Source organism: Nycticebus coucang, chromosome 7, assembly GCF_027406575.1.
Source record: "Nycticebus coucang isolate mNycCou1 chromosome 7, mNycCou1.pri, whole genome shotgun sequence".
NCBI lineage: Eukaryota > Metazoa > Chordata > Mammalia > Primates > Lorisidae > Nycticebus > Nycticebus coucang.
The window spans coordinates 65,594,489-65,839,396 of NC_069786.1; the positions used below are offsets into that span (position 1 = coordinate 65,594,489).

General features: G+C 40.6%; 4 protein-coding genes, 1 non-coding gene and 4 pseudogenes across 16 annotated transcripts; 4 read left to right on the forward strand and 5 right to left on the reverse strand.

The window, feature by feature from the left end:
- Positions 1 to 399: 399 nt before the first annotated feature.
- LOC128589716 (60S acidic ribosomal protein P0-like) lies at positions 400 to 3,062 on the reverse strand (annotated as a pseudogene). Its single transcript, XR_008381122.1, has 3 exons — positions 3,010 to 3,062; positions 1,073 to 1,549; positions 400 to 950 (listed from the first exon to the last, which is right to left on the reverse strand). The product of XR_008381122.1 is annotated as a 60S acidic ribosomal protein P0-like (transcript).
- Positions 3,063 to 10,291: 7,229 nt separating this feature from the next.
- LOC128589600 (calcium-responsive transcription factor-like) lies at positions 10,292 to 12,439 on the reverse strand (annotated as a pseudogene).
- A 6,910-nt stretch (positions 12,440 to 19,349) lies between these two features.
- Positions 19,350 to 70,394, forward strand: BBS5 (Bardet-Biedl syndrome 5). Of its 6 annotated transcripts, none has more exons than XM_053596274.1 (14): positions 19,350 to 19,453; positions 29,005 to 29,157; positions 33,780 to 33,866; positions 42,369 to 42,451; positions 48,334 to 48,399; positions 49,272 to 49,321; positions 49,455 to 49,582; positions 52,010 to 52,145; positions 57,093 to 57,188; positions 62,509 to 62,571; positions 64,869 to 65,003; positions 68,380 to 68,463; positions 70,062 to 70,085; positions 70,244 to 70,394. In XM_053596274.1, the coding sequence occupies exons 4-14, from the start codon at positions 42,373 to 42,375 to the stop codon at positions 70,343 to 70,345; spliced, it is 963 nt and encodes a 320-aa protein (XP_053452249.1). In that variant the 5' UTR covers positions 19,350 to 19,453; positions 29,005 to 29,157; positions 33,780 to 33,866; positions 42,369 to 42,372; the 3' UTR covers positions 70,346 to 70,394. The 6 variants fall into 6 exon arrangements, with proteins under 6 accessions (XP_053452249.1, XP_053452247.1, XP_053452245.1 ...); XM_053596272.1 differs by lacking the exon at positions 19,350 to 19,453 and adding an exon at positions 19,599 to 19,732; XM_053596275.1 differs by lacking the exons at positions 19,350 to 19,453; positions 29,005 to 29,157; positions 33,780 to 33,866 and adding exons at positions 39,641 to 39,657; positions 45,645 to 45,775.
- LOC128589717 (U2 small nuclear ribonucleoprotein auxiliary factor 35 kDa subunit-related protein 2-like) lies at positions 21,584 to 26,555 on the reverse strand (annotated as a pseudogene).
- Positions 70,395 to 73,230: 2,836 nt separating the features above from the next.
- On the forward strand, positions 73,231 to 90,244 carry KLHL41 (kelch like family member 41). Its single transcript, XM_053596269.1, has 6 exons — positions 73,231 to 74,511; positions 78,334 to 78,491; positions 78,620 to 78,727; positions 82,250 to 82,435; positions 85,301 to 85,447; positions 89,601 to 90,244. The coding sequence occupies exons 1-6, from the start codon at positions 73,402 to 73,404 to the stop codon at positions 89,710 to 89,712; spliced, it is 1,821 nt and encodes a 606-aa protein (XP_053452244.1). The 5' UTR covers positions 73,231 to 73,401; the 3' UTR covers positions 89,713 to 90,244.
- A 3,217-nt stretch (positions 90,245 to 93,461) lies between these two features.
- FASTKD1 (FAST kinase domains 1) lies at positions 93,462 to 155,533 on the reverse strand. Of its 4 annotated transcripts, none has more exons than XM_053596265.1 (15): positions 155,476 to 155,533; positions 152,139 to 152,652; positions 149,996 to 150,064; positions 142,702 to 142,827; positions 126,980 to 127,378; positions 124,399 to 124,509; positions 121,937 to 122,068; positions 114,103 to 114,589; positions 112,678 to 112,792; positions 107,462 to 107,590; positions 106,016 to 106,144; positions 105,552 to 105,665; positions 95,651 to 95,789; positions 94,623 to 94,737; positions 93,462 to 93,799 (listed from the first exon to the last, which is right to left on the reverse strand). In XM_053596265.1, the coding sequence occupies exons 2-15, from the start codon at positions 152,471 to 152,473 to the stop codon at positions 93,704 to 93,706; spliced, it is 2,496 nt and encodes an 831-aa protein (XP_053452240.1). In that variant the 5' UTR covers positions 152,474 to 152,652; positions 155,476 to 155,533; the 3' UTR covers positions 93,462 to 93,703. The 4 variants fall into 4 exon arrangements, with proteins under 4 accessions (XP_053452240.1, XP_053452239.1, XP_053452241.1 ...); XM_053596264.1 differs by having other exon boundaries at positions 155,432 to 155,533; XM_053596266.1 differs by lacking the exon at positions 155,476 to 155,533 and adding an exon at positions 155,090 to 155,424.
- A 14,795-nt stretch (positions 155,534 to 170,328) lies between these two features.
- Positions 170,329 to 238,060, forward strand: PPIG (peptidylprolyl isomerase G). 2 transcript variants are annotated; one of them, XM_053596267.1, is made up of 13 exons: positions 170,329 to 170,477; positions 190,002 to 190,079; positions 190,166 to 190,240; positions 190,955 to 191,062; positions 191,975 to 192,019; positions 194,604 to 194,691; positions 203,058 to 203,087; positions 203,180 to 203,319; positions 218,731 to 218,944; positions 220,107 to 220,274; positions 232,940 to 233,027; positions 236,399 to 236,535; positions 236,726 to 238,060. In XM_053596267.1, exons 2-13 carry the CDS (start codon positions 190,019 to 190,021, stop codon positions 237,837 to 237,839), a joined length of 2,268 nt encoding a protein of 755 aa, XP_053452242.1. In that variant the 5' UTR covers positions 170,329 to 170,477; positions 190,002 to 190,018; the 3' UTR covers positions 237,840 to 238,060. The 2 variants fall into 2 exon arrangements, with proteins under 2 accessions (XP_053452242.1, XP_053452243.1); XM_053596268.1 differs by lacking the exon at positions 170,329 to 170,477 and adding an exon at positions 170,725 to 170,876.
- LOC128590935 (U6 spliceosomal RNA) lies at positions 178,056 to 178,162 on the reverse strand. Its single transcript, XR_008381395.1, has one exon. It is a non-coding gene; the product is annotated as a U6 spliceosomal RNA (small nuclear RNA).
- LOC128590402 (centromere protein Q-like) lies at positions 201,289 to 202,443 on the forward strand (annotated as a pseudogene). Its single transcript, XR_008381271.1, has 2 exons — positions 201,289 to 201,295; positions 201,530 to 202,443. The product of XR_008381271.1 is annotated as a centromere protein Q-like (transcript).
- Positions 238,061 to 244,908: the final 6,848 nt, after the last annotated feature.

The window sequence follows — 244,908 nt, forward strand, 5'->3', positions numbered from 1 at the left end:
AGGCTGGCCTTGAACTCCTTATCTGAAGTAATCACCCACCTTGGCCTCCTAGAGTGCTAGGATTACAGGCATGAGCCACCACTTTGGTGGAATGCCCAGCCATCTTTGACATCTTTTGAGGAATGTCTTCTTCACAACTGACACTGTTGACAGCTCCATGCTGAAAATGTGTTAAACCCTTTCTGTGCTTATTTTATTCCCAAGGAAAGACCATTTCTGGTGCCTAATAAGAACTTACTTCTTTCTGGGTGTGGGACACAACTACGACAGGGACTTTATCTAACAAATGCAAACATTGCAACCTAACTGTACCTTCATATTAATCTGAAATTTAAAAAATGAGAAAAAAAGAAAAACAAAGAACTCACTACCGAGTGACATGTAAAATATTGATATTCCTTTTTTTTTTAAGGTAAGTAAGCCTTTATTTCCATGTTTTGCAAATAAAACTGGCTGAATTTGGTTGCATTTTGGTGATTAGTCAAAGAGACTAAGTCCCATATCCTCATCTGACTCCTCTGACTCTTCTCCAGCTTCAATCTTGGCTGCAGCTATGGCAGCAGCAGGAGCAGCAGCAGCGGTGGCAGCAGACACAAACCCAGATGGATCAGCCAAAAAGGCCTTGACCTTTTCAGCAAGTGCGAAGGTGTAATCAGTCCCTCCTGACAAAGTCAGGACTCATTTGTACTCATTGATGGTAGGGCAGGGAACTGGTGCAGCAGTTGGGTAACCAACTGCAGACAAACACCAGCAACACAGAAGACACTCTCCAGGAAGTAAGAGTGTAGGTTTCCCCCATGATGTCAAGCACTTCAGGGCTGTGCGTGCTGCTGGTGACAAAATCCTGTTGGATGAGCAGCCTGAAGGAGCAGGGGGAGAGGTCCAGCATGTTCAGCGGTGTAGCTTCTCTGGCTCCTACTTTCTGTCCAGTCTTAACCAACTGCCCATCACTCAGAATTTCTTAGTTTTTTTGTTTTTTGGGGGTTTTTTTGGCCAGGGCTGGGTTTGAACCCACCACCTCTGGCATATGGGGCTGGCGCCCTACCCCTTTGAGCCACAGATACCACCCAACCCATCGCTCAGAATTTCAATGGAGCCCCTGGAGGTTTGTATGATGATGCCCAAAGCCTGGAAGAAGAAGGTCTTCTCAGGCTCCAGACCAGCGTTCTGGCTGGCACAGTGACATCACATGTAGCAATGGCACCAGCACAGATGGCAGCTGGCACATTATTGGCCAGCAGCATGTCCATGATCTCAGTGACATCCTCCTTGATGACCACAAAGCCCACATTCCCTGGATATGTGGCAACTATCTGGCAACAGTTTCTCCAGAGCTGAGCTGTTTTCCAGATGCCCTGGGATGGCCCTATACATCATGGTGTTCTTGTCCATCAGATTTACAGCCTTCCCTTTGAGGGACAGGTAGATCTCCTGTGTCTGCTTGAAGCCCACATTTTATACTCCCATGATGAGGTATTTTGGATAAGCATCCAATAGTTGGATGATAATAAGAAAGTAATCAGACTTCCAGGTCACCCTGTTGTCCCACCTACTTGGGAAGCTGATGCAGGAGGGTCCCTTGAGTCCAAGAGTTTGAGGTTGCTTATGCTCTACCATGACAGAGAAATGCAGCAGGGATTGTCATGCAGGACTTAAAGACAATGTCATTCTTATGAGGATGCCCAGAGAAACAGCTATTCTTTATTTTAAGATACTTTCCTATTCTTATGAGGATGCCCAGAGAAACAGCTATTCTTTATTTTAAGATACTTTCCTATTCAAAATAAATTTAGAGAGATGTGTTTTATTTTAACCAGCAAGAGAAGTGTAGCAATCAACTAGTTTTCTTTGTGAAAAAATAAACTTTTGATCTTCGATAAGCCAATTAAAAACATTCAGTGGGGGCAGCGCCTGTGGCTCGGTGGGTAATTCGCTGGCCCCATATACCGAGGGTAGTGGGTTCAAACCCAGCTCCAGCCAAACTACAACAACAACAACAACAAAAAATAGCTGGGCGTTGTGGTGGGCTCCTGCAATCCCAGCTACTCGGGAGGCTGAGGCAAGAGAATCACCTAAGCCCAAGAGCTGGAGGATGCTGTGAGCTGTGATGCCACAGTACTCTACTGAGGGTGAAAAAGTGAGAGTCTGTCTCTACCAAAAAAAAAAAAAAGGACAAGTAACCCAACTAAAAAACATGCAAATGGGGGCGGCGCCTGTGGCTCAGTCGGTAAGGTGCCGGCCCCATATGCCGAGGGTGGCGGGTTCAAACCCGCCCCGGCCGAACTGCAACAAAAAAATAGCTGGGCGTTGTGGCGGGCGCCTGTAGTCCCAGCTGCTCGGGAGGCTGAGGCAAGAGAATCGCTTAAGCCCAGGAGCTGGAGGTTGCTGTGAGCTGTGTGAGGCCACGGCACTCTACTGAGGGCCATAAAGTGAGACTCTGTCTCTACAAAAAAAAAAAAAAAAAAAAAAAAAACATGGAAATGATTTGAATAAACCTTTCCCCAAAGAAGACATGCAAATGGCTAAAAAGCACATGGAAAGATGCTCAGAGCCATTGTCAGCAAGGAAATGCAAATCAAAACCACAAATGGCGGCGCCTGTGGCTCAGTTGGTAAGGCGCTGGCCCCATATACCAAGGGTGGCGGGTTCAAACCCGGCCCCGGCTGAACTGCAACCAAAAAATAGCTGGGTGTTGTGGCAGGCGCCTGTAGTCCCAGCTACTCAGGAGGCTGAGACAAGAGAATCACTTAAACCCAGGAGTTGGAGGTTGCTGTGAGCTGTGTGAGGCCACGGCACTCTACCAAGGGCCATAAAGTGAGACTCTGTCTCTACAAAAAAAAAAAAAAAAAACACAAATGAGTTGCCATCATGCCTACTGAGATTCCTGTACAGCAAAGAGGTGGAAAGATTGCAACCCTCATTTATTTACTGGTGGGAATGTGAAAGGATTCAGCCACTGCAGGAAGCAGGTTGACAGTTCTTTAGTAAGTTAGCCATAGAGTTACTTACTGTAGGACCCAGTAACTGAGATTCTGAAAAGTTCTAGAATTAGGGGTGATCATTACACCACTCTGTGCATATACTAACAAGCCACTTTTAAAGGTGAATTTTACAGTGTGTGAATTATATCTCAATTTTTTAAATTTTTTTAATAACATGGGGAAGAAAAGACAAGAAAAATAATAGGAAAAAATAGAGACAGCTTTTTTTTTTTTTTTTTTTTTTTTGTGGTTTTTGGCCGGGGGTGGGTTTGAACCCACCACCTCCAGCATATGGGACCGGCTCCCTACTCCTTGAGCCACAGGTGCCGCCCTAGAGACAGTTTTTTGGGGCGGCGCCTGTGGCTCAGTCGGTAAGGCACCAGCCCCATATACCGAGGGTGGCGGGTTCAAACTCGGCCCCGGCCAAACTGAAACCAAAAAATAGCCGGGCATTGTGGTGGGCACCTGTAGTCCCAGCTACTCGGGAGGCTGAGGCAAGAGAATCGCTTCAGCCCAGGAGTTGGAGGTTGCTGTGAGCTGTGTGAGGCCACGGCACTCTACCGAGGGCCATAAAGTGAGACTCTGTCTCAACGTCTCTACCAAAAAAAAATAGAGACAGTTTTTTGAATAAGATAATACAAGACCACATATATAATAAGCTTGTCTCTTGTTTCTGGAATAACCTATTCAATCTTCTCCCAGATACAGTGCATTTTGACTTAGATTCTTACAATTCAAAATCTGACTGACTAAGCTCTCAGAAGGAACACTAAAACAGTATGTAGAATGCAGTCATGATTAACCTCAGGTTCACCTATTCATTCCATTAACTAAAAAAAAAAAATTAAAGAGGTTTTTACTCTGGAAAATAAGAACTTTATTTCTCATAAAGGGTAACAGCTGCCTGATGGGCAGAAAGGAGCCAGGCATATATGCTTCAAAGGACAGGTAAAAGGAACAAGATTTTATACTGATGGGGTGGTCAGATATACATATTCAACATGCTGATGAAGTAGGTTTCATTCCAGGGATGCAAGGCTGGTTTAACATATGCAAGCCTATACACATTATTTGCCATATCAACAGAAGCAAAAACAAAGACCATATGATCCTCTCAGTAGACCCAGAAAAAGCATTCGATAAAATCAACAGGCTATCAGATGTGGCATGAATACTTGGGAAACTGTATACTTGTGACATTGTGCTTTATCTCTCTCCCATCCAGTTATGGCTGGGAACTCAGTGTTAAGGTGTCTCTAGGGTCCCCAGGGCTGAGAGGGGTTCATTCAGTTAGCAGAGGGTTTAGGATTTTATTTTTATTATAGTTCACAGTTCCAATAATGCAAGAACAGAGCTTATTCCCATACTGGAGAAATTATTCCAAAAAACTGAGGAGGAAGGAATCTTCCCCAACATGTTCTATGAAGCAAACATCACCCTGATACCAAAACCAGGAAAAGACCCAACTAAAAAGGAGAACCTCAGACCAATTTCACTAATGAATATAGATGCAAAAATTCTCAACAAAATCCTAGCCAATAGATTACAGCTTATCATCAAAAAAGTCATACATCATGACCAAGTAGGTTACATCCCAGGGATGCAAGGATGGTTTAACATACGCAAGTCTACAAACATTATTCACCGTATCAACAGAAGCAAAAACAAAGACCATATGATCCTCTCAATAGACACAGAAAAAGCATTCGATAAAATCCAGCATCCTTTTCTAATTAGAACACTGAAGAGTATAGGCATAGGTGGCACATTTCTTTTCTTTTTTTTTTTTTTTTGTAGAGATAGAGTCTCACTTTATGGCTCTCGGTAGAGTGCCGTGGCCTCACACAGCTCACAGCAACCTCCAACTCCTGGGCTTAAGCGATTCTCTTGCCTCAGCCTCCCGAGCAGCTGGAACTACAGGCGCCCGCCACAACGCCCGGCTATTTTTTGGTTCCAGTTTGGCCGGGGCCGGGTTTAAACCCGCCACCCTCGGTATATGGGGCCGGCACCCTACCGACTGAGCCACAGGTGCCGCCCAGGTGGCACATTTCTTAAACTGATTGAAGCTTGCTATTGCAAACCCACAGCTAATATTTTACTGAATGGAGTAAAAATGAAAGCTTTTCCACTTGGAACTGGAACCAGACAAGGTTGTCCTCTATTACCACTACTATTCAACATAGTGCTGGAAGTTCTAGCAAACACAATCAGGCAAGACAAGGAAATAAAGGGCATGCAAATGGGAGCAGAGGAGGTCAAACTCTCCCTCTTTGCTGATGATATGATCTTATACTTAGAGAACCCCAAAGACTCAAACACAAGACTCTTGGAAGTCAGCAAAAAATACGGTAACGTCTCAGGATATAAAATCAATGTCCACAAGATGGAAGCCTTTGTATATACCAATAACAGCCAAGATGAGAGGCTAATTAAGGACACAACTCCCTTCACCACAGCTTCAAAGAAAATGAAATACCTAGGAATATATTTAACAAAAGAGGTGAAGGACCTCTATAAAGGAAATTATGAAACCCTAAGAAAGGAAATAGCAGAGAATATTAACAAATGGAAGAACATACCATGCTCGTGGCTGGGAAGAATCAACATTGTTAAAATGTCTATACTTCCCAAAGCAATCTACCAATTCGATGCCATCCCTATTAAAATACCAACATCATACTTTCAAGACTTGGAAAAAATGATTCTTAGTTTTGTGTGGAACCAGAAAAAAACCCTCTATAGCTAAGGCAGTTCTTAGTAATAATAACAAAGCCGGGGCATCAGCATACCAGATTTTAGGCTATACTACAAGGCCATAGTGGTCAAGACAGCATGGTACTGGCACAAAAATAGAGACATAGACATTTGGGATTGAATAGAAAACCAGGAAGTGAAACTAACATCTTACAACCATCTAATCTTCGATAAACCAAACAAGAGCATCCACTGGGGGAAAGACTCCCTATTCAATAAATGGTGCTGGGAGAACCGATATCCACATGTAAAAAACTGAAACTGGACCCACACCTTTCCCCATTCACAAAAATTATTTTTATCATTTCATGCCTTAAATTTAAGGCATAAAAATCCTCAAAGAAAGTAGAGGAAAAACACTGGAAGATATCAGCCTGAGGAAAGATTTCATGCCAGTATGCTACTGTGTTCCTTCTGAGGAAAAAACTGGGTTCCCTATGGAGTCAAAATAGGAAGGCAAACCTTGAATCATTATAAAGAAAAGCTTTCTAATAATGCAAGTCGAGAATAAATAAAATGACCTGCCTAGATAAGCAGTGAGCTTCTCATCATCAGAGATCATTGAAAATGTTCAAGCAGATGTTAAATAAACATCTATCAAGGTTATTGCCAAAGGGATTACTTCACTGAGTAGGAGACTAATCTATTTAACCTCTGAGGTCTCTTCCAACTCTACTCCTATATTCGAAGCTATAACTGATGTTGTAAATCACCCTCATCCTGTATGTATCTCCAACTCCTTACAATTCATTATATTGAACCTTATATGCAGGGCTCTCACAAAATCCTCATGGACTCCTGCCAACATTGACCATACCCAAATAGCTTTCAAGGCTGCTTTAATGATTTCCAACCAGCAAGAGGAGCGAAGATGTGCAGAAGAACATGAGAAAAAAATAAAATCTATGCATAGAAGGAATACATAACTTTTACCCAGCGTACTTTTGGGAATTTTTGATCCTGCTCTATGTTTGATGAGTAATTATATCAGACCCAAAATGAACTATTTTGAGATTTGAGACCTATGTTGACTTCCTTGATCTTAAAAATCACCAACATGCTAAAATATTCCTACTCTTTCCTGCACTTTTCCAATCTTTGAATCTCATTATTCATAGTTTTCTCAGAGTGAATTGTCTAGGTCTGAACATTTCAAAAGTCTATGTACACATTAGACTTTGTGTACATAGTCTTTGTGTACATAAAAATGCTTGGCTATTTTTAGGGTCATAGTGGGCATGATCAGGGCAGGCAGCAGGCTTAGCAGACATCAAACTAACAACGAATGGGACAACAAGGAAAGGAGATTAATTTTGCCTGGCAGGACATGAGTCAGGACAACTCATTGGCAATGGGTTATCTGAAGTTAGAAAGGCAATATTTAAAGCAGTAGGTCAGACACAGGTTAGACAGGACATCAATCAAAGGCTTCATAGCACCCCAATGTTTCCTAGAGAGCAAAGCTGCGCTGCCCAAGTCCAAGGCCATCATGATGCCTTTCTGCATCGAAGTCCACAGGCCTACCTAGTTGACCTCATTCCCTTGGTGGAACTCTGGTTCTAAATTTTTTTTTTTTTTTTTTTTTTTGTGGTTTTTGGCCGGGGCTGGGTTTGAACCCACCACTTCCAGCATATGGGACCAGCGCCCTACCCTTTTGAGCCACAGGCGCCTCCCTGGTTCTAAATTATTTATATCAGATGCAACCCTTGTCTTTTCAGGTTGTTCATGAAGATATCATACTAGGTCATTAAATATGAAATGTCCAATTTCAAGTCAGAAGTTTATTATATCTCAGACAAGAAGCAGTACAGTTAATCAAAGTCCACTAGACCACATCTAAACTATCAATACAGGTTCGCCATTTTTTTTTTTTCAGTTTTTGGCTGGGGCCAGGTTTGAAGCCACCACCTCTGGTATATGGGGCCAGCACCCTAATCCTTTGAGCCACAGGCGCTGCCCACATCTGGTCAATTTAACTTACTGTTAAGTTTCCCCATCTTAACAGTAACTGGTTTATGCCAGAGAGAGTGGTGATGAAATCATGAAAATTTTTGTCTTTTTTTTCTCTTTTTTTCTAGATAAAGTTTCACTTTGTCACCCTCAGTAGAGTGCCTTGGTGTAATAGCTCACAGCAACCTCAAACTCCTGGGCTCAAGTGATTCTCTTGCCTCAGCCTCCCAAGTAGCTACGACTATAGGCACCCTCTACAATGCTTGGCTATTTTTAGAGACTACGTCTCACTCTGGTTCAGGCTGGTCTCAAACCTGTGAAGTCAGGCAATCCACCTTCCTTGGCCTCCCAGAGTGCCAGGATTACAAGCACTAGGCATAAGCCACCATGTCCAGCCACCTGGCTATTTTTAGAGATGAGGGTTTCACTCTAGCTCAGGCTGGTCTCAAATGCATAAGTTCAGGTGATCTTCCCCCTTGGCCTCCTGGAGGGCTGGGATTACAGGCGTGAGCCATTACACCCAGCCCAATGAAAGCCTGTTTCCACAGCTTGTTGATAATTGAATATTTTTCTTTGTAAAGAGTGGTCCAAAGCCTGGAAAAAGTGGAGTCAGTTGGTGCAAGTCCTGGTGAATATGGTGGATGACAGAGAGTTTCCAAGTCCATCTTCTGTACTTTGAGTAGCATTCTTTGTGTGGCATGTGGTTGAGTATTGTCTTGCAAGAGGATTGGCCTGTCTCTATTGACCAATCTCAGCTGCTTATGGTAAGCATCGTCATCATTCCATCCATTTGGTTGCAGTAGACATCCGCTGTAATCAACCGACCAGGTTTCATGAAGCTGTAGTGGATAATACCAATGCTGGGCCACCAAACAGACACCATTAGCTTTATGTGATCAGTATTCAGTTTTGAACTGTGTTTTGGCACTTTATTTTAATTCAACCATTGTGCCAAATGCTTGTGATCATCAAAAAGAATGCATGTTTCATCATATATAACAATACAGTGTAGAAATGGTTCACCTTTATGTCGTGATAGCAAAGAAAGTCAAGCTTCGAGACGATTTCTTTTCTGGTGCTTATTTAATACATGCGGTACCCATCTACCCAGTGTCTTTACCTTGCTGATCTGTTTCAAACAGTCCAATATTGTTGGAATAGTAATGTCAAACCTTGCTGCTAATTCACACATGGGTTAAGATGGATTTGTTTCCGCTACGGCTTTCAGCTCATTATTATCCACCATGGTCTCAGGTAGCCCATGTGGCTCATTTTCAAGATAAAATCACCAGAATAGAACTTCTCAAACCATGGACGTACTGTGTGTTCATTAGCCAAATGTACTATATGTTCCTTCCCTAATGATCGCGATTTTGAGCTATCTGTGCTGCACTGGTTCCACGATGGAACTCATATTCAAAACCAACACAAATTTTTGACTTATCCGTAATTTCACAAAAATTTTTCTAAAAAAAATTTTTGAAAGATAATCACAAGCCAAAACATTGCTTTGAAAGACTGAAGATGCACGTTCACAAAAGAAAAGAAAAATAAGAAAAGTCAAAGTTAACTATCAGAGATATCAACTGTCAAACTTAAGAAAATAGGACACTTTTTTTTTTTTTTTGTAGAGACAGAGTCTCACTGTACCACCCTGGATAGAGTGCCATGGCATCACACGGCTCACAGCAACCTCTAACTCTTGAGCTTACCCGATTCTCTTGCCTCAGCCTCCCAAGCAGCTGGGACTATAGGCGCCCGCCACAACGCCCGGCTATTTTTTTTGTTGCAGTTTGGCCGGGGTTGGGTTTGAACCCGCCACCCTTGGCATATGGGGCCGGCGCCCTACTCACTGAGCCACAGGCACCGCCCAAAAATAGGACACTTCTTAACAACCTAATTGTTTCCTTTATCAAGTTCTTTTTTTTTTTTTTTTAGATACCGAGTCTCACTTTGTTACCCTAGGTAAAGTGCCATGGCGTCACAGCTCACAGCAACCTCCAGTTCTTGGGCTTAGGTGGTTCTCTTGCCTCAGCCTCCCAAGTAGCTGAGATTACAGGCACCTGCCACAATACCCGGCTATTTTTTGTTGCAGTTTGGCTGGGGCCACGTTCAAACCCACTATCCTCAGTATATAGGCTGGTGCCCTACTCATTGAGCCACAGGTGCCACCCCCCTTTATCAAGTTCATTACTAAATTGGCAAGTCTGTTTGGCAAAGTTGTCTATGGTGTTAGAAATCAGGTCACCTATTGGAGCAGAGGAGGTTTCTGGGATGCTGGTAACATTTCTTTTTTTTTTCCCAAGGATGAATAAAGTTAAGTATTTGTATTCAGACTATATTACTTGGATGAGTTCAGAAGAACTTTTGAAATACTGGCCTTATTAGATAATCAAAAAGAATAAAAATTATACAAAATAAGAAGAATAAAATATCTCAAGGTAAAAATATGGCATTTGCAACAAACATATCAGTTTTAAATCAAAGCTTCTCATCAAATCAGTCTTCTGTCCAGTTATCACAATGCTGCACTTTGACAATATTCACCTTCTTTTCTATGACATCAGAAGTCACCAAAGTTGTAAATTCTGAAAAGCTTCAATAATTTATGTAGCAGATAATTTTTTACAGTCTGTATTTCTTTTTCTTCCCATAGACAATGCTGGTTCTTTGGGTTCTTGGCTCACAGAAAATGATACCATCTGGATTTTCTTCAATAAGAGTTGGATGATTGTCTATAATCTGTATTGGAATGGTCTGCACATCTCCCAACAGAATCTGATGAACAGTTCCTTCCAGATTTCCTGTATCCTCAGTGTCGTCAACTTCTACTAGTTGATCCATTGCAAGTAGATTTTGACCTGGTCCTGGAAGGTTACCCATGGTAGAGGCAGTAGTATTGTTTTGGGTTAGACATGTATCTGTTTCAAGGCTTTGACTTTGACCAAGCAGTAGAGAATTATTATTCATTATAGCACTTCCTACTGAATCCAAAAGCCTTGAAGGACTGGAGGAAGGGTGGTTATTTACTGATAGCAGAGCCAGTGATCCATCAGGTGAGGTGAACCTTGGTTGTAACTGCAAATCCTGTGGTTGTGTATGGCTCATTTCTCGCCTGAAATGAGGAAAGTGAAGAGTGCAAGTGGGTTGACTCAGGAGACAAAGAACCTCCTGTCTGATTTGTTTCCACTTTGGTGGTAACAGATTCTCCTGGTGAATTTCCTTCTGCAAATGTAACTGTCACAGTTTCTATGAGAATATTCCCATTGTCTGTAGTGCACTGAAACTTGCTGGAATAATCTCTGAGTTATATACCATATCTCCATTTCCCAAGGATTTCTGTACTTCATGGATGCGATTTTTTATGTCATTTACAAGTTGGAAAAAAAGATAAATTATGTCTTTCAGGTACCTCATCAGGTTTGAACATGTCCCTTTCAACAAACTTTCTTAGCTGTTTCCTTACTGCATATACTTGTTCTATTCCCTGTGATACTAATTCTTGAATCTTATGTCCTACTCGAGGATGTAAACGTGAGGGTAATGCACAATTCTCATCTCTAACTGCAGTTTCTTCTTCTTCAACAGAAGAGGTAGGAAAAGGGGAAGGTGGCAATTAGGGAGTCTCTGATTCATGATACTGATGAGCTTGCTGTGTAGGTAACTGTACATACCAACTAAGAACACCACCAGCGTCTACCATGTTCTTCTTTAGCATGTCAAAGGCTTTCTCCTGCTCCATTCTGATTATTTTCTTATCAGTTTTGGGGTCTATAGGAACTCTGTATTCAGGAGACTTCTGTATCTTTTTAATGTAAATCCGAGCTGGACAAGTGGCTTTGTAGAGCTGACAGGCCCTGCTTCCCTGCTCATTGATGTTTTTTAACTGGAAATCTTTTCTCCTTGGCTCATACTGACACTCCATTACCACAGCTCTACTCCCTGCATTGACAAATGGGATTCCATCATATGGGACATACTGGGATTTCCACATCAAGCGTGTAGCAGGCTTGGCTGGGCTTGGAGACTGGCAGGTCCCCCAAAAGTCTGTGTTTGTTAGTTATGTAATGTTAGAATACTTTCTAATTCAGTCTCAATTATACAGTAGTCACGATATGAATCTCCAATTTTCTCACAGCTCCTAAGACGACAGGCCCATACAGGTGTGCTACAAGAAAGGGGCTGAAGAGGAACTAGAAAAGGTTCTTCAGGCATTCTGGTCACTGACTTTTTGGGCAATGTGAGGCATGTTTGTGGATGAAGAATGTAACTACTTGGATTGTCTGCTAAAGCATTTATTCTTCCAGTTGTTAAGTTTCTGTCACCGGGTTTCTCTTCAGAGATATTCTGAGGACTTTTCACATCCACAAGCTGCCCCTTAGGTAAAATAACTTGTGCCGTTCCTGTCTGAGTAGACGGAATTACACGAAGTACCTGTCCATTTTCTTTTTTTTTTTTTTTTTTTTTTTTTTGTAGAGACATAGTCTCACTTTATGGCCCTCGGGTAGAGTGCCGTGGCATCATACAGCTCACAGCAACCTCCAACTCCTGGGCCTAAGCGATTCTCTTGCCTCAGCCTCCCGAGTAGCTGGGACTACAGGCGCCCGCCACAACGCCCGGCTATTTTTTGGTTGCAGTTCAGCCGGGGCCGGGTTTGAACCCGCCACCCTCGGTATATGGGGCCGGCGCCTTACCGACTGAGCCACAGGCGCCGCCCATACCTGTCCATTTTCTGATGGGCTGGCAACGGTCATTTCAGAATTTTGCCCAGACTGGGATTTTCCAATGGAAGGAAGATAACTTCATTTTCTACTATCTTCTGGATACATAAAACTTCAGGCAGTTGCTCAAGTTTAAATTCCAAGCCTCAAGCATTCTACCAGAAATGCCCTTTCTTGTCCACTGAAGTTCTTCCTTTGGGGGCACTAAATCAAGATAGTTGTAGCTTCATTTATGTGAAAGCTGTAACTGTGTCTTCACAGCAGCATTTTCTCTCGTCTTGGCTCCGAGGTCCTGCCATGGAGACCAGCACAATCCTGGTAACAGAGCCTCAAGCTGTCACCCTGGGTAGAGTGCTGTGGCATCACAGCTCACAGCAACCTCCAACTCCTGGACTCAAGCAATTCTCCTGCCTCCATCTCACAAGTAGCTGGGACTACAGGCGCCCGCCACAACGCCCGGCTATTTTTTTTTTTTTTTAGGTTGCAGCCGTCATTGTTGTTTGGTGGGCCTGGGCTGGATTTGAACCCGCCAGCTCAGGTGTATGTGGCTGGCACCTTAGCCGCTTGAGCCACAGGCACCGAGCCCTGGTAACATTTCTTGATGTAGATGCATTCAGTTTGAAAATTCTAGTTGTATACTTAGGATTTTTTTTTTTTTTTTTGGTAGAGACAGAGTCTCACTTTATCGCCCTTGGTATAGTGCCATGGCGTCACACAGCTCACAGCAACCTCCAACTCCTGGGCTTAGGCGATTCTCTTGCCTCAGCCTCCCGAGTAGCTGGGACTACAGGCGCCCGCCACAACACCTGGCTATTTTTTGTTGTTGTTGCAGTTTGGCCGGGGCCGGGTTTGAACCCGCCCTCGGCATATGGGGCTGGCGCCCTACCCGCTGAGCCACAGGCGCCGCCCAGTATACTTAGGATTTTTACATTTTTCTGTATTTATGTTAACTTCAATAAAACTGTTCTAAAGATAAGAAAAACCTTGGCAGAGGCTTCCTGACACTAAAGGCAGTCCCAGAGTTACAAACATCTGACTTACATACAATTTGCACTTACAAAGGAAGGCTACTACAGGTAATAGGTAAATGTACCTGTTCCAACTTACATACAAATTCAACTTAAGAACAAACCCACAGAACCTATCTCATTCGTAACCTGGGGACTGCCTGTATCTTAAATAGTGGGCAACCTTGCAATGCAATGACTAGGCCTCAGCCCTCTCACTTGCTTTCCTGGTGTTTGTGCATGTGTGCACACTCATTCAGACATGTACACACCCAAATAGAAACACAGTCTGTGCAGAGGTAGGAGAGGCCAGCAAGCATACTCCAGATGAGTAACTTCTTTTTTTTTTTTTTTTTTTTTGTAGAGACAGAGTCTCACTGTACCGCCCTCAGGTAGAGTGCCGTGGCGTCACACGGCTCACAGCAACCTCTAACTCTTTGTAGAGACAGAGTCTCACTGTACCGCCCTCAGGTAGAGTGCCGTGGCGTCACACGGCTCACAGCAACCTCTAACTCTTTGTAGAGACAGAGTCTCACTGTACCGCCCTCAGGTAGAGTGCCGTGGCGTCACACGGCTCACAGCAACCTCTAACTCTTTGTAGAGACAGAGTCTCACTGTACCGCCCTCAGGTAGAGTGCCGTGGCGTCACACGGCTCACAGCAACCTCTAACTCTTGGGCTTACGGGATTCTCTTGCCTCAGCCTCCCAAGCAGCTGGGACTATAGGCGCCCGCCACAACGCCCGGCTATTTTTTTTGTTGCAGTTTGGCCGGGGCTGGGTTTGAACCCGCCACCCTCGGCATATGGGGCCGGTGCCCTACTCACTGAGCCACAGGTGCCGCCCACAGATGAGTAACTTCTTTACCCAACTATGACCCAGACCCAGGTGTGGCTCCAGGGGCTAGCTGATGTTACTTTGTCGAACAGGACTTAATATTCTATTCCTCAGTATTTGACTCAGTAAATATCCAGGCATTGTGAGGCAGAAGAAATAGGATGATTTTAAACATCAACTAACTAAGGAAACATATGTGTATATTTTTGTGTATTTAGCAAAAAGGGAGTAAATACATCAAAATGTCAAGAGTCACTTCTGAGTGATGGGATGAATTGGATTTTTTTCTGAAGACTTTTCTCATTTCATTTTTATGTTTTCTACATGATTGTGTATTATTTTCAAGAAAAATACAAATATTTTAAGTAAAAAAATCTTATGTTTGTAAAATACATTTTCATTTTCAAATTTATAAACATAAGTGTTCTCAGTGGATTCTTTGTATATCTTGAATATAAGTCCTTTGTCAGACATGTTTTACAAATATTTTCACTCAGCCCATGGCTTGCCTTTTCACCCTCTTAACCGTCTCCTTTGAAGAACAGAAATTTTTAATTTTAATCAAGTCCAACTTAGTAATTTTTTCTTACATGGATTGTATTTTCGGTGTTGTTTCTAAAAGCTCATCACCATTAATTGATTCTCTCATATTATTCTCTGATATAATTCTGTTTACATCAGAAAAATAATTCTCTGCTATTGTTTATCTCCATTTTGCAGATGAGGAAACAAAGCTCAGACATGCAGCAAGGAAGAGATTTGGAACTGATTTATATTCTATTGCTCTTTTCACTATGTGTACAATGTTGCAATGCCGTCTAATCCCACTCTTCTTGGGCTTTTTTTTTTTTTTGCCTTTTTTTATTCTTTTCTTTTGTCTTTTATGGTTGCTTTTTAAATGTAGGATGAGCATGATTTGGCAGATGAAATGGCAGCTTCTAGAGAAAAAAAGATTAACAGAGCGAGTCCCAAATCTATCATAATGGCATTATTAGAAACACTCTCTAAGGTCTGGACACCATGGTTCATGCCTGTAATCCTAGCACTCTGGGAGGCTGAGGCGGGTGTATTGCCTCAGCTCAGGAGTTCAAGACCAGCCTGAGTAAGAGCAAGACCCCATCTCTACTTAAAATGGAAAAACTAACCAGGTGCTATGGCGGGAGCCTGTAGTCTCAGATACTTGTGAGGCTGAGGCAAGAAGATCGCTTGAGCCCAGGATTTTGAAGTTGCCATGAGCTATGATGCCAGGGCACTCCACCCAGGGCAATAGAATGAGACTCCGTCTCATAAAAGAAAGAAATTAGGGCGGCGCCTGTGGCTCAGTGAGTAGGGTGCCGGCCCCATATGCCGAGGGTGGCAGGTTCAAACCCAGCCCTGGCCAAACTGCAACAACAACAAAAAAAATAGCTGGGCGTTGTGGCTGGGCGCCTGTAGTCCCAGCTGCTCGGGAGGCTGAGGCAAGAGAATCACATAAGCCCAAGAGCTGGAGGTTGCTTTGAGCCTTGTGACACCACGGCACTCTGCCGAGGGCAGTAAAGTGAGACTCTGTCTCTACCAAAAAAAAAAAAAGAAAGAAAGAAATTAAAAAACAGATCTTATTGTTATTTAGGTATACACAATTCCATTTATAATAGAATCAAAAATAAAAGAGAAAAAAATTCAACTAAACAATGGGTATTGGCTGGGCGTGGTGCTTACATCTATAATCCTAGCACTCTAGGTGGCCGAGGGGGGTGGATTGGTTGAGCTCAGGAGTTCAAGATCAGCTTAAGCAAGAACAACCCTATCCCTAAAATTAGCCTAACATTGTGACAGGAGCCTGTAGTCCTAGCTACTTGAGAGGCTGAGACAAGAGGATCATTTGAGCCCAAGAGTTTCAGGTAGCTGTGAGCTATGAAGCCATGACACTCTACCAAGGGCGACAAAGTAAGACTCTATCTCACAAAAGAAAAGGAAAAAAAAACACACTCTAAGAGGGCTAGTGCTGTGGCTCATGGTTCTAATCCCATACTTGATGCCAGCTGGCCAACATCATGAGATACCATCTCTACAAGAAAAATTTAAAACTAGACAAGTGTGGCGGTGTGCTCCTATAGTCCTGGCTACTTAAGAGGCTAAGACAAGAAGATTGCTTAAATCCAGGAATTCAAGGTTATAGTGATCTACGATTATATCATTGTGTTACAACCTGGGCAATAGAATAAGATAGGAAGGAAGGGAGGGAGGAAGGAAGGAAAGAGGGAGAGAGGGAAGAAAGGAAGGAAGGAAAGAAACAAAGAGGCTCGGCACCTGTGGCTCAAACAGCTAAGGCACCACCCACATACACCTGAGCTGGTGGGTTCAAATCCAGCCCAGGCCCTCCAAACAATGACAGCTGCAACCAAAAAATAGCTGGGCATTGTGGGCGCCTGTGGTCCCAGCTACTTGGGAGGCTGAGGCAAGAGAATCGCTTAAGCCCAGGAGTTGGAGGTTGCTGTGAGCGGTGATGCCACAGCACTGGTCCCAGCTACTTGGGAGGCTGAGGCAAGAGAATCACTTAAGCCCAGGAGTTGGAGGTTGCTGTAAGCGGTGATGCCACAGCACTCTACCCAGGATGACTGCTTGAGGCTCTGTCTCAAAAAAAGAGAGAAGAGAAGAGAAGAGAAGAGAAGAGAACAGAAGAGAAGAGAAGAGAACAGAAGAGAAGAGAACAGAAGAGAAGAGAAGAGAAATGTTCTAAGAAAGCAAAATGTTAAGTATTGTGGGAATCCTGGATCCCATGAAAGCATGTTATAAATTCAAGGGCCCATTTCCCTAGAAACTCACATACACACATTTTCCATACGATCTAAGGGGTTCCAGAATGCCATAGCTGCTCTGCAGCATAAATACAGGTATATTTTTTTAATCTGGGGAAAATGTAAAATAATATAGAGAAATAATATCTATGAAAGCATCAGTGTAGTTCTTTTTTTTTTTTTTTGAGACAGAGTCTCACTTTGTTGCCCTCAGTAGAGTGTTGTGACATCACAGCTCACAGCAACCTCAAACTCTTGGGCTTAAGCAATTCTCTTGCCTCAGCCTCCCAAGTAGCTGGGACTACAAGTGTCCACCACAATGCCTGGCTATTTTTTGTTGAGGTTGCCATCATTGTTGTTTAGCTGACCCACGCCAGGTTCGAACCTTCCAGCCTCAGTGTATGTGGCTGGCGCTGTAACCATGATGCTACAGGCGCCGAGCCAGCAGTATAGTTCTTATGTAGAGTAGGCACACAATAAATTCTGATTAATTTTGTTAATAGTAATTTTTGCTTTGAAGTAGAGAATCCATACCAACTCTGCATGATAGTCTGTAATCTAAGAATTGGTCACAGGATGTCACTATTGTTCTATGAAAAAACTTTGATAGCCACCACACACCACCCCTTTAGTTTAAAAGGACTGAGCAATACCTATGGAGTGAGGAAAGGGATGGGGGTCATTACTTTTGTATCCCAAGAGCTTTGTTTTCTTTTAAATAAGTGCAATATTAACATAATTCATTACAATCGAAGGCTCTACAAAAAAAAAATACTGCATCAACCTAATATTATAGAGTTGTTCAAGATGTAAAAAAAATAAAAACTAAAAAATAATCTTTGGATTCAGAGACTTCCTTCTAACCCAGATCCATGGGGAGTCTCAGTATTCATTTACTCACTGACAAGTAAGTAAACACCCGCTGTGAAATCACAGTATGCCAAGAGATTGGAGCATATCTGGTTACTCTCACAGTAGCTCTGGGTAGTCAGGCCCAGCTCAGAGTAGTGAAAGCATAGGGATTTGGTTCAGGATTCCCATAGAGAACCTGCTCGCTCCAAGCAGGCTCTTGGAGTTATTCAACCTGAGAAATGGCATAATAATCCTATATCCTGTAGTACTGCCTGGGGTGATATCCATCTGTGGCTGCTAAAGTGAGTAGCAAATGATCACCTGTAAAATGTCCACCTGGCCTACAGCATCCACCTTCTGGGGATCTCTGAACATACACATGCATAGATTTATTTTATAATACTGTTTTTGAGCTATAATTCACATACTATAAAATTCACCCTTTTAAAGTATACAAGTCAATGGTTTGAGCATATTCAGAGAATTGTGCAATTATCACCACTATAACTCCAGAACGTTTTTACTACCCAAAAAAGAAATCTCATATCTACAAGTAGTCACATCCTATTCCCACCTTTTCCCCAGCCCCGGCCAATCTACTTTCTGCCTCTATGGATTTGCTTATGTTGGACTGGTATAAATGGAATCATACGACATGAACTTTTTTTTTTTTTTTGCAGTTTTTGGCCGGGGCTGGGTTTGAACCTGCCACCTCTGGCATATGGGGCTGGTGCCCTACTCCTTTGAGCCACAGGTGCCACCCGACATGAACTATTTTTATTTATTTTTATTTTTTTATTTTTTCACAAAACAATGTTAGATCTTTTTTTTTTTTTGTGTGTGGTTTTTGGCTGAGGCTAGGTTTGAACCCGCCACCTCCGGCATAAGGGACCGGCAACCCTACTCCTTGAGCCACAGGCGCGGCCCAATGTTAGATCTTTATAATGAAAGTGTCCTACCCCCTTCTACATGCAGCTGAGAAATGACAGACTAGGGACAGAACATTGTGAACTTTGTACTGTTGGAGTTACTGCCCTGAACTATTTTTAAATAGCAAAGGAAAGTCATTCTGTCACATTAAGTCAAAAATTCTGTCATAACTACCATGGCTTGATTAGGTGGGTTTCTGCTTACAGAAAAGGACTTTCAGCGTAGGGCCTAATATGTAGATCTGTAAATCCTAGTGATATAGAATATGAACTCCCTTGGAAAAACAATTTTTTAACTTGTTTAAATGATACAGTCAAATTGAAGTGAAATTCATTTTACTGAGGACCAAAGTGGCTGAAATTAATCATCTTCTAAGATCATTTCCTTTTAAGTATGTTCTATGAGTTTGTGAAGTCTAGGTGTAGTACCTGTATATATTATCCTATATTCTGAAGTAGGAGAAAAGAAAAATGAACTACAGGGCTCTGCTAATTTATCTGAATTAATCATTAGATAAGCTTCCATGTTCTCTACCCAGGTACACAGGGCAGAGCAAGCTAACAATAATTGACCTGGTGGTAAACAGCATCTACCAGGAGAAACCACACCAGCTGCTGAATTAGCCTTCCTCCCACTAATCCTGCAAGGTAAGTACTATTTTTTTTTTTTGAAACAGAGCCTCAAGCTGTCACCCTCAGTAGAGTGTGTGGCATCACAGCTCACAGCAACCTCCAACTCCTGGGCTTAAGTGATTCTCTTGCCTCAGCCTCCCAAGTAGCTAGGTCTACAGGCACCTGCCACAACACCCAGCTATGTTTTGGTTGTAGTTGTCGTTCCTGTTTGGCAGGCCCGGGCTGGATTCGAACCCGCCAGCTCTGGTGTCTGTGGCTGGCGCCTTAGCCACTTGAACTAGAGGCACCCAGCCGGTAAGTACTATTTTTTATTTTATTAAAAAAAGTAATGAGACTCACTGGGATTCAACAACTTAACTAAGGAAGGTCGCACCCCTGATATGAGGAATTGTTAAGTAATGGTTAAAACACAGAATCAAAAGCTAAGTTTTCTGAATTCAAATTCTGATTCCTAACAACAATACCTGTGTGAGCTAGGACAAGTTGGGGAACTTCTTTGTTCTTCAAGTCACCTCTGTAAGGAAGGAATGCTGCTAACAACTACCTTTAGGGTGGTTTTAGGGTTTAAGTGAGTTAAATACCTAAAGTACTTAGAACAGTGCCTCATATACAGAAAGCCCTGTATAGGCATTACCTATTACTATTATTAAAGTCCAGATTTGTCTGAATATAAAGTCCTTGATCATGCATCTCAATCTTGCAAGTTGAAAATGCTGAGTACTTAGCATATTAAAAATAGTGTCTGGGAAGGGCTGTGGCCTGAGCTGAACTGGCAGTGCTGCAAACTGTAGCCTCTCGGCCAGCGCACAGGCCTCAGACAGTGAGTACATCACTGGTGCCACCCTGGTCATGCTCTGGCAATGTCTGCTGCATGTCATTTCCTCCATCAACTATGTGCAAATATCACAGTTCTGATACCACCTTGCAATTCTGTGCATTGTAAAGATGGAAGAGAAGGGTTTAAAGGGCTGCTGCCTCCTGCAATGTCTCTATTGCATCACTGTAGAAATAGACTAATAAAATTTCTCCACTTTACAAAAACAAGAAGCAAAACCAGGTCAGTGAAGTGATAAGAACTAATGGCCAGGAGACTATTTTCTTGTCCACGTCCCAAAGAAATAGAGGCAATTAAGCTGTTTGATGGCAACATCAATGATGTCAACAATGTCTTTGGAGGACTAAGTCATTTAGGTGTTAGGTCCTACAAGTCTGCCCAGATTCCCAGGAGAAGGAAGTGGGAATTGGGGGAATCTGTTCTCTAGAACATAAATCAAGAGAGCAAACTTCACTTTTAAGTTTTCTTAATAAAATGTGTTACCACCGTATTTGCATAACTTTTTGCTTCCTTCCCTGGAATTGTTTTGGAGAAGAATTAATTGCCAATAAATAAGCAAATCCTGATGTTTGTGACCTTGGAGCTGCTGCATAAAGATGATAACATAAGTAGAAGCTCGTTAACAATCCAATACCCACAATTGGGAGCACCTGCTATTATGACTGTGTATTGGAAATCTTTGTTATTTCTCTAAATACCTAGAGCATTAGCTTGGCGCCTGTAACTCAGTGGTTAGGGCACTGGCCACACGCACTGGGGCTGGTGGGTTCGAACCTGGCCCGGGCCTGCTAAACAAACAAACAACAACAAAAAATAGCCGGGCGTTGTGGCAGGCACCTGTCGTCCCAGCTACTCAGGAGGCTGAGGCAAGAGACTCGCTTGAGCCCAAGGTTGCTGTGAGATATGATGCTGGGGCACTCTACCATGGGCGACATAGTGAGACTTTGTCTCAAAAAAAAAAAAAAATACCTAGAACATCTCTCTCCTTGTTCTCGATCTTGATTACATGTCAGAATCACACAGAAAATTTTAAAAAGCACTAATGTGTTTTTAGAACTCCCAGGCTATGGCCCCATTGCTGGTTCCATTGCTCTGGGATGCAGTGTGGGCCTCAGGAATTCCAAAGGCTCCTAAGTCATAGATCATCAAATTTCAGAGCTGGTGTTGGTTGGCAGAATGTGGGTCTCTGGTCCTGCCTCAATTTCAGCTGTTCTAGAGGATGGCTGACTACATTTTGAGGTCTCCTTTGAGGTCCCTTCACTACTGAGTGAATTTTACTTTTCTATATAGCTCATGGTTCATATTTTATGTCAGATCGTCCCAACTTGAGCCTTCAGGGCAGTTCTCCTAAACAAGCATGATTTAGTGAGAGTTACCTTCCTTACAATCTCAGCTGAAATGAACCCTGAAAAAAAAGAGAAAAGTGCTTAGTTCTGCTAATGTGTGGACTGTTTAAAAATCATATACAATTCTGTTTTTCTTTTTTTTAGAGACAGTCTTACTGTATTGCCCTCGGTAGAGTACGGTGGCGTCACAGCTCACAGCAACCTCCAACTCCTGGGCTTAGGCTATTTTCCTGCCTCAGCCTCCCGAGTAACTGGGACTACAGGCGCCTGCCGCAATGCTCGACTATTTTTTTGTTGTTGCAGTTTGGTCGGGACCAGGTTCAAACCTGCCACCCTCAGTATATGGGGCTGGTGCCCTACTCACTGAGCCACAGCACCGCCCTCTGTTCTTCTTCTTAATAAAATAGGCCCCTAGCACTCTGAGAGGCCAAGGCAGGAATTGCCTGAGCTCATGAGTTCAAGACCAGCCTGAGCCAGAGCAAGACCTTGTCTCCAAAAATAGCTGGGCATTGTGGCAGGTGCCTATAGTCTCAGCTATTCAGGAGGCTGAGGCAAGAGAATCCTTTAAGCCCAAGAGTTTGAGGTTGCTGTGAGCTGTAAGGCCATGGCACTCTAACAAGTATGATAAAGTGAGACTCTTGTCTCAAAAAAAAAAAAAAAAAGAAATAGGAAACTACCAACCAAAGACAGAACATCTTGTAAGATGGGCCAATGAGAATGAACACCAAATTGAGCTTTGAATTACAATAGAATGTCTGTAAATTGATCATCCAAGGGACTGTAACAAACTGGTCAACATATGGAGGTGGTCAACTTAAGGCACTTGGCCAACTGTACTGATATGCACATGTGGCAAATTTTCAATCTGTGAAAATTAGGTCAACACTTAAGGAGGTGGTCAATGTAGGAAGGTGGTTGACTATGAAGGTTTTACTATATTTCCATTCCACAAGAGACACTTATGAAGCAGCACAGGTGGCTGCACTATGCCAAGTACTTAGGATTCAGAAATGTGCCTAGTGGGGCTGACCGTCTAGTGAGGGGTCAGACGATTTCAACATACTGTGGTCAGTGCTCCATTAGAAAAGAACATGTTTCTGCTCAAAGGGAGAAAGGTGGTGGGTAGGGAAGAAGGAAGTCTTTTTGTGGAGGAAAAGCTTTAAGTTTTTTTTTTAATTTGTTCATTCAATCATCACATTTTTATTGAACACCTACTCTGTGCTAGACTTAGTTGTAGCTGCTGGAGATATGGGAAAAATGACACAGTTCTGCCCTTGAGGAGCTCACAGTCTAGTGGGGGAAAACAAGTAGGTTGACATTGATTTTAAAATTTAAAAAATTGGCTCGGCTGCTATGGCTCAAGCGACTAGGAAGCCAGCCACATACACCAGAGCTGGTGGGTTTGAATCCAGCCTGGGCCCACCAAACAACAATGACAACTACAACCAAAAAATTGCTGGGCTTTGTGGTGGGCACCTGTAGTCCCAGCTACTTGGGAGGCTGAGGCAAGAGAATCACTTAAGCCCAAGAGTTGGAGGTTGCAGTGAGCTATGATGCCACAGCAATCTACCCAGGGCGACAGCTTGAGATTCTGTCTCAAAAAAAAAAAAAATTATTAGACAACTTTATAAACTTTTGTAATCAAACAAACTTTGGGTGTTATGAATGAATGGTAAAAAAGAGATGATGTCCAATGCAGTGAAAAACCATCTGCTTCAATATCATGTGACTTCCGCAAAGGCGGTGATGTGGTTCATTTGGTTTCTTCGACCAAACAGTATAAAATTTTACCAGTCTACAACTCCAATAGTCAAAAAAAACTTTAAAACCCACAAATGTTTCTTCTGAAACTGGTGCAAACTCATTATTTGGTGTCAAAAACATGACCTGAACTGATGAGAAAATTTAAGCTATGTTTCACTGCAGAAATATACATCTCTGATTGTAAACTGCTCTTCCACACCATGCTTGTGTAACAGAAGGCACGTATTTCTTTTCTTTCTTTCTCTCTCTCTCTTTCTTTCTTTTTTAAGACCAAAACAGGTTTACCTGCATTTGGGGTCTCAGTAGTTTTGTCTCTACTACTTGACCTCCTCGGACCATGACTCCTGGACCTACATGAGCTGTGGCTCCCATGGCCCCTGCAGCTCCTGCAACTTCTGTGGCCTCTGCTCCGGCTTCTCCAGCTGCCCAGGCTCTAGCTGCAGAACCCTTTACTTCCTCTATTTAGTGAACTGTGCCTTTCACGACTCTTCGACTTGTGTTTGTGAGATTTCTTCCCCCTGTGACTCCTCTTTTTCCTCTCAAACCCCCCATTTCTTTTGTAGGAAGGGTCTGGACTGGGGCTTCTCCTCCTCAGCCTGCCTAGGATTCGTCACGGTGGCCCGCCCTCTCCCTCCTCTCCAAGGTCTTACCAAGTGAGGAGCCAGTCCTGTCTGGGGACAGGCGGATGTCCCTATCAGCTTCCCAGAACTCATTGTTAGGATCTCTGAACACATGGAGGAAGTTGCAGTGTCTTCCTCTTGGGCACTGTTTCATTTCCAATAATCCACAAATGGCCATTTTCCAGCGGGTGACGGGGCAGAATTCGCACTGACGCTGTCCCCCTGCATAGCACCGTCGGGTAAACACGGACAGCGCTGTCTGGCCTTCTTCTTCCGACTGGTACTGAACATACACATTGCCCAGCAGGTGAGGCTCCAAGTTGCAGCTGACCTTGAACTTAATGACTCTGCCCACGTTCTTCAACTCGGGCAGCACGTCATCACGTCGTCGTGGCAGTCCAGGAACTGCTGGCGCGTTTCCTCCTCGCTGTCCTCCAGGCCGGCGTGGGGGTCGTAGTCGTCCCTCCCGCACTGCTCCGTTCCAAAAGTCGTAAACGTGCTTTTAATGAGAAGGGTGGGGCTCGAGGCTGGGAAATTATGTTTCCGTGAACACTTATCTCCAAATCTGCAAGCCCCGGTTGGACTGCAGAACGGACAATTAGCTCGATCCTTCTCCATGACTGTAAGCCCGTGGGTGGTTCTGGCCACGCAGCACCATTTTCAGCCTGCTGCAGCATCTTCTGCCGGGCTTCCTCTCTCTCTCTCTTCTCCTGCAGTTTCTGCTGCTCTTTCCATTCTTCCTTTAACTTTCTCGCTCTTCCTGCCATTTCCTAGCTGCCTCTTCCTTCTCCTTTTTTATTCTGAATTCTTCTAGTGCCTGCTGCCGCCTCAGCAGCCATTCCTCGTGCAAGTTTTGCCTCCCTCTCTCCAGCGATTTCTCTTCTAGTTGTTGCTTTTAACTTTTATTTAAGATAAGTGTTATCCAAGTGAGGTGAAATATTGGGGTTTAGGAGTCAGGGTCTCACTTAATCATACTCCAGCTTCCCTCCAAGTTCTGAATTAATCAAGAAATTGACCCACGGGTCAACTGGGGATCAAAGTCTCAACATGGTCATTGTTACCTTTGTTTTACTCTAACAGTGACCACCACTTTGCCAGAAGGCTGGAATGCAGTGGTGCAATCAGAGCTCACTGCAACCTTGAACTTGCCCAGGCTCAAATGATCTTAGGACTGTAAGGTATGCACCACCACACTCAGCTATTTTTTTTTTCTTTTTTTAGAGATGGGGGGTTTCATTATGTTGCCCAACTCCTGGTTTCAAACTCCTGGCCTCAAGGAATCCTCCCACCTCAGCCTCCCAAAATGCTTTCTAGCCATACTTATGAAATCTGTGGTTATGTAAACAAAGCAGTTTGTTACATATAACCACATTATTCCTTGTTACTCACCTAGTAAAGCAAATTCATCCTCAAAAGACCTCGGTGAGTAGGGCGCTGGCCCCATATGCCGAGGGTGGCGGGTTCAAACCCAGCCCCGGCCAAACTGCAACAAAAAAATAGCCGGGCGTTGTGGCGGGCGCCTGTAGTCCCAGCTGCTCGGGAGGCTGAGGCAAGAGAATTGCGTAAGCCCAAGAGTTAGAGGTTGCTGTGAGCCGTGTGACGCCACGGCACTCTACCCGAGGGCAATACAGTGAGACTCTGTCTCTACAAAAAAAAAAAAAAAAAAAAAAAGACCTGTGAGGAGAAACATAACTTCTTTGTTTTTATTTGAAACTATACCAGAATCAGTTCTAAGCTGTATAGTCTATTTGGCATACACTGATTTGTGATATTCATATCTACTAATTTTGGTCCTAAAAGCTATATAGGAGATTCCAAGACTAGCTTCTTTTTTTTTTTTTTTTTTTGAGGTAGAGCCTCAAGCTGTCACCCTGGGTAGAGAGCTGTGGCATCACAGCTCACAGCAACCTCCAACTCCTGGGCTTATGCAATTCTCTTGCCTCAGCCTCCCAAGTAGCTGGGACCACAGGCCCTGCCACAACGCCCAGCTATTTTTTGGTTGCAGCTGTCATTGTTGGGCCTGGGCTGGATTCGAACCCGCCAGCTCAGGTGTATGTGGCTGGTGCCTTAGCCGTTTGAGCCATAGGTGCCAAGCCCAAGACGAGCTTCTTATGGAACCTAGAGGCCACGCAATTATACAATTGTGCAATAAAATTTTAGAAACTATTGCCACAGTATGTATGATTATGCATGTGTGTATACTGTATACACTATCAACAACCATGTAAATTTTTGTGGAAGGCTATCATAAACCCAAAGGTAATCAAAGCCACAGTAAAGTCATCTCTATTAGAGTATATAGATTAGAACTCCAATAGATTGAAATTTAACTCCTCTGATTTCTACAGGGGAAACATTCACAGTCTTTGTGTTTATACTACGTAGTAAATTTTTTTTTTTATTGTTGGGGATTCATTGAGGATACTACGTAGTAAATTTTACCTAAAGTTTAGTGAGACAAATAGGGTTTACATCATGATCCTACAGACTACTGAAAACTGAGAATCAGTTGTCCATGACATTGAAATGACCTTCGGCTGTGAAGTTGCCATTTCCGCTTCTGAATCTCCCTCTGGGTTTCTGAGCTCTCCGTTCACTTTTTACTCCCCCTTGTCTTGCAATATAAGTGTCTTAAACCTGGCTACACATGGTGGCATCATTCTGGAAAGCACTCTTCATGCTGTTTATTTTTTTATTAGTACAGATACTATTATAGCTTACGAAATGGATTTTCTTTTTTTTTTTGAGACAGTCTCACTTTGTCACCCATGATAGAGTGCCGTGGCATCACAGCTCACAACAACCTCCAGCTCTTGGGCTTAGGCGATCTCTTGCCTCAGCCTCCCAAGTAGCTGGGACTAAAATGGATTTTCTGTGCTTTACTAGTTATTTATAATCAGTAACTACTATAAATTCCAGGAAATAGACAACTTTTTTCTTCTTTCTATAACCTCTTTAATCTTGAAAACTTAACCTGATGTTTAATGTACCATAAATAGTTCCAACATCATCAGATTGTTTTTGTGTTTGGATTTGCATGAGAGAACAATAACAACTAAACTTATTCTATTTATAATGTTTGTATTTAATGCTATGAGGAGTTGTACTTTTACCAGCCCATTGAGCATTAAAGCTCAATTTGGGTGTGCAAATCATATTATAAGACAAATAATAACCCTTTAGATGTGTTGCTAGGCACTACTAATGGCATGCTATTAAAATGATTGTGAGCACCAAAGGAGAACTACTTTTGTAAGGATGTTTCACAAAAATGATTAATAATGGAATATAAACAGTTATGGACATTTTCCTTGTTCTTTTTTATATGGAAATAAACTAGAACTATGAGGTAGACTGACTTAGGTCAGGGCCATGCTATGTGTGTATAGAACGGTACTGCAACATGGATATAAATGACTGACACCAGTGCCTAGTCGCACTTTATCTAGCATGACTTTGTGAACTTAGTCATCAGACCTCATCCACTGACAGCTCTGCTGGCCATTCTAGAAAAAGAGTTCCAAAATTGCTTTGAAGGCTGGACTAGGCGCTGCCATCAGTGTGTAGCTCCTCAAGGGGAGTGCTGTGAAGGTAAGCATAGTGCTATTCAGCAATGAGGTATGTAGCGCCTTTTCTAGGATGAGTTCACGAACTTAATTCCGACCTTGTATATAAAGTCCTGTTTGTTTTTTAAATGGAGGTTGGCGTAATGTTATAAACGTGAATTGAGTAGTATCACTTGATGATCTGGAAGGCTTAGATTGTGGAAGAGGCAGTATCAAGGCAAAGGGCAGCATACAGAAAAACATAAGGCACAGAAATCAGAAGGTTAATAGTTCAGGAGACCTGGCCATTGGTAAATAGTGAAATAGAATTCTGTTGTCACCAGACTTGATAATGGTAATAGTAGGGATAATTAAGAGAATTTAGTCTCTTATAGATGAAGGAAGTGGCATTAAAGTATGGTGAATGGCACTAGTGTGCTTACATTAGTAGTCATTTGTTTGTTTCTAATTTGACTAGATTAAAAGTCAACAGGGCTGTTGACATTGAGAAGAGAAGGCCTGGTTCTCGTTACCCATCACATCCAAACACGGGGCTACAGCTACTATAAGGAGAACTAGGCATCGTGGCAGAAAGAAATGAGAAAGCACACAGAATGCACACAGCCTTCCTCTCTTCCTCATTCTACCCTATGCACACCTCCTCTACATAACCACCAACAACTTCTTATACTAAATGTTATCTCGGTCGACCCAAGCAAGAACACATTGCATTGGATGTGGTCCATTAAGAAAATGAATGCCCCACCATTTTTTGGTGGTGGTGGTGCTGCTGTTGTCGTTGCTTAGCAGGCCCGGGCTGGGTTGGAACCCGCCAACCCTGGTGCATGTGGCTGGCGCCAGACTTTCAATCTGGTCAAATTAGAAACAAATGACTACTAATGGAATCACTCTAGTTCCGTTCACCACTGAGTTAAGGGTGCCAAGCCTGATTTATTAACACAAACAAAATGCACCATCACAGCCACAAAATAAAACAATTATAATAATTGTAATAAAAAGATAATTAAGGGCGGCGCCTGTGGCTCAAGGAGTAGGGCGCCGGTCCCATATGCCTGAGGTGGCGGGTTCAAACCCAGCCCCGGCCAAAAATCACAAAAAAAAAAAAAAAAAAAAAAGATAATTAAAAATTTTTTCCCTTTATTTATTTATTTATTATTATTATTTTTTATTGTTGGGGATTCATTGAGGGTACAAAAAGCCAGGTTACACTGGTTGCATTTTTTAGGTAAAGTCCCTTAAGATAATTCAAATTCTTTTAAAAACTTATTTATTAATTTTTCTGTTCAATATAATTTAACATTTAATGATATATGTGACTGTTGATCTTTTGTTTTTTTTTTTTAGAGAGCTGTGGTCCCCTTTATTACTATACAATTTCTTTTTTTTTATTTTTTATTTTTTTTTTATTTTTATTTATTTATTTTTGTTGTTGCAGTTTGGCTGGGGCTGCGTTTGAACCCGCCACCCTCGGTATATGGGGCCGGAGTCCTATTCACTGAGCCACAGGCTCCGCCCTATTACTATACAATTTCAAAAGCAGGACCTATACTCTGCAATACCGCCCACGCGTGAGAACTTCACACAACAGGTGAGTCTCAGTTTAGTTTTTTATTTATTTATTTATTTATTTATTTTTTAATTTCAGCTTGCTTGTTCATTCTTCTTTGTTTGAAGTACTCTTTTTTTGTTGTTCATTTTCTTCTTCCTCTGGCGATGCTCTGTCCCACTGTTTTTGATGTTAGTAGAGACGGGTGACTGTTGATCTTTTTAAGAATATTTTCTTTGCAAGGTCAAATTTTGGACAGGCATAGTTTTAAGTCTTCTTCTAAGGATTCTAGCCATGATCAGTTTGTGTTTTTAATATTATTCATTCTAGAAAAGCTCACTTCACACAAATATGACATTGAGAATGGAAGAAGTATTTCTATTGGTTTTTTTCTAATACTTGGAAATTCACCCTTGAGAGATAAACAAAAGGTTGTAATATATATGGCTGAATTTTTTTTTTTTTGAGACAGTGTGTCATTTTGACCCCCTGGGAAGAGTGCCTTAGTGTCATAGCTCACAGAAACCTCAAATTTTCAGGCTCAAGTCATCCTCTTGCCTCAGCCTCCCAAGTAGCCGGGATTAAAGGCACCTGCCCCAACACCCAGGTATTTTTAGAAATGGGGTCTCACTCTAGCTCAAGCTGATCTTCAATTCCAGAGCTCAAGCAATCTACCTGCCTTGGCCTCCCAGAATGCTGGGATTACAGGTATGAGCCACCATGCCAGACCAATTGCTGAATATTTTAATTGCAATCCTGTCATTTCTTTCTTTTTTTTTTTCCATTTCTTATTGCTATTAACTCTTCCTCTTCACAATGTTTAAATTTACTGATGTGCACACACTTAAAACAAAGGGATTTCTCACCCAGTCTAGAGATGTTAAGTGTAGATGCAGGAAGATATTTTTCCAAATTTGTGTACAATAAATCTAACGTTTGTAAAATTTGTTCAATAAGATTTTTATCTAGTTTACATCATTTCACTAGTTCAAACATTTCTTTCGTTTTTTTGCAGTTTTTATCCGGGGCCGGGTTTGAACCCGCCACCCCCGGTATGTGGGGCTGGCACCCTACTCCTTGAGCCACAGGCACCACCCAAGTTCAAACATTTCTATTGCATTTTCTCTTTTAATCTTTTCCTCCCAGAGTAGCAATTTTTTTTTCTGAAAGCATTGATTTTATTTGTACATATGAGAATATTTTCATGATTTCCCTGCCATACTCTTTTTTTTTTGGAGAGACAGAGTCTCACTTTACTGCCCTCGATAGAGTGCCATGGCGTTACACGGCTCACAGCAACCTCCAACTCCTGGGCTTAAGCGATTCTCTTGCCTCAGCCTCCCGAGCAGCTGGGACTACAGGTGCCCACCACAACGCCTGGCTATTTTTTTTTTTGTTGTTGTTGTTGTTGCAGTTTGGCCAGGGCTGGGTTTGAACCCACCACCCTCGGCATATGGGGCCAGTGACCTACTCACTGAGCCACAGGCGCGGCCCTTCCCTGCCATACTCTTAAGAGTACTCAAACACTGAACTGAATCTGCAAGAAATGCAACTTTATTATACTAAACCTTGTCACAAAGTAAATTGTCTAATTTAGAATGTTGCATTATTCATTTTTTATTTTTTGAGACGAGCCTCATTCTGTCACCCTGGATACAGTGCCCTGGCATCATAGTTCACAGCAACCTCAAACTCCTGGGCTCAAGAGACTCTCCTGCCTCAACCTCCTGAGTAGCTGGGACTACAAGCTCTAACGCCCAACTAGCTTTTCTATTTTTAGTAGAGACAGGGTTTCACTCTTGCTCAGGCTGGTCTTGAACTCCTGAGTTTAGGCAATCCACCCTCCTCAGCCTCCCTGAGTGCTGAGATTACAGGGTGAACCACCAAATCAGCCAGAAGGTTGCTTTTTTTTTTTTTTTTTTGAGACAGAGCCTCAAGCTGTTGCCCTAGGTAGAGTGCTGTGGCATCAGAGCTCACAGCAACCTCCAACTCCTGAGCTCAAGTGAGTCTCCTGCCTCTGCCTCCCAAGTAGCTAGGACTACAGATGCCTGCCACAACGCCTGGCTATTTTTTTTTCTTTTTGGTTGCAGCCATCATTGTTTGGCGGGCCCAGGCTGGATTCAAACCCACCAGCTCAGGTGTATGTGGCTGGCGCCTTAGCTGCTTGAGCCACAGGTGCCGAGCCCATTTTTTTTTTTTCTTTTTTGAGACAGAGCCTCACTTGGTCACCCTGGGTAGAGTGCCTAGGTGTCATAGCTGACAGCAACCTCAAACTTTCAGGCTCAAGTGATGCTCTTGCCTCAGCCTCCCAAGTAGCTAGAACTACAGGTGCCTGCCACAATGCCCAACTGTTTTTTTAGAAATGGGGTCCTGCTCTGGCTCAGGCTGGTCCCAAACCTGTGAGCTCAGGCCATCCACAGGCCTTGGCCCCTCAAGTGCTGGGATTACAGGCGTGAGCCACCAAGCCTGGCTGGAATGTTGCTTTTTTTTTTTTTTTTGAGACAGAGTCTCACTATGTTGCCCTTTGTAGAGTGCTGTGGTGTTACAGCTCACAGCAACCACAAACACGCCTGGGCTTAAGCGATTCTCTTGCCTCAGCCTCCCAAGTTGCTGGGACTATGGGCAGCCAGCACAATGCTCAGCTATTTTTTTTGTTGTTAGTGTTGCAGTTGTCATTGTTATTTAGCTGGCCAGGGCTGAGTTCGAACCTGCCAGCCTGGGTGTATGTGGCCAGCACCATAATCAGTGTGCAACAGGTGCCAAGCTGGAATGTTGCATTTTTTAAAAGGTTGATAGCCAGACACAGTGGCTTACGCCTGTAATCCTAGCACTCTTCAAGGCCGAGGCGGGTAGATTGCCTCAGATCAGGAGTTAACGACCAGACTGAGCAAGAGCAAGAACCCTGTCTCTAAAAAATAGCTGGGCGTTGTGGCGGGCACCTGTAATTTCAGCTACATGGGAGGGTGAGGCAAGAGAATCACTTGAGGCTAGGAGTTTGAGCTTGCTATGAGCAATGATGCCATAGCACTCTATTGAGGGCAGCAAAGTGAGGCTCTGTCTCAAAAAAAAAAAGAAAAAGAAAAGGTTGATACTTCTTCCTTTAGTTCATAAAATCTTGGTAGATGTCTCCTCGAGATAATCATCTCACTTCTGCATGCAATAAGAGCTACATATTAGAAGCATCCATTGAGGAACATAATTCTGTGAATAATCTTGATTGCAATGGCCTGTTTTTTATATAATTTTAATAGTGACATCTAGGACCTTTTGTAATTCAGGCACTACTGATTTTGACACTAGTATTTCTTTGTGTAGAAAACAATGAGTAGGGCGGCTCCTGTGGCTCAGTCGGTAGGGCGCCGGGCGCTGGCCCCATAACCAAGGGTGGTGGGTTCAAACCCAGCTCCGGCTGAACTGCAACCAAAAAAAAAAATAGCTGGGCGTTGTGGCGGGCGCCTGTAGTCCCAGCTACTCGGGAGGCTGAGGCAAGAGAATCGCCTAAGCCCGGGAGTTGGAGATTGCTGTGAGCTGTGTGATGCCATGGCACTCTACTGAGGGCCATAAAGTGAGACTCTGTCTCTACAAAAGAAAAAGAAAACAATGAGTAGAAATAATTTTTGGATTTTTTTTGTACAAGTGTAACAAATCCTTTTACATCTCTGGACATAGATGGGGCTCCATCCATACAAATATTTATTCAGGAATCTCAAGACAAGTTATTAGAGTTAAAGTAATTATCAATCAAATAAAAAATACCTTGGCCCTTTGTTGTTGTTTGGCATGGTTGCCAAAATAAAAACTGTTCTGTGGTTTCTTCTTAATAGACAAATCTACTAAATGCTAAAAGTTGGGGTTACCACTTGTATCAGTATATTCATCCACCTGAATTGCAAACATGCTTACTTCTTTGAGGTGAGATATTACCTGGATTTCTGTATTTTCAGATAAATCCTTAATACACCAAGAAATTGTAGTATTGAAAGTGGAATTTTTTAAATTTCTTTTTTGTATTGTTCTCCAAACACTGTTTTCACAATTGCATAGAAGGCTGGTAAAATAACGGATTCTATAATTGTATGAGATTTCATTTTCCTAGCTATGGTTTCTGCAGCTGCATAACTTACCTTCTTATGCTTTATCTGATATCATTACATATTTGGCCCATATTTTTGCTTGTTTAGTATTTTTTTGTTTTTTTTTGTAGAGACAGAGTCTTACTTTATCACCCTCAGTAGAGTGCCGTGGCACACAGCTCACAGCAACCTCCAGTTCCTGGGTTTAGGTGATTCTCTTGCCTCAGCCTCCCGAGTAGCTGGGACTACAGGCACCCGCCACAACACCTGACTATTTTTTTTTTTTTGGCAGTTTTTTTGGGCCGGGGCTGGGCTTGAACACACCACCTCCACCACCTCCAGTATATGGGGCGGGTGCCCCACTCCTGTGAGCCACAGGCGCCACCCCTGGCTATTTTTTTGTTATAGTTCAGCCGGGGCCTGGTTTGAACCAGCCACCCTTGGTATATGGGGCTGGCACCCTACTCACTGAGCCACAGACACTGCCCTTGCTTGTTTAGTATTACTAAGCGGTAAGTGGTTTGAAATATCCCAAGAGCTTTTCAGACTAGTGAGAATGTCTGGATTGTAAATGTCTCTTTAATTTTCTAGGAACCACAACTTCATTTGCTAATGTTTCACCACAAATTATGCGTGTGGGTCATGGTGGATTTCCTTTACTACATCTGAAACCAAATGGTAAATAATCCTTATTATATTGACAATTAATTGTTTTTAATTTAGTTGCCAATATTCTAGATGAAATAGTATTTGATACACTAATGTCATCTTCTAATTTTTTGTTTCTTTACTAAAAACTTGTCTATTTTAATTGAACGCTATGCAATAAAAATTAAAATGCCAAATCAAGGGTGGCGCCTGTGGCTCAGTGAGTAGGGCGCCGGCCCAATATGCCGAGGGTGGTGGGTTCAAACCCAGCCCCTGCCAAACTGCAACAAAAAAATAGCCGGGCGTTGTGGCGAGCGCCTGTAGTCCCAGCTGCTTGGGAGGCTGAGGCAAGAGAATCGCTTAAGCCCAGGAGTTGGAGGTTGCTGTGAGCCGTGTGACGCCACGGCACTCTACCTGAGGGCGGGACAGTGAGACTCTGTCTCTACAAAAAAAAAGAAAAAAAAATGCCAAATCAAAAAGCATACAAATAAGTTAAAAAAATACTTTTAAAAAAGAAATATAGGTATTAATTAAATACACTTGAAAATTTTTTCAAAACTAGGATTTGCAAGGTAATTGTGTCCAACTACTTCACTATTTCAAACCTAGGCAGAACTGTACAACTCATTTGGTACAAACTACATCTCCTGACTATTTCAGGAACAAGTAGGGATTGCTGAGTCATTTGGCTTCCTTCACTACACATGATTTCCACACATATCATTGATGTTCATCAGCAAATCCTTGTCAAATCATGCCGTCTATGGATGTATGGACATGTTAGGAAACCTTATTTTTCAAAGCTACACCCCACCCACTTTATCTTTTTTTTTTTTTTGAGATAGTCTCACTCTGCCACCCACAGTAGAGTGCAGTCTCATCTTAGCTCACAGCAACCTCCAACTCTAAGTGATCCTGTTGTCTCAGTCCCCTAGTAGCTAGGACTAGAGGCACCTGCCATTACACCCCGCTAATTTTTAGAGACTGGGTCTCGCTCTTTCTCAGGCTGGTTTTGAACTCCTGCCCTCCAGCAATCCACCCGTCTTGGCCTCCCAGAGTGCTAGGATCACAGGTATAAACAATTGAGCCCAGCCGCCCCACCCCTTTTAGAAATAATACAGTGTTTCTTATTATAAAAATAAAATGTCTATTTATTATAACAATAACATATTCATATAATCATTTGAAGAGGTTTTAAGTTTGATATGTGCACTTATGGAGTTTTGAACTTCTTTCAAAAATAATTTAATTAATGATCTTTAAAAATTTTTTTTTTTTTGAGACAGAGCCTCAAGCTTTGCCCTGGGTAGAGTGCTGTAGCATCACAGCTCACAGCAACCTCCAACGCCTGGGCTCAAGCGATTCTCCTGCCTCTGCCTCCCAAGTAACTGGGACTACAGGCACCTGACACAAGGCCCGGCTTTTTTTTTTTTTTTTTTTTTTGGTTGCAGCCGTCATTGTTGCTTGGCGGGCCTGGGCTGGATTCGAACCCGCCAGCTCAGGTGTATGTGGCTGGCGCCTTAGCAGCTTGAGCCACAAGCACAGAGCCAATATTTTCTTTTTTTTTTTCTTTTTTGCAGTTTTTGGCCAGGGCTGGATTTGAACCCACCACCTCTGGCATATGGGGCCAGTGCCCTACCCCTTTGAGCCACAGGCACCATCCTTTTTCTTTTTTCAGTTTTTGGCTGGGGCTGAGTTTGAACCCGCCACCTCCGGTATATGGGGTTGGTGCCCTACTCCTTTGAGCCATAGCCGCTGCCCAATCTTTAAAATTTTTTATGGCACACCTAAGATCATCTTAGGGCAGGCACACTGGTTGAAAATCAGTGCTCTGTGATATCCAGGAATATATTCTATAGAACATCTCGTGTATAATGTTTCCTTTTATTTTGCATAAGCTTGAAGTCTTTAAACAGATCCCACACTGCTTTATAGTACGAAAATACGCCCACTGTGGTGGCTCATGCTTATAATCCTAGCACTTTGGGAGGCTGAGGAAGGAGAATCCCTGAGGAATGAGTTTGAGACCAGCCTGAGAAAGAGCAAGACCCTCTCTCTACAAAAAATAGAAAAAATAACCAGGTGTGGTGACATGCACCTGTAGTCCCAGCTACTTAGGAGGCTGAGGAAGGAGGATCACTTGAACCAAGGAGTTTGAGGTTGCAGTGAGCTATGGTTATGTTACTGCACTCTAGCCCAGGTAACCAAGTGAGACCCTATCACAAAAAACAAACAAACAAAAAAATCTTTGTTCCAACAAAGAAACAAAAGATTCAATAAATTCTGCATTTCAGTAAACACATTAAATCTTTAAATAGACATTTTTGTAGTCTCGTGAAAACTCTCATCGCTTTCTTCTTTTTTTTTATTTTCCTCTTTTTTCTATTTTAAAACAATGTGCAATAAACATTACTCCTGGATTTCTAGTCTACATTTATTATCCTCACATAGAAGTTAAGGACTAGGGCGGCGCCTGTGGCTCAGTGAGTAGGGCGCCGGCCCCATATGCCGAGGGTGGTGGGTTCAAACCCAGCCCTGGCCAAACTGCAACCAAAAAATAGCCGGGCGTTGTGGCGGGCACCTGTAGTCCCAGCTGCTAGGGAGGCTGAGGCAAGAGAATGGCGGAAGCCCAAGACTGGAGGTTGCTGTGAGCTGTGTGACGTCACGGCACTCTACCCGAGGGCGGTACAGCGAGACTCTGTCTCTAAAAAAAAAAAAAAAGAAGAAGAAATTAAGGAGTAGGTCAGAGTTAAGTTATACATCAAATACTTGGAACAGCTCCATATGACTACTTCTCCCCTAAAGGATATTTGCTTAGCAGTTAGACTTGGAAAGTGTTCTTAAGTGCAATAATTCTGTTCTAAGATAGAAATATTTTTAATTTAATTAATTTCTTTTTTTTTTTTTTTAGAGACAGAGTCTCACTTTATTGCCCTTGGTAGAGTGCTGTCCCATCACAGCTCACAGCAACCTCCAGCTCCTGGGCTTAGGCGATTCTCTTGCCTCAGCCTCCCCAGTAGCTGGGACCTCAGGCGCCCGCCACAACGCCCGGCTATTTTTTGTTGCAGTTTGGCAGGGGCCGGGTTTGAACCCACCACCCTCGGTATATGGGGCCGGCACCCTACTCACTGAGCCACAGGTGCCGCCCAATTTATTTATTTATTGAGACAGAGTCTCACTTTGTCACACTTTGTCGCAGAGTCTCACATGGTGAGTACCGTGGCCTCAAAGCTCACAGCAACCTCAAACTCTTGGGCTCAAGAAATCCTCTTGTCCCAGCTTCTTGAGTAGCATCTGCTACAACCCCCAGCTATTTTTAGAGATAGGGTCTTGATCTGGCTCAGACTGGTCTTGAACTCCTGAGCTCAAACCATCTATCCGTCTCTGCCACTCAGAGTGCTAGGATTACAGGCATGAGCCACCAATCCTGGCCTAGACATATATTTAAAAAAAAACATAAAATAACAAGTGTTGGCAAGGTTGTAGAGAAAATGGTTCTCTTATACACTGTTTTGGGGAATGTAAAATGGTGCAGCCCCTGTGGAAAATAGTATAGAGGTTCCTCAAAAAATTAAAAATAGAACTACCATATGACCCAGCAATCCTACTTCTGGGTATATATCCAAAAGAATTGAAATGAGGATCTTGAAAAGATATCTTCACTCCCATGTTCATTGCAGCATTATTCACAATATTCACAATAGTCATTCTTTTTTTTTTATTTTTTTGAGATAGAGTCTCACTTTGTCTTCCCTGGTAGAGTGCTGTGGTATCACAGCTCACAGCAACCTCAAACACTTGGGCTCAAGTGATTCTTTTGCCTCAGCCTCCCTACAGGTGCCCACCCACAATGCTGGACTATTTTTAGAGATGAGGTCTGGCTCTTGCTCAGGCTGGTCTTAAACCTGTGAACTCAGGCAATCCACCTGCCTGAGCCTCCCAGAGTGCTGGGATTATAGGCGTAAGCAACCCTGCCTGGCCCGACAATAATCATTCTTGACACATTCAGATTATTGGCAGATTTCAGCTCCTTGCATCTTCAGGACAGAGGCCTGTGGTACTAAATTTCGTACAATAGCCCCTGGCTTCTTCAAGGTAAACGGGAGAGTCCTTCTCATTTTGGCCATCTTATATTGACCCCTATACCCAATCATGGGAATGACATCTTATCACCTTTGCTATATATTATGTTGGCTATAAGCAAGTCACAGTTTCCCACCACACTCAAGAGAGGGGGAGTATATACGGACATGAGTCACGGGAGGCTACCTTAGTATTTGTCCACTGCATATTCCTTTGTCTCCATTTCTCTCCTCAATCCGATAAAAGCTCTTTGAGGCTTTTCACATTAGTATCCCCAGTATTTACACAGAGCCTGACACATAGCTCTAGATAATTTTTTTTTTTTTTTTTTTTTTTGCAGTTTTTGGCCGGGGCGGGACTTCAACCCGTCACCTCCAGCATATAGGGCTGGGGCCCTACTCCTTTGAGCCACAGGCGCCGACCTCTAGACAATAATTTAAAGCTATGGTTATCAAACTTTGGTCTCAGGACCCTAATTTAAAACATTACCTTAGGAAAAAACTCTTAAAAACATTGAGGACCTGAAAGAGTTTTTGTTTACAAATGTTATGTTTAATGAGATTTCTTTGTTTAAAAAGTAACAATAATTCATTATTCATTAACATATGTAACACTTTAAAATTAATTATATTTTCAACAGATTGTGAGAAGTGTAGCAGTGCTTTATGTTTTGACAAATCTTTTTTTTTTTTTTTTTTTTTATTGTTGGGGATTCATTGAGGGTACAATAAGCCAGTTACACTGATTGCAATTGTTAGGCAAAGTCCCTCTTGCTTGACAAATCTTTTTAATGTCTTAATAAAAGGCAGCTGGATTCACGCATATGCTTCCACATTCTATTACACATCATATAGCCCCTGGGAAACTCCACTAAATTAAAGTTAAAAAGGCAAATAATGTCTTCACATTATTATGAATATAGTTTGACCTTGTGTGTCCCCTGAAGGGATTTTGCTGACTCCTAGAGGGCCTCAGCTCACTCTTTGTGAACCATTGATTTAAATAATTGTCATGTGATGAGAGAAGCACTTTGATTTATTCAATAAGTATTTATTGGGTCTTATTCTGCACTAGGGATTGCTCATAGTGGTTAAACAGATAAAGCAGGTGCCTGTCCTCGGGTTGTTCACAGGCAGGGATAAAAAGATGAAGGAAATAGTGACAAAGGGCAGGTGATACAGAGATCTGAGGAAATAGATTCCCCACAAAGAAAGTGGGCCCTCCAAAGGCTCTGAGCCCAGTCTGGCTGGAATGTAGCCAAAAGGAGGGAGGGCGGCTAGAGTTTGGAGAGGTGGAAGGGGCAAATCGAGAGAGGCTCAAGTCAGGAATTTGACATTTTAAGTCCATATGTCTAGCCCGTGCGAAGAAATGGTGAGAGGAGTGGAAAAGCTAAAGGATGTCTGCGTGGGGGCAAGGAAGGTCGCCCTAAGGTCAAGTGACACTCTGCTCGGCCCGTGTGGCTCCGCGGCTCGAGAGTCGCTGCCAAACCCCCCGCTTCCTGGCTCAAACCGGCTTAGGGCGCGAAAGGGCTGGGGGAAGCGCGCCCGGCAGCTCGGGGAAGCTTGGGTCTCGGCGCCCGCCGTAGCCGCCCAGACAGAGGCGGCCGGTTGCCTTGGAGCCGGCGAGACGCAGGGGGCCGCCTCCGCTGTACAGAGCGCCGGCCGCGGGCTTCCGTCACCATGTCGGTGCTGGACGCGCTTTGGGAGGACCGGGATGTTCGCTTCGATGTGTCCTCTCAGTGAGTCTCCAAAGGTTCCCAAGGGCCCCGCGGGGGGAGCTCGTGTCCCTGGCCAGGGTGGGAAGAGGTTTGCTCCAGTCTTCTGGCCTCGGTGACCTCAGACTGGCGGGGCCTTTGCGGCCTTCCGGAGGCCCGCGCCACAGCAAGAACGCGTCTAGATTACACCCGTTTGGACCCGGGGCTGTCTTGTCCCCCATCCTGGCCGGAGAGACCTCTCAGGAACGTGAAAGTGAACATGGCCCGGACCAATCTGGCTGGAATGTCCAGTACGCCAAGTGGGGTTGGGATTTCAGTTTCGTGTGGTGGAAGGAACGTAGGGCAGGGACTCAGGAAACTAGGGTTCTAAAACTAGGTCTAGAATAATGGCCCCTCTTGTGGGCCCTTGGACAAAGGACTTCATCATTCTAAACTCGAGGCTCATCATCTGTAAAACGAGGGAGATGGTAGTAAGCAGTCTTCAAACTTCCTAACCACACAGACTTTATGTTCATAGTAAGTTATTCACCTAAATCGCCAAGAAGGAGGAGATGTCTTTTGGAACCTCAAACAGAAGCTGTATTTTTGGAAAATATGGTTAGAAATTTCCTGCCCAAAAATCTAAGGGGGGAAATGGCCCATTGGGGTATTAGGTATAGAAAATGTTAAAGGTAAGGTTCATGGATTGATGGGGTGGAGCTTCTTAGCCACTTCTTAACGTTCCTTATCATGGACATTACCTCCTTAGATGGAAAAATGAAATATTGAGGCATCTCCCAGGCTTAGTTGTGGCTGGATCTAATACTAAAATGATATTAAATCTTTTTTTTTTTTTTTTTTTTTTTTGAGACAGAGCCTCAAGCTGTCACCCTGGGTAGAGTGCTGTGGCATCACAGCTCACAACTACCGCCAACTCCTGGGCTCAAGCGAGTCTCCTGCCTCTGCCTCCCAAGTAGCTGGGACTACAGGTGCCCGCCACAATGCCCAGCTATTTTTTTTTTGGTTGCAGCCGTCATTATTGTTGTTTGGCCGGCCCGGGCTGGATTCCAACCCACCAGCTCAGGTGTATGTGGCTGGCACCTTAGCCGCTTGAGCCACAGGCACTGAGCCGATATTAAATCTTTTAAGAAGTTAGGGAAAGGAGTTTGTAAAATTACAAACCATAGTTATTACATACATTCTAGCCTTTTTTAAATCATTCTTGGAGATTTATTAATCCAAACAAAAGTCCATTTCATGACCATTTCTAGTTCATTAAATATTTATCAACTATTTACTATGTGCTAGTTTCTGTGCTGATAGCTAGAGAAACAATATAGTAGATTCTGTACTGTACCTGATTTTCATAGACCAGACATGTACCACATGTACGTATCAGTACGGTAGGCCTGGTTTCGTATGTTGACCACCTCCGTATGTTGACCAGTTTGTTACAGTCTCTTGAGTGGTCAGCTTACAGAGGTTCTACTGTAAGAGGAAGTGATATTTGTACCTCCTGGTGCAGGAGAGATACAATAGACAATGATACTACATGAGGTAAGTACCATTCCAAAAAAACACAAAGTTGGAAACCATAGAAACAGAACAGTTTATTCTGCTTGGGGAACACCTCAAAGAAATAATATTTTAGTTGGCCCCTGAAGGATGGATATGACTTTGTCAGGGTAGACAGGAGGAGAGTATCCCAGGAAAAAAGAAAAGGACTGGGCACCTGTAGCTCAATAGTTAGAGTTCTGGCCCCATGCACCAGGGCTGGCAGGTTAGAACCCGGCCTGAGCCCGTTAAACAAAAAAAAAAAGAAAAGAAAGAATTAAAAACACATTACAAGCAGAATGAGGGAGATAAAACTTCACTGGCTAGAAGGCAATCTGGCAGGGAGAGGTTGAAGATACAAATAGAAAGATGAATTAGCCAGATTGTGAATTTTTCAGCTGAGGATTTGACTTCACCTTCTAGGTAGAGGGATGGCATGGAAGGCTTTTAAGCAGGGAAATGATATGGTCACATCTGTATTTTCAATAGGTAATTGAGTTGGCTCGGTGGAGAATGTATTAGAAGGCTTTATTAGATATTATATTGCTAGTTTTTTTTGTTGTTGTTGCAGTTTGGCTGGGGCCGGGTTTGAACCCTCCACCTGGATATAGGGGGCCGGAACCCTGCTCACTGAGCCACAGGCGCGCCGCCCTGGTTTTTTTTCAACACTATAGAATGTATTCTATCAATCAAGCCATTCTTCATTCTTTACTTCCTTTGTCTCATGTATCTATTTATTTGCCAGGTGCTGAAGATACTTTTTAAGTAACTCTTCTTTAACCTTCCCTGCCATCATTGGCTGATGTCCTTTCCTCTGGGGTTCTCCACTATCCATAGGATAAGGACTATACCTATCAGATGGGCATTCAAGGTTCTCTATAATTTGGCTCCTCCTTAGTTATCCAGAAGGATTTCTCTCATTTCCTCAATATGGACCTTCTTCCCTAGTCTTCTCACATGCCCTTTTCATTTCTTATTCCTGGTCTTTAATCATGGTCTCTCATCTCTTTCCCCTTTATTTCCCCCAATCCTACTCCTCCTTGTAGCCTGGCTTACTGCAAGTGGCTGTGGTTACTCCAGGCCCCACTGATCTCTAGATTCTTGAGGTTTGTGAAAACCTTATTTTTAAATGTGTAAGCATTTGGTACAGTATAATTTATACTGATGGCTGCTATAGCTTAAAATTAAAACTTTTTTTTTAGGCAAATGAAAACAAGACCTGGAGAAGTCCTTATTGATTGTTTAGATTCGATTGAAGACACCAAAGGAAATAATGGAGATAGAGGTGACTATATTTTTTAATGCACTACATATTTTGGTTTGATTTACAAATGTTGAATCATATTAGCTGGAGAATATATGAAACAGTATCATATGTAAATATAATTGTGACAATGGGAAAGTGAATGCCACATAAGACTTTCTCAGACTTAAACAGAAGAAAAGGTAGATATTGAGCCTGTAGCCAGGGAACACAGGCCCTCTTTCAGCTTTGGTCCTTCAATAAGTCCTTATTCTAACATCATCTTTATCCAGTGTGTCTGTTAAAATTTCAGGAGTTGGATGGGCATGGTGGCTCATGCTTATAATCCCAGCACTTTGGAAGGCCAAGGCAGGAGGATTACTTGCAGTCACAAGTTTGAACCAGCTTGAGCAACATAGTGAGACCCCAATTTCTGGGGGAAAAATTCACTCTAGGAGTCCTGTTTGCAAGAGGCCTGGGATAGTTCTGATCCTTGAATCTCTCACCCAAAAAGGCCATGAGGTAGTGGAATTTAAGTAGGTCACAGCTGTGGTACCTCGAACCACACTTCCTGTTAAGAATGCCAAGAGTAGTAATACACAATTGCCTAAGACTGACACCTGGAGATAGACACATGGGGAGGAAACTTAGTGCTGTATTATGAAGGCTATTTGTAGGTCAAGTGATAGAAGTCCTGTGAGTGTTCTCTTGTCCCTGAAGACCAACACGGCTAGACTCAAGAGTCCCTCCCCAACCAAATTCCCCAAGGCTGGAACTTAAAGTCTAGGCTACAGACAGCAGTTGTCTGTGAAGCCAATGAACAGCCATCAGCAGGTCTTGGAAGGATGATTATGTGGGAGATGAGTAGTGGCAGCTTATTATATCCAAAAAGCTGTTGATAGAGGAGAGGAAGTTTAGGGGAGAGTGACACAGACCTCTTATTCAAAGAGGAATAAGTGGGGAAAGGGAGCGGAACTCATGTAGATAAGGGGGATCAGTAAATCCTAGAGAAGGAATAACAACCTGTATTGGTAGGACATGCTCACTGTGGTCTTTTAAGTGGCCATTTGCTCTCAAGGCCTTTTTTCCTGCTCTGCTCTGGGGTGGTATGCAAGTAGCAGATCCTGTTGTAAGCCTTTTTTCTCTGAGGCAAACTTGTCACCACCAGCTACAGGCAAATCTTGTTAATAGCAAGGGCTCATCCTTAAAGGAATACTTACATCACATTTCTGAAATGCTTCCTGGTGTTGATGTGGCCAGGTGAGAGTGGATTACAAAGATCTAGTACAGGGGTCCTCAAACTGCGGCTCGCGGGCCACATGAGGCAGTGTGATTGTATTTGTTCCCGTTTTGTTTTTTGACTTCAAAATAAGGTATGTGCAGTGTGCATATTAATTTGTTCATAGTTTTTTTTTTAAACTATAGTCCGGCCCTCCAGCGGTCTAGAGACAGTGAATTGACCCCCTGTTTAAAAAGTTTGAGGACGCCTGATCTAGTGCAAACATTCTCTGCTAGTACTTTGGAATAGGCCTGCAAAAAACCTCCCTAGCCAAAAATCTTCATCATAATGTCAGAAATCCTACTAATAATAAAAATAACTGCCTGTGTACATATACCTCAGAAACCTTTGGTCAAATGAAATTTTACAGGGTTGTACAAGGTTTCTGGGTGATAGGAGGAAGAAAAGGGAAGGGGAATCCTGCTTTCTAGCCATCCTCCTCCCCGTCTTTTCCGCAATTGGAAAATGACCAGTTTAAGACATTGCCAAGTTCAGGAGCCCCTGTGTTAAAACTATAAATACCCCCAGAAGATTAGCACATTTAATTCCTCTTCCAACTGTAAGTACCCTGACTTAAAATTATCAGATTAGGTTTGCATACTGAAGCTGTGTAAGAATGAAACAGGGACAGCCATGTTTCAGTGTTTGAGAGATTAGTAGAAACTGGGACAACCATATTTTGGTATTTGGGAGATCAGAGAGAAAAGTCCATGCCTGAAACCCTGGGTTTAGAGCCTCAGGATGGGGCTTCAGCTGCAAAGAGACAACATAAGAATCTAAGAGACTCGTAGGAGACACACCAAGAGCAAAACAAAAGGTAAACAGAGTTGGTTGGTGGTTTTATAAGGTAAACTGTCCCCACTCCATAACTTCTCCTGGGACCCTCTGATAGAAAAAAAAAGAAGCAAGCTTGGCGCCTGTGGCTCAAGCACCTAAGCCGCCAGCCACATGCACCTGAGCTGGTGGGTTCGGATCTAGCCCGGGCCTGCCAAACAACAATGACGGCTGCAACAACAACAACAAAAATAGCCAGGCGTTGTGGCGGCCTCCTTAGTCCCAGCTACTTGGGAGGCAGAGGCAGGAGAATCACTTGAGCCCAAGAGTTAGAGGTTGCTGTGAGCTGTGATGCCACGGCACTCTACCCAGGGCAACAGCTTGAGGCTCTGTCTCGGAAAAAAAAAAGAAGCAATGTCGTGAGCTCATATCCCATCTGTAGAGAAAAATGGCTCAGTAAAATAGCATAAGGAAAATACATATAAGCCAATGAACATGTCTATAATTAAAAAATAAGTCATACAAGAGAGTTTGTAAAGGATTAAGTTATTTTTTAAATAAATTATTATTTACTACTAATAAAAAATAAATAATAGGCTCGGCGCCTGTAGCTCAAGTGGCTAAGGCGCCGGCCACATACAACAGAGCTGGCGGGTTTGAATCCAGCCTGGGCTTGCCAAGCAACAATGACAACTACAACCGAGTGTTGTGGTGGGCACCTATATCCCAGCTACTTGGGAGGCTGAGGCAAGAGAATCGATTAAGCCCAGGAGTTGGAGGTTGCTGTGAGCTGTGATGCAACAGCACTCCACCCAGGGTGACAGCTTGAGGCTCTGTCTCAAAAAAATAAATAAAATAAATAAAATAAATATAGATAATTATTATGTATTTTTTTCAAATGAGGAAACTGAGGAACAGAGAGGTTGGTTAACTTTTCCAAGGTCACATAGCTAAGTGATGAACTAAACTGTCTACATTGCTTTCTAAACTGCTGAGGTCACAATCCTCAAAAATTTTCAGTCTTCTCCAATTCTAACGCTGAACCCCGACCCCAACTCTGCTGCTTCCATTTCTAATTGATCTAAGTCTGGATTTATTTCTCTAGCATTTGAACTTATAGCTTGTCCACAAACAACTTTTCTTGTTCATGCTGCTGTCTTCCATTTGTCCCTCCTCATCTAGTACCCTTCTCCACCCTTTTCCCTTTGCTCTGGGCAGATGACTTCTGTAGAATACATCAAAGGGTTCCTGTGCACTTTAGCTCCAGTTTTAACAGCCCATGACAGAAGATCAGAGGGAGGCAGGAGCACAAGGTCTGGTATTTATGAGTTCTTTCCCAGTAAGAGTCTGGCTGTCTCCCCCCTCAAAGCAGTCAAGTGAATGGGGCCCTTGTTCCTTCCAGATTTTGTTCACTGCTCCCTCTTGTCCTTTTGGGCATGAGGTGGTAGCAGGTCGGCCTACTCACCTATAGTTCCCAACACCATCCATACTTTTAAAATAAGGCCTTTTGCAAATAACCTCAGTTATTGTAATTTGAATGTGCCATCTTTTTTCTGTTGGATCCATGACTAATAGGTGTAATACTAGTCTTCTGTGATCTTGTGTGAACCTTACACTCCAGCATGCTGGGTTACTTACTGTGAAATAGACGTATGCTGTAATTTTTCATAATCTCCCTGGAGAATGCCTTCCCTTTTTTTTTTAGAGCCTCTTTTTCTATTCTACCCCATTCCAATATTCATGTAGGGCTAATTTCCGATTTTAGACATTTGACAGGTTTTCAGAGAGGAAAGAGTGTGACTTGGCTATAGATTATTCATCAAAAGAATTCTGTGATTATAATTTGTTAGAGAAATAATGGATTAAAGTTAAGCGAGTTTAATATTTCAGGATACCTCAAATCTATACTAATATGCTAATTTCATTGTATATCTGTAATTTACCTAGTTTATCATGTGCAGATTTATTTTACTTTTTTTCTTCCTTAGAGCTACTAGTACACAACATACTTTGAGCAGTGAAGTATCTAACTTGATATTTCAGTGTAAGAACATCAGTCCGGGGCTAAGAAAGAAAAATACAATGCTGGGAGCAGTGGCACACGCTTATAATCCCAGCTGCTTAGGAGGCTAAGGCCGGTGTATCACTTGAGCCTAGGAATTTGAGACCAGCCTGTGCAATGTAGTAAGACCTCAAAAAGAAAGGGAGACAGAGAAAGAAATAAAAGAGAGAGAAAGAAAAGTACAAAGCCTCCAAGCTTAAAATAGACTTCACCTTGCCTGTAGTCCCAGCTGCTGGGGAGGCTGAGGCAAGAGAATCGCGCAAGCCTGAGAGTTAGAGGTTGCTGTGAGCCGTGTGACACAACGGCACTCTACCCGAGGGCGGTACAGTGAGACTCTGTCTCTACAAAAAAAAAAAAAAAAAAAATAGACTTCAGCTTGGCCATACCTTCACATGAGCTAAAAAGTTAGCTCACAGCAAAATTGAATGTATAAGTAATGGCTTTTTAAAATGAAAACTGCTAGCTCGACACCCGTAGCACAGTGGTTATAGCACCAGCCACATACACCGACGCGAGTGGATTCGAACCTAGCCCAGGCCAGCTAAAGAACAATTGACAACTGCAACAAAAAATAGCTGGGCATTGTGGCAGACGTCTGTAGTCCCAGCTACTTGAGAGGCTGAGGCAAGAGAATCGCTTAAAGCCAAGAGTTTGAGGTTGTGAGCTGTAACGCCACAGCACTCTACCGAGGGTGACATAATAAGACTCTGTCTCCAAAAAAAAAAAAGAAGAAAACTGCTAAGAGAGCACTCACATGGCAGAAGTTATTATGTGTGTCAAAGTACTTGGAAAAGTATGATTTCAGCTGGGCACAGTATTTCATACCTGTAATCCCAGTACTTTGGGAGGCCAATAGTACAAGAGAATGGCTTGAGGCCAGGAGTTTCCAGCCTGAACAACATAGTGGGACTCAGTCTCTACCAAAATCCTTAAAAATTAGGTGGTGTGGTGGTGCATGCCTGCAATCTTAGCTACTTGGAGGCTAAGGCAGGAAGATCAGTTGAGCCCAGGAATTTAAGGCTACAGTGAGGTATGATGACGTCACTACACACCAGGCTGGGCAACAGAGTAAGACCTTGTCTCAAAAAAAAAAAAAAAAAAAAAAAAAGCGTGGGCGGCGCCTGTGGCTCAGTGAGTAGGGCACTGGCCCCATATGCCAAGGGTGGCGGGTTCAAACCCAGCCCCGGCCAAACTGCAACAAAAAAAAAATAGCCGGGTGTTGTGGCGGGTGCCTGTAGTCCCAGCTGTTCAGGAGGCTGAGGCGAGAGAATCGCGTAAGCCCAAGAGTTAGAGGTTAGAGGTTGCTGTGAGCTGTGTGACGCCATGGCACTCTACCTGAGGGCAGTACAGTGAGACTCTGTCTCTACAAAAAAAAAAAAAAAAAAGCATGATTTCAGTGAATGGCTTTGTAATTACCCCATATTCTTTTTTTTTTTTTTTTTTTTTTTTAGAGACAGAGTCTCACTTTATGGCCCTCGGTACACGTATGACCTCAGGCAATCCCAGAAAAGCTGACAAAAAATTAGTGTGTACAATTCCTTCCTCAGTTTGAGTCAAAGCAAGATTTTGTCAGAGAATACCTGTATCAATTCTAAAACTATCGGATTTTGTTTCTCTAGGATTCTAAATCATATATACCTTACATAGGGTAGCTATGCACAATACATATTTTTAGTTAATAAATATGTAAAATATATCTGTGCATGTTGCTGCTAACACTGGGCTAGAAGTTCCATATCCACCTCATTCATTTCTGAGAATATAAGTCCTTACTTAAGCTAACCTATTTTTTTATTTGTTTGCTTTTAGGTAGACTCTTAGTAACAAATTTAAGAATTATCTGGCACTCTTTGGCATTACCCAGAGTCAATCTTTGTAAGTATCTTTGTTAGATAACTCTAAAGAAAAAATCCTTTGTCAAGGTGAACTTAACATTGTAGCTTTCTGTTGTCGTCGTTGTTGTTGTTTTTGTTGAATCATTGAGGGTACAAAGAGCCAGGTTGCATTATTTGCATTTGCTTGGTAAAGTCCCTCTAATAATAGTGTCCTGTCCCCAAGTATGTCACACACTGTAGGCCCACACCTCCCCTTTCCTCTCTGCATTGTAGCTTTCCATACCAAAAAGCTATACCATGAAATATATGGAAATATTAAGTTGATAAAAAACTTTAGACTAACCACGGACGCATTATAATACAAAAGAAATCGTTTTTTGGTCTGTTCATTTTGTGTCTTGGACATATGTGAGACTAGGGGGTTGACCTTGATTTTGCTTATCTTTGGCAATGTGCTATAACTTGTTTCAAGTTATCCCAAAGAAGGAAAATCTAAGCTCTAATAAAGTACAGTTTTTCATTGTGATAAATTTTGTTTCCCTTAATTTATAAATTTCCTTTAGATTATCCAACTAGACTTTTAATTTCGATACAGTAGTAATAAAATGTTCAGTAAATAATGCCATATACGTTATAAGGAAGCAAACTTCCTTTTTCCATGTTATATTTTTATTTGTTTAGAGGCAGAATCAACTGTCTAGGTTTTTTTAAATTCTTTAACTTAAGTTTGTAGTTATTTCATAAAACTTTTAAAAGTTCTATGTATGTTTAATTTTTTAAATTGTTAAAAGTTATGTATATAAAAAAAAGTTCTATATATCTCCAGGTGCTTTTTTAAAAAGTTCTGTATATATGATTTTTTTAGAAAAGCATTTTTTCTCAATTCTTTAAATTCTTGCTTTTGGATTTTAGCTATCGGTTACAACTGCATATTGAATATTACAACAAGGACTGCTAACTCTGTAAGTCTAAAAAATCTTATTGAAATACATATGTAGTAAAGAAACATTAGATATTTGAGGTTAATGTTTGTGTTCACTATAAATGCAGAATTGCTCTTAAAATCTGAACTTTTAAATAAATTTGTCCTTACAGAAATTACGAGGCCAAACTGAAGCTCTTTATATTCTAACAAAATGTAATAGCACTCGTTTTGAATTTATATTTACAAATCTGGTTCCTGGAAGTCCTAGACTTTTTACTTCTGTGATCGCAGTACACAGGTACAGTAACATTTTATGGATCACTGAATATTTTTAGATTATTTTGTGACATAAAAGTTTAGAAGAAAAGTTTAGAAGTACTATCTTTATCCAAGCTCTGTTACAAATATCCTGAAGATATTTAGAAGAATACATTTCATTATTCTTTAAAAAGCACTTTAAAGGTTATTTATAAAACACATAAAACTACTAAAGATTCATAAAAATTTCTACTGAAGATTGGATTAAATTAGCTACCAAAGTAGGTAAAGTGAAATGAAGAATTCATTCAATGTAGATAATTTAGTTGGATAACTCAATTAATTAATTTTAAAGATCGTTTTTTTAGCAGTAGAGAGCATGTTTGGGTATTTTCCCTGAAAAGTCATTTTATTTTGTTTTTTGGGGGGGGTGTATTGGTGTTTGCTAAATTCTTCTCTTTTCTTTTCTTTTTTTTTTAATTCTTCTCTTTTCAATATCTCTGCTTTTTATAAAAAGCTTTGCTAAAATGACAAGATATATTTGTCTAATTTGTATTTCTTTTATTACTAGTGAAGTTGAAATTTTTCATGTATTTCATAGATTTGGAGGCAGTTCTTTTTTTTTTCCCTGAAACAGAATCTCACTTTATTGCCACCAGTAGAGTTCCGTGGTGTCACAGCTAACAGCAACCTCAATCTCTTGGGCTTAAGCGATTCTGTTGCTTCAGCCACCCAAGTAGCTGGGACTACAGGCACCTGCCACAAAGCCTGGCTATTTTTTGTTATAGTTGTCATTGTTGTTCATCAGGCCCTGCTCTGATTCGAACCCACCAGCCCCAGGATATGTGGCCGGTGCCTTAGCCACTGAGCTACCAGTGCCGAGCCTTGGGGGGAGTTCTGTTGTATTTGCTTTTATTTTTATTTGTTTATTTATTTTGAGAAAGAGTCTTGCTGTGTCACCCTGTGTACAGTACTGTCATGATAGCTCACTGCAGCTACAAACTCCTGGGCTCAAGCAAGCTTCCTGCCTCAGCCTCTGAAGTAGCTGAGATGAGAGGCATGTACTGTGACACCTGGGTAATTTGTCTGATTTTGTAGAGATGGGATCTTGCTCTTGCTCAGGCTGGTCTTAAACTTCTGAGCTAAAGCAATCCGCCTGCCTTGACCTCTCAGAGTGCTAGGATTACAGGTGTGAGCTACCATACTTGGCTGTAAATTTCTTAATTATATCCATATGTGTTATATATTGCGAATGTTTCCTTTTAGGTTCTTAGCTTTTTATTTGATCTTTAATTTTATTTATGATTTGATCTATATAATGGTTTAATTTTTTAATGAGATATGATTCACATAACATAAAATTTGCCATTTAAAAATATAGTTTGGGCTCAGCCCCATAGCACAGTGGTTACAGCACCAGTCACATACACCGAGGCTAGCAGGTTCAAACCTGGCCCGGGCCACCTAAACAATGACAACTGAAAACAGAAAATAGCCGGGCATTGTGGTGGCGCCTATAGTCCCAGCTACTTGGGAGGTTGAGGCAGGAGAATCGCTTAAGCCCAAGAGTTTGAGGTTGCTGTGATCTGTGACGCCACGGCACTCTACCAAGGGCAACATAGTGAGACTCTGTCTCCAAAAAAAATTTTTTTTTAAATAAAGAAATAAAACTACAGTTTGGTAGTTTTAGTATATTCACAAGACTTTGCAACTGTTGCCACTATTCAATTCCAGAATATTGCCATTACCCCCAAATAAACCCCAGACCTGTACCAGTTACTCTGCATTTCCTCCTCCACATAGTGTCAGTAGGTTACTAAGATAAATGTGTGGGTACTGCAATAAAATAACAAAGTCTACAGAAATCTGTAATCACCAAGACTCACTAAAAAAAAAAAAATACAGGGCTCGGCGCCTGTAGCTCAAGCAGCTAAGGCGCCACCCACATGCACCAGAGCTGGCAGGCTCGAATCCAGCCTGGGCCTGCCAAACAATAATGACAACTACAACCAAAAACTAGCCGGGCATTATGGCGGGCACCTGTAGTCCCAGCTACTTGGGAAGCTGAGGCAAGAAAATAGCTTAAGCCCAGGAGCTGGAGGTTGCTGTGAGCTGTGATGCCACAGCACTCTACCCAAGGCAACAGCTTGAAGCTCTGTCTCAAAAAAAAAGAAAGAAAAATACAGCCAAGTGCAGTAGTATGGCCACAGTCCCAGCTATTTGGGAATCTAAGGTAGGAAAATCACTTGAGCCCAGCAGTTCAAGTATAACTTGGGCAATGTAGTAAGACCCCATCTCTGTGAGAAAATTTTTTAATTAAAAAAAAGAAAAATACAAATTTTTACCATAATAATTATTCAAGTGATATACGTAAATACTAATAATTGTCTGTTTTAATAGGTAAGTAAATATAAGCTAAACAAACAACATTTTCAGTTTGGGTTGGTCTTTTGTTCTTTTTTTATAGAGCATATGAAACTTCTAAAATGTATCGTGATTTTAAATTGAGAAGTGCACTAATTCAAAACAAGCAACTAAGATTATTACCACAAGAACATGTATATGATAAAATCAATGGAGTATGGAATTTATCCAGTGATCAGGTATTGTGCAAAGAACTAGTGAACCTTTTGAGACTGTTTTAGTAATTATTTTTTTCATTTATCATTGGATTTGTATATTCATTCAACTCTAATTGTTAAAATTCACATTATAACTCTTTTTTTTTTTTTTGAGACAGAGTCTCACTCTGCTGCCCTTGGCGGAGTGCTGTGGTCTCATCATAGCTCACAGCAACCTCAGTCTATTGGGCTCAAGTGATCATCTTGCCTCAGCCTCCCAAGTAACAGAGACTACAGGCACCCAACAGGATACTCAACTAGTTTTTCTGTTTTCAGTAGAGAGAGGTTTCATTTCTGTTCAGGCTGGTCTTGAACACCTGAGCTCAAGTAATCTACCTGCCTCAGCCTCCCACAGTGTTAGGATGACAGGTGCGGACCACTGTGCGTGGCCAGCATTATAGCTCTTGATATGAGTTAATGTTTTGGTTTTTAGATTTTATGGTTTTGTGCTCTTTTTAGTACCTTTTGTTATGTATAGAATTTAGGGCTGAAATGAACCTTAGGTATCATCTAATTCAGTCTTCCTTTGCTTACGGTTGAGAAACTCAAACCCCAGACAGTTAAAGTGACCTTACACATCTAATTTATCAGGCCATGCTCTTCCCCTTGTATTATGCCACCCTCTACCCTTGATATATGAGCTTCTGCTGATGGAGGAGAGCCATGATGTGGATAGTAACTAAACCCTTTTAATCTGGTTTTTAGGGCACTAAACATATAACTCATTTAATGACTCTTAAATCCATTATTATAAGTTTTGATTTGCTCCTGAAATTATGAGTAGTTGAAACCTGTAAGGAATTCATAGTTAAAATAAGTAACATATCAATTTTGTGGCTAGAGGCTGATGCCTGTAATCATAGAACTCTGGGAGGCCAAAGTAGGTGGATCGTCTGAGCTCAGGAAGTTCAAGACTAGCCTGAGCAAGAGTGAAACCCCATTTTTACTAAAAATAGAAAAACTAGCTGGGTATTGTGGTAGCTGCCTGTAGTCCCAACTACTTGGGAGACTGAGGCAACATGATCACTTGAGCCCAAGAGTTTGAGGTTGCTGTGAGTTTTGAACTATGGCACTCTATGTAGGGTGACAGAGTAAAACTTTGTCTGGAAAAAAAAATTTTTTTTAGAAAAAAATTTATCCTTAGTGTGTGTTACAACCTAGGTTAGACTGATAACCACAATGGTAAAACTATTATCATTTGAACAAAGAGCTTCTGGGGAGGTATTGAACCATAAACATAAATTGTAAATAAACTTTACTCATTCGAAAAATTCTAGTTTTAAACTATAATAAAGGTTCTATAGGATTTAGACAGCTCCCCACCTGAATAACTCTCTGTTATCCTTCAGGTTAGTGATTAGCAAAGTTTTTCTAAAAGGGCCAGATAGGAAATATTTTAGGCTTTACAAGCTATGTAGTTTCTCTCCCAGCTGCTTAGTCCTGTCATTGGTATAGTGTGAAACCAGACATAGACAATATGTAAACAAGTGAGCATGGCTGTGTTTTTTCTTTGTTTTTTTTGTTTTTGAGACTTTAAATTTAGAGTCTCAAGCTGTCACCCTGGGTAGAGTGCTGTGGCATCGCAGCTCACAGCAACCTCCACCTCCTGGGCTCAAGTGATTTTTCTGCCTCCGCCTCCCAAGTAGCTGGGACTACAGGCGCCCGCCACAATGCCCATCTATTTTTTGGTTGCAGCTGTCATTGTTGTTTGGTGGCCCGGGCTGGATTTGAACCGCCAACTCAGGTGTATGTGGCTGGCACCTTAGCCACTTGAGCCACAGGCGCCAAGCCACATGGATGTGTTTTAATAAAACTTTATAAATAAACACATACAATATTCCTGTATCTTGTAACTTTTCCCAACCATTTCAAAAAATGTAGACTAAGCATGGAAGCTCCTGCCTGTAGTCCTACCATTCTGGGAGGCTGAAATGAGAGGATCACTTGAGGTCAGGAGTTCAAGACCAGCCTGAGCAAGAGCAAGACCCATCTTTTCTGAATAAATGGAAAGTAGCAGGGCACGGTGGTGTGCACCTGTAGTCCTTGCTACTTCGGAGACTGAGGCAGGATCACTTAAGCCCAAGAGTTTGAGGTTGTAGTGAGCTACAATGATGCCATTGCACTCTACATGGGTGACTCAGTCTCAACAAAAAAAAAAAAAGTAAAAATTATTCTCTGCTTATGGGCTATATAAGTGTTAACAGTCCAGATTTGGCCTATGAGCTGTAGTTTACAAACTATATAGTTGCTTCATAGTTTAGATGTCATTTTTGGGGGTAGGCCATAATGAATTACCTTTATTCATTCTATATGACTGCTTTGAAATTTTCTTCAGTCAAAACAAGTATTTAAAATTTTAACTTGGTTTTAAAATTTATTGTTACTTATTTTTTTAGAGACAGTCTCACTTGGTCACCCTTGGTAGAGTGCCTTGGCATCTTAGCTCACAGCAACCTCAAACTCTTGGGTTCAAGTGATCCTCTTGCCTGAGCCTCCCAAGTAGCTGGGACTACAGGCGCCTGCCACAATACCTGGCTATTTATTAGAGACAGGGTCTTGCTCTGGCTCAGGCTGGTCTCAAACCTGTGAGCTCAGGCAATCCATCCACCTCAGCCTCCCAAGTGCTAGGATTACAGGCATGAGCCACCATGCCTGGCCTTAAAAATCATTTTAATTGACAAAAATTGTATATCTTTCTCATATGCAATGTGATGCTTTGAAATACATATACCTTGTAGAATAACTAAATTAAACTAAGTAACATATGTATCACCTCACACATCTTTTGTGATGAGAACACTTAAAACTGTTCAGCAGTTTTCAAGAATATAATGTATTGTGATTAACTATAGTCATTATGTTATACAATAGATCTCTTGAATTTATTACCTTTTTTGTTTGTTTTTTTGAGACCAAGTCTCTGTGCCCTAGATAGACTGCTGTGGCATCACAGCTCACAGCAACTTCAAACTCTTGGGCTCAAGCAATTCCCTTGCCTCAGCCTCCCGAGTAGTTGGAACTTCAGGCACCTACTACATGCCTGGCTAGTTTTTCTCTTTTTATTCTTTTTTTTTTTTTTTTGGCCGGGGCTGGGTTTGAACCCGCCACCTCCGGCATATGGGACCGGCGTCCTACCCGCTGAGCCACAGGCGCCGCCCTAGTTTTTCTCTTTTTAATAGAGACTGGGTCTTGGTTTTGCTCAGGCTGGTCTCAAACTCCTGAGCTCAAGAAATCCTCCCACCTTGGCCTCCCAGAGAGCTAGGATTACAGGTGTGAGCCACCATTTTTTTTTTTTTTTTTTTTTGAGACAGAGGCTCACATTGTCACTCTGGGTAGAGTGCGGTGGCATCACAGTTCATAACAACCTCAAACTCTGGGCCCAAGCGATTCTCCTGCCTCATCATCCCAAGTAGCTGGAACTACAGGCACCTGCCACAATACCCAGCTATTTTTTTGTTGCACTTGTTTAGCTGGCCTGGGCCAGGTTTGAACCCACTACCCTTGGTGTATGTGGCTGGCTGGGTAACCACTGTGCTAGGGCTGCTGAGCCTAGCCTATTACTTCTAACTGAAATTTTGTATCCTTTGATCAATATCTTCCTAACCCTACTCCTCTCAGCCCCCCGCATTCCCCTTCCCAGGCCTTGGTAACCATTCTGCTTCCTGCTTATGTAAGTCCAGTGTTCACATATAAGTGAGATCAGGTGGTAGATGTTACTCTCTGAAAGCTTCTTTCTGTTTGTTCCCTTACACAACCTGTATTTAACAATTACACTCTGAGTTATTACTACTGTAAAATATATAGCTTGTCTATACCCCCACTTTAGATTGTAGGTTTTATAAGGTACTATAAAGGTAGGTGTGGAGTTAGTCTGTTCATGGTTAGCTCTCTACTACCTCGCATAGCACTTGGTATTTTTGATTAAGGAGATATTCCAGAATTATTGAAAAATAGTAAAAAAAAAAAGTGCTCTGCTATTATTTTAGAAAGGCTTATTAGAGTTTTTCAAATTGTCTCTTTTTCTAAATAAGAGAAAACAGTGACAGGAAGAATTATTCCTTATAAAGTTATACTTAGTATTAATAGTCAGGGAATAATGGGGTTAACTTTTTTTAATAAAAATTTGTTAATTTTTATGTAGACTAGAAGGGGAAATAAATAAGTAAATTTGTTTATAATTGGGGAATAGGATGGTCATCCCAGAAGAGTACTTTTTAGGTTCTGGATTTGATTGTGAATTAATTAGTGTGTTATGCCCAACCTCAAAGTATAAAATAAATTCTTCTGGATGTATCTGTGATGGGGTGGGGGAAGTGGAGGTAGAATATGGTAGATGAGTGGCAGAGGCAGATAATTTGGGTGCCATGTTATTAGTTCTTAAAGTTTTTTTTTAGAACATGTAGCTATCATACTGGGATAATTTTGAATAAATGTTGAGGGATCTTATAATTGGAAAACAGTTTTGTTCTGTGTTAAGTGTTTAAGAGGCATAAAATATTTCTTGTGGATTGATCGAAGTTATCACACGTGCCACAACTCTTTTGCTTTGACATATCCTAGGTTTTGCATAATAATTATAGTTAAGATCTAGCATTTGTACAATTTGTATTGTGTGCCAGGCACTGTGCTTTATTTACACAAGTTATTTAATCTTACCTCCATTTCACATTTGACAAAATGTACCTAGAAGAAATTTGCTCATGGTAGTTACTGACAGTTTAATGATTAGAGTCCAGGCTCTCAGACATGTAATTGTACAGCCACCCAATGAATGATGAAGTCATTAATACTCGATAATACTGTAGTATTATTTGCTGCTGTAATAATCAGAATTATTCTGGTGTTTAGAAAATAATGAATAGGTAAATTACCAAAAAAAAAACAAAACAAAATGATCACTGATGTGTCTCTCACTGCTGTCTTTTACAGGGAAATTTAGGAACTTTTTTTATCACCAATGTGAGAATTGTATGGCATGCAAACATGAATGACAGTTTTAACGTCAGTATACCATATCTGCAAATTGTAAGTACATGCATTTTGATGATCTTATTTTATTTATTTATTTTTTTTTTGTAGAGACAGAGTCTCACTTTATGGCCCTCGGTAGAGTGCCATGGCCTCACACAGCTCACAGCAACCTCCAACTCCTGGGCTTAAGTGATTCTCTTGCCTCAGCCTCCTGAGCAGCTGGGACTACAGGCGCCCACCACAACGCCCAGCTATTTTTTGGTTGCAGTTTGGCCGGGGCCGGGCTTGAACCCACCACCCTCGGCATATGGGGCCGGCGCCTTACCGACTGAGCCACAGGCGCCGCCCTGATGATCTTATTTTAAAGTAGAATAAATAATTTATATTCAACAGTTAATAGCAGTTAATAATAATAAGCATTTAATAATTTCTATTCAGCAGTAATTTGGGGATTTCATAAGTTCTAAGTTACAATGGAATATTTAAACATAGAAAAAAAATCCAGTTGTACTTGCATTTAAGGGAAAAAGCACCGTTATCAAGTTGCTATTAGGAGGGAAATATACTGGATTCTAAAAAATGTTATTATACAGAATGAGGTTTCTTTCCGATTCCATCTAAAGACCTGGAGTTATTGAAAGGTTTATGTAACCTTTTCATGAAGCAGGTATATGGTGGTTCCTTGGTATGGCTTATACCACACTGATACACACAATTTATCCTAGCTTTTTTGCCACTTTCTTTTAAAAGATAGAATGAATTCATTAATTCTGTGAATAAACTGCTTTCATTGTTTTTAGATACAGAATGTAACATGTGATACAAGTTGGATTCATACCACAGGTTTGGTGAAAGGAATCAAGATGATTTTTAGTGATAATACTTTTAGCTCAAGTTCAATTAAAACTATTAAAATCAGAATAAGAACTGACTACAGCTGAGACCAGTTTGTTTTGGAAGTAGATAAAGGTGGTTCACTCTGCTGCTGCTATAATAAGTATGTGGTTCTGTAAAACAAATAGTAAACTCCAGTGCACTAAAGAATTTCATTTTACATAAAGAAACTACTTACAGAATTCTAATACAAATTAGATGTAAAATAAAAATAGGTAATGAAAATCCTGAGGTTATCCCCAGGATAATTGCTCTTATTGTAGAATATGTTATCTTAAGACTTAAGTACTTTTATTAATATTTATTGAGTAGATAACAATCAATGTGATATCTGGAAAATGTCATTTTTTGAAAAAAAGAATTCTGGGCGGCGTCTGTAGCTCAAGGAGTAGGGCACTGGTCCCATATGCCGGAGGTGGCAGCTTCAAACCTAGCCCAGGCCAAAAAACCAAAAAAAAAAAAAGAAAAAGAGAATTCTTGGCTTATGATAAGGATAAATCTTTTTCTTTTTCTTTTTCTTTTTTTTTTTTTTTTAGAGACAGCATCTCACTTTGTCACCCTCAGTGACATTACACCTCACAGCAACCTCCAGCTCTTAGCCTTAGGCAATTCTCTTGCCTCAGCCTCCCAAGTAGCTGGGACTACAAGTGCCTTCCACAATGCCTGGCTATTTTTGGTTGCAGTTTGGCTGGGGCTGGGTTTGAACCCACCACCCTGGGTATATGGGGCCAGCGCCCTACTCACTTACCCACAGGCGCTGCCCTCGATAAGGATAAATCTTTATAAAATATTACAAAGCCTATGTTTTCATAATTTGTTTGATTTCTTAGTTTCTTTAAAATATCTGATAATTCATTCATTCATTTGCCATATATTAAGCTTAGGTGCTCAAGCTGTTATACAATCATGAAAATCATGAACCAGTACACAGTTGCTGTCATCAAGGAGCTTTCAGTTTGAGGGAAAAAGCTACACATTAAACAGAAAATCATAGTCTCATAGGAAGATAAATTATTTCTGGCCATGTAAAGAAATGTAAGAATTTATAATCAAGGTTGGGAAGATGTGACAGAGTCTACATAGGTGTTTGACAAATTGATGTTTGTATTGTTCCTTGTGTTTCTTATATTAGGTTTACCTGTGTTATAGCTTGCCTAACTTAACTTCTATTATGCTGCATAATTACTGAGTAGTAAACAACCTTGTGCTTTCTGTTCTTCAAATAGCATATTTTTTGTTATTTAAGAATAGAGCTGCCAAATATGGCTCTGGAATGAATTCAGCCTGGCCCAAACAATTTGCAACCTGTTATCGCCACAGTCTGTCACTGCAGCAGTCATATTCTAACTTCAGTTCTATACCTCAGTACCCTTCTCCTATGCATACACATATATATCAGCTTCTTGCTGTTTTCTGTCTTATCAGCCTGTATCACCTACAGTCACCTGGTTAATTGCTTGCTTACAGCCAGAATGCCAGTGTTCTGTTTCTTAAGTGAGACTGTGTAGACTCTGGGTAGGGTATAACATGGTCTAGATGAAAAGCCAGGTTTTCATAACAATTACCATTAAAGCAGCAGTTCTCAACCTGTGGGTCGTAACCCTTTTGGGGGTCTCATACATATCAGATATTTACATTACGATTCATATCTGTAGCAAAAATTACAGTTATGAAGTAGCAACGAAAATAATTTTAGTTGGGGTAACCACAACATGAGGAACTGTGTTAAAGGGTCACGGCATAGGAAGGTCGAAAACCACTGCATTAAAGCCTTTTTCTCTTTATTCTTCTCTCTTCTTCTTTTTTTTTAGACAGAGTTTCCCTTTATCGCCCTCAGTAGAGTGCTGTGGCATCACAGCTCACAGCACCCTCCAACTCCTGGGCTTAAGCAATTCTCTTGCCTCAGCCTCCAGAGTAGCTGGGACTACAGGCACCCACCAGAACACCTCACCATTTTTTTTGCAGTTTGGCCAGGACCAGGTTTGAACCCACCACCCTTGGTACATGGGGCTGGCGCCCTACACACTGAGCCACAGGCACCGCTCTCTTCTCTCTTCTTAATCTCTCTATCTCAACTTCCAAAGCCCATCTGTCTGAGGCCAGGCACTGTTGCTCAGGCCTGTCATCCTAGCACTCTGGGAGGCTGAGGCAGGAGGATTGCATGAACTCAGGAGTTCAAGACCAATCTAAGCAAGAGAGAGACCCTGTCTCTTATTAAAAAGAGAAATAGGGGGCGGCACCTGTGGCTCAGTGGGTAGGGCTCCAGCCCCATATACCAAGGGTGGCGGGTTCAAACCTGGCCCCGGCCAAACTGCAACAAAAAAATAGCCAGGCGTTCTGGCAGGTGCCTGTGGCAGGAGAATCGAGAGGCTGAGGCAAGAGAATTGCCTAAGCCCAGAAGTTGGAGGTTGCTGTGAGCTGTGTGACACTATGGCACTCTACCGAGGGCAACAAAGTAAGACTCTGTCTCTATTTAAAAAAAAAAAAAAAAGAGGGTGGCACCTGTGGCTCAAGGAGTAGGGCGCCAGTCCCATATGCCAGAGGTGGTGGGTTCAAACCCAGCCCCGGCCAAAAACCACGAAAAAAAAAAAAAAAAGAGAGAGAAAACTTGGTGCGTGCCACACCTTCTGGGAGCAAGACATGATTGCAAGAGGGACTTCACCTAACAAATGCAATCGGTGTAACCTGGCTTATTGTACCCTCAGTGAATCCCCAACAATAAAAAAAAAAAAAAAGAGAGAGAGAAAGGGGTTCCGGCCCCGTATACCGAGGGTGGTGGGTTTGAACTTGGCCCGAGCCAAATTGCAACAAAAAATAGCCGTGTGGGGCGGCGCCTGTGGCTCAGTTGGTAAGGCGCTGGCCCCATATACCGAGGGTGGCGAGTTCAAACCCGGCCCCCGCCAAACTGCAACCAAAAAATAGCCAGGCGTTGTGGCAGGTGCCTGTAGTCCCAGCTACTCAGGAGGCTGAGGCAAGAGAATCGCTTAAGCCCAGGAGTTGGAGGTTGCTGTGAGCTGTGTGATGCCACGGCACTCTACCGAGGGCCATAAAGTGAGACTCTGTCTCTACAAAAAAAAAAAAAAATAGCCGTGTGTTGTGGTGGGCTCCTTTAGTCCCAGCTACTCAGGAGGCTGCGGCAAAAGAATCGCCTAAGTCCAGGAGTTGGAAGTTGCTGTGAGCTGTGATGCGACGGCACTCTACCGAGGGTTATAAAGTGAGACTCTTGTCTTTAAAATAATAAATAAATAAAAAGAGAAAAAGTTAGCCAGGCATTGTAGTGGGTGCCTGTAATCCCAGAAGGCTAAGGCAGGAGGATCACTTGAACCCAGGAGCCTGAAGTTACTCTGAGGCTGGCTGACACTACAGCACTCTAGTCTGGGCAACAGAGTGAGACTCTGTCTCAACAAAACAAACAAACAATAAATCAATGCCTGTGTGTCTGTAAGTGTGATATCCCGTCACTTGTGCCTGCCTACCCTTCTCTGGGCTGTTGGTCTGCTGGCTATTTTAGGTCCTCCACCATTATCCCGTCCCTGCCAGCAGGTACATTTTATGACACTTTCTACACGCCCCACTTGCCACTGTTCTTCTGCTCCTCCTTCCTCCCAAGCCACTGGTGTCATCACCCATCTCCTGCTGACCAAGCTTACTCTTCATGTCACATTAACCAGTTGATGTGAGTTATACCTGACCTATCCCAGCCTTCCTTGATGTCCAGTGATAAATGTCCATAAACTTGTTTTACTTTTATGTATTTATTTTTCTGAGACAGAGTCTCTCTTTGTCACCTTAAGTAGAATGCCTTGGCATCATAGCTCACAGCAACCTCAAACTCTTGGGCTTAAGTGATTCTCTTGCCTCAGCCTCCCAAATAACTGCGACTACAGGTGCCCGCCACAACACCTGGCTATTTTTAGAGACGAGGTCTCACTCTTGCTCAGGCTGGTCTCGAACATGTGAGTTCAGGGCAATCCACCCACCTTGGCCTCCCAGAGTGCTAGAATTACAGGTGTGAGCCACCATGCCCAGCCCCATAAACTTATTTTTAAAAAATAATAGATGGAGGTTCTTTAAGGATTTGGGCACCTATGATAGAAGTAGAAGATATGTATGACTTTAAAAAATTAAGACAGCCATAGGAGGCATGAAAGACACTGGCTCACCATAACTGAAAGATTGCTGGCCTTTTGTTTAAATTCAAAGTTGATTCCCTAAAAGTGAGGAATATTTGAGTCAGAGAATTTTGTACAAATTTCAGAGATGTCTTTTTTGTATTGCCTTACAAGTTTGCCACCTATTTTCAGTATGAATTTTGGTTAATTTACTTGATAATCTGTGGGAGTTTAATGAAGCAAAGAGGGTGAATTCTGTTCTTTAGACCATGAAAAGTGATTACTGTGTAAAAGTTTAAAAACTTATGTTAAGGAATCACTGTTAGGTAATAAAAACATGCTTTTTTTTCTTCTTGTTTTCTATCTAGCGCTCAATAAAGATTAGAGATTCAAAATTTGGTTTAGCTCTTGTTATAGAAAGTTCTCAACAGGTAAGATATTTTACATTTTTATTAATCTTTGATAGATTTTTAAAACAGAACAGTCTAGATTTTTAGTTTTATTTATATAGTAAGCAATTTACATCTGAGAAGAATATTAACTATACTATGAAGTTAAATGAAGTATTCAAAGTCTTATAGTAATTGCCCCCATAGGAATAATCCTGCTTGTATTTTTATGCTGGACGGACATAATCATTATCATTATGATTATCACTTCTATTATTTTATTTATTTATTATTATTATTTTTTTTTTTTTTGTAGTTTTTGGCCGGGGCTGGGTTTGAACCCACCACCTCCAGCATATGGAGCCAGCGCCCTACTCCTTTTGAGCCACAGGCACCACTCATCACTTCTGTTACTAATGACAGAGTCAAGTCACTGTGCTAAGGGCTTGTCATGCATTTTCTCAATCTTCACACAAAGCTATGACACAGTTACTCCTTTTTCTCCATTTTATAGTCAGGAATCTTGCCCATGATCTCACAACTAGTAAGCAGTAGGACTAAGTTTAGAGTAGATCTGACTGACTTACAAACTTTGAGAAATACAAATACACACACACACCCTGTTTGAGTTTTTATATTCACAGACATAGATTATACTATATTTATTTATAACCTGTTATGCTCCAGAATGCCAGGTTTCTAAAGAAATATATTTATTTGTTTTCTTAGTTTTGTCCCTACAAAGACCTAGAAGTAAGGAAATATATTTAAATAAAGCATTTAGGTTGGTCTGCTGATAGTGTGTTATCAGATCTTATTAACATTACTGTTAGTAAAGTTGGTATACAACCCCCACTGCTAAATTTGACTAGCTCAAAAAAATAGTTTAATTACATAATTTAAATAAAGTGTTTTATAAAATCACTTACCTTCTGAATTCTAAATTTAAACATGAATGTCTGCTCATTCCTTTACCCCGACCTATAGCTGCCATTTATTGAGTGCTTTCTCTATTCCAGGAATTGTACTAAGTGCCACATACATGTTTATCTTAATACAATAACCTGATAATCATTTTATGTTTAGATAATTGAGGCTTAGAAAGTTTAAAGAAAGTATCTCAGGGCGGTGCCTGTGGCTCAAGGAGTAGGGCACCGGCCCTATATACCAGGAGTGGCGGGTTCAAGCCTGGCCCCGCCAAAACTGAAAAAAAAAAAAAAAAAAAAAAGAAAGTATCTCAGTATTTCACAGCTGGTAAATTCATTGCAGAACCAGAATTGGAACACTAAAGCATGTGCTCTTAACCTAAAACATATGCTCTCACTTACTATACTATGCTACTTAGTTTCACACTCCTCTCCATGGTCAAGTTTCTTTCCTAATTCTTCAAGGTAATAGCCTCAGATAGGGCATTTCCTTTCTTTTTTTTGTTCAAGGCTTAGCTCACGAAAAATTTAGTTCCCTTGGCCTTCATAGTATATGGTGTATTTTTTAAAATCTTGAAAGATCAGCTTTGATTTTTGCATATGAAATGTCATATTTAGATAATGCTTTAAAATGAGGGAGTTTCAGTTGAGGAAGAGGCTACAGATGAAACAGTTGCCTACATGGTGCTACTTGTTGAAGCTGGGTGATGCCTTCATGAAAGCTCATTGTACAAATTGTTCTTTTTGAGACAGAGTTTTACTTTGTCACCCTTGGTAGAGTGGAGTGGTGTGGTGTCATGGCTCACAGCAACCTCATACTCTTGGGCTCAAGCAATCCTCTTGCCTCAGCCTCCTGAGTAGCTGGGACTACAGGCTCCCACCACACGCCTGTCTAGGTTTTAGAGATAGGGTCTTGGCTTTTGTTCAGGCTGGTCTTCAAACTCCTGAGCTCAAGCAATCCACCCACCTTGGCCTCGCAGAGTGCTAGGATTAACAGGCATGAGCCACCACTTCCAGTCTTCAAACTGTTCTATTTTTGTATATGCTTAAAGTTTTTCATAATAAAAAGTTTAATTGAAAAAATCAACTTATATATTATGCTCTAAATTAAGACAATTAGAGCTACGGTTTATTGTATAAATACTGTTCCTCAGGCTTTTTTTTTTTTTTTTTTGAGACAGAATCTCAAGCTGTTGCTCTGGGTAGAGTGCCATGGCGTCATAGCTCACACAACCTCCAACTTGGGCTCAAGCAATCCTCTTGCCTCAGCTTTCCTACTTTAGTAGAAATGGGGTCTCACTTTTTGCTCAAACTGGTCTTGAACTTGTGAGCTGAAACAATCCACCCACCTCGGCCTCCTAGAGTGCTAGACCTCGGGCTTGTTTATTGTCTTTTTATTATTTTTCCTTACAGAGTGGAGGATATGTTCTTGGCTTTAAAATAGATCCTCTAGAAAAACTACAAGAATCAGTTAAGGAAATCAATTCACTTCACAAAGTCTATTCTGCTAGTCCTATATTTGGAGTCGATTATGAGATGGAAGAAAAGGTAATTTGTTGAATATGTGAAATACACTGTTTGCTGAATTGCTTTTATACAACTTATAAAATTCAGATATAACACTACAATTTAATTTTAAACTGTATTAAAAATGGTGAATATACAGACTCTGCTCAGGTAACCATGGCTCCTGGACCACTGCCGATTTGTACCTTACCTCCTGTCTTCTAGCTAGCTGCTTCCGCATTCATTCCTGCCTTTCTAGGTGAGCAGCCAACCAGATAAGTTTCCCTGTGCTAGTCCTACCGATGGAAATGGAATGTCAAGATTATTTTTATTCTACTTCTGTCCCCCAGGAGCATGGACAAACTTCACAGGTCTTGTGAATACCATCCTCTTCCCCAGTGCAGCACAATATAGCAACTCCAGGTGTTTGCTGTATCACTGTGCTCTGCAACCATGCTATTGATCAGGGCCTCTGCCATACCAGTTAAGAAATAGTTTGAATATCATGCCCATGTGTCTGTTCTTTGCTTTCCTTGTGATTTCTGATTGTTGCACCATTCCCTTCTCTCTGGGTATATTAGCTCTCTTTTGGCTTTACTTGTCTTTCCAGCTGGGACCCTTATCATCTGGTCTATCACTGCTTCCCTCACCACTCACTCCATTAGAGATGTCCTCATTGAATTCTATCACCAGCACTCTTGCTGAAGGCTCCATCCCTGGTGCCTTGCTGTCTGCTGTATCCCTGGTACAGTCCCTGTCCATCTATCAGATGCGCCCTTGCCATCTGCTCCATTGCCTTTGTGTCCTCTCTATCTCAGTACTATCGCTCACCACTCTATGGCAGACCCCCTTGGTCTTGTTTTTTTTTTTTTTTGCTCGAACCCTCACTATGCACCCTGTGCTCTTGCTATTCAGTGCCTTCATCAGTGCCCTTGCTGAGACTCAGCATGTAGAGCCATGTCATAGCCATTATCTGTATCTCTCCTTCTGCTCTTGGACTATAGCTTGTGACCAGAGAAAATCAGGAAGCAGTCTGGACAGCAGAGTACAAATTCATACCATTTGACTTCAGTGAGACTCTTGGTGCCTGGTAGTCCATTTTTTTCTCCTTGTCAAATTCCACATATATCTCCTTCCAGCTAAAACTTCTTTGTGGATAGCTGACATTGTATTACACACACACTATTTATATTTCATGTCAACTGTCCTTTTCTTTTTCTTCCCAACAAGCTTTGTTGCCCTTGGTAGAGTTCCATGGCATCATAGCTCATAGCAGCCTCAAACTCTTGGGCTCAAGTGATCCTCTTGCCTCAGGCTCTCTAGTAGCTGGGACTGCAGGTGCCTGCCATAACACCCGGCTATTTTTAGAGATGGAGTCTCACTCTTGCTCAGGCTGGCCAGCATGCTCTTCTGTCAGCATTCTCCCTTTCACTCGACCTTCTCTGTGTATTCCTCAGTAATATCACTTGCTCATTCAGCTTCTTTTTTTCCCCCCTAGCCTTTTTTTAAATAGAGATGGGGGTCTCACCATGTTGCCCAGGCTGATCTTGAACTCTTAGCCTCAGACAATCCTCCGGCCTCAGCCCCAAAGTACTAAGATTATAGGTGTAAGTCACTGTGCCTGGCCTTTGTTTAGCTTAACTTTTGTGGATGACTCCAGATCTTTCAGCTTATCATAGGTCCAGATACTTTTGAATATTTGCACACAGATGAGCATCTCAAATAATAAAAATAGAATTTCTCATTTTAGGGTTTATCTTAGAAACAAGTAAATAAATAATTACATAAATCAATAAGATATACTAGGGTTTGGGTGAGCATCCCAAACTTGGCATGTCTAAAGCTAGCCTCATTTTTTTCTCAAAAGCAAAATACTGCAGATTTATTAATTTTTAGCGTTTTCAAAGTCAGTTGTACTCAAAACCTTAGAATATTCATTCATTTTCCTATTACGTTATTTTACACAGTCACTTATCACAATCTCTTTCCTGTTCCTGTCTGTTTCTTTCCATGGAATAATGTTGTAGAACAAGCAGGGCCCTTGGCACCTGACTTCTAATCCTGGTTTTACATATAAAGTTGTTAGAGCAATGAATGAATATTTGTGATCTTAAACAAATCTAAGCTTCAGTTTTCTCGTTATAAAATGGAGATAATCTCTCACAAAGTTATTGATCATGTCCCTAAAATGCCTAGCACTGAGATACTTGATCTTTTAGTTCCCCGCCCCTTTCTCCTCTTGCCTCTTCTTCTTTGACCCCAGTACATAATAACAGCTTGCCATAATAGCACCTACTCTCATCTCATGTAAGTCCCCACTCACATGCCATCTCTTCAGGGTCCTCCCCGAATATTCTTCTCAAACAGCAGCCCCATTACCTTTTTGTCCTTCATTCTGCTTGCTTGTTTGCTTTCTGTCTCCCTCCCTTCTTCTCTCTCTCTTTCTGGTAATACTAATCAGTGATCTCTGTGAAGTCCTGGGGGTTTGTCTATTTTGTTAAATGACTGTATCTCCAACAAACTAGCTCATTAGTGAATATTTATAGCTATTGGATAACTGTTAAATATCTATGGTTTTCTAGTCACTGCTGTAAGAACTTTATATGCACCATCTCATTTAATCTTCCCAACAATACTATGAAGCATATTATTATCGTCCTTATCTCCGAGTTAGGGAGACTGAGGCTTAGGTTAATTTAACTGTACATAGTCACACAGATCTGAATGTGGTTGAAATACTAATGCAATCCCCAGACTTGTTACAGCTGCTTTTCATAGGTTGAACCATGATATTGTTAATATTTTATCTTTTGACTTATAAAAATGGCAGTTTTGTGTGGTTCAACATTATATTTTGTTATTGTATTTGAATTTTTTCTTTCTCTCTAGTCTTAGTAAATTACAAATCCTTCATGGGTAAGAGGTGGGATTTTTATACACCTGATAGTATTGGCATGGTACCTAACATGTTATAACAAAGATACTCAAATATTTGGAAAATGACAGATTAGTATATTTTATTCTATACTCTTAGAATATTCCATACAAATATTAGTTCTTTTACATTTTGCAAATTCTATTTAATGACTATTTTGAGAAAATTGAAAGAATTGGTGTCATACAAAACTTTTTTAAACAATGTGAAAGAAATTCTAAGTCAAATTAGTTATTTTTTTCTTTAAGGATAGCTCTAAGTATTAACTATGTGTAAATTTATCATTTTAATTCTTTTGATGATACTTATTTAAAAGCTTGGATTTAATTCACTAATTTTAATACTTGTTAATTTTTTAATAAAACAAATTATACAGTGATTTTTTTTAAGACTTGAATAGTTTGTGTTATCCTTTTATGAGTATTTATGTTTCTCATATCTAATACTGTTTCCGATACATTTTAACATATACTTAATTTTTAGCCACAGCCCCTTGAAGCTCTGACAGTCGAACAGATTCAAGATGATGTAGAAATAGACTCTGATGATCACACAGATGCTTTTGTGGTAAGCATCACAAAGGGGAGCCATTAAATTTCTTACAGCTTTTGTCTGAGTCTGTTTAATTAAGTAATGGTTTAACTGTGTAAAAATAGAACTTGACAGTATCTTAAACACAAGTTCGAAGGTAATATTTTTAGTTAATTTCTTTGGGTGACAATACTTTTTAAATTACCAAACTAGGAAACAGTTTGAGAACACAGTTACTCAGAAGATTTTAGATATGTGAAAAGTTTTATTATACCTTAGAACAGTGGTTCTCAACCTTCCTAATGCCACGACCCTTTAATACAGTTCCTCTTGTTGTGGTGACCCCCAACCATAAAATTTTCATTGCTACTTCATAACTGTAATTTTGCTATTGTTATGAATCATAGTGTAAATATTTGATATGCAGGAGACCCCCAAAAGGGTTGCGACCCACAGGTTGAGAACCACTGCCTTAGGATATTAGAACATATTACATATATATCATAGTCAATCAAATTAATTTAAATTCCACACTCTCCCTAATTTATCTTTATAAAATGATCTTCTCTTAATTTATAAGTTATGTTATTTTTTAAAGGATACATATTTAGACAATAAACCTATTTCCAAATTGGTATTAATCAATTAATAACCAAAATAATAATAGTGCTTTCTCCATACTGTGGTCTGTAAATCTGACCAGAATACCTTTCTGGTAACAAATATTTTGAAACAGAGGCGTAAAATTAGTATAAAATATTTAATTATAAACTACTAGAACTCAAACTATGCATGTTTTGTTTGTTTGTTTTGTCAGCATCTTCTTTGGAACCAAAAGAAGGAATGTTCTGGCTGAGCACAGTGGCTCACGCCTGTAATTCTAGACCTCTGGGAAGCCGAGGCTGGTGGGTTGCCTGAACTCAGGAGTTTGAGACCAGTCTGAGCAAGAGTGAAACCCTGTCTTTACTAAAATAGAAAAACTAGCCAGACATGGTGGTGGGTGCCTGTAGTCCCAGCTACTTGGGAGGCCAAGGCAAGAGGATCTCTTAAGCCCAAGAGTTTGAGGTTGCTGTGAGCTATGTTGATACCGTGGCACTCTACCCAAGGTGAAAGAGTAAGACTCTTTCCCTCCCAAAAAGAATGAAAGTTCTATAGTTTCTTTTTTTTTTTCTTTTTCTTTCTTTCTATTTTTTTTTTTTTTTTTTTTTTTTTTGAGACAGAGTCTCAAGAGGACTTAAGCTTCTTGCTGCCTCTGGAGTATCTAACACAATAGGTGCCTGCCACAACACTCAGCTATTTTTTGGAGACCAGGTCTCACTCTTGCTCAGGCTAGTCTCGAACTCCTGAGCTAAGGCGATCCACCCACCTCAACCTCCCAGAGTGCTAGGATTATAAGGCATGAGCCCTGGGCCTGGCCTAAAGTGTAATTTATGTAGACATTGGCAATGCTTAGCAGAGTGAATTCTGCTACCAGCATTATAGATGAATGGGAAAAAAAATTAGACACACGGTAACGGAACTTGAAATATATTTAGTTACATCATTCTCTAGATTAATTACCTATTCTTTAGTCCACTAGCCTATTAGAATATTATTTGTCTAGTATGTAAAATAGAATTTTCTTTGTTTTACAGGCTTATTTTGCTGATGGCAATAAGGTAAGGATATTTTACCTACAGTATGTGAAAAAAAGTTTCTGTATTCCAACAATTAGCATTCACGAACTTATGTGCCACCTTTTTTGTTTGTTTGTTTTTTTTTCTTCTTCCTTGCCCACCTTCTCTATTCCCATCTCATCCTCTTATCTCCCAAAAAGCAACAAGATCGTGAACCTGTATTTTCAGAAGAACTGGGGCTTGCAATAGAGAAATTGAAGGATGGATTCACCCTACAGGGACTTTGGGAAGTAATGAGTTGATCTTGAGTTGAGCTGGATTTCTATTTAAAGAATCTCAAGATTAAAGATATTAGTCACCTGCCATAAGCCATGGAATAGCTTTTATGTTTACAGCTTTTATATATAAAGGCTTTTAATGATTAAAGAAAACCCATTTAGAAAACTGCCAGTTTTCTAAAAAATGTATTTTTTTAAATGTATTTTAAATTGTAATCAGAATGTACATAGTTTGTAAATGTTTTATTTTGTATCTAATACTTGTAAAGTATTAGTTTTAAGATATTAAATGACTGTATCATGTTGGGTTTAATAAAGAATTTATGCAGCACCATTTAATGTTTTGAAAGAATTATTTAAAAGACTTCTTATGGAATAATCAAAATACTGTTTTAATTATAAAAATCTGGTTTAAATATATTATCATGTAGCTCCAAACATAAACCATTTCTAGTGCAAATTGTAATTCTTAAATATGTCGTTTTTAGAGCATTTTTGTAAAAACTAATAATTGTAACTAACTCTGGAGTACATTAGCCCCTCTGTAAAGTTTTAGGTACTATTTTATAAATAATTTCAATATAGTGTGAGTAAGAATACATCTATTTTGTAAGGAAATAGTATTGTTCATTTATTAACTTTCTCCTTGTCTGTATTCATTGAAATTTTCAAAAATAGGATATTATTTTTCTGATTTCTTGGTTAGGTAAGATTTGGTGATCTCTCTAGCATCATTCAGTGTTTTGGGCCACTGCTTCAGTGTAAAAAGCATTTTAAGAAGTCTTTGTCAAATAATTGACATTGTTCAAAAGAGCCCTCTTTTTCTAGAAGGCTTTTTCTTTTGTGTGTAACAAAAATAAAATGCATCTATCTGTACAGCATAGACACATAGTATAATGGAGTGATAACGTAAGTTGATTAAAAATCAGTGAACTAAAGCTGCACGTGGGTTTCACCGCTTAAATGGAAAAGGATGGCTACGTTTTTTAAGGCATGGAATTATAATAAGCTACCAATATTAAGGAGAGAAGGTTGTTTAAAAACTTTGTATGAGGGCAGCGCCTGTAGCTCAGTGAGTAGGGCATTGGCCCCATATACCGAGGGTGGCAGGTTCAAACCCAGCCCCTGCCAAACTGCAACAACAACAACAACAACAACAACAAAATAGCCGAGCGCTGTGGCGGGCACCTGTAGGCCCAGCTACTCAGGAGGCTGAGGCAAGAGAATCGCCCAAGCCCAAGAGCTGGAGGTTGCTGTGAACTGTGACGCCACAGCTCTCTACCAAGGGTGACAAAGTGAGACTGTCTCTTAAAAAAAAAAAAAAAACAATTTGTACGATTCACAAATAAAATGCTGCCATAATATTTAAATATTGTTTTTCAAACAAGAGACTTCATAAAATTGCCAACTAGTAAAGAATAATCTCAAATGTCATGTCATGGTATTTGCATCTGATTCATTAATCTTTTCAAATGTTAGATGTTACATGTAGAGAGAAATGAGTCATTTATTGTTCAAACAAGGAAGCAGCTGTTCGTTTTTTCTAGTGTGTTAAAACCTTTAGCGGCATCTATAAATGGAAAAAGAGGCAATGAGCTCTTCGCTCAGCTGTTGTTTTAGCAGCTGACAGTACCACTGACTTCACTGTGATGTAAAATAAAAGAAGAAACTTTTACTCATGGATAGAGACCTTGAAGTTTAAAAATACATAATTCCCTGATCTGGGAGGCATTCAGAAATTCAACAAATACAATTTATAGAGTACCCTTGAGGCTTTAACATTAAACAGAACAGATCCTGGGAGAAAAAAAAAAAAACTCTGTCTTCCTGGAGCTTTTGGGCATGTTTAACAATACCAACCTTTGAAATTATAGTATATCTGTAGCCCTACTGAAAACATGATTATGTAATAAAAGTAATGAAGAAGTATATCCATCTATATACATGTATAAACAATGGAGCCATTTTCTTTCAAATCATAATTCTGCATTCCATAAGTAATACTGTGTTCTGTTAGAATCAACAATATACATTATGATTCCAATTGTCGTTTTTTAGGCTTGTTTTTCAAATTGTATGACTGATCTAGGACTTTGTGCAATTTTGCTGTGTTCTGGTAATAATATTGTTCTCATGGGGTTACCTCTATCCTATTTTTTAACCTTTTATTTAGTGAAATGTAATTTTTAGCACAAATTACAGAATATCTTTAGTGACTATATTTGTGGGTGGGTTTTTTCTTTTCCTATCATTGACTTTTTTTTTTCTAGTCTTGATGATTCCTTTTAGCCAGTTGCCTTTATTTTACTTTTTCTTATTGTTTGCCACATCAAATCCTTTGTACAGCAAGACAGAGTGTGAATAAATTTAATAGTTTTATAACTATTCAATATTAATTATAGCTTTTCCACTTAAAAATAAAAATAATTTAGAATGTTTTAGAAAATTAATTGTTTCTCTGTATTTCAATTATGATATAGCTGTTTTAAAGGTTTTATAAAACTGTAGTACATAAGTAAACATCAAGTTTCCTACTTGTAAAAGAAAATTCTAGATCCCACTTTGTTGAATGGACAATAAAAATTTGTATGTAACAATTATTGGAAATAGGATCTTATGAGTATTCAAATGAACTAACCTCATATTCTTGACCACTGCATCATTAATTCAGAAAGCCAAGTAGTTTGCTACTAGGATATTTTTAGAAGAGTCACTCATTTTTATGATTCATTTTTGTTAACTCAATATTTTCTTGTAGTAGCCTTTCTTAGCTTATCTTCTAATACTTTAAGTATTTTAAAGCTTTCTACTTAAATGTCTTGTCTCTTAGCTATTTCCTTAGTGATTCCAAGTTCCAGTTGTTACTTTCAATCTTTAACAGCTGCAAGAACAACTCTATCTAAACTAGCTCTCCTAAATTCCCGTTGTTAGAGTTGGTATCTATATTTAGCTGGTGGGATTAAATTGCAGAGGCTTCAAGCTGGGCAAAGCACGCTGATCTGCCTTTTTACGGCTAGACCTCTGTGCTGCAAGGAGCTAAGGCTTTCAGTGTCCCCTTCCTTACCCAGGTTCCTTACAAAATGGATTCCCAGCGGGAACTCGCAGAGGAACTGCGGCTTTACCAATCCACCCTTCTTCAGGATGGTCTAAAAGATCTCCTGGATGAGAAAAAATTCATCGATTGCACCCTAAAAGCAGGTGACAAAAGTCTTCCTTGCCACAGATTGATTTTGTCAGCCTGTAGTCCTTACTTCCGTGAGTACTTCTTATCTGAAATTGAAGAGACGAAAAAAAAGGAGGTAGTGCTAGATAATGTGGATCCAGCTGTACTTGATTTAATCATCAAATACCTATACTCTGCCAGCATTGATCTCAATGATGGGAATGTGCAAGATATTTTTGCGCTGGCCAGCCGCTTTCAGATCCCCTCAGTGTTTACTGTGTGCGTTTCTTATCTTCAGAAAAGACTCGCTCCTGGTAATTGTCTAGCCATCCTAAGACTGGGACTTCTTCTTGACTGCCCGAGACTGGCCATTTCTGCCCGTGAGTTTGTGTCTGATCGCTTTGTACAAATTTGTAAAGAAGAGGACTTCATGCAGCTGTCTCCACAGGAATTGATCTCGGTCATTTCAAATGACAGCCTAAACGTAGAAAAGGAGGAAGCCGTGTTTGAGGCAGTGATGAAATGGGTGCGAACGGACAAGGAAAACAGGGTTAAAAACCTTAGCGAAGTGTTCGATTGTATCCGTTTTCGCCTAATGACAGAAAAATATTTTAAAGATCATGTTGAAAAAGATGACATAATTAAAAGCAACCCAGACGTCCAGAAAAAAATCAAAGTTTTGAAAGATGCTTTCGCAGGCAAACTCCCAGAACCTAGCAAAAATGCAGAGAAGACGGGGGCTGCTGAGGTGAACGGTGATGTTGGTGATGAAGATTTACTTCCTGGTTACCTGAATGACATCCCCAGGCATGGAATGTTTGTCAAAGACCTCATCCTCTTAATTAATGACACTGCCGCAGTGGCTTATGATCCCACAGAAAATGAATGCTACCTTACCGCACTGGCTGAGCAGATTCCCAGAAATCATTCTAGCACTGTCACCCAGCAAAATCAGATATATGTGGTCGGAGGACTATATGTGGATGAAGAAAATAAGGATCAACCTCTACAGTCATATTTCTTCCAAGTAAGAAACACTATTTTTATATAAGTAGAGGCATAAAGGGAAGACTGGTTAGTCAGCATCCCGTTAGCTAATTTGTGAATTATTCAGGCTGTTTGCACTTTATTCTAATTGATGCCCTGTTCTAGTCCCTTGCACTTTCACTGTTTTCTGGAATTTTTCTTTCCTGTTTTTGGCCAGGGCTGGGTTTAAACATGCCACCTCCGGCATATGGGGCCAGCGCCCTACTCCTTTGAGTCATAGGCACTGCCCCACTTTCCCTGTTTAAAGGGTTAACAGAAAAAAACATTTGACTGCTTGTTAATATTTAATAAAAGGTTTGGTGAATAGTGGGGTTCTAATTAATATTTAACTCATGCCTTAAGATTTTCTTTATACTCTTTTACCCAAAATGTCTTATTTATAGTTGATGAAGACTATAATCCTTCAAAGCCTAGTAAAACTGAATTTAGTAAAAACTAAATTTGGTAAAAACTAAATTTAGTCTTGTACATTCTTGCCTATTAAAATTAGGCTAATGTCTTTTCCTCATATTATTTCCCTAAATCAAAGTGTACAGAACAAAGCAGCAGTAATTTTTCAGATTTTCTACCTCTTCCAAATTCTTTGATTTGAAGTTCTTCTTCAAATCATCTCTTATTTATGGTTACTGCCTAAAATATGCTTTTATTGAAAATGACTATAACTGTTACAATGTGTCCAACCTGTGGCGCAAGGGCTACATGCTGATTTTGTGAGGACTATTTTTGCTTATCTGTGTGTCAGATATGACAAAAAGTACGCATGAACCTTTGTTTTTTTGGGTTTTTTGCTAATCAGCTTTCATTAGTATTTGTATATTTACTGTGTGGCCCAAGACAACTCTTACTCTTCCAATGCGCAGCAGAGAAAAAAAAAAGGTTGGACATCCCTGGTTTACATATTCTAAACACTTCGGATTATCTCCTAGGAAAAACCGTCTTACACAAATGTCAATAATTGGAATTAGTTGATGATATTTAGAAGTTTTTATTAATGACATCACATTTATCTGGATCAGAAATGTACTTAGACTTTTTTTTTTTTGTACTTAGACATTCTTACAAATTCACAATTTTTCTCTTTTTTTTTGCTTCTGGGATAGGGTATTAACAATCTGTTTTGTGAAACCACTGAAATTTCCAGGAAGACAAATCCTCTTTACTAATAGAGTCTTTACAGTTTGAAGGGAGTTTGTTTCATATTCTCAATGCATTATACATTGCCAGCTTATAAAGAAGTCATCTTAACCTTTACCTTCAATAATGCCAATACCAATACTTTGTAGGTTACAACTAACTCTAAAGAGTTTAGGTCATAGCTACTCATGGCCCAGGGCTCATGGGGACTTAAGTTAGAAAGCCCAAAGATAAGCAAGTATAGAAAGTCACATCACAGTCACAGTAGCCTCTCAAAGTGTGTGGCATACTTTGCATTCACAAAACAACTACCATTAATCAACTTTTTCTAATCTTAAGAAATATAGTTGTAATAATACATATTGTTTCTTAATCCTCAAAGTTCTAGTGAAGAATGTTATACATATTTGAATATGGGCCAGAAAATTTCCGAGCCCTAGTTTTAAATTCAGAAAGGGTAAAATCAATGAAAAAGGCTATAAGTGTGCCCAGGAAATAAAAAGATATGGAAACAGGTAGATGACAGATAGGTACCTAGAAATCAAATTCAAAGAAATTAGAGCCATAAAATAAATTCCCCCAAACTCCTAGAATTTCCCCCATATTAATATTTAATTTATTGAATATATACATAAACCAGTCCCTTTATTTTCAAGTATTTAGTTTAATCTTTATTCTCTTCCATTCTATTACTACCGTTACGTTTACTGACATGTCTTCTCATTTCTGGCTTAAGAAATCTGCTGATTGTTCTTCATAGCTACAAAAACAGTTACACCAAGTTGGAAGGTCAGCTCCCTGTCATTACCCATCCCTTGCTGCTTGTAAAAGGCACAAACAGTACAACAAAATGCCAGGATAAAAATACCTGACCATAAAAGAAAGTTTTGACTCATCAGAGAATATTCATATGAGAATTTCAGCCTTTTTATTTTTCTGTTTGGTCACATGTATTTAAAATGTCTAAATTTTGGACTAATTTTCACCTTATGCTGTAAATAGATTATTAGAATTTTTTACCTTGGTAAGAGAAGTTTTTTCCCACCCTCCATAGAATTAGTAGATTCATCAAATTTTTGAACAGGTCTTAAGTCCAGACCCTAATTTTGACAGTGAGGAAATTGGAACCCAGAGAGGTTAAATAGCCTGACAGCTCATCTATGAAAGAGCCTGGCAGGCAATCTACGGTTCTGTCTGCTGTAGAAAGTGCCCCAAAGGAATAAGATGGAAAAGTAAACAGTGCTGTACAATGTAGGAATTAAGCCCTCAGGTCCAGGATTATGATGGCTGCTCTTCCATTCTTTAAAATAAACTATGGATTTAGATAGCTTGGATTTGAATACCACCTAAAAGCTTGGTGAGTTTGGGCCATTATCTAATCTTTCTATGCCTCAGTTTACTCATCTATAAAATGAGGATGGTAAAAGTGCCTACTCTGGAGGACTAAATGAGATTACCTGCGTAAAACACTTAGTTCGAGGTCTATGACAAGAGTCAAAACTCCATAAATGTTCATTATTACTTCCACTTCTTGATCAAAGAATCCTTTTCCAAAATGAAAACATAAAGGATCAAAATCTGGATGTTGAAATTAGTGAATACAAAGCTAACAATGTGCATGTGGGATTAAACCCCTTATGTCATCTGTCTTAATTAGTGCTTTAACTGCAATTACTAGACAGGCTTCCACAGGCAGCCCTCCCTATACCACAGCTGTATATGTCCACATCTACTCTGGGTATCCAGTGAATCTGCGTCTTCATTTTTCTTCTGCAGGGTAGACGTGGGCCCAGAGAGAACAACAAATCTGCAGATGCAGTCTCTCAGAAAATAGTTTTCTTGTGCCTTGATGTCCTAAAGTGCAAAGTAGAAAATCTTACATGCTAAAACAGATCCCAGCCGAGCAGGATTACCTACCCCACAGCAGCATGGGCACTAGGAAGGCCAGTTTAGGCTTGCCGGAGTGCAGTAGCAAGGACAAGAAAAACTCCTTAATATAAATCAAAACAACAGTGAAAGTATTTCAAATGACTCCCAAAAAATAACTTGAGAATTCAACTTAACACCTGCCTATATCAGAAATACAAAACAGAGAACCTAAACATTTTTTAAAGAAAAGAAAGATAGGGCGGCGCCTGTGGCTCAACGGGTAGGGCGCCGGTCCCATATGCCGGAGGTGGCGGGTTCAAGCCCAGCCCTGGCCAAAAATAAAAAAAAAAAAAAAAAAAAAAAAGAAAAGAAAGATATTGCCTAACATCCTGCTTGTCTGTGACTGAGCGACAGGCCCAGCTGTCTCAGGTCCCAGCTTGGGGAACATGTTAAATATAGCACGCAAGGGTCATTCACATACTGTCTCCTCTGATGACTCTCTTTCCCCAATGTCTTAAAAGTATCATTCAGGATTCCTTATTTCAAAGGTAAACAGGGAAATGTAGAAGAAAATTTGACAAGAAACTTCACAGTTCTAACTAATCTCTGATGATTCTATTTTATACTCTTTAAGTCCTGAAGATTTTGACAGTTTTGTCTAATTTGGTATGCTAACTACATTTTCTCATTCTTCTTGGTAATTATAAGCTATAATATCATACGTTGGGGTTGTAGTTTCATTATGCTTTTGATTTCTTTGCCTATCTCAGCTTGATTATATCATATTATATTTTTTCAGCTTGATAACATAGCATCTGAGTGGGTTGGACTTCCACCTCTGCCTTCAGCCAGGTGTCTCTTCGGTCTCGGAGAGGTAGATGACAAAATCTACGTAGTTGCAGGCAAAGACCTTCAAACAGAAGCTTCGCTGGATTCCGTATTATGCTATGATCCTGTGTAAGTTGGCATAATATTCCTGTTCATGGTATTGTTCATGGCATTCAGGTATATGAGTGCCTACAACATGTTTGTATTTTCATACCCTGTAATTTACTGAAATCATAAATTCTATCATCTAATTTTAGTGCTGCAAAATGGAATGAAGTAAAAAAGCTTCCTATCAAAGTCTATGGACATAATGTGATTTCACATAAAGGGATGATATATTGTCTAGGAGGCAAGACAGACGACAAGTAAGTAATTTCAATTCTTATGATTTATATCTATCCCAAGTGGTTTTTCTTTTTTTTTTCCAAATGGTTTTTTTTCTCTTTTCATTTGAATTTACGTACTGAAATGGGACTTGGTCCTTACTCATATTTTGGAGGTAAAATTTCACAGTGCAATTTCAAAAAGTTGTTGAAGGATATTATAAATTATTTTCAAAGAAAAACTATAAAATTTAAAAATTACTGAAGCAAATATGTAGATGCCCAGCATGCAATTAGGAATGAGCATAACACGTCAATCATAAGCTTTCTTAAAGGGGAAATGCAACATCTAGGAGCACAGTCAAGCCTTTTACTTAGCTGATTTGTAAGTGTATTTTATTATAATAAAACCAACAAGGCTTCTTATTCATTAAGCCACAAGTAGATAAACATTGAAAGTACCCCATAATGTAGTATTTACAATATATCTTCTTAAACAATAATGTATAAAAATATTGCAGATTTGGACTTTAAATTCATAAGAGGGAATTTAGATAAGTCAATTTTATTAAAAAGTATAGAGATTAAAAAGGCAGCAGTTATTTCTTCAGCAACATTCCATTTATTTATTCCCCAACAGAGGTGATATTCAAAAATACAGAATTTAACAACTATTGAAAACTAGGCTCCCACTTGCACCCAGTCTCTTAAGAGGAAACCAGGACAAAAATTCACATATAAACTTACTTGAGTTCTAGCCACTTCTCAAACAAATGGTAATTAAGAAAGACATCTTACAACTCCGAGTGAGGAAAAACAAGCTCAGAATGCTCCAGAGTCAGCCAGAATAGTAGCCTGTGTATTAAAATGAGCATCTTCAGTTTAGATAGTAAGAAATACTCTCCTGTCCCTGGAAACTCTGTCTAATCTGTCTTATTGTCATTTGCCCACTATTTAGTTAATACACGCAGAGATGTCCAATGCTGGAAAAGGAGTCCAAATTAAGAATTTTAAGGGAAAAGCAAGAAAGAGTAAACTATGCAAACAGGTTAGATGTAAAAAACTCTGTAGTTGATAATGATTCCGGACAGATGTCAAGCTCATGACTGTGATCCCAACACTTTGGTAGGCCAAGGCAGGAATTCAAGACCAGCCTGTGCGTAATAACAAGACCCTGTCTGTATAAAAAATAAGAAAAATCAGCTGGGAGTGATTGTAGGCACCTATAGTCCCAGCTACTCAGGAGGCTAAGACAGGAGGATTGCTTGAGCCCAGGAGTTTAAGGAGCAATTCAAGTGCAGTATTGCCCCTGCACTTCAGCCTTAGTGACAAAGAGTGAGACCTCGTCTCTAAAAAAATAATAATTATTATTTTATTAAATAAAATAAAGAGTCTCATTATGTTGCCCTCAGTAGAGTGCTGTGGTGTCACAACTCATTGCAACCTCAAACTCTTGGGCTTAGGTGATTCTCTTGTCTCAGGCTGCCGAGTAGCTGGGACTACAGGTGCCCGCCACAACACCCCGCTATTTTTTGTTGTTTTTATAGTTGTCATTGTTTGGCAGGCCGGGGCCGAGTTCAAACCTGCCACCCCCGGTGTATGTGGCCGGTGCCCTAACCACAGAGCTACAGACGCTGAGCCACTAAAAAAAAAAAATTATTAGGGCTGCGCCTGTGGCTCAGTCGGTAAGGCGCCGGCCCCATATACCGAGGGTGGCGGGTTCAAACCCAACCCTGGCTGAACTGCCACCAAAAAAAAAATAGCTGGGCGTTGTGGCGGGCGCCTGTAGTCCCAGCTACTCGGGAGGCTGAGGCAAGAGAATCGCTTAAGCCCAGGAGTTGGAGGTTGCTGTGAGTTGTGTGATGCCATGGCACTCTACCGAGGGCCATAAAGTGAGACTCTGTCTCTACAAAAAAAAAAAAAATTATTATTGGTTTTCATGCAATTAAAATAATAAATATAGCACAGAAAATGTTATTTTTAAAAGCCATGGTTTTTGTATAATAGATCCACATCAAAAAATAATACATTATGAAATTATTATAGTCTCCCTAATGCCAGGTATTCCTATTAAATTTAAAGGAAGATATAAGCTTAACCAGTTCCAAATCTTATTTGGAGTGTTTTTACTGAGCAAATGGAATGGAAAATCTCTACTAAACAGTGTTCTGAGTTTGGAAACACAGGAACTTTGCCAAATGATTTAAATTGTTTCCTTCAAGTAGCATTAGTAACTAGTAAATTGATATGTCAGTAAGAAGCAGTAAGAATATATTAGTCTTGAGAATATGATTAACCAAGACAACATTGCTTGACAAATGTCAAAGAACTTTGAAATGAGTCATTATTTCAAAGTAAATGCTGAATTGCCCTAGTTCCCAGTAATAAATTGAAGAACATGATTTTGTATAATTCTCTCATCAAGAAGTTTTCAAATGGCCTGGGCAGTGGCTCACACCTGTAGTCTTAGCACTCTGGGAGGCCAGGGTGGGTGGATCCCTTGATGTCAGGAGTATGAGACCAGCTTGAGCAAGAATGAGACCCCATCTCTACTAAAAATAGAAAAATTAGCCATGCATTGCAGTGGGTGCCTGTAGTCCCAGCTACTTGGGAGGATGAGCAAGAGGATCACTTGAGCCCAGGAGTCTGAGGTTGCTATGAGCTATGATGCCACAGCACTCTACCCAGGGCAACAAAATGAGACTCTGTCTCAAAAAAAAAAAAAAAAAGAAGTTTTTAAGTGATAGCCATGGTTAATTGTTAGAAGAAATGATTCTGCTCCAGATATCTGGTCTTTTATAAGATTAAGGAAAAACTGTTCTCACAAAAAGCTGGGCTGTTTTTTTGCATTACCAAATATATCCAGTTAATGGATCCTTATTTGGAATTCTGAACTCCTATCACTAAACTATGGATGACTTTAAGGAACACACTAAGAACAATTCAGATGAGTCTTAGTTTTTCTGGTAGCATTAGCATATAAACCTCTTGTTACTCATCAGCTCAGATGATTAGTTGTCTAATCTATAGTACCAGAGTTCTTAAAATACGTAGGCAGACTAGTGGCAGTGTGAAATGAAATGACCTATCACATTTGCTAAATTGAAAATAGTCACCTACGCACTTAATTATTAAGTTGACCGCTGATTCATTTTTAGAATATTCGTATTATAAACAAATTTTTGTTAACTGAAGCATAAAAAAAGTAGGGGTTTTTTTGGTTTTTTTTGTTTTTTTACTCATATAGAGTAAAAAAATTATTCCACTGAATTTAGTACTGTATAGGACTAAGATCTACCATGCTTGCACCTCTAAGCAGTTGCCTAGAAGCAAAAAATACCGTATCTTATACTAATTATTATAAACTAATTTTGGTCCTCACATTTGGAATTGTTCTTTGTTTAGCGGCATATGCCCAAATTAAGAAAGAATTCTTTGGTGTTTTTCTGATCCTCTGCTATACTATATAGTTCTTGTAAGAAGCAAAACCAAATTATTAGTGAAAATGCTTTCGAAAAAATGAAGCTTCTAACAGGAACATTTGTTGTTGTTTTATGTTTACAGAAAATGTACAAACAGGGTGTTTATCTTCAACCCCAAAAAAGGAGACTGGAAAGATCTGCCTCCAATGAAAACCCCTCGTTCCATGTTTGGAGTGGCAGTCCATAAAGGCAAAATTGTGATTGCAGGAGGTGTCACTGAAGATGGTCTTTCGGCTTCAGTTGAAGCTTTTGACCTTACAACTAATAAGTGAGTTGCTGTATCTTAACATAGTATGTGAACCACTGTACATTTTAATTGTTAACTTTGGATAAAAACTAAGCTTTCTAATTAGGATAAAGGGAGCAGGGGACAAGGAGCTACAGAGTTAAGAGGAAGTATTTTCATCTTCTTCTGCTGTTATTGGGTATAAACCTCCCCTAAAATTTTGATGCTTTATGGTGTTTGCAATGACTCTCAAGTTAATGAGGCATGTTCTGTTTGTCCTTATTAACTTTGTGATTTTAGCCATTCAAAGGTATTACTTCTGAGTAATTATATATATATACATGTAGATGGATATACATGTCTCTATAGAGTTGCTTGATTTGAAATATGTAGTTTCTTTTTTTGAGACAGAGTCTCACTATGTCACCCTTGGTAGAGTGCCGTGGCATCACACCTCACACCAACCTCAACTCTTGGCCTTAAGCGATTCTCTTGCCTCAGCCTCCCAAGTAGCTGGGACTACAGGTGCCCACCACAACACCCGGCTATTTTTTGTTGCACTTGTCATTGTTGTTTAGCTGGCTCGGGCCAGGTTCAAACCCGCCACCCTCAGTGTATGTGGCTGGTGCCATAACCACTGTGCTACAGGTACTGAGCCTGAAATATATAGTTTCTTTAAAGATGAGAGAGAAGATCTTCACTTGATAATGGTTTATATTTGTAAAGTATGAATGTGTCAGAAGTTTTAATTACTTTAATGCTCTTTATAATTTTCTTAAAATTTTCATTTCACTTAATGTGAAAAGAAATTTGACAGACATTCTTCACATGAAATTGGTCTTTTTAAAGACCAATTTTTGAGCTCATCCGTTTGGATAAATATGGACTTTTTATACTCCTACTTTAGCAATGAAAAAAATTAGAGCACTTTTAGTATTCTTTTTAGAAGCCACGTATGACTGATTACAAAATAGACTTCAGTATCTAAAATTCACAAGGAATTTTTGTGAAATAGGATTTAACTGATCATTAAAAATATTTTTGAAGACTATGCAATATAGGTAAATACTTGTGATATAAATTAAAGAAGCAGCACACAAAATTGTAAGTATTCCATCTCCCTAATTGTATTCGTATGTATGGATGCTTGCGTGTACATGGTCTTTTCAAAGATGACAGAATTATACGGAAATGGTGCTGATGAGTATGTCTGGAAGGTAAGAGTATGGGGATATTTGTTTTCTTTTACAATTTTTCATACTTTCCAGATTTTCTACAATACACATATATTATTTTTATGATTAGAAAAACATAATGTTTAAAGAAAAATTACAACTTAATGCCAGAATAATAGAATGGAGAACTGCCAAAATGACTAATTCATTCTGCATTCTTTATACGTCCAACTAATTTGATTGATTTTACCTTCAGTTGTCCCATTTCAGATAACTGTTAACATTTAAAAGTTCCCTTATTTTCTTAAAATATCACCCATTTTTGCTGTGTTTTCAAACATGTTGTAGATATGTCATTGGTACTCAGAATTTTTAAATGTTGTATGCAATATTTAAGATATATCAAAAGGTTCTAAAAATTCTTTAAACACCCAACTTAAATAAAATTATACAATGCAAAAAAATTAAATAAAAAGTTCCTTTAAGGGGTGGCGCCTATGGCTCAGTCGGTAGGGCGCCGGCCCCATATACCGAGGGTGGCGGGTTCAAACCCGGCCCCTGCCGAACTGCAACCAAAAAATAGCCGGGCGTTGTGGTGGGTGCCTGTAGTCCCAGCTACTTGGGGAGGCTGAGGCAAGAGAATCGCTTCAGCCCAGGAGTTGGAGGTTGCTGTGAGCTGTGTGAGGCCATGGCACTCTACCAAGTGCCATAAAGTGAGACTCTGTCTCTACAAAAAAAAAAAGTTCCTTTAAATTCTTTATAAAAATAAAGTATAAATCATTAAAAAGAAATTTTCTATCCCTAGTTTCAAAACTATCCTTATCATGTGCTTTTATTACAAAGGATTTATAGATTTCTTGAGAAAAGTTAGAGAATAGGATTTTTAAAAATTTGTGTTAGTATTTAAATGAAATCCAGGGCTGGGCGTGGTGGCTCACACCTGTAATCCTAGCACTCTGGGAGGCCAAAGTGGGTGGACTACCTGAGCTCACAGGTTTGAGACCAACCTGAAGAGTGAGACCTGTCTCTAAAAAAAAAGCCAGGCATTGTGGCAGGTGCCTCTAGTCCCAGCTACTCAGGAGGCTGAGACAAGAGAATCACTTGAACCCAAGAGTTAGAGGTTGCTGTGAGCTGTGATGCTGGTACTCTACTGAGGGAGAAAAGTGAGACTCTGTCTCAAAAAAAAAAAAAAATGTAAATGAAATCCTACACAGTAGCCAGTTTGAGGTCTAGGAGCCGTAGAAGTGCCACAGAACGCCCCACTGCTTGTGACACCAATTTGGTAATGACTACAGAAGGCACTAATTGATGAAGTAGCCTAAGATTAACATACTGAGGGATTTATAGCTAATATGATTACATCTTTCAAATTAAGGAATTATAAGATATTTTCTAGTAGCAAACAATCTACTTTTGGGTGCCTATACAACCCTGTTTCCCCGAAAATAAGACATCCTCCGAAAATAAGACCTACTTACAGGAAAGATAAGACGTCCCCTGAAAATAAGACCTAGCGCATCTTTGGGAGCACACCTTAAAATAAGACACTGTCTTATTTTCGGGGAAATAGGGTACTTGAATTTTTAAATTATAATTTCCTATAGTTGTTCAGTAAATACAGGGTGTTCATAAATAGCCAACAATTTTAAATTGCACATGAACTTTATGGCCACCCTGTACCTTGGCATTTCTTTTATGTTTTTATGTTGACTGTATTTTCAATGATTCCTAGATGGGAGGTAATGACCGAATTTCCGCAAGAAAGAAGCTCCATCAGTTTAGTCAGCCTGGCAGGATCTCTGTATGCCATTGGTGGTTTTGCTATGATTCAACTGGAGTCCAAAGAGTTTGCACCCACTGAAGTCAATGACATATGGAAGTAAGTTCTCTCCACTCCAAATTTCAGAACCACACACCAAATCAGATGACTTATAGCTGATGAACAATTTTGTAGTAAATAATAAGCCAGACTTTACCAACATGTAAACTACTTCTTAGTAGACTAAACACTTGGAGCCTGCTGGAACTTTTGCATGTGCCACTTACTTGATCAAGTACTAATTCTAACATGAGCTTGGGGAAAAAAATGGAGATTTCAAGGGAGAAAAAAGGTTAGAATTAGCAAGAGAGTAATATGGGGAAAGGCGGGAAGCAGTTGAAAAAAGGGATGAAATAATGAGGGCCAGGAAGGTTAGTGTTTTTGGAAAGCAGGGCCAGGTGTCAAGTAAACACAGTTGATTCTCAACCCTGATTATATGTTACAATTGTCTGGGATGTTTTAAAATACACCAGTGCATAGGCCTCAATACAAACCAATTTCTGAATTCTTAGTATCAGAATTTCTGGAGGTAGGGTTGTATAACTTTAGTTCCCAAAACCTTCCCAGATGACTCTAATGTGCAGTCAAGGTTAAGAGTGATGTTGGGCGGCGCCTGTGGCTCAGTGAGTAGGGCGCCAGCCCCATATACCGAGGGTGGTGGGTTCAAGCCCAGCCCCGGCCAAACTGCAACAAAAAAATAGCCGGGCGTTGTGGCGGGCGCCTGTAGTCCCAGCTGCTGGGGAGGCTGAGGCAAGAGAATCGCATAAGCCCAAGAGCTGGAGGTTGCTGTGAGCTGTGTGACGTCATGGCACTCTATCGAGGGCGGTACAGTGAGACTCTGTCTCTACAAAAAAAAAAAAAAAAAAAAAGAGTGATGTTAAGGAATTGTGCTGTCAATCAGCTGAAACTCACCAAACTCACCTAGTTCCTAATGGTAATCAAAAGCCATGCTGCCCCAGCAGCCCAAGGTACCAGGAAAGGAAAGTATAGCGTCTCCTAATAAAAGTGGCCCTTACGTTGCTGAGAGGAACCTGAAAGGGGATCTTCTCTCATTGTGGTTTATTTTGCAATCAAGGCAACAGTTCCCAAACTTGTCTGCCTATCGGAATCACTAGGGTGCTTCAAAAAGTACTAACACCTCTGTCCCACACCTACTGATCTGTTGCAATTTAACTGGTCTAAGGTGTGGTCTGTGCTTTGAAAATTTTAAAAGATCCCTGGATGTTTCTATATGTGCAGACAAGTTTGGGAAATCACTGAATTGGGGAAGGGGAAGAGAGGGCATTCATCACCACCTGCTTAGAAGTAAATTTTTTAATTTAGATACTGGTATTTTCTTAAATGGGGTAATATCTGGAGAATGATTCTCATAATTTGCTGCATATTAGAATCACCAGGAGAACTTAAAAAATTTTTCATGCCCAAGTCATACTATATACCAATTAAGTCAATCTCTGGGGATAGGACTCACACATGTTTAACGTTGCCAGCTAGTTGCATTGTGCAGTTAAGTTTGAGAACTACTGGCCTATTACTGAGGTTTCCAAAGCAGCATCAGCATCACCTGAGTACTTGTTAGAAATGCAAGTTCACAGGCCTCATCACAGACCTGCTGAATTATAAATTATAGGGGCCTAGCCTGGTGATTGGGATGAATACTAAAATTGAGAGCCACTGATCTAAAGAAAGGCAGCTGGCCAGGCGACATGGCTCACGCCTATAATCCTAGAACTCTGGGAGGCCAAAACGGGAGGATCACTTGAGCTCAGGAGTTCAAAACCAGCCTGAGCAAAGTGAAACCGCATCTCTACTAAAAATAGAAAATCTAGATAGGCATTGTGGCAGGTGCTTATAGTCCCAACTACTCGAGGCTGAAACAAGATGATTGCTTGAGCCCAAGAGTTTGAGGTTGCTGTGAGCTATGACACTACGGCACTCAACCCCAGAGTGACTAAGTGGGGTATTTATTTATAAATAAATAAATAAAGGCAGCTACCTACTTGCCCTCAAACTCCTAGTGAACCTCTCATTATCCTTACATGCCAAGAGGTTAAAAACTCCCAGTATAATAAAAAAAAAAAAAAGACTCCCAGTATCCCAGTTCTAAACCTATAGAACCTCTTACTATATCTGTAAAAAAAATTCATTCTTGTACTTTTTCCTAGAAATCATTTCATTACTTAGGATTGACCAAGCTGAAAGTAAAATATATAACTGCCAGAAAGCAAACATTTTTAACTCTCATTTAAACTCAGTCTCCTTTTACTTAAATATGGTCACTTTTTCTTTAAATCATGCAAAAATATGGGTGGTGCCTGTGGCTCAAAGGAGTAGGGCACTGGCCCCATATGCTGGAGGTGGCAGGTTCAAACCCAGCCCTGGCCAAAAACTGCGAAAAAAAAAAATCATTAAAAAATATTCTTTATCTCTTAATTTGTTGCCCTAAATTTTATATAATTAAGATCCTTCCTTTTATTAGTAGTAAAATATTTTTAGTCTACTTTCCTCTGCATAAAAATCAAATCTCTTGGTGCATAGTGTACTTGTTGAGAATTGAATCTGGAACATCAATCAAATTAAGCCAGTGCATATCCTAGAACCCTTTATCATGGAACAATTTGGGGCCTAAGTGGGGAATCTGTGGCCTTCTAGGTTCTGGAGCGTGGCCTGAAGGCCGCAGATTGCCCATCCTTGATCTGGTTTCTTACCTCTCAGTCTTAATAGCTTCTGGAGGAAAGAAGATGTTAAGATGAATATTATTTATCCTCGGATACTTCTGGGCTTTTTTTGTTGTTGTTAACTTCTGGGCTTATTGATGACATAGATACAGAGAAAAAAATTAAATGGAATTAATTGCCATAATAAATAAATACCTTATAAAGGACTCTATGAGAAATGAAGAGAAAGCACCCAAACTCTGCTTGAAGAAAGTGAGAAGGCCCTCAGAGAAAAGGCAGCATTTAGGAGTTTTTCACACAGAGAGAACATTCCAGGCCCTAGGCAGAAGAAATATGTTAGGCACACACGGTGCAAAAAGAGAATTCAAGTTGTCTATATCTTTTTTTGTTTTTCTTTTTGAGACAGAGTCTCACTACGTCACCCTGGGTAAAGCGTTGTGGCATCACAGCTCACAGGAACCTCAAACTCTTGGGTTTTAAGCAATTCTCTTGCCTCAGCCTCCCAAGTAGCTGGGACTACAAGCACCCGCCACAACACCTGGCTATTTTTTTGCGATAGTTGTCATTGTTGTTTGGCAGGCCTGGGCCGGGAAACCCACCAGCCCTGGTGCATGTGGCCGGTGCCCTAGCCGCTGAGCTACAGGTGCTGAGCCAAGTTGTCTTTATAACCTTGAATATTCAGAGATGAAGATGACTTCTCATCTAAAGTCTAGTGCAAAGTCTAAGAGCAGTCCTCAAACAGAACAATAAAGGAGAAGGGCAACAACTTTTTATGAAGTCACCACTATGTATCAAGTGCTATACTTAATTATGAATTCAGTAGTTTTATAAACTAGTACTGAGCATAGTCCCTGCTCTTCCCCATTCTTACTCCTTAAGGAAGACTCTATTTACCCTAACTCAGCAAGACCAGCCATCTTCATTAGTCTAAAAATGAATGATTAACTGCTGAGGTATCTACCACCCTTCTCTGAATACTCTTGGATGCCCAGAGAAGGCTGACCTGGCTGGGCATCCAGATTAAACACGATGGCAGTACTTAAGGCACACGCTCCTCCACAGAATGTGTATCTGGAAGGAATTCAAGAGTTATTCAACCAGGCAGATGCATCCTCCTTTGAGTAAGAGCCACTAGGGTTCTTTTCTTTTCTTTTTTTCTTTTTGAGGCAGAGTCTTACTGTGTTGCCCAGGCTAGACTGCCGTGTCATCAGCCTACCTCACAGCAACTTCAAACTCCTAGGTTCAAGCAATCCTCCTGCCTCAGCCTCCAGAGTAGCTTGGACTACAGATGCCCACCACAATGCCCAGATAATTTTTCTATTTTTTGTAGAGATGGGATCTCTCTTTGCTCAGGCTGGTTTCAAACTTCTCAGCTCAAGCAACCTTCCCACTTCAGCCTCCCAGCATGCTAGGAATACAGGTGTGAGCCACTGCACCTGGCCTAGGGTTTTTCAGAGATCCATGTTTAGACACTGAACACAGGGAAACCTACAGAACTAAAGTTGCTTATTGACTACTTTTTTTTCCTCCAACAGGTATGAAGATGATAAAAAAGAATGGGCTGGGATGTTGAAGGAAATACGTTATGCTTCAGGAGCTAGTTGCCTAGCAACGCGTTTAAATCTCTTCAAACTGTCTAAACTATAAATAAGGTGACAAAACGTAATAGATTGGGAGGTGATTTGTTTGGTTAATAGGGCTTTAATTTATTCTGTTTTTTTTTTTTAAAGCTTGTACAGAGATTCATGTAAAAATTATTCAGGAAGAAGTTATTATCTTAAAGGTGAGATGTAGGTATCAAAACCTCAAAGTCATTAAATCTTCAATGTAATGATTAGAGCTTAAAACCATTTTCCAATAAGAAATTAAGTATCCAGTTGAACAAATCACTTTTGCTTATGTCTCACTCATTGATTATAAGGAAGGTTCCTAAGTTTGAGTTGTTTACTAATTCTTTCATTTATATTGTTAGGGTAATTTCACACTCATTTTCTATTACAAATGGAACTGGAGAATAAAATGTGTACATCTACATTTTGAAAAACATTTCATGTATCAAAGCCTTTCCTCCTTCTTTAAGATATGACAAGACTCTTGTGCATTATATTAAAGATTACCTGCCATAAGATGACTTTGGAAATGCTATTTAAGGAGTTTAATAAATGGGTCAGTCTCTAAACGGTCTGTGAAGCTAGTGAATGATGCCCCATGATCATATCAATGTACACAGCTATGATTTATTAAAAAAAAAAAAATGGGTCAGTCTCATTTGAAGGAGAAAAGTCTCTAAGTAAAAGTAGTCAAATGCAAATGGCCTTTCTCTTTTCTCCATTCTTTTTGCGACACTGGCATGTTATTTGTGGTTTCCAAATCAAATATTTAAAAAATTAAATTTAAAACCAAGTAAATCACAGTGTTCAAGCCATTAACTACAGCACCTGTGGCAAGAGGGTGGAGGGGACCTTTAGGAAATGAATGAATTCTTTAAATTGCTCAAGCAGAAACTGGAGGCAGTAAGTGATGGAGGAGGGTATCTATCTATCTATTTGCTAAATTTCTGATAACAAGAAAGGTAACTACGTTATTCCACTTTCTGGGATGAGAGGCCTTCCATTCTTTGTTTCTTCCTCACGTATATAGTACGTTGACTCCTCAGTTTGTCTACACCATCACATTCAACTCTACGTGGGTCAATTTTTTAAAAAAATTGTTTATAGGGACAGGATCTCACTTTGTCTCAATCATAGCTCACTGCAGCCTCAAACTCCTAAGGTTGTGCAATCCTCTCACTTCAGCCTCCTAAGTAGCCAGGACTACAGGTGCATACCACCAAACTTGGCTAATTTTTTAATATTTTAAATATGGACTTGAACTAACCTAAGCCAAACATCAATGTAGGACACTTTTTTTTTTTTGAGACAGTGTCAAGCTGTTGCACTGGGTAGAATGCTGTCACGTCACAGCTCACAGCAACCTCAAACTTTTGGGCTCAAGTGATTCTCCTGCCTTAGCCTCCCAAGAAGCTGGGACTACAGGCACCTGCCACAACTCCCGGCTATTTTTTTATTACAGTTGTCATTGGTTAGCTAGCCTGGGCCAGGTTTGAACTCGCCAGCTTCTGTGTATGTGGCCGGCGCCCTAAGCATTGAGTTACAGGCGCTACCAGGTCACTATTTTATTATTTTATTATTATTATTATTATTTTTGAGACAGAGTCTCAAGCTGTCACCCTGGGTAGAGTGCTGTGGCATCACAGCTCACAGCAACCTCCAATTCCTGGGCTCAAGCAAATCTCTTGCCTCAGCCTCCCAAGTAGCTGGGACTACAGGTGCCTGCCACAATGCTCTGCTATTTTTTGGTTGTAGTTGTCATTGTTGTTTGGAGGGCCTGGGCCGGATTTGAACCCGCAAGCTCTGGTGTATGTGGCTGGTACCTTAGCTGCTTGAGCTACAGGCGCCGAGCCAGGACACATATTTTAAAGTTGTCCTTATGATTGAAGGTACTCTGGCTACCAACTTTTTTTTTTGAGTCTTACTTTGTCACCCTCGGTAGAGTGCTCTGGTGTCGTAGCTAACAGCAACCTCAAACTCTTGGGCTCAAGTGATCCTCTTGTCTCAACCTCTCAAGTAGCTGGAACTATAGGTGCCTACCATAATGCCCTGCTATTTTTAAAGACCGGGGTCTCTCTCTTGCTTAGGCTGGTCTTGAACTCACGAGCTCAAGGGATCCACCTGCCTCAGCCTTTCAGAGTGAGCCGCCAAACCCGCCCACCTTACTTGTAAGAGTGAATTTCGATGGGGCGGGTCCTGTGGCTCCGTGAGTAGGGCGCCAGCCCCATATACCAAGGGTGGCGGGCTCAAACCCAGCCCTGGCCAAATTGCAACAAAAAAATAGCCAGGCATTGTGGCGAGCGCCTGTAGTCCCAGCTACTCGGGAGGCTGAGGCAAGAGAATCACCTAAGCCCAAGAGCTGGAGGTTGCTGTGAGTGTGACACCACAGCACTCTACCCAGGGTGACAAGGTGAGACTCTGTCTCTAACAAAAAAAAAAAAAAAGAGTGAATTTCAATGGTCATGGAGTCAGAAGATAGCCAACTTTCAGGTGGCCATTATTCTCCACCCCTACCAGGTGGCCTATAGGTAGTTACTTTATGACTTTTTGCCAAGCACAAATGTATCATTTGGAGGAAGGGTGGGCCTTCCTCCATAACAGGCCCTTAGTAACTGTTAAGAGGCTGTGAGAGAGACAAAAAGAATCATTATTCCATCAGCATGTGTAGGATCAGGCCAGTCAAGATTGGCCCACTCAGCTATCACCTCATTTCTGTGCTTCCATTTAGAAAAAAACTCACGTTTCCTATTTTTTTTCAACCAGTCATGCTTGCACATTCATCACTTCACCAGAACTCTTTTCAAAGTACTGATGATTTTCATGTCGCTAAATTTAATGAACATTTTCTTTAGTCCTCACCTTACCTGACCTGCCAGCAACTGACATAAATAACTACTCACTTCCTCCTTCAAATGCTTTTGCTACTTGGCTTCTAGGAAGTATCACTGCCTCTTCTTCCTCTTGATCTCTTAATGTCCTCCATTCATAGTCTTCTCTAATCACATCTTAAATGATTTCATCAAGGCTCATGGCGTTAAATGCTGCTGACAATTTCCAAACTTTTTCCCCCTGGATCTTTTCCTTGACCTCCAAACACATTCCTTAAATTTCATATTTGATAGCTTTGTTTATATGTTTAAAAGTTCTGACAAACTCAATGTCTAAAACAAACTTATGACCCTCCCCTCATCACGCCCCTCATCTGCCTCTTCCCATAGACTGCTCTAGCTCAGTTAATGGAAATGACATCCTTTTAGTTGCTTAAGGCAAAAGCTTAGAATTATCCTTGATTCTTGTTTCTTTCATACCTCATGTCCATGACCAAATTTTTTTTTACTTTACCTTCAAAATATATCCAAAAACCTGACCACTTCTCATTACTGCCACTGCCACTATTCTCTCCAAGCCACCCTCTATTTCTTGCCTGGATTATTGCAATGACGTAGTCACAGGTTTCCCTGCTTACACATGTGCACTGCAATCATTCCTTATCTCAACAAAGTAGCCAAAGAAATGCAGTTAAAATGTGTGAGTTCTCACCATTCCTTGCTGGAAACCCTCCAATGGCTTCTCATCTCATTCAGAGTGGCCATGAGGTCATATTTGTCTCTTTTATCTCTTACCTTCTCTATTATACTCCCACCTCACGAACCACTTGTTCTGCTCCAGCCACACTGGATCCCTTGTTATTCTCAAACAAACAAGGCATGTTTGCACCTTAGAATATTTGTACCTATTATTTTTTAATAACATTAGGTCATTTAATTAAAACAAGTACAAACATGATAATTCATTATTTATTTTATTTTATTTTATTTTAGAGACAGAGTCTCACTATGTCACCCTCTGTAGAGCGATGTGGCATCACAGCTCACAGCAACCTCCAACTCTTGGGCTTAAGCGATTTTCCTGACTCAGCCTCCCAAATAACTGGGACCATAGGTGCCTGCCACAACACCCTGGCTATTTTTTTTTGTTGTTGTAGTTGTCCTTGTTGTTTAGCTGGCCTACATAAATAAAAACTACAATCATGATTTGCCTTCTCTAAATATACGTTCTCTCAGATAGTCCATCTTAGCATCCTTTGTTGACAGCGCCATACAGTTCCATTCAAAATGAGGGATCTGTAAAATAAGTAATGCAGTTTGAATGAAAGTTTTAAAGCAATAACAGAAAAACACTGCAGAAGATGTATAAGCACTACTGAGTAAAGCTGTAAGAATCCCATGAAATCTGTTTACATAACTATAGCCTGTGAATCTTTTTTGGAAGTCCAGTGGGTCCTTCTTCCCAACACTGCCTGGAAAACGTTTTTCTGTCTCACGGCTTTTTCATCCTCCTCTTCCTACAATACCAACGATGAAATTTTTTTCCTAGATATCCTTCTACATTCATACACTAGTCACTTTCTCTGATAGCACTATAGCACCAGCCATCTCATAGTGTCTCTTCTTTGTAAGATAAATATACAAACAATGAATCTCCTAAAGACAAAGAAAATTATATATTTCTTATGCTACAAAATAAAGAGATTTTGTTTCAGGCATACTTTAACTCTTTTAATAAAAAGGTAATTTTATTTATTTATTTATTTTTTTTGGTAGGGACAGAGTCTCACTTTATGGCCCTTGGTGGAGTGCCGTGGCCTCACACAGCTCACAGCAACCTCCAACTCCTGGGCTTAAGTGATTCTCTTGCCTCGGCCTCCCGAGTAGCTGGGACTACAGGCGCCCGCCACAACGCCCGGCTATTTTTTGGTTGCAGTTTGGCCGAGGCTGGGTTTGAACCCGCCACCTTCGGTATATGGGGCCAGCGCCCTACCGACTGAGCCACAGGCGCCGCCCAAAAAAAAAAAGGTAATTTTAGAACTTTCATATTAAAAGGATAGATATGGATGGCCAGTGTCTCAGGTCTTTTAGAGGCTGAATTACATTAAGTATTTCATACCTGAATTACACGATAGCCCAAAATTTCCAAATGTCGTATTTTCATAGCAGATTTTCCTTTTATGTGAGGGATGTTTTTACAAAAAGCTTTTGAATCCAGAAATTCCAAAGCAATCCTATATGAGATGAAAATAAACATTTACTTTTGAAATCAAAATGTGAAACAGAGCAATTATAAATGTTTCAGGAATAAGATTGCAGGCTTAACCCTGCCTCCGACTCCCAAGTAACTGGGACTAAAGATGCATACCACCTTTAGTTATTTTTCTACTTAAGAAATCAGTAACTGGCAGCACCTGTAGCTCAGTGGATAGGGTGCTGGCCATATACACCCAGGCTGGTGGGTTCAAACTCAGCCCCCGGGCCAGCTAGACATCAATGACAGCTACAACAAAAAAAATAGCTGGGTGTTGTGGCGGGAGCCTATAGTCCCAGCTACTTGGGAGTCTGAGGCAAGAGAATCACTTAAGCCCAAGAGTTTGAGGTTGCTGTCATACCACAGCACTCTACCCAGGGCAACATAGTGAGACTCTGTCTCCAATAAATAAATATATAAATAAATCACTAACTGATGACAAACCTATTTGTTTATACCAGATTGTGATAAACGATACATATCTGCCTGCTTTCATCTATTATATATGAAACACTTCCACTACATGTAAGGGGCACTGTGAGTGATACAAGTATAAAATTCAGTTTGTCGGGAACAGGGAACATAACCATACAGGAAGTCACTGCCATGCAGTGGGAAGTTCCCAAGTGCTATGAGAAGAGCAGAGAAGTATGGGAGCACAAAAGAAGATACTGTTGTATTTCCAGTTGAGGACAATCAGGTTAGCACTTTAGTTAGGGAGATTGCTAGGCTTTGGACAAGAGTAGGAAGGACACTAAGCCATAAAGGACAGGAAAAGCAAAGATAAAGTGCGTGAGATGAGGAACAGATTCTATTACATTCACTCCTTGATAATGAAGTTCATTTTATTATGCCAAATTTAACATTTAGATAAAATCTAAAGACACAAATACCTTTCAGCGCCTGGTGGCAACCTTGATCCAACTATTTCAGTGTTTGATTCCCAATGTATTTCTGGTAGTTTTCCCAAAGTTATATTATGGTTTGCATAAGGAAGAGGTTTTTTTCTTTTATCCAAGATACACTCAAAATCTTAAGGAAGTATGGAAATTAGCAGTATGAATTAGGTAAGTTTTTGCAGGTAAAAGTTTAAGATGTATTTTAAGTAAATATACACACATATGTAAATACCCATACACACAAAGATCCAACTTATTTTATAAGATCTGGTCCAATGGCACTTCTCTTTAGAATCAATCAATACAAATCAACCAGCAAGAGTTACTAAACTATATTAAGCACAGGACCACATTTAGCACTGTGCTAGGGCAAATCACATTAAAAGGCTTTGTTTTAATTTTCTCAAGTCCCCTGGTCACATCTGGAGGAAAACAAACTAACCTCCTTGAAAACCAGTAAGGACAAAGATTCCAGTGTTTATCTTGTCTTTCCTATATGAACTATACATAAGAATAACTGAATGACTGATATGGAAAAGATGTTTTTAGACAAATTTCACCTAAAAAATATAGAAAGAATGATAGATTTAGAACATTGCTCCTTTGCCAATCTTAATCAATGATGGATTTAAGCCATAGGTGATCATTAATTGCTGCTAAAATCAGTAGGTGAAAAGCTAAGGGAGGAGGGATGAAGGAATACATCAGGTGACAACACACAAACCCACTGAGGAGTCTTAATAGTAACACAGTAAAAAGACAGTCATCACTGTGTGCCTCCTGATATGCTGCAATAAGAAATACACATCATCTGTTAAAAAAAATAACCTAAAATGTAAATAAGCCTTTAATTATAACTACTGGTTGACAGGAAAGACGAGGGAAACAGGAATATGTTAAATGACAACACAGGTTGTAATCAGAAAAATCCAGAATGTGAAAAATATATGTATTCTTAACTAAACTATAAGAGAAAAAAAGGAGAAAGGTAAGAACTTAAAAAGAAAAATCAACCAAACCCAAGGTTCAGATCCCAATTTGAATAAATAAACTATAAAATAAAACAAACAAACAAAAAAAACAACTAAAACATTTAAGCTATATGGTATTAAGAAGTTACTGGTGGCGGCGCCTGTGGCTCAGTAGGTGGGGCGCCGGCCCCATATGCCGAGGGTGGCGGGTTCTAGACCCGGCCCCGGCCAAACTGCAACCAAAAAATAGCCGGGCGTTGTGGTGGGCGCCTGTAGTCCCAGCTACTTGGGAGGCTGAGGCAGGAGAATCGCTTAAGCCCAGGAGTTGGAGGTTGCTGTGAGCTGTGTGAGGCCACGGCACTCTACCGAGGGCCATAAAGTGAGACTCTGTCTCTACAAAAAAAAAAAAAAAAAAAGAAGTTACTGGTAATGGCTGTAGGTGTGATAATAATGGTATTGTTGTTACACTTAAAGTCACCCTTATCTTTTACATCTGAAATGTTTTATTGTCTGTGATTTGCTTGAAAAGCATAAGGTAAAACTGTAGTGAGTAGGTGTTGCTAACTGTTGACTCTGGACGAAGGTTTATAATATTATTCTACTTTTGTATGTTTGAAATTTTTCCATAATGAAAACCATCAGAAAAGTATTTAACCAAGAAAAAAGAAACAATGAATGAAAAGGAGGAAAGAGTAAGTTAATTATCTACTTTTTCCACTAAGAGGAACTGGAGCACTGAACCATCTTCAAGTTAATTATGAAACATAAAATATTCAGTTCTCTCATTAAGAGAATAAATTCTGGGGCGGCGCCTGTGGCTCAGTGAGTAGGGCGCCGGCCCCATATACCGAGGGTGGCGGGTTCAAACCCAGCCCCGGCCAAACTGCAACCAAAAAATAGCCGGGCATTGTGGCGGGTGCCTGTAGTCCCAGCTGCTCGGGAGGCTGAGGCAAGAGAATCGCGTAAGCCCAAGACTTAAGAGGTTGCTGTGAGCTGTGTGAGGCCACGGCACTCTACCAAGGGCGGTACAGTGAGACTCTGTCTCTACAAAAAAAAAAAAAAAAAAAAAAAAGAGAATAAATTCTGGAGCCAGACACTTAGGTCAAATCCTGGCTCTGTCATTTGCCAGGTATACACAAAGTATACCCTTTGGCAATCAATGTTTTTGGCCAAGCTTGGTGGCTCATGCCTGTTATCCAAGCATTTTGGAAAACCAAGGCAGGAGGATTGCTTGAGGCCAGGAATTCAAGACCAATGTGGACAAAAAGCAAGACCCCACCTCTAAAAAAGATTAGCCAAGTGTGGTGGTATGCACCGGTATTAGTTCTAGTTACTTGGGAGACAGAGGCAGGGTTAAGCCCACAAGTTCCAGGTTACATGAACTGACTGCACCAATGCACTCTGGCCTGGCTGACAGAGTGAGACCGCATCTCTTAAAAAAAAAAAAAGATGGGGCAGCGCCTGTGGCTCAGTGAGTAGGGCGCCAGCCCCATATGCCAAGGGTGGCGGGTTCAAACCCAGCCCCGGGTTTGCCAAACTGCAACCAAAAAATAGCCGGGCGTTGTGGCGGGCGCCTGTAGTCCCAGCTGCTCGGGAGGCTGAGGCAAGAGAATCACGTAAGCCCAAGAGTTAAGAGGTTGCTGTGAGCCGTGTGACGCCACGGCACTCTACCTGAGGGCGGTACAGTGAGACTCAGTCTCTACAAAAAAAAAAAGATGATAACAATAATGTTCCTGGGCCTCAGTTTCTCATCTTTAAAATAGAATAATTGAGGGATATAAAAAATACATACATAGATAAAGCACTTAAGACAGTGTCTAGGGCAGCTCCTGTGGCTCAGTGAGTAGGGCGCTGGCCCCATATAACGAGGGTGGCGGGTTCAAACCCGGCCCCGGACAAACTGCAACAACAAAAAATAGCCAGGTATTGTGGTGGGCTCCTGTACTCCCAACTACTCAGGAGGCTGAGGCAAGAGAATCGCCTAAACCCAAGAGCTGGAGGTTGCTGTGAGCTGTGACGCCACAACATTCTATCAAGGGCAACAAAGTGAGACTCTGTCTTTAAAAAAAAAAAAGATAGCGTCTAACACATAATTAGCAATATGTAAGCGTATCCATTATTGTTATTGTTAAATGAAATAAAATTCTTTGACAGATGCACATACCAGCAAAGAATCTTACAGATTAACTAAATCATAGCATACTCATTAAATTACATGTACAGTCATTTAAAAAGACCCTGTGGGGCTTGGGGCCCATAGTTCAGTGGTTACGGCACTGGCCACATGCACCAAGGCTGGCGGGTTTGAACCCAGCCCGGGCCAAACAATGGCAAGTGCAACAAAAAAAAATCCAGGCATTGTGGAGGGCACCAGTAGTCCCAGCTACTTGGGAGGCTGAGGCAAGAGAATTGCTTAAGGCCAAGAGTTTGAGGTTGCTGTGAGCTGTGATGCCACAGCACTCCACCGAGGATGACATAGTAAGACTTTTTCAAAAATAATAATAATACATTTTTAAACCCCTGTATATATCTGTTGCACAGAAAAATATTCACAGCATATAAAATTATAAACTACTATAATCTGAATATGTCCTCCAAAGTTCCCATTAAAATTTAATCCCCAATGTGTCAGTATGAAAAGATGGGGCCTTTAGAAGGAGATTAAGTCAAATGCCCTCGCTTAGTGCGATCAGTGACTTTATAAAAGATATTGAAGGGCGGCGCCTGTGGCTCGGTGAGTGGGGTGCCGGCCCCATATGCCGAGGGTGGCGGGTTCAAACCCAGCCCCGGCCAAACTGCAACCAAAAAAAAAAAAAAATAGCCGGGCGTTGTGGCGGGCGCCTGTAGTCCCAGCTGCTCGGGAGGCTGAGGCAAGAGAATCGCGTAAGCCCAAGAGTTAGAGGTTGCTGTGAGCCGTGTGACGCCACGGCACTCTACCGAGGGCGGTACAGTGAGACTCTGTCTCTACAAAAAAAAAAAAAAAAAAAAAGATATTGAAGATGGCTCAGTGCCTGTAGCTCAAGCAGCTAAGACGCCAGCCACATACACCAGAACTGGCGGGTTTGAATCCAGCCTGGGCCTGCCAAACAACAATGACAACTACAACCAAAAAATTGCCAGGCGTGTGGCGGGCACCTGTAGTCCCAGCTACTTATGAGGCTGAGGCAAGAGAATTGCTTAACTCCTCCCAGGAGTTGGAGGTTGCTGTGAGCTGTGATGCCACGTACTCTACCCAGGGCGACAGCTTGAGGCTCTGTCTCAATAATAAATAAATAAATACATAAAAGAGATTGATGGGCGCACTCTTTTTTGCTCTACTATCCCTCTGCCACGTAGGACACAGCATTCAGGTGCCATCTTGGAAACAGACACCAGCCCCCTCACCAGACAGCAACCTGTTGGCAACTTGATCTTGGACTTCCTAGCATCCAAAAACTGTAAGAAATAGATTTCTGTTGTTTATAAATTACTTGGTATTAGGCATTTTGTTACAGCAATAGGTAAGGACTAAGACATAAACACCACAGAATAAGCAATTTCTGGATTTTAAAAAGTCAGGAAAACAGACACCAATAGTTAACAGTGACTATATCATAGGTAATTGTTTTTTCACTATCTGCCCTTCCTGGTTTTTCTGTGCTAAACACATTTTACATAATATTTTAAAGTGTGTCTTTAATACCTTAAGCAATACTTCTGATCCATAGTTCTTAAGCATATTATATATTATTTTAACTATACCAAAGCCTTATGTACAAATATACCAATTAAATCTTATTTTCAATGATTTACATATATTTTCACATAAAAATAAACCTCTTGACAATAGGATTTACAAATATGAATTGGAAATACAATAGGCTTGAGACGTAATAATTCTAGTTGCTGTTTGGGATTTTTTTTTTTTTTTTGAGACAGTCTCAAGCTGTCACCCTGGGTAGAGTGCCGTGGCATCATAACTCACAGCAACCTCCAACTCTTGGGCTTAAATGATTCTCTTGCCTCAGCCTCCTAAGTAGCTGGGACCACAGGCACCCACCACAATGCCCGGCTATTTTTTGGTTGTAGTTGTCATTGTTGCTTGGCAGGCCCGGACTGGATTCGAACCCACCAGCTGAATTTTTTATTTTTTTTGAGACAGAGTCTCATTATGTTGCCCTTGGTAGAGTTCTGTGGCATCACGGCTCACAGCAATCTCAAACTCTTGCACTCAAGCGATTCGCTTGCCTCAGTCTCCCAAGTAGCTGGGACCACAGGGCCCTGCCCACAACGCCTGGCTTTTTGTTGTTATTGTTGCAGTTGTCTTTGTTGTTTAGCTGACTGGGCTGGGTTCGAACCTGCCAGCCTCGGTGCATGTGGCTGGTGCTATAACCACTGTGCTATGGGCATTGAGCCTGGGGTTTTTTTTTTTTTAAGAGAAAGGGTCTCGCTCTGTCACCCTGGGTAGAATACAGTAGCATGATCATAGCTCATTGCAACCCTGAACTTCTGAGCTCAGGTGATCCTTCTGCCTCAGCCTCTTGAGTAGCTAGAATTACAGGAATATGACACTATGCCCAGCTAATTTCTCTTTTTTTTGAGACAAAGTCTCACTTTCTTGCCCTCCGCAGCGTGTCGTGGTGTCATAGCTCACAGCAACCTCAAATTCTTGGGCTCAAGCAATCCTCTTGCCTCAGCCTCCTGAGTAGCTGGAACTACAGGCACTCACCACAATGCCCAGTTATTTTTAGAGACGAGGTCTCACTCTGGCTCAGGCTGTTCTCGAACCCGTGAGCTCAGGCAATTCACCGCCTTGGCCTCCCAAATGCTGGGATTACAGGCGTGAGCCACTGCGCCCAGCAATATGCCCAGCTGATTTTTAAAATTTTTTGTAAAGATGGAGTGTTGCTGTGCTGCCCATATTGGTCTTGAACTCTTGGCTTCAAGTGGTCTTCCTACGTTGTCCTCCCCAAGTGCTGGAATTACAGGCATGAGCCACAGTAGTTCTAGTTTAAGTACTAATTACATGTGTGACTTTGGAACATATTCTGAGCAATTTTTCTCCTTTTTCATTTTTCTGTATTATGTAAATCTTCAACAATGAATATGTATTATTTTTAGTTTGAAAGAAGCATAAAAAAAATGAAAGAATGAAATGAGATATCAGGGAATGAAGAGTCAGACTTGGTGCCTGTAGCTTAGCAGCTAAGACACCAGCCACCTACACTGGAGCTGGTAGGTTTGAACCCAGCCCGGGCCTGCCAAACAATGACAACTACAACCAAAAAAATAGCCAGGCGGTGTGGCGGCTGCCTCTAGTCCCAGCTACTTGGGAGGCTGAGGCAAGAGAATTGCTTGAACCCAAGAGTTTGAGGTTGTTGTGAACTGTGATGCCACAGCACTCCACTGACGGTGACATAGTGAGACTCTATCTGAAAAAAAAAAAGGAATGAAGAGCCAGCCATAGTGCCTAACACAAAGTTGGTGCTCCATAATTTTAAATTGTTTTAAAACCTTCTGAGATAGGATTACAGATCATTTTCATATTCATATTTTAGTGCATTTACTTCTATGAGCACTACTTTTTTTTTTTTTTTTTTTTGGCCGGGGCTGGGCTTGAACCCGCCACCTCCAGCATATGGGACCGGCGCCCTACCCGTTGAGCCACAGGTGCCGCCCCTATGAGCACTACTTTTGCAATAAACAGGAATGTATCTGTCTTTTAAAAGATAAGATATATTAGCCAAGTTATCCCACAACACCCATTCTTCCCTTCATTTTTTTTTTTTTCAGACAGAGCCTCAAGCTATCACCCTGGGTAGAGTGCTGTGTCATCACAGCTCATAGCAATCTCTAACTCCTTGGCTCAAGTGATTCTCTTGTCTCTGCCTCCCAGGTAGCTGGAACTATAGGCGCCCGCCACAACGCCAGGCTATTTTTTGGTTGCAGCCGTCATTGTTGTTTGGCGGGCCTGGGCTGGATTCGAACCCACCAGCTCAAGTATGTGGTTGGCACCTTAGCCGCTTGAGCCACAGGCACGGAGCCTCTTCTCTTCTTCATTTTTTTTTTTTTGGCCGGGGCTGGGTTTGACCCCGCCACCTCGGACATATGGGACCAGCGCCCTACTCCTTGAGCCACAGGCGCCGCCCTTCTCTTCATTTTTAATAATAGAGCCCCTCTGAATCTTAGCTGGTTATGTAGACAATCTAAATGAAAACCACATTTTCTTCTGTTTTTTTTTTTTTTTCTGAGACAGAGTTTTACTATGTCGCCCTCGGTAGAGTTCCCTGGCATCACAGCTCACAGCAACCTCAAACTCTGGGGCCTAAGCAATTCTCTTGCCTTACCCTGCCATGTAGCCGGGACTACAGGCACCTGCCACAATGCCCAACTATATATTCTTTTTCGTTGTTGCAGTTGTTTTGCTGGCCCCGGCCTGGTTCGAACCCACCATCGTCAGTGTATGTGGCTGGCGCTGTAACCACTGTGCTACAGACACAAAGCCAAAACCCATATTTCCTAAACTCACTTCCAGTCAAGTGTGCCTATGGAGTATAATTAAAAATAGTATATGCAGGGGCGGCGCCTGTGGCTCAAGGAGTAGGGCGCCGGTCCCATATGCAGGAGGTGGTGGGTTCAAACCCAGCCCCGGCCAAAAAAACAAAACAAAACAAAAAAATAGTATATGCAACTTTAGCAAACTGTGCTTACAGGGATATATCCTCCCTTTTTTTCCCTCCCTCCTTCTTCTGCTTGGACTGCAGATGAGTGGCTAAAACTGGAGCAGCCATCTAGGACCATGAAGTGGAAGGATCTTGTAATTTAAATACCTATTATTTGTGGATTTTGGTCACTCATAGCCAAAAGTAGCACAAGATAAGAGTTTTGATGATTACTTAGTTCAGCCTCCTGTAGGGCAGAAGTCACAAACACAAACACATACACAAACATTGGATTTTCTAGCTTCTGCCTCAACATTACTTCTTCAGAGAGCAGCCCATGATTCTCCCTGTACTGAGTTAAAATCTGCTTCAATTTTTATCATTTTTTTAATCCCTGAGATAGAAATGTCTATTTCTTCTTCCACTTAACAATCCTTCAAATATATTACAACAATTATGCACCCCATAAGACTTCAATTTTTCAGACTAGATATCCCATGCTTCCCCCCACCAATACAATTTATTTAGCACTTTAGCATTAAATGTGTTACATGCAGTATCTCAGTTAATTCTATTAAAATGCATTATGATCCCCATTTTTCAGATAAATGAACTAATAAGGTTTAGGAGACTTTGCTCAAAATTGAAATCCATGAAGTCCTAGTCCTCTCTAGTTCTAAGACATGATGAGACGGAATCCTTCACTATCTGTCCTCCTTTGTTTCTAGACCCTATCTGTCACTGTCTTTCATAAAGGGCAATGTGCAAAAAAAAAAAATAATAATACAATATTAAGATGTGTTTGAAGAATAAACACAATTTTCTTGTTACTATTAACAATATAGTTTAAGGGCAAGGCATTGGTGGCTTCTAGCAATCCTGGCACTCTGGGAGGCTGAGGCAGGTGGATGCTAGAGCTCAGCAGTTGAAGAGCAGACTGAACAAGAGTGAGACCCCCATCTCTACTAAAAATAGAAAAACTAGCCAGGCATTGTGGCAGGTGCCTATAGTTCCAATTACTCTGGAGGCTGAGGCAAGAGGATGGCTTGAGCCTAAGAGTTTGAGGTTGCTAGGATACTGTAAGCTATGATGCCACAGCAGCTCTACCCAGGGTGACAAAGTGAGACTCAGACTCAAAAAAACAAACAAAAAAATGTGTGTGTGTGGGGGGGTGGCGCCTGTGGCTCAAAGGAGTAGGGCACTGGCCCCATATGCTGGAGGTGGCGGGTTCAAACCGAGCCCCGGCAAAAAACTGCAAAAAAAAAAAAAAAAAGTATGTGCATGTATAGACGTGTGTGTGTGTGTGTGTGTGTGTGTGTATATAGTTTAAAATAGTATGTGATTTTTGGTAACCACTTACATCATTAGTTTATATCAAGCTTATAACATTTTAAAACATCCTGTATGTATGTACACAGATTTTTTTTTAAACCTAAATTTAGAAAGTTCATGTTAATTCTCTTAAAATTTTATCTCTTTTGTTTAAGCCTAGCACTTGGATTTAGCAATATCTTTTCTTTTTTTTTTTTTTTTTTAATTTGGCCAGGGCTGGGTTTGAACCCGCCACCTCCGGCATATGGGACCGGCGCCCTACCCGCTGAGCCACAGGCGCCGCCCATGATTTAGCAATATCTTTTAAAATTTTATACTGCCGTCAACATAAGCTAGGTTAGCATCAAACACAATACCCCTGGAAATGTTTGTCCACGTTGATAATCCAACTTAGTTTTTTAGATGAAGTTAAAACAATAGAATAGAGATCAGAGGTCATTTCCCTTAGTTTTAGTGCACTGAGTGGAGAGGACAGAATCTTTTGAAGATCCAGAAGTGTCAGTGAATCTGAATCTGGGTATTACATAGAATGGTAAAAGAGCTTTTTTTTTTTTTTTGGTAGAGACAGGGTCTCACTTTATCGCTCCCGGTAGAGTGCCGTGGCGTCACACAGCTCACAGCAACCTCCAGCTCCTGGGCTTAGGCAATTCTCTTGCCTCACCCTCCCGAGCAGCTGGGACTACAGGCGCCCGCCACAACGCCCAGCTAAAGACCTTTTTTTTAAAAAAAATTTCTGAAGAACAGCAAAATGCTCCTGGTTATCAAAGCTGAACTATGGGAACTTGGAAATTTGAGGAGTCATTGCATTGTTCTTTCAACTTTTGTCTTTATGTACATTTTCATGATAACAAGTTGAAAAAAGTTCCAAAAACTTTTTAAAATTCCAACTGGTGAAATTATTCAAATTAGTTTGGTCTTCTGAAAGTAGCTAATAACCTTCTTATAACTTACCTACTGTGTGGTAATAAGGAGCAAGAACCGAGGCTTTTACGCAATTGATTCCTCCTAGGACCTCTGCTATCATTTTATAAATCTGCTGTTGTGCTCCATTCATGCTGCCAATATCTTCATAAAAATAAAAATAATTAGACACTTAGGTTAATCAGTTTTTGAATGAAAATCATCCTAATTCTACAAACTGAAAAATAAAGATCAATACTTTCAATAAGAGCTTCAATGTAATGCTGTATGTAATGACACTAAATCCAATATAGGACAAGCTGCTTCCTCTCAACTGAAAGAGGTTTAATGTCTCAAATATTAAAAACTTTTATATCACAAATCTCACCTAAAAAATAAAACAGGTCATAGCCCTTTTGGAAATGCTGATGTCATATTTAGGTTTAACAAGAATGTGTTACTTAATAATTACCTTAGAATTAAACTTTGCTATCTGACCAAAAGAAAATTCAAACCTTTATTATATTGTTGACAGAAGCGGTCATGAAACCATGGAATCTGAAACTCAGGGCATTCCAAGCAGACTGCTCTATTTAACTCCATAAGACGAAACTGGACCCTCTTATGCAGAGATGAAGATAAAACTGAAATTAATAAAATAATGTACTTGATAGCTGAGACCTAGCAAATACCACTCATTTTTTTACACTTATTGGTAGATGCTTTTATTTTCATACTACAAAATCATTTCATTTGCACACAAATACTTTATATCTTTAAATTATTACACTCAATGGCATGATCAGGACTACCTTTATGTTGTTTTCACTAATGAATGTTAAAACTACATTTAAAAATACTATAAAAAATTTTTGTTGATCCAACATTCCACACTTAAGAATTTATCCTAAGGAAACAATGAAACAATGATTCATGTATAATAATTCATTGTCTATAATAATGAGGAATTGAAACTGGTAACAAATAAATTTTATTATATTCATGTAATAGTACATTATGTAACCAATAAAAAAAATCATGATATCAAAAATATCTAATGACAAGGAAAACTGTTCAAAATACAGTCGGATAGAAAAAAATCAGCATATAAAAATGAATATAAAGGCTCGGCACCTGTAGCTCAACGGCTAGGGTGCCAGCCACATATATCAGAGCTGGAGAGTTCAAATCCAGCCCGGGCCTGCCAAACAATGACAACTACAACCAAAAAATAAAAATAGCCCGGTGTTGTGGCAGGCACCTCTAGTCCCAGCTACTCGGGAGGCTGAGGCAAGAGAATCACTTAAGTCCAAGAGTTTGAGATTGCTATGAGCTGTGATGCCACAGCACTCTACCTAGGGTGACAAAGTGAGACTCTGTCTCAAAAAAAAAAGAATACATAAATAATTTAAAAAAAAAATTTTTTTTTTTTTTGAGACACAGTGATCTCAAGCTGTTGCCCTGGGTAGAATGCGTGGCATCATAGCTCACAGCAACCTCCAACTTGGGCTCAAGCAATCCTCTTGCCTCAGTTTTTCTATTTTTAGTACAGATGGGGTCTCTCCTTTGCTCAAGCTGGTCTTGAACTCCTGAGCTCAAGCAATCCACCTGCCTTGGCTTCCCAGAGTGCTAGGCTTACAGGCGTGAACCACTACGCCCGGCCCCAAATAATTCAAACTTTAATTTTAAAATATAGATATGTAAACATACACAGAAGACTAGGAGAAAGACCAAAAAGAAATATTCCAAAACTTAAAAAGTGGTAATTTTACTCAGTGGTAAGATTATGGGATAATTCTTTATTTTCTATTTTATACTTTCATGTGTTTTCCAAATTTCCTACATAAACATGAATACTTTTATAAACAGGAAAAAGTCATTAACACTTAAATGCTTCAGTATAGGTAGAATTGGATATAAATACAAGAGAGATTTTAGCACATTAAAAGGTAGATACATACTTTCAAGTTGGGAATCCAATCTAGCTAAGAATTTGACGTTAAAAATTGCCTTTAGTAGATCTTCTGGAAAATATTCAAGTGTGGCCAAAGAGAAACCAAGAAACACTAACATTAGAGGATCCAGTGTACCTAAAAGAAAACTAAAGTTGTAAACCCAGGTTTTTAAAAAATCATACCAGTATAGCCTTAACAAAGCAAATCTCTATTCAGAGGGTGAATAGAGATCTATGCAGTGGCTCACACCTGTAATCTTAGCACTCTGGAAGGCTGAGGCAGGAGGATTGCTTGAGCTCAGGAGTTTGAGACCAGCTTGAGCAAATGAGAGAAATTTTTCTGTTTTCTCTACTGAAAATAAAAAATTGGCTAGATGTTGTGGTAGATGCCTGTAGTCCCAACTACTCACTACTAGGGAGGCTGAAGCAAGAGGATGGCTTGAGGTTGCTGTGAGCTATAACTCCATAGCACTCTAGCCTGGGGCACCAGAGTGAGACTGTCTCTAACAAAATAAAAATCTACTCTGTACTGTTACAAGTCAGGATAGTAGTTAAGTGGTTACCTTTGGGCAGGGGTGGAATAGGAAAGGGAGACAAAAAGAGGAGATTATTGCAATATTCTGTTTGTTGATCTGGGTATTAATTCCCTGGGTGATTCAATTTGTATAAATTTATGCTATAATACTAAGGTTTTATGAACATTTCTGTTGTTATGAAACTTTAATAAAAAGTTTTGGGTGGCGCCTATGGCTTAGCAGGTAAGGCGCCAGCCCCATATACTGAGGGTGGCGGGTTCAAACCCAGCCCCGGCCAAACTGCAATAAAAAAATAGCCCAGCGTTGTGGCGGGCGCCTGTGGTCCTAGTACTCAGGAGGCTGAGGCAAGAGAATCACCTAAGCCCAGGAGTTGGAGGTTACTGTGAGCTATGTGACGCCACGGCACTCTACTGAGGACCATAAAGTGAGACTCTGTTTCTACCAAAAAAAAAAAAAAAAAGTTTTAAAAATTGCCTTGAGAAGAGGAAGAATTCAAAACAAAAGGACAGTGCTACAAGTAAAAAGGAAAGGATGATAAATAATAATGCTCATAATGTGTTAAGTAAACACTTAACATAATTCACTCATTTAAGCCTTATTTCCATACACAGTAGGAACAATTATCTCTGCTTTAACAATGATCTTAAGGAAACACAGAGAAGTCACAGAGTTAACCAAGTGAAGAGTGGGCTTTAATATAGAAAGTCCATCTATGGAGTCTGGACTACTATACTGTGCTGTTCTCTGGGAATCTCAGATCCCCGGGGTGAGAAAATTATTACTCCATTAGCTATTTAAAATTTTACTTATAAAAAGAAAAACTAAAAATAAAATTATTTATAATAAAGGCCTCTAAGAATTTTTCAAACATTCTAAAGTCTTAAAAAGAAATCAAAGCTATACTTCTCAATCTTTCTTCTCTTATATCCTTTTTTAAAAATCAGTCTAATTTTGGGCAGTGCCTGTGGCTCAAAGGAGTAGGGTGCCGGCCCCATATGCCGTAGGTGGCGGGTTCAAACCCAGCCCCGGCCAAAAACTGCAAAAAAAAAAAAAACAGGGGTGGCGCCTGTGGCTCAAGGAGTAGGGCGCCGGTCCCGTATGCCAGAGGTGGCGGGTTCAAACCCAGCCCGGGTCAAAAACAAAAAACAAACAAACAAAAAAAAAAACAGTCTAATTTCTAAGCCTCTGTTTGTAGAATATGAGAAAAGGCGTACTTTCATTTCCTTCTCATTGTTGATATGACTGAAAAACCAGGAGAACAAATTCTAGGTCTCAATTTCAAGTCTCATCTTTCTATATATAGTTGTGTCAAAAGAAGGGGTGTAAATGGATGCCACACACGCATACATCCATACATGTACACACGTATGTATCACAGCCCCATTTGTGGGCTGCAACATAGTAGTATCAGACATGGTTGGGCACTGGCCTGTAGATCCCACAGAAAGGTAGCAAAACATGACACTGATACAATTAATGTATATGCACTGGTTTTGTACCAGTTTAACCAGAGATCTATACAAACAGACTCCAGCATAAAACCTAACATCTTAACGCTGGACGTGGAAGCTTTCCACAGGTATCTTGGTAGATGGACAGGCATAGCAACAAGCTCTGAAGAAACTACTCTCTGGCTGTCTCTCTAACCTCATCTACTACCAACTCAGTCCCCCTCCACTCTTGCTATACTGAATCCACTACTCCTAGAAGAAACCAAATATGCTCTCAATTCAGGGCCCTTTACTTGCCTTTCTTCTATCCTGGGACCCTCAACCCTATCTATCACCATGGATCACTCGTCCACTTCATTTAGTCGATGGTTAAATGGCACCTCCTCAGAGAGGCAGTCCCTAAATCCCTCACCTAACATAGCACCCATCTCATACCACCCACGATGTACCATCCTCCACACTTACCCTGCTGTACTGTTTTTGAGAGTACTCATCACCATCTGACCTTAGAGATTTGCTTACTATTTATGCCAATCTCCCCCCAGCAGAAGGTAAATCAATGATGGTAGTTTCTTTGTTGTTATTAATACTTTTTCTCCTACCTCTAGTGCCTCGAAGGACACTAAGGACACTGTGAATGCTGACTGAAAGGCGACAACTACTGAGCCAGGTGTTTCCTTTCTGATACTTCCCTATCAGTAAGTAAGCAGTGTGAGTCTGAGAAGGAAAGTCCCATGAAGCTCGACTCCTTGAAGGAAAAACTGTCACAAACACAATTCAGGGAACAAAATAAAGAATAAAAAAGAAAAAGGAAAAGTAATTTACTGCCTCTATTATCTTCACATACTGCTTCTGCTAAGGTGAACAGTAGGAAGGACTGTTTCTATTCTTTTTTCTAATACTGAAACACTATTTAAAGACCTTTTTTTTTTTTTTTTTTAGCAGAGTCTCACTCTGTTGTCCCAGGCTAAAGTGCAGTGACATTAGCTTCAATCACAAAAATCTCAAACTCCTGGCTTCAAATGATTCTCCTGCCTCAGCCTTCCAAGTAACTGGGCCTATAGGTGCCTGCCATGATGCCTAGCTAATTTTTTCTATTTTGAATGAAGACCAGGTTTTGCTTTTGTTTAGACTGGTCCTTAACTCCTGAGTTCAAAAGATCCTCCATTGTTGGCCTCCTGGAGTACTAGGAACATAGGTGTGAGCACTTGCCATGGTCTTAAAGACTTTTTTTTTTTTGAGACAGAGTCTTACTTTATCGCCCTCGGTAGAGTGCCATGGCATCACACAGCTCACAGCAACCTCCAACTCCTGGGCTTAGGCGATTCTCCTGCCTCAGCCTCCCGAGTAGCTGAGACTATAGGCACCTGCCACAATGCCCGGCTATTTTTTTGTTGCAGTTTGGCCAGGGGTGGGTTTGAACCTGCCACCCTGGTATATCAGGCCAGCGCCCTAACCACTGAGCCACAGGTGCTGCCCAGCCTTAAAGACTTTTTTAAGAAATGAAAAATAGGCTGGCCCAAAGGCAGTGAGTTATCTCACTTGAAGTCAGTTACAGATTGAACTCACTGTTCTACTCTTTCCCACCCTCACTACTGCACTTTAGTCTTAAATGAAAAAAAGAAAAAAGAGAGAGATGAAAAATAACCAGTACGAGAGCACAAACCTTAAAACAATTCATAAACATCTATTAAGGCCCTTACGAAACATTCATTTACTTTTTAAAAAAGGACTATTAAAATCAATAGAAATAACACATATTATATGACCTTGGATATGACCTAAATATAAGATACACACAACATCACACACGGGTTATCTTTGTGCAAATGTTTAATCTGAACATAATCAAGCATCTATAGTTCACTGGGAAAGTAACCAGAATGTGGCACCACTTATAATTGTGAAATTATGGACACACAGTGAATAAATGTGTCAAATGTTAATCATTATTCAAACTAGAGTGTGCACCTACAATAAATAGATATTTCTTCTTTTTTGTTTTTGAGACAAGAGTCTCACTATGGTGCCCTCAGTAGAATGTCGTGGCACCACAGCTCACACAACCTCAAACTCTTGGGCTTAAGCAATTAGTTTGCCTCAGCCTCCCAAATAGCTGGGACTACAGGCGCCTGCCACAGCGCTCAGCTATTTTTTTGTTGTTGCAGTTGTCATTATTGTTTTAGCTGGCCCAGGCCAGGTTCGAATCCACCAGTTTCAGTGTATGTGGCCAGTGCTCTTACCCACCGAGCTACGGGTGCTGCCCAACAATATATAGATATTTCTTATACATGCTATTGTTCTTTCAATTTTTCTACATATTTGAAAACCTTGATAGCAAAAAGGCTGAGTTAGGTGGCTCATGCCTGTAATCCTAGCACTCTGGGAGGCCAAGACAGGTGGATCACCTGAGCTCATTCGAGAGTTCGAGATCAGCCTGAGCAAGTGCAAGATACCACCTCTAAAAATAGCTGAGCGTTGTGGCAGGCACCTGTAGTCCCAGCTACTCAGGAGGATAAAGCAAGAGGATTGCTTGAGCCCAAGAGTGTGAGGTTGCTATGAGCTATGATGCGATGGCACTCTACCGAGGGTGACAAAGTAAGACTCTGTCCCAAAAAGGAAAAAACCAAAAACCTTTCAAAGTCAATGCAAAGAAAAAGGAGAAAAATATTCCAGACTATAAAAGACTAAAGAAATAACAACCAAATACAGTGAGTAAATATTGATTGAATCCTCGGTCCAAAATAAGCACTCCAAAAGATATTCAGTGAACAATTAGGAAGATTTAAACATGAACTAAATATTAGATATTAGGGGGTTATTATTAAGTTTCTTAGGTGTACTAGCAGTATTGTGGTGATATAGAAAAAATGTCATTATTAGGAGACAAATGCTAAAGTACTTAGGGGTAAAGGGGCACAATACCAGCAGCTTCTTGAAATGGTTCAGAAAAAAATAAGAGCAAAGGAGACAAAAAGATAAGGCAAATATGATAAAATGTTAACATTACTAATCTACACAGTGAGTATATGGGTGTTCCTTTTCAATTCTTTTAATATTTTATACAAAGTTTGACATTTTTCATAATATTAACAGAAAAGTTTTGAAAATGAACACAAAACATTTTAGGTGTAGGATTCACAGCCATTGTGATCACCCTTTAAACAAGGGTAGCTCAGCAGCAACAGGCATCCTCTGATTTATTCACTCAACGTATTACATAATAAAATACCTACCTAAGTGAGAATTAAGGCGTTGCATACAAGTTCCAAAAAATTCATCTCTTTGAGGTGGATCATAGTTCAAGATGCTGAATGGGAGAATAATAGTAAAGATTGCAAAAGGATGGATCTGTATAAACAGAAAAAAATTATAATTTAAATTTCAGTAAAACAAAACAAAATTTTAACCTAATTATTATTTTAGGTGAAGTCTTTTTCTAACATGCCCATCATTAAATAATAAATGTATTTCTGCTTATTAATTTTTCTACCCTGCTATAATCATTTAACCCCACCACCAATTATTAGTAACTCCGAAAGTGTTAATGCAGAAAAAAATAAGTAATAACAAAGGATATAGAAGATTTTTAAAAAGGATGGCTGGGCACAATTAACTGGCTAAAGTGGCTATTGTCCTTAGTAGGTTGAGGCAGGATAATTGCTTAAGCACAATGGTTTGAGGTTACAGTGAGCTATGATGATACCTCTGCATTCTAGCTTGGGCAACAGAGCGAGACTCTGTCTCAAAAAAAAGAAAAGAAAAGGAAAAACAAAGGCCAGGCGCAGTGGCTCACACCTGTAATCCTAGCACTCTGGGAGGCCGAGGCGGGTGGATCGCTTGAGCTCATGAGTTGGAGACCAGTCTAAGCTACAGTGAGACTCCCATCTCTAAAAATAGCCAGGTGATGTGGGAGGCACCTATAATCCCACCTACTTGGGAAACTGAGGCAAAATAATCTCTTAAGGCCAAGAGTTTAATGTTGCTGTGAGCTGTGACCTTATGGCATTCTACTGAGGGTGACAAAGTGAAACTCTGTCTCAAAAAAAAAAGGGAGGGGTGGCATCCAGAGCTCAGTGTGTAGCGCACTGGCCACATACACCAAGGCTGGAAGGTTTGAACCCAGCCCAGACCAGCTAAAACAACGACAACTGCAACAACAACAACAAAAAATAGCCAGACACTGTGGCGAGTGCCTGTAGTTCCAGCTACTTGGGAGGCTGAGGCAAGAGAATTGCTTAAGCCCAAGAGTTTGAGGTTGCTGTGAGCTGTAATGCCATGGCACTCTACTGAGGGCGACAGCTTGAGACTCTGTCTCAAAAAAACAAACAAATAAACAAACCAGAAAACCAAAAATCATTCATACTCCACTATACTACTACAACTAGAATCCTCAAAGAATTGTGGTTACTGATCTTAACAATATTGTAAAGATGACTACTGATCTCCCCAGATCTGCAATGTCGGGGGAAGAAAGTGACTTTAAGGGGAGAAACAAAAAATTGCTCAATCAGAAGTTAGAGTTCAGTTTTTGGGGTATTTTCAGAATTCAGTTTTTAAAGTTTAAATTCTAATCCATGTACTCAAAGTGCTTAGGATAAAAATTATGCTTCTAGAAGCTGACAACTATATCAAACTAATGTGTGACATTAAAAATTCACCTTTTCAATCTGCTGAACAACCACTGAGGCTATCCTATCAAGTAGCAAAGTACTGAGGTAGTTAGTTCTTGAAATAAAAGATGCGATCCCTGTAACATTTTTGTAATTAATTCCTTCCATCAAACGCTGTAACGTAGCAATTGTTTCTTCAAGAAGTGAGTCAAGAAGCCATTCTCCTTTGGAAAATCTAAGATCTTCCCATAATAGGTTTAAACTGTTGCTTTGTTGTAGTTTCTGAAGACCACAGTGATTTAATTTTTTAAGTAGTTTCAGTTGTTTCACAGTAATACTATTGGAATACATATGATCATACTGAATCCATCTTAAAATAGATGTGGCAAAATAATTCAGGTCATTTAGGTGACACTGGGGTAAAATTTCTTCAATTCGTGATATCCCCACTTCATCCAGATGAGGAGAAGGAAGCAAGGAAAGGGCACAGACCAGAATGGAAATCTCATGTGGTATGAAACTAATTTTCAAGTAACTATGAAGGAAAAAGAAAAAATGGAAAAAACAAAATTAATCCATCAGCAATAAAACCAAAATATATTATGTATTAAAATATGAATATATATTATTACTATAATTAATAAGTAAGGTAAGCTTAAGATTTAAGAAGAGTTAGGTAAATTCAAAGACAACAGGGCCACAAAGGGTTTCTGAAAGAAGCCTAAGATGTTCTGAAGCACACTCTAAATTTTTTATGCAAAAATAAAACCAAAGTCTCTGGCAAACAAAAGGCCAGGGTCAGAATAATGTTTCCAATGCTGTCGCTGGAAAAGAACTTAGGCTCAACTTCTTTTATTTATTTTTTCTTTTTTCTCTCCTCCTCCCCCAATTTCTGATGTAATCTGGCAGGAGCTAGTATGACCTAGTATAGGCCCTGGCATAAAGTGATCATTGGTTTCCTTCTCATTTCTGGTGCATAGGAAGTCTAACATTTAAAACAAAAACAAACAAATAACAACAACAATAAAACCACAGGACATACAACTGATGCCATTCTCTAACTCCTCCCTCCTAAAATTCCCAAGGTAAGAGTCTAACCACCAAGACTGCAGCTGTTAAAAAATAAATAAAGGCCAGTGCAGTAGCTCACACCAATAATCCTAGCATTCTGGGAGGTGGAAGTGAGAAGACTGCTTGAAGTCAAGAGTTGAAGACTACCCTGAGCAAGAACGAGTCCCCATCCAAATAAAAAAAAAAATCCAAATACTAGCAGGGTGTGGTGCTGCCCAGGAGTTTGAAGTTGCAGTTAGCTATGATGATGTCACTGCACTCTAGCTGGGGTGACAGCGTGAGACTCTGTCTCGAAAATAAACTAACTAACTAACTAACTAAAAGCTTTCAAGGAATCTTTATGTTTAGAAGTAGTGGATTGGCCAGGCATGGTAGCTCACGCCTATAACCCTAGCACTTTGGGAGGTGGAGGCACGTGAATAGCTTGAGCTCAGGAGTTTGAGACCAACCTGACCAAGAACAAGACCCCCACCACTAAAAATAGAAAAAATTAGCTGGATCTTGTGGTGGGTGCCTGTAGTCCCCAGGCACTATAGTGAACTTAATAAGTTGCTGTATTTTTTTCTAGAAAGTATTTTGGCACTGTGGCTCAAGAACTTTGAAAGTATTATATCATTTGACATGGTCATTGCCTACGTATGAAACTAACCTAATAAAATAATATAAAGTCCAGGCAATAATTTGTGTTGTTACTTTTTTGTGTGTGTGTGTGATGGACTCTTGCTATATTGCCTGTGATAGTCTTGAATTCCTGGGCTCAAGCCTCCTCCCACCTCAACCTCCTGAGTAGGTAAGATTACAAGTACACAACGCACGCCCTATCATATTTTTTATATGGCTAAAATGTGAAAACACTCTAAATAATGATGGAGAATAATTACAAATGAATTACGGTACAGTACATGGTGAGTATTAACCAGCTATTAAAAAGATTTATAAAAAGTTCTTAATAGGGTGGCGCCTGTGGCTCAGTGAGTAGGGCACTGGCCCCATGTACTGAGGGTGGCGGGTTCAAACCCGGCCCCGGCCAAACTGCAACAAAAAATAGCCGGGCATTGTGGGCGGGCACCTGTAGTCCCAGCTACTTGGGAGGCTGAGGCAAGAGAATCTTGTAAGCCCAAGAGTTAGAGGTTGCTGTGAGCTGTGTGATGCCACGGCACTCTACCCGAGGGCGGTACAGTGAGACTCCATCTCTACAAAAAAATAAAAATAAAAAAAAATAATAATATAGGGAAATGTGTATAAGGTAAAAAGGCAAAATAAACCAAACAAAAAAACTGTATGCTCGATATTCTTACATATGAAAGAAAAACATATACGTATGTAATATATAACACGGAAATAAAACAAATTATTGACTGGATGAATGAGTTTATGCGTGAATTTCATTTTCTTTTCTGTTCTTTTTTTGGTTTTGTTTTGCAGTTTTAGCCAGGGCTGGGCTTGAACCTGCCACCCCAGTATATGGGGCTAGTGCCCTGCTCCTTGAGTCACAGGTGCCGCCCGTGATTATCATTTTCTTAATATATTTTTTTCTATTTTCCAAAATTTTCTTTTCTTTCTTTTTTTTTTTTGAGACAGAGTCTCACTATGTTGCCCTTGGTAGAGTGCCATGGTGTCACAGCTCACAGCAACCTCCAGCTCTTGGGCTTATGTGATTCTCTTGCCTCAGCCTCTTAAGTTGCTGGGACTATAGGCACCTGCCACAGTGCCTTGCTATTTTTGTTGTTGTTGTCATTGTTGTTAGCTATTTTCCAAAATTTTCACAATGATTTTTATATATCATATGGCTTGGTGCCTGACACAAGTATGTACTCAGTATTAAATAAATATTTTATTCCTATAATCAGAAAAAATAAATATACCATTTATATATAAGCAAAAGAAACCCCTCAAAAAGCTACATTGTTTGTGGAGTTGACCCAAAGGCCAGAACTCTGAATATTTGCAAATCTTGTAATACTTTTCTAAAAGTAAACCCCCAATAGACACAATCTCTTCAACCTCCACCTGGTGTTTTTCCTTGTGATATTTCCTCAACTTCCAAAGTGTAGATATGCATGTATATGTACTTACAATACCATAGCATACCCACCAGAACAGCTAAAAGTAAAAAAATGCTAACTGTTGGTGAGGGTATAGAGCAATAGGAACACTCACATTCTGCTGGTGGGAGTATAAATTGGTACAGCCACTTTAGAAAATGTTTAGCAGAATCTACTGAAGATGAGCATATGCATATCCTCTGAACCAACAATTATACTCTTTAGTAAATATCCACAGAAATACATACATATGTTCACTAAAAGATACCTACAAAGATGTTCCTAAATAGCACTTTTCATGACAGCCAAAAACTGGAAATAAATCAAATTTCCGTCAACAGTAGAATTGATAAATGCTATATTCTTACAAGAGAATACTATGTAGCAAAAGTATGCACAAATCTCATAAACTTAACATTAAGCAAAAGAAGCCAGACCCCCAAGAAATCATACTATATGATTCCATTTATATAAAATACAAAGGCAAAACCAATCCATGCAGTTACAAGTAGAGACAGTGATTACCCCTGGAGGTGGGAACAGGGCAATAAGGAAAGTGTATGTATACAGAGTATATTCAATAAGTTAGAAAACAAAGACAGACCTTATTCCAGTACACAAACTCATTGGATTCCAGAGCTGTTTAAGTAGATATTTGTATAAGCATTTGTGTGAATTATGAGTTCAATTAGATTACATTCTTTCTACTATCTCCTTGAGATTATCTACACTGAAATGAAAGATAATTCTTTTTTTTTTTTATTATTATTATTATTATTTTTTTTTTTCTTTTTTTGTAGAGACAGAGTCTCACTTTTTATGGCCCTCGGTAGAGTGCCGTGGCGTCACACGGCTCACAGCAACCTCCAACTCCTGGGCTTAAGCGATTCTCTTGCCTCAGCCTCCCGAGTAGCTGGGACTACAGGCGCCCACCACAACGCCCGGCTATTTTTTTGGTTGCAGTTTGGCCGGGGCCGGGTTTGAACCCGCCACCCTCGGTATATGGGGCTGGCGCCTTACCGACTGAGCCACAGGCGCCGCCCTGAAAGATAATTCTTAAGCAGAAAGCACCTATGATTTTTATACATCTCCCAATTTTTAAATATTAGCCAATAACTTAATTTTTTTTTAGACAGAGACTCACTCTGAGACCAGAATAAAATGCCATGGCCTCAGCCAACCTCAGAACAACTTCTAAGTCCTGGGCTCAAGTGATCCTCCTGCCTCAGCCTCTCCAGTACCTGGGACTACAAACAAGTGCCACCACGCCCAGCTAATTTTTGTATTTTTAGTAGAGACAGGGAGTCACTCTTACTTAAGCTTGTCTTGAACTCCTGACTTCAAGCAATCCCCCTGCCTCCCAAAGTGCTAGTTACACCTGGCCAATAACTCAAAATAATTTTTTTTTAACAATAGGGATAAGTTCTGAGAACAAAATAATTTTTGATACTATTTTAAACTACAGAAATATCTAAGGGCTCTCATTACTCAGAATTTAATACACTTTTTTTTTTTTCCCAGACAGTCTCACTATGTCACCCTAAGTGTACTGTGGCATCACAGCTCACAGCAACCTCAAACTCTTGGGCTCAAGCAATTCTCTTGCCTCAGCCTCCCAAGTAGCTGGGACTACAGGCGCCTGCCATAATGCCAGGCTATTTTCTTGTTGAAATTGTCATTGTTGTTTAGCGGGCCCAGGCCAGGCTCAAACCTGCCAGCCTCGGTGCATGTGGCTGATGCTGTAACCACTGTGCTATGGGTGCCAAGCCAGAATTTAATAAACTTTTAACACTATGATATCTGCTTCAAATCTTTTTTTGTTTGTTTTTGTTTTTTTTGGCTAGGGCTGGGTTTAAACTCGCCACCTCTGGCATATGGGACCGGTGCCCTACTCCTTGAGCCACAGGCGCCGCCCTGCTTCAAATCTTTTTACAAATGAAACAAAACATCACAGGAAAAGTGAAATACCCTTTGATGTTCATACTCCTGTTCTTATTTTTCTATTAATATACTTATAAGCAAACAGTATTGAACTTAAAAAAAAAAGCTGTGCAAACTCAATAAATCATGTCTAGGTCATTTGAATATCTAATTGAGAACATAAATTTTCTTTTTTTTTTTTGTAGAGACAGAGTCTCACTGTACTGCCCTCGGTAGAGTGCCGTGGCGTCACACGGCTCACAGCAACCTCCAACTCTTAGACTTAACCGATTCTCTTGCCTCAGCCTCCCGAGTAGCTGGGACTACAGGCGCCCACCACAACGCCCGGCTATTTTTTTGTTGCAGTTTGGCCAGGGCTGGGTTTGAGCCCGCCACCCTCGGCGTATGGGGCCGGCACCCTACTCACTGAGCCACAGGCGCCGCCCCATAATTTTCTTTCTTTCTTTTTTTTGAAACATTGTCCCACTCTGTTGCCCTAGTCTAGAAAACCATGACTTTAGAACTCACAGCAACCTCAAACTCTTGGGTTCAAATGATACTCTTTGTCTCAGACCTGAGTACCTGAGACTACAGCCTTTTGCCACCTTGCCCAGCTAATTTTTCTATTTTCAGTAGAGACACGGTCTCACTCTTGCTCAGACTGGTCTCAAACTCCTGAGCTGAATCAGTCCACCCACCTCAGCCTCCCAGAGTGCTTAGATTACAGATGTGAGCCACTGCGCCCGGTGAACATAAAATTTCTGCTTCAGAGGCACTCTATGTAAAATTAAATACTAAACACTGAAAGGATTAAGAAACAAGAAGCATGCATCTAATCATTTTAATAACAATAAGAAAGTCATGGCTCAGCAACTATAGCTCAGCGGCTAGGGCACCAGCTACATACACTGGAGCTGGCGGGTTCGAACCCAGCCTGGGCCCGCCAAACAACAATGACAACTACAACCAAAAGAATAGGGTGTTGTGGAGGGCGCCTGTAGTCCCAGCTACTTGGGAGGCTGAGGCAAGAGAATCACTTGAGCCCAAGAGTTTGAGGTTGCTATGACTGTGATGCCACAACACTCTACTGAGGGTGACATAGTGAGACTCTGTCTCAAAAAAAAACAAAAAAGTCATTTCTTCAAGAGAAGGGGATAACCTTTCTTATAATTTCCTAATACGCTATATTCTTAATTGATAAAATGTCACTTCTTAGGCCAGGTATGGTGGCTCATGCCTGTAATCCTAGTACTTTGTGAGGTTAAGGCAGAAGGATTTCTTGAGGTCAGGAATTTCAGAACAACCTGAGCAACATAGCAAAACCACTGTCTCAATAAAAATAGAAAAATCAACTACGTAAACACCTATAGTCCCAGCTACTTGGGAAGCTGAGGCAGGAAGATCATTTGAGTCCAGAAGTTGGAGGCTGCATTTAGTTATGACGGTACCACTGCAGTCTACCCTAGGCAATAGAGTGAAACTGTCTTAAAAAAAAAAAAAATCAGAATAATACCTTAAATGCAGTTCAAACAAATTGATCTTTTTTCTCTATTTTTCACTACTAGTTCGATTTCTTATTGCAATTTCGTATTGTGGACCCAAGCCTTAAGCGATCCTTCTGCCTTAGCCTAAAATCTCAACTAGGATTACAGGCATGACCCACTACACTTGGCCCATTATTCTGACTTTTTTAAATAAAAATTATTAAAGTAAAATCCCATGTTAACCTTATGAAAGTCAATGCAAAACTGAGTAACATCCTGGCTGAAATACAAATGCTATATGCACAGAAAATAAAGTAATTTTAAATAATGTGAAAACATTTTTTCACTAACATCACCATTACATATCTTAATTTTAAAATTTCAAGTTAAAAAAGTTAATAAGCCTTTAAACAAGCAAGTAAATAAGCTGAAGGACCCGAAATGTGAGTGTTCCCAGATGAAGTTTTGCCTTCCTCAGCCCCTCAACCTTGTTATTCTATTATTTAACCTTCTCTATTCCTACAGGAAAAGAGAATTGGTTATTCACCAGTTTACTGCCATTTCTAGGGAACTCAATCACCTTACTGGCCTCATCTCCATTTCAAAATATACCAAGCATATGGGGCATTAGCAGGATGGGCAAGTCTTCATAATAAATGTTTTAGCATTTTTTTTTTTTGAACCAGTCTCATTATGTTGCCCTCCGTAGAGTGCTATGACATCACAGCTCACAGCAACCTCAAATTCTTGGCCTTATGGCTTGGCGACTATAACTCAGCCGGTAGGATGCCAGCCACATACACTGGAGCTGGCAGGTTCGAACTGAGCCCCAGCCTGCCAAACAACAATGACAACTACAACCAAAAAATAGCCAGGCATTGTGGCAGGCACCTGTAGTCCCAGCTACTTGGAAGGCTGAGGCAACAGAAACGCTTAAGCCCAAGAGTCTGAGGTTGCTGTGAGCTATGATGCCATTGTACTCTACCGAGGGTGACATAATGAGACTCTGTCTCAAAAAAAAAAAACTCTTGGGCTTAAGTGATTCTCTTGCCTCAGCCTCCCAAGGAGCTGGGACTATAGGCGCCCGCCACAACACCTGGCTATTTTTGTTGTTGTTGCTGTTGTTGCAGTTGTCATTGTTGTTTAGCAGGCCTGGGCCATGTTCAAACCCACCAGCCTTGGTGTTTGTGGCCTGCGCCCTAACCACTGAACTACATGCGCCAAGCCTGTTTTAGCATTTTTAGTAGTAAGCTATCCAATTTTGTCTCCAAAAGTTTTAGCTACTTTGTACGTAATTAAACAAAACAAATATTGCAGCTATGTTATAAAGTAAAACACTTAACACTTATATTTTAATCTTACCTAAGCAGTAATTCTCTGAGTTTCACAAAAAGTGCCTTACTTTGAAAACGTAGAAAAATCAATGCTTGAATTATCTTCAATAACTCTTTTGGTTTATAGTCATCCAAATGTTTATGTAGAACTGAGGCAATTCTAAAAAGAATGACAAAACATGTATTACAACCAGTTTATTCATTTATTTATTAAACATTTACTATCTTGCTTTCATGTCAGACATTCTGCCTTACACTAAAGAGAACAGTAATGAATGAAACAAGGTTTTTTGTTTTTTTTTTTGAGGCAGAGTCTCCCTTTGTCACCTTCAGTAGACTGCCATAGTATCACTAGAGCTCACAGCAACCTCAAACTCCTAGGGTCAAGGGATCCTCTCGCCTCAGCCTCCCAAGTAGCTGGGACTACAGGAGCCGGCCACGACATCCAGCTATTTTTTAAAGACGGGGTCTCGCTCTTGTTCAGGTTGATCCTGAACTCATGAGCTCAAGCAATTCACCCACCTCGGCTTCCTAGACTGCTGGAATTATAGGCGTGAGCCACTGCACTCAGCCTAAGATTTTCTATTCTTGAAGAAATCTCACAAGAGGGTGTTAGAAATGTAAATAATACAGAATGGAATAAGAGCAATCAGTGAAGTGTGATTGAAATAATATTCAGTTATCAATAGTAAGATGAGAGTATGGTTTTACTTCCTCAATCAATAAAACAAAGATCCTCTCTGAATAGCCATCAAATTTTACATCCTCCCCATAACAAAATCTTTACCAAGAATTACTAACAATTAGCAAAAGTGATTTCATTTTCTTCCTTAAATCCACTGGTTCTCAAATGGAGCTAATTAAAAGCAATGGGAAACACTAAGAGGTAGTAAGTTGGAGGAAAGAGGACATAAGAAATATTAAAGGAGGTGGTGCCTGTGGCTCAGTGGGTAGGGTGCTGGCCCCATATACTGAGGGTGGCAGGTTTGAACCTGGCCCCGGCCAAACTGCAACAAAAACAGCCAGGCGTTGTGGCAGGTGCCTGTGATCCCAGCTTACTTGGGAGGCCAAGGCAAGAGAATAGCCTAAGCTCAGGAGTTGGAGGTTGCTGTGAGCTATGACACTGCGGCATTCTACCCAGGGCAATAAAGTGAGATTCTGTCTCTAAAAAAAAAAAAAAAAACCACAAAGAAAGAAATATTAAAGGAAGATACAATAACTAGCAGAAAATTAAACATATACGGGCGGCGCCTGTGGCTCAGTCGGTAGGGTGCCGGCCCCATATACCGAGGGTGGCGGGTTCAAACCCGGCCCTGGCCAAACTGCAACCAAAAAATAGCCGGGCGTTGTGGCGGCCGCCTGTAGTCCCAGCTGCTCGGGAGGCTGAGGCAAGAGAATCGCTTAAGCCCAGGAATTGGAGGTTGCTGTGAGCTGTGTGAGGCCACGGCACTCTACCGAGGGCCATAAAGTGAGACTCTGTCTCTACAAAAAAAAAAAAAAAAAAAAAAGAAAATTAAACATATACAATTAAGCATATATATGAAAATACAATTATGTATTTGTCTTATAGCTCAAGTTTTCAAAAAAGTCAATATATGGTAGTAAGATTTCAGGGCGGCGCCTGTGGCTCAGTCTGTAAGGCGCTGGCCCCATATACCGAGGGTGGCGGGTTCAAACCCGGCCCCGGCCAAACTGCAACCAAATACCCGGGCGTTGTGGTGGGCGCCTGTAGTCCCAGCTGCTTGGGAGGCTGAGGCAAGAGAATCGCTTAAGCCCAGGAGTTGGAGGTTGCTGTGAGCTGTGTGAGGCCACGGCACTCTACGGAGGGCCATAAAGTGAGACTCTGTCTCTACCAAAAAAAAAGATTTCAAAGCAACACGTGGTGTCTGACAATTTTCCTACAGATGTTAGCTGTTCTGCAGAAACTTTCCTTTTGAAAAGTAGGGTCCCTTCTTTAAGGGCTCCACTTCACTAGACTATGATGCTCTGCTTCAGTATAAAAATAACACCAAACGAAATGGAAGATGCTATAAAAAATTCTGTCATCTCTATTTTGGAAAATAAACTAGAATATAAACAATGCCTTTAAGTGTTAATTCTTGATTTCTTCAAAATGATAGCGAGATTAAATTAAAAAAAAAAAAAATCTTCCTCAGATGGCTCGGCAGCCATAACTCAGTGAGTAGGGCACCAGCCACATATACCAAGGCTGGCGGGTTCCAGCCAGCCCGGCCTGCTAGACAATAATGACAACTGCAACCAGGGAGTGGCCAGGCATTGTGGTGGGTGCCTATAGTCCCAGCTACTCGGGAGACTGAGGCAACAAAATAGCTTAAGCCCAGGAGTTTGAGGTTGCTGTGAGCTGTGACGCCACAGTACTCTACTAAGGGTGACACAGTGAGACTCTGTCTTAAAAAAAAAACTTCCTCAGTAAATATTTATTTGTGAATGACAACTAAAGTTAAGACCACAAATTTCAGAAAAAACTACTTTTTAATCAGATGTGAATTTCTGCTTTCCATCTCTTTCATTGCTTCCAACACTGCTAGGGCTTGCTGGCTGGTCAGCTCCTCCGACATCAGTAACATAGTTGATTTCAGTCTAGAAGCAAAGAAAAATATTTTTTATGTTAAAAATTGAAAATTAGCTTACCATTTTTTTTAAATAACACTTCTTTTGTAAAAAAAAAAAAAAAGAAAAATAATATAAACAAAAATTGAATCCAATATATAATTCCAACTTTCTTCCTACATACTTGGGGATAATATATTATTGAATCAAGCAAAAGTAAATTTTCTTCAAAGTAATTAAGGCCACAGTATAATCTGATCTTAAACTATTTGTTAGAAAAATACAGATAGAAAGTCTTGGGTGGCGCCTGTGGCTCAAGGAGTAGGGCACTGGTCCCATATGCCGGAGGTGCCGGGTTCAAACCCAGCCCCGGCCAAAAACCACAAAAAAAAAAAAAAAAGGAAGTCTTTTAGTGATTTTCAAATAAGGTTATAATGATTATAAAATATTTCAGTGAAATTAACTTAGGGAGCTAAAGAACTAAGGAACTAACAATTGATATTCTAACAATCACAATGTATTAAAATTTATTAAGAAAGTCAATAAACCTATATATTATCATAAATCTTACAAAATAAGCAGTTGATATAAACTATAAAATTAATATTAATAAAGTTGTTTCATTTTGAAGCTATCCAAAGTGATACAGCAATAAAAGTATCAAGATATAAGTATGTCTTTTAGAGTAATTTAAAGGCAAGCCTGAAACATGAAATGTGAAGATAGCAGGATAAACCATTGTCTATTTTTTTTTTTTTTTTTTTTTGTAGAGACAGAGTCTCACTGTACCGCCCTCGGTAGAGTGCCGTGGCGTCACACGGCTCACAGCAACCTCCAGCTCCTGGGCTTACGCGATTCTCCTGCCTCAGCCTCCCGAGCAGCTGGGACTACAGGCGCCCGCCACAACGCCCGGCTATTTTTTTGTTGCAGTTTGGCCGGGGCTGGGTTTGAACCCGCCACCCTTGGCATATGGGGCCGGCGCCCTACTCACTGAGCCACAGGCGCCACCCACCATTGTCTATTAATACTGGATAACTCCACGCCATCCTTTTCACCAACCTTTTCAAATATTTCAAACCCACCTTCTCCCCAGATTTTCTCCAACCACTTTAGGCTACATTTTTCTCTCCTTTCTGTCTGCCCACTGCACTTACTATGTCACAAATTTTACGGCTTTTTCATAAACTATGCTGTGATGTTATAGTATTTACATATTTCAGTCCTCTCAATTAGAATATAAATTACTTGAAGGCAGAGATTCAGTTAAACACAACTTTTGTACTACTTTAGATATGAGATTTTAACAGTACATAGTGACAAAAACAAGAATCCAATAAAGATTGTTTAATGATCATATTTCCATCTTAATATAATCTTAAAATATGTTCTTAAATTCTTTCATATAATTCAAAGTACTCTTTAAAAACAAAACTTTCTCCACAAAGTTTTCCCCAACAGAGTAATGATACTCTGGGCAGTGCCTGTGGCTCAGTGGGTAGGGCACCAGCCCCATATACCAAGGGTGGCAGGTTTGAACCCAGCCTTGGCCAAACTGCAACAAAAAAATAGCCGGGCGTTCTGGCGGGTACCTGTAGTCCCAGCTACTCAAGAGGCTGAGGCAAGAGAATCGCCTAAGCCCAGGAGTTGGAGGTTGCTGTGAGCTGTGACCCCACAGCACTCTACTGAGGGATAAAGTGAGACTCTGTCTCTAAAAAAAAAAGATTCTTCTATTTTGTAACTCCTCAAACTGCTGCTTCACTGAATCTACTAATCCTATTTATCTTTTAGGACTACTATAATTCTAAATATTTCACACACTTATGATAGGTGAGAGAAGCTTATATCCATGTGTAAATCTAATTACATAGCCTAGCAAGGGAGAATCTTGTCTACTAACCATACTTACGCATTAATTTAATATTTGCTCATCTTTATAACCCAAATGTTTTTATCTACATTACCATCAGGCAAAATTGAAATTCTTAAAAGAGAAGGGCCAGATTAAATTCATTCAAGTCTGACATGGTGACATATACCAAGTGTATAATAAATGCTTAAATGCTTTGATGATGATTGTGATGAAGACAACAAAACATAAAATGGTCCATTGTTACGCCTACTATAATTTTAAATATTGCATACACCTATGCTGTGGGGGGTGTATCTTATGCCTGTGTATAAATGTAGTGACGTAGCCTAGGAAGGGAGAATAAAAACACTTACGTGCTGTTCTCCCTCATCTTGTTCTGTGCTGGTCCAACAGCAGAGATTATTGGACACCTTCAGAACATAGCAGTAGACTAAGAGTTTGAAATACAAATTAGAATAATAAAGAAAAAAAAAGAATAATAAAAGAAAGAATCAAGGAGCAGCTCATAAGAGATTTTTGTCCTTTTCATGGGGTGATTTTTGTGCCTTCCAGAGCTGAAAGAAGACCTAAGCTTTAAGCCTCCATATATCCTCAACAACAAAAAAGTAAAGCATTTTAAACTGAACTTACTGTTTCTTTTCTTCAGGTCTTGCCATGGGTCCCAATGCCACAAATAATTTTACAAAACTAGCCGGGTGATCAAACAGAGGAATCATTTCAGTGAGCCTCTTTTTAGCCATCGTAATAAACTCAAAACTATGAAACTGCAGAAACTGGTATAGACTAAGTAGTGTACTGATGGAATCCAAATCAAGGTTGTTCATATTACCTAAAAATACTTTATTACAACGTTCTAACAGCAGGGGATGATTATATTTAACATTTTGAAGAAACTGTACTATTCTTCTTGCGATGTCAACCTCAGAAGAATCTATGGTGTCAAAAAGAAGTTCAGTTTTGTTCACTAATTGTTCTTGAAAATGTCGTGATATTAAAGAAGATATGTTGACCATCAAGATAGATAAGGACCTAAAAAAGAAAAATGATGTACACATTTTTATATCACCTAAGGATAATGACCAACTGGAAAACTAAATTATTAGATATATAAAGAAAATGGTCAAAATATTTAGTTTTATAACATAAAAGTTTCCTTTTAAGTACTACTGGGATTTGAACTCTGATCCAAATAAAAAAGTATTGAAATAATAGTTTGCATCGAGTATATAAAATATCTTTTCTGTAGATAAAACATTTGTAGAGAATATTCTAGTGAAATTTACTTAGAAATCGCTTTGGACCAACAACCCATAATAAATATTAAAGTCTAATTTTGAATTTTTAGAAGCATAATAAATATTAATTTATTTAATTAATTAATATTAAATAAATTAATTAATTTAACCCATAATAAATATTAAAGTCTAATTTTGAATTTTTAGAAGACTTTTTTATTACTCCTTTCTCTGTACATATGTAATTTGCTACTAAAATCTTAGCAAGATTTTTCTTACTATTGAACAATTATACATTTTTAAATATTTTATGCTAAATTGATATTAATATACAATAGTAAGACATACTGAACAATGAGAAGCATTAGTATTTCTTCATTCAATAAACACTTAAGGAGCATAAGTCACTTTTGTAGGCACTATGGAAGACATCAAAATTACTAAGTTGTGTGCAGCGCCTGTGGCTCAGTGAGTAGGGCGCTGGTCCCATATACCGAGGGTGGCGGGTTCGAACCTGGCCCCGGCCAAACTACAACCAAAAAATAGCTGGGGGTTGTGGCGGGTGCCTGTAGTCCCAGCTACTCAGGAGGCTGAGGCAAGAGAATCGCCTAAGCCCAGGAGTTGGAGGTTGCTGTGAGCTGTGTGACACCCTGGCACTCTACCGAGGGTGATAAAGTAAGACTCTGTCTCTACAAAAAAAAAAAAAAAAAATTACTAAGTTGTGTTGATACAACAAAAACTACAAATGTAAGAATGTACCTATAATGAATAAAGTATGAAAAACAGAAAAGAAATAAAACAAAGGCTTGGGGATGATAATGAGAAAACAATCTATAGAAAAGACAAAAGTGGCCGGGTGCAGTGGTTTACACCTGTAATCCTAGCACTCTGGGAGGCTGAGGTGGGTGGATTTCCTCAGCTAACAGGTTCGAGACCAGCCTGAGCCAGAGTAAGACCCTGTCTCAAAAAATAGCCAGGTGTTGTTGCAGGGGCCTATAGTCCCAGCTGCTTGGGAGGCTGAGGCAAGAGAATCGCTTGAGCCCAGAGTTTGAGGTTGCTGTAAGCTATGATGCCACAGCACTCTACCAAGGACGACAAAGTGAGACTCTGTCTCAAAAAAAAAAAGAAAGAAAAGACAAAAGTACAAACCTAAAACCACCTCAACCACTAGAACAGTGAGAACATACTCTTTTCCCCAAAATTTCTCCAAAATTTTTTTTAATTGTTTGGGATTCATTGAGGGTACAAAGAATTAGGTTACACTGATTGCATTTGTTAGGTAAAGTCCCTCATATCATTGTGTCCCACCCCAAGAGGTGTGCTATACACTGTAACCCCCAACCTCCTCCCTCCTGATTTCTCTAATCATTTCAATAAAACGTTTTTTTGTTTTGTTTTGTTTTTAATGTGAGTATCACTCTGTCACCTAGGCTAGAGTACAGTGGCATCATCGTACCTCACAGTAACCTCAAACTCCTGGGGTCAAGCAATCCTCTTAGCCTCCTGAGTAGCTGGGACTACAGGGGCCCACCATGACACCTGCCTACTTTTTCTATTTTTAGTAGAGATGGGGGTCTCACTCTTGCTCAAGATAGTCTCAAACTCTTGAGCTCAAGCAATCCACACTCCTCAGCCTCCACACTCAGCTAGGATTACAGACATGAGCCACCACACCCAGCCACATAAGGGTTGTAATTTCTCTATATCATCACCAACACTTGCTATTTTCCTTTACTGTTACATCTTCAAACATGCAAGAACAAATAGTTTTTTTTTTTAATGTCAAAAACTGGGCGGCACCTATGGCTTAGTGGGCAGGGCGCCGGCCCCATATACCGAGGGTGGCAGGTTCAAACCCAGCCCCAGCCAAACTGCAACAAAAAAATAGCCAGGTGTTGTGGCTGGTGCCTGTAGTCCCAGCTACTCGGGAGACTGGGGCAAGAGAATCGCTTAAGCCCAGGAATTGGAGGTTGCTGTGAACTGTGTGGGAAGCTGGGGCAAGAGAATCACTTAAGCCCAGGAATTGGAGGTTGCTGTGAGCTGTGTGACGCCATGCACTCTACCGTGGGCAATAAAGTGAAACTCTGTATCTACAAAAAAAAAAAAAAAAAAAAAAAAAAAAGCACCAAAAACTAATCATAAGCAGTACATCCTCTGGAATTGGAAAACATAGATAGGTTCAAATTTTGGCTCCCACAGTGATTGGCTGAGAGTCCTTGGGCAATTTATCTACCCTCAAAAAGCCTTAATTTCTCATGAAGGTATAAATATTTTATCTCAGAAGGATGTTTGAGGACAGATCTAAAAAAATGTTTATATTCAAATTCTTGCCCTTCCTTCAGCTCTAGATAAAGTGCTTTCATTTTTATTTCAGAATCCTTACCCTGGCATTCAAAGGTACCTCCCTGTACCCCAACTATTATCCCAGTCTTGAATCAGCTCTCATTCTCAGCTCTCTTTCTATTCTTACTTCTTTTTTTTTTTTTTGAGATAGCATCTCCCTTTGTTGCCATCAGTAGAGTGCTATGGTATCATAACTTACAGAATCCTCAAACTCTTGGGCTCAAGAGATTCTCTTGCCTTAGCCTCCCAAATACAGGCACCTGCCTCAGCTGGTTATTTTTAGAGACAAGGTCTCACTCTTGCTTAGCCTGGTCTCAAACTCCTGAGCTCAATCCACCTGTCTCAGCCTCCCAGAATGGTAGGATTATAGGCATGAGCCACTGTGCCTGGCCAGTATTCCTACTTATTATTATATGGAGACCTTAGGGGCCAGGTGCGGTGGCTCACGCACTTGGGAGGTCGACAAGGGTGGATTGCCTGAGCTCACAGGTTCAAGACCAGTCTGAGCAAGAGCTAGACCCCCATCTCAAAAAAATAGCCGGGCATTGTGCTGGGCGCCTGTAGTCCCAGCTACTCAGGAGGCTGAGGCAAGAGAATCACTTAAGCCCAAGAGTTTGAGGTTGTTGTGAGCTGTGATGCCACTGCACTCTACTAAGGGTGACAAAATGAGACTCTGTCCCAAAATAAAAAAAATATATATATATATGTGTATATAAAACCAACTTATACTGACCCTACTCTCCCACTGGTAATGAAAAGTTTCTATCATCTTACTGAGATTACCAGCATTGTTGTATTTTAAACAGTTTTCTTAGGTTCTCCTTCAATTTCAGCATTTCATGACATTAGAAATGGCCCAACCAGAGGAGATAATTACAAAATGCTATCTGTAGGGTAACAAAAACCCAAGCTCAAAATACATCTTACACCAGCCAACAGATGATTAATTTCCCACTATTAAAGAACTTAGCACTATCACAGAATACAAAGTCATTAAACAAGGGTCAATTGTTTTTCCATATGCTAGCACCAACAATGGGAAAAAGAAATTTTAAAAACTTCCACTTCTAAGAGCATCTCAAAAATTAAAAGTTAGGAATAAATTTTTTTTTTGTTGCAGTTTGGCCGGGGCTGGGTTTGAACCTGCCACCCTCGGCACATGGGGCCGGCGCCCTACTCACTGAGCCACAGGCGCCGCCCAGTTAGGAATAAATTAAAGATATATAAGATATCTACACTAAAAACTCTTTTCTAAATACATGAAAAGTTATACCATCTCCATATAGCAAAAGACTTGATATTAATATGACAACAGTATCAAAACCAAAGCAGACATTTTTGGAAATTGACAGGCAGAATCTAAAATTTATAAGGTAATGCAAAAGACCTACAATAACCAAAATGATACTGAAAAATAACCAATTTAGGGCGGCGCCTGTGGCTCAGTGAATAGGGCGCCGGCCCCATATGCCGAGGGTGGCGGGTTCAAACCCAGCCCCGGCCAAACTGCAACAAAAAAATAGCCAGGTGTTGTGGCAGGCGCCTGTAGTCCCAGCTGCTCGGGAGGCTGAGGCAAGAGAATCGCGTAAGCCCAAGAGTTAGAGGTTGCTGTGAGCTGTGTAACGCCACGGCACTCTACCCGAGGGCGGTACAGTGAGACTCTGTCTCTACAAAAAAAAGAAAAATAACCAATTTAGATAACCTACACTATTACAGACTATTCCACTTAAGACTTAGTAAAAAGCTGTAATAACCAAGAAGTAGTAATTTTAGTGAAAGCATAGATCACTAGAACAGAATAGAGAGTCCATAAAGAGTTCTAAACATTAGGGTCATACAATTTTAGACAGGAACCAAAGCAATGTGAAGTCTTCTTACTAAATACTGTTGGGGCTGGTCACATGGCTCATACTTATAATCCTAGTAGTTTGGGAGGCTGAAGCAGGAGGATTGGTTGAGGTGAGGAGTTTGAGATAGCCTAAGCAACATAGTGAGACTTTGTCTCTATGAAGAATAGAAAAATTAGCTAGATTTAATGGCATGTGCCTATACTCCCAGCTACTTGGGAGACTAAAGCAGAAGGCTCCCTTGAGAGCAGAAGTAAGAGACTGCAGTAAAATATTATGATCCCACTGCACTCTAGCCTGGATAACAGAGTGAGACTCTGTCTCAAAAAATTAATTTATTAATTACAATAGTGTTGGACCAAACAGACATCTGTATGAAAAGAAAAAACTCTGCCAAGCACAGTGATGCCACACCTATAGATCCAGCTATGCAGGAAGCTGAGCCAGGAGTATGCTTGAGCCCAAGAGTTTGAGATCAGCTTGGGCAACATAGTGATAAAGCTTAAACATAGGAAAATATTTTTATATATCCAAGAACTCCTAGGTGGGTGTGGTGGCTCATGCCTGTAACCTTAGCACTCCAGGAGGTACAGCAGGTGTATCGCGTCAGCTCACGGGTTTGAGACCAGCCTCATCTCTAAAAATAGCCAAGCATTGTGGCGGGCGTCTGTATTCCCAGCTACTTGGGAGGCTGAGGCAAGAGAACTGCTTGAGCCCAAGAGTTTGAGGTTGCTGTGAGCTGTGACACCACAGCACTCTACCGAGGGTGACAAAGAGCCCGAAAGTCTGAGGTTGCTGTGAGATATGACACCAATGCACTTTACAGAGGGCGACAAAGTGAAACTCTGTCTCAAAAAAATAAATAAATAAATGATGGCACTGGCTATGGAATATGGGTAATCATAGAGGGCAGTGTCCCTTTCAGGTAATCGGCCCAGGCATGACATTGTGGAGGATGTGGTCAGCTCACATCTCTGTCTCATGGGGCATGTCACAGGATGGTGGGAGATGTCCTAGGTGTGTGTAGAAGAGCAGGGTCAGCTCTTGGTAGGCTGGTGTCGACCTCCTGAGCTCAAACAATCCACCAACCTCAACCCCACAATGCTAGGATTACTGGTGTAAGCCACTGTGCCTGGCCTGCCAGTGCCATTTTAAGAGTTTCACACTAAGCCATGCCTCACCCTCAGGTAGAATAGCAGCCACCACCTGGCCAAGAAGGGAAGAGGAGACAAGTTCTCTTAAGCACACTTGGGTTGATATCCACCAACCTGTTATAGGCATTGGATTAGGGACTAGCCTACCCAATCCATTGCACCTACCAGTAACATCATGGACCATTTAGTCCTAGTGAGTGGCTCTACCAGCACTACTGCCATCTCCCACATCACACCAGCTGCTCAGGAGCTTGAGAAGGTGCCCACTCACCTGGACCTTTGCTCTAACTACTACCTTCTAAGCAAGCCACCTGAATCCAAAGAATTGGCCCCCCTGGGTCACACTAACACCTCTGTCAGCATAAGGTGCTCTGGGACCTAAAATTAGGCATACTCAACCTGCTGTTTCCACCACTGGGAACCAAAGCCTGGCTCAACTGTTCCCCATGCCACCAAGGAAACCACAAATACCAGTGACCTTGTGTACTATCTAAGAAATCACATAAATATCACAGCACTACCCAAAATCAAAGCCAAAGTGTCCCACTCAACCAACAACATATATACATATTCAGGAAACAATAACCCCCTTCGAAAGCAATTTTAAAAAGTCAGAACAAGTGACTGTGACATCAGATGTGCAGATGTCAGCAAAAGGATACAGGAAACATGAAAAAGCATTGAAATATGACACCACCAAAGGACCACAACACCTGTTTACCAACAGACCCCAATCAAAAAGAATACCTTATAATGCCAGATAAAGAATTCCAAATATTGGCTCGGCCACCTATAGCACAATGGTTATGGTTACACCAAGGCTTGTGGGTTCAAACCCTGCCCGGGCCAGCCAAACAACAATGACAAATGCAACAAAAAATAGTCGGGTTGGCTCAGCGCCTATGGCTCAAGCAGCTAAGACACCACTCACATATACCTGAGCTGGCAGGTTTGTATCCAGCCTGGGTCTGCCAAACAACGATGGCTGCAACCAAAAAATAGCTAGGCATTGTGGTGGGCGCCTGTAGTCCCAGCTACTTGGGAGGCAGAGGCAGGAGCTCGCTTGAGTCCAGGAATTGGAGGTTGCTGTGAGATGTGATGCCATGGCACTCTACCCAGGGCGACAGCTTGAGACTCTTCTCAAAAAAAAAAAATAATAATAGCCGGGTGTTGCGGCAGGCGCCTATAGTCCCACCTACTGGGAGGCTGAGGCAAGAGAATCTCTTAAGTCCAAGAGTTGGAGGTTGCTGTGAGCTGTGACGCCATGGCACTCTACCCAGGGTGACATAGTAAGACTTTGTCTCAAAGAAAAAAAAAAAAGAATTCCAAATATTGATTATAAAGAAGCTCAACAAGATACAAGAGGTATTGAAAACCAAAAACCACCACTACCAACAACAAAACCCAGAAAATAAATTCAGGTTATGAATGAGAGAAATTTCCCAAGAAGATAGATTTTTTTTTTTTTTTTTTTAATCAAACAAGCTGGGCAGGGTGAGTCACACCTGCAAACCAAACACTTTGGGAGGCCCAGGTGAGTAGACTGTTTGAGGCCAGAAGTTCAAGATCAGCCTGAGCAAGAATGAAACCACAGTCTCTACAAAAAAATCTAGACATTAGCTGGCGTTAGTGGCATACACCTATAGTTCCAGCTACATGGGAGGCCGCGGCAGGAAGATTGCTTGAGATTATTTTAGATTACAGTGCACTATGATGATGTCAGTGCTCTCTAGCTTAGGCAACAGAATAAAACTCTGTCTAAAAACAAAAAGAGAAAAGAAAGGAAAATAGTATAAAAGAAAAAAGGAAAAGAAAGGAAAGGAATAATTGTGGAGCTGAAAAATTCATACGAAGGAAGGAAATAAACACAAAACATATTTGAAAGCTTCAAATATATTTGAAAGACCAAAAACCGAAAAAAGAATCTCAAAACCCAAAGATAGGTCTTTTGAAATAATCCTGTCACACGAAAATAAGGAAAAAGAATTTATTTTGTTTTTGTTTTGTTTTTGAGACAGCCTCACTGCTGCTGGTGGGAGAGTGTTGTCACCCTTGATAAAGTGCTATGGTGTCACAGGGCACAGTAACCTCAAATTCTTGGGCTCAAGCGATCCCCTTGCCTTAGCTTCCTGAGTAGCTAGGACTACAGGCGTGCAACACAATGCCCCGCCAGATATTTTTATTTTTAGTAGAGAGAGGGTCTTGCTCTTGATAAGGCTGTCTCAAACTCCCAAGCTCAAGCAATCCACTGGCCTTAACCTCCCAGAGTGCTAGGATTACAGGCATGAGCTACTACTCAGCCAGAAAAGAGAATTTTAAAAAACAAACAAAACCTTTGAGCATAAAGCAACATAAAACAACTAAACTTACAAATTACTGGTATTCTCAAAGGTGAAGAGAGATCAAAAGTTTAGAAACCTTATTGAAGGAAATGATCTATGAAAACTTCCAGGACGAGCAAGAGAGTCAGACATTCACATATAGGAGACCCAAGGATCCCTAAGCCAATACATGGCAATAAGGACTTCACCATGGCATATATCAATCAGAATGACTAGACTTGAAGTGAAAGAGAATTTTTAAATTTGCAAGAGAAAAGTATCTAGTCGCTATAGAGGAAACCCCATGAAACTAACAGCAGACCTCTTAGCTTACAGGCCAGAAGAGAATAGTATGGTATTTTCAAAGTGCTAAAAGAAAAAAAAAAACCTGCCGGCCAAGAATCTTATATCCTCCCAGAATAAGCTTCATAAATGAAGCTGTTTTTGCTGGTGAAGCAAATGCTGAGAGAACTTGTCCCCATTAGCCCAGCCTTATAATAAATGCTCAAAGGAGTCTTAAAAGTGGAAATGAGGCTAGGCGTGGTAGCTCACACCCATAATCTAGCACTCCGGGAGGCTGAGGCGGGTGGAAGGCTTGAGCTCATGAGTTCAAGATCAGCCTGAGCAAAAGCGAGACTGTCTCTTCTAAAAATAGAAAAACTAAGGCATGAGGATGGCTTGCGCCAACAGTTGGAGGTTGTTGTGAGTTATGATGCTACAGCACTCTACCCAGGGCGACAGCTTGAAACTTTGTCTATCTAAAAAAAAAAAAAAAGTGGAAATGAAAGGTTCATTTTTACCATCACAAAAACATATGAAAATATAAAATTTACAGGTCTTATACACATACATGTAAAATAATCACATGAAAGAGAAAGAAAAAGGAATTAAATGGCAACATGAGACAAGTTCAACAAGCCACAAAAACAAAAAAAGAAACAAATAACTTATAAAACGACTACAAATCAACTAATAGTTTAACAAGAACAAAGCCTCACATATCACTGTTAACTGTGAACATAAATGGATTAACTATTCCACTTAAAAGATACAAAGGCAGAATAGATTTTAAAAAACATGATCCTAAAAAAAAAAAACCATGATCCTGGGTGGCACCTGTGGCTCAGTGAGTAGGGCGCTGGCCCCATATACCAAGGGTGGCAGGTTCGAACCCAGCCCCAGCCAAACTGCAACAAAAAAATAGCTAGGCATTGTGGCAGGCACCACATTGTGGTAGGTCCCAACTACTCAGGAGGCCGAGGCAAGAGAATCGCCTAAGCCCAAGAGCTGGAGGTTGCTGTGAGCTATGACAACACAGCACACTACCAAGGGCAACAAAGTGAGATTCTGTCTCTAAAAAAAAAAAAAAATCATGATCCTACTATATGCTGCTTATAAGAAACTCACCTTATCCATAAAGGCAAAATAAAATGATAGAAAAAAATAATTCATGCAAACAGAAACCAAAAGAGAGAAAGATACTTACAACAGAAGAAAACAGACTTTAAATCAAAAACACTAAAAAAACAAAAATATAATGAAAATCAAGAGGATATAATGATCCTAAATATACATGAACCCAACATCAAATCACCCAGATTCATAAAATTAATATTAGTAAAACTAAGACAGACATAGATACCAAAACAGTAATAGTGGGAGATTTCAATATCCCACTCACAGCACAAGACAGAAAACCAACAAAAAAATTGAACTTAAATTGGATGTCAGACCAAATGGACTTAACAACAGACATTTATAGAACATTCCACCCAACAATTATAGAATATACATTCTTCTTATCAGCACATAGAACATTCTCCAAGATAGACCACATGTTAACCCACAAAACAAATCTCAACACATTTTTAAAAATCAAAATCGTAGGGCAGCACCTGTGACTCAGTGGGTAGGGTGCTGGCCCCATATACCGAGGGTGGCAGGTTCAAACCCAGCCCTGGCCAAACTGCGATAAAAAATAGCCGGGCGTTCTGGCAGGAGCCTGTAGTCCCAGCTACTCAGGAGGCTGAGGCAAGAGAATCGCCTAAGCCCAGGAGGTGGAGGTTGCTGTGAGCTGTGTGATGCCACGGTACTCTGGTACTCTACTAAGGGCAATAAAGTGAGACTCTGTCTCAAAAAAAAAAAAAAAATCAAAATCATAGGCCAGGCACAGTCACTCAGGCCTGTAATCCTAGCACTCTGGGAGGCCAAGGCAGATAGATTGCTTAAGTTCAACAGTTCAAGACCAGTCTGAGTAAGACTGTCCCTAAGACATAGCCAGGCATTGTAGCAGGTACCTATAATCCCAGGTACTTGGGAGACTGAGGCAGGAGGGTCATCTAAGCCCAAGAGTTTGAGGTTGCTATGAACTGTGACACCATGCCCTACCCAGGGCAACAAAGTGAGACTCTGTCTCAAAAGTAAATAAATAAATAAATAAACAAACAAAAACAAAAATCATATCAAGTATCTTCTCAAACCACTTATGGAATAAAGCTAGAAGTCAATACCAGGAGGAACATCAAAAACTATACAAACACATGGGTTCAGTGCCCATAGCACAGTGGTTATAGCATCAGCCACATACACCAAGGCTGGCAGATTTGAACCCAGCTCAAGCCAGCTAAACAATAATGACAACAGCAACAAAAAATACCTGGGTGTTGTGGCAGGTGCCTGTAGTCCCAGCTACTTGGGAGTCTGAGGCAAGAGAATCACTTAAGCCCAAGAGTTTGAGGTTGCTGTGAGCTGTGACACTACAGCACACTAGTGAGGACGACATAGTGAGACTCTGTCTCAAAACAAACAAACAAACAAAAAACTATACAAACACATAGAAATTGAACAACATCCTCCTGAACAATCACTAGGTTGAGAAAGAACTAAAGATGAAAATTTAAAACTATTTTGAAATAGGCAGTGCCTGTAGCTCAATGGGTAGGGCACCAGCCATATACACTGAGGCTGGCAGGTTCAAACCCAGCCCTGGCCTCCTAAAGACAAACAAACAAAAAATAGCTGGACATTGCGGCAGACGCCTGTGGTCCCAGCTACTTGGGAGGCTGAGGCAAGAGAATTGCTTAAGCCCGAGAGTTTTAGGTTGCTGTGAGCTGTGACGCCATAGCACTCTACCCAGGGGAACAGCTTGAGAGTCTGTCTCAAAAAAAAAAAAAAATTGAAACGAATGAAAATGAAAGCACAACTTACCAAAACCTGTGGGATACAGAAAAGGCAGGGATAAAAGGAAAGTTTATAGCATTAAACGCCAACATCAAAAAAAATGTAAAGACCACAAATTAACCACCTAACATTGCACCTCAAAGAACTAGAAAAACAAGAATAAACCAAACACAAAATTAGCACAAGAAAAGAAATAACAAAGCTCAGAGCTGAACTAAATGAAACAGACAAAAAAAAAAAAAAAAAATCAACAAAACCAAAAGTTGGCTCATCTAAAAGATAAAATTGAACCACTACCTACACACTAACCTAAAAAGGGGAGAAAACCTAAATAAACATAATCAGAAATGAAGAACTATGACAACTGATTAGCATAGAAATACAAAAGATCATCAGATACTATTATGAATACATGCTCACAAACTAGAAAACCTCGCCTAAAGAAAAATGAATAAATTCCTGAAAGCATACAATCTCCCCAGATTAAACGGAGAAGAAATAAAGTCCTGAATAGACCAATAATGAGTAGCAACACAGAATCAGTAATAAAAAAAAAAATCACGCCAGGCATAGTGGCTCATGCCTGTAATCCTAGCACTCTGGGAGGCCAAGGCAGGAAGATCACTTGCATTCAGGAGTTTGAGACCAGCCTGAGCAAGAGTGAGACCTGTCTCTACTAAAAATAGAAAACTACTTCTGGAGCAAGATGGGGGCTGAGTTAACAGCTTCTGTGTCAATGGGCACAGTGAGATTGGGGAGAGAAGACTCCAGACATCTCCAGTGGAGAATAGCCAAGTGGTAGGTACCTTGTGGGCTGTTTTGGTTTTTTTTGGACTTGGACACTCTGACTGAACTGCCCTGGGAGATCTTGGGTGGGTGTGCAGACGACTTTGGGCGTTGTCTGGCTCCCTGGACTGAGCCGCTAAGCCAGAAATGAGCTAATATCATTCAGCTGTGGACCGCCCGCACAGCCACTGTGGGGGAGCTGCCTTGCATGTCACAGCGCAGGGACGGGCCTGGGAGACCTTGGGCAAGTAACCTAGTGTCTGAGCTGCCCAAAGGTGGGGACTGAGACACTGGGGAAGAGCGGAGATCTAAGTGTTTGGCAGATTACAGCCTTGGCCCTCAGGGGCATAGAGTGAGACCAGTTTTAGCACACTGGATAAGTGGGCAGCCATGTCAGGAGCAATCCCAGAGATAAGTGCTTTCCTTGGAAAGCTTCTGCTTAGTCGAGGTTCACAGTTTGGAGTGTCCTTTAAGCAGGCTGAGGAGACATTTGGACTCCCAAGCCTTAGGGGGTCTGAGAAATTAGCAGAGGCCTCCAGTCTCCATCTTGTACAGCTGTATCAGCATTTAACATCTCATACCTCAGAAGATCACCTGTTGCCTAGACAATATTCAGCAAGATATATACATACTGTTTTGGTTTATTGGTTTTTGGGGTTTTGTTTTTTGGGTTTTTTTTTAATTTCAACATTTTTCCTCTAGATTTTTCTTTTTCCTTTTCTTTTTTCTTTCTTCACTTTTCTAGTTTAAATATAATTTTCCATTTTTCCCTTCTTTAACAATTAGAACTTTATTTTTGCTAGTGTTTCTGCCCCAATTATTTGGATTTTTCCCTCCAATTTTATCCCGTAAGGGTTTTTGTTTGTTTGCTTTGGTTTGATTTATAGTATTTTTGTCTTTCTTCTCTACCTGGTGGAGGTGGGGTACTGTGTTCAATTAGGCTGGCAAAGAGCTGCTGACCACAAGGAAACCACCCAATCCAGCACCCCCAGAGGTTAGGGGTTTTTAAGGTTGGGTCAAAATACGCTACTATACACCTATATTACTATTACCCTAGTATTACCTATATTACTCCTTCTTTTGGTGCTTCTCTTCTTTTTGTTGCTATTTCCTTTTACTCACCCCCCTCCTTTCTCTTTTTTCCTACTTTTTAAAAATCGTTTTTCCCCTTCTTCCTCTTCAATCCTCTCATCCTTCTGGTCCTGTACCAAAAGGACTCATTCAAACCTTAGGCCAGAGGCACAGCAACTTAAAGAGCAAGAGGAAGTGAAAAGAAAATTAGGGCAAGGAAACAGATACAAGAAAACACTCATGCAGAAGAATCAGCATAAAAATCCTGGCAACATGAAATACCACTCTAGAGCGATCCCTTCAAGAGACCGTGAGGTAGCTACTGCAGAGAATTCCACCTATAAAGAAATGTTAGAAATGACAGAAGGGGAATTTAAAATACAAATGATGAAAACAATGAAGAAAATTGCTGAGAAAGTGGAAAACAACCAAAAAACAATGAAACAAATTAGTGAGAAAGTAGAAAATAACCAAAGGAAAATCCAAAAACAGAATCAAATAAGAGATGAACAATATGAAGAATATAGAAAGGATACAGCAGAACTGAAGCAGTCAATTAGGTAACCTAAAGATGCAACAACAGATTAGATCATGCAGAAGAAAGAATCTCAGAGGTAGAGGATAAAGCTCTTGAGATAACTCAGATAGTTAAAGAGGCAGAAAAGAAGAGAGAGAAAGCAGAACATTCACTAACAGAATTATGGGACTTTATGAAGCATTCAAACATACAAGTTATAGGTATCCCTGAAGGGGAAGAAGACTGCCCCAGGGGAATGGAAGCCATTCTAGAGAATATTGTAAATGAAAATTTCCCAAATATCACCAAAGATTCTGACACACTCCTTTCAGAGGGATATCGGACCCCAGGTCGCCTCAACTCTAACTGTGCTTCTCTAAGACACATTGTAATGAACCTATCTAAAGTCAAGACAAAAGGAAAGATCTTGCAAGCTGCCAGGAGTAAACGCTAACTGATCTACAGGGGCAAATCCATCAGGGTGACCGCGGACTTCTCTAATGAAACTTTTCAAGCCAGAAGACAATGGTCATCTACCTTTAATCTACTTAAACAGAACAATTTCCAGCCCAGAATTCTATATCCCACAAGTTAAGCTTTAAAAACTTCAAAATTGACAGAGAAATCAAATCTTTTACTGATATGCAAACATTGAGGAAATTTGCCACAAGACCAGCTCTACAGGAAATAATTCAACCCGTTCTACACACTGACCATCACAATGGACCTTTACCAAAGTAAACACCCAGAAATTAAAAGACAGAACCTAACTTCCACAATGATGCAAAAGACAAAACTAAGCAATGGACTTTCACAAAATAAGATGAATAGGGGCAGCGCCTGTGGGAGGGCGCCGGCCTCATATGTCAGAGGTGGTGGGTGGTGGGTGGCCAGCCCCAGCCAAAAACTGCACACACAAAAAATAATAAGATGAATAGAACGCTACCACACTTATCAATTATCTCAATAAATGTCAATGGCTTGAATTCCCCACCAAAGAGGCATAGATTGGCTGACTGGATTAAAAAACACAAGCTATCTATTTGCTGTCTGCAGGAAACACACCTCACGTCAAAAGACAAATTAAAACTCAGAGTTAAGGGTTGGAAGTCAATTTTTCAGGCAAACAGTATTCAAAAGAAAAAAAGTGTTGCAATCTTATTTTCAGATACATGTGGATTTAAAGCTTCTAAAGTCAAAAAAGACAATGATGGTCACTTCATATTGGTCAAGGGAAAAATACAACAAGAAGACATTTCAATTCTAAATATTTATGCACCCAATTTAAATGCTCCCAGATTCTTGAAACAGATCTTAATCTGAGCAATATGATATCCTATAACACCATGATAACAGGGGACTTTAAAAATAGAAAACTAACCAGGCATTGTGGTGGGCACCTATAGTCACAACTACTCAGCAGGCTGAGGCGAGAGAATTGCCCAAGCGCAAGAATTTAAAGATTGCTATGAGCCATAATACCACAGCCATAATACCCAACCCAGGGTGACAAAGTGACACTCTGTCTCACAAAAAAAAAAAAAAGAATGACCAAGTTGAGAACTAAATCAAGAACTCAATCCCATTTAAGATAGCTACTAAAAAAAAAATACCAATAAATTTAACCAAGTAAATGGAAGATCTTGCAAATGAGGTCAAATTTTGAGACCCTTAACAGACCTCAACAATATTATATTATACTTTATGTACCATATGTGTAAGTCCCAGAGTAACACTGCAAAGCAGCTATTACTTTTCCTATTTTTAAGTAAGGATAATTAACTTCTAAGAGATTAAGTAAACTAGCCTGAGTCATGTAACTATGAGTGGCAAATCTGTGTCTATATCCAAAGCTCTGGATCTTTCCGCCGAAAGACAAGGCCCCTAAATAAATTTACCTTAAGTCCTGTATGATTTCCAGGTTCTTTTGCACAATATTTGCTATTTTTCCCATTAATGGACTAAGATGCAAATGTTGATCCACCAGGTAGGAGGAAAATTTTGACAGCATGTTAATATCAAACCTATTAAAGGAAATACATAAAGGAGGGCATTAGTATTTACTTTTACTTAAAACATATACATAGTTTGTAAAATAAAAGTAATCAAAAATACTAATATATCATTAATAGAAAATGAATTTTTCTTTTTGTAGAGACAGAGTTGTATCGCCCTCGGTAGAGTGCCGTGGCATCACACGGCTCACAGCAACCTCCAACTCCTGGGTTTAGGCGATTCTCTTGCCTCAGCCTCCCGAGTAGTTGGGACTACAGATGCCCGCCACAACGCCCGGCTATTTTTTTTTGCTGTTGTTGTTGTTGCAGTTTGGCTGGGGCTGGGTTTGAACCTGCCACCCTCAGTATATGGGACCGGCGCCCTTCCCACTGAGCCACAGGCGCCACCCAAAATCAATTTTTCTAAAATACGGATTATTATAATCACAAAAACAGAAAAGAAGAAACTACTGAATCATGGATGAGTCCTTAAAACATGTTGAATGAATTAGATATGAATGCATACTACAGGAGTCTATTTCTCTCTTTTTTTTTTTTTTGTAGAGACAGAGTTTTACTTTATTGCCCTCGGTAGAGTGCCGTGGCGTCACACAGCTCACAGCAACCTCCAACTCCTGGGCTTAGGCGATTCTCCTGCCTCAGCCTCCCGAGTAGCTGGGACTACAGGCGCCCGCCACAATGCCCGGCTATTTTTTGGTTGCAGTTTGGCCGGGGCTGGGTTTGAACCCGCCACCCTCGGTATATGGGGCCGGCGCCCTGCTCACTGAGCCACAGGCGCCGCCCTCTATTTCTCTTTTTTTGAGATAAGAGTCCAATGCTATTGCCTAGACTACAGTGCTGTGGCATCAGCCTAGCTCACAACCTCCTCAAACTCCTGGATTCAAGTGATCCTCCTGCCTCAGCCTCCTAAGTAGCTACAGGCACCCACTACAATGCCTGGCACTTTTATAGCAGGGAAGGAGTCTTGCTTTTGCTCAGGCTAGTCTCAAACTCCCAAGCTCAAGCAATCCTCCCGGCTCGGGCTCCCAGAGTGTTAGGATTATAGATGCAAGGCACAGGCCAGCCTTTTTTCTTTTTTTTTTGTTGAGACAGAGTCTCACTGTTACCCTTGGTAGAGTGCCATGGCATCACAGCTCATAGCAACCTCGAACTCTTGGACTTAAGTGATTCTCTTGCCTCAGCCACCCAAGTAGCTGGGACTACAGGCACCCGCCATAATGCCCGGCTATATTTTGTTGCACTTGTCATTGTTGTTTTTTGCTGGCCTGGGCTAGGTTCGAACCTGCCACACTCGGGTGTATGTGCTTTGCACCATAACCACTGTGCTATAGGCACTAAGCCCCCCCTTTTTTTTTAAACGGAGTTTCACTATGTTTCCCAGGCTGGACTACAACTCCTGGACTCAAGCAATCATCCTCCCTTAGCCTTCTGAGTAGCTGAGACTACAAGCCTGCACCACCAGACCTAGTACCCAGCTGGTTATGTATTTTTTTTAAAGTCTCTCTCTCAGAGTTACATACTAAGGCATTTACAGATGAAATAATGTTATTTAAAATATACTAAAGGGTAGGAGGCAGTGGGAGGTGATATCAATGAAACAAGACTGGCTATATGTTAATTTTTGAAGCCAGATGCTGAGTACGTGTGAGTGCATTATACTAGTCTGTCTACTTTTGTAAATGAAAATCTTCTAAAATATTTTCTGGTATTTTACTCTTACCTGAGAGTTAAAGGAACAAAAATAAAGAGGCGGTGCCCATAGCTCAGTGGGTAGAGCGCTGACCACATACACCAAGGCTGGTGGGTTTGAACCCAGCCCAGGCCAGCTCAACAACAACTGCAACAACAACAACAAAAAAAGCCACGCATTGTGGCTGGTGCCTGGAGTCCCAGCTACTCGGGAGGCTGAGGCAAGAAAATCACTTAAGCCCAAGAGTTTGAGGTTGCTGTGAGCTGTGCCATGGCACTCTACCAAAGGTGACACAGGAGACTCTGTCTCAAAAAAAAAAAAAAAAAAAAAAGGAAGCCGGGCGTTGTGACGTGCGCCTGTAGTCCCAGCTACTCGGGAGGCTGAGGCAAGAGAATCGCTTAAGCCCAGGAGTTAGAGGTTGCTGTGAGCTGTGTGATGCCACGGCACTCTACCAAGGGGTATAAAGTGAGACTCTGTCTCTACAAAAAAAAAAAAAAAAAGGATTTGAGGTTGCTGCAGGCTGTGACACCACAGCACTCTACCCAGGGCAACAGCTTGAGACTCTATCTCAAAAAAAAAACTCGGATTTCTGGCTGGTGGTTCTGGCCTGTAATTCTAGCATTCTGGGAAGCCAAGAAGGATTACTTGAAGTCAGAAGTTTGAGACCAGCCTAAGCAAAAGCAAGACCCTGACTTTACTAAAAATAGAAAAAAAAGAAAAAAAAATTAGCCAGGCAGAGTGGTACATGCCTCTAGTTCCAACTAGCTAGTAGGGAGGCAGTGGTAAGAAGAATGCTTGAGCCCAAGTGTTTGAGGTTGCTGTCAGCTATGATGATGCCATAGCACTCTACCCAGAATGACAAAGTGACACTGTCTCCAAAAAAAAAAGAAAGAAAGAGAGAGAAAAATAGCCAGGCTCAGCTCAGCACCTGTAGCTCAAGTGGCGCCTGTAAGCTCAGCCACATACACCAGAGCTGATGGGCTTGAATACAGCCAGGGCCTACCAAACAATGACAACTACAATAAAAAATAGCCGGGCATTGTGATGGGCGCCTGTAGTTCCAGCTACCTGGGAGGCCAAGGCAAGAGAATCACTTAAGCCCAGGAGTTGGAGGTTGCTGTGAGCTGTGATGCCATAGCACTCTACCGAGGGTGACAACTTGAGGCTCTGTCTCAAAAAAAAGAAAAAAATAGCCAGGCATTGTGGCAGGTGCCTGTAGTCCCAGCTACTTGGGAGGCTGACACAAAAGAATCACTTGAGTACATTGGGAAGAAAAAGTACCCAATGTACTCAAGTGATTCTTTTGTGTCAGCCTCCCAAGTAGCTGGGACTACAGGCACCTGCCTGCTCAGCCCTACTATGAAACTAATTTGGGGCTCTCACATGAAAGCTATAACCCAGTTACAACTTAACAATAGGGGGAAGTGGGAAAGGGGGGGGTGGGTAGAGGGAGGGGGATCGGTGGGATCACACCTGTGGTGCATCTTACAGGGGTATTTGCGAAACTTGGTAGATGTAGAATGTAAAGGTTTTGGCACAGTAACTGAGATAATGCCAGAAAGGCTATGTTAACTACTGTGATAAAAATGTGTCAAATGGTCTATGAAGCGAGTGTATGATGCCCCATGATCACATCAAGGTATACAGTTATGATTTAATAAAAAAAAAAAAAAAAAGAATCACTTGAGCCCAGGAGTTTGAAGTTTTGAAGTTGCTGTGAGCTGTGAAGCCACAGCACTCTACCAAGGGAGACATAATAAGAGTCTGTCTCAAAACAAAACAAACAAAAAAAAAACTGGATTTCAAATACATGGTAATTATTCTTGTTATGATCCATCATATAGTACTAGTCTAGAATAATTTATCCCATTCCAATCATTATAAATTATAGTTGTAAAATGTAAATTCATAGTTCATACTTTGGCAAGATCATTAATAGCCATTACAGTAATTAAAATTAATCTCATAGGCCACAAAAACTAAAAATTCAGACATTAATGTTTATTCTATGACTATTAGAAATTCTATATATGAAATATAAGTTGAGGTTTAAAAAATTTTTGTAACCTCATATTATTTTTTGTTTTTCTGGAACAGTCTCATTTTGTCACCCTTGGTAGAGTGCCGTGGCATCACAGCTCACAGCAACCTCAAACTCTTTGGGCTGAAGCGATTCTCTTGCCTCAGCCTCCCAAGTAGCTGGGACTACACCCGCCACAATGCCTGAATATTTTTCTGTTGTAGTTGTCATTGTTGTTTGGCAGGCCGGGGCTGGGCTCGAACCTGCCAGCTCCAGTGTATGTGGCTGGTCCCCTACCTGCTGAACTGTAGGCGCCGAGCCAACCTAGTATTATATGTTAAAAGCTATTGCTAGGGCGGCGCCTGTGGCTCAGTCGGTAGGGCGCCGGCCCCATATACCGAGGGTGACGGGTTCAAACCCGGCCCCGGCCAAACTGCAACCAAAAAATAGCCAGGCGTTGTGGCAGGCGCCTGTAGTCCTAGCTACTCGGGAGGCTGAGGCAAGAGAATCGCTTAAGCCCAGGAGTTGGAGGTTGCTGTGAGCTGTGTGAGGCCACGGCACTCTACGGAGGGCCATAAAGTGAGACTCTGTGTATACCAAAAAATAAATAAATAAATAAATAAAAGCTATTGCTACAAGAAAAAATAGCATATAGAAGAAAGTCATTTTCTGAACTATTTTGAAGAAAAATTTTAAAGAAATGTCTTACTGGGATGTACAACTGTACACTTGTAATTTAAGTGTCCAATACAATAAACAGTAAGATCCAAAAAAGGTGCATAATACAAATAATATTTAATGTTGTTTGGAAGAGAAATAAAAGGTTGTGACCTATTATCAACAGTGACCAAATTTAACCCCAAAGATGCAGTAAGCAGATAATTCTTACTCTTAGCAAAAGGAATGAGATTACTTTGCTTAACCTCAATAAAGGAGATTTATAAGTAAAGAGTACAAGAATATAGTAGATGAGAAGACAGGTGGCTTTAGAGCAGGGGTCCTCAAACTTAGGCCCGCCAAGGACATTTATCCGGCCCACTGGGTGTTTTTGCTGCCACTGCCTGTCCTGCTTAGCAGCCAACTCGTCCCGGGCCCGCAGTGCACCATGTGTGGAATGTGAGCCGAACTCTCCAACTCCCCTGCATTTATATTCTTATTGTTATTCAGTTGTGTATGATGTTGTATGTTGTGTGCTGTCTAAGCCCCAGTTCACACTGTTGCAATCTCTGAGCAGTGTGAGTTCAGCCATATGCTTGTATGGCTGAACTCGCATTAGATTTGGAAGAAAAAAGGCATATGTGCCTTCTTTTTTTCCTGCAGTGGAATCTGATCACATGGGTCTTCTGTGAGTTGGAGGAGCTCAGGAGTTGGAGGTTGCTGTGAGCTGTGTGAGGCCATGGCACGCTACAGAGGGCCATAAAGTGAGACTCTGTCTCTACAAAAAAAAAAAATCCTCTCTTACCTTGATGTTCCCTTTCCAACCTAACATTTGGCTTAGTCCACTAATAATGGACCTTGTCATCCAGAATTCTTAGATTAAAAAATTCAAAGTTGGGGCGGCACCTGTGGCTCAGTCGGTAAGGCACCGGCCCCATTACAGAGGGTGGCGGGTTCAAACCCAGCCCCAGCTGAACTGCAAACCAAAAAATAGCTGGGCGTTGTGGTGGGTGCCTGTAGTCCCAGCTACTTGGGAGGCTGAGGCAAGAGAATCACTTCAGCCCAGGAGTTGGAGGTTGCTGTGAGCTGTGTGATGCCACGGCACTCTACCGAGGGCGATAAAGTGAGACTCTGTCTCTACAAAAAAAAAAAAAAAAATTCAAAGTTTTCAGAGATATATGAAGATTTCTCACAAAGAGCTCTGCTATTATCTCAGCTGTTTTATTAATGAAGAGCTTCTCATATATACTTACAGAATAAATTTCTTTATTCTCACAAGAAGAATACCCTGAACAGAGCTCCCATTTTTCTAGATAATTATCAATTATGGAAACATGCTGAAAATGTAGCTGTGTATATTATAGAAAATGATCTGAATTAACATCCATAGCAATAGACTTGAAACTTACCTTCTTTAAAAAAACTTCCAAGTTCACCTGGGTGCGGTGGCTCATGCCTGTAATCCCAGCATTCTGGGAGGCCAAGGTGGGTGGATTGCCTGAGCTCACAGGTTCAAGACCAGCCTGAGCAAGAGGGAGACCCTGTCTCTAAAAATAGCCAGGCGTTGTGGCAGGGTGCCTGTAGTCCCAGTTACTCAGAAGGCTGAGAGAAGAGAATGGCTTGAGCCCAAGAGTTTGAGGTTGCTATAAGCTGTGATGCCATGGCACTCTACCGAGGGTGACAAAATAAGATTCTGTCTCTTAAAAACAAACAAACAAACAAAAAAAAAACCTTCTAAGTCCCTTATAAGTTCTGGTCATTGTTTCTCCATAAAGATGGATGAAAGACTGGCAGCGCCTGTGGCTGAGTAAGTGGGGCGCCAGCCCCATATGCCGAGGGTGGTGGGTTCAAACCCAGCCCCGGCCAAACTGCAACAACAAAAAAATAGCCGGGTGTTGTGGCAGGCGCCTGTAGTCCCAGCTGCTCGGGAGGCTGAGGCAAGAGAATCACATAAGCCCAAGAGCTAGAGGTTGCTGTGAGTCCTGTGACGTCACGGCACTCTACCGAGGGCAGTAAAGTGAGACTCTGTCTCTAAAAAAAAAAGATGGATGAAAGACAAGTAGCAACACATGCTCCTAAACGGTGTTACATGGCTTTCTTCTCTCCTATCATGTTCCTGTACGTCTAGGTTCTAACTGATAGCCAATTCAATTGAGAATCTTTTCATTCTGAAACAGAATTCTTACAGAAAAGAAGATTCAAAAAAACTACTCCATGAATAGCTGTGACTCTATCTTACTTTTGTTTTGTTTTTTGAGATAAGAGTCTCACTCAGTTACCCTGGGATTGAGTGCCGTGGCATTATATATAGCTCACAGCAACCTCAAATTGTTGGGCTCAAGCAATTCTCTTGCTTCAGCTTCCCAAGTAGCTGGGACTACAGGTACCCGCCACAATGCTCAGCTATTTTTTTTAGAGACAGTGTCTCACTCTTGCTCAGGCTGGTCTCGAATGCCTGAGCTAAAGCAATCCACCCAACTCGGCCTCCCAGAATGCTAGGATTACAGGCATGAGCCACATTGCCCAACCTTACTTATGTTTTGATTAATTACGCATGTGGACAAGCAAACTATTATCCACTTTTTTTTTCTTTCTACTATTCTCCCCTTTTAAAGAGGAAATATTTGAAATACTTTCTTTTCTCTCTTAAAGAAAGAATATACATTACACAATCAAAAACCCTTAAACTAAACTGAGTTTAAACACATTTTTTTCAATGATATTTGACAGGTAGGCTTTACCAGCTCCATGTTCTTTTCCTACTTCACTGTGCTAACTCTGACCTTCGAAGTTGAACCCAGAGTACTTGCCTTTCCAGCCTTCTCCATGCTTCTGTAACTAGTGCTTCAACTAGTGGGTCATGGGCCTCAACAGCAAACCTCAATAAAAACAAAAGAAAGTAATTTTCCATACATAAACAATATATTTAAATCAGTAAAAAACACATGCAGGAAAACGTATTGCAAAATGAAACTCAAGTTATTTTCCTCTTAGATAGGCAATCCTTATTTCTGGTTCACTCTCATGTCATTTGTTTTCTTCTACAGCTTAATAAACATTTACAGTTTATATCCCTTCACTCTTCTATCTGCTCATTTCAAAATGCCTTCCACTGACCAATGAAAATATTGTATTCAATGATACATTTTATGTTAAAGTAAATGTAACGTGTATTACTTTTTTCTGACTATACAAGTACTTTTATAGGAGAATATAAAATATAAAACAAAGCTAACAGTCATCAATCACTTTAATCATTAAGATTAACATTCATTTCATGCACCTCAGAGAAAAAAACTTCATGACCTGAGAAAGATCACCCAAAAAGATATAATCATCCTTCCTAGTCTAATATGTGTATCAGCCCCCCAATGTAAGTAAAGTCTTAAGCCTCCTTCCTATAAATACTAATTTCCTAACAAAAACAATTTACATCTCTGACACCTACAAGGCTTATCCCTGGATGGTTAGATCACCATACGAGAAAACTGCTGTTTTTCTACCAATGAGATGAATAAACAAACCAATTGTAATTTTTGTGCGTTTTCCCCTCCTTGTACACCTGCTGAATCCTTTATTCAGGGAATCCAGTTCTCCTGAAGTCTAGATTTTCTTGCAAACAATGTAAAATTTATTTTCTTACTGTTCAACTTTTTCTCGTTCAAGAAAACTTTTTTGAGTTCTTTGACATTAAAGAAGGGTTTTTTACGTGTGACACCTGTCAACAATCTGTGTAATATAATTTGTGAAACAGTGTTATCAAATACAAGTTAGTCTACAAAATAATTACTTTTTCTTTTCCTTTTTTTTTTTTTTTTTAAGAGCTATTACTGGGAAACAACATATTGTACCAATAGGCCCTAGAAAACATATCTGCTATCAATTATAGGAACCAAGAGATTGCAAACAGGTTGTCACAAACAAAATTTACCAACTGGTGATTGTTACTAAGCATTAATCTGAACCTTTATTGTTTACTTATTATTTCTTCATTATCTTAGCTCACTATAACCTTGAATTTCAGGGCTCAAGAGATCTTCCTGCCTCAGCCTACAGAGTAGCTGGGACTACAGGTGTGCGCCACCACACCCAGTCTAGCCAATTACATTTTTACAAAATTCCACAACGAACCAGTTTTTATGGCTCGGCGCCTGTAGCTCAGTGGCTAGGGCACCAGCCATATACACCAAAGCTAGAGGGTTCAAATCCAGCCTGGGCCTGCCAAACAACAATGACAACTATAACCAAAAAATAACCGAGCATTGTGGTGGGCGCCTGTAGTCCCAGCTACTTGGGAGGCTGAGGCAAGAGAATTGCTTAAGCTCAAGAGGTTGCTGTGAGCTATGACGCCACAACACTCTATCGAGGGCAACAACTTGAGACTCTGTATCAAAAAAATAAATAAATAAAATAAACTAGTTTTTATTTACCCAAAGTTAATCACTTCTACTTTCATTATTGATTATATTCTAATTTTTTAAACTGTAATACCACTAATAAGCATCAAATAATAGATTCCAAACATCTTTAAAATGTTAAATTATTAGGAAAACTATTTACTAAGGAAGAAAATAGTTTTTCGTTTTAAAGAAATTTTTAGAAAATTAAAATATAGGCCAGGTGTGGTGGCTCATGCCTGTTAATCCCAGCACTTGGGAGGTTGAGGCCGGTGGATTGCCTGAGCTCACAGGTTCAAGACCAGCCTGAGGCAACGTGAGACCTCGTCTCTAAAAATAGCCAGGCAATGTGGCAGGGCCCTGTACTCCCAGCTACTAGGGAAGCTGAGGCAAGAGAATCAGGTGAGCCCAAGAGTTCAAGGCTGCTGTGAGCTAAGACACCATAGCACTCTACCGAGGGAGACAAAAGTGAAATTCTGTCTCAAAAAAATAAATAAATAAAATAAAATATAAACTATATAATTATTTCCATAAATTGTAAATGAAAATTACTTACTGTTGTGTGATGTACAACACATTCACCAGGGTATCATCATTCATTAATTTGAATCTATTTATAGTTAAATTATGAAGAGTAAGAAATTGGGGATGATCTCTGACATATTCAACATTTTTTAACAAATTAGTCTTCTGCTTTTGAAGCTGCCAAAGAATATTAAATGCATATCCCACTTGCTTTTCTGAAAGTGTGGCTTTGTTTCTTTCAATAAGATGAAATATTTGCTCTTCATCTGTACACTTACTCATCTGAATAATTAATGATTCACAACTGAAAGGTCGAAATTGAAATGATCTCCAGAAGAATGGACAAATAGCTTTTAGACGAAGCATATTTGTAACCGACAAGTCTAGGAAAAAAGTATCTTTTCATTTACATCACAAATTTTCTTAGGCAAAGAAAACCATCTGCAACTAGAAGTCAGAAGCAATGTGCTGCCATAAAAACAACGTTTTCCTTCATGGATTTTGCTTCCATTATAATGGCTGTAAACCATTCCAACATGCAGCTCCTGCAAAAGAATTGGTTTAACAGAGGGTTATTATCATTAATATTAAATTAATCCCCAAATTTAAATTAAAATAACAAGGTTTTTTATACATTAACAAAAAACTATTCTTGGGTGGCACCTGTGGCTCAGTGAGTAGGGCGCCGGCCCCATATGCCGAGGGTGGTGGGTTAGGACCCAGCCCCGGCCAAACTGCAACAGAAAAACAGCCAGGCGTTGTGGTGGGCGCCTGTAGTCCCAGCTGCTCGGGAGGCTGAGGCAAGAGAATCGCGTAAGCCCAAGAGTTAAGAGGTTGCTGTGAGCCGTGTGACACCACGGCACTCTACCCGAGGGCGGTACAGTGAGACTCTGTCTCTACAAAAAAAAAAAAAAAGACTATTCTTAGTCTGAATTAGATAGCAGAATTTGATCCAAAAACTAAATGTCAAAAAAAAAGGGACTTCAGGCTCAGCGCCTGTAGCTCAAGTGGTTAGGGCACCAGCCACATACACTGGAGCTGGTGGGTTCAAGCCCAGCCCTGGCCTGCCAAACAACAACTACAACCCAATAATAGCCGGGTGTTTTGGCGGGCACCTGTAGTCCTAGCTAGCTGGAGGCTGAGGCAAGAGAATCACTTAAGCCCAAGAGTTTGAGGTTGCTGTGAGCTAGCACACCAAGGCACTCTATGAAGGGCAACACAGTGAGACTCTGTCTCAAAAAGAAAAAAAGGGACTTCTGAGCAACACCTGTAGCTCAGTGGGTAGGGCACTGGCCACATACAACGAGGCTGGCAGGTTCGAATCCAGCCCAGGCCTGCTAAAACAACGGCAACCGCAACAAAAAATAGCCAGGCATTGTGGTGGGTTCCTGTAATCTCAGCTACTTGGGAGGCTGAGGCAAGAGAATTACTTGAGCCCAAGAGTTTGGGGTTGCTGTGAGCTGTGAAAGCACAGCTCTCTACTGTGGGCAGCAAAAAAAAAAAAATTAATAAATAAATCAAGTAATAGTCCAAGACATGTTAAAGCAATGTAAGAACTAAAGATAATTATGAAAAACTATAATTTGTTTTAGAATATATTATACATACTTACATTTATTTATTTATTTATTTATTTGAGATAGAAACTTACTTTGTCGTCCTCGGTAAGTGCCATGTGTCACAGCTCACAGCAGGTTCACACTCTTGGGCTCAACTGATTCTCTGGGCTCAGCCTTCCAGTAACTAGGACTACGCACCCACCACAACACCCGGCTATAGTTGTCATTGTTGTTTAGCAGGCCCGTGCCAGGTTGGAACCCTCCAGCCCCGGTACATGTGGCCGCCACCCTAACCACTGAGTTACCGGCGCCAAGCCCATACTTACATACTTACATTTATAATTGAGAAACAACAGTTACAAAAGCTGGAAATAAAATGGTATCACGTAATAGTTTTGTAACATGTTACAATTTACAAAGAACTTTTTTTTTTTTTTTTTTTTGCAGTTTTTGGCCGGGGCTAGGTTTGAACCCTCCACTCCGGCATATGGGACCGGTGCCCTACTCCTTTGAGCCACAGGTGCCACCCCCTTTTTTTTTGAAACGGAATCACTCTGTCGCCCTGGGTAGAGTGCCCTGGCGTTATAGCGCTCAGCAACCTCAAACTCCTGGGTGGAGCAATCCTCTTGCCTCGGCCACACAATTAGCTACTTGGACTACAGGCACGCACGACAATACCCAGGTAATTTTTCTATTTTTAATAGAGATGGGGTCTGGAACTCCAGAGCTCAGACACTTCACCGGGCTAGGTCTCCCAGAGTGCTAGGATTATAGGCGTGGGTCGCCGTGCCTAGCCCAAAGAATATTTAGAATAATTGATCCTATAGAACTCTCTCAATTAGGGCGGCGCCTGTGGCTCAAGGAGTAAGGCGCCGGTCCCATATGCCAGAGGTGGCGGGTTCAAACCCAGCCCTGGCCAAAAAGAAAAAAAAAAAAAACTCTCTCAATTAAACTTCCAAGTAGATATCATCACTTCCATTTTACATATAAGGAAAAGTAGGTTTAAAAAAAGTTATAAAACTGCTCTAGTACTAGTGAAGCTGGGTCTACAACCCAGTTCTTTGTACCTGAACAATCTCAATTACATCAACAAACCACCATCTTGTTATTGAATCAGTATGCCTTACACCCTTCACCATGGGTATGCCAAACTAACTGTTAACAAGCAAAAATAATACAAATGCACTGGCTACTCTGCGGCAATCAATACAGGATCCTGACCCACAACCTACACAAGAAGTCCCTGTGCAAAGCAAAGCAAAGCATACTTAGTATCCATCCATAACTGAAAGTGGAGGCTGCTCAAAGGGTAGATAGAATACAGTGGTGTTGAGTCCCCACTGAGGGATCCTGGGGAAGTCACGTAACTAAAAGAGGGATAGGTTGGTGGTGTGAAAAGCCCCAGTGCACGATAAACACCGACCGGGATCCCCTCCGCCAGGCACACAACACAGCTAAACAAATGAGCGGAAAGGGTCTCGGTAGTCCCGGTTAGGAGTGGACCCAGCCCTGCCCGAGTCCTCCGCGCTTCAGAGAAGGTCTCTGTTTGTCAAAGGTATCCTGCATCCCTGGCCCGAAGACGTGTTGGATGAGTAAAGAAGAACCGCCGCCGCCGCTAACAGGCCCTGACTTGCCAGCAAGGTTTTCCCTAAACACCTATTAACTTTTCCGGAAGATCCCGGGGGAAAGTCTGGTTACAAAGGCTTGTAAGTCAGGATTATTGGTCTCTAACAACGAATGCAACTGGCTCAGTTGTCTCGCTCACCCCTCATACACCAGGATTTTTAGCCTTTCCTCGACAGACATCACCTTTCCCCACGTAGTCTGTCCCCAAGCCAGGAAAAAAGGCCGAGCAAGAGCAGCGTGCGTTGCGAAAGGCACTGACTACATATCCCAGGGGGTGTTGGGCGAGGTCAGCGTGGACGTCGCTCACGTATTTGGGGGAATTCTGGGCGTTGTAGTTCCTTATTGAGACAGACGCGGTATGTCTCAACCTGCACTGAAGACAAAGTCCTTCAGGTCAGTGTTTCTTTACCATCTGAGGTTTTTCCTCCAGTCCTCAGAAAACTGATATCTATATGCCAAAAATAATTTAGTAAAATTAAATTAGAAAGTGTAAACATGGGGCGGCACCTGTGGCTCAGTGAGCAGGGCGCCGGTCCCATATGCCGGAGGTGGCAGGTTCAAACCTAGCCCTGGCCAAAAACCAAAAAAAAAAAAAGAAAGTGTAAACATGGAAACGACACAAATAGATTTTTGTATCTTATTATTTTAAGTATATATGAAATAGCTCTATCGGGTAGCTATAAAAGTATCAAAACTCTAACTCGCATGCTGGGCGCGGTGGCTCACGCCTATACTCCTAGGATTCTGGGATGCCGAAGCCGGTGGATTGCCTGAGTTCCCGGTTCCAGACCAGCCTGAGCAAGAGACAGACCCCAGTCTCTAAAAATAGCGGGCTGGAGCTGGAACATATTCTTCTTAGCAAAGCATCTCAGGAATGGAAGAAAAAGTATCCAATGTACTCAGCTCTATGAAGCTAAATTATAGCTTTCACATGAAGGCTATAACCCAACTACAGCACAAGACTATGAGGAAAGGGCCAAGGAAGGGAAAGGGAGGGGGAGGTTAGGGTGGAGGGAGGGTAATGAGTAGGGCCACACCTAAGGTGCATCTTAGAATGGGTACAGGCGAAACTTACTAAATGCAGAATACAAATGTCTACATACAGTAACTAAGAAAATGCCATGAAGGCTATGTTGAACAGTTTGATGAGAATATTTCAGATTGTATATGAAACCCGCACATTGTACCCCTTGATTGCACCAATGTACACAGCTATGATTTAACAATAAAAATAAATAAATTAAAAAAAATTAAAAAGTGTAGCTGCTCTGGAGGCTGAGGCAGGAGAATCGCGGAAGACCAGGAGCTGGAGGTTGCTGTGAGTCCTGTGACATCATGGCACTCTACTGAGGGCGGTAAAGTGAGACCCTGTCTCTACAAAAATAAAATAAAATAAAATAAAATAAATAAATAAATAAAAATAAAAATAGCCGGGCGTTGTGGCAGGTGCCTACTCAGGAGGCTGATGCAAGGCAATCACTTGACCCCAAGACTTTGAGGTTGCTGTGAGCTGTGACGCCATAGCACCCTACTGAGGGTGACATAGACTCTTCTCAAATAAATAAATAACTACCTTTAGTCCAAGCAGGGCAAGTGGCAATACCTTATCCTAATTTGGATGGTTTTCTACATCAATTCCAGGATGTATGTAATTTTTATTGTAGACATAGGACGTTGCTTACTTTCTGGGTTACCTCAGATACAAAGGATGGTCCAGGGCGGCGCCTGTGGCTCAGTCGGTAGGGCGCCGGCCCCATATACCGAGGGTGGCGGGTTCAAACCCGGCCCCGGCCAAACTGCAACCAAAAAATAGCCGGGCGTTGTGGCGGCCGCCTGTAGTCCCAGCTACTCGGGAGGCTGAGGCAAGAGAATGGCTTAAGCCCAGGAGTTGGAGGTTGCTGTGAGCTGTGTGAGGCCATGGCACTCTACCGAGGGCCATAAAGTGAGACTCTGTCTCTACAAAAAAAAAAAAAAAAAGAAAAAAAAAAAAAAAAAGGATGGTCCATTATCAATCTGTGTGGAGGAAAGGAGCCTACGAGCATTCTGATGACCTGTGAGATCATTGAGTCCACTGTGTTCAGCTTCTTGGAGAAATGGTTCCCCAGGTTCCCACTGGGAGTCTACTTGAAAAAGTCTATGGGTAGCCACAGAAGAACACTGTGCAGCATATCCAGGTGCAGATAGAGGAAAGCAAGGTTTTTCCAAATGGACACCGCCATGGAGTAGCCAACATGGTGATTCCTTGAGGAGGAGCTGCTAAGCTGTTTCTGCAGCTGCCTGCCCATGGCATCCATCAGCAGCATGCCATCCTCCATCTGCCTGGCCTGTGGGATGCTGCCACCTGTCATCCTCTCATCCACTGAGGCCTGTTCCTGCTCTGCACTGGTATAAGAAGACAGGAACTCACAAAGTCCCAGTCTTGGGCTGGCAGCCCCTGGAGCCCATTTCGGAATGAGTTCCTTCAGACAGGTTCTGGGTACCTCAGATTCTCCTTTCTTCTTTTATGATAAGACAAGCCTCTACTCAGCCTGAAAAAAGTATTTACTGATACAAACCTAGGAATTTGAGTGAAATGGCCAGTCACATATTGGGCTCCCTGTGCGGAAGATTGCACTTCTTTACTTGAACTGCCCCAGTCACATAAACAGTTTCAAATGGGGGGGCAGTGCTTATGGCTCAAAGGAGTAGGGCGCTGGCCCCATGTGCAGCAGGTGGCGGGTTCAAACCCAGCCCTGGCCAGAAACTGCAAAAAAAAAAAAAAAAATACAGTTTCAAATGGGGTCCTCTCAAATGAGGTCCAACCAAATCCATCAAGGTACCACATTCTCAATGTGTGTGTTCATGCAGGTGCCTCATAAGAAGCTAACCCAAAGCTTCAGGTAGAAGAGTGTGAGAATTCTATCTCCATTTAGTTGCACCATCCCAAGTGTCAGAGCTCCAGTCGTTAGTTTTAGATATCTAAATCTGGCTAAGATACCAAGGCCCCAAGGAAAAGATCACCCTCAGTGACCTCCTTAATTGTTCTGCCAGTGGCCTGATTTCCTCTGGCAATCAGCTTGACTTTCTGGGCTAAAGTCCCAGGTGGCAATGCTACCGTCCTGATCATTGCATATTGAGAAACCTACAGAACCCCTAAACAGGCATGTTCCTGAGGCTCATTCTCTTTGTCTGGCAAAAGGGTGGTAGGATTGAGGAAAAAAACACAGTCCTTAATAACAACTCACTGCCCAGAGACAAAGAGACCATCCTCTCACAATATTGTTCCCTGGTGCGCACATCCCAGTAACTCATGCCTATAATCCTAACACTCTGGGTGACTGAGATGGAAGGATCCCTTGAGCTCAGGAGATCAAGACCAGCCTGAGAAAGAGTGAGATGCCCATCTCTACTTAAAAATAGAAAAACAATCTATGGTGCATCTTACTAGGGTACATGTGAAATGTACTAAGTGTACAATATAAATGTCTTAACACAATAAGAAAATGCCATGAAGGCTATGTTAACCAGTTTGATGAAAATATTTCAAATTGTATATAAAACCAGCACATTGTACCCCATGATGGCATTAATGTACACAGCTATGATTTAATAAAAAAAAAAAAATAGAAAAAAATAGCTAGGCATGGTGGTATGCACCTATAGTCTCAGAAACTTGGGAGACTGAGGCAGGAGAATCACTTGAGCCCAGGAGTTTGAAGTTGCTATGAGCTAGACTGATGCCACAGCACTCTGGGCAACAGAGTGAGACTCTGTCTCAAAAAAGAAAAAATACTGTTCAGTGGCTTTGAGAAGTATGCCACTGACCTGGGAAGTCTCCCACATTCTATACTAAAACTCCAAGGCTCATTCCTTGCTTTTCATACTATTTAAATTCTTCCTGATTCAGGAATTCTCAAAGCCAGGATAGTCATAAGGGCCTGTTTTAGTTTTCCAAAGGCATTTTGACAGTCTGTAGTACAGATCAGGGACTTCACATCTGTCCCTTTGAAGGCCCTATATAAGTGCTTTGTCTGAGATCCAGACACAATAGAACCCTGTCTCTTCCTAAAGACCTTAGATAAGTAGCCTGCTGTTTGGCAGTCTGTCCAATTACAGATTCCACAAGTCCCCAGATGAACTCCCATCAAACAGGGCAGGAGTGGGCGGCGCCTCTGGCTCAAGGGAGTAGGGCACTGGCCCCATATACCGGAGGTGGCATGTTCAAACCCAGCCCCGGCCAAAAACTGCAAAAAAAAAAAGAAAACAAACAGGGCAGGAGAGGCCTTTTAAAGTCCCTAATACAGTCCAGCAGCACTGCAAGGCCATCCCAGCTCCAGGATCCTGTCACTCAAATAGAAGTGAGAATTGCTCATATCATTTGTACAATGTTATTAGTGGCATGTAGATCCTACACATACCCATTCTCATTGGTATGGGGAATTAAAATGTTCTCTATACATCCCAGGGTCCTAGCAGCCTATATGGCCTTCCTCACTTTCGGTAGCTTTCTTTTTGCCAATGCTCTAATGATGTGCTGGTGTGTTGAAGCCTTCACTTTAAAGTGAAATGCTCCACAATAGCAGTTTCCTGCATGTTTCACGAAGCCCTGCCAGCTGGCCCCTCACAGCCACACCTTGCCTGGCTCCCAGAGCATGAGGCAGGCCTGGTGCTAGGGATCAATTGGCAGCCAGAAGGGCCCCAGCAGATTGTTTCTGTCTATTTGGTTCGTGACTATCGAATCCCAGCTATCAATTTGCATCCAGGGCTTCAGTGCCCCAGATACCCTTATTTGTAAAAATCCACAAATCAGGTCCCAGGGCTTCTATGAGGATATTTGTTTTTGTTTGTTTTTGAGACAGAGTCTATGTCGCCCCTTGGTAGAGTGCCGTGGTGTCACAGGTCACAGCAACCTCCAACTCTTGGGCTTAAGTGATTCTTTTACCTCAGCCTCCCAAGTAGCTGGGACTACACGTGCCTGCCACAATTTGCCCAGTTATTTTTTGTTATTGTTGTCATTGTTGTTTAGCAGACCCGGCCAGGTTCAAAACTACCAGCCTCAGTACATGTGGCTGGCACCTTAACCACTGAGCTATGGGGGCCAAGCCTCTATGGAGATATTTGGGTTGGAGCTAATAGTGAGGCATGGGACTCCTGGGTCAATTTGCACCCAGGGCTTCTATGGGGATATTTGGGTTGGAGCTACCAGTGAGACAAGGGACTCCTGGGTCCCTTCTTTCATCATCTGAGACCTGGACTTGAAGGAACCATTTGCTTTCCAGAGAGCTTCTTGTTATCTGGGGCCCTTTGAAATTTGGGACAGGATTCTTTCCAATGTCCTTCATTTGTTCCAAAAAGCATCCATGATCAGGGCATCCCAATCATACCCCATCCCAAGGTAATCTCTCCTTTCAACTGTCTCAAATGACCCTTATGTGGCATAGCCAGCAGAATGACCATAGTTTTTAGCTTACTTTAAAGGTCACATTAACCAAGTGTGAAGGATTCATGCTAATTGCCATCCCCTGGCCAAACTGACCCCCCTGCTGGGCAAGGAAAGACCTTTTCTGAACATAAGTCACAACATAATAGACATGAGATTAAAGAATTAGATGAAGCAGTGAATGACAGTGAATGCCACTGAATGACAGCAGTGGCGGGCATTCCTCTCCCCTTGCTGTGAACCACTTGGTGGTGGGCCACGTGTGCTGGTCCTTCCTCCCAACGGGTCTACTCTCAGGCTGTGCCCCTCCCAGCAGCTCGCCCCAACCAACAGCTGAATTCTGGTGGGGGCAAGAGGACCTCATTTATCAAAAACTTTATAAACACAGATCATTTTGTATACCATAAACAATGAGTTTATCTTGGCTCGGTGCCTGTGCTCAAGTGGCTAAGGCGCCAGACACATACACCTGAACTGGCGGGTTTGAATCCAGCCCATGCCTGCCGAACAACAATGACAACTACAACCAAAAAATGGCTGGGTGTTGTGGCAGGCGCCTATAGTCCCAGATACTTGGGAGGCAGAGGCAAGAGAATCACTTGAGCCCAGGAGTTGGAGGTTGCTATGAGCTGTGATGCCACGGCACTCTACCCAGGCCGACAGTTTGAGGCTCTGTCTCAAAATGAATAAATAAATAAATTAATTAATTAATTAAATAAAGTTAAAAAAAAAACAATGATTTTATGTCAAGCAGAGAGCTTGAGACTCAACATTCTAACTCGGTAGTGGCAGGTCAATCTTTTGAGTTCTGAATTTTCCTTGATATAATTTGCCCTTTACTAAAAACTTGTGCACAAGAATTGGCTATCCTAAAAAATCTGACATATCTTTGATACAAATACTTTCAAGTAGAGGTGCCACAAACCAACAGGGGTGCCAGAAGGGACTAATTCTCCTTGTCTTGCTTTATATTTAAAGGATTGGCCCAGTGTGGTAGCCAATTACACACCTGTAATCCTAGCATTCTGGGAGGACGAGGCAGATGGATTGCTTCAGCTCAGGAGTTCAAGACCAGCCTGAGCAAGAGTGAGACCCTATTGCTAAGAAAAAGCTGGGTCTTGTGGTGGACACCTGTAGTCCCAGCTACTCGGGAGGCTTAGACAAGATCTCTCTCTCTCTCTTTTTTTTTTTTTTTTTTGTAGAGACAGAGTCTCACTTTATGGCCCTCGGTAGAGTGCCGTGGCCTCACACAGCTCACAGCAACCTCCAACTCCTGGGCTTAAGCAATTCTCTTGCCTCAGCCTCCCGAGTAGCTGGGACTACAGGCGCCCGCCATAACGCCCGGCTATTTTTTGGTTGCAGTTCAGCCGGGGCTGGGTTTGAACCCACCACCCTCGGTATATGGGGCTGGCGCCTTACGGACTGAGCCACAGGCGCCGCCCTCTCTCTCTTTTTTTTAAGAGACAGTCTCACTTTATTGCCCTTGGTAGAGTGCTGCAAAGCTCACAGCAACCTCCAACTCCTAGGCTTAAGTGATTCTCTTGCTTCAGCCTCCTGAGTAGCTGGGACTACAGGTGCCCGCCAGAATACCCAGCTATTTTTTCGTTGCAGTTTCGAACCTACCACCCTGGGTATATGAGGCCAGCGCCCTACACACTGAGCCACAGGCACCGCCGAGGAAGATCTCTTAAGTCCAGGAGTTTGAGGTTGCTGTGAGCTATGATGCCATGGCACTCTACCCAAAGTGACAAATTGAGACTTTGTCTCGGGCGGTGCCTGTGGCTCAAAGGAATAGGGCGCCAGCCCCATATACCAGAGGCGGCATGTTCAAACATGGCCTCGGCCAAAAATACAAAAAAAAGAAGAGACTTTGTCTCAAAAAAAGTATTTTTAAAGGATCTATTTCCCATTCCTTTTTTTTGAGCCAGAATCTCACTTTGTCGCCCCCGGTAGAGTACCATGGCATCACAGCTCACAGCAACCTTCAGCTCTTGGGCTTAGGCAATTCTTTTGCCTCAGCCTCCCAAGTAGCTGGGACTATAGGCGCCCACCACAGCGCCCAGATATTTTTTTGTTGCAGTTTGGCCTTGGCCAGGTTCGAACCAGCCACCCTTGGTATATGGGGCCGGCACCCTACTCACTGAGCCACAGCAGCCGCCCTTCCCATTCTTTTTTATTTATTTATTTATTTTTTGAGACAGAGTTTCACTTTGTGCCCTGGGTAGAGTGCTGTGATATAGCTCACAGCAACTTCAAAGTCTTGGGCTCAAGTGATCCCTGTGCCTCAGCCTGCCAAGTAGCTGGGACTATAGGCACCCACCACAACACCTGGCTACTTTTTCTTATTTTCTTTTAGTAGTGACAGGGTCTCACTCTTGCTGAGACTGGTGTCAAACTCCTAAGCTCAGGCAATCCACATGCCTCGCCCTCCCAGAGTGCTAGGATTATAGGTGTGAGCCACCACACAGGACCTACCATTCTTTTTCAAAAGCTCATTTATCTACCAATAAGACAATTTTGGTTTGCTCTTTCACAAAAGCACAGAAAGGCCAAATTAGATTTTTTTCTCCAAGGGACACTGAGATAAAGCTTCCTTATGTTGCAACAAGACTCATAAATAACAAATAAACAGGGGATCCTCAAAACAAAAAATGCCAGTGCCTAATCAAACAAATGGGAATCCAAAGAGGACAAATGGCACCTCCAATGACACCTGAGAACGGAACTCAAATGCCTTATCAAATGGATAAGTGAATAACTGTAACCCCAAATGGTGAAGGGGTAAGTTACATCTTAAATAGTTGGAAGATTCATAAGCCTCCCTATTCAGTGACCTGAGCCTCAAATGAGTGACTCAATCCTCCTGTTTCCTGAGAATCCCCCACCAAATAGTGGCCTAGTCCCCCTACTCCCTGGGAACCACAAATGAGCTCCAAATGCAAATCAGTTTCCACAACAGAAGAACAAGGATGGTTGGGCATGGCAGCTCACGCCTGTAATCCTGCACTCTGGGAGGCCTAGGCAATGGATTGCTTGAGCTCAGGAATTGGGAGACTAGCCTGAGCAAGAGTGACACTCTGCCTCTACAAAAATAGCCAGGCATTGTGGTGGGCACCTATAGTCAGAGCTACTGTGGAGGCTGAGGCAAAAGGATTGCTGGAGCTCAAGAATTTTAGGTTGCTAGGGCGGCGCCTGTGGCTCAGTCGGTAAGGTGCCGGCCCCATATACCGAGGGTGATGGGTTCAAACCCGGCCCCGGCCAAATTGCAACCAAAAAATAGACGGGTGTTGTGGCGGGTGCCTGTAGTCCCAGCTACTCGGGAGGCTGAAGCAAGAGAATTGCTTAAGCCCAGGAATTGGAGGATGCTGTGAGCTGTGTGAGGCCACGGCACTCTACAGAGGGCCATAAAGTGAGACTCTGTCTCTACAAAAAAAAAGAGTTTTAGGTTGCTGTGAGTTTATGACGCCATAGCACTCTACTGTGGGTGACAAAGTGAGACTCTGTCTCAAAAAAAAAAAGAAAGAAAAGAAAAGAAATACAGAGCTTTTAAGGGTATGGTTTTGATTAATCCTGTCTTTGGCTAAGATAATCTAGGGACCTCCACCCAAATTCATCCAATCTCCTGTGGCGCACAGAACCAAGGGCGCTTCACTGCCCCTCCCAACCACTGGCCTGAGACAGGGATGTAGTTTTTGACCTTGAAAAGGTTAAGAAGGGTTTGAAGAGACAGAAAAGCTTTTTATACTTTTTATCAGGCTATTTGTTCTGTTACACCATGTTGCCCAAGCTGGTCTCAAACTCCTTGTCACAAGTGAGCCTCCCAAAGTGCTAGAATTACCAGTGTGAGCCACTATGCCTGGTCTAAAAACATTTCAAAACACTATAATTATTACAGTGAATCTTGCATCCACCCAAAGTATAGAATGGTCACACAAACTAATTATGTAAATGGATATCTCTTAATGGCATTATATGGCGCATAGTGTTACTTTTCCATCATAATACCTCTTTGTTTTCATTACTAAGATTATCTCCCATAACCTTGCCCTTGGGCTTGGTCCTTAACTTTATTCTCATTGATGGAATTAGAGCCAAATGGCATGTGGTACTTTCCGGTATAGTGCTTTATTTTATTTATTTATTTTTTTATTGTTGGGGATTCATTGAGGGTACAATAAGCCAGGTTACACTGATTACATTTGTTAGGTAAAGTCCCTCTTGCAATCATGTCTTGCCCCCAGAAGGTGTGGCACATACCAAGGCCCCATCCCTCTCCTTCCTTCCCTCTCTGCTTTTTCTCCCCCCCACCCATGACCTTAATTGCCATTAATTGTCCTCATATCAAAATTGAGTACATAGGATTCATGCTTCTCCATTCTTGTGATGCTTTACTAAGAATAATGTCTTCCACTTCCATCCAGGTTAATACGAAGGATGTAAAGTCTCCATTTTTTTTGGAGAGGCAGAGTCTCACTTTCTGGCCCTCGGTAGAGTGCCGTGGCCTCACACAGCTCACAGCAATCTCCAACTTCTGGGCTTAAGCGATTCTCTTGCCTCAGCCTCCCAAGTAGCTGGGACTACAGGCACCCGCCACAATGCCCGGCTATTTTTTGGTTGCAGTTTGGCTGGGGCCGGGTCCGAACCCGCCACCCTCGGTATATGGGCCCGGTGCCTTACCGACTGAGCCACGGGCGCCGCCCAAGTCTCCATTTTTTTTAACAGCTAAATAGTATTCCATGGTATACATATACCACAGCTTGTTAATCCATTCTCAGGGGTATAGGGCTTTATTATTTTATTATTATTATTTTTTTTTTTTTGTAGAGACAGAGTCTCACAGTACCACCCTTGGGTAGAGTACCATGAGGTCACACAGCTCACAGCAACCTCCAACTTCTGGGCTTATGAGATTCTCTTGCCTCAGCCTCCAGAGCAGCTGGGACTACAGGCGCCCGCCACAATGCCTGGCTATATTTTTGTTGCAGTTTGGCTGGGGCTGGGTTTGAACCCGTCACCCTTGGCATATGGAGCCGGCGCCCTACTCACTGAGCCACAGGCGCCACCCGGTATAGGGCTTTAGACACAGCCTCTTCTTTTCTCTTCCTGGCTGCTGAAACTCAAAGCAACACACTCTATCTAATCTTGCAATGACAAGGGACTGAGGTATGCTGGACTAACATGATAGGAGGAACTCAAGACCCTAAATAACTACATGGAACAGAGGTGACTTCTCAGTTGGCCTACTTACCTAAGATCTACTATGAAAGAGAGAAATAAACTATTAAAGTCACAGTATTTTGTAAAAAATCAAAAAACAAAAACAAAAAACAGGCACGGTGTTGTTGGACATTACAATGTTTTCTTTTACTTGCTGCAGCTTCCTTCTTGGAACAATTAATCTATGTCAAATCAATTTAGGAAAGTTTGGAATCTCACGGACTGATGAAGTTTCAATGTATTTGGAACCCAATATAGTACGCCAGTTTTTCATTTGTCCAAGTCAGAATATTGGGAGAAAGAAAACAACTACCATATTCTACAACGATCATTTCATAAGAGGCTAATTTTTTTTTTATTTTTATTTTTTTGTAGAGACAGAGTCTTACTTTATGGCCCTGGGTAGAGTGCCATGGCATCACACAACTCACAGCAACCTCCAACTCCTGGGCTTAAGCGATTCTCTTGCCTCAGCCTCCCGAGTAGCTGGGACTACAGATGCCCGCCACAACGCCCAGCTATTTTTTGGTTGCAGTTCAGCCGGGGCCAGATTTGAACCCGTCACCCTCGGTATATGGGGCCGGCGCCTTACCGACTGAGCCACATGCACCGCCCATAAGAGGCTAATTAAACACTAAAAAAGGGCAACAGGCTCGGCGCCTGTGGCTCAAGAGGTTAAGGTGCCAGCCACATACACCTGACCTGGCGAGTTCAAATCCAGCCTGGGCCCACCAAACAACAATGACGGCTGCAACCAAAAAATAGTCAGACGTTGTGGTGGGCACCTGTAATCTCAGCTACTTGGGAGGCAGAGGCAGGAGAATCACTTGAGCCCAGGAATTGGAGGTTGCTGTGAGCTATGATGCCATGGCACTCTACCCATGGCGACAGCTTGAGGCTCTGTCTCAAAAAAAAAAAAAAGTGACAAACTTAATTTCAAAACAAAATAAAACAAAGAATATTCCTCCAAAGAATAGAACTGCAAATGTCATCATGGCTCAGCACTAGCTACCAGTCATGGAACTGACATGGGTAATGCTGGTTCAAGGCTTCTTCCAATAGCAATATGGAGAATCATCAAAGAACTCAAAATAGGCTCTCCATTTGGTCCCGCAACCCCATAAATAAGTACCCAGAAGAAAAATAAATCATTTTATCATAAGGACATTTGCACTAGATTGTTTGTCACATCTCAATTTAAATTCACCAAGATGTGGAATCAACTCATGTGCCCATCAACCCATGAATGGATTAATAAACTATGGTATATGTATGCCATGGAATACTATTTAGCCATAAAAAGATGGAGACTTGGGGTGGCGCCTGTGGCTCAGTGAGTAGGGCACCGGCCCCATATACCGAGGGTGATGGGTTCAAGCCCAGCCCCGGCCAAACTGCAACAAAAAAATAGCCGGACATTGAGGCGGGCGCCTGTAGTCCCAGCTGCTCGGGAGGCTGAGGCAAGAGAATCACGTAAGCCCAAGAGTTGGGGGTTGCTGTGAGCCATGTGACGTCATGGCACTCTACCCGAGGGCGGTACAGTGAGACTCTGTCTCTACAAAAAAAAAAAAAAAAAAAAAGATGGAGACTTTACAACTTTTGTATTAACCTGGATAGAGATGAAGAACATTCTCTTTAGTAAAGCATCAAAGAATGGAAAATCAAGTATCCAATGTATTCAATACTAATGAGAAGCCAACATATGAATTAATACACTCCCACACAAGAGAAAAATTCAATTTAATTCAAGTTGGTGGGAAGAGAGAGGGGGAATAGGGATTGGTGTGCCCTCACCTAATGGACACAATGTAAGAGTATATGGCACACCTCCTGGGTGATGGGCACAGCTATAACAGGGACCTTACCTAACAAATGCAAACATTGTAACCTAATCACTTGTGCCCTCATATTAATCTTAAATAAAACAAACAAACTCCTTCTAAGAGTCTCATAAAATCTGACCATTTACAACATATCTGTACTGTATCTAATAAGTACTTTTATTAATATTTTACTATTAAATAATTCAATTCTTCAAGCTATATACATTTCTTTCTCTATGAAGATGGTATACCCCAGAACAAGAAAAGTCATGTTACCTTTCCATACTTAAAAAGTTAATTATGGTCTAATGATGTGTATTATACCCTCAAAAAATGAACATCTTAGGCCAGGCCAGGTGGGTCATGCCTGTCATCCTAGCACTCTGGGAGGCTGAGGCGGGTAGATTGAGCTCACGAGTTCAGCACCAGCCTGAGCCAGAGCAAATAAATGAAAATAGCCAGGTGTTGTGGTGGGCATAATCCTAGCACTCTGGGAGGCTGAGGCGGGTAGATTGAGCTAACGAGTTTAACACCAGCCTGAGCCAGAGCAAATAAATGATAATAGCCAGGTGTTGTGGTGGGCGCCTGTAGTCCTAGCTACCCGGGAGGCTGAGGCAAGAGAATTGCTTAAGCCCAAGAGTCTGGGGTTGCTGGGAGCTGTGATGCCATGGCATTCTACCCCGGTGACAAAATGAAACTCTGTGGCACCTGTGGCTCAATGAGTAGGGCCCCGGCCCCATATTCCGAGGGGAGCGGGTTCAAACCCGTCCTCGGCCAAACCGCAACCAAAAAATAGCCGGGCGTTGTGGCCGGCGCCTGTAGTCCCAGTTGCTCTGGAAGCTGAGGCAGGAGAATTGCGTAAGTCCAAAAGCTGGAGGTTGCTGTGAGCCGTGTGACACCACGGCACTCTACCCGAGGGTGGTACAGTGAGACTCTGTCTCTACAAAAAAAAAAAAAAAGTACATGTTATCTGTGCAAATAGAATCCTATGTATCTAATTTGTATATTATGGCTAAATAAAAATATATTCTAAGGAAGCTGCTCCACAAACAAAAAACAAATCATTAATCTTTTTTCTTTTCTTGAGACACTGTCTCACTCTTTGCTCTCTACAATGACAGGGTGTCATTGTAGCTCACTGCAACCTCAAACTCCTGGGCTCAAGAGATCCTCTGGTCTCACCCTCCCCAGTAGGTATGATTACAGGCATGCACAGTGACCCACAGCTAATGTTTCTATTTTTAGTTAAGGCAAGGTCTCTTGCTCAGGCTCATCTCCAACTTCTGAGCTCAAGCAATTCTTCTCCTCAGCCTCCCAGAGTGCTGGGATAACAGGTGTGGGCCACCAAAACGGCCCAAAATTCATCTTAAAAAAAAAAACTTTTCTCAGCTTGGCGCCTGTTGCACAGTGGTTAACGGCGCCAGCCACATACACCAAACCTTAGCGGGTTCAAACCTGGCCCGGTCCAGCCAAACAACAATGACAACTGGAACAAAAATAGCTGGCCGTTGTGGCAGGCGCCTGTAGTCCCAGCTGTTTGGGAGGATGAGGCATGAGAATGGCTTAAGCTCAAGAGTTTGAGGTTGCTGTGAGTTGTGATGCCACAGTACTCTACCAAGGGTGACATAGTGAGACTCTGTCTAAATAAAAAAACTATTCTCAGTGAAACTTACTCTAAATCATATGTTTTAACGTATTGTAGAATTGCTTGCCTCACTGCAAAGTATAAATCCATATAAACACTGGTCAGTCTAAAGACAAATATGCTACTGCTCTTCTTCTATAAGGGCAGAGGCTTAAAATGGGTAAAGGGTCTACTGAAAGAATTTTCCTCTCACTTTTACTACTATGTAAATTTCGTCAAGCTCCTTATTTGTATCACATCCCCAACTGTATTGATAATTAATTTACCTCAGGTAAATGAGTAAAAATTTTACATTATTGTAACTTACATTCATATTAAATGATAGGAGCAATTTAATCCTCTAGCTAACCGGTTCCTTTAAAATACACCCCACATCCCTACAAGGACCGCTGCGTCTTTCTTAGCGCAAATACATGGTTATTTCTAACATAATCCAGAGACCCTTACTCCCGAAAATTATTTAATAATAACATGTTTTCCTTAGAAGGCGCTGGATTTGCAATCAAAAGACTTGCTTTGGTACTTACCAACAGTGTCTTTCTAAGGGGAAGGCACTTATTCTCCCTAGCCTCAATTTATCTGTAAAATAACAACAGCAAAGGTCAATGCCCTTTGCAAACAGCGCTTTGTTCATTGCTGCGTTTCGGAACTTGCGTGCCAGCCTTAACTGAAAGCTAAAGTGGAAACTCTAGGAAGGAGGGCTTCCTTTCCGATACCCTGGCAGAGGATTAAGTATTTATTAAATAGAGCACTGCCTTTCTCTAACGATATGGCATTCTGACTGTTAACAAACGTTCCCAGTCAACTCATACTCAAGGTATTAAGCTACCTATTAACTAGCTATTTGAAAGGAACCCAAATCCTAGAAATCCGGGCAGGGGGGTCGTGACGCAATTAAGGGAACGCCGGAGAAGCCATCAACCAGCTAGTGACACACTTCCGGTGCGACGCTTTCCCTCCACGCCTGGACGGGCTGTGGGGGAGGAGGCGGTTACCGGGCTTTAGCGCCTTTTCTGGCGGCGGTAGATTTGAAGCGCTTTAAAGGACCTGACCCAGGGTAGAGGAAACTCTACCGGTGCAGGTAAGTGGCTTGAAGCGTTTGTTTTGGTGGCGTCATTTGCAGCTGTCCCGGGTACGAGAGCGGGAAGCACCCAGAGAGGCGGGCGGAGCTGGCGCGGCAGGCCGGGCCGGGTTAACCGTCTTCCCCTTGAGGTATCCGGACTGCTTGGGCTTAGAGGGAGCCCCTGAGGACCGCAGCACTGGCTTTCGCAGCTGGAGAAGGCTTCCAGCCTATCCTCCCAGGCCTGGGAACGGCCCTTCCTCTGCCAGCCCCCGCCCTCCCAACGCCGGCGCACACCTCCCTTCCTGACGCATTTTGCCGCACAAGCTGTAATATGGCGGCAGCGACGGCGGCCTGAACTCTAGGAAGCCTGGTTGATTTTTAATGCTTCAAAATCATAAGACTCAGCACTACTTCGGGGTAGGTGGAAGGGTTGGTGGGAACAGGGAGGCACAACCTAGTCCTGTCACATTAAGAGTTGGAGAGTGACGGGTGAAGAGCCTGAATCACAGGGATTAAAATTGAAGACAAGCTTTTCCTCCTACTCTGACCTTTTCCTCTCACAGGACAGCAGCTATCGTGCATAGTTAATGGCCCAGGCCACTTTGTTTAGCTTTCTTCTACAACTCAAATCCAGGGTCTTACCTGAGCTTTTGCGAAGTTCTCCCAGGCTTCCGAGCAGCTGTGATCTGCAAAGGCCTTTTAGGAGGAGAAAATTTCTCTTTAGGAGGAGGGTGATGGTTTCGGAGCTCCATATGCCTTAAGGAGTAGGCATTTTAATGCATTTTGATGCTGATTAATTTGGTTGATCTTTAGTCTTTTAAAGAGCAAAGTTTAGGTTTGCCGGCAAGGAGAATGCTTGATCGTTTTGAAAATGTTATAAAAACACCATATTGTGCATTGATTTTAATTTCGTCTCACAAAGGTACTTTCTGTATAGGACCAAAATTTTGCAGTAGTAATCACAAGTACAGCATCTAAGGAACAATGAGATGTTTTAGAAATTTGGGGGTCAGGTAATAACTTTCAGGAGCTAAAATTAGAAAGGGGTAAATGCGTATGTTTATGTCTGCTTATATTCCCAGTGGGTAAAGGAGAATGGCCAGTTAACGACGAGGGGTGAGAGAGAACATTTTATAAATTTTGAAATCGTGCCATAAAATCGAGAAAAGACACAAGTATCTAGGATGGCTGTTTCTCTCTTCCGTGTTTTTTATATACCTGAAAGTTTACCCATTTTTGGTACCCTCCCTTTTTTTTTATGTTAACCATTTTGGATGGGATTTTTTTTTTTAATTAAATCATAGCTGTATACATTAATGCAATCATGGGGTACAATGTGCTGGTTTTATATACAATTTGAAATATTTTCATCAAACTGGTTAACATAACCTTCACAGCATTTTCTTAGTTCTTGTGTTAAGGCATTTATAGTCTACACCTAGTAAATCTCACATGTGCCCTTGTAAGATGCACCATGGATGGGATTATTTCTATAAAAATTACGTACTTCTCCATCCCATTGTACGTTGTTTAACGATTTTTTTATGATTCAGAATTGTTGATGTCCTATGGTTCTTAAAATGGAATTCTACCATTTGAGTTGTGTTTCTTTCTTAAGACTTTTTGCCTTCTCTTGCAGGCAGTTGTCTTGGTTGCCTTCCCCTGCTGTCAAGAATGTATATGTATGCAAACATCCTAGGTTAGAAAATTTGTATTTTTTGACCCAGTCATGTTTCTGTTTCTTCATCTGCAAGATGATATTTTGATTTCCAGCTGTCATCAGCTTTGGGCTTGAAAATACTGCTGTTTGTTAAAAGACAGTTTAGCGGGTCTCTTTGGAGTAAAAGCATTTATTACATATATTTTGACTTACTGAAGGCCCTTACCCTTTGGTGCTTGCTGGTGGGGGGGTAGTTTTGTTTTGTTTTAGTACATAAACTCAGTGTACTATGGTGCTTGTTGTGGTTTTGGAGTATTGGTGGCCTCTACATAAGGCCTTTGTCTTTTTGATAATTTGCCTACTTACATTAAATTTTCTGGCAGGCAGCATCCCATTCTTTTTTTTTTTTTGGTTTTTGGCCGGGGCTGGGTTTGAACCCACCACCTCTGGCATATGGGACTGGCGCCCTACTCCTTGAGCCACAGGCGCCGCCCAGCATCCCATTCTTTATGCAAAGGTAAATTGGTAACCATTCGTAATAGAAAGATGAACTAGTTATGTTATGACATCTGCAATTCTTATTTATTTATTTATTTATTTATTTTTGAGACAGTCTCCCTTTGTCACCCTTAGTAGGGTGCTGTGGCATCTTAACTCACAGCAACCTCAAACTCCTGGACTATAGAAAGATTAACTAGTTCTGTTATGACATCTGCAATTCTTTTTTTTTGAGACAGTCTCCCTTTGTCACCCTTAGTAGGGTTCTGTGGCATCATAACTCACAGCAACCTCAAACTCTTGGGCTTAAGCAATTCTCTTGCCTCAACCTCCCAAACAGCTGGGACTACAGGTGCCCACCATAATGCCGGGCTATTTTTTTGTTGCAGTTGTCATTGTTTAGCAGGCCTGGGTGGAGCTGGAATCTGCCAGCTTCAGTTGTATGTAGCTGGCACCCTACTCACTGAGCCACAGGTGCCGAGCCTCGTTTTTCTATTTTTAATACAGACAGGGTCTCACTCTTGCTCAGGCTGGTGTTGGAACTTCTGAGCTCAAGCAATCCACCTGCCTCCCCCTCCCAGAGAGCTAGGATTACAGGCAGGAGCCACCTCAACCACCGACATCTGCAGTTCTTTAAATAGTAGTTGTCCCTCCCCCCACCCCCCTTTTTTTTGATAATAGAGAGTGTCACTATGTCGCCCTCAGTAGAGTGCTCTGGTATCACAGCTCACAGCAACCTCAAACTCTTGGGCTTAAGCGATTCTCTTGCCTCAGCCTCCTGAGTAGCTGGGACTACAGGCGCCTGCCACAATGCCCAGCTATTTTCTTGTTGCAGTTGTCCTTGTTGTTTAGCTGGCCCAGGGCAGGTTCAAACCCACCAGCCTGGCTGTATGTAGCCACCCTCGGTGTGTTTAGGAAATACATTTTGACACCCCTTCCCCATTACTTTACAAATAAGAGTATTTCAGCAAAATTATAACTATTATCTATTTTTAGTATCTTAATCTGAGAGGTCATCTATGTAGGAAGAATCCAGAGACAATTCAAGTGATTGGAGGCATTCATTCCAGGTCTTTCTGCTACACAGTGATACTGCTTGCTCTTTTTACAATATTACACTAAACTTTCCATTTTCATTTTGTTTTAGTTTCAGTGATTTTCCCCTGATTTAATGCATATATGGTTGCCATAGAACTTGGTATATTTTTCTTTCTGTGGGGCAAAACTTGCAGTTTGAAATTTACTGAAAGCAATATTATAAACATTCATAGAAACTGCTATAACTTGTACTTTCAGCTCCAGACAGGAAAACTTCTGTACTTTATTTTAGAGTGGTGGCTTAAAGTGATCACAAACTTGTTTTTGATATTTGATTATGTAATACTCCTAACTGTACACATCATTCTTTGATATTAAAATCATTATTTAAAAATGTGGATGATTCCTTAACTAATTTTTTAAGCGAATGAAGCAATTTCCTTTATTAAGGTAATGATGTGTACACTTTACCTTAAGGTTTATTCATGATGAAACTATTGCATTATGGTCATGGTGGAAAGTAAAATTAAATAAGTCATCTGCAATATTTGTGAATAAACTAGTTTTTAGAGTGAAGTTGTAGAGAGTACTGAGTCAGAACTCTTTTTCCATTTGTGACCTTGAGCCAGTCATTTCGGTCTCTAGTCCTTTCCTTGATCTATAAAATAATTAAGATTATTTCTTAATGGTTCCTTCAAATCTCAAAAGTCTTTTTTAATGTGGGAATTACTGGATTGAATAACGGGGCTAGAATGGTTTTGAGTATATGTAGTATCTTTGAATACAGTGGGTTAAGTTTATGATTATAAGAATTTAGAAAGGTGGAGGAAGGGTAATCGTCGGACCTCGCCTATGGTGCGTATTGCAAAGGTACATGTCAAGTCTATTGAGAGTAGAGTATAGGCTCAGTGCCCATAGCTCAGTGGTTAGGGCGCTGGCTACATGCATCTGGTGCTGACGGGTTCGAACCCAGTCCAAGACTGCTAAACAGCAATGATAACTACAACAAAAACAATAGCTGGGCGTTATGGCAGGGCGCCTGTAGTCCCAGCTACTTGGGAAGCTGAGGCAAGAGAATCTCTTAAGCCCAAGAGTTTTGAGGTTGCTGTGAACTGTGACGCCATGGCACTCTACTGAGGGTGACATAAAGACTCTATCTCAAAAAAAAAAGGGTAGTGTGCTGCCTGTGGGTAGGGCGGTTAAGTCTGTTAAGAGTAGAGTATAGGCTCACAATGGCTATTTTTGTTGTTGTTGTAGTTGTCATTGTTGTTTGGCAGTCTGGGCTGGTTCAAACTTGCCAGCTCCCATGTATGTGGCTGGAATCCTAGCCTCTGAGCTATAGGTGCCAAGCCCAGATCATCTCTTTTAAGTTTTCTTTCTTTTTTTGAGACATTCTCACTCAGTCAACCCTGGGGTTGAGTTCTGTTGCATCATAGCTCACAGTAACCTCAAACTCAGCTCAGGCTGTCCTCTTGCCTCAGCCTCCTGAGTAAGTGGGACCATAGTACTACGCCACCCACCCAACTAATTTTTCTGTTTTTAGTAGAGACTGGGGTCTTTCCCTTGCTCAAGCTGGTCTGGGACACTTGAGCTAAAGGGGTCCTTATTTACTTAAGACAGAGTCTCACTATGTCGCCCACAGTACAGTGCTGTGATGTCACAGCTCACAGCAACCTCAAACTCTTGGGCTCAAGTGATTCTCTTGCCTCAGTCTTCCAAGCAGCTGGCACCCCCCACTATGCCCAGCTGTTTTTTTTTTTTCTCCGCTCAGCTATTTTTTTGTTGTAGTTGTCATTGTCGTTAAGCAGGCCCAGGCTGGGTTCGAACCCGCCAGCGTGGGTACATGTGGCTGGCGCCCTAACCACTGAGCTACCGGCGCCAGGCTAGTTTATTTATTTTTAGTAGAGACAGAGGAGGTACTCTTTCGCTGTTGTTAAGGCTGGTCTTGAGCTCCTAACCTCGAGCAGTCCTCTTTCCTCAGCCTTCCAAAGTGCTAGGATAACAGGCATGAGCCAACATGCCCAGCCTATGTTTTATTTATTTATTTTTTTTAGACAGAGCCTCAAGCTATCACCCTGGGTAGAGCACTGTGGCATCACAGCACACAGCAACCTCAAACTCATGGGCTCAAATGATTCTCCTGCCTCCGCCTCCCAAATAGCTGGGACTGTAAGCACCCCGCCACAACACCCGGCTGTTTTTTGGTTGCAGCCATCATTGTTGTTTGGTGGGCCTGGGCTGGATTCAAACCCACCAGCTCAGGTATATGTGGCTGGCGCTTTAGCCACTTGAGCCACAAGAGCTGAGCCTCAGCCTGTGTTTTAATGATTAGTTGCCTATATCATTGTCTTCTCTTTTCATGGCATCATGTTATTTTAAGATAAGTATGGAAATTATTTTATGTCTGAATCTACAAGATTAAACTTTTTACCCATGAACTGGTTACCTCTGGCTGATATTTTTTATGAAATGTATTTGTTGGAGAGGTTTATAAGTTTTGGCATTTTGTGGTACTTTAAAATTTTATTACTGAGATAAAAAATGACTAGTACATTGTCGATAGACATTAAAAACAACATAATCATCTACCTAGAAAAAAATAGAATATAATAAAAATATTAAAAGCTATAACTTAAGTATTTTGTACATTTTTATATGATCTATTTTTTTTCAGTGAGTTTTTAATTTTTTTTTTTTTTTTTTTGTAGAGACAGAGTCTCACTTTATGGCCCTCGGTAGAGTGCCGTGGCCTCACACAGCTCACAGCAACCTCCAACTCCTGGGCTTAAGCGATTCTCTTGCCTCAGCCTCCCGAGTAGCTGGGACTACAGGCGCCCGCCACAACGCCCGGCTATTTTTTTTTTTTTTTGGTTGCAGTTCCGCCGGGGCCGGGTTTGAACCCGCCACCGTCGGTATATGGGGCCGGCGCCTTACCGACTGAGCCACAGGCGCCTCCCGTGAGTTTTTAATTTATTGCTTGTCTTATTAAAAATGTATTTTCACAGGCGGCACTTGTGGCTCAGTGAGTAGGGCACTGGCCCCATATACCAAGGATGACAGGTTCAAACCCGGCCCTGGCCAGACTGCAACAAAAAGAGCCGGGCGTTGTGGCGGATGCCTGTAGTCCCATCTACTCAGAGGGCTGGAGGCAAGAGAATCGCCTTCGTCCAAGAGCTGGAGGTTGCTGTGAGCTGTGACACCATGGCACCCTACCAAGGGCGACAAAGTGAGACTCTGTCTCAAAAAAAAAAAAAAAAAATGTATTTTCACCATAAAAATACAAGATTAAATTTGGTATCACTCAGATTTCTGAAGGGGTCAGGTAGGTGAAGGTGAGGGGATTGCCTGGAGTCAAGCAGATAATAGGTAAAACTAGAACAGGCGTCCTCAAACTTTTTAAACTGGGGGCCAATTCACTGTCCCTCAGACTGTTGGACAGCCGGACTATAGTTTAAAAAAAAAAAACTGTGAACAAATTCTTATGCACACTGCACATATCTTATTTTGAAGTAAGAAAACAAAACAGGAACAAGTACAATCACACCACCTCATGTGGCCCGCGGGCCGCAGTTTGAGGACCCCTGAACTAGAACATGTGTATTTCAGCTGGTGGAAGTAGACTATGCTGATTGCTCTACAGAAATGGGGCACAATGCCAGCTAAGAAAAATTTAAACCTGGGTTTTATAGGTAGAGCCGCAGCTCATCCAGATGAAACAAATTGGCAGCAAACAAATCACCTATAGGCTACTACTATGACAGCTTTGATTATAATCTAGTGTGTGTATGTATATATACACATATATTTTTTTTTTTTTTTTATTTTATTTTTTTTTAATTTTTTTATTAAATCATAAGTGTAATATTTTTTTTTTTTTTTTTTGAGACCAAGTCTCTCTATGTCACCCTTGGTAGAGTGCTGTGACGTCACAGCTCACAACAACCTCAAACTTTTTGGGCTTAAGAGATTCTCTTGCCTCAGCCTCCCGAGTAGCTGGGACTACAGACGCCTGCCACAACGCCCAGCTATTTTTTTTTTTTAATTAAATCATAGCTGTGTACATCAATGTGATCATGGGGCACCATACACTGGTTTCATAGACCGTTTGACACATTTTCATCACACTGGTTAACACAGCCTTCCTGGCATTTTCTTAGTTATTGGGCTAAGACATTTACATTCCACATTTACTAAGTTTCACATATACCCTTGTAAGATGCACCGTAGGTGTAATCCCACCAATCCCCCTCCCTCTGCCCACTTCCCCCCTCCCTTTCCCCCTTCCCCCTATTCTTAGGTTGTAACTGGGTTATAGCTTTCATTTGAAAGCCATAAATAAGTTTCATAGTAGGGCTGAGTACATTGGATACTTTATCTTCCATTCTTGAGATACTTTACTAAAAAATATGGAATGCTTCATGAATTTGCGTGTCATCCTTGCGCCGGGGCCATGCTAATCTTCTCTGTATCGTTCCAATTTTAGTATATGTGCTGCCGAAGCAAGCACCGCACGGCTATTTTTTGGTTGCAGTTGTCATTGTTCTTTAGCAGGCCTGGGCTGGATTCGAACCAGCCAGCCTCAGTGTATGTGTACTCATTTAGCTACGGGTGCCGAGCCAATAATGCAGTGTTCTTAAGTAATTTATGAATTATTTTTTTTTCTTTTTTTCTTTTTTTATTGTTGGGGATTCATTGAAGGTACAATAAGCCAGGTTACACTGATTGCAATTGTTAGGTAAAGTCCCTCTTGCAATCATGTCTTGCCCCAATAAAGTGTGACACACACCAAGGCCCCACCCCCCTCCCTAATTTATGAATTATTTTATTGAAAATTTTGCAGGCCTAGTTTTTCCCTGAATTTTTGGTATCAGCATTGTGTTTATTTTTTCTTGGAAAAAGATTTTTGTTTGTTTGATTTTAGAGATTAGTTAGTAATACCACAAAAGCAAAATTATAGAGGAAATACATCCTATTTCTGATTAGTAATAAGTAACCTTTTTTTTTTTTTTTTTTGTAGAGACAGAGTCTCACTATACTGCCCTCGGGTAGAGTGCCGTGGCGTCACATGGCTCACAGCAACCTCTAACTCTTGGGCTTATGCGATTTTCTTGCCTCAGCCTCCCAAGCAGCTGGGACTACAGGCGCCCGCCACAACGCCCGGCTATTTTTTGTTGCAGTTTGGCCGGGGCTGGGTTTGAACCCGCCACCCTCGGCATATGGGGCCAGTGCCCTACTCACTGAGCCACAGGCACCGCCCCAGTAATAAGTAACCTTTTAGTAATGGTTAGTAATTAGTAACATTTTACTAATGTTTGAGACATAGTGTGTGAGCCATCTTTTGTCACTATTGTTCTTCATTAATTACTACCCTGTTTCCCCAAAATAAGACAGTGTCTTATTTTAAGGTGTGCTCCCAAAGATGCACTAGGTCTTATTTTCAGGGGACGTCTTACCTTTCCTGTGAGTAGGTCTTATTTTCGGAGGATGTCTTATTTTCGGGAAAATGGGGTAGTATTAGAGCATTTATTTACATACTCAAGGTATTTATGTAGTAATTTTTTTTTTTTTTTTTTGTAGAGACAGAGTCTCACTATACTGCCCTTGGGTAGAGTGCCATGACGTCACACGGCTCACAGCAACCTCTAACTCTTGGACTTACGCGATTCTCTTGCCTCCGCCTCCCAAGCAGCTGGGACTACAGGCGCCTGCCACAACACCCGGCTATTTTTTGGTTGCAGTTTGGCCGGGGCTGGGTTTGAACCCACCACCCTCAGCATATGGGGCCGGCGCCGTACTCACTGAGCCACAGGCGCTGCCCTACATTTTTATAATAATTTTAATAGATGGCTTGGCACGTTTAGCACAGTGGTTATGGTGCCAGCCGCATACACTGAGGCTCACGGTTTTGAACCCCCTCCCAGGCCAGCCGAACAACAATGACAACTGCAACAAAAAATAGCCAGGCATTGTGGCGGGTGCCTATAGTCCCAGCTACTTGGGAGGCCGAGGCAAAGAGAATCACTTAAGCCTAGGGTTTCGAGGTTGCTGTGAGCTGTAACACCACAGCACTCTACCAAGGGCAACATAATGAGACACTGTTTCAAAAAAAGAAAAACAAAAACATAATTTTGATAGATAATGTAGCCATGTGGTGTAAAATTGAAAACATACACAAGGTTATAAAGTAAAAAAAACCTTTTTCTTACTCAGCTACCCATGTCCTCACTCACCAGATGACTTTAGATTAAACTAGAGAATACATAATTTTCTTTTTGCTTCTTTTAAAAACATACAAAGAGGGCCATGCCTGTGGCTCAGAGAAGTAGGGTGCTGGCCTCATATACCAGAGGTGGTGGGTTCAAACCCAGCCCCGGCCAAAAACTGCAAAAAAAAAAAAAACAACATACAAAGAAAGCTTGGCGCCCATAGCACAGTGGTTATGGTGCTGGCCACATTCACCGAGGCTGGCAGGTTCAAACCCTGCCAGGCCAGCTAAACAACAATGACAACTGCAACAAAAAATAGCCAGGCGTTGTGGTAGGTGCCTGTAGTCCCAGCTACTTGGGAGGCTGAGGCAAGAGAATCGCTTGAGCCCAAGAATTTGAGGTTGCTGTGAGCTGTGACACCAGAGCACTCTACCGAGGGTGACATAGTGAGACCCTGTCTCAAAAAAAAAAATGTGTATATATATATATATATCCACACACACATACACATACAAAGAAGCCAGGAGTGGTGGCTTATGCCTATAATAGCACTTCGGAAGACTGAGATGGGTGGATTGCTTGAGCTCAGGAGTTGAGGCCAACTTGAGCAAGAGGGAGACCCTGTCTCTACTAAAAATAGAACATCTAGCTGGGTGCCTGTAGTGTCAGCTACGAGGGAGGCTGAGGCAAGAGGATCGCTTGAGCCCTGGATTTTGAGGTTAGTGTAAGCTATGACACCATGGCACTCTATCCAGCGCAACGGAGTAAGACTGTCTCAAAAAAAGTATACACCTGTGTACTTTGTTTGCTTTTTCTTTTACTTAACAAAATAAGTTAATAAGTTAACATTTAAAGATCTTATGAAATAATTTTTCCTGATTTAGAGATAGCAGTACATAAACAGCTTCCTTTTTTTTTTTTAATTGCGACAAAGTCTAACTTTGTTGCCCTCGGTAGAGTACAGTGGAGTCACAGCTCATAGCAACCTCCAGCTCTTGGACCAAAGCAGTTCTCTTGCCTCAGTCTCCCTAGTAGCTGGGACTACAGGTACCCTCCACAACGCCCAGCTATTTTTTTGTTTTTAGCAGGCCGGGGCTGGGTTCGAACCCACCAGCCCTGGTCATGGCTGTGAGCTGTGATGCCATGGCACTCTACCGGCACTCTGTGCCTGTACCCATTGAGCTCCGGGTGCCGCCCAGCTTCCATTTCTTTTTTTTTTAATAGCTTTTGTACATTGTACTCATATGCTATGATTTATATAACCTATCCCTCCTTAATGGACCTTTAGGTTTATAGCCTTTTACTATAGTGCGTTGAATAACCTTGTACACACTTTATTTTACAAATGTATAACATAAATTCCTCAAAGTGGGATTATTTGATGCTTTTGTTTGTTTTTTGAGACTGAGTCTTACTCTGTCACCCTGAGTACATTGCAGTGGCATCACAGCTCACAGCAACCTCAAACTCTTGGGCTCAAGCGATTCTCTTGCTTCAGCCTCCTGAGTAGCTGGGACTACAGGTGCCCACTACAGGCTGATTGATCTATTTTTAGTAGAGATGTAGTCTCCAGTCTGAACTCCTTATCTCAGCCAGTCCACCTGCCTTGGCCAGCTATCTGATGCATTTGTATTATTGATACTTCTTGTCAAATTGGCAAAGAATTAAATCAGTTAACCTCTCTTCTGGCGGCAACAGTGTATGAGAACATCATTGTTTTTTATTTTTGTCAATCCAATAGGTGAAAAAATGTTATCTCTGTATGTACGTATGTATATGTGAGAATATGATCAGAATGAGTAGATAGTATTTTGTTTCGTGAGGGTATTGTTTATTTAACCAATTTCTATTACTGTATAATTGTTTATGTTTTACTATTATAAAAAGTCCTACGGTGACGTCTTTGTATGTGAGGTTTTTTTCATATTTAAAATTCTTTAGGCTCAGCGTCTGTGGCACAAGCAGCTAAGGCGATAGCCACATACACCTGAGCTGGCAGGTTCAAATCTAGCCCGGGCCCACCAAACAGCAGTGCCGGCTGCAACCAAAAAACAGCTTCCTTTTTTTTTTTTAATTGCGACAGAGTCTAACTTTGTTAGAATGGGAGGCAGAGGCAGGAGAATCGCTTGAGCCCAGGAGTTGGAGATTGCTATGAGCTGTGATGTCACGGCACTCTACTCAAGGTGACAGTTCAAGGCTCTGTCTCAAAAAAAAAAAATTCTTTAAAACTACATAGTAATAGTATCATTTCTTTTCTCATTTAGCATTTAACAAGTTTTTTTAATGTGTGTTGTTAAAAAATGTATTTTCGTAGGTAGTCCATCCTATGAACTGATTTACTTAACTCTTGTGTAACATACTCATTTAGGCTGTTTCTAAGTATTCACTACTTAAAAAAAAAAAAACCCAGCCCCGGCCAGAAAAAAAACAAAAAAAAAAAACAAATGCTATTTCATTTAAAATGGTTGCCTTTACAAAGTTTCAAGTACATAAACTTACTAAAATGTAACAAAGTACAGTGAATTTGAATATAATTAAGGTTCTTGGTCTATAATGCTAAGTTGCTTAATACAATTACTGGAGCCATTTAGGTTTTTTGTTATGTTGCTTTCTGTAAATTGTCTGTTTATATTCTCTTAGATGGCCTTAGAATTTTTACTTGTTTGGTACATTGACCCTATGGTAGTAGTTTCCAAAGATAGGAATAGAGGGGCAGTGAAGAGGGTTTTTGGTTGATACTTAACAGTCAGGGTCAGGTTCACTTAATGTTTTGCAATGAGTAGAATGGTCCTACTCAATGAGATGTTGTCCTAGTGCCCCCTTTTGTAAGCACTATTGTATATCATATTTGTAGAAAATATTTTTCCCCATTTTTTACTTCTGTCTTTCATAGACAAGTAAAACAATCTATATTTCCATGAGTTCAAATGTGTTTGTTTATTATTAGTGAGTCTAAAAGTTTTTGGGACTCTCTCTCAAAAAAAAAAAAAAGAAAATTAAGACTGACAGTTGAAGTCTGTCTCCTCATGGATCTTTCACTTTCATTTTAGTGAAAGGAGATATAGAAACTTGAATTTATAATAACATTCCAAATAACAATAAATGTTGGGAAGAAAATTAAAGCAGAATAAGAGAATATAAAGTATTAGAAGGTGGGGGCTGCTCCTTTCAGTATGGTAGACTAGTCAGGGACAGGCCTCTGTGAGAAGGCAGTATTTATTTAAGCTGTAACTTAAATTAAGGGAGGGGATGAACCATGAGAAGATGATGAAAGAGCATTCCACATACAGGGAACAGCAAATGTGAAGGACATGTTAAGAAAATAGGCCTTGAGATATTAGAAAAGCAATAGAATATCAATGTAGCTGAAGTAAAATTGAGGAACATATTAGGAGATACTAGAAAATGTTAGGAGATAAAAGTTGAACAGCATGCATAGCGATCAGGAGTAATTGAGGTAATGGGAGCCATGAGCCACATGTGCTTATTGAGAACTAAAAATGTGGCTAGTCTGAATTGAGATAAGTGGTAATTATAAAATATACACTGGAGTTCTAAGACTCAGCAAGAAAAGAATGTAAAATCTCAGTATTTTTATGTTTACCGTATGGTAAAATGATAATATTTTGAACTAACAGGTTGAGCATCCCTAACCCAAAAAGCTGAAATCGGCCTATAATCCTAACACTCTGAGAGACCAAGGTGGGTGGATCCCTTGAAATCCACCAGCCTGAGCAAGAGTGAGGCCCAGCTCTACGAAATAGAAAAATTAGCTGAGCGATGTGGCAGGCATCTGTAGTTACAGCTACTCAGGAGGGTGAGGCTGAAGGGTCATTTGAACCCAGGAGTTTGAGGTTGCCTGAACTAGGCTAATGCCATGGCACTTGAGTCTAGGCAATAGAGTGAGACTCTAGCTCAAAAAAAACCCTGAAATCTAAAATGCTTCAGGTAGCCTGTGGCTCAAAGGAGTAAGGCATCAGCCCCATATGCCGGAGGTAGTGGGTTCAAACCCAGCCCCGGCCAAAAACTGCAATAAATAAATAAATAAATTGCTCCAAAATTTAAAACTTTTTCAGCACTGCAAGTAGAAAATTTCACACTTAAGCACTTAATAAAACTTTGTTTCATGTACTAATGTATTAAAAATATTGTATAAAATTACATTTGAGCTATGCCTATAGATATGTATGAAGCAAATGAATGTGGTGTCAAATTTGGGTCTCATTCCCAAGGTATCTCATGTATGTACAGAGATACTCCACAATTAAAAAAAAAATCTGAAAGATTTATGGTTTCAAGCATTTCTTCTAAAAAGGGATACTCAATCTATAAATACTGAGTTAAATAGAATATATTGTTAAAATTAGCCTATTTGTACTTGTGCAAACGTGGTTACTAAAACTTAGCTTACCTATGTGGCTTATACTTCTCTTGGACAGTGCTGGCTGAAAGCCTTAAAATCCATGCTCAGACATTGTAGTTAAATGGGATGGTAAGAAAGAGTTTTTTAGGCAGGGGAGTGATGTGGTAAGGTTCATGTTTTTTTCTTTTTCTTTTCTTTTTTTTATTTTGAGACAGAGTCTCATTCTTCTGCCCTCGGTAGAGTGCTATGGCAACACAGCTCACAGCAACCTCCAACTCTTGGGCTTAAGCGACTTTCCTGCCTCAGCCTCCCAAGTAGCTGGGACTACAGGCACTCATCACAATGCTTGGCTATTTTTTGTTTTTGTTTTTTGCAGGACAGGGCTGGGTTCAAACACACCGGCCCTGGTGCATCCTACCCAATGTGCTAAGGGAGCAGCCGGTAAGGTTCATGTTTTTTATTTTTTGAGACGGAGTCTTACCATGTCATCCTCTGTAGAGTGCTGTGTCGTTACAGCTCACAGCAACCTCAAACTCTTGGGCTCAAGTGATTCTCCTGCCTCAGGCTCCCAAGCAGCTAGGACTACAGGCGCCCGCCGAAACGCCTGACTATTTTTTATTGCGGTTGTCCTTGTTGTTTAGCTGGCCCAGGCCAAGTTTGAACCTGCCAACTTTGGCGTATGTGGCCAGTGCCATAACCACTGCGCTACGGGCACAGAGCCTAGGTTCATGTTTTAAAAGAATTATTCCCTTATGGTTATTCTGTGGAGAAGAGGTAGTACAGAACTAAGAGTAGTAATAGCAAAGAAACCAGTTAGGAAGCTCTTGTAATAGTCTATATAAGAAATAATGATAACGATAGGGAGAATATTTGACCTAATATTTTCTTTATTTGTATTTTTTTAAAAAGACGAGCTCTTGGCTCAGGGCCAGCCAAACAATAATAACTGCAACAACAAAAAATAGCCAAGCGTTGCGGCAGGTGCCTGTAGTCCCAGCTAGTCAGGAGGCTGAGGCAAGAGAATCGCGTAAGCCCAAAGAGTTTGAGGTAGCTGAGAGCTGTTACGCCATGGCACTCTACCGGGGGCGACTCTGTCTCAAAAAAAAAAAAAAAAAAGAAAGGAAAGTCTCGGTGCCTGGGGCTCCAGCGGCTAAGGCGCCAGCCAAATATACCTGAGTTGGTGGGTTCGAATCCAGCCCAGGCCTGCCAAACATCAATGACGGCTGCAACCAAAAAATAGCCGGGCGTTGTGGTGGGCACCTGTAGTCCCAGCTTCTTGGGAGGCAGAGGCAGGAGAATTGCTTCAGCCCAGGAGTTGGAGGTTGCTGTGAATTGTGATGCCACGGCACTCTACCCAGGGTGACAGCTTGAGGCTCTGTCTCAAAAAGAAAGAAAAGTTTATGGGTAATTAGGGATTAATTTTTGAGTTTTCATAATTTTGCTTGGTTTTCAAATTTGGAGTTTGTTTATAGCAACATAAAATGTAAGAAGTTAACTATAGTTGTGAATGAAATTTGGTATATTTTTAACAGTACTAAACACATATTACAGGAATTGAAGTCTTTACATGGAGTATTATAGTTAAACAAATACCTGTAAAAGTTTCTTTGGAGGAAAATGTATAAGTAAATCATTACATTTCTTCTTCTCTTCCTCTTTACCCCAAAGTAGAGAATTTAAGGCCTACAGAAATTGTTTAGAAGGTATAAGATAAACAGACATTAAATACTAAATTAGTGTTTTTCTGTAAGATAGGATAATTCTGTCAGATTTATGGATTCAAAGTATTCTCAGTTCTAAATGTACAGCAATTAAAATTCTTTCTTTTTTTTTTTGTGTGTGTGTGTGTGATTTTTGGCCGGGGCTGGGTTTGAACCTGCCACCTCCAGCATATGGGGCCGGCACCTTACCCCTTTGAGCCACAGGTGCCGCCAAAAATTCTTAATGTTTATCAAGCAGAGAACTATGAAAGAAAAAAAAATAACTTAATGTCACAAACTTGGCAGGATATTAAGATTGCTAGGATTTTTTTTTCTCTTAAGGAAGTCCATGTCTATATATATATCCTTTTTTTCCTTTCTTTTATATGAAACAAATTCTAGTATCTCTTAGCTCTGTTAGAAATTTTTAAATGGGGAAATTATGAGAAAATGCTGTCCCCCCCCCCCCCGCTTGTCCATGGAATAATGCCAAAAGTGGATATACCAACACCTGGGCTGAATTTGAATTTAATATAATCTTTTATATTATTTAATTCCTCATTCACAAAATCAGCATTAACGAATGAATACATATAATTTGTGTTTTTCAAATTGTTGGTTGTTTGGGCAAAGGGGTTGTTATACAGCCTCCCCTTTCCCTCACTTTTACACCTGTGATATAATTGTATAAAACTAAGTAAGCACAAGTAAACTGGGGAAATAGGAATAACGTAGACGGTTGTAACAGTGTTGGCTGTGCTATTATGCTATAGTTGTGTGATTATATCTCAATTTTGCAAAATGTTCCTATTGAGGAGAGCTGGGTAAAGTGTGAAATGGATAAATTGCTCTGTTATTTCCTATAACTGCATATGAATCTATAGTTGTCTCAATAAAAATTTACATTTAAAATGAAAAAAGCCATAATCCTAGTACTGTGGGTATCTGAGGCAGAAGGGATCATCTGAGGCCAGGTGTTCTAGACCAGCCTTGATAACAACAACAAAATATATATATATATCAAGGCCTGATGGTGTGTGCTTCCTAGCTACTTGGGATGCTGAAGCAGGAGGATCTCCTGAGCCTAGGAGTTGAGGTTACATGAGCTGTGTTCACACCACGGCACTCTAACCTGAGTAACAGATTGAAACACTATCTCAAAAAATAAAGTAATGGAAGAATCTGTTCAGGATGAAGTATATAGATCTTTCAGAGCCTTGCTGTACCTAAAATATTATGTATTCCTTGCTGAGCCACCAGCTTAGTTTAGATGTAATAATTTTGAGAAAAGTATGCACATCTCACTTAGTATGTGCTGAGGTAGATGTAACTCGTTTTTATGGTCTCTCAGTTTGGATACTATGTACATTTACAGGTTTTGTTTTTTTCTGCCCTTTACCTTGCCCTTTTATCTTCCATCAAGAATTATAATTTAAGCCTGGTGCCCGTAGCACAGTGGTTATGGTGCCAGCCACATACACCTAGGGTGGCGTGTTTGAACTGGTTCCGGGCCAGCTAAACAAAATGACAACTGCAACAAAAAATAGCCGGGCATTGTGGCAGACACCTGTGGTCTGAGAATTGCTTAAGCTCAAGAGTTTGAGGTTGCTATGAGCTGTGGCGCTATGGCACTCTACCGAGGGCATCATAGTGGAACTCTATCTCAAAAAAAGAATTATAGTTTAGCATTGTACATCCTTAAGATAAATGCCTTCTCAAAAGTATGTCTGTTAAATAATAGCTATTTGATAATGGAGATAAATAAAAGCTGTTACACAGAGTATCTCACAAATTAGTATTTTTTTGTTTATGCTAGCGTATCAGTAAAGTCTGTTGCTCATAATCAGAAAGTAGCCTTATATATAAAACTTAATATTGTGCTTTTATAGCCAGGCAAGGTGGCTCATGCTAGCACTTTGCTAGACCAAGGCCGGAGGATCTCTTTTTTTTTTTTTTTTTTGTAGAGACAGAGTCTCACTTTATGGCCCTAGGTAGAGTGCCGTGGCCTCACACAGCTCACAGCAACCTCCAACTCCTGGGCTTAAGCGATTCTCTTGCCTCAGCCTCCCGAGTAGCTGGGACTACAGGCGCCCGCCACAACGCCCGGCTATTCTTTGGTTGCAGTTTGGCCGGGGCTGGGTTTGAACCCGCCACCCTCGGCATATGGGGCCGGCGCCTTACTGACTGAGCCACAGGTGCCGCCCCGGAGGATCTCTTGAAGCTCAGAGTTCGGGACCAGCCTGAGCAACATAGGGAGAGCTTGTCTCTAGCCCCTCCCCAAAAAAATATTTAATTGCCCAGGCATGGTGGTGCATGCCTGTAGTCCCAGCTACACAGGAGGCTAAAGCGGGAGGGTCTCTTGAGTCCAGGAATTGGAATTTGCAGTAAGCTACAGTGATGCCACTGCACTGTAGCCAGGGCAACAAAATGAGACCGTGTCAAAAACAATGTGTTTTTATTCAGAACGTAAAGCCAGCATACATGCCATTTAATGATACCAGGCTGTCACTATGATACCTTCACTTTTTTCTTCCTAAATTATTTATTTTTGATGTTATTTTAGGAATTTGAATGTTTTTCTTTTTTTCTTTCCTTCTTTCTTTCTTTTTTTTTTTTTTTTAAGACCCAGAGTCTCACTTTGTTGCCCTTGGTAGAGTGCTGTGGTGTCACAGCTCATAACAACCTCCAGCTCTTGGGCTTAGGCGATTCTCTTGTCTCATCCTCCCAAGTAGCTAGGACCACAGGCTACCTGCCACAATGCCTGGCTATTTTTTATTGCAGTTTGGCAGGCACTGCCCTCTTTCTTTTTTTTTTTTAAGCCTCTTTTTTTTTTTTTTTTTTTTTTTGAGACAGAGTCTCAAGCTGTTGCCCTAGGTAGATTGCTATGGCATCATAGGTCACAGCAACCTCCAACTCCTGGGCTCAAGTGATCCTCTTGCCTCAATTTTTTCTATTTTTAGTAGAGACAGGGGTCTTGCTTTTGTTCAGGCTGGTCTTAAACTCCTGAGCTCAAGCTATCCACCCGCCTAGGCCTCCCACAGTTCTAGGATTATAGGCGTGAGCCACAGTGCCCAGCCTGTAAGGCTCATATTTTAATCTTAATTCTTGTTTTCTTTCTTTTTTTTTTTCGTAGAGACAGTCTCACTTTACCACTTTTGGTGGAGTGCCGTGGCGTCACACAGCTCACAGCAACCTCCAGCTCTTGGGCTTAAGCGATTCTCTTGCCTCAGCCTCCCGAGCAGCTGGGACTACAGGTGCCCGCCATAATGCCTGGCTATTTTTTTGTTGCAGTTTGGCCGGGGCTGGGTTTGAACCCGCCACCCTCGGTATATGGGGCCGGCGCCCTACTCACTGAGCCACAGGCACCGCCCTCTTGTTTTCATTTTTTGGGAGCAAACATTGGGTCAGTTGTTGCTGACTTGTTTTTTTGTTTTTGAAACAGTCACTTTGTTGCCATTGGTAGAGCGCTAGGGCATCATAACTCACAGCAACCTCAAACTCTTGGGCTCAAGCGATCCTCTTGCCTCAGCCTTCCAAGTAGCTGGGACTATAGGTGCTCACCACAATGCCCAGCTCTGTTTTTTAGAGATGGATTGTCCATCTTGCTCAGGCTGGTCTTCAACTCCTGAGCTCAGGCAGTCCACCTTGCCTGGCCTCCCAAAGTCCTGAGATTACGGGCCTGAGCCATCATGTCTGGCCTTGTTGCTGACTTTTTTGTTAGGTTCTTGGGTTTGTTTTTGTTTTTTTCTATTGAAAGTAATCCATTGAGTGCACCAATCATGCAAACATAATACAATTTATTGTTTCAGCTGGTAATCTATATTCATTTGATTAAATAGAAATTTGATTATGTGAAATGGCTAAGACTCATCTTCCAAGCCTTTTCCATTTACCTCACAAAATGCAATCTAATTAATCTCTAAAATGAAAGCACTAACATTTATCTCATAGAAATAAATTAAAGGTAAATTAAAACTACATTTCTAGTTATAGTACACAGAATTATTTTTGCAGAAATTTGTGAAAAATAATTTGCTGTGTTAGTCTGCTTCTCTGAAACTGTATTTTTATTCATAGGTTGCAGTATTGGAGCCATGGGAATAAAGGTTCAGCGTCCTCGATGTTTTTTTGACATTGCCATTAACAATCAACCTGGTAAGAAGAATAATTAAAATTTACAAATGAGTATTTAATATTTTAAATTTGTGAAGAAATTTAAACAAACTGCCCTCTTTTTTTAGCTGGAAGAGTTGTCTTTGAATTGTTTTCGGACGTGTGCCCTAAAACATGTGAGAACTTTCGTTGTCTTTGTACAGGTTTGTTCTTTTTCATTTCACTTAATAGTAGTCTCATTTCTCTTAATAGTAGTCCTACTTGACTGTGCTTGTTTTGTTTTGTTTGTTTCCTTTTTCTTTTTTGAAGAGACAGTGTCTCACCATGTTGCCCAGACTGGCCTTGAACACTAGGATTCAAGTAAACCTCCCCACCTCAGCTTCCTGAGTGGCTGGGATTATAGGCATGAACCACCACACTTGCTTTAGTTTTTTTTGTTGTTGTTGTTTTTGGTTTTTGGTTTTTTGTTTTTTGAGACAGGGTCTCACTCTGTTGCCCCGGACTAGAGTGCCATGACATTAGCCTAGCTCACAGCAACCTCAAACTCCTAAGCTCAAACAAACTTCCTGTCTCAGCCTCCTGAGTATCTGGGACTACAAGTGCCTACTACAATACTCAGCTAGTTTTTCTATTTTTAATCGAGAAAGGGGTCTTAATTTTGCTTAGGCAGGTATCAAACTCCTAAGTGCCTCCCGCCTGAGCCTCCCAGAGTGCTAAGATTATAACCTCTGAGCTCATCTTTAACTGATTTTTTTTTTCAATTCTTAGAAAGAAGGAAAATTCTGTGGTTTAAAGAAGTCTGTAAAGTATCAAGAGATGTATATTTAACAAGGCAAAAGTTTTCCTTTCTTTTGCTGTAATACTACATTTTTGATTTTTTTTCTACTAAATAACTTACTCATTTTTTTGCCCTGTAGGTGAAAAGGGGACGGGGAAATCAACACAGAAGCCATTACATTATAAGAGTTGTCTGTTTCACAGAGTTGTCAAGGATTTTATGGTTCAAGGTGGTGACTTCAGTGAAGGTGAGACTTTAAAAAAAAAAGCTGTATTTATATTCTGTGTTAAATATAGATTTCAAACAAGTCTCTAGGCTTAGTCAAGTTTTCTTCTCACTTCATGTAGTCTTTGGTCAATCAATATTAGAGGAGTATTTATAGAAATATATAAAAGAAAGAAGCACTGAAAAAGTAATTTCACCTTTGGTATGTGGATTAACTTCAGAAATTTGTTTCTAAATACCAAACAAAGCACTGTGTTCATCTTAGAAATCTGTCAGTGTTAATGTGTTTCATTTTGTCACAACTAGTAATCTTTACTACAATTAAATACTATAATAAAATTTTTACCTATACTTTTTTATCATAAAAACACAGAAACTGGATTTTAAAAACACTTTGAAAAAAGTCATTGATTTCTGTTTAAAAGGCCTGCATAGGCTTGGTGCCTGTAGCTCAAGTGGCTAAGGCACCAGCCATATACACCAGAGTTGGTGAGTTCGAATCCAGCCCAGGTCTGCCAAACAACAGTGACAACTACAACCAAAAAATAGCCGGGCGTTGTGGTGGGTGCCTGTGTTCCCAGCTACTTGGGAGGCCAACACAAGAGAATCACTTAAGCCTAGGAGTTGGAGGTTGCTGTGAGCTGTGATGCCAAGGCACTCTACCTAGGGCAACAGCTTGAGGCTCTGTCTCAAAAAAGTAAAAATAAAAAAAAGAAGACCTGCATAATCATCAACACCTGAAATTTCTTTTTCCATGTGTATTAATAGTCTTTGTCACATTCATACCATATATTTTATGATTTGTTACAGTCCTTTGAGTATTATTGATTCAGAATGATCTGAGCACCTACTTTTTAATATGTATATTGTTTAGGTAGCACCTTTGCAGAGCTAAGTGTCTTAAAAGTTTTAAGAATCTGTTTTTCATTCTTAGGAAATGGACGAGGAGGAGAATCTATTTATGGAGGATTTTTTGAAGGTAAAAATATTTACATTTAAATTGTTCTTTTAATGTTTTTATTCTGTTTTGATTATTCTCTGCTGAGTCTATAAGATTATTAACTGTCAATTTACAGCTACCTTCATTTAATCTGAAGGTTAATTTTCTTATGAAAATGGGAGGGGTTATTTTTGTTTGTTAAGGACATTTGTACATTGTATTACATGTACTTTCTGGGTTATGAATGAGGTACGTTCTGTAGGTTTGTTTTTTTGTTTTGTTTTTTTTTTGTGGTTTTTGGGCGGGGCTGTGTTTGAACCTGCCACCTCCGGCATATGGGATCGGTGCCCTACTCCTTGAGCCACAGGCGCTGCCCTGTAGGTTTGGTCTTAATTTAATTTGTATGTAAGTTGGAACAGGTACGTTTGCCTATTTCCTGTATCAGCCTTCATTCATAAGTGTAAGTGTTACCTCAGTTCTTTGGTTGTAACTCGGGGACTGCCTGTATTTGGAAGGATTTAGATGATCTATATTAAAATGTTAATGTGCAGTGCTAGAATAGGAACTTTTTTTTTTTGAGATAGAGTCTCACTATGTCGCCCTATTTAGAGTGCTATGGTATCACAGCTCACAGCAACCTACAACTCTTTTCTTTTTGTGTGTGGGGGGCCTTGGCTGGGTTTGAACCCACCACCTCTGGTATATGGGGCTGGTGCCCTACGAGTGACAGGAGCCACCTGCAACCTCCACCTCTTGGGCTCAGCGATTCTCTTGCTTCAGCCTCCCAAGTAGCTGGGACTACAGGCGCCCACCACAGTGTCTGGCTATTTTTTGATGCAGTCGTCATTGTCGTTTAGTTGGCCTGGGCCAGGTTTGAACCCAACAGCCTCGGTGTATGTGGCTGGCGCCGCAACCATTGTGCTACAGTGGTTCTAATAGTTCTTAGGTCTAATTTTAGTGTATGTGCTACAGAAGCAATATTTCTTGCTTCTTGGGCTTAGGCGATTCTCTTGCCTCAGCCTCCCAGGTAGCTGGGACTACAGGTGCCCACCACAACGCCTGGCTTTTTTTCTTTTTCTTTTCTTTTGCAGTTTTTGGCCGGGGCTGGGTCTGAACCCTCCACCCTTGTTATATGGGGCTGGTGCCCTACCCACTGAGCCACAGGCACCTCTCTCCAGAAGCAATATTTCTTAGTAACAATAACCAAAATCTTAGGAGGTCGTCTTTTCCTATGAGCATTTTGGGTTTTTTTGAGACAGAGTCTCATTATGCCACTCAGTCGAGTGCTGTGGCGTTACAGCTCACAGCAACCTCAAACTCTTGGTCTTAAGTGATTCTCTTGCCTCAGCCTCCCAAGTAGCTGGGACTACAGGCGCCTGCCGCAAACCTGGCATGTGTGTGTGTGTGTGTGTGTGTGTGCGCGCGTGCGTGCGTGTCATTGTTGTTTGGCAGGCCCGGGCTGGGTTCAAACCTGCCAGTTCGGTGAAAAAATTCTGTATGTTTTGTTCTTTTTTTTTTTTTTTTTTTTTTTTTTTTTTTTTGAGACAGTCTCACGTCTTACCTCTTACTCTGTCGCCCTTGGTAGGGTGCTGTGGCGTCACAGCTCACAGCAACCTCCAACTCTTGGGCTCAAGCGATTCTCTTGCTTCAGCCTCCCAAGTATCTGGGACTACAGGCACCCGCCACAATGCCCAGCTATTTTTTTGTTGTAGTTGTCATTGTTTAGCTGGCCTGGGCCAGGTTTGAAACCGCCAGCGTGGTTGCATGTGGGCCGGCGCTGTAACCACTGTGCTATAGGCGCCAAGCCACATGTTTTGTTCTTGGTATTCTCATCCAAGATTGAAAAACAGGTTCTTCTCTTTGCAGTATTCATGCTGTGGCAGCTGTTGAGTTAATGAGTCTAGAATAAATAATATAAAGTGTTCCTCTCTGTGCTCAGAAATGAAACAAGTGAAATGTAAAAGAATCTCAACTGGACTTTGTTTTTGTTGATAGTGGTGGGTTTGTTTGTTTGTTTTTTTCTTTTGCACTGAGATCTTGCTACTTTGCCCATGCTAAAGTACAGTGGTTATTCACAGGTGGGATCATAACTCTGGCACTCAGGCAGTCCTTCTGCTTCACCTCTTGAGTAGCTAAGTCTGTAGGCACATGCCACCACATCTGGCTAATTTTTTGTAGAGATGGGGTCTTACAATGTTGTCTCCAGGCTGATCTTAAACTCCTGGGCTCAAGCGAATGATCCTCTCATCTTGGCCTCCCAGCATTCTAGGTTATAGGTTTGATATATTACACTTGGGCTTCTCCTTCTTTTTTAAAAGAGCTTTTTTATTTAAGAAAGCAAAGTTATGTTGTCATTTCCAAAAATTATGAAGGACAAATATAAATGAAAAGAAAGGGGATTCATACAGCATTTGGGTTTATAAGTAAGGAGCAGGAAATTAACAGTATTTAAATCTAAAAAAGTAGGAGAAGTTCATTCATATTTGATTCACTCTTCTCTCATAACCTAACTTTGTTATCTAAGTTGTGTCTGGCACTAAAGAACACATCTGATACAAACAATGAAAATGAAGTTTTTGGAGGTTTGTGTTTGTAATGTAACTGAAGATTTGCTTCTCTATAGATGAGAGTTTTGCTGTTAAACACAACAAAGAATTTCTCTTATCAATGGCCAATAGAGGGAAGGATACAAATGGCTCACAGTTCTTCATGTAAGTATTTATAATCTGACGATTTAAAACATCCCACTTTTGGTCTACCGTTTCTCTATGTGCCTGCCATTCATGAATAATAGAGAGGACTCCACGAGGGAGACGGAATTGGTGAAGGAGGGGAAAACAGAACTTTTGAAGAGAGGAAAACTGCCAAAGAGGGGAGTTGAACTGCATTGCTAAAGTTTTCAAATGGCGAGGACTTATGTAGAGGACACAGGAGCCAGCTTAAAAGTGGTTCCCACTAGTCAAATCAGGACAATTTAAAAATCCAAGTCAATAATGATAATATTGGTTTATAATAAGAAAGGAACTAGGGGTTCATACTGATATAAATAAGTGAATAAATAATGGGGGAGATGGAAAAAATAGTCCCTTAGTAGAGTGTCAGCTAATAAATACAAAAGCAATGATATAGTTAGAAAAGTCACCATTCTGGGCAGCACCTGAGCTCAAAGGAGTAGGGCACCGGCCCCATATGCCAGAGGTGGCGGGTTCAAACCCAGCCTGGGGCAAAAACTGCAAAAAAGAAAAAAAGTCACCGTTTTGTAATGATCACAGTAATAATTGATTTAGGCAAGAAGCTGCTGTGAACACTGAATTTAGAAGGGCATTTTTTTTTTCTTTTAAGAGACAGAGTCTCACTTTGCTCCTCAGTAGATTGCTGTGGCATCACAGCTCACAGCAACCTCCAGCTCTTGGGCTTAGGTGAGTCTCTTGCTTCAGCCTCCCGAGTAGCTGTGACTACAGGTGCTCGCCACAAGGCCCAGCTATTTTTTGGCAGGTTCAAACCTGCCACCCTCAGTCTGTGGGGCCAGCGCCCTACTCATGAGCCACAGCTGCCACCCTAGAAGGGCATTTTTAATGAGAAAAGGATGTTTACAGAGAACATTTCTCCACATATTCCTTAATTACAAAGAGTAAAATACAGTCAGTCTTCATCATTTACTTATTCTTTGTGACTTCACATATACACTTAAGTGTATTTATAACCCCAAAATCAATCTGCTGAGGGTTTCCAATACTGACTATAAAAATACCCCGACAAGAATGATGCCCCATGAATATATCAATGTACACAGCTATGATTTAATAAAAACAAACAAACAAACAAAAAAATACCCTGACAGGAGTTCCTGTTAGGGCATATTTTTTAATCCTACTCTATGGAAATAGATTTGCTCTTCAGTAGCCTTGAACTCTCCTTGTCTCTGAGGAGTCTGTCAGCACTGCATGGATTATTTGGGTGTTTCCCTATTCTGTTTTTGTTACTCCTTTGTTCAGTGAGAAATCTGGCTCCCACAGTCTTCAGCATTTCTATTTATTTCCTGAATCCTAGAATAAGCAATTAGATTCCTATGAAAAAGAACCTACTAACTAGAGTTTACTATTTATTTATAGTTATTTTTGTTTTTAGACTGGACAATGTAGTTAAAACACCATGTTTAGGGTGGCGCCTGTGGCTCAAGGAGTAGGGCGCCCGTCCCATATGCCGGAGGTGGCAGGTTCAAACCCAGCCCCGGCCAAAAGAAAAAAAAAACACCATGTTTAAAAGTAACTGAGGTTAGAGCGGCACCTGTGGCTCAAAGGAGTGAGGCACTGGCCCCATATGCCAGAGGTGGCGGGTTCAAACCCAGCTCCGACCAAAAACTACAAAAAAAAAAAAAGTAACTGAAAATAGTACTTTTTTGTGTGGTTTTCTGATTCACTCAAATTTGTTAGATTGATTTGTTACTGAGTGTATTTCATTTTGTTCCCCTACCTTAGTTTGATTTATCTTGTTTTTGCTTTTCTTTTCTTTCTTTTTTTTTTTTTTTAATTTTTTGCAGTTTTTGGCCAGGGCTAGGTTTGAACCTGCCACCTCCAGCGTATGGGTCCAGGACCCTACTCCTTTTAGCCACAGGTGCTGCCCTCTTTTTTTTTTTTTTTTTTTGAGACAGAGCCTCAAGCTGTCACCCTGGGTAGAGTACTGTGGCATCACGGCTCACAGCAACCTCAAACTCCTAGGCTCAAGGGATTCTCCTGCTTCTGCCTCCCAACTTGCTAGGACCACAGGTGCCCGCCACAACGCCAGGCTATTTTTGGTTGCAGCCGTCATTGTTGTTTGGCAGGCCCGGGCTGGATTCGAACCCGCCAGCTCACATGTATGTGGCTGGCGCCTTAGTAGCTTGAGCCACAAGCGTCCAGCCTTTTTTTTTTTTTAAAGACAGAGTCTTGCTTTGTCTCCCTTGGTAGAGTGCTGTGGCATCATAGCTCACTGCAACCTCCAGCTCTTGGGCTGGAGGCCTCAGCCTCCCAAGCAAGTAGCTGGGACTACAGGCACCCACCACAATGCCCAGCTATTTTTCTGTTGCAGTTTGGCTGGTGCCAGGTTCAAACCTGCCACCCTTGGTATATGGGGCCAGTGCCCAACTCACTGAGCCACAGGCACCACCCTTTTCTGTTTTTTTTTTTTCTTTTTTAAGTTTATGAAATATTAGCATGTTTCTAAAAACCAAAACAATAATCTAAAGTGTCACTTCTATTCATTTCTCTATTTTATTTACCCTAGTCTATCTTTTTGTATTTCTTTTTGCAAACATAAGCAGATACATGTATCTTTTTTTATTTTCTCTTCTTTCTTACACAGTAGATGGCATATCATATATACTTATTTGCTTTTTTCACTTAACAGTGTATCCTTGAAATCAGTCTATATAATCATTTTACAGAGATGGTTTTTATTCTTTTTTGCAGCTGCATAGTACTACATTATTTGCGTTTACTGTAATTTATTCAATTTAATTCTCATATATATCTTCCCGATTTTTTAAATGAAACAACTTCCTATCTCTTTATGATAGAAAAATTAGATACCATAGGAAAATAAGAAATCCACTCCCAGAGCATCTTTCCATACAGTAAAAATGTTGATAGGCTATTGCCATGTGCTCTATAATCAACTTTTAAATATAATGTAAATCTCTTCATATATCACTAAGTATTAGCATTGTAATGGCTACATGTTTACTTTTTTTTTTTTTTTGAGATACAGTCTCACTTTGTTGCCCTCAGTAAAGTGCTGTGGCATCACAGCTCACAGCAACCTCAAACTCTTTTGGGCTTAAGCGATTCTCTTGCCTTAGCCTTCTAAGTAGCTGGGACTACAGGCACCTGCCACAATGCCCGGCTATTTTTTTTTTTTTTTTTTTTTTTTTTTGCAGTTGTCATTGATGTTTAGCTGGCCTGGGCCAGGTTCAAACCCTCCACCCTCAGTGCATGTGGTCAGCACCATAACCACTGTGCTAGGAGCGCCGCCATTGTTTACTTCTTACTTGAATTGAATGCACTGTGCTTTACTAATCTAACTGTTGGATATTTGGTATGCTTTCTGTTTTCCAAACAGCTACAGTGAACATTGTCATGCTAATAGTTTGGTGCATTTTTTTAAAAATTTCTTTTGGCTTGGCGCCTGTAGTCCCAGCTGCTTGGGAAGCTGAGGCAGGAGAATCACTTAAGCCCAGGAGTTTGAGGTTGCTGGGAGCTGTGACACCATGGCACTCTACCGAGGGTAACATAATGAGACTCTATCTCAAAAAAAATAAAATAAAATAAAAATGTCCTTTGTGTAAGGCACTACATGTTTATTTAATGAAATACTTATGTTTTAAGTCTTTGCATATAGCTGCATTGATTTTCGAAAGGAAGTACAGTTTAGCACCAGTTGTATATACGAGTGCTAATTTCACTAAATTCTCTACAACACAGTAATATCATTTCTTTATCTTTCTTATTTTTTTAGAGACAGAGTCTCACTTCATCACCCTTGGTAGAGTGCTATGGCATCACAGCTCACAGCATTCTCCAATTCCTGGGCTTAGGTGATTCTTTCGCCTCAGCCTCCTGAGTAGCTGAGACCACAGGTGCCTGCCACAACGCCCAGCTATTTTTTTGTTGCAGTTTGGCCGGGGCTGGGTTTGAACCCGCCACCTTCGGTATATGGGGCCAGCGCCTTACCCAGTGAGCCACAGGTGCCACTCTCTTTTTTTTTTTTTTTTTTATAAATAGGATTTATTTTTTTTTTTTGTGGTTTTTGGCCGGGGCTGGGTTTGAACCCGCCACCTCCGGCATATGGGACCGGCGCCCTACTCCTTGAGCCACAGGTGCCACTCTCTTTATCCTCTTTAAATAAAATCCTTCCTATACTACCAAAACCTCTATGTTAAATTCATATAATCCTTCACATATATTCTCAGAATCTTCTAAGTGTTAATTTCTCCTTATCTCTTTCCATTTTTTTTAGATAATCCTTCTTCTGTGCTATATTTTTGAAAGGAAACAACTTCAGTTTTTAGAGAGCTTCAGTCTTTTTTGTTTTGTTTTTTTCATTTCTACTATGGGCCAGGCATAGCCCTCTGGGAGGCTAAGGTGGGAGGATCACTTGAGCTCAGGAGTTAGAGACCAGGTCTCTACTAAAAATAGAAAAACTAGCAAGGCATTGGGGTAGGCACCTGTAGTCCCAGCTACTCAGGAGGCTGAAGCAGGAGGATCACTTGAACCTAGAAGTTTGAAGTTGCTGTGAGTTAGGCTGATACCACAGCACTCTAACCTGGGCAACAGAGTGAGACTTTATCTCAAAAATGCTGTAACATAGAATTTGCCATTTTTGTAAGTGTTCCGTCATGGTTATTATATTCATGTGTTGTACAACCATCACTGCTATCTATTTCCAGAACTGTTTCATCATCTAAGAAACTAAACTCTATAACCCTTTCCCCTTCTTCCTAACCCCTAGTCTCATCTACTTTCCTTGTTAATTTGCCTATTGAGGATATTTTATTTAAGTGGAATCACACAATAATTGTACTTTTTGTCTGGCTTGTTTACTTAGCATGTTGTCAAGGTTTATTCATATCATTCATATTGTAACATGTTTCAGAACCCATTCCTTTTTATGGCTGAATAATATATCACTGTATGTATATGCCACATTGTATCTGTTAATGGACATTTGTCTTATTTCTCCCTTTTGGATATTGCAAATAATACTAAGTGAACATTGACCTTTGAGTCTATGTTTTCAGTTTCGGGGGGGGGGTGTTATATACCTAACGAGTAGACTTGCTGGTCATATGTTCTGTTTAGCATTTTTCCTTCTGAGACAGAGTCTTACTCTGTCACCCTGGGTAGAGAGAGTGCTGTGGCATCACAGCTCACAGCAATCATAAACTCACTGAAGTGATCCTCTTCCTTCAGCCTCCCACATAGGACTACAGCCGCCTACCACAATGTGTGGCTGTTTTTTTATTTTTAGTAGAGATGGGTTTTGTTTTTGCTAAGGCTGGTCTCGAGTTTCTGAGCTTAGGTGATCTACCTGCTTCAGCTTCCCAGAGTGCTAGGATTACAGTTGTGAACCACCAGCCCAGCCCTGTGTTTAGCTTTTTGAGGAACTGACAGACTTTCCAACAGTGGTTACACTATTTTGCATTCTGACCTGCAGTGTACAACAGTTATAATTTTTCACATCCTTACCAATACACTTATTTACTTCTCTGTGTGTATCTGCAACTGTCCATGAAAGTACTGCAAGCATTAACTTTGGAGTTATAAATAAGTCTTAACAGAAAAACTTGCAAATGCAAAATCAGTGAAATGAAGATCACCTGTAGCTTGATTGGTATTATATATGTGCACTTTGTATGTAATGTATAATATTAATATAATATGGTGTAAAAATATATGTATGTGTATAGTATATTAATGTTTTCACATTTCTAGGTGATCGTAGCAAGGTAAGCACATGTTACAGTGAGGAAATAGTAGTAGGTCTTTAATTTTTTTAAGTTAGGTAAATCTAAAAATACACCTATGTGTTAAAATTTTTTAAGGTAGATCTGGCAGGTGGATTTAAGAAAATTATTTCATTTGCCAAAAATGCTAATTTTAGGCTTCATTCTAAGTTCTGATCCAGTTTCTCTTTCTTCATTATGATGTTTACTTTATGTCAAGGGTAACACACACAAAAGCCTATGCAAGGCGAGTAACATAAACAAGTAAAGCCTGCTGGGACAAGAAACCAAACTATTTCTCCTCATATTAAAGTAGACAGGAATATTAGGCGGTGCCTGTGGCTCAAAGGAGTAGGGCACCGGCCCCATATGCTGGAGGTGGTGGGTTCAAATCCAGCCCCAGCCAAAAGCTGCAAAAAAAAAAAAAGGAGACAGGAATACCCAGCTCTAGCCAGCTATTGCCATGAGCCAGGTACCATGTCTTTCAGGTTTTCCAGAGAGGTCTGAACTCTTGGATTTTTTGTTTTTTATTTTTTTTTTTTACTTATTTATTTATTTTTGAGATGGAGTCTCACTGTTGCCCTTGGGAGAGAGAGTCCCATGGTGTCATAGCTTACAACAACCTCAAACTCCTGGGCTCAAGCAGTCCTCTTGCCTCAGCCTCTGGAGTAGCTGGGACAAAAGACCCCAACCCCAGTGCTTTGCTGGTTTTTCAATTTTTCTGATAGAGATGGGGTCTTGCTCTTGCTCAGGCTGGTCTCCAATTGCTGAGCTCTAGCAATCCACCTGCTTTGGCCTCAGAGTGCTAGGATTACAGGTATGAGCCACTATGCCTGGTGTGAACTTTGGATTTTTATGTGAAAATATCTGAACATTTAAGTATTAGCAGCTAATTTTAAAATTTGTAACACTCTATAGACCATTTCTGTTCATATCCATCAGAGTAGAAATGAAGACCATCGGAATATGACCCACACTTTAATTGTTTAAGATATTTTAGATTGAAATCCACTGATGTTAAATCCATAAACTGGTGGGATGATTTAATAAATTTTGATATGTTCATATAGGACATTATATAACCATAAATATTCAGTTAAGAACTCAGATACGGATCCTGAGCTTGGCTCCCCGAAGGGTTTCTGAGAAATTAGTGATCAAGATACCTGGTAAACCACATGTTTCCAAGAAAAAGTCTCAACAGTTAAAAAGAAATTCAAAAAGAAAAACTGATGATGATGAAGAGTTGTCAGAGAAAAAGGTTAGAAACACAGGAAAAAGAAATAAAAGTCATTCAAACCATCTGTCTTCTGAAGGACAAACAAAGCATACTAATGTAAAACAGATAAAGATAGCACCCAACAAAAAGAAAACCTGGCAACCACTTTCAAAGAGTAGCAGAGAGCAGTTGCAAACAATAATGGAATCAGTAATAATAACAATTTTGAGCAATAGTAGTCGAGAAAAAGAAGAAATACAGTATCATCTCAACTTACTGAAAAAAAGATTGCTACAACTTTGTGAAACCCTGAAAGTCCCTCCTGAAAAGCTGAAGGATTTAACTCAGGTGTCAAGTCTACTGGATATGGAAAGGGCACGGGAGCAAGCTAATAAAGAAGGTCTGGCATTATTGCAGGAAGAAATAGAAAAAATGGTAGAGACTGCAGAATTGATGACTGAGGATATTCAGAGCCTAAAGAACAAAATTGAAATTCTGGAAAGTGAGGTAGAAGATGAAGAGAAGACACTAAAACAAGTGCTTCAAATGGATATTAGTAATGTACTCTCTCTTCCAGAACTTTCTCAGAAAAGTCTCAAAGCACCCACACTTCAGCAAGAAATTTTGACACAATTCCAAACCAGAATGCTCTTCTAAAGGACTTGGATGTTCTTCATAATTCCTCCCAGATTAAGAACATGTTAACACTCATTGAAGAAGCCTATAAGAAACTGGATGCCACCTGAACAGTTTTTTCTTGCAGTGTCCCACATTAATGTTTATGATTTGTGTTTTTTTGTTGTTTTTTCAATGTTTATGATTTGTAAAGCTATTAACCTATGATGATATTGCAGAGGCTGAGGCTTCTGTAGGATTTATTATGCCCTGATAGGCACTTTAAAATTAGCCTCTGTAGATCTATCATTAGTATCTAATGTAGTTCTGAAAACTCTTTTTAGCAGTTGTCACATCTAGGAAATTAGCATTTATATTGTTGTATCTGCAATTACTTGCCTAAAGCCATTAAAAAGAATAGTAGGCATGACCTAATAGTTAAAAAAAAAAACAACTCAGTTACGTACAAGAAATAAGAATGGATAGAAATAACACCAAAATGGCCATTTTAATTACATCCAAGTTTTTAACAGTGAGGAGGTATTTTATAATCAGAACAAGTTTTGAAAAGTACATTATGTGGAAAACATACTGGATTCTGTTCTACCTAAGGTTAAGTAATAGGATTCTATTATGTTACGATAGCATATAATTTCTGTTTTCAACTTTGCTTTCCAATGTAGTTATTTTCTTTTCCTTTTTAGAGATGCTAACTATGTTTTTCTCTGACTTTGTTTTTATTCTTCTCTGATGACTTCCAAAAGAACAACAAAACCAACTCCTCATTTAGATGGGTAAATATTATTTCTTTTTTACCTTACAACCTGATTTAAATTAATATTAAAATAAGAAGCTTCTATTTAATCATCTTTGTTGGACTCTGTAGGCATCATGTTGTATTTGGGCAAGTGATCTCTGGTCAAGAAGTTGTAAGAGAGATAGAAAACCAGAAAACAGATGCAGCTAGCAAACCATTTGCTGAGGTACGGATACTCAGTTGTGGAGAGCTAATTCCCAAATCTAAAGGTAAGAACAAGTATGTGTTCTGAAAATTCTTATGCATACAAAATGAGCAGAAACACTAAATAATTAGCTGAAATTCATCCTAAGGCTGATATAAATATGATATTTTTGTGTTTTTAAGTTTATTTTTGTCCTTTTATTTGTTCTACTTTGTTTTTTAATTGACAAAAATTACATATATTCACTGTGAATAATATGATGCTTTGAAATATGTATACATTGTGGAATGGCCAAATTGAGGTAAATTACATAAGCATCACCTCACAGACATGTTTTTGTGGTGAGAACACTTAAAATCTAGCCAGGCACAGGTGGTGTACGCCTGTAGTCCAGGTACTCCAGAGGCTAAGGCAAAAGGATCATGAATTCAAGCCCCACTTGGGCAAAATAGTGAGACTTCTATCTCCAAAAATAATAGAATAGTCTACTCTCTTGGCTCGGTGCCTGTAGCTCAGCGGCTAGGGCACCAGCCACATACACTGGAGCTGGCAGGCTCGAATCCAGCCTGAGCCTGCCAAACAACAATGATAACTACAACAACAAGAAAAATAGCCGGACATTGTGGCAGGTGCCTGTAGTCCCAGCTACTTGGGAGGCTAAGGCAAGAGAATTTCTTAAGCCCAAGAGTTTGAGGTTGCTGTGAGCTATGACACCACGCCACTCTACTGAGGGCAACATAATGAGACTCTGTCTCCAAAAAAAAAAAAAAAAATCTACTCTCTTAGCAGTTTTCAAGAATACAATGTGTTGTACCACATGAAAACTGTAGTTAATAGCTCTCTTAAACTTTTCCCATCTAACTGAAATTTTATATCCTTTGACCAGTACTTCCCCAACCTCTCCTACCCCCTATTCCAGTTCCCTAAGAACCACCATTCTTCTCTCTACTTCCTTGAGTTCAACTTTTTTAGATTCCACAAGTAAGTTAAATCATGTGGTATTTGTGTGCTTGGCTTACTTCACTTAACATATTGTCTCCAGGTTTATTCATGTTCTGTAAATGGCATTATTCCCTTCTTTTTAAAGGCCGGACAGTATTCTGTTTTGTTATACTACATTTTCGTTTATCCATTCATCCATTGATGAACATTTAGGTTGATGCTGTACCGTGGCTATTGTGAATGATGTGGCTGTGAACATGAGGGTGCAGCCATCTCTTTAACATACTGACTTCATCTTTGCATATGTATTCAGTAGTGGCATTGCTGGATCATAGGTGGTTATATTTTAGATTTCCTGAGGAACCTTGTAATCGTTTTCTATAATGGCTATAGTAATTTACATCTCATCAACAGTGTGCAAGAGTTTCCTTTTCTCCATGTCTTCTCTAATACTTATCTTTTGTCTTTTTGATGATAGCCTTTCTAATAGGTGTGAGGCAATGGCTCATTAGGGTAGTTTTAATTTGCATTTCTCTGATTAGTGATGTTGAGCATTTTTTTCATAAATCTTTTGGCCATTTGTATGTCTTTTAAATAATGTCTATTCATATTCTTTGCCTGTTTTTTTATAATTAGCTTGTTTTCTTTCTAGTGTGTCAGTTGCACTCCTTATTTATTTTGGATTTGAACCCCTTTCAGACATATTCTGTCACTCCAAAGGTTGTCTCTCTACTCTGTTGGTTATTTCCTTGGCTATGTAGAAGCCTGTTAGTTTGATGTATTCCCATTTGTCTATTTTCACTTTGTTGCCTATGTATTTTGGAGTCATATCCAAAAAATCATTACCAACATCAATAATATTTTCTTTAGTAGTTTTACAGTTTAAGGTCTTATGTTTAACACTTTTAAATCCTTTTTGAGTTGATCTTTGTATATATTGTATGATGAGGATCTAATTTCACTTTTCTACATGTGGATAATCAGACGTCCCAACACCATTTGTTGTAGATACTCGTCCTTCTCCACTCTGTGTTCTTGGTAATTAGATGTTTTTAAAGTATTTTGCCCTTCTTCTTACTTTGTTCATTTACTATGGAACCACTTGACTACTTCTTGTGAGTAATTTGCCCTTTTGCTTCCACCAAGTTTTGTTTTTTTTTTTAAACTATAGTTGTCTAAATAGCATGGTATAAATAAATACTCTTCTAGAGAAAGAGAGAGTGGAGGGAAATGGCATTTGAAGAGAGAAAGATAAAGATATTTTGAGTAAATAATTTGCCCTTCATACACTGCTTAGATTTAGAAGCATCCTACATGTTTGAGAAACTTACTTATATTGGAACATTTAAAGCTTACATAAGTGATTTGGTATATTATTTGAAATGGTAAGAACTTTGTTTTAAGTCTTTTTATATTGTGTCTGAAATATGTGACTACTGCCATTTGTAACAGATATTAGATCTGATACTCTGAAAGTAATAGAGTGAAATTACCTTCAGTTACCTTCAAACCTTTATAGAAAGCAATCAAATATTAAACTGACTTTATTCTAACTAGTCTAGGGAATAATAATTTCATTAGTTTCTTAGAGTTAGCAAATGCGAGCATTATCTGCAATCTTTTCTGATCCTTGCAATAACTCTGTATTTTCCTATTTTACAGATGAAAATAGTCAAGGAGAAAAAGGTTATTACCATACCAGGGAACTAGGCCTCAAACCTAAGTTGGTGATTAAGAGCCTTTTCCGTTATGTTTCTGGTTCATTAAAATTTAGATGTCTAGGGCTGGGCGCAATGTCTCACGCCTATAATCCTAGCACTCTGGCAGGCTGGGGTGGGTGGATTGCTTGAGTTCACAGATTCAAGGCCAGCCTGAGCAAGAGTGAGACCCCCGTCTCTAAAAATAGCCAGACGTTGTGGCGGGCACCTGTAGGTCCTAACTACTCAGGAGGCTGATGCAAGAGAATCACTTGAGCCCAAGAGTTTGAGGTTGCTGTGAGCTATGCCAGGGAACTCTACCAAGGGCAGCAAACTGAGACTCTGTCTCAAAAAAAAAAAAAAAAAGGCGGGGCACGGTGGCTTATGCCTGTAATACCCAGCACTTGGGAGGCTGAGGCGAGTGGATTGCCTGAGCAAGAGTGAAACCCCGTCTCTAAAAATAATAGCCGAGTGTTGTGGTGGGCTATAGTCCCAGCTACTTGGGAGGCTGAGACAAGAGAATCACTTAAGTCCAGGAATTTAAGGTTGTTGTGAGCTATGACACCAGGGCACTCTACCAAGGGTGACAAAGTAAAACTCTGTCTCAAAAAAAAAAAAAAAAAAGGTCTGCAATGTCTTTCAGAATTGTCCTAAGTAGAACATTCTCTTCTCACCTTTTAAGTAGACTGATGTGCTCTATAATATTTAGAAATATCTATATTTTGTTTTGTTTTAATTTTAAAAGACCCAAGATTGGCATAAAGAAGGTAAGATACTTATTTCTAATTTTTTTTTTGTCTCTGCATTCTTTTTATATTCTATTTTGATTTTATTTTCTTCTATGTTGTGTCAGATAAATACTTCTAAAACCATTCCATGCCACAGCTCGTGGAACTATTTGTTTTGACTTCTTGGTATAAACGAGACTGGCTGTCAATCCTACAGTCAACAAGTGTGATGTATGTTTTTTTCCTTGAAGATTCAGTAAAGAATGCAATTATTTGCATTTAAGAAAAACACTAAAAAGCAGTATCTGTGATACTGTTGCGAGATTTAAATCCTGGACCTGAACTTTGGCATATTTTAGTTTAAGGCATTACTTCTTCCTGTGTCATCTAGAAAATCCTGTTGTTGTTTTTAGAGATCTGTCAACTGCAGTAGTAAAGGGGTCTTTTTTTATTCTTTTCTTTTTTTTGAGACAGCGTCACTTTGTTGTCTTGTAGAGTACTGTGACTTCATCGCTCACAGCAACCTCAAACTCTTGGGCTCAAGTGATTCTCTTGCCTCGGCCTCCCAAGTAGTTGGGACTACAGGTGCCTACCATAACACCCAGCTAATTTTAGAGACAGGGTTTCTCTTTTGCTTAGCTGATCTCAAGCAATCCACCTGCCTTAGCCTCCCAGAGTGCTAGGATTACAGGCATGAGCTACCAGGCCCAGCCCTTTTATTCTTTTATTGACAACTAAATCTTTTTTCTTACATTTTAGTCTGTAAGGTCTTACATTATGCTCTGTTCTTTACTTGTAAACGTTAAGGACACTGTGGTTTATTTAGAAAGAGTGAGGTAATAAAAAGCTCACTTTTGAAAATTTCAGATTAATGTGAGGGCACATACGATTAGGTTACATTGTTTGCATTTGTTAGGTTTATTAGGTAAAGTCCAAGTTGTAGCTGAGCCCTTCACCCAGGAGGTATGCCATATGCCTCTACATTGTGCTGGTGAGATGAGAATGTATCAGTGCTCCTGTCTGCCCCCTTCCCCCCAACTTGAATTTAATTCTTTTTCTCTTGTGTGGGCATGTAATTGTTCATCCTCTGGTTTCGTATTAGTACTGAATACACTGGGTACTTGATTTTCCATTCTTGTAATGTCTCAATCTTTTTATGGCTGAATGATATTCCATGGTGTATGTATACTATTGATTATTAATTCATTCATGGGTTGATGGACACTTGGATTGTTTCTACATCTTGGTGATTATGAATTGAGCTGTGATAAACATTCTAGTGCAAATATGCTTATTACGGTAAAATGATTTTTTTTTTCTGGGTGGAAACCTAGTAATGTTATTGTGGGGAAGAAGCTCACATTTTAAACCACAAAGGGTGATTATAAACTCTTAATGGATTTGATATAAAGATTCTTTGGGTACTGAAGGGGCAATGTTTCAATATTTGTCTAAAGGATGAGGAAGTAATAAATGTAGCTGTTTTTGTATCATATATTACTACTTTTTTATGTATCATCACATCATTACAATGTATTATTACCTGTAGAAATAAATGCTAGTTTTGCCCTTGTCATTGTGGACAGGAAGTTGTGCTGAAAGTTGATATAGCATCCTACTGTGTAGCCCTGAAATGCATGTTAAGCTAGCATATCTTCCAGGAGTGGGGAACCTCCATCCTTGGCTGCATGCGGCCCACTGGATCCTTCAATGTAGCCTTTTGACTAAAATCACATTTTACAGAACAAATCCTTTTAGTAATGAGATCTGTCTTGTGAAGTTTAGATTTGGATCAGGAGGGCCAGACGTGGCCCAGAGACTGCAAGTTCCCCACCATTATAGAGGTGGAGAATCATTTTCCGCAGTTGGGGAATATGAGTACCTGTTATCCAGTAATCCTTCAGTTACTGTTTAGAACATTGGTCAGAGTGGATTTTTGGCATGCATCTACGTAATTTTTGTAAGTTTGATGGCCTCATTACAAGAATTCTAAATTTAGAACAGTAAAAAGGCTTTATGCAACACTGTGATGTTTATAATCATTATATTTAAAACCTTATGTGAGACATTTACACCTCAGTTGATAAGAAATAAATACAGGAATTTTTTTTCTTTTCTTAACTTCCTGAAAGAAAACAAAAAGACTTCTGAAGAAATCTGACTGGGCCCATCTGTTTATGGTCTTGGTGAGTCTGGGCAATCAATCTTCTTGGGTCTTACTCTCTTTGCAGTTGTGAGATCAGAGATTGTGCTTTTTGTGGCTATTTGCATAGGCTAGATAAAGTTCAGGGTCAAGAAGACCCTTCCAACAGATGCAGAAGTGGAATGCTGGAGGCTAATAAAAACTGCCTCCCCTCCTAGAGGCTCAACAAAGGGCTGTCAAGGGGCAGAGTGGAAGACAGAACAGAGAACTACTTTGAAGAAGGTACTTCCTGTTTTTTCAAGAGTTGACATGACTTGAGGTCATGCTGTTCTCTTTATAGAGTTCACTGCAGTTATCAAAGAGGAGTGTGTCTATTTTGGCCATGCAACGAGAGATGAGTGCTTTGGTTTATTACAGAGTACACAGAAATGTAAGAGCTGAGTTGTGGCAACATGATAATAGTTACATGAGAAGAAATGGTAGGAAAGGAGAGATTGCCTGGAAATACAGACAGTAGCACAACTGAACAAGCAGCTAGTGAATGAGGAGACAAATGAAGGGGAACACTAGAGACTCATTTCTGTGGTCCCCTTTCAGTGTCATTATTCTGGAAGTAATTTTGGCACTGTTCCTGGAAAGTAGTGGGAAGTTAAACTTAGCAACTTTTGGGGGAGATTAGACCAATAATATGAAATTGTCTGAAGTAGGGCATTTTAAGAATAGTTCTGTTCTTTATTTCAAATCTTATTTTGATGGTGATTTAGAAATTGCATTTACTATCAAAGTTTCAAGAGAAATTCATTGGTATAAAGTCAGTGGGTCTCAAGTACAAAAAGGTTTCTTTTTTTTTTTTTGAGACAGAGCCTCAAGCTGTCGCCCTGGGTAGAGTGCAGTGGCATTACAGCTCACAGCAACCTCCAACTCCTGGGCTCAAGCGATTCTCCTCCCTTAGCCTCCCAAGAAGCTGGGACTACAGGTGCCCACCACAACACCCAGCTATTTTTTGGTTGCAGCCGTCATTGTTGTTTGGCGGGCCTGGGCTAGATTCGAACCCGCCAGCTCAGGCGTATGTGGCTGGCGCCTTAGCCGCTTGAGCCACAGGCGCTGAGCCACAAAAAGGTTTCTAAAAATAAAATGTAAAGTTTTTGTTTTTTGTTTCTTTTGTTTTTGTTTTGTTTTTTTGAGACAGAGTCTCACTTTGTCACCCTCAGTAGAGTACTGTGGCCTCCTATCTCAAAGCAACCTCAAACTCTTGAGCTCAAGATGTCCTCTTGCCCAGCCTTCTGAGCAGCTGGGACTATAGAAACCCACCACAATGCCTAGCTATTTTCAGAGATAGAGTCTTGCTCTTGCTCAGGCTGGTCTCAAACTTGTGAATTCAAACAATCCACTTGCCTCGGCCTCCCAGAGTGCTGGGATTATTCAGCCTAATTATAGAGACAGGGATCATGGGGTCTTGCTCTGATGCTTTGGCTGGTCTCTTTCTTTTTTTTTTTTTATTAAATCATAGCTGTGCACATTAATGCAATCATGGGCTTTGGCTGGTCTCTTAACTCCTGGCTTCAAGTTATCCTTCTGCCTCAGCCTCCCAAAGTGCTATGATTATAGGCATAAGCCACCTGGGCCAGCCCATTATCATTAAATATAATCACCATATAGAACAAATAGATTTCTGGGCAGCGCCTGTGGCTCAAAGGAACAAATAGATTTCAAAAACCTATTCTTCTTGTCTAACTAAAACTCCGTACCCTAATTTTTAAAAATTTAATACACTGTTTTGGTGCTTAATTTAGAAGACATAAAAGGATAGTCATTGAAAATTCTTTCTGTCTCTGCCCATGAGTTCCCATTCCCATATTTTATAAATCATTCCACATGTTTGTGAATATTGATCATTAAGATAAATTCTTAGAAGTAGGATTGCCTAATAATTGGGATCGCACATTTGTTTATACAATAAACAAATATATACAGTAGAATACAGGAAAATAAATTGGTGTACACCCCTTGCGAAACCATATGTTATCAAACTCTTTAGTCTTTGCCAGCTTAATGGGTTAAAAAAAAATTATAGTTAGCACTTCTTCAAGGAGTGTGATGTTAACATCTCTTAAACAGGTATTTATGTTTCTTTTTATGTGAACTGATTATTAATTCCTTCATCTTTCCCTATTCTATTATTCTTCCTTTCTGAAGTTCCAACCTTCCTCCTGCTTCATTTCCATTTGGAGAATTTCTATTATCCAATTTTTTTTTTTTTTAAGGTTAGCTCTACTGGTGACAAACTATTCTAGTTTTCTAAAAATATCTTTATTTCACCTTCATATGTGATAGATAATTTTACTGAATGTACAATTCTAGATTGTGACTGTTCTTTCAGCACTTGAAAAGTAGTGAAGTACTTCCTTCTGGTCCTCTTTTCAAATGACAGATCTGCTGTCATTCAAATCATTGTTCCCCTTTAGGTAATGTATTGTTCATTTCTGGCTGCTTTTAATACTTTTTCCTTTATCTTTACTTTTAGGAGTTTGATTTTGATTACTTAGAATTGATGTGGATTCCTTAGAATTTATCATCTTTGATATTCACTTAGATTCTTTAATCTGCAGGTCTATAATTTTGCCAAAGGTGGGAAATTTTTCTGCCAATTTTTTAAATATTTTTCAGTTTCAAACTTTTTTCCTTTTTCTCTAGAACCCTGGTAGCACACATGTTATTGTTCCTTCGGTCTATGAAGCTTTGCTCATTATTTCTTTCGTTTTTCATTGTATTTTTCTCTGTGATATTCAGAGTGGGTAATCTCTATTTATCTCTTTAGATTCACTGATTCTTCCCTCTAGTATCTTTATTCTGTTACTGAGTATGTCTAATGAGTTTTAATTTCAGCTATAGCATTTTTTTTTTCTTTTTTTTTTTCTTTTGAGACAGGGTCTCATTATGTGAGAAGACATCACAGTTCACAGCAACCTCAAACTCCTGGGCTCAGGCACCGAGCCTTTTTTTTTTTTTTTTTTTTTGAGACAGAGTTTTACTATGTCACCCTGGGTAGAGTACCATGGCGTCACAGCTCACAGTGACCTCAAACTCTTGAGCCCAAGTGATTCTCTTGCCTCGGTGTCCCAAGAAGCTGGGACTACAGATGCCCGCCACAATGCCTGGCTATTTTGTTGTTGTTGTGGTTGTGGTTGTTTGGCAGGCCTGGGCCAGATTCAAACCCGCCAGCCTCAGTGTTATGCAGCCGGAGCCCCAGGCACTGAGCCTCAGCTATACCATTTTTTCATTCTAAAATTTCTGTTCAGTACCTTTTTTTTTTTTTTTATCATTCATAATAGTAATAATTATGACATAATATACATGAAGAAAAATATAAAATTGTGCTAAATAAAATAAATCAGGACTTGGACAAAATGAGTGATATACTCTGATGTTGAACGAAGAGCTTTAACATCATAAAACAATACCCTTCCAAAATTAACATGTAAATTAATTCAATTCAAAGGTACATAATTTGAAGCTGAGTATCATTTAAAGGTCAATGGAAAGCTTCTGAGAATAGCCAAGAAGACTGAAGAAAATCTTGATAGGGGACTAGACTTATCAGCTATTAAAGCTATTTGAATCCTACCATAAGGAAAATAAAAATAGCAGAAATAGACAATAAAATAGTGGAACAACAGCAGAGAGTCGAAGAAAACCAAGTATATATGGGAGCTTGATAAATAATAGGGAAAAGTAGGTTTATTTAATATCTAATGCAAATATAGTAGACTAGTCATGTAGAAAAAAATCTGAAGTTCATTCTCCACCTTACTAGTTATATAGAAATATTTCTTTTAAGACAGGGTTTCACTTTGTCACTGGAGTAGAGTGCAGAGGCATGATCAGATCTTAGTGCAACCTCAAACTCCTGGGCACAAGCCATCCTCCTGTCTCAGCCTCCTGAGTATTTGGGATCAGAGATGCACACCACCATGACCTGGCTGATTTTTCTATATTTTGTGGAGATGAGGGTTGCCCTTTCCTCAGACTGGCCTTGGGCTCCTGGCCTCAAGCAATCCTCCCACCTCAGCCACCCAAAGTGCTAGGATAACAGCTGTGAGCCACCTTGCCTAGCCTGGACTTAAATTTAAAAGAAAAAAAAGTTATTACTTTGCATAATCATGGGACAGAGGAAGTCTTCATAAGCAAATCAGGAAAATTTAGGAGTCATTGGGTAAACTAATAAACATGGATTCCATGTAACAATTTAAAAGACTTTTAGAGCAAAATATATTACAGAAATAATACTAGCAAACAGAAAACTATTAGATTACTCTGTCTCAGACGCTATTCTACATGTTTTACATTTATTGAATCCTTTAATCCTCATCCCATTCTATGCACTTGGTAATATTTTAACCCCTGTACTTCAGATGATGAGTCTATAGGCTCAAGTCATACACCAATAAATAGCAAACCTGAATCTGAACCTAAGACAGTCTGGCTCCAGAAACTGAGCCCTACAAAGAGGTGCGTCTCACACCATTCATGGACTAGGAAAGTAGTATATATGACATATATGACCACCAATTATAACAATTCATACACAATGAATTCTACAAATTAATACTAATGAAAGACAAGCAACCATAGAAACATTGACAAAGATGCAAATGATTAACTTACCAAAGAGGAAATTCAACAGGCCAGTAATCATTAAAAAAAGGTCCCCTATTAGGCAAATACAATAAAATCAGTAGGAAAATTACAAAGATTGTTCAGTACCTTTTTATTTTTATTTATTTTGAGACAGAATTTCACTATGTCGCCCTCTGTAGAGTGCAATGGAGAGTCCCAAGCAACCTCAAACTCTTGGGCTCAAGCAATTCTCTTGCCTCAGCTTTCCAAGTAGCTGGGACTAGAGGCACTGGCCACAATGCCCAGGTATTTTTTTTTTTTTTTGTAGTTGTTTCAGTTGGCCCCGGCCAGGTTCAAACCCACCACCCTCTGTGTATATGGCTGGCACCGTAACCACTACAGGCTCCAAGCCTCAGTACCTTTTTAAATATCTTATTTTTTGAGTTTTTTTTTAAACTGTTTTCATTTGTTTCAAGAATGTACTTAAGTGCATTGTTATGTCTCTTTTAAAATTGTCAGTTAATTCCAACACCAGAGTTATCTTGGTCTTGGTGTCTTTTGTCTTTTCTCAAAAAAGTTGTGATTTTTTTCCCTTTATCCTAGATATTTTGGGTATTATGTAATAAAAGACTGGTTTCTGTTTATATTTTCTATTTTAGCAGGTAGCCATCCTATTTACGTTTAGCATGTGGGTTGTGGTCTACTTTCGTGGCCTGCGGTTTCAATGATAATTCTATTTTCAGGGCCCTTACAGACCTATTCTGGTCCACTTCATTTTTGTGCTTGGAGCCTTAATCATATTTTACATTTTAAGTTAAGACAGATTTTGAAACTCAAGTTATAGTGCACTAGTATCACTAATAATATTGTCATCCTTCCATTTTTTACCTTTTTACTCGTCTGTACTTTCAATGCCATTTCTTTCTCAATTATTTTCTCTCTTTTATTTCTGAGCACATTTACAGGAAGAGGGCACATAAATTAAAATTTCACTCATAAAACCATATTGACAAATGTCAAAAAAGAGGACCTTTTTATCTCCCAAGTAGCTGGGACTACAGGCGCCTGCCACAATGCCCGGCTATATTTTTGTTGTTGTTGCAGCTGTCGTTGTTTTAGCTGGCCCGGGCTGGGTTTGAACCCGCCAGCCTTCGTGTATATAGCCGGCACCCTATCCACTGAGCAGGCCACCACTGCTAAAACACATTTTTATTTTCCTTGTATAGTTAATGTCTGATATATCTGATATGCAGATTATAATACTTTAAAAATAACTATAAATCTCCTTCTGGCCATATTATTGTGATACTCGATTTCACTAAATTTCTTCAAAAGCAATGTGTAAATTAATCATCATCTGAAATATATTTAATGTCCTTGGTAGAAAGTGTAGGCTTGCTTTTAAACTAAATCAACTATGATGTTATTGTTATAGGACAGAGTCTCTATAAAATATAAATTGGAGCTGGTAAATAAAGCTTTGTTAATCATAGGATAGAGTTATTGTGGAGGGAGGGGGGTGGGACCTCCGTGTGTGCCACACCTTTTGGGGGCAAGACACGATTGTAAGAGGGACTTTACCTAACAAATGCAATCAGTGTAACCTGGTTTCTTGTAACCTCAATGAATCCCCAACAATAAAAAAAAAAAAATTATAAAGTTACTGTGTTTTGTTGAATAATTTTAGCAGGTATATTTTGTGTAATACTAAGTGTAGTATTTTTATTTTACTGGCATATAATGTGGTCCCAGAGGTTTTTTAGAGCTGCTTATATTCATTAAGAATTTATTTTCCTTAGCTGGGCGTTGTGGCGGGCGCCTGTAGTCCCAGCTACTTGGGAGGCTGAGGCAAGAGAATCGCTTAAGCCCAGAAGTTGGAGGTTGCTGTGAGCTGTGAGGCCACGGCACTTTACCGAGGGCCATAAAGTGAGACTCTGTCTCTACAAAAAAAAGAATTCATTTTCCTCTTTAGATTTCTTTTAATATTTGATTTTTCTGCCCCTCTCAGGCTTTTAGTTTAGTGTATGTAAATAAATTGTTCAATGTATACATGTTTCCCCATGCCACTCCACCAGTAGCAGTGGTGTTAGGTTCAGATTAACAGGTGGACTCAGAAGAAAAAATAAACTTCACCAGGCACTAAGTTTATTTACCTGTAAGAAAGGATATGGGGAAGCGGCGCCTGTGGCTCAGTTGGTAAGGTGCCGGCCCCATATACCGAGGGTGGTGGGTTCAAACCCAGCCCCGGCCAAACTGCAACCAAAAAATAGCCGGGCGTTGTGGCGGGCGCCTGTAGTCCCAGCTACTCGGGAGGCTGAGGCAAGAGAATCGCTTAAGCCCAGGAGTTGGAGGTTGCTGTGAGCTGTGTGAGGCCACGGCACTCTACCAAGGGCCATAAAGTGAGACTCTGTCTCTACAAAAAAAAAAAAAAAAGAAAGGATATGGGACAAGAAGCAGCATAGCTGGTGCAGCAACAGTGTAGTGGAGCTATCATGATTTCCAGGCACATTTTGTTTATATCCTAGGCGTCTCACATTTGAACACAGCTGGGTGAGGAAGAACTACCTTAGTTCACTTGGCGTCTCTTCAGTTTTTATACCTTGCTCCTATTATCCAGTGGAGCAACATCTCATCTGTAGTACATAAGCAATCTTGATAGTGAACCACAAGTCCTTGGTAACATACATATTAACTTCTGCCAGATTCTCATTTATCTTGGATTCAGTATTTTCCTGTAAATTCTAAGTTAAAATTATAAGGATGAGCCAGATGTGGTGTCACACAACTATAATCCCTGTTGTTCAAGAGGTGTGGTGGGAAGATCATTTGAAATCAGGATTCGAGGCCAGCCTGGACAACATATTGAAACCCTGTTTCTTTGAGGAGAGCAAAAGAAGAATTACAGGATTATTTGGCCCAAGTGTCAAATCCTCAGATTTTCTAGAGGCAAAAGGAAACATCACAAAACCAGCTGTTAGCCTTTTCAATTAAGGTCCTTTAAGCAGACAGCCAACAAACAGTCCAATGATATATATTCTTTGTCCTCCTTGACTTATTTTTATTTACCACCATAATATCTAGACTTCTTAACTTTTTATTATGGAAAATATATACATATATTCAAGTGAATAAAATAATACAACAAACACAAGTGTTCGTTACCTAGCTTCAAAAATTTATTCGTGGTTAATCTCATTTTACTCTTCCTAGCCACTTTTCCCTTTCCTATTATTTTGAAACAAATACCAGGAATAATATTTTATCAGTAGACATTTATAAAAGATAACTCTTTTTTTTTTTTTTTTTGTAGAGACAGAGTCTCACTTTATGGCCCTTGGTAGAGTGCCATGGCCTCACACAGCTCACAGCAACCTCCAACTCCTGGGCTTAAGCGATTCTCTTGCCTCAGCCTCCCGAGTAGCTGGGACTACAGGCGCCCGCCACAGCACCCAGCTATTTTTTGGTTGCAGTTCAGCCGAGGCCGGGTTTGAACCCGCCACCCTCGGTATATGGGGCCGGCGCCTTACCGACTGAGCCACAGGTGCCGCCCTATAAAAGATAACTCTTAAAAATAACCAATAACATAATTATAAGCACACTAAGTAAGTCAGTCTAGAAAATTGACTACATGCAGCTTTGACTTCTTTTTTTTTACTTCCTTTTGATGAGAACAGGAGTTACCTAGGACAGGTTGTTGCTTTGTGCTTTGCAATTGGTGATCATTACCTTGTAAGGAGTTGCAAAATGGTGATATTCTAACTCTATAAGTCCTTCCTCATTTATTCCTGGATTACTTATGATAAAGAACAACTTTCCTTCATGTATGTGGTTCCCCAGTAGTATAATTTGAATAGGAAAGTCAGGATAAATGCATTATATTTTATTTACCAATATCAGTATGAACTGATGGACTTTGATATATTGGATACATTTCAATTTATTTTTTATTTTTTTATTAAAGCATAGCTGTGTACATTTATGCAATTATGGGGCACCATACACTGGTTTTATACAATTTGACATATTTTCATCTCACACATTTATTGTAGTTTTCAATCCATATATTGATGATGTCTCATCTTTGGTCTCTTCAAATGCACCATGGTTTGAATTAACATATGTTTGGATGAGTCAGGCTCCTGTTGTATTACACCTTCTAGCTTCACTGGTTTTGTTAGTTACCTGATCCTTTTAAACTCTTAAGATTTTGGGCCCTTTTTAATATTTTTACTTCTTTAATCCAAAATAAAATTTCAAGTTGAGTGTTTTATTTTTGTTTTTTAAGGACAGGGTCTTTCTCTGTCTCCTAGGCTAGAATGTAGTGGTATACAACCTCAAACTCCTAGGCTCTGGTGATCCTCCTGCCTCAGCCGTCTGAGTAGCTGGGACATGCCACCAGGCCTGGCTGACTTTTCCGTTTTTAGTAGAGACGGGGTCTCACCCTTGCTCAGGCTGGTCTCGAACTCCTGAGCTCAAGCAGTCCACCTGCCTTGGCCTCCCAGAGTGCTGAGATTACAGGCATGGGCCACCATGCTGGGGACTGAAATGATTTTTTATAGATCCCAAAACATAGCTATTTATCATGACTTCTCTTTGTTATGAATCTGCTTTTCAACTAAAGCTAAATTTCTTAATCTTTAGAATGCATTGAAACAAGCCCATACATGGGGCGGCACCTGTGGCTCAGCGGGTAGGGCGCCGGTCCCATATGCCGGAGGTGGCGGGTTCAAACCCAGCCCCGGCCAAATTAAAAAAAAAAAAACAAAAAAAAAAAACAAAAAAAAGAAACAAGCCCATACGAATAGAGTCATATTTCTATGTTCATGCAAAGTAGTTTTTCTGTTATTTCCCTATTCCAATTCTGTCACCAATCTTGTTAATAAAATTTTAAGATTGTTAGACTACAAGATTAGAGTCTAGGACTCTTAAATGTTATTCTGTAGTTTTTAAAAGCTATTATTCACGTGTTTTTAAAAATTAACTTAGTTTAGTACTTTAGACTTACCTGTTTTCAAAAGTGCTGTGGCTTAATAGGTCAACTTTGACTGATGAATCTGAAGATCTGGGTTCTTTTGTTGTTTTGTTTTTATAATTTAAAGAGGTATATTCTGAGCTGAAAATGTGTGACCATGGCCTCAGGCGTATAACCTTAAGAGGTCCTGAGAAAATAACCTGAAGTCTGGGTTCTAATCCTAAATCTCGGCTCTTTTTCTGTACCCTTCAGTTCACGTAGCTAAATGAAAAAACTGCTAAACACTGGACTTAGAGAGAAACTGTAGCAAATTTATACTTTCTGTTACAAGATTTGTCTAAAGTTGTTGACCAAAACCTTTTTGTTTTTATTAAAGTTAAGAAAGAAGAAAAGAAAAGGCATAAGTCATCATCATCTTCTTCATCTTCATCCAGTGACTCAGATAGCTCAAGCGATTCTCAGTCTTCTTCTGATTCTTCAGATTCTGAAAGTGCTTCTGAAGAGAAATCAAAAAAAAGAAAAAAGAAACATAGGAAAAATTCCCGAAAACACAAGAAAGAAAAGAAGAAGCGAAAGAAAAGCAAGAAAAGGTCTTAATTTTACTTTATAATGCTAGCTTTATATTCTGATTCCCTTTTGTTTATAGATAGATCTGTTGGGATTTTGGATCAGTTATATGGGAAGGTTAAAATAGAAATGTTTTATAGCATGTAGCATCACAAGACCATTTGATATTGTATAGTATGTAGATTAAATTTGGTATATTCATTTCTTTCCTTTTCTTCTAACCTGCTTCAAGAAAGAATATTTCCTTTTTTTAAACAACATCTGTCAGTTCATTTTTTGTACACTCAGTGACATGATTCTTCTGGTTTCATAGGTTTATATGTTTTTATGGTAGGATTGTGTGATTAGTGAAAAATTACAGGAAGCCACCATTTCTTTTCTTATTTTTGGGAGCAGTAGCCTTTGCTCTTATGACGGCGTAAGAGTAGAAAGCAGGCAATGTCCATGTATTTACTTTCTTTTCTGTTTCTTTGAAGTATCTGTACTAAAACTTACCTTTACATCCCTATTTCCTCAAAAGCAAATTTATTTTTTTTTTTGAGACAGAGCCTCAAGCTGTTGCCCTGGGTAGAGTACTGTGGTGTCACAGCCCACAGCAACCTCCAACTGCTGGGCTTAAGCAATTCTCTTGCCTCAGCCTCTCGAGTAGCTGGGGCTACAGGCGCCCACCACAACGCCTGGCCCTTTTTTTTTTTTGGTTGTAGTTGTCGTTGTTGTGTGGCAGGCCCGGGCTGGATTTGAATCCACCAGTTCTGGTGTATGTGGCTGATGCCTTAGTCACTTGAGCTACAGGCACTGAGCTAGCAATTAATTTTTTTTTACCTCTTTTATAAAGCATTTTAAATTTATTAAAGTGCATTGCCCACAGTTTCCTTTCTCTTTCTTTCTTACTTTTCCTTTCTTTTGTCACTCCTAAAGCATGTTTACAAGAGTTCATAGTGTGGATCCATTTTATAGGAAAATACCTTTTGAGAATGTGATAACAGAAACATTTTGTTTTCTGTTGGTTAGTTACTTCATCAGAAGAATGGAGGAAGATTTTTCCTCCATGCGATTACATTTTTGGGAAGGACAAGATGGTGTATGTATTGTGATAATGTAGGAAAGAAATATTAACAATCAGAAATTCTGGGTAGCTGCGTACTAACCAAATGTAACTCATTTTCTGTGTTTCTGTTTGTTAAGTGCATCAAGTGAAAGTGAGGCTGAAAATCTTGAAGCACAACCCCAGTCTACTGTCCGTCCAGAAGAGATCCCCCCTATACCTGAAAATAGGTTCCTAATGAGAAAGAGTCCTCCTAAAGCTGACGAAAAGGAAAGGAAAAACAGAGAACGAGAGAGAGAAAGAGAGTGGTATGTGAATGTGTATTTTGTTAGAGTGCCCTATATGCTTTATCATAGAACTTTCTTTTTCAGAAGTTCTAACTTATTTCAGACAAGATTTAATTGGTGACCTTTGTCTCAAGATGGAAATTTTTTATAGACAGGTGTGGTGCTCATGCCTATAATCCTAGCACTCTGGGAGGCTGAGATGGATGGATTGCTCAAGCTCAGGAGTTCAAGACCAGCCTGACCAAGAGTGAGACCCTGTCTCTACTGAAAATAGAAAAACTAGCCAGATGTTTTGGTGGGCACCTGTAGTCCTAGCTACTTGGGAGACTGAGGCAAGATGATCACTTCAGCACAAGAGACTGAGGTTGCTGTGAGCTATGATGATAACGCCACAGCACTCTACCCAGGGCGACAGAGTAGGACTCTGTCTCCAAAGAAATCTTTTTTTTTTTTTAAGGGACAAGAGTCTCACTTTGTCGCCCTAGGTAGAGTGCCGTGGCATCACAGCAACCTCTAGGTCTTGGACTTAAGCAATTCTCTTGCCTCAGCCTTCCAAGTAGCTGGGACTATAGGTGCCTACCATAAAGCCCAGCTATTTTTTTGTTGTGGTTTGGCCCGTGTCGGGTTTGAACCCCCCACCCTTAGTATATGGGGCCAGCGCCCTACTCACTGAGCCACAGGCATTGCCCAAAACAAATCTTTTTTATAAACCGTTTTTAGTAAAGCTTCTTTTGGCTAACCACATCACTAGAAACTGACTTAAATTATAAGCAGATTTTAAAATAAGGTTACTTTTTAAAAAATAAGCACTAACACAAAAAGCATGTTAAAGTGACATTTCAAACCAATAATAAAATAGTGCTTAACCAATAAAACGAGATAGTATTTGACTATTATTTGTGTATACATTAATCTTCTATGCAAGTAAGAACCTTGATTTTTCAATAGGAAAAAAATGCTGTTTTCCTTATCTGATATGCAATATTGTAGTAATTGAAATTGATACCATGTTCAAGTCTTTGGAAAATTTTTCTGCATCAATCCACATTATTATCAGTTTCTGTATAAACTGTTTTAATAATTACATCCAAAAGTAGAAAAAAGATTGAAGACTTTTTCTTAGCTACAATCCAAAATATTTTGGGAAGTAATACAATTTTGAATAATCCCCCTATGCTTTCACTATACAATAAAAATTAAAAAATGGAGCTGTGCACAGTGGCTTACACCTGTAATTCTAGCATTTTGGGAGTTCAAGGCAGGAGAATTGAGATCAGGAGTTCAAAACCAGCCTGGACAATAGTGATACCCCATTGCTACAAAAACTAAAAAAAATTAGTCAAGCATGATGGTGTGTGCCTAAAATCCCAGCTACCTCAGAGGCAGAGGTGGGAGATTCACTAGAGCCCAGGCATTTTTGGTTGCAGTGAGCTATGATGATGCTACTGTACTCTAGTCTAGGCAACAGAGAGAGAGCCTATCTTGTATGAATGATTTGAAACTTAGAGTAATTTTGATGAGTTAGATTGAGTTTATTTTCCCACTAGTATCTGAAAGGATGTTTCTAAGGAAATAAAGATTAAAGAGGAAATATTTGAAGTTATTTATAATGAACTTTTCAGATATATCACTTACATGGACGTTATCAGTGTGATATGCCTTACTGGAAAATACGATTTCCATTGCATGCATCATATGAACGTTCAACTAATTCAGACCAGTTTGTCTCTGCTTAATTCACATTACTTAACATTTCTCTACAGTTTCCAGCAAATGACTACTTACAAGAAGGTACTTCAAAATAAGATAGTTTCAAAATTGTTCTCTCAACAACATGTAGCCCCTTTTGAGCTCTTCTATGTTAATTACCCCAACAATACCAAATTAGTTTTATCTTTTTTTAATTATTTATTTATTTTTTTAGAGACAGAGTCTTACCTTATCACTCTTGCTAGAGTGCTGTAGCATCATAGCTCACAGCAACCTCCAACTCCTGGTCTTAGGTGATTCTCTTGCTTCAGCCTCCAGAATAGCTGGGACTACAGGCACATACCACAATGCCCGGCTATTCTTTTGTTGTAGTTTGGCTGGAACCGGGTTTGAACCCGCCATCCTCTGTACATGGGGCCAGCACCCTACTCACTGAGCAACAGGCATTGCCCTTCATCTTTTTTTTTTTTTTTTTGAGACAGTCTCACTTTCTTACCCTTGGTAGAGTACCATGGTGTCATAGCTCACGGCAACCTCAAACTTTTGGGCTTAAGTGATTCTCTTGCCTCCGTTTCCCAAGTAGTTGGGATTACAGGTACCTGTCACAATGCCCAGGTATTTTTAGAGACGAGTTCTCTCTCTGGCTCAGGCTAGTCTCAAACCCATGAGCTCAGGCAATCCACCCACGTTGGCCTTCCAGAGCACTAGGATTATAGGCGTGAGCCACCATGCCCTGCCCTAGTTTCTTTCTTTCTTCTTCTTTCTTTTTTTTTTTCCTGATGATTTTTGGCTTTTATTCAAAGTAAATTGGCAAGCCTCTGAAAACTTTTGAGCATGACCTGACTTAAATTTTAGCCAGGTCTCTTCGCCTACTTCATTATTTTTTTATTAAATCATAACTTTGTACATTGATGCATTTATGGGGTTCAGGGTACTACTTCGATACACAATGTGAAATGCTTACATTGAACTAAGTAACACATCATCACAATTATACTCAATTTCTTAATAGTTTTGAAATGTACCATTGCATCATGCACATTAGATGAGGTCCCCCAAAATACCCTCCCTCCTTCTGTATCACCCCTCCCCTCCCCTCTCTCTCTTCTTCCCTTCTACTTTCTGTACTATAGTTATGTTTTGCCATCCATATGAGTGTGTAGGTGATTTCATAGTACTATTGAGTACATTGGATACTTTTTTTTCCATTCTTGAGATACTTTACTAAGAAGAATATGTTCCAGCTCCATCCAGCTAAACATAAAAGATGTGAAATTTCCATCCTTGTTATAGTTGTGTAGTATTTCATGGTGTACATATACCACAATTCGTTAATCCATTCATGGGTTGATGGGCATTTGGGCTGTTATTAAAGTTATTCCATGTCTTGGCTATTATGAATTGGGCTGCAGTAAACATTCTGGTGCAAATGTTGTCGATGTAAAATGATTTTTGATCATCTGGGTATATACCTAGTAGAGGAATTGCAGGATCAAATGGAAGGTCTATTTTTAGTTCCTTTAGTGTTCCCCAAACTTCTTCCCAAAAATGTTGTATTAGCTTGCGTTCCTACCAGCAGTACAGAAGTGTTCCCTTCTCTATGTCCACGCCGACATCTATAGTTTTGGGATTTTGTGATGTGGACTAATCTTGCTAAAGTTAGATGATATCTCAAAGTGCTTTTTTTTTTTTTTTGCGGTTTTCGGCCGGGGCTGGGTTTGAACCCACCACCTCCAGGATATGGGACTAGCATCCTACTACTTTGAGCCTCAGGCACTGCACTATTTTATTTTATTTTTATTTATTTATTTTGAGACAGTCTCTCTTTATCACCCTTGGTAGAGTGCTATGGTGTCACAGCTCACAGCAACCTCCAACTCCCGGGCTTGGGCGATTCTCTTGCCTCAGATTCCCAAGTAGCTGGGACTATAGGCACCCGTCAGAACACCCAGCTATTTTTTTTTTTTTTTTTTTTTGCAGTTTGGCCTGGGCTGGGTTTGAACTCGCCACCATTGGTATATGGGGCTGGTGCACTCCTCACTGAACCACAGGCACTGCCTCAAAGTGGTTTCTTACTGCATTTTTCTGATGATTAAGGATAATGAGCATTTTTTTCATGTGTTCATAGGCCATCCACCTGTCTTCATCAGAGAAGTTTTTGTTCAAGTCTTTTGCCCAGGGCAGCACCTGTGGCTCAGTGAGTAGGTCGCTGGTCTCATATACCAAGGGTGGCGGGTTCAAACTCGGCTCTGGCCAAACTGCAACAAAACAATAGCTGGGCGTTATGGTAAGTCTTTTGCCCACATAGAAATGGGGTTATTTATTATTTTCTTATTGATTAGTTTGGGTTCTCTGTAAATTCAAGTTATCAGACCTTTGTCAGAAGCATAACCTGCAAAAATCTTCTCCCATTCTGAAAGCTGTCTGTTTTGCTTTACTTAACTGTGATCTTGACTGTGCAATAGCTTTTTAGTTTGATCAGATCACAGTGATGTATTTTTGGTGTTGCTTCAATTGCCCAGGGGGTCCTCCTCATAAAATATTCTCCCAGGCCAATTTCTTCAAGTTTTTCCCTGCACTCTCTTCTAGTACTTTTATAGTTTCATGTCTTAAGTCTAAATCTTTTATCCAGTGACAATCAATTTTTGTTAATGCTGATAAGTGGGGGTCCAGATTCAGTCTTCTACAGGTCACCAGCCAGTTCACCCACCACCATTTGTTAAATAGGGAGTCTTTTCTGCCCTGAATATTTTTGATAGGCTTGTCGAAGACCAAATGATGATAAGTAGCGGGGTTCATCTCTTGGTTCTCTATTCTGTTCCATAAATCTACTGCTCTGTTTTTGTGCCAGTACCTTGCTGTTTTGATCACTATAGATTTGTAGTATAGCCTGAAGTCTGGTATCATGATACCTCCTGATTTGTTCTTATTTCTGAGTAATGTATTTGCTATTTGAGGTTTTTTCTGATCCATATAAAACAACGTATTATTTTTTCAAGGTCTTTAAAGTATGACAGTGGTCCTTTAATAGGGATTGAATTAAAATTGTATTTTGCTTTGGGTAGTATGAACATTTTAACAATGTTGATTATCCCCAGTCATGAGCATGGTATGTTTTTCCATTTGTTAACATCTTCAGCTATTTCTTTTCTCAGTTCTCTTTATAGAAATCTTTCACGTCTTTGTAAATTCCCAGGTATTTCATCTTCTTTGGCACTATTATAAAAGGAATAGAGTCCTTGACTGTATTTTCAGCTTGACTATTGTTGGCATATATAAAAGCTACCGACTTGTAAGTATTGATTTTGTATTCTGGGACATTGCTGTATTCCTGGATCACTTCTAAGAGTTTTGAAGTTGAGTCCCTGGGGTTTTCCAGGTATAGGTTCATACTGTCAGCTAAGAGTGAGAGTTTGATCTCCTCTGACCCTATTTGGATACCCTTGATCGCCTTCTCTTGCCTGATTGCCATGGCTAAGACTTCCACTACTATGTTGAATTGCAGTGGAGACAGTGGGCATCCTTGCCTCATTCCTGATCTGAGTGGAAGTGTTTTCAGTTTTACACCATTCAATATGATGTTGGCTGTGGGTTTGCTGTAGATGCCTCTATCAGTTTAAGAAATGTCCCTTCTTTTTTTTTTTTTCTTAATAGAGACAGAGTCTCACTTTGTTGCCCTTGGTAGAGTGCCGTAGTGTCACAACTCACAGCAACCTCCAGCTCTTGGGCTTAGCCTATTCTCTTGCTTCAGCCTTCTGAATAGCTGGGACTACAGGCACCCACCACAATGCCCAGCTATTTTTTTGTTGCAGTTTGGCCAGGGCTGGGTTTGAACCTGCTACCCTCGGTATATGGGGCCAGCGCCCTACTCACTGAGCCACAGGCGCCACCCTTTAAATACTGTTTTGTTTTTGTTTTTTTCAGTTTTGGGCCAGGGCTGGGTTTGAACCCACCACCTCCCATATATGGAGCCAGCACCCTACTCCTTTCAGCCATAGGTGCCACCGAGTTTAAGAAATTTCCTTTCGGGCGGCGCCTGTGGCTCAGTCGGTAGGGTGCGGGCCCCATATGCCAAGGGTGGCGGGTTCAAACCCGGCCCCGGCCAAACTGCAACCAAAAGATAGCCGGGCGTTGTGGCAGGCACCTGTGGTCCCAGCTACTCAGGAGGCTGAGGCAAGAGAATCACGTAAGCCCAGGAGTTGGAGGTTGCTGTGAGCTGTGTGAGGCCACGGCACTCTACTAAGGGCCATGAAGTGAGACTCTGTCTCTACAAAAAAAAAAAAAGAAAGAAATTTCCTTTCTATACCTGTTTTCTTAAGTGTTCTGATCATGAAAGGATGCTGTATATTATCAAAGGCTTTTTCTGTGTCAATTGAGAGAATCATATGGTCTTTGTTTTTTTATTTTATTGATGTATTATATTTATAGATTTGCGTATGTTGAACCAACCCTATAATCCTGGAATAAAACCAACTTGATCATGGCATATAATTTTTTTGATGTATTGTTGAATTCTGTTTGCTAAGATCTTATTCAGTATTTTTGCATCGATATTTATTAATGAGATTGATCTATAATTTTCTTTCTTTGTTGAATCCTTTCCTGTTTGGGTATCAGGGTGATATTTGCTTCATAGAATGTGTTGAGAAGTATTCCTTCTTTTTCTATGCTTTGGAAAAGGTTGTATAATATAGGTACTAGTTCCTCTTGAAAGATTTGATAGAATTCAGATGTGAAGCCATCTGGTGCTGGACTTTTCTTTTTAGGGAGATTTCATATTGTTGATGCTATTTCAGTGATTGATACAGGTCTATTCAAGATTTTTTGTTGTCCTTGTAGTTTTTGGCCCGGGCTGGGTTTGAACCCACCACCTCCAGCATATGGGGCCAGCACTGTACTCCTTTGAGCCACAGGCACCGCCCTATTCAAGATTTCTAATTCTTTCTGGTTGAATCTAGGAATGTGGCATGCTTCCGGGTATTGGTCGATTTCTTTCAGATTTTCATATTTCTGGGAATGGAGATTTTTGTAGTAATCATAGAGGATTTTTTGAATTTCTGAAGTGTCTGTTGTTATTTCTCCTTTATTGTTTCTGATAGACGATATTGGAGATTTTACTTTTCTATTTCTGGTTAGGTTGGCCAAAAGTTTATCCGTTTTGTTAATGTTTTCAAAAAACCAATTTTTTGTTTCATTGATCTTCTGAATGATTCTTTTGTTTTCAATTTCATTTAATTCTGCCCTAATTTGGCTTATTTCTTTTCTTCTGCTGGGTTTGAGATTGTAATGTTCTTCCTTTTTTAATTGCTTGAGATTAAATTTTTTGTTTCATTGATCTTCTGAATGATTCTTTTGTTTTCAATTTCATTTAATTCTGCCCTAATTTGGCTTATTTCTTTTCTTCTGCTGGGTTTGAGATTGTAATGTTCTTCCTTTTTTTAATTGCTTGCTTCCTTTAATTGCTTAAGTTGTTGGCGTCCTCTCTTTCTTTTTAATTGATGAAGGCTTCTAATGCTATAAATTTCCCTCTTAGGGGTGGCGCCTGTGGCTCAGTGAGTAGGGCACCGGTCCCATATACCGAGGGTGGCAGGTTCAAACCCAGCCCCGGCTGAACTGCAACCAAAAAATAGCCAGGCGTTGTGGCAGGCGCCTGTAGTCCCAGCTGCTCGGGAGGCTGAGGCAGGAGAATTGCTGAAGCCCAAGAGCTAGAGGTTGCTGTGAGTCCTATGACATCATGGCACTCTACTGAAGGTGGTAAAGTGAGACTCTGTCTCTACAAAAAAGAAAAAAATTTCCCTCTTAGGACTGCCTTTGCAGGTTTTGATAATTTGTCTTTGTTATCATTTAGTTCCAAAAATTTGGTGATGTCCTTCTTTTTTGTTGTTGTTGTTGTTGTTGTTGTTGTTGTTGAGACAGAGCCTCAAGCTTTTGCCCTGGGTAGAGTGCTGTGGCATCACAGCTCACAGCAACCTCTTAACTCCTGAGCTCAAGTGATTCTCCTGCCTCCACTTCCCAAGTAGATGGGACTACAGGCATCTGCCACAACGCCCAGCTATTTTTTGGTTGCAGCCACTATTGTTGTTTGGCAGGCCCAGGCTGGATTCGAACCTGCCAGCTCAGGTGTATGTGGCTGGCACCTTAGCCTCTTGAGCCATAGGCGCCAAGCCAGTGATTTCCTTCTTAATCTCGTCTTTGACCTAGCTGTCATTTAGCCTAAGATTATTTAGTTTCCATGACTTTGAGTATGAAGATTCCTATTGCTGTTGAGTTCAACTTTTATTCCTTGATGGTCCAAGAAGATACAAGGAATAATTTTTATATTTTTAATTTTGCTGAGGTTAGACTTGTGTCCTAGGGTATGACCTATTTTGGAGAATGACCCGTGGGCTGATGAGAAGAAATCCGTTTTCAGGGTAAAATGTTCTATAGAGGTCTGTAAAGTCCATTTGTTCTATGGTCAGGTTTAATTCTAATATTTCTTTGTTTAGTTTGAAGGATCTATTCAGAACTGTCAAAGGGTTGTTAAAATCTCCATCTATTGTACTGTAGGAAGATATTAAGTTGTTCATATCCATTAGGGTCTGCTTTATGAATTGAGGAACATTCTGGTAGGGTACATAAATGTTATTTATCGAAATCTCTTCATGTTGGGTGTTTCCCTTGACAAATATGTAGTGACCTTCCTTATCTTTATCTTTGTTGGTTTAAAGCCAATTGTATCCGCTGCTAAAATTGTAACCCCTGCTTTTTTCTGGTTTCCATTTGCCTGTAATATACAAGTCCATCCCTTCACCCTGAATCTATTTTTATCCTTTAAGGTAAGGTGAGATTCTTATATACAGCAGATATCCAGTCTGAGTTTATGTATCCAGTCAGCCAACCCATGTCTCTTTAGAGGACAATTTCACATTAATTGAGAGAATTGATAAGCCTGGTTGTGGTTTGGGTATTATGATTTTCGGATGTCCAGTGGACATTTTTAATCCTTTCACCACTATGGAAGTTGGGTTTTGTTCAAAAATTTTTGGGTGAGTTTATTTTGGAGGTAGAGCATTGTGCTGGTCATTGTGGAGGATGGGTCTGAGAATATCTTGGAGAGCTGGTTTAGTTATGGCAAATTTCTTGAACATGTCTGTGTCATTAAAGTATTTGATTTCTCCATCACAAATGAAACTCAGTTTAGTTGGATAGAGAATCCTGGGCTGGAAGTTGTTTTGTTTTAGGAGATTGAAGATTGATGACCCATCTTCTGGCTTGAAACGTTTTGGCTGAGAAATCTGCAGTCATTCTGATACTTCTCCCTTTGTAGGTGATGCTTGCAGAATTTTCTCCATGTGTCTAGGAGATGCTTTATTTGGATTAAGTCTTGCTGGGGTTCTGAAACTGTATACTATCTGAAGTTCTGTATCTCTTGCAATGCTTGGGAAATTATCCTCCAAAATCTTAGAGCATCTGTACCTTTAGGATCATCTTCTTCTCCTTTGGGAATTTCCAGAAGACGAATTTTTGATCTTTGGAATGATCCCACAACTCTCTCAGGGAATGATCAGTATTTGCTCTCCCTTTGTCTGCCTCTTTGAGTGTTTGGGAATGTTCAAAAGGTTTGTCTTCAGTTTCAGAGATCCTTTCTTCTGCCTGGTCAACTCTATTACTGGGGGATTCTACTGTATTTTGGAGCTCCTCAGCTAACTTTTTCGTTTCCTTGAACTCTACTATACCTTTTCTCATTATGTCCATATCTTTGGTGACTTAGGCTTTGAATTCATTAATTTCTAGAGACAATTTTAGAAGTACTCTTTGGAATTCAATTTCTATCTTTTCTTCCATTCTATTTATCTTATGTGTAATCCATATTCTGAATTTGATTTCTGACATTGCTGCCATTTGTTATGCATGGCATAACAAACTTCAGTTGTATCTCTTTTGTCATTTCTTGAGGGAGTTGATCTACTCTGGTTATTCATGTTGCCAAGAGTTCTTCTGTTGGGTCTGCACCATGTTTATTTTCCACTGTTTGGTTATTAAAACTGGTAGGGTGAGATTGAATTGGGGTTCCCAGGTAGTAGAGGTAGCCCCTTACCAAAGCGCTAGGTTTTGTAATTGTGGCTTATTTCCTACAACCTTACAAAGGCTCCTTTCAGAGTTTTGGCTAGAGACTCTGAGGTCCTACTTGGTGAGATAGCGCAAGCTAGCTCTGTTTTGATATCAGCCAAGCTCTACCCTATCCTAAGAAGCCACAGTATTAGGTTTAAATCTCAAGTGAAAAGATACAAACAGCTGTGGCGCCCAGCCCCCACCATTCAGTTCTTTTCCGCTACAGTACTTCAAAGGTCAACTTCAGAATGTCCCCAAGTGGACAGCCCCAGACACAGGTTCGAATTAAATTGTCTCAGGCAATGCAAACCCTGCTCAACAGAGAGGGATTCAAGGGTCTCCAATAGCACAATTGGAGCCAGGGATCCACACTCTTGCCCACCAGATTCAGTCCACACTGTTGTCCACTTCTCTGCTCACAGGCCCAGTTGGAGCCAGGGGCCACCCCCCACCCACCAGTCTCAGTCCACACCCAGCTAGCCTCTGCTTGCCAGACCAGTTCGAGTCATGGGACCATGCCCCCACCTGCCAGTCTCAGTCCACTGCCTGCCAAGCCTTTGTTTGCAAGCTCTGTTGGAGTCAGGGCACCAGGCCCTGCCCTCCGGTCTCAGTCTACACCCAACTAGCCTCTGCTTGCCAGACTCGTTGGAGTTAGGGGACCATGCCCCTGCCTGCCAGTTTTATTCTACTGCCTGGCAAGCCTCTGTTCGCAGGCATTGTTAAGAGTCAGGGAACCGCACCCTGCCCTCAGGTCTTAGTCCTCACCCAGTAAGCCTCTGCTCATCAGCCCCACTGGAGACAGAGGACCACACCCTAGCCCTAGATCTTGGTTCACACCCAGCAAGCCACTGCTGGAGAGTTCTGTTGGAATCAGGAGACTGTGCCCTTGCTCTCAGATCTCAGTCCACACCTAGCAAGCCTGTGCTCATAGGCCCAGCAAGGGCTGGGGACCAGCCCTGTCTGCTGAACTCAGTCCACACGGGGCAACCACTCTCCCACAGTGGGTGCTGTCAGAGCCGGGGGTTCTGTACCCTACCCCACCAGACACAGCCTGAACTGAGGGTCAACACCACCACTGGCCAGGCATAGTCATAACTAGGGGACTGCTCCCTCCTCCCGCCAAGTGTCCCTTTCTTCCTATACCTTCTTTCTTCCTTGTTAGTCACAGATTCCGTCCTGATGGTTGGCTGTCCACACTATGCCCAGATCTCTCAGGACAAGACCAAACACTGTGCTCTGCAGGGGGCAGAACTTCAGACCACCAAGGGGGAAAGGGTGGACTGGGAGTTTGGACTTGTGGGGGGAAATACCTGTTCAATTTTATGCCTGGTGGGGTGGTATCTAGGTTCATAAGTGGGACCTCCCTGGAGAAAGAGACCTGGAGTTTAGCGGCTCTCTCCAGCAAGGTAAAATGAGAGGTCTTTTGTTCCCTGTTTGTTTGCAGATATCCTGCGGCAGGTCTCCCACTTGGGAGAGGGGTCTCCTGTCCTCTAGTTGATGGGCTTTATACCTGTAATTTGTTTTCTTGAATGCTCTTCCTTGGAGTTACAGCTTGCCAAACTTCTTTCTTGGCTCAGCTCCGCATGTTTGGCTTCATAGAGTATGATTCTATAAAGAATATGTCCGGTTTTTATTCCTCTGCTTAGGAGCCTCTGCCAAGGGTTACTACCTGTCAGCCATCTTCCCAGAATCCCTGCCCCCCCGCCCCCAGTTTCATCTTAAGAATGAGTATATAACAGTGTTTCTCAATAAATTATGATTGGCATTTTGAGGCAGGATAGTCCGGGTTCATGCTCACACATTTCAAGTCTCTAGCATTTCTGACTCTGGGCCCTACTCACCAGTAGCACCCCATAGTTACTAGGAGTATTTTTGCTTGGAGAACTACTGATTATATAGTTGTCCCTTGTATCCAAAAGGAATTGTTACAGGACCCCCTGTAGATAATGTGTAGATGGTCTTTTTTTTTTTGAGACAGACTCTTACTATGTCGCTTTTGGTAGGGTACCATGGCGTCACTGCTCACAGCAACCTCAAGGTCTTGGGCTTAAGTGATTCTCTTGCCTCAGCCTCCCAAGTAGCTATGACTACAGGTACCTGCCCCCGGGCCCCGTTTTTTTTGTCGTTGTTGTTGCAGTTGTCATTGTTGTTCTGCAGGCCCAGGCTAGATTCCAACCTGCCAACTCCCGTGTATGTGACTGGCACCCTAGCTACTGAGCTGCAGGCGCCAAGCCTGATGGTCATCTCTTTTATAAAATAATGTATTAATAGTATTTGCATATAACCTGTATACATTCTCCTATGTACTTTATATCATCTTGTATTACTTTATGATACCTAACACAGTAAAAATGCTATGTAAATAGTTGTTGTATTATATTTTTTGTTTTTTGGTTTTAATTCCAAGTCCCACTTTCTTGCTGGGGCTAGAATGCAGTGGCATCATCATAGCTCACTGCAAACTCAAACTCCTTGTCTCAAGTGGTCATCTTGCTTCAGCCTCTCAAGTAGGTGGCACTATAGGCAAGTGCCATCCCATTGAGGTTTGTTTTGTTTTGTTATGGAATTGGGGTCTGACTTACCCAGAACTCCTGGCCTCAAGCAATCCTCCCACTTCACCTCTTAACGGGGTTGCAGGTATGAACCACTATAGCAGGCGTGGATTGGTATTTTTTGTTGGTTTTTTTTTTTTTCCTCTGAATATTTTTGATCTGTGGTTGGTTGATTCTGTGGATATGGAATCCATGAATATAGAGGGCCGATTGTATATAGGATTTTAAATTTATTAATTTTAGATGAGTAATCTTAGATTTGGAAGATTTTTTAAAATAAATTTATTTTGTAATAAAAGTAATGTGTTTTAACTTTCCTTTTGCTTCTAGTAATCCACCTAACTCCCAGCCAGCTTCCTACCAGAGACGACTTTTAGTAACTAGATCTGGCAGAAAAATTAAAGGAAGAGGACCAAGGGTAGGTGATTTTTTTTCCCTAGAAATCTTCAAAGTATTGCATTTGTCTTTCTTAAATAATTTTAATATATTTCTTAAATTTTGTTTTACTGTACATGCAATTGAAAATTTAAAGAGAGCTGTGGGTATTGGGCTGTGTATTTTCTTTTGGTACTTCCAAACTGAAAACTCATGCAATACAGATTTACATTTACACGGTTTAAATGGGATCAAGGTCTTTCTTATCTCCTTCATTACTTTCTCACCACTGTATCTAGGTTCTTGCTAAAAATAAATCAAAACCAAACCTGATCCTTGGATTTCATTTTCTTTCTCTTTACTGGATTGTCCTTATCAAAATTTAAATATCTTCTTGTGTTTTCAAAACATTTTAGAAACTTGGCAGTTTCTCCACTTCCTACTCATTCCTCAAGCATTTCCATTTGTGTTCCACCCCTACCATCCGCTGAAAGCAGTACTTGCTGTAGTCAGCTCCATGTCGCAAAATCCTGTGAATCCTTTTTACTCTTCATCTTCTCTCCCTCCTTGTAACACTATTTACTCATTGTTTTCATCACATTTTCGTCTGGTCCCTCTAGCCAGTCTGTCTTGCATTTCTAGTTGTAGTTCATGCTCCTTTACTTGACCTTTAAATGGTTGGTACCTTGAGGTTTCGATTCTTCTCATACAGCATATACTCCTTGAGCACTCTCATTACTCCCCTGGCCGATAACTGTCAGATTTTTATCTTCTCTTCTCAGCATCAAAGCTTATTTATTAACTCATGAGCTCCTTGAATATAGCTTTACAAAGTTGAACGTAGCACTTCTGTTCAGACCTGATCTTTCTTTAGGTTCCTGATCTCAGTGATTGGCACTACCATTCATGTAATTCCTTAAAATCCAAGAATCGTTTTGAATCTCTACTTCTGTTTATATCTTATGTATCTTATCCATCACCAAATTCTGTCAGTTCTACCTCTTAAGTACTCTGAAGTCTATCTGGTTTTCTCAAGCTTCACTCTCCATGTTAACTCACCATCATATTGTCTGAATACTAACCTGCAGTTTTGGTAATTCTCAATTTTTATTTTATTTTTTGACTCAGTACCTCTTTACATTGTTGAAAGTTATTAGCCGGATGCAGTGGCTTAATTATACCTATAATCTCAGTGTTTTTGAAGGCCAAAGTGGGGGAATCTCTTGAGGCCATGGGTTCAATACCACCTAGATAACATAGCAAGACCCTGTCTCTACAACAGTAAAAATTTTAACCAGGTATGGTAGTTTATACCTATAGTTGTAGCTACTCAGAAGGCTAAGGTGGGAGTATCACTTTAGCCCAGGAGTTCAAGGCTGCAGTGAGCTAAGGTAATGCCACATCACTCCAGCCTGGGCAACAGAGTGAGACCCTATCTCTATTAAAAAATATGTGAGCCGGGTGTGGTGGCTCACGCCTATAATCCTAGCATTCTGGGAGGCCTAGGCAGGTGGATTCCTTGAGCTCAGGAGTTTGAGGTTGCTGTGAGCTATGATGATGCTATGGCACTCTACCCAGGGCAATAGAGTGAGACTCTGTATCAAAAAAATATGTATATTTAAGTGTGTGTGTGTGTGTATGTGTATGTGTGTGTGTGTGTGTGTGTGTGTGTGTGTATGCAGAAAGAGAACCCAAAGTCCTTTGGTTGATGTGAGTTATATCTATCAATATTTACTACAGGCACATGCCATCACACCTGGTCAATTTTTGTGGGGTTTTTTTTTTTTGTAGGGACAGGGTCTTGGGGTCCTGCTATAGTGCTCTAGGTAGTCTTTCAACTTCTGGCCGAAAGTTAGCCTCCAAAGTGCTTGGATTACAGGCCTGAGCCACCATATCTGGCCAATAGTTATTCTTTTAGGAATTAAAACTGGGTGATATTTAAAACACAAGATATATAGTTATTCATTCCATTAGCTGTGAAATAAATGACGTCGAGACTTGTCACATAGTCTAAATAACTCTGCTGTGTGATAGTGAAAGTAAAAAGGGCAAATACTGTTGATTTTATTATGAAAATAATTTTGACCTTGGAGATCTCCTGAGTCTTAAGATCCCACGTCACATTTTGAGAATCATTATTCTCATCCTTTTTTCCCCCAGGATATTATGGGCATCTAATCCTTTTTTAAAAATAACAGAATAATCATTCAAAAATGAAAACTGAATTTTGTGTTGCTTCTTTACCATTGATCTTAGGATACATTCCAAAATTATTACCTTAGCAACCTAGTCCTCATTAGTTCTTTTTTTTCCCTTCCTTCCTCCCTCCCTGCCTTTCTTCCTTTCTTCTCTTTTTTCCCTTCTCTTCCTTTTCTTTCTCTTTTTCTTGTTTTCCTTTTTGCAGCAGTCTCGCTTTGTTGCCCAGATTAGAGTACAATGGCATCATCATAGGTCACTGCAACTTCCAACTCCTGTGGTCAAGCAGTCCTCCTGCCTCAGCCTCCCAAAGTGCTGGCATTATAGATGTGAGCCACCTAGTACTATTTTCCTTTGCAATCTGTAGCTTAGCTATACTTTATCTGTCTTATAATCTGTTCATTGCCAAAACATGCTATGTTTTTTCTGTCTCAGAACCTTCAAACATGGTATTTCATATACTTTATGTATTTTTCCTCACCCATTTGTCCTTACCATGCTTTACCTTCTTTTCTTTATTACCCTTTTCGAGGTAACTCACTATAAACATTCTTTAGTTCTTAGCTTGTATCTTTTTAACTGTTCATACACTCATACTAAGTCAGCTCTCTTTGTTACATATTCTCTGAGCACCTTTTCCTTTTATACTGAGTCTCTTATAGCCACATATGTTTAACATCTGTGATTATATGTCCATTCACATGGTGTCCTCCTAGTTCTATAGACTGTAAGTTCCAGGAACGCAAAATCAGATATATCTTGGCTTACTAATGTTTTCTTGGTACTCAGTAGAATGATTGGCCACCCTAAGGACTGAATAAGTATTGGTTGAATAAATAAATGTCTCTACCTTTAGTCAGTTTTTCTCATTTTGGAAAATGTTTGCTTTAAAACATCAAGTGTAATGATACTCAGCTAGGAACTTGGGACTTGAGGGTTATTGCAACTTTGCATGCTCTAGCACCATCACTTGGATAGGACTGTTCCATGGAGAAGACTTGAGTGGCCACGGTTTGTATGATTAATGTTTTTTATTTGGAATTTCCAACATGTTTAAGTTTCTCTGCCTTATTATTTATTGGGAAATTTTAGTAATTTTAAGAGTGCATAGAAATTTCAGGCATTTTATTTAAACCTGAAATATACACTCTTTTAGCTGTTGTTGTAATGGTTTGATGTTTTTATACATTAATTTTTTTCCCCTTTAATTTTCCTTAGCGTTATCGAACCCCTTCCAGGTCCAGATCAAGGGACCGTTTCAGACGTAGTGAGACTCCTCCACATTGGAGGCAAGAGATGCAGAGAGCTCAAAGAATGAGGGTATCAAGTGGTGAAAGATGGATCAAAGGGGATAAGTAAGATTTAACTATTATTTCAAATTTAGTGATAAGTATTTTTACCATTGTATATAAAGTCATTTTGTTGCGTTGTTTTAATTCTGAATGCCTTAAGGAAACTATAATATAATTTTAGTTAACGGTGTACACCTTTCTCTTCCAAATAACATTTCAAAAAAATCTTTATTTACTTTTTCTTACTGTTTAGGAGTGAGTTGAATGAAATAAAAGAAAATCAAAGAAGCCCAGTTAGAGTAAAAGAGAGAAAAATAACTGATCACAGGCATGTGTCTGAGAGTCCAAACAGAAAAAGTGAAAAGGAAAAGAAAGTTAAAGACCATAAATCTAACAGCAAAGAGAGAGACATCAGAAGAAATTCAGAAAAAGATGATAAATATAATAAAAACAAAGTGAAGAAAAGGGTGAAATCTAAAAGTAGGAGTAAGAGCAAAGAGAAATCAAAAAGTAAGGAAAGAGATTCAAAACATAATAGACATGAAGAAAAGAGGATGAGGTCAAGGAGTAAAGAAAGGGATCATGAGAATGTTAAAGAAAAAGAAAAACAGTCTGATTCTAAAGGAAAAGATCAGGAAAGGAGTAGAAGTAAAGAAAAGTCTAAACAGTTAGAATCAAAAAGTAATGAGCATGATTACAATAAAGGTAAGGAAAAGGATAGACGTGCACAGTCCAGGAGTAGAGAATGTGACGTAACTAAAGGTAAACACAGTTACAATAGTAGAACCAGGGAACGGAGCAGAAGCAGGAACAGGAGCAGAAGAGTGCGATCTAGAAGCCGGGACAGAGATCGCAGCAGAAGCAAGGAGTACCACAGACACAGAGAACAGGAGTACAGGAGAAGAGGACGGTCACGAAGCCGAGAGAGAAGAGCAACACCAGGAAGGTCAAGAAGTAAAGAGAGGAAGAGAAGGAGGAGAGAGTCACGGAGCTCAGAGAGAGAAGAAAGTCAAAGCAGAAACAAAGAAAAGTACAGAAACCAAGAAAGTAAGAGTTCTTATAGAAAAGAAAATTCTGAGGGTGAGAAAAGAATGTACTCTAAAAATCGTGATCATAATAGCTCAAGTAATAGCAGGGAAAAAAAGGCTGACAGAGATCAAAGTCCATTCTCAAAAATAAAACAAAGCAGTCAGGACAATGAATTAAAGTCCTCCACATTAAAAAATAAGGAGGATGAGAAGACCAGATCCTCAGTGGAAAAAGAAAACCAAAAATCAAAGGGTCAAGAAAATGACCACATACACGATAAAAATAAAAAATTTGATCATGAATCAAGCCCTGGAACAGATGAAGACAAAAGTGGATGAGTGAATTGGGTAAACTTATTTCCATTCTGTCTAAAATTTTAAGTTTTAGAGACTTGCTGATGAATCTCCTTTATGTTATTTTCCCTTTCATTGTTTTTGGGTTGTGTTTGTCTTTTTTTTTTTTTTTCTAATGTGGATTTCATTGAGTTGACCTTTTGATAATCTGCCATCTGGATAATTTGTACTGCTAAAGTTTTAATAAACTTGAAATGAGAAAAACACTTGGTGTAATACTGTGTGCTGTGTTTAACTATTTTATGTATGCATTATTGTATTGCAACAATCAGCCAATAGCATCCTTATTTGTTTTATCAGCCATTTGAAAACAGGCATTAACTGATAGCTGCAATACATTATTACAAAAGCTGTGTTTCTCATAATTAAGTAACTTTAGAAGCCACTAGAAGAAATCTTGTATAGATTTTGATTGCATTTGTAATAGAGATTTGCAGCAGTTTCCTTTAATTATGCAGAACAGATCCTAGTCACTTAATCTTATTAAATCATCATTTCTGATTTTATGGTAATTGTGCTTTAAAATAAATAGTTATTTATATTGCACTTCATACTTTTATAGTTACAGCCATAGCTGGTTTCATATTAATGCTTTTCCTGTCAAGTTTTGTTTTACTTAACTGCCTATAAAAGTCCTAAGAGTAATTTTTCAGTTGACATACTGATAAGCTTAAGTTGCTGTTATACAGCATTTGACAGGAACTATACCTTGGAAAATCAAATTCTTCATTTGTGTTGCTTTTTGTTTGAGATTGAGGTTATTGTTTGGGGGAAACATTGTCTTATTATGATTATCCTTCCTAAAATAAAAAAAAAATACTTTTCTCACTAAAACATATCCCTTGTGCAGGACCTTAAGCTAGACAAATTCTAAAAATTGTTAATATTGACACATTAACTTATAAGATTTCTCTTTTTTGGCCTCCAACCTATATCGAGTTGAGTGTTAACTCTGCATGCTTTTTGTTGTTGTTGCTGTTTTTTAGTTGAACTGACTTCTCTAACTCTCATAGCTGTGAGTTTTCCATAGCTGTGGCAGGAAAATGCATCTTTTCTATGTCATGATAGGCTATAGCATGTTTATGACTCTGGTTTCTTTCTGTTCAGGTGGCTTTATACCATTAATGTTATTTTAACTTGGCACGTGTAACATTGCCATTTAGAATAGAGTAGAAAGTTGCAAAATTTGATAGCTTACAGAGTTATACACTAAGCATATCCAAAGTCCATTTAGAGTTTTGTGTGTTGTATTTTGCTATTTTTGTGATGTATGACCTTTTATTCTGTAATATCTCTTTTAAATGAAACATTGAACATCCAGCAAACATAAAACCTGCCTCATTTGAAAAGAAAATTCAAAATTCCAATTAATAGTAGTCTCTAGAGAGTTTTATACTTCAATAGAGTTTGTATAGTGTCAACTCTATTACCAAGGAAGCTTCTTGGTAAATCCACTAGCTACTGAGTGCTTTGTTTGTACTGAATAAAGCAATGCTTACATTTATACTTTCCATTATTGGTTAATACAGTTAATCATACATTTGGCATTGTGGTAGTTGTTGCAGAAAGAGTAGAGTAATGATTATAAGATTGTTTGGGAAATTGTGAAACAAATATCCACAGTGAATTCTTTCCAATTTTTTTTCCTAAGGATAAAATAGTGATGTTTATAATAGTCCAGGGTGATTGAATCCTTAGAGGCTTACCACAAACCAAGATTAGGGAGAATTGAATCTGAGTTTCCAAACTGTAATCTATTACACATATATTTTAAAGAAATTATTGTTGGCTTTAAATTCAGTAAGTTGCATATTAAAAACTTGTTAAACTATTTGAGCTTCAAGAAAGGTGCTATTTAAGAAAGGATTTCTAATAGTTATGTATATATATATATTTTTAAGAAGTACATGCTGTGTAAAACTATTAATACTTCTATGTTGTCTGATCCCAGAGCTTTATCTACTAAGAATTACAGATAAGGACTTCCCAAATACTAAAATTTTTAAAGTAATCATAGGGAGGAAATTATAATTTGTATAAGCAGTATTCTCCTGTTTGGGTTATGAAAAGAGGGACTCCGTGCTAAGCATTATTTGTAGTCCTTTTTTTAAAACTTTGTTCTTTTTACAGAACAGATATAAAAGAATTGAGAGGACAATCAGATTGTGTGAGAATATAAAGAACATTTAGAAAAGGATTAAATAGCACTAACTGTACCCTCAAGGTCTGCACTTGCATCTGCTGAATAGCATGTAGCTCAAATGGTCCTTTCTTTTTGTTACATTTTAATAGTTACACCCTCTGTAGTTTTTACATTAAACTGTTGTTATCCTGAAAGTCAGCTGTTTTTTCCCTATCAAATTGATTTTATAGTTATGTCTGAGCTTATAGTTCATGTCAAAGTATCTTAGACTTAATATCCTTTTAAAGATACTAACTTGGTTAATTTTTCTTGGTTGATTGATGATAACCAAGAAAATTTTTTTAGTAGGTAGAATTTTCATGATTATTTTTATGTGAATTATTTTTCGGGGTAAGCTGTCTGCCACAAAAGTTGACACTACAGAAATTAGTATTAATGAAATGAGCAGAAGAGAACCTGCTGGGTTGTTTTAAAACATACTTTCATTAACTTATGGTTAGTGAGTTCATTCAGCAAATGTTTCTTTTAACATACTTAATTGAAGCCCTTGGAAGTTGCAAGGTATTAATGTAATAAATCTGCCTCTGCACAAGTGTGATATTGATGCATGTTGGCTTTGCGGAATAGCCTTTGAATTCTTGTGCTAGTGGAGGGTATGAAACTAAACGGAAGATTTTTTAAAATGTTATTAATAGGCACAAAATGGGTTTCCAGTTTTTCAGGTTAGTGGTATTAACTGGCAGTTGTAATTTATTTTATAGTTACTACTATATGGAGCAAGTTAGTATATTTTTCAGTAGTTTATTGTTCTTCATTCCAGTTGGCGATGGCTTTCATCACACTGAACTTTTTATAGTGAATTCCTATAGAAACTTGAGTTTGCCTTCACCAGAAGGTACTTTAAATATATATCATATAGCCGATAAAAGAAATAAAATAGGTATTTTTTGTCTTCTTTTGTTTGTATTTTCTGTAATTATTTTGTTTAGGATTCATCTGTTTATAATTAAATAAACTCTCTAGGGATTGTAGGTTGATAACCTGTATATTGTGAAAAGATGTGCTTTATTACAAATACTTGTTTAAAAAAAAAATAGAATAAGCCCCAGGAAGTGTACTATTGACTGGCACACTTGCTCGTAGTGGGCGTCCCAACTAACTGCCTTCAAGGGGTTTAGGCACATGTAAACTTTGTGTCCTGTTGTGTGACAAACAAGTAAATATTAAAGGAGGAAAATCACATAAGAGAATTCCGTCAGCAAGGTGGGAGAAGGGAGTCTTTGAGGGTTTCTTTGTTTTTTGGTATAGGGGAGAGAGTGCAGGGTTGTTGTGTTTCTCCCGTTTTTTCCTTTAAGCAAATTTCATGTTACCAAAAGCACATGCTGTATATTTTCTTCCCCTTTTGTGTATACATAGTGTTTTTGAAAGATTGATAAATGCATTGGGTATTTGTATGTGGGGATGTTCAAAGTTGTGGCTGCTCTCTTTGTGGAAGGAAAAAACAAATGAAGTTAATGCACTTCTTTTCCTAGCTCAGAAGTCACTGTGATGTATATTTTTTTAATGAAATTTAGAAATAAAGCTGTTGTCTTCTCAATTGTAAAATTCATTTCAAAATGCTGCTTCTCTTACCATTAGTCCATAATTGTTCAGCTGTTTTCTGCAAACTGCATTTTACAAAATTTAAACTTCGAAACTGTATTAACTTTTATAGTTAAACATTGTATTAAATAAACTATACTATAGTAAACAGTTTGGGTTTGTATTTTTTATATTGTGTTATTCAACCTATTTTTATTTTTATTTTATCTTTTTGAGACAGTTTCCTTTTCGCCCTTGGTAGAGTGCTGTGGCATCACAGCTCACAGCAACCTCAAACTCTTGGGCTTAAGCGATTCTTTTGCCTCAGCCTCCCAGGTAGTTGGGACTACAGGTGCCTGCCACAATACAGGGCTATTTTTTTGTTGGACTTGTCATTGTTGGTTAGCTGGCCTGGTCTGGGTTCGAACCATGTGGCCAATGCTCTACCCACTGTGCTATGGGCGCCACCTCTATCTGTTTTTTGTTTGTTTGTTTGTTTTTTGTGGAGACAGACTCTTGCTTTATGGCCCTTGGTAGAGTGCCATGGCCTCACACAGCTCACAGCAACCTCCAACTCCTGGGCTTAAAAGATTCTCTTGCCTCAGCCTCCCAAGTAGCTGGCAGTACAGGCGCCCACCACAACACCCAGCTATTTTTTGGTTGCAGTTCAGCTGGGGCGGGTTTGAACCCGCCACCCTTGGTATACGGGGCCGGCGCCTTACCGACTGAGCCACAGGCGCCGCCCCCCTCAATCTGTTTTTCAATTAAAAGCTAAATAATGAAAATAACACTACCAAACATACTTTTACCCACAGAGATACGAAATTATTTGTATTGTGAAAAAACCAAATAGACATTTCTCCAAAGATGAAACACAAATGGCCCACAAGCATATGGCATTATGCTCAGCATCACTAATTATTAGGGAATGCAAATCAAAACCACAATGAGGTATCACCTCACAGCCAATTAGGATGGCCATTATCAACAAAACAAAGTAAGTGTTGGTGAGGATGTGCACCCTCACTACTTTTAGGAATATAAAATGGTGCAGCTGCAATGGACAACGGTATGGCAGTTTCTAAAAAAAAGTAATAGAATTATATGATTTCAGCAATTCTAACTGTTGGTATATATCCAACAAAAAGATATCCAATTAAAAGTATCTCAAAGAGTTAGTACATCCAGGTCATTGCAGTATGTATTAAACAGTTACCGAGAGGTGGAAGCAACCTGTCAAGGAAGGAAGGAATAAATAAAATGTGGTGTACACATACAGTAAAATATTACTTTGCCTTTTAAAGGAAGAATACTGACATGCTTCAACATGGATGAAACTCAAGAACATTATGCTAAATGAAAATAGTCACAGAAGTACATACCCGGGAGTAGTCATTCATAGAATGGTGCTTCCCAGTAGTTGTAAAGAAGGCAGAATGAGAAGTAGTTTAGTGAATATAGAGTTTCATTTGTGCAAGGTGACAATTCTGCAGATTGCCTAGCTATTTCATGTAGAAATAGTTGACAAATTTTATGTTGCGTTTTTTTAACCACAAAAAATGAAAAAAAGGAACAGGAATATAATTCATAAAAACATACTAAACCCGTATACAAACTGGCAAAACTACATGTAGAATTATTTTTTTTATTTTAGAATTATTTTAAGTGACTTCAAAATGTGTTGTGTAGGGTGGCTCACACCTAAAATTCCAGTACTTCGGGAGGGTGAAGCAGGAGGATCGTGCAGGATTTAAGAGATCACCCAGAGCAACATAGTGAGATGCCCCCATCTCTAAAAAAATTTTTTTACTAGTAATTCACATGCCAAGTAAGATAACACTATAGAACACAAAACTTCATTTTTTTTTTTTTTTTTTTTTTTTTGTTGAGAGAGAGCCTTAAGCTGTCGCCCTGGGTAGAGTGCCATAGCATCACAGCTCACAGCAACCTCCAACTCCTGGGCTCAAGCAAGTCTCCTGTCTCCGCCTCCCAAGTAGCTGGGACCACAGGCACCCACCACAACCCCTGGGTATTTTTTGGTTGCAGCCGTCGTTTGGTGGGCCCGGGCTGGATTCGAACCCACCAGCTCAGGTGTATGTGGCTGGCACCTTAGCCGCTTGAGCCACAAAACGTCTTAAACTGTATTTAGGAATCCCATTGTTAAGTAATGATACTCGTACTGTACTACCATTTAACTATTTGGGGGTGGGGGGGGTTATTTTTTTTTTTTTGAGACAGAATCTCAAGCTATTGCCCTGGGTAGAGTACTATGGTGTCATAGCTCACAGCAACTGCAAACTCTTGGGCTCAAGCGATTCTCTTGCCTCCGCCTCCCAAGTAGTTGGAACTACAGGCCCCTGGTTATTTTGTTATTGTTGTTGCAGTTGTTTTAGCTGGCCTGGGCTGGGTTTGAACCCGCCACCCTCTGTGTATGTGGTCCGCACCCTACCCACGGAGCTACGGGCACTGCCCCATTTAACTATTTTTTGACAAAGCAGGTAAACATGAATTTCTGCTAAAATGAAATATATCCAGTAGATTATTATTTTTTTTATTTTATTTTGTTGCTTATTTTTTATTTCTTTACTTTTTTTTTTGTTGAGACAGGGTCCCACCCTATGCCCCTGAGCAGAGTGCAGTGGGCGTGGTAGCTCACCACAACCTCAGACTCGGGCTGCGGGCACCCCGCTGCCTCAGCCTCCGGAAGCCGCTGGGGTTACAGGCGCTCGCCGCGGCGCCCAGCTGGGTTTTTCCATTTTTTTCACGAGTCGGGGTCTCACTGTCACTCAGGCAAGTCTCGAACTCCTGAGCTCAAGCGATTCTCCCTCCTCAGCCTCCCACAGTGCTGGGATTACAGGCGTGAGCCACCGCGCCCTGCTATCCAGTAGATTATTATTTAACTATAAAAAGAAATGTACTAATACTTGGTAAAACATGGGTGAACCTTCAAAATATGCTAAGTAAAACAACCCAGGCAAAAAGAGATTACAGTATGATTCTGTTTATATACAATATCTAGTACAGACAAATCCACACAAGCAAGATCAGTGGATTCGGGGAGGGGAAATGAAGAGCTTCCATCTGGAACACCAGAAAGTTCTGGTGACACAATGCTATGAATGTTCTTAATGCCATTGAATGTTCATTTAAATACATTACACTGTGTACATATTTTACTATAATTTAAAAAAAGGAATCAGGACCTGGCACAGTGGCTCAGGCCTGTAATCCTAACACTGGGAGGCTAAGGTGGGAGGATCCCTTGAGCTTAGGAGTTCAAGACCAGCCTGAGCAAGAGTAGGACCCTGTCTCTACTAAAACTGGAAAAGT

Bases quoted from the DNA above. Each gene is read 5' to 3' on its own strand.
- BBS5 (XM_053596270.1), top strand. From the start codon at position 39,599: ATGTCGGTGCTGGACGCGCTTTGGGAGGACCGGGATGTTCGCTTCGAT. The intron at 49,322-49,454 runs GTAAGTCTAAAA...TTGTCCTTACAG, and splicing joins CAACAAGGACTGCTAACTCT to AAATTACGAGGCCAAACTGA. The intron at 52,146-57,092 runs GTATTGTGCAAA...TGTCTTTTACAG, and splicing joins GGAATTTATCCAGTGATCAG to GGAAATTTAGGAACTTTTTT.
- KLHL41 (XM_053596269.1), top strand. From the start codon at position 73,402: ATGGATTCCCAGCGGGAACTCGCAGAGGAACTGCGGCTTTACCAATCC. The intron at 78,492-78,619 runs GTAAGTTGGCAT...ATCTAATTTTAG, and splicing joins GTATTATGCTATGATCCTGT to TGCTGCAAAATGGAATGAAG. The intron at 78,728-82,249 runs GTAAGTAATTTC...TTATGTTTACAG, and splicing joins GGAGGCAAGACAGACGACAA to AAAATGTACAAACAGGGTGT.
- FASTKD1 (XM_053596265.1), bottom strand. From the start codon at position 152,473: ATGCTTCGTCTAAAAGCTATTTGTCCATTCTTCTGGAGATCATTTCAA. The intron at 106,145-107,461 runs GTATGTATCTAC...TATTAATTTCAG, and splicing joins ATTGGATTCCCAACTTGAAA to TTTTATCTTCATCTCTGCAT. The intron at 93,800-94,622 runs GTATGAAATACT...CTTATTTTACAG, and splicing joins TGGGCTATCGTGTAATTCAG to ATCCCTCATTTTGAATGGAA.
- PPIG (XM_053596267.1), top strand. From the start codon at position 190,019: ATGGGAATAAAGGTTCAGCGTCCTCGATGTTTTTTTGACATTGCCATT. The intron at 191,063-191,974 runs GTGAGACTTTAA...TTTCATTCTTAG, and splicing joins AGGTGGTGACTTCAGTGAAG to GAAATGGACGAGGAGGAGAA. The intron at 203,088-203,179 runs GTAAATATTATT...TGGACTCTGTAG, and splicing joins CCAACTCCTCATTTAGATGG to GCATCATGTTGTATTTGGGC.